The sequence below is a fragment of the Lipophrys pholis genome (genome assembly GCF_963383615.2).
Source record: "Lipophrys pholis genome assembly, chromosome: 1".
Lineage (NCBI taxonomy): Eukaryota > Metazoa > Chordata > Actinopteri > Blenniiformes > Blenniidae > Lipophrys > Lipophrys pholis.
In genome coordinates this window covers 2,518,781-2,805,443 of record NC_137635.1, presented here as the reverse complement: position 1 = coordinate 2,805,443, position 286,663 = coordinate 2,518,781, and the positions used below count along the sequence as shown (strand labels likewise).

General features: G+C 41.4%; 16 protein-coding genes across 29 annotated transcripts; 8 read left to right on the top strand and 8 right to left on the bottom strand.

The window, feature by feature from the left end:
- Positions 1 to 25,348: 25,348 nt before the first annotated feature.
- Positions 25,349 to 52,712, top strand: pax2b (paired box 2b; the record flags this gene model as incomplete). 4 transcript variants are annotated; one of them, XM_080462743.1, is made up of 10 exons in its annotated part: positions 25,349 to 25,397; positions 27,038 to 27,203; positions 27,554 to 27,751; positions 30,926 to 31,005; positions 31,128 to 31,247; positions 38,725 to 38,900; positions 41,709 to 41,823; positions 49,034 to 49,135; positions 51,074 to 51,160; positions 52,572 to 52,648. In XM_080462743.1, the coding sequence occupies 10 exons, from the start codon at positions 25,355 to 25,357 to the stop codon at positions 52,646 to 52,648; spliced, it is 1,164 nt and encodes a 387-aa protein (XP_080318869.1). The 4 variants fall into 4 exon arrangements, with proteins under 4 accessions (XP_080318869.1, XP_080318868.1, XP_080318866.1 ...); XM_080462742.1 differs by having other exon boundaries at positions 25,355 to 25,397; positions 52,591 to 52,712; XM_080462740.1 differs by having other exon boundaries at positions 25,355 to 25,397; positions 31,128 to 31,255; positions 38,664 to 38,900; positions 52,591 to 52,712.
- A 40,625-nt stretch (positions 52,713 to 93,337) lies between these two features.
- On the bottom strand, positions 93,338 to 95,891 carry fbxl15 (F-box and leucine-rich repeat protein 15). Of its 2 annotated transcripts, none has more exons than XM_080477359.1 (5): positions 95,733 to 95,891; positions 95,261 to 95,423; positions 94,647 to 95,149; positions 94,295 to 94,523; positions 93,338 to 94,177 (listed from the first exon to the last, which is right to left on the bottom strand). In XM_080477359.1, the coding sequence occupies exons 1-4, from the start codon at positions 95,756 to 95,758 to the stop codon at positions 94,334 to 94,336; spliced, it is 882 nt and encodes a 293-aa protein (XP_080333485.1). In that variant the 5' UTR covers positions 95,759 to 95,891; the 3' UTR covers positions 93,338 to 94,177; positions 94,295 to 94,333. The 2 variants fall into 2 exon arrangements, with proteins under 2 accessions (XP_080333485.1, XP_080333484.1); XM_080477358.1 differs by having other exon boundaries at positions 95,261 to 95,426; positions 95,733 to 95,889.
- A 1,348-nt stretch (positions 95,892 to 97,239) lies between these two features.
- gpx9 (glutathione peroxidase 9) lies at positions 97,240 to 98,840 on the top strand (the record flags this gene model as incomplete). Its single annotated transcript, XM_080485699.1, has 5 exons — positions 97,240 to 97,371; positions 97,484 to 97,577; positions 98,288 to 98,418; positions 98,557 to 98,687; positions 98,783 to 98,840. The coding sequence occupies 5 exons, from the start codon at positions 97,240 to 97,242 to the stop codon at positions 98,838 to 98,840; spliced, it is 546 nt and encodes a 181-aa protein (XP_080341825.1).
- Positions 98,841 to 99,885: 1,045 nt separating this feature from the next.
- On the top strand, positions 99,886 to 103,248 carry ndufb8 (NADH:ubiquinone oxidoreductase subunit B8). Its single transcript, XM_080461489.1, has 5 exons — positions 99,886 to 99,997; positions 100,207 to 100,333; positions 100,899 to 100,998; positions 102,408 to 102,563; positions 103,096 to 103,248. The coding sequence occupies exons 1-5, from the start codon at positions 99,907 to 99,909 to the stop codon at positions 103,186 to 103,188; spliced, it is 567 nt and encodes a 188-aa protein (XP_080317615.1). The 5' UTR covers positions 99,886 to 99,906; the 3' UTR covers positions 103,189 to 103,248.
- Positions 103,249 to 103,478: 230 nt separating this feature from the next.
- On the top strand, positions 103,479 to 115,948 carry sec31b (SEC31 homolog B, COPII coat complex component). Of its 2 annotated transcripts, XM_080458223.1 has the most exons (26): positions 103,479 to 103,594; positions 105,274 to 105,507; positions 105,897 to 106,092; positions 106,174 to 106,269; positions 107,110 to 107,250; positions 107,400 to 107,542; positions 107,671 to 107,770; positions 107,861 to 108,022; positions 108,273 to 108,425; positions 108,514 to 108,744; positions 108,839 to 108,913; positions 109,009 to 109,101; positions 109,184 to 109,295; positions 109,386 to 109,564; positions 109,663 to 109,789; positions 109,911 to 110,056; positions 110,368 to 110,541; positions 110,636 to 110,779; positions 110,864 to 111,041; positions 111,118 to 111,513; positions 111,650 to 111,688; positions 112,454 to 112,512; positions 112,706 to 112,831; positions 112,911 to 113,030; positions 113,113 to 113,184; positions 114,286 to 115,948. In XM_080458223.1, exons 2-26 carry the CDS (start codon positions 105,305 to 105,307, stop codon positions 114,463 to 114,465), a joined length of 3,645 nt encoding a protein of 1,214 aa, XP_080314349.1. In that variant the 5' UTR covers positions 103,479 to 103,594; positions 105,274 to 105,304; the 3' UTR covers positions 114,466 to 115,948. The 2 variants fall into 2 exon arrangements, with proteins under 2 accessions (XP_080314349.1, XP_080314350.1); XM_080458224.1 differs by lacking the exon at positions 111,650 to 111,688.
- Positions 115,949 to 120,908: 4,960 nt separating this feature from the next.
- scd (stearoyl-CoA desaturase (delta-9-desaturase)) lies at positions 120,909 to 128,025 on the bottom strand. The gene is made up of 6 exons (XM_080477010.1): positions 127,457 to 128,025; positions 126,939 to 127,210; positions 125,794 to 125,924; positions 125,477 to 125,682; positions 124,904 to 125,136; positions 120,909 to 122,087 (listed from the first exon to the last, which is right to left on the bottom strand). Exons 2-6 carry the CDS (start codon positions 127,174 to 127,176, stop codon positions 121,888 to 121,890), a joined length of 1,008 nt encoding a protein of 335 aa, XP_080333136.1. The 5' UTR covers positions 127,177 to 127,210; positions 127,457 to 128,025; the 3' UTR covers positions 120,909 to 121,887.
- Positions 128,026 to 132,315: 4,290 nt separating this feature from the next.
- On the top strand, positions 132,316 to 137,477 carry dnajb12b (DnaJ heat shock protein family (Hsp40) member B12b). The gene is made up of 9 exons (XM_080472255.1): positions 132,316 to 132,634; positions 133,985 to 134,162; positions 134,272 to 134,417; positions 134,634 to 134,807; positions 134,896 to 134,966; positions 135,425 to 135,534; positions 135,946 to 136,118; positions 136,287 to 136,426; positions 136,519 to 137,477. The coding sequence occupies exons 1-8, from the start codon at positions 132,502 to 132,504 to the stop codon at positions 136,406 to 136,408; spliced, it is 1,107 nt and encodes a 368-aa protein (XP_080328381.1). The 5' UTR covers positions 132,316 to 132,501; the 3' UTR covers positions 136,409 to 136,426; positions 136,519 to 137,477.
- Positions 137,478 to 138,022: 545 nt separating this feature from the next.
- Positions 138,023 to 139,921, bottom strand: ddit4 (DNA-damage-inducible transcript 4). Its single transcript, XM_080477132.1, has 3 exons — positions 139,780 to 139,921; positions 139,308 to 139,538; positions 138,023 to 139,215 (listed from the first exon to the last, which is right to left on the bottom strand). Exons 2-3 carry the CDS (start codon positions 139,489 to 139,491, stop codon positions 138,716 to 138,718), a joined length of 684 nt encoding a protein of 227 aa, XP_080333258.1. The 5' UTR covers positions 139,492 to 139,538; positions 139,780 to 139,921; the 3' UTR covers positions 138,023 to 138,715.
- Positions 139,922 to 141,581: 1,660 nt separating this feature from the next.
- Positions 141,582 to 144,570, bottom strand: anapc16 (anaphase promoting complex subunit 16). 2 transcript variants are annotated; one of them, XM_080472235.1, is made up of 4 exons: positions 144,367 to 144,570; positions 143,985 to 144,131; positions 142,016 to 142,090; positions 141,582 to 141,922 (listed from the first exon to the last, which is right to left on the bottom strand). In XM_080472235.1, the coding sequence occupies exons 2-4, from the start codon at positions 144,124 to 144,126 to the stop codon at positions 141,813 to 141,815; spliced, it is 327 nt and encodes a 108-aa protein (XP_080328361.1). In that variant the 5' UTR covers positions 144,127 to 144,131; positions 144,367 to 144,570; the 3' UTR covers positions 141,582 to 141,812. The 2 variants fall into 2 exon arrangements, with proteins under 2 accessions (XP_080328361.1, XP_080328362.1); XM_080472236.1 differs by lacking the exon at positions 144,367 to 144,570 and having other exon boundaries at positions 143,985 to 144,179.
- ascc1 (activating signal cointegrator 1 complex subunit 1) lies at positions 144,540 to 159,941 on the top strand. Its single transcript, XM_080472222.1, has 10 exons — positions 144,540 to 144,890; positions 145,196 to 145,298; positions 145,382 to 145,479; positions 145,568 to 145,746; positions 146,009 to 146,142; positions 147,121 to 147,240; positions 147,328 to 147,452; positions 148,039 to 148,112; positions 149,728 to 149,862; positions 158,557 to 159,941. The coding sequence occupies exons 1-9, from the start codon at positions 144,776 to 144,778 to the stop codon at positions 149,842 to 149,844; spliced, it is 1,065 nt and encodes a 354-aa protein (XP_080328348.1). The 5' UTR covers positions 144,540 to 144,775; the 3' UTR covers positions 149,845 to 149,862; positions 158,557 to 159,941.
- Positions 159,942 to 162,953: 3,012 nt separating this feature from the next.
- On the top strand, positions 162,954 to 203,722 carry LOC308107131 (testican-2). The gene is made up of 10 exons (XM_080459268.1): positions 162,954 to 163,284; positions 183,878 to 183,923; positions 192,348 to 192,462; positions 196,216 to 196,324; positions 196,799 to 196,913; positions 197,551 to 197,670; positions 197,791 to 198,009; positions 199,391 to 199,453; positions 200,230 to 200,367; positions 201,593 to 203,722. The coding sequence occupies exons 1-10, from the start codon at positions 163,099 to 163,101 to the stop codon at positions 201,733 to 201,735; spliced, it is 1,254 nt and encodes a 417-aa protein (XP_080315394.1). The 5' UTR covers positions 162,954 to 163,098; the 3' UTR covers positions 201,736 to 203,722.
- A 2,463-nt stretch (positions 203,723 to 206,185) lies between these two features.
- On the bottom strand, positions 206,186 to 211,941 carry sar1aa (secretion associated, Ras related GTPase 1Aa). 3 transcript variants are annotated; one of them, XM_080461142.1, is made up of 8 exons: positions 211,869 to 211,941; positions 210,724 to 210,855; positions 209,947 to 210,015; positions 209,670 to 209,789; positions 209,368 to 209,433; positions 208,773 to 208,876; positions 208,549 to 208,680; positions 207,594 to 208,437 (listed from the first exon to the last, which is right to left on the bottom strand). In XM_080461142.1, the coding sequence occupies exons 2-8, from the start codon at positions 210,767 to 210,769 to the stop codon at positions 208,321 to 208,323; spliced, it is 654 nt and encodes a 217-aa protein (XP_080317268.1). In that variant the 5' UTR covers positions 210,770 to 210,855; positions 211,869 to 211,941; the 3' UTR covers positions 207,594 to 208,320. The 3 variants fall into 3 exon arrangements, with proteins under 3 accessions (XP_080317269.1, XP_080317268.1, XP_080317270.1); XM_080461143.1 differs by lacking the exon at positions 210,724 to 210,855 and having other exon boundaries at positions 206,186 to 208,437; XM_080461144.1 differs by lacking the exon at positions 210,724 to 210,855 and having other exon boundaries at positions 209,947 to 210,043; positions 211,869 to 211,939.
- A 438-nt stretch (positions 211,942 to 212,379) lies between these two features.
- Positions 212,380 to 216,143, bottom strand: ppa1a (inorganic pyrophosphatase 1a). Its single transcript, XM_080475199.1, has 11 exons — positions 215,629 to 216,143; positions 215,380 to 215,444; positions 215,181 to 215,234; positions 214,943 to 215,062; positions 214,773 to 214,859; positions 214,564 to 214,690; positions 214,332 to 214,459; positions 214,083 to 214,168; positions 213,704 to 213,773; positions 213,376 to 213,415; positions 212,380 to 213,284 (listed from the first exon to the last, which is right to left on the bottom strand). Exons 1-11 carry the CDS (start codon positions 215,687 to 215,689, stop codon positions 213,256 to 213,258), a joined length of 867 nt encoding a protein of 288 aa, XP_080331325.1. The 5' UTR covers positions 215,690 to 216,143; the 3' UTR covers positions 212,380 to 213,255.
- Positions 216,144 to 217,880: 1,737 nt separating this feature from the next.
- Positions 217,881 to 220,737, bottom strand: lrrc20 (leucine rich repeat containing 20). Of its 2 annotated transcripts, none has more exons than XM_080481637.1 (5): positions 220,497 to 220,737; positions 219,116 to 219,204; positions 218,758 to 218,907; positions 218,420 to 218,587; positions 217,881 to 218,308 (listed from the first exon to the last, which is right to left on the bottom strand). In XM_080481637.1, exons 2-5 carry the CDS (start codon positions 219,183 to 219,185, stop codon positions 218,172 to 218,174), a joined length of 525 nt encoding a protein of 174 aa, XP_080337763.1. In that variant the 5' UTR covers positions 219,186 to 219,204; positions 220,497 to 220,737; the 3' UTR covers positions 217,881 to 218,171. The 2 variants fall into 2 exon arrangements, with proteins under 2 accessions (XP_080337763.1, XP_080337762.1); XM_080481636.1 differs by having other exon boundaries at positions 220,457 to 220,497.
- A 1,396-nt stretch (positions 220,738 to 222,133) lies between these two features.
- ndr2 (nodal-related 2) lies at positions 222,134 to 225,512 on the bottom strand (the record flags this gene model as incomplete). Its single annotated transcript, XM_080474358.1, has 3 exons — positions 222,134 to 222,286; positions 223,327 to 224,081; positions 225,251 to 225,512. 3 exons carry the CDS (start codon positions 225,510 to 225,512, stop codon positions 222,134 to 222,136), a joined length of 1,170 nt encoding a protein of 389 aa, XP_080330484.1.
- A 4,948-nt stretch (positions 225,513 to 230,460) lies between these two features.
- On the top strand, positions 230,461 to 282,906 carry pald1a (phosphatase domain containing paladin 1a). Of its 5 annotated transcripts, XM_080463565.1 has the most exons (21): positions 230,668 to 230,832; positions 235,599 to 235,648; positions 236,986 to 237,183; positions 237,431 to 237,533; positions 239,527 to 239,706; positions 240,149 to 240,313; positions 241,233 to 241,393; positions 241,952 to 242,027; positions 242,897 to 243,054; positions 243,170 to 243,266; positions 243,385 to 243,489; positions 243,910 to 244,005; positions 244,111 to 244,245; positions 244,629 to 244,745; positions 245,063 to 245,236; positions 245,342 to 245,539; positions 245,865 to 246,005; positions 246,086 to 246,157; positions 250,120 to 250,260; positions 268,526 to 268,681; positions 280,850 to 282,906. In XM_080463565.1, exons 1-21 carry the CDS (start codon positions 230,806 to 230,808, stop codon positions 280,997 to 280,999), a joined length of 2,700 nt encoding a protein of 899 aa, XP_080319691.1. In that variant the 5' UTR covers positions 230,668 to 230,805; the 3' UTR covers positions 281,000 to 282,906. The 5 variants fall into 5 exon arrangements, with proteins under 5 accessions (XP_080319695.1, XP_080319694.1, XP_080319691.1 ...); XM_080463569.1 differs by lacking the exon at positions 235,599 to 235,648 and having other exon boundaries at positions 230,461 to 230,832; positions 236,989 to 237,183; XM_080463568.1 differs by lacking the exon at positions 235,599 to 235,648 and having other exon boundaries at positions 230,580 to 230,832.
- Positions 282,907 to 286,663: the final 3,757 nt, after the last annotated feature.

Sequence of the window (286,663 nt, the reverse complement as noted above, 5' to 3'; positions counted from 1 at the left end):
CAATGAGAAGATTTTTTTTTTTTTTCCCCCTCTGTTTCTCCTCAAACAGATGCTGAGGCAGATGGTGGTGAATTAGCAGAAAATGGGCAAAAAAAGAAATGAGACACTATATTAGAAGTCCGGGGAGGACGGACATGACGAAATAAAGATTAAAGCAGCACCGCAGAAGGGAGGAAATCTCACTCAGGGGTAGTGGGAGGTCTGAGGTGTCGTCTCTGAAACATAATGTACAACGGCTTTCGGTTGATGAGCGATATGCTCTGGGCCCCGTGCTGCAAAAGACCCATCGTGGAGCAGCGGCAGGACATTGTGCTTCTCAGTGTGACGCTCACACATCTCACTCACGCAATAATGGGGTTAAGTTGGATTGGATTAAGAATTGACACGCAAACCCGGTAAATACAAATTAGCATTATTCTTGGTGTTTCACGTTGCGAGGGGAACAAAAACGATGAAACTATTTGACTTCGAGTGCATTTCAGTGTGAAATACGTCCAGATATCACGTGAATTTGACAGGAGTTGAAAAGAAACGAACGTGCAGCCATTTTCAGCAAAACACCTTTTACACACTGTTTATTTCTCTAACCTCTTTTTGGCCTCCTGATACATTCTATAAATCTATAAATAGGAAAAAATAAATAAATAAAAAAGCAGCGCCAGGCTATTTCTGCAGAGTGTCCATTAGTTTGAGAGATTGACAGAAATAAAAGCAGAGAAGGAGCAGACTAGGTTAAGACTACCCAACATTACAACCAGTAATTCTGGCTGCCTATTAGATTTATCTGTTGCAGGCTGTGGGAACGCATGCACTTTGTCTTCAGACATGAAAACTGCATCTCAAGTGTTACAATTCCAGAGGGGGTAAAAGTGGAATTGCTGTTTTTACATTTCTGTACCATTTTTTATTTTTTTTATATATTTTTTTTGCCCATAAGGAATATGGATAACAAATGAAATATTCAGCCACATTGTCTGATTTATTTCTTTTATTATCCGCAAATATAACCCCGGCAATTTAAAGGATAGCTCGCTTCATTCTGGGCCTTTTCGCTGGGGGCCTGACAACCTATCAACTTTATACCGCATAAACAGGTCAGGACTGTATGAGCATTCCTATATGTTATACTTTAAGGTTTTGAGCTCGCAGAATTTCTAAATATAAATTGAAAAAAAGGGGGGAAGAAAGAGGGAAAGAGAGAGAGAGAGAGAGAAAGGACCCTTAAGGGGATGCAACAGAGCGCCGTGGCCGAGGCATGATAAATTTGCGCTGTGTCCATTTTTGAAACGGGGGAACAAAATGTTATTAATTTCAAACCAACTGGAGACCCCCCGTATCACAATTTCTCAGACTGTAAGTAATATGAGTCTCCTGGAGAGGATGATTGACTGACAGGCACTCCAGGCTCACTCTTTGTGAGGGCTGAGTGTTTTGGAGCATCCCCACGCTCCCGTTTGCATTGAAGCAGTTGAATGATGTCCGTCTCATTTCTGGTCCTCTGACGTGGCTCTGAGTATACAAAAACTAATTGGTGTCATCACTGACTATAGATACATAATAAAGAGCCTACACCTAGAAATATTTAACAATGAGACATTGATAAAGCAATTCAAGTTTTAATTATACGTTACTGTGACACGTAAAGCTGGAGATGGCTGGCTGCTAATTATTTACCATATAAATTGTGGCACATAAGTCTGCTTGGTGGTTAAAAACTGTTTTAAAATAATTATCGCACTTATTTGTTGTTGTTTGGTGAGATTGCAATGTTTTCCTATTATCTGATTTTATAATATAGTTGGATATAGTAAACACGAGGTGATACTGTCTAATTTGGTTTGGATGACTGTTACATACATACATACATACATACATACATACATACATACATACATACATACATACATACATACATACACACATACATGTTTTGGGGCATTTCTGATCAAATTTGGCATGAAGTTAATGTTTGTGCTTGATTTTATTAAGGAGGAAAAAACATATTTTTCAATGGGAAATTTTTTCCAATAATTAATATTGTTTTCACACCAAACAACCTGAACGGTGAAACGGTAAATCCATTGTCAAATCGACACAAAAATGACACTCAGCGTATAAAGTTTTAAGTCTCATAAGACAATCTACATAAAAGTTTTGTCAAATAAAATCAGTTTCATTGTTGTTGACCAATAACTGAGACACCTTCACTGGACTGTGAGGAGCCTAATAATGGGCGCAAGGCGATCAGTAGAAAATGTATCATAAACTTAGCTGGGAGGAAAAGGTCTGCCCTATGACCTTGAGAGAGCGACGACTGCAGGTTGTTTTGCCTGTACGCTCCTTGCAGGTAGTCTTTCTCTCCCCGCCGCATTTCCAAACACATCGCATGGCTAAAGATAGTTATTCCACCTTGAACCGATCTACATCGCCTCCCCCGAGAGCACAAGTCCCTCCTGTGAAACCTTATATGGCGTAGCATTTCTCACTTCCTAAACGGGGAATAGACTGGCAGGGGGAGAATATTCAGCAAGCCTCACTTTAAATCAAGATAAAAGACTGAAATGGAAAATAATAGGGGGAACAAACCCCTGGATAGCTCAGGGCCCCTAATGGAAACACATGGCTGAAGGCTGAGGTGTTGTCAGCAGCCAACTCTGTGACATTCCTTTTTGATAATCTGGCCTGCCATAAAATTAGAATAGCAAATACCTCCTGACGAAGATGCATGTTCCTTCTCTATTATGCCATCATAAAAAAAAAAAGACAAAAAAACCCCCCAAAACAACCTGGTGACTCTGAATGCCACAAACTTCAATTTAAATTTACAGTGCTGCGAAAAGAGAAGTGATATGCGGTCAAAAAATTTTAATAACCTATTAAGTTACGACTTCAATTTCATTTTATGAATATTTTCCTTGGGGAGCACAGCCATCACCAGAGAAAGATCGAAATTTAAAAAAGATAAATAGTGCCATTAATCTACAACATTTCTCTTCCATTATCCCTGAAAATGAGGAGTTATTTTTGCTCAGATCCTCACGTAATTAGCTCCTTACACTTGATTCACTAGCCAGAAAATGACCATGTTCAGAAAATTAAAAATTTGTCATTAAGTGGAATTTAACATAATATCATTTATCTTTATATATTCCCCGGCTGACAAGCGGCAGCCTTGGATGTTGCTCAGGCTTTTTGTGTCAGAGGACTTAGCATTGTGCAGGGAGCAGCAGTGTGGACGTGTGCCGCGGTACCTGGTGAATATTGGTGATTTTAGCTGCTCTCACTCAGAGTATTTATCCTACTAATGGTGCTGTCATTTGAAATGGGGAGTTGCCATTTCTGCTAAAATGAGAATCGGACTGAAACACCATGTTATACTGTTGCACTCTATTATGAAGACAGATGTTAACGTTCGGGTTAGTGTCCACATTGGTCTGAAAAAAAGAAAAGCCATATGCTGTCTTGACTTACTTTTATCAGATTATATGTGTATGACTAGGTTTGGATGATTTACATGAAGCATTAAAGCTCAGTAATCTCAGATGAACATTTAAAATGCGAAGAACAGATCTGGAAAATTTTATTTAATTCTAAATCTGAAAATGGGTTTTTAAGTTATTGGCTGACAAATCTGATTTAATTTGTCGAAAACTGGTATAACTTAAAAACAAACTTATTAAGTGACTATTTAGTCGCCTATGACAATATCACTACTGTTATTTAATGGTAAAATGTGCAGATCTTTGCTTTTTTGTAATCTTATTTCAGCTCTCTGTACAACTGAATAAACAACACAGCTGTGATTTCTACTTTTATTTCAATCCAACCACATTACATAATAACAACTAAACATTGGTCGCCCATCTTTTGTAAGCACAGTGTGATAGTGCTTAAAATAAAGATCGCAAAATGAATACAATAGGATACCATGTGATAATGTAGAAAGTAGAATAAAATCAAAGAGCCAAGAATTCTAAAAAGAAAGAATGTGTACAGTATTGCTCTTAATTAGCATTATTCAGGGACATTAACATTTGGCATTATCAAAAACAAATAAAAAACAATTAAGTAATCTATGAGTCTCTTTCGGGAGAAAACAGCATTTAGTGAGCATGAGCTGATTATATCCTCCAAAGAACTATTCATCTACAACCAACATGTTATAGCAAAAGTTTTTTGTACTGATAATGTGAAAATAATTTCCTGGAAACCTGTTTCATTGGTATTTTGCAGTTACGTTTGCAGTTTTGACGTATGCACCAGTCAGCCACATCATCGGGACCATATGGTTATTAACACGGATTATCTTATTCTATTGAACTTGTTTGGGAACCTTAGGTGTTATAAGCAGAAATATGGGCAAGTGTGATGAGTATGTGTTTTGAGTATTGATAAGGGTTTAATTAGGATTGGTAGGCAACTGGGTCATCTACAACCCTGCAGCTCAGGTGGACTGTTCCCGGTCTGGAGGGCTCAGTATCTCTCAAAAATGGTCCAAGAACGGAAAAAAACTGATGTGTTGACGGGCAGCTATGATGCAGGTGGAGAGTGGATGGGCGGTCTGGTTGATGTGATCATAACAGACCAGCTAATTTAGTATCAGAACATAGAGCACATAAACGTTTCCTGTGTAAAAGGCTGCTGGATGAAATCACACAATATAAGACGGTCATCATGTTATGGCTGATAGCCACCATGAACTTCGTCATTGAGGGGATCTACAAGCTCACGCGTTGAGGAACGAGTGTGGTCTGGTTGAGGGGAGTAAAAAACAAACAAACAAACAAACAAAAGTCCATATGTGTTTGCTTTTTCAACTGAAACAACCAACAAGCTTTTGCTGTAGAAGCCTGACCACGGATAAGAGCTGGGATTTAAACCGAGGTCTCTGGAGTTGAATCAGGTCCTTGTGTGTGGATTCCTAGTATATAAGTCACTCATCAGCTATAGAAATTTTACTTGTACAAGTAATCAGTTCAACACGTCCCAGGGATTGTAGTTTAGCAGGTATTCAGAGTTCATGACCTTGAAAAACTATTTACTGGTGATTATTGTAGATTCCAGCAAACCACAGTAACTGGCCTAATGCTACTACAAATATTACTCCTGCAGTGCTTAAATGCAGTAAAAGTGACTTTTTAACTCAGCATAAGGAATAGCATGGATTTGTGTCAGTTTACTACAAAAAATTATCTATCTTCAAAGCACGACTCTCAAACAAACAATAAAGACTTCAAAAATGACACAACTATAAACAATTTCAGATATAAAAGAGGTGAGTAACTTACTGGCTGCAAATGTGCAAATTAAAAGGTTAGAACATTAATTGAATTTGTGGTATTACGTAGTAGTGACATACATAGATTACATATTGTATATTGTACTAAGGTACGGATACAATTACATAATACTTGAGAAAATGCTTTTACTATCACTGTACAAAAAGTACCAAAATGTATTATCTAATCACGTACTTTACTCACATAGAAAGGATTTTATTATACTCCTGAAAGTGGAATTTAATCATTTGAAAACATCGAAGGAAATCCACCGACGAAAGCGTTTAAAATGATGTAATCTCCGGCGGAAACATGCAGGCAGCGATTTGAATGGAGGCCTCAAGTCTGTGTGGGTTTGTCATTTACTTAGTTCGACACAGAAACATGTTGGGTCATCATCTCGCAGCGCAGCAGGGTATCCATTAAGATCTAATTGATCATCAGAAGGAATGGAAGAAGAAATGGAGTTGATAATGGTGAGAGAAACCATTTTGTCTCTCTCCCATTACAGAGTAACAACATTCTTGTTTAGTTATTATTCTCCTGTGACTATGAAAACAAGAAGTGAGGGGCCACATGCTGCAGCTTTCTGTTGGAAAACGTCTTCTCCTGCAGATGAAGACACGGCAAAGATACAACAAGCGTGAAAGCATGGGATTCATAATTCTAAGTCATACATTCCTGTATCAAAAGCGGACTTGTTTTGCCAAGTGCTTGATGTACTGAACCAAATTAGGGATACATGTAGAAGCATGGAGCCTTCAACTGGTTAATGCATGCTCTCGTCATCCATGCCTGCTCCCCTAAAGCAAAAGCGCATTACTGCGATAGCTTTAAAACTAATAAACTCATTTCATAATAATATGTGCAGCTGGGCCGGTAATAAATCATTATGGGACTTCTTGTTCCCCTGATACTGTATTGAGGCATTGACCCCAATCAAGTGCGTGCGACAAATATTTGCAAATACAGGCAGGAGTTGATTAATTTCACCAGATTCAGGGATTCTTTGAGGAGATAAAGTGTAAATCCCCCTGTCTTTAGAGGGGGAAGCGGATGGAAAACAAGAACGTGCCAACAAAACGTTTGCATGCACACTTTACTGTGAATTTGGATGATGGAGTGTGAGAGCACTTTGGATCCATTAGCACTTTGACATGTTTTACTTGTGGAAATGATCATTTAGTATATTAAGATTATCGCACATATAACTCAGCGTTTCAGGTATTTACACATTGCCTCATTTGAAGATTAAATTTTTTCTCGTTGAATTGCTTGAATTGTACCTAATTACATATATCCTGTAGATCTCAACATCCTCACCTCCTCCAGCTCCCGGTCAGCCTCACAGCCAAACTCTATAAGCCAAAGAAACAACACAACATAGCAGAACCACAATCCAATAAACTGATTAACCAAGCATTCAGTTAACAAATGCCAATCCAAATTATTGTATTATTATATTACATTATAAGTCATTTGACTGAGAGGATGCCTCCATCGACGCACAAATTACACACAGGTACTTTCATTTAACCTTCTCTGAAATGTTCAGGATTTAACGCATCACATGCCACTTAATATGGAAGATTAAGGAGCTGGGGCCAAAAATAAGCTTTTAATTATTTCATTAAAATCCTCAATATTAATAAAGCACCAGACTTATAAGCTTCACATATGTTTAGAGCTTTAGTTTGGCCCTTCAGGGATCAAATGTGGCTGTTTTGGCTCGTACATTGACAAATGCCATCGTTTTGATGTGAAAACTTTGGGGGAGTTTCAAGGTTTCCGCGCCTCTTTTGAATATAAAACTGCAACGCTCACCCCAGACGTGGATCTAAAAAATAGGGTATTAAAGGTGACATCTTAAGTATGAAAACAGGGAGGGTGCTTGACACACATTGGGGCGGCACGAACATGGTAGTCAATCACGTCTAATAGCAAAGGAGCAAAAGTGCATTGTGAGGATGTGCCAAACTCCACGACGCACATTTTTCACCCACCTCCTCCCCTCCTAAAATAAAACCAAGCAACCTTACATGCAAGTCACACATCCATCCAGCTCCCCGGGGTTCAAACCAATCTCTCTTGTCTCCAGCCAGTCCCTCTGCTTCAACCTGCAACAGCCATCAAACCCATTAATCCATCTGCCGAACATGACTATGACTGATCTGGCCACCAAACAATCAATTTGTATCTCTCTCGCTGCCTCTCCTGCCGCGGATGTACAGGATATCATGAAAAAGTATCAATGCAGTTCCACAGGAGTGAAATAACAGAGTAATAAGGCAATCAGCGTTTGACCTTGGAGGACAGCTAATTCATCTGCCCATCTGTCTTAATTATTTCCTCTGAAATGGATACAAAAGACAACCTGAACATTTCATCTGTCCTCGGATGACAATTTCATTTTTTATCTGAGGGCAAATGCCTTCATTTTTCCTACATGATGCAGCATTTCTTTATTATCAGTTCAGGGGATTGGTCAACAAACACAAGGCGGGACACAAGGGAATCTGTTGCCACCATATGTCAAAGCTACGATGTGTTAATATAAGAATTGAAAGAAACAACTGATTTCATGAAAGATGAAATACAATGAAACAAGAAAGTAAACATTTACAAAAAAATGTATTACAAGTGATTGTTTTCATCTTTCAGGAAAAAAAAAGTCATTGAGTAAGTCAGTTTAAGTCAGTGGTAATATGACTGAATTTGTCTGAATTATAATGGAAACAAAAATAAATTCATACAATTAAAGCAAAACCATAAGTGTAGCAACAGTTAAGACTATATGAAGACTCCAATGTGATTTATGCTCTGTGAGGTTGAAGTAAGCTCTTTCAGTCTGAAAGATACTTGGGTCCCAAGACATTAAAGGTCCCATATTATTCAAAATTCAATTTATAATGGTTTTCTAGCAGTAATATGTGTCCCCATAGCCTGTGTATAAGGCCCCAGAAGTGAAGAAAGTCTGTCATCTCCCTCACTTGCTTGCTTCACTTTTTATCAAATGTGTACTCATACAGGCGAGTCAGACATTTTCCCTTCATGATGTCATGTGGGGAGATAGCCACTCCCTCTAGTAGTGGATACTCACTTAGACCCTCCCATAGGATGATGAGCTCTGCCATTGCTTTTTTTAGCAAACACCACTCAAAAAAAATGTAGCATTTAAAGGTACAGACACATGAACTGCCTGTTCTCTGTAGCGCTTACAAGAGGGACTTTTAGACTGGCTGAAATTCATGACCAATGCTGGATTTGGGACGACACACTTTGAAAACAATGTTGTTGGACCTTTGACACTTGTGTGAAATTGTTGAAAAAAAGTATAAAAGTGGACCTTAAAGCCAATTGTCAATATAGAACTACAAAAGCTAAATATTTACTTGTGTTGGCAGTTTTCACGATTAAAAAGAAACACAGAATAAGCGGTCCAATCTTTTGTGGTCACTGACTAAAACAAGAAAAGTGGAAAATAAATAGGTTTTTATACTTTTTGGTTGTCATGTGTTTGAGGCAAACTTGACCTGATCCTATTTGTGGAGACAAGAATCATGTTGGTATTTTAAATACTAAAATGTATTTGTTGTGTTGATGGATTGGCCTCTCCATTGGGTTAACTTTACCTGGACTTTGTGGAACACCAACTGTCTACTGCTAATTATTGTACTAAATGACCTTTTCCCTCTTTTCTCAAATATGTCTCATATGTTGTTTCCTATATTTTATATGGAAAATAATATGTGAGGGTTACAGAGTGAAAAGGTGACAAGCTAATGAACTGGCAGCCAAACATGGTTGTTATTTAGATTTTCATTCATCTTTTGGCAAAATGAAGACTTTGACCAGATCTGTCACGGCTGAGGTGTCGCGCTTCCACCTTTACCGTGACAGGAAGAACTGGGACCCTGCCCGTCCGTAAACGGTGAAGCACTGAAGACTGAAAATGTGTGCCGTCGGCCACAAAGCGCTGGTGGGCAGCATTCCAGACGCTTGAAGCTTGTCAGTCCCAGTTGGCCTCCATCGGCAGGAGTTTTGGAGAGTTTGATTCAACATGTGTGTGAAGGGAGCAAGAACGAAGCGTTTCCATTGCAGCTGCTGGTTTACACATGTACATGATCCAATATTTACAAAAACACATTATTCAAGGGGTGATCTGTACATGCTTTGATACGCTTATATTGTACCTTTTGTTTTCTAGAAATCTGGTTATGATGCTTCCTTTGTTTTCTCACCACTTAGCAGGTTATTCATTTATTTAGCTCCAACATCAATCACTGTATTTGAACAAAAATGCATACATTTTCATTTGAAAATTTATTTCTAAAAGGAAAAAAGTGAAATGCAGCTCAACAGACAGAGAAAAGGTTTTGACTCCTTGTAACTTCAATCCAAACAGTGTTCATAACTTACATTTATGCCTCATCAGTTTGATTGTACAGGTATATATACAATATATAAGCCTGTAAGAAATATACTTTTGTTAAAAGGTTAACTTCAATCTTCTCTTCCTTGTGTTCCCTTTGATTTTAAATTCGTTTTTTGTCACACACAATATATCTTCTTACCCCCCCCCCTTCATTCATCACCCAATTTCTTTTAAAATAATATCTCAATAAGCTCAGTGAGACAGTAGAACAGTTTAAAACAGATTATCATAACTAAAATTCATAAGTGTTTGTCTCAGATAGATGTTATTTAATACCAGCCAGATACACTAAAACAACAACAAACAAACAAAAAAAAAGCACTGGTACAGTGTGCATGATAATGGAAAAGAAAAAGGCTCAGAGTGGGAGCAGACGATAAGTGCACTGATATCGCCCGGTGTGATGCCGGTCATCCAGCAGATAAAGCGGCTCGCAGTGAGCCATGCGGGAATGCAAAGCAGGCCGTCTGATAGCAGCGAGCAGAAGGTAGGAAGGAGGCATGTGTCTGGGAGAGGCAGCCGAGGAGCATTTGTCAGGAGACGGTGACAAAAGGGGGTTGAAGGGGCCTTGCTCGACGCTATTCACAGACAATTTGTAAGCCAGGCTGTTGAAGCCAGGCCAAAGACTTGTGAACAGCTGGAGCCCTGCCGTGATTGATAAATGTGGGCCTCCAAGAACTTCATTCTGATATGAATGAAGACAAAAGCAGGACAACATTCTGTGAGTGTTTAATATTACCGTCATTAAGTGGCGACAGTGGACAAACGCCCTGTCCTCAGCTGGGGATACACAACGCCAAAAGGGAGGTCATTGCCCCCTGGTAATTAACATTTTTATGACAAAATACCCTTTTTGTAGGAGATTTGTAATTAATTCAGACTTCAAGATGAGTGATTAAAGGGCATTTAATCTGTATTTGAAGGTTTGGATTACACCGAGGAATTCTAAATGGTAGACCAGGTTTATATTAGCAGCCAATAGGGACCTTTTATTTATCTCTAAAATAAAATAATCACATAAGAATAAATTCCCTACTATGATTTTTAGCAAAAGAAACTATACTTTTGCACATTTGTACCTCATAGAGACAGAAATAAGCCCTCTGTTATTGCAGAGACAGTGATCTAATTACACTGCGGGCAGTTTGTCATGCTAATCATCCCATAACCAAATTTCAACATGTATTGACAAGGCACCGTGAAAAGAGTAGCGCTGCTTCTCTGTCACAGGCTTTTGCAGATGTTGTGACCCATGCTCACATGGGTCATTGAGAGCGAGGGTGACCAACTATGATCCCTTCACTTAATGGGTTCACTGACTTTTAAACCTCTTTATCAACAGCTGATTTATATTTGATCACGTCCACGTTTGGAGCCTTTCATCGCAAGTGAAGTTTTTAAATAAAGCAAACGATAAAAGAGGAAGGGGGAAGAAATTGTATTGAGACAATCATTTTTTGTTTTCCCTATTGATTATGCTTTTTTCAAGTAAGCAGTTTTTATCAACATAACACAGGATTTCCCATCTCTTTTATAGAATTGAGAGTAAACTATGTACACTCATCCTTGACCTATTTAATGGCTGGGTAGTGCCAAAGACCTACACGGGGAAAATTGAAAAGTTTTCCATCATTAAGTGATATATATGGCTGTGACTGAAGTCCATAAAAATTGGGAATTGTTCTATTCTAATTTAAAATTCCATTTCAGACACTCCGCAGAGTGACAAAGGGGAACATCCATCCAGTAATACAGTTGAGAATTTGCTGCCAGGATTCACGATGAATGAGTGAATATTGATGAAGTTGAAAAACTCCACCGGGTCCCTGTTTCTACATCACTCCAGTGGAGGATGGGATCCGGGGGGGGTGGGGTATGAGGGGAAGGCGGTGGTGGTGGTGGTGGTGGTGGTGGTGGTGGGGGGGCTTACACTGAGTTTCCATGGAGAGAGGCACCTTCCTCAATATTCAGAATCCCAGTGTTCTGTGCCGAGTCTCAAAAGCAGATCAATCTCACTTTGAAGCGCTGGGGGCTTCATTTGTTTGTGAAGGATGTGAGGTGCTGCCTAAATGACTACGCCAATTCTTCAAAACCCACTTGCAGTTGACACTCGGTGCTTCTGCATTCATTGTTTTTAGGGCTCAAGTTCACAGACACATGATTGAATCCAGCCCACTTTGGAAAGGCTTGTTCGCAATTAAGATTTAGACACTCTGCAGTCACATTTGTTACTTAGCAGCACAAAGATCGGAAAATAGAACTATAATAAATATTTAAAAATAAATAAAAATACTGCGAATGCAGTATAAAGAAATGAGGTGAGCTGGAAAAGAGGTGATTAATAGATGTTTGCAGTATAATATTCAGACAACTATACTTTTGTGAGCTGAATGAGCATTATTTTGTTCAAGTTTAAACATAAATTATAACCAACATATCTCAAAGGAGTAAACAGGGGTATTTTAGGTTAAAACTGTCTATTAAAGGTTTACAGAAAACCCAGAAAGTAGAATTAATAATAATAAAGACGTTATTTTACATGTTGACCCAAGACTAATAAGAGTTATCAAGAATTACAGTTAATTCTTATTATTATTATCTTATACTAAACTCTAATGGGACAAACACAACTTTTAGAACATATTGTTCAGTTTTTACTTTATTTGTTTATTTCTAATGCAAATATTGTTGATTCTGATTAATTTCGTTTGTTTTCTTTTACAGTCACAGATTATATTTGACGGTGCTTCTCAAATATTATTAAGTATTTTAACACACACTGTGTTTGAAAAGCTAAATATTTTGTCATTTACTTTTTCTCACATAACAAACTATAAAGTTTCGGGCATTTTAAAGATTCCGATTGTGCTCATTTTGAATATGTTTATCATTTCAATTGTGATATCTTGTTAACGAAAGGAGTAGCATCCAAACTCGATGCGATACTTTGAGATTCCAAAGATTTGTGTGGTGAAATCTAAAATAATGAAACAATATCAGTTCGTCTGTAATTAATCTAGAATAAATGAAAGTTTTACTGTTTTATTGGAACTGAACCAAAATTTTATTAGATGCACCTGAATCTAAAAGAAAACACTATGTGTGTATTTATATGTGTTGAACCTAAAAGCAGATACTTTATCAATTCAGGCAAGAGGCTTTTTGTTGAATTCATTTTTGTCTGCCTTTATTACATTGCTTTATAGTCACTATATAAATTTCAATGATGCAGGAGATTTAATCATAAGCACCTTTCTGAGAAACAAGCCCAAGGAAATGTTGATTTCCACTTGGTGAAGACAGTTTCATGCTGGATTTATTCTGTTTTTTTAATCTCTGTTTTAATCTTTTTGTTCAAGTTTGGACACTAACATTACAGTGTAATCTTTTAACCATTTAACAACTAGATAGACTGGGTTTATATGGATTTTAAGATGGTAGAATTGTCAACTTTTGCTTTAACTGTTTGTTTTTGACAGCCGATGAGTCTTTATTTACTTGATGTTTTTGGTGTGCGAAGCTCTCTTCCTCTTCTTTCTGGTAGTTTTCAAATATTCCTGATATCATAAATACTGTAGGACGTATGGTGATGAGACAAACGCAACCTCTCAGTTGTGATGGGACTAAAAAGTGTTAAACTATTAGCAATGTAAGTGAGGCGGACATAATTTAAAAATTGATGTTTATATTTTCCAGTAGAGTAAACTTTCTACTCACATTTTTTATTTTTTTTTGCAAATCTTAAACACTATCAGTCTGCCAGCGGATCCTGACCAAAAAAAAGAAAAGAAAAGAAGTCCCCCAGTCCGCTGTGCTTAAGTAGCAGTGCGTCAAGCCATTCTTCTCTCAGTTTTAGCGGTGCAATGGCCCATGCGGCTCCCTCACGGTGTGTTTAGAAGAGGACCCTCCATGTCTGCTCAGTTGTGCCTGGTTTACCAACACTATTGATTGCAGGTGATGTTCTGGACAGAGTCCATCTGACCTCTGTAGAGGCTTAAATACATCATTGTCCAGAGAGAGGCCTCCCGAGACCGCGGTTATACTGTGTGTGCAGCCTTGTGCCTCACTTCCAGACACACTGATGAAGTGGCAACAAAAAAAGTCAACAGGACACATGGATAAGCACTTCTTTCTCCTTTTCACCGCTCTGCAAAATCTAAAAATATAGCCGAAGGTGGGCAGATATATGTGTTGGTTGATGTTATCCATCTTTGTGTAACTTGCCCCCCCCCCCCCCCCCCCCACCCCCACTTCAGGACGTAATAAACATGAAAAGCAACGCCACGGCCGAGTCGCTTTACACTACGCATGTTGTGACTGAGACAATTTCCCCTTCCTCTCGTCATAATCGCGCTGATTTGCTCTTCTTGTTGACTTGCAGTGAATTCTAATTGGCGTTATTAATCAGCAATCATGTTAACACTCTCCCTAATCTGTGTGGCAAGCTTTTTGTTCCATACACACCTCAGAGCCATTGATGGAAATCCAATGAGACATAGGTTTACCTGCCATGAAAGTACCTCAGCAGCAGTCATCAACACATTGCGGGGAGTGAGGGGGGAAGTACACTTTAAATTAATTAACATCAGACCTCTTGTAGCACTTCATTTCTGTAAACAAACGTTCTAATGTGTGGTAATTAATTAAATATGCCAAGCTTCCTATTTTGTTTGTGCTGATCTTTCTTCCTGTTGCTGATGGATTCTTCTGGCGGTCATTTTATTTTATTTTTTTTTAGGGTTTTTCTCGCTTTTGGGACGAGAGGCTGGTGGGAATAAGAAACACTCATGTTTGATCCTGTATTTATCGCTGGAGAAGATGTAAGTATTTTGCTTTATGAAGGCAATATCATACATACATAGTGATATAATGTGTTAAAAGTGACTAAATTATCATTAAACTGTTTTAAACATTAGTTGATAGGATAAAAAATTATGATGAAGATAGTTTTTTGAGTCATAAGAAGCAATCATACATGATTACATAGTTCTGCTGGATCTTGTGGTTTTTATAGAGTTTGTGAGGATTTTTCATAATCACACAAACACTGATCAGGCACATTGTGATACTCACAAAGAAGTATGATATAGTACATTTTTATTCAACTTTAGTACTCATCATTCACACAAAGCAAATGCATCATATGACAATTCAATTTTTTTTTAAGCTAAATATTCTCAAATAAGTTTACTTTTGATCAGATTTACACTTTAAAACTGATTTTATTGGCCTGAAATAACATTGTTTGCCAAATATTGTAATTTTCCCTCCATAAGGCCTGAGTGTTCTGTTCAATAAGTGTCCTATATATGGTTAAGATGCAAAAGCAGCTTTTAACTTCTTTGTTTACATTTTCATCACAGATTGTGTCTGCAGCTTCATTTGATTTTAAAGGAGGGAAAAAAAACTTATTTATTAGTTTATTTCTGTGACACTCATTCCCAAAAAAAAAAAACCCCAAAAAACCCAACACCACAAAATAGGGCCCCACTTTCTGTTTTCCTGATTTCCATTTCATATCTGCAACACTCACACGCCCAGCTCTGCATGAGAGCTGCTCATGGGTGATGATTTTTGAATCGATTTGCCATTCTCACAAACGAAGGGCACAAAAGGCTGAGCAATCAGTCCAAGGCTGGCTGCTTTTGGCCCAGAGAGAGGGGAGATACTCTGTGAGTGGAGGGCAAGCATGGCTGATCTGAATCATGAAGAATAATGTTTAGCCTGGCAGATGATTAGGGATGTTAATTTTTTGGGTTTGGGGGGGCGAGAAGGGTGTGTGGGGCGGGGGGGGGGACAAAGGAGGCTGGCACTTGGTGATGTCACTTTGGCTATCCGAACGATCTGGCAGGGCCGACGCTGGCGAAACGCTGCTCAATTTGCTGGGGCTCCTGCTCCATTTGCCTGTTAATGAGCACTGTTGTTGGAGGTACCCATGTGTACCATGTCATGAGGCTAGCAGGCAGCACCTTCACCTGACGCTCTGACCACAGAGGAAAATGGCAGCCGCCGTGACAGATGTTTTCACAGTCCTGGGGAGAGAGCCATGGGAGACCTGTACAGTCAGAGGGCCTGGCTATATCGCTGGCAACAACTGCTACAACATGTGTCTGCCTCCGCGTACATCCAGCATGGACAAGATATAAGGACTCAGCTCATTGTTTTTATCTTTTTCTTTTCATAAAACAGTAACAAAACAACAAGTATAGGCCCTTTGGTGTGACTGCAGAAGGGCACATATGTGACTATTATAAGAAAAACTGTCAAATGAAGAAGTGTGACGGAAAGCAGCACGCAAGACAAAGTTACCTGTATGACTTTGCGCCTTTATTCATTCATTCATTTTCTTCCGCTTATCCGTTTCCGGGGGTGACAGTTTGAGCACTGTTACCCAGATCACAATGCGCTGATTAAGAACCTTCCTGCAGGTGGTGAGCCCACGGGAAGGTGACACCCGGCATGGGACACGAACACACTACCCCTGAGATTGTGAGTCTCATGCTCTACCAACTGAGCTAGCCGGGGGTTCCTTTGTGCCTTTACATTTAATTTAAAATGTATTTGTATATGTTGCAAAACATCCATCCTTCTATGTTCTCACAGTGAGGCAACAGAGCTCACCACTACACCATTTTGCAGTCCTGGTACACAACTAGAGATCGAGACAAAAAAATTAAATCATTTGACTCTGAAATTCGCCTTCTTCTTTCACATGGTGTCAGCCATCCGGTGACCCGTCAGACTCAGTCTAAGTGCCACTTGTTGGATCTTAAACCGGAGACTGCGACTCACTCCCTGCAACCATTGGTTTCCATTAATTTCCGTGTGGCATAAAAATCAATTGACAGACTATTGAGACCTGCTTGAGTGTTTCAATTCATCACCATCAACCCTGTCAAGCAAATATGATGCAGTGAAAGATTTGGAAGCAAAAGCTCACCGATTGATTTTAACACCATTAGGAAATGAATAACTGCAGCTCTGGATGTTAAAAAAAAAAAAACACTTGATGATTTCAAAAAATAAATAAATAAATAAAACCTTCTATGCAGGGGAAATGCAGTACTATGATTGCATGTTTCTTTTATATTCAAAAGTTGTCACTTCCTCTATTATTGGATCAGTGGTTATCTGTTATAGCACATAAATGGCTTTAATGCTTCAAAATGAAGCATTAAATCACAAATGCTGTAATGGAGAAAATGATTCAATCTCCATATCAACATTTGTTTACTGAACTTATTACTGTAATGCAGCTGTTATGTATTTATTGTCTGTCTGGGAAATGTGGTTTGAATGTAGATATTTCATCCATTTAAACTGAATCCAATGGTTTTGTTTGACAATACGATCACATGCTGTAACAAGTCTCTATATGAGGGGCTTTTGTGAGGGAAGTACTTCGCTGCTGATGGCTTTCTGGAGTCGTAGGGTTAATCTCCAGCTGGGCGTAAGAGGCTGGTGGAGATGTCTGCCATTTTAATGGAAAAGTGAAAGACTTGTGCTTGATCCTGCTCTCATAATTGTTGGAGTAATTCCATGCTGTCAGTGAAACAGCCTCGAGTGGATATTTCATCAATCCAATCTGTGATTGGCAATACCTTTAAATGCTGTTAAAGGAAAGTAACTAATACTTTGAGTAGCTTTTAAAAACAGTGCTCAATTGATCACAATCGAAGCGATATAAGTTGCCGTCTTTCCACTTCTGCTCATAAGTAAAATATCTGCCTACTTCTTGCACACTCGATGGCGTATATCGGCATGAATGCCACGCGAGACTTACTGCAAACACATGCAGAAAGCGGGCCAACTCCATAAAATTCACAGGGGTTGTGTTAAAAGGAGGATGAAAGTTGAAGGTTGCTGTGGTTATTTATCGGAGCCGAGGACTGAGATGTGCCAATACCCCAGCTATACATTGTACCGCCATCACACAGTGCATCATTAAACCAATCCATAAAACAAGACAGGCGAACGGACTAAATTTTAATGACAAAAGCGCTGATCTGAAATAGGTATAAATACAGTGTAATTCAGCCAGGTTTCATGCCTGGTTAGGCATGTACATCTTTTGGCGGCCCCCCTAACTGATATTACTTGGGCGCAATATTTCAGAGCACATCAACATCCTGGTGAAATTAACTCTGATGTGTGAGCAGACCTGAGTCCAGCTCTTTCTAAACTGTCTCTTGATTATATGGAGATAAATAGAGCAAAAAAAAAAAAAAAAAGAACTCCCCACACTCTGCAAGCTGTCCCAGCAAATTGTAAATACACCTCGTGAAAAGGAAAAGAAAGAGAGGTAGATGTGCTTTCTAATGTTTGCACTGCTTGAAAGTAGGTAATAGATGCAATACCCCCAGAGTGTTTTTGGAGGCAGTTGTTGTTTTTTTTTTTTTCCTGTCTGATTACTAAATGCAGGGTTGATATACAGATGTAAATATGCCCCCTCCTCCTTCCAGATCCCTCCCCCGTCTCCTCTTCCATCTGGCAGACAATAGTTTAAAATTCTTAATCCATGAGCAACCCTTGAACATTAGTGAATTGCAAATTACAGATGTTTTACTGTTCCCCCCCTCCCTTCTTCTTCTCCTGTTTTGATCTGTGCATCCCACTGTCACTCAGTGTCGCATGCGCATCCCTCGCTCCTCTGCATTCATTAGACACCCTGTGCCATCATGGCACCATATGACACTGTCATCATTTGGTAATTAAACCTTTGCTCGTTTAAATATGAAAAGCTGGCAAGGGTTTGATCATAAACAATGTTGCGCAAACCAGATTTTCCAGACTAAATGAGAATTCAAGCAGCATCATGCCACCGAGGGCTTTTTTCCTTCTTTCTTTCTTCTTTCCATCTTCACTTGGAGCAACACAGAATTGAAAATACAAACATTGGGAAAACAAAATTGCTCTTGTGCCAAACACATCAGACAGCCACTCATTGAAATTCATGTAAACAGAGACTTTATTCAAAGACACTTCGGTATACAAGCTTCAGTTTTGTGTCAAACACCATTGATGTCATAAAAGTATATTTTTTATGTCCGTGGCCACAGATTACAGCTCTCCTCTCTCGGTCCAGAAGTAAATAATGATGATAAACCAGTAAGATGGAAGCTCACAGCAACATGAAAGTGCAATAACATTAGGGTGGCAGAAGGATTTTTAAATTCTGCCCTTAAATGATAAGTACGAAACATAACGTCAATGTTGCAGTCTTCTATCCCCTAAACACAGTTATGCCCGATCATGTCGGACCACCAGACAATAAAATCTCCTCTGTGCCCGAGGACAGGCGGCAACATCTCATCTACATTCACAGAGGCCTCCATCACTGAAGATTTAGCCAAATGGCTGTGAAGAGGAGGAATGCCCGAACCATTACAAGCCACACTACTGACGTTTTATTACCACTAAACAATCTTCCTCGGAGCCGTCCTTTAGCGTACCTCTGAGCTCGGAGCTCGGGTGAGAAAGTACGTGGGAGGAGGCCATTCAGTCACATTATGGCTTTCCATAGATCAAGGTCACAATTTTCATGATCATTACACCACTGAAGGTGACAGGAAGCATTTACAGAAGTGATCAGGAGCTTATGTGGGAGCTGCTCATCCGTAGATTTCTGGGGAGAGGAATATATGTGTATACACAGCGTCTCACACACACCCACATGACACACAAAACTAATCAGCAAATCACACTGTGCCGCTATCATTCCTCATAATATCGCACAATCATTACACCGAGGATATAACTGGCAATGACAAAGACGGAAAAAGGAACAAAAAACAACAAGACACGGAAAGGAAATTAAAGAAATCAACACTTGTCTCAAAAAAAAAAAAAAGAAAAAGGAAACATCCTCTCCGAGTTCAAAGCCTGCTGCCACCAGGAGGTGACTGCTACATTATGCATTCACATGCCATAGGCTAACACATGTCAGTGGCCCACCGGACAGCAGCTCTGTTTCCCATATTGCTGACATGTGATTGGAAGCTGTTGGCTGTCTGGTTGGGACAGAGGCAGCTGGCGGGACACCTCCGAGCCGCCTCGGGCTGATCTCTGCTGCACACACACTCACACACACACAGAGAAAGAGACAGGGAGAGAGAGAGAGAGAGAGATCCACTGAAGGATCCTGCTTCTCCCACAGAGATGAACCCTGGGCCTTATGGGAGAGGTGCCTAATGTGCGCTGCCTTTATCCACTGAAACAGAAGCTTCTGTGCAGCTCTGGAGGTTCCTCTATTGACGACAATGTTCTATTTGTGCACAGTGACAAAGAAAAAGCTCATAATTGGGCATTGGTGATGATTGGGCTTATTTTCTAAAGAATAAAATGAAGATTTATAGGATGTTCTGCAACAATTATCCCAAATATCCCTCGCTTTAATTTCTGACGCCCTCAAGATTTTTGCTGCAAAGCCTCTCCAGTCTTTGTGAAGTTACAACCAGAGGGGAACACATTTAACTATTCATGTGGAAAGTTTGATGGGGAAGAGGGGGGATTTAGCCTTTGTTCCCAGTCCAATAAATGCAACATGGAGAATACGTTTTTTTTTTTTTTTTAAATGACAAGATATATTTCTATTTTTAATCTGGCACTGCGGGGCATATTTAACAGTGAAAATCTGCATAATGAATGAAGAGCCAGACTTTTATTCCTCCATTTAGAGCCCAAATCAGATAGAAGATGTAATGATTGAAAATGGTTTAAACATTAATAATAATAATAATAATAATAATAATAATAATAATAATAATAATAATATAAATAATGATTATTTTTTTTAAATAATGATTTTTGTCATTTGAGCTTTCTTTTTTTGTGCCTAAATGCAAATGAGATGTTAATTTTTCTTAATGATTTGCTGTACCTGAGGCATGGAAAAGCTCAGAAACTCCAGTGTCTGACTGCTTTTGTGCTCAGGGTATGAAAAGTAATTTAACAAAGTGTTTTCTAATCAAAGTAATGTAACCTGACTGCACTTGCATTGGGATCTTTAATACAATACTGCACTGCATCTCTCTCTCTCGTGTGTGTGTGTGTGTGTGTGTGTGTGTGTGTGTGTGTGTGTGTGTGTGTGTGTGTGTGTGTGTGTGTGTGTGTGTGTGTGTGTTACTAATGATCAGTGATAACACAGCACACTGAATTGGACTTTGATTGGAGTTCACACCTAAAACAAGATGCAGGTGGAGGATCTAGAGTCGCTGGATGGACTCTTGTAGTTAAATGTAAAAAAAAAAAAAAAAGACTCAAAAGACACAGGAAGTTGATCCTGTGTGGGTTTTACCGTCTGAAATACGACCTTGAGAGCTGTAAACTACAGCATTGACTTTTACGCATATTCTTAATTTTTGATGATTTGCCATCAAGACGTCAAACTGACACGTTTTCTTGAAGCACAAAAGCGAAGCTCCAACACGGGATTATCGACTCATATCAACGTGTCGATCACAGTCAAAAGATACTAAATAAAATCTAAAATGATCTTTTAATGATTTTCTTAATTTTACACCCATTTAATCAGGAACTTTAGATTTGATTCTGAAAGGGAATATTCATTTCTGCTTATCAAATAGAAATTAATTAAAGTGTTTGTTGATTCAAACTCATGACAACCCCCCCCAAAATGTATTTAATTCTCAGTATTTAATGGACGTACAGCAACAGATTCACTCACGTGTGAAACTTCAAGGTTTTTTATCTACACTTTTTTGATTGTGCAAGAAAATATTGACTCAAATATTGAATTTATCTTTATTATAGCTGCATTAAGATTCGGTAATATGATTAAAAATATATATTTTACACTGCAGGGACTTTAGAGAAATGTAAAAATTGAATTAACACATATGCATATAAAGTTTATATATGAAAATAGTCCCCAAAAATTTACAGTGGCTTTTCTTTAAAAAAAAAATACGGAAGCTGAATCTGTGTGATCCAATTAATAAACTACAGTCTGAGCTTATAGTTATGAAATATTACTACACAAGTTGGTCTCTGCACTCTGTAAAAAAAACTATACACAAATGTGTTTTTAAAAAAAAGTTGTCTTTTGTATTAAGAGATGTTCATACAAACAACAAATAAATAAATAAATAAATAAATGTAACGAATAAAAAACATAGATCACCTTCTAATTTTACGTTTAAACCGGGGATCAATGGAAAACAGTTGTAATGATCCAATTAATTATGGGCAAAATTAAAAGCAAGTGCAAAATCAATCTTTCACGGTGTCGAGGATGGAATCAAATTGATGCTCCATCTGTTCACGCCAGTAAGATTTGTAGCCCGGAGTATGAGAGGCTGCCTGGCTGCTGCTGCGCGCATGGACGCGGTGCGCACGCCCCAACATACAGTGGACAGCTTTTTCTCTAAGTCTGCATGTATTGGGTGTAGCATAGTCAGGATGCAGAGATCTGCTAGGCAGCAATGCATGGGCGACGTTGAAACCTGAAAAAAAAAAGATAATTTTACCCCAAAACATGCAGAAAATCTCCTGATTTTGCTCATTATTAAGTTTGAAGGGTGTGCAAATATTCCTAAAGCAGCTTTATTTATTTTTTTGGTCACAAATTCTCCCAAACCCCTCCCTTACATCCAAAAAGGATTAATATTCAACTTACAACCAGAGAAGTGTCAGCGCCCCTCTGCAGGGAGACGTACATCGATTGGTGACGTCGGTATAACGCGAGACAATCAGCCGGCAGGAGGAGGGAGACCTGGTGTGACACCTCAACACAAATCACAACTTCTCCACCACTGAGACGACCCCGAGCATCATCCTCCACACAGCGAGCCGCTGATCGGCCGGTGGAGCTGCTGGACCACCGGCGCTCCTTCTCTCCTCCTCCTCTTCCTCCTCCTCCTCTTCCTCGCCACCTCTCCTCTCTCCTCTTTGCACAGGCCATTAGGAAGCGGGGCAAAAGATAAATTGCTCTCTGTCAATACATTACACCTCTCCTAATGGGTGCACGCGGGCTCCAAAAACATTTTCCAAACTCCTGACATGCAGTGGCATCGTCTTAAACGCTGCAGCCGCGTGTCAGTGTGTGTGTGTGTGTGTGTGTGTGTGTGTGTGTGTGTGTGTGTGTGTGTGTGTGTGTGTGTGTGTGTGTGTGTGTGTGTGTGTGTGTGTGTGTGTGTGTGTGTGTGTGTGTGTGTTTTATTGCAACCTTAATTTCTCACACTCATTTCTCTTTATCTCTCTCTTGGCTTTATTATTGATCAGAACATAACAAGCATCAGATTTAATGTACGATTAAAAGCTTTTTAGGATCCTCTGACCTCAGTGTTAACTGAACAGAGTTGCACGTGCTGCTCACACGCGAGCCAAAATGCACACATTTATTCATTTAAATATGTTTCTAAAAAAATAATCTAATAATAATAATATGTCTTCTCCTTTTCTCCCACCTCCTACTTAATTTTTTAATGTGAGAGATCCGAATCTTGAGGAGCAGGAGGGCACGAGAGGGGGAGGAGAGTGAGGGAGGGGTGAGGCTGGCTAGTGGTGGAGGGGTTTTATAGGAGGTGGGGTGGAGAAGGAAAAAAAAAAAAAGGATGTAGCTTTAAGGGAAATGTGCAGCCGGGTGTGAAATTACAGCCTATAGTGCTACATATTGTACCAGAAGCTCTCTCCAAAAACAGTAACAAAAAGAGAAATCATCCTCTAACCTGACCAGGAGGCAGAGCGCGAGATGTGTCCGTCTGCCCCTAAGAGGTGCCCCCCCCCCCCCCCCCCAACACACACACACACACACACACACACACACACACACACACACACACACACACACACACACACACACACAGAGCTAGGAAAGAAATACCTGAATTATTATTATTATTATTATTATTATGAATTTGCTGAAATGTAACTTTTTATTCTATAAAATTAATGTAATGACAAACTTTGTTTTTCCAGGATGACAAATTATCACCAGATTTGTTTTATATTGTTTTAAAAAAAATTCAAAGAATTATGATTTATGCATCTTTTGAGAAAAAAAAAATATATTACCAGATTAAGTTTTAAAGCAATACTTTAATTTCAATAATTCACACTATTGTCTATTACAAATGAAACCACCAGCGAGTAAAACCTTCCTTGAAGCCTCAGTTGAGTTTTTTTTTTTCTCCTATAATATTGTGTTTGCTTCCCAGTTTGCAGGCACTGAAGTGCACCCCAAGTTTTACTTTTTTGGACCACTTTCACCTTTCAGCCTGCGTTTGAGAAACTATACAGCGCCATCTACAGAAGCTGGGGGGGAACTGCTGCGTGCAAAGCACCTTCACCTCTTACCACTCGCCACCACCGCTCCCAGTTTGGACCACCGCAATCATCACACCATCAGCTGAGTGTAATAAAGGTCAAGACGCAAACATTCATTTACATACAGCCCTCTTTAATATTTTACATTGATCTGAAAGGAAGGAAAGGGATGATGGAGGAATGTTCTGGGGCCTCTAACTTGGAGACAGATAAATCTGGACGATCAAAAAATGATTATTACATTTATTTATTCTTTAATCAGGCTTTGGGTAGATGCTCCCAATCGCTGGGTGTTTGTTTGCGTAATAAAGGAGGAAAGAAAACAAACAGAAGCACACATTTCAAATAAGTAAATAAATGAATAAATAATTCATTGATTCAGAACTTCTACTAAGCGAGTATACAATTCACAGCTGTTATAATGTCTAATAAACTCGGACATTTGTAACTCGGAATCCGTTCCTTCTTCCTCCCTCCCCTCCCCGTCGGTGTGTCAGACCCAGAGACCTCCTCATTTGGACCCCAGGTTTCTTTCTTTTTTCTTTTTTTCTTTTTTGCGTTGGCGTATCACAAAGTGTTGGCATCTATTGCCTTTGTCTGACAAGTCATCCATATAAGCAAAAGGGGGGGGGGGGGCGGGTGTGTGGGGGTCTGCAGAGGGGAGGGGAGGGGAGGGAGGGAGGGAGGAGGGTTGCAGCTTTTAGAACCACAGACAGAGAGAGACGCTTCATTCCCAGCCCCAAAGATCCAGCCTAACGCATCCAGCGCAAAAAAGAGAGAGAAAACCCTCCCGATGTGCGCGCACTCCCCTGCGCGCGTGAGTGTGTGTGTGGGTGTGCAGGCGTGAGTGTGTGTGAGCACGTACACTGTACCTCGATTTCGTTTTTTTGACGCGTGAATCAAGACCACCGGGATTGAGGAGATACCGGGCCCTGCGCACTGGAAACTCAACGTTTCATTTCTTGTTTTTTTCTTTTTCCCGCTGGCATCCTGAGAGAATTACCTCCGGTCACCACAGGCTGTATTTAATTCAACAAAAAAAAAAAAAAAAAAAACGAAAGAAAGAAAGAAAATAGCGATAATCTGAGCACAGGGCGCATCAGTGAAACAACCGTCCGGTCATGCTGTGCACCTGCCAGACCTCCGCTGCCGGACCGGACTGTTGAAAGAAAACACCGGGCAACTTTGGGGGGGAAGAAGTTGCCATCAGATCGGCTGCTGACGCGGGGGTGGAGGGGCAAACTAAATCCCCCCCATCGCGTAGAATCCTATTTTTTTTTCTCCACATTTTCATCCTTGATAGGAAGGCGAAACGGCGACTTCAGTTGATTATCTGTCTTTCCTTTGCTATCCAATGGATATTCACTGCAAAGCAGACCCCTTCACCGCGATGCACCGTAAGTAGCACAACCCCAGTTTCTCCAACGCTGCAGCTTTTGCATGCCGAAATAAGAGGAAAATAGATTATTACGGCACACGCGGCGAATGCACGGTTACTTTTACGCGCAAACGTCGTCCGCTGTGCGTCTAAAAGTGGCACTAACATGACTGGAATGAAAACAGTGTGAAAAAGCCCATATTTTAATACAATATTGAATACAGAAACGCAAACGTGTTTAAATGTTCCTTAAATGTGAAATCCAACCGATCAGGTGCCACTCAGCAGCCATGTGCAGAAATTAAAACTTGTAAACAAAGAAGGTGCGCGAGCAGGTAACTCCTGCAATTTACACGTGTGTCACCCCCGCAGCTTCCCGCGCAGCACGCACGGACGTTCGGGCCTTAATAAGCCAGGGCCACATTATTTACACATCTATTATTCAAATCATCCAACAAACAACGAGCTCTCCAAGTCCAACTGAAGTCCACATGGACTGTTGTTCGCGTGGTGAACGTGTGTGAATAATTCATCGCGCCTTCGTTTACAAAATAATCTGTAATACGAGTGATCAAAGCTCCTTCAATTATTTAAAATTAAAATGCAGGCAAACGAAAAGAGTTTGTAAATTAATAACACGAGTCGAGGATTTTGTTGGGGAAATATCACGTTAGTTTTGGATTCTGATCAACTTTATTGTGCTGGTGACTCTAGAATAATTTCATACTTTACAGATAATTCAAGGATATAATAGAATATTAGAATAGCTACACGAGACTCAATACAAATAGGCTGTTCGGTTGTTATAGGTGACTTTCAAGGAGCAAAACGTAACGTAACAAAAATATATCTATATATATGTTATGAAATATATTATTGTATAAGGTTAATATTTATGTGCTTAAGTCTTGAATGTAAAGCAGCACTTACATTTTATGTTGAAAAATATTAAGATATTTAAATCATTATATTTGTCATTAAAAGTGAACAATTGAGCACAAATGGTTTTGTTTAAAAAGCAAAAGCATAAAGTTGCATCACGCAAAAATGTTTATTTTCATGTGCAATATTTATTTTAATTTCATGAAAATAAGAAAATCCAAAATTCTAAATAATAGTAATTGATCATTTCTGATCAGTTGGTTTGTTGTGTTCTGACCACATTTAATTTTGTGACCATGTTTTTTGCCAGCCCTTTATTAGCTGTCTAATTATTTGGGTTAATGAGTGGAAATAGATTTTTTTTTTAATGCATCTGTTATGTGTTCAAGGAAACACGGAATAAATAACATGGCGCTCAAAAGATTGTTGTAAATAATTTTCACAATAACATAAATCACAAATTAAAGAAATGCATTTTTTTTTTTTAAATCATTTTGAAATGTTTTTTATGTACTGATATTAAATGCATTACATAATTTTTTTCTTCAAAAATGACAATACAAAGTAGCTATTTAATATTAAATGATGATTTAATGAGATGAAAGTGATCTCAGATGTCCTAATTTAAGCACTTTTAAAATTGTTTATTTTTTTATAATTTAAAAAAAAAAAAAAAAAGAGTGAAAGTAGGAAGAAGTGACTGACCTGCAGTTCACTGCCTCTCTACAACCTTATGTAATGTTACGTCTGTGTTTGCTGCTGTTGTATCCCACGTAGGGCACGGAGGTGTGAACCAGCTCGGCGGGGTGTTTGTGAACGGCAGACCCCTCCCGGACGTGGTGAGGCAGCGGATAGTGGAGCTGGCCCACCAGGGCGTCCGGCCCTGCGACATCTCCAGACAGCTACGGGTCAGCCACGGCTGCGTCAGCAAGATCCTGGGCAGGTAGGCGCACAGCTCGTCGGCGACCCCACGAGAAGGGACGTAAACCTAAACTCTAAAGAGTTGATTATTTTAGTGGCTTGGTTGCTCTAATATAAATTGCATTTCTTCCATTAAGTTTGTTATAACGAGTTATTGCATTTCCTGCACTCTTGTACCCGTTTGCGCACAAATGCGTAAGAATAAAACTCATGTTTGATGTTTTGCTTGAAAAAGTTTTGCATGCCAAAAAAAAATATATATATATATTTATATATATATATAATAATGCCATCACTTCCATGATCTCAACGCGTATTACTATTGAATATTACACGCTGTCATTGTTTCATTTAAAGATATAATCTTTGCAGATACTACGAAACTGGCAGCATCAAACCAGGAGTGATCGGTGGCTCCAAACCCAAAGTGGCCACTCCAAAGGTGGTGGAAAAAATCGCAGACTACAAGAGACAAAACCCAACCATGTTTGCGTGGGAGATCAGGGACAGACTTCTGGCGGAGGGCGTCTGCGACAACGACACGGTTCCCAGCGTCTCATCCATTAACAGGTAGGAAAGCAATGTGCAATATGAGGTCCGAAAAAAAGACGCGCAATTCAGTAGAATCTTCGTGTGAGGGTAGTTTAGTTGGCGGATGTAAACACGGTAATGAAGAGGGCCGGCAGGGCGCAAATTGAAAATCATTCATCACATTGTATCTCTGCTGAGGCGCGCCACCCATCCACCCATCCACCATCCACCCTCCACCCACCACAGAGGAATATTGTTTGAGCAACTTTGCGCAGGCCGGCACGCCGAGGCTGCCTGCGGTCTCTGAGGTGCAATTCAATCTTTCAGACCAAACTCCCTCAACAATCAGCAGTACATCCAGGACTGAGTGAATCTGTCGAGATGAAAACCGATCAATATTCGGTGACCAGATCCCGTGGCGCTATAAAGCAGGCCAATTTTCTTTAGCACATCTAATGTGCTGGAGGTTGCTGCACAGAGAAGAGGACCACGCTGCGTGGCTCCTCCTGCAAGATGTTATCACGCAACCTAAAAATGTAACCAGACCACACATTATCCTGGATGGAAATTAACTGTTATTCTAGTGCAAAAACTACATTTCTCCAATAATTGCGACATCGAAACGCCTCTTTCAGCATCATTAGATTTTTAATGCAGAACTTTTCAGTTTTCTCTTCAGAGAAAATTGCTAACAATGCCATAGCTTTAGAATGGCAGCTTCAGGAGGATCCAGGACGCCCCCCACTTCCAGCTCAAACCCCACCCACCCCCCCCCCCCCCCCCCCCCCCCGCCCCCAACCCCCCTCACACCACCAGAGATCCCTGGTGATGAACTTTGGTTAAGAGGCACTGTTCCATAGAGCCAGCATCAGCATTACATTTTAATGAGCTGATGGGAGAGCATGGACAGCTCCACACAAGACATCTTTTAAATAGAGAAAAGGCTGAAGAAAATTCATTTCATGCTTCGTGGCTGCTTAAAAAGCCCCATTTAAGGAGGCTCAGACACATGTATGTGATAAATTCAAAATGTACATTAATATCATTAAAAGAGCCTTATAAAGTTTTTCAATTCCAATTAAGGCTTTCTATTTTGGAGGGACACCGCGTGGGGGAGCCTTATGTGTCTTTGTTTATGTGGGAAATTAAATTGTGAATACAAAGAGCTGTAATTCTATCAGCCAAATATGAGAGCTACTTTGAATTTCTATTATGGCTTAATACTGAATATTTTCCCTTCTTTTTTTTTTTTTTTTTAACAGAAGAAATGTAAGAGTTTACTGTCGGTCTCAGCACACACACACACACACACACACACACACACACACACACACACACACACACACACACACACACACACACACACACACACACACACAAACACACACACACACACACACACACACACACACACACACACACACACACACACACACACACACAAGTTTGTTTTGACTTTGTTCTGCCTAAATATTCCAATAGGTTTGAATTTCTAAAGGCACAGTGCACTAAAATCAATGAAAATCTCCTTCATGGTTCAATCTTTGGCACACTCAATTGCAGGTTTTTCCAAATAATCACTATAAACAGGGGATTTATTTATTTCATTCATGAATTGAACGACAAGGAAAGTTTTCTTCAAGGTGCTTAAACAGGGTTTTCCCCAGTTAAGGCCCAGAAAAAAAAAAAGGAAACGCTGGAGTCAAAGTCTTTTCCAGCTGGATGATTCTGACTGGGGCCAGTTGTGGGTTTGTGTGCCAGACAGTCTGACCTCAGGACTGTTGACAAAAGAGGATGCTCAATTTAAACACCTTTCCCCCCCCTGCATGCATTATTAAATGCTACAGAGACACTGTTGTTGTACGCGACAGGGCCACCACAGCCAACAAGTAACGCTACCTTGCTGTCAGACATAAAAAAAAAAGAAAGAAAAAAAAAAAAAGGTCCTCAATGGCGCTCGATATTATTGATTCAGAAGTAAAGCAATTTTAATATCTCTTCAGGGGATTTTCAGCAACAGCCAGGTCATTAATTCATTCTCCCAAATTGCTTATTCAATATCAGGAACATGGATACCAAATAAAGTCTTTGGATTTATGCAGCACACACAAGTCACGGGGTCGAATAACTGTTATGGGGAGAAGTGAAAAAAATTAAAACATCAATATGCGCTTTCTGGGAAAAGCTTGTTGTTAGGTAGCTTTGCCTCCGAGGGGCGTTTTCTTCTGTTGTTGTTTATTTGTGACAGTGTTGGATTTATTTCTACAAAGCCTTCTGGCTCCTACAGTAATTTTGACAACCTAAAACACCTGATGTGTGTTTTCCTGTGATATTGTTGACAGAAATCAAAGAAGAGACGGATCTTTAGTTCAATATTGCAAATCTGAACGTGTAAATATTTTAGATGAAATAAATACACAGATTGACAGGACAAAGAACCAGTTTTGAATAAAAAAAACAAAAAACAAAGGTTGCACAGTGCTTAACTGAATTCCTTTTCATGTGCTCTTAAATGGCGCTCGTGGCACACATGATGAATAGTTTTAAAGTTTACAAATTATTGTGACAGCTCCCTTTCTCCCCAAGTGCCATTCAGATTAAAGGAATCTAATGCTGGCGTAAGCTTGTGCAAGGCAATAAGGAACTATTGCTTTCCTGTCACATATAATTTATAGCTTTCTATTTGCATCTGTTTGCCCGTGTGACTAATCCCCAACTTTTTCTCCCCAAGCCCCGATCAATATAACCTCATCCGCACTGGCACATGGGGGCCGCTGGTCCTACAGAGATGTTTGATCTGGGAAGCAAAAGAGGTGCTACAGGGCTGAGATCAGCCCCGGTGAAACCCCTGTCCATAGCAGGGGGGTGGGCGGGGTGAGAGGAAGGGGTGGCGGGGAGAGCGAGCTGATTAGTGCGGGCCAGGTAGAGTCAGTGAAGCTGATCATTGAGGTGAATTGATGTGATTTCATGCTTTGTTTGCAAGATCACTCAGACCAAAAGTGCAATGAAGACTTTTTTTTTTTTTTCTTTTCCCCCAGACCTCACCTTTAAGGTAGAACCATTTGCCACGTCTCCTCTTCGCCGATGAGTTAGTTTGATATCTTAATCCGGCACTATTGTGGCTACATTGGCAACTCAAATCAAGGGGAAGTTTGGGAAATCGTCAGGAGGCAGAAGCATCATGTGACACTCGCTCTTTTCTTTGTTCCTCAGGATCATCCGAACAAAAGTCCAACAGCCTTTCCACCCGTCTCCGGATGGGACATCTCTGTCAACGCCAGGCCACACGATCGGTAATACAACAGCGTCAACACCAGTTTTCCACCACATCAGCACGTACAATACAAGCCTGCTGTGATTGTACAATGTATGCTGACCTTCTTTTTTTTTTTTTTTGCTTCTTGTCTTTGTTCAGTACCAAGCACAGCTTCTCCACCTGTAACCAGCGCCTCCAATGACCCAGCAGGATCCTACTCTATCAATGGGATTCTGGGTATTCCACGATCCAATGGTGAAAAAAGGAAAAGAGACGAAGGTAAGAGAGTTTCCTGTTTTAAGAAAAAAATATATATATATCCAAAGAGCTAAAAGTAAAAAAAAAAAAAAAAAAAAAAAAAAAAAGAGTCCTTTGCAGCTTTCTGCTATAAATCCCTCTTTGCTGAACTTGCAATTACAGCATTAAAACCTGCTTCAGTTCCAGTAGATGACCCTTATAAAACACCTAAGTCTGAACTCTGTTACACTGCTGTGTCAACCTGCCAAGGAGTCTTTTGATTTGAAGACACGACCTCCGCTGTTGTCTCCTGCAATTAATCTTTATGGAAGTGATTAAAGGGCTTTAGATAATTACATGTCAAGATGATGTAGCCAACCACCCAGGTCAGTCAAGAAAGGCGCTATAGCTCTGTGGAGGGCTTTCCTTTCCTTCCCCCCCCCCCCCCCCCCCCCCCCCCCCAACAAAAGTGGCTCCACTTTTGCTGCCGAAGTCGTAGGTTAGTGGATGTAAGGGGGCCTGAGGCGATATAGATTATTGGTTCTGTAAGCAATAGGCTTCCTTAATGTCAGTACATAAGAAGCTGATGAGAATAGCTAAACAGATGCACTCGTGTTACAAGACGTGTGCGGGTGTGGAGGGATGATGTGGCTGCTGAAAAGGGGCAGTTATCTCAAACAGGGTGGGGAATGAGTGCCTTATTTCTGCAGTGCTTTGGAATGGGAGCTAATCAGAGCACGGCAGCAGTTTACATAGCGTCTTCTTTGTTCTGGCGTTTGTTGAGAAGCGCCGGGGTTTGCGGGATATTGAGTGGAATTGATGTTTTATGTGCGAGCGGGGAGGGAGGGATGACTAATGACCTGTCAGAGGTAGATTTCCTGGCAAAGATATAAAAACCAGCATGACGTGGACATGGCAAATGACATAATCAAGTCTTTCCCTGTAAGAGATGCAATCGCGGAGGCATAATGCAAACGTCTGGTATTTTCAAGGGTTCATTTTCAGTCGTTCGAGGACCTCTCATATTAGCCAGGGTGTAATGTCTAGTCACTGAATGATAGAATGCACACATTTCTATGCAGATTGCTACTGAAGGGCAAAGAGGTATTAAAGGGCATGGAGAGGAAAAAGGTATGTGTGCGTGAGAAGGAGAGCCGGCCTGTTTTGTGGAGGTCTTCCAAGTGACAGCGCCATGTTTCTATGGCTATTCAGTCTCAAATGATTCCCCTGATGTGCTGCCATTTCTGTGATTTAGGTGTTCGGCCAGCATTACGATGAAAGAGTAGAAAGCTGTGCGCGTGTGCATGTGCGTATGTGTGTCAGGGTAGAATCTGCACTGAGAGTGACGGGGGGTGGGGGGGGGGGGGGGGGGGGGGGGGCTCTGGCTCTTATATACTCTCTCAACGGCCAGCTGGTGCCTACCTGGAACCACGGGGTCACGGATACTTTATCTTTCCAAAACATAAACCTCAGGCCTTGGCCGCACACATACGGCTGCAAAAGCAATGTCTTGCCTCAAGACACAGTTTGTAAGAATAGTATATTACATACGATGTTGCCCTGTAGACACAATTGTCCTGTTGCTGTCTTCTCTTAAAGTGCACTTCACCAAACAAAAACACCAGAATTTAGGGATTTTGCTCCTGGTAACTCGAAGCGTCCGCTAAAATGGGGTCTCGGCTGCAATCAGGTTACGGTCTCTACGCAGTTTTTTGTCATTATAAAAAATTATTTGAATTGGAGAACTGATCATTAAGCTGCGTCACCTACATCTCAGTTCACAGCAATATATTGAGCCTATTTGAGAGTACATTTCCCATCACAAACTGCAGCTGCTATCATCTTTGATTAGTTGAGTTCATTCATGTCATTTAGCCATAGAAAGACACTATTGTATGGTAACGATCTAATTCTATGAATGTAAGCCAGCTGATTTCTGTAACTCAACAAGACCTCACTTGACCTCGGTATTTACTGGCTATGAACCCAAACTGGCTATTTTTGCTGCCCTTTAGCCTTTCAGTGCTGTTTCTGCTTTCTGAGTAGATTTCTCTTCACGTTGTTTGCCATTCAGAAATATTTTTGCCTTGCTCAGTAGGCTGTAGTCTATAGTCGGTTAATGCTTGGATTAAATTTCCTCACAGCACAGTAGCTTTCCTGAGCCCTATTTAACTTGGTAAGCCTCATGATTATTATGGCACAAGCAGTCATTATCATGGGTTGAAAACATGAACAAAAAATGAGAGAAGGAAAGGAGGGGAAGGGTTAGGGGAGGGGGAAGCAATGTGTGCGACACAAGCCCCGCTGAAATGGATTGGCTGTGTGGCCCAGAGTATTTGTTTTAGGCAGTAGCCGTGGCGCTCTGCCAAGCAGGCAGACAGCTCCTAAGTTTCCAAGTCAGCGGTGCCCTTAAAAAAGGGTCCCCCATTACAGGAAGGATGTAGAGATAATGTAGTGTGACACACGTTATGTACACTGGGTCTCGGCAAGAGGAGCTTCAGGGACACAGGTGTCATAAGAGCCATTAATCTGCTATTGTCACGTGTTATTGCAAATTAAAAGTAGCATGTTACACTTGGCAGCCATTGTTGCAGACGGACAAAGTGTGGGAGGGAGGGAGGACGAGCGGGGGTGTGAGGGGGGGTCGAGCGAGACCCCTGGAGATGGTGTCTTTGGTGACCACGGCTGTCCGCGCGTTTTACAAATTGACATATATTAGAATTTGCAATTCTGCAGAGAAAAGCTATTACCTCGCAGATTAACATCCAAGTACCCCACTGGCCGGTTTCACCCCTGCATCCCAACCCCACCACCCCCACTGCCTCCGACACTGAGGGTCTCAGAAAAGACAAAGGGAAAGCTTGAGCAGCTCCTTCAACACGGAAATAAATACTTTATCCAAATCTTTCATGACAAATTTGCTTCCATGTATGTTTCTGCTTGAGTTGTCGGTAAAGTACTGAATGAGGCGAATTGACCTGAGCAGACAGTTTGGGTCACTGCTGATAACATGCAATGTCCACGAAGTGTGTCTGGTCTTTTAAAAGTCGTATCACACGTCCTTTTAGAGCAACGCACAAATTGCACAATCAGACCAGTTGATGATTCTTATTTTCAGCCTCTCATAAAGCTTTCTTTCCTTTTCTGTGCGTGTATGTGTCGGGCTTTCTTTTTGATTTATGAGAGAAATACCAAGAGAGAAATTTCATGATAAGATGATCATCATATATTTCAAAAGCCAACAACAATAGCCAGTGGCAGTCAGAATGGATGTGATTCTGTGCTTCAGTAGCTGTTGAATTAATTATTTCTCGTCTCTGAGTGTCATGAGGACTGAACCGATGCGTGTGGATGGAGATGAGTGATGGAGCGGGCCGCCGTCACACCCTGCTCTGTGTATCAGCATCTGTTTTGGGGGAGAGGAAGAATCAACACAGGAACTCAAGAGTGCAGCAAAATGTCAGTACCTAAGTGCGAGCGCCGCTTTGATTAGATTAGATTAATAAAGACTTAAAAGCCGAGAAACAAATGACAAATGAAAGGCCAACATTAAGCGAGAATACCTAAAACCTCTTGCAGCTCTATATGTCTGCAGACTGATTGTATTCTTGCATGGGATTGCTTGTTTTTTCCATAGATTGTGTGATGTGCATCAGAAATGGCCAATTGCTTTGTGTTGCATGGAGTATTTTCCTGCTCATGAGCAGTCACGTTCACCCATTCCTTCACACACCAACGGGGATGGCTGCCACTCAGTGCTCGCAGATCATTGGGAAACTTGGGATTCAGTTTCCTGCTCAAAACAATTTGACATGTGTAAAAGGTGCAATCAGGGATCAAAACCACTTGGAATATGACCCACTTGAACAACCGATCCCCAGCCGTCTTGAAAAATTGCTGAAATTATATCCTATGACAAACTGAGAAATGCAGGAAAATAGAAACAAAACGTGGTTTGTTTTGATTATGCAGACAACAAACTTGTTAATAATTCGGGTAATCGATAGTTTCACTCCGTTCCTGTTCAACACATATATCTGGTGATGCAGAACAAGCATATTACACTCCAAAGACAGTATTTCATTTATGTTTACATAATCAAAACATTCAATTAAAAAACCAAAATGCAGCTGAGTTCATCCAATTTGATGCAAATGAGTTTTAATTTGATTTCATTTAGCCAAGAATTGAATCAGGCGGGAAATTATGGAGGTGTATTATTGGGAAACAGACAATGTGTTTAGGGAGCGAGAGTGTATGTATGTTGACATGTTATTTAAACAAAGAGCAGACTGGGTGGGAGCACGGGGTGGAGAGAAAGCTCATTCATGTGGGGGGGGGGGGGCTTTCATGACCTCAAGGTGCCAGTTCAACTTCCTCAGTCTCTAACAAGGACTTAGCAACTCAAACCTCTTTTTTCATTCCCTTTCTTATTTTTGCGCCAGCTTTCTACGCCTCATTCATGACAACTGTTGTGTTTTTGTTTGGCGGACACTCCGTCAGACATCCTGGAGTTGCGTTGGCTAAAGCCCCCCCGCTTGGGGTCGTGACCTCTGGGTGCCAAACCCGCAGAGAGGAGTCTGCTTTATAGAGCTGGTTATCTGATCTGATGGAGGCTGCTCCCTCGTTACCAGAGTGTTAATACAGAGTGATGTCAAGATGAATACACTCGGTGCCAGCCATGATCAATAAAACCACCACGGAGCAGGACAAGCATGTAACGCACCAACAAAGCCACAGTGGTCAGAGATTATCGTCGCTGCAGCATAATGAGCAGTTTAGGATGTATCCCAATATTGGGCTTGACTTCCTTTTGTGGTGATAAGTGCTTATAGACACCTTGGGGAAGCCAGAAGACTGCTTCAAATAACTTTGTATGTTTAGAAATATGAATTAGGGTCAGTCAGATGTCTCTTGGCCAACAAACCAAACCGATGAAACGAGTGATCAACTGTGGATGCTGTGAATTGAACTGAGAATAATTCAGATAATCACCTTGTTGAGTTTGATGACTTTTGTTGTTGTGGTTACAATATTTCTATAAATGAGGTTAAAATACACAAATTGATGAAAACCACAAGCAAACTGTTGACTCCATATAAAGGGTTTTGTGTTTTTAACCTAAATGGAATTCGAACAATATATGAAAACACTTCCCCATAAAGCATTTGTGGATGCATAAGCGCAATGTACCATTGAGGAATCCTAACCACACAGCCTTCGGCGATAGCGTCACACAAATACCGTCATCTTCATCACCAACTGCTGCCAATTTGTCGGCGGAGAGTCAGTAGTGAGGAGGAAAAGTGTGTAGGTTGACCCAGGATGGTTTGCCTTGTGTGTGGGAAGTGTATTCCTCAGTGGAGAATGACAAATATGGTGTGTGTGTGTGGGGGGGTGCATTGATCAGGTGTTGTGGCTCGGGTTGGCTGATGGAGAGTAATTAATGACTATTTGCTTTGGTAGCGAAGTGAACAATTGAGTTTGATAAAGTGACATGTGGCAGCAGTCGCAGGTGGGGGGCTTTTTACCGCCCGGGCTGAATATTCACCCGAATGTGTCAAACTGTTGCTGTGGGAAAACATACTAATCCGTAATTCACATTCGCTTTCTGTCTTAGCTGTTGTGTTCTAATCTTCAAGGATTAATATGACAGTTTGGGAAATATACAAATTGAGAGTTCTTTTGATGCAAGTCGGCTTTTTTAATTGTCAGCAATATGGAGATCACCGGGGCATTTTAACTTAAAACAGCCTGGCTGCCTGCAAAGCTACAGCTAACAGTCAGGAGACTGTGGCTTTATATGAAGCATGCCAACACGGGGAAATGACAGGAAGAGTTTACATTTTTTCATCTAACTCTCACGTGTGACAATCACGCCATCATTCGTCGGTAATGTACGTCACCAGATTCCCTCATTTACTGCCATCGATGATACTACAACTGTGAATGTAAATAAAATAATTAGCAATTCCGGGCGCTTGCAGAAATGAGTGGTGTTGTGATTGTTTTTGCTCGGTCAGTCGCAACATAATTAATGATACTTTGAGGCTTAAATGACATTGACGTGTCTTTTCCTCTTTCAAATGGGAGCTTACAGTTTTATTTTTCCTCACATGTGTAGAATCTATCTATCTCATAAATGTAAAATTTGTAGTACTTATTACACAATGTGACATATTTGCAACTGTCAGCACAATTTCAGGTTACACGCACGCACGCACGCACGCACGCACGCACGCACGCACGCACGCACGCACGCACGCAAGCACGCACGCACGCACGCACGCACGCACACACTCGCTGTCTTTTATAGCTCCTTCAGCCCTTCTTTGGGAGAGTCGGGTTCATCCTCTGGCCTCAGCCTGTGAAAAAAGGTCAAGCAGCAGAATAGAATGGCAATAACCCTCCCAAATGGTACTATCACACAGACATGATTGATCAATTGAATTCCATGGCAGAGAAAAATGTGGGATTAAGTAGAGTATTATACGCACAATGAGTTGAGGCATGATGTTCATTTCAAGTTCATTTCAGCTCCCTCTTGCCACCAGATCAGGCAATCAATAGCGGCCTTGCATATCATATATCACCACTCTCCCACTGAGGGGAGAACATAATCTGCCGCAAATTTAGAATGACAGATTTGTAAGGGAGCTGAAGCTTTCTGGGATCCGGGGAGGAGACCTACAGACACAGCCACTGCAGGCAGGAGAGGTGGAGTAATGGAGAGGGGCTGAGGAGCCGAGGGAGGGAGGGAGGGATGGGACGGAGGGAAGGAGGGAGGGAGGGAGGGAGGGAGGGAGGGAGGAAGCTAGCTGTGGAAGGATGGACTGTAAAGGCGTTAAAAGCGTTGCACACAAGTAACAACAGAAAAAAGCTAAGACATCCTTCTCCCAACAGTCGAGTAATCAGGTCAGGAGTCGGGAGAAAATTCCCTGTGTTTGGAGAGCAGGATGATTGAACTAGACTGTACGATTTTATTCAGCCTCTTGTCCTCCGTCGCTTCCTCCAAATGGAACCACAGAGAATGAAAGCAGTATTGAATTGTAAAAAGGGAAATTGTGTTGGGGTTTTTTTTTTTTTTTTTTAACCTGCTCCGTGAACATCAGTAGGGCTTTTTGGGTTGAAGAGAAAGAAGAGGGGAAGAAAGAAAATCCTCTGGGTGGAATGAATAGGCGCTGTAATGGACTAGCCGCTGCTTTCATTAGTACACACGCTCGCCACAACATGTATATATTTGCAAGTGACGGTAATCCATCAATTACCAGAGGGCTTTCAGATCATGATGGTGTTAATACTGTGGTGGGGGAGGAGGGAAACGCTGTGTGATGTAGCCACTGGCTCGCCACAGCCAGAAGGTGCAGAAAAACTGCATTCTGTCCTCCTCAGGTCCCCCACAGTGGTGGTGCAGGAAAAAAAAAAAAAAAACCCATGAGGAGAATATAAAGTGCATAGCTTGAAGTGAAGGCCAGCTTCCGAGGGCAAGTGTCTCGAATGTTGCTCTTTCTTCTTGTAGATGGTTCAGATGGTTCTGGCCCAAACAGTGATTCTCAGGGTAGTGTGGAGAGTTTACGGAAACACCTGAGGGCAGATGCCTTCACCCAGCAGCAGCTGGAAGCGTTGGACCGGGTCTTTGAGCGCCCTTCGTACCCTGACGTCTTCCCAACATCGGAGCATATTAAACCAGAACAGGTTAGTAGCGTCACAACACTCCACCTCTGCTTTTTTTTTTTTTTTTCTTTCCCCTTCATACACAAAAAAACCCTCCTACTGTCACAAATATTCCCTAACCATACACAGAAACAAAAGCTAATTAAACACACGTCTTGAGATGGCCAAGCACTGGATTACAGTCCCAGCATGTATAATGCTGCAGGGATCACCAGGAAAACTCCCACACGTTATTGATTTTGTGATGAAAAACACATTCCTTGTACCCCCTGTAATTGAGAATAACAGTAAAGCAACATGAAATTAATCGATACCTAGATTTTTCTTCATTCTGGCCATGTTATTCAACCAGTGCTGTACATTTTTCCAATTGGGCAAAATATTTCTCTGCGTAACGCCTGTCTCCAAAGTCGGCCTTTTGTTGTAACATGCATTCATGAAATAGATGCATAACAAACACCCTCCATCCATTCTGAGTCCTGATATTGAAACTGCACTTGCCATCCATCCTCATTTCAAAAATTAAGAGGCATTCGGGGAAAACAGCCACCCCCACGCCAAAACGACAGCCAGAAAGCACCGCTTATTAAAAGCTCCGAGCTTATTACAATGGATAACCTTTATTTACTTTCATTATACTATTAAACAACAAGAGACTATTAATTTCTCCCACCAAACTACAAGTCGGACCCATAAAGCAAAAGCAGTCACCTAATTGAGTTCATTTTAATTTCTCTCCAATCGGGGCGAATTACGCAGGTGATAAATCAGTGGGACAGGCCTCACCTCCAGAAGAGGGCCTAATTTGCAGCTAATTACAAAACTGATTTCTACTGGAAGATCAATACCAAAACGAATTGGAAATGACTTGCAATCACAAAGAGCGTCAGGGAGAGTATTAAAAGGCAGGAGGAAAGAGGTTAGAATAAAAAAAAAAGGGGGGGGGGGGGTGGCGGGTGGCGTAGAGCAAGTAAGAAATAAAGAAAGGAGGCCAGAAACAGGCCAGAAAATTCTCCTTTAATTTAATGCAATATTAATCAGAGAGTTTTCCCTTTCATAGCCGAGTAATGTTTTTTTTTTTTTTTTTTTGGGGGGGGGGGGTTCGTAGGGAAAATGTGGCCCTATTAGCCAGTGTCTGGGTGCTGTAGAGAGGCATTAAAAACCCATTCTGGAGATGCAAAACTCAATGGATTCACCCCTCCCACACTTCTGCTAGCCATTTGGTCATCCCTTTCAGACCTATCTTTTCAGCTTTCCCCCTCCTGCCCTTTATCTGCATGATAAAACGTCTGTTTGGCGTCTGAAGCCTGCGAGAATAGAGGAAAACATCCGACATTGTGCCAGTGAACAGTTGTAGCAGACAATTAGAGTTTATCTGTGATAGTGGCAGACAAGAGTGGGGTCACAGGCGTCCCCCTGTGGGAGCGCGGCCCACTGAGCCACTCACATCCAACCATGGACAAACATTGTCAACACTCAGACTCCGGAAGTCTCATCTCATTAAAAACAGAAAACCCGCTAACATCTGCCGGCAGTGTCTTTACGAATATAAACAAAAAGTGAACATGACAATGAAGAAGAAAGTTGGAAAAAGATCCTTTTTTTTTTTTTTTTTTTTTTTTTTTTTTTAATGATTTAGTTTGAACAAAATACAAAAAAAGTTTTGTTTTAATCTGTATTTTCAAAGATGCACCTGCAAAATTACTATATCTAACTGATTTAAAAAAGTGGAATTGTTTATTTTCATTATTTTCAGGGTATTTAGTGCAGTGCAGTGCCACACACTAACCTGATCTGACCGATACTGAGGTTGGCTCAGGACAAGCTATTGAAAAGCCACACTCACAAATATAAACATAGTCGAAATGTTCTGAAAAGACATGCCAAATTTATTTTTACATTTCATTCTTTGGAAAGAAATTCACAGTAAAATGGAAACTGGCAGATATGATTGTCATTTCTTAATGAAAATAACATTCTGAAATATGTGAATTTTCTTCTTTTCAACTGCATTTTATTTATTTGTGTCACTCGTGTTTTGGAATTACATTTACACAATGGTACTCTCATAACTTGGTGTATCATATGTTGCGATCATACAATATCATGCCCCAAACCTATCAACAATAAATAGATATACTGGGGGGAAAAAGCAGCAAAGTTGTCAATGACCCTCATTAAACTAGGTATTCAGGTACTTTTGGATTTGCAAGTGTTTACTTGCAGAAACTAATACTGCTCGAGCTAAAAAAAAATATGTTCTTCTTTGTGACTTTGGTAAAGTAGTCCCCGAAGCTCACATGTGAATACAAACCAGAAGAAAAGCCTGAATGGTTTTCGGGGTGACAAAATGTGTAAGTTGTACATGCAATTATATTCACAGATGAATGTTAATGAAATTTAAAGGTGGTTTAGACGTCAAATTAAAAGAAAAAAGCACAAAAAAAATAAAATAAATAATAATAATGGTGAATGGAGTTTCTCAAACAGGGCCACATGGTGTGTCTGTAACAAAGCAGAACTGCTTTCTCCCTTGGCTGATCAGGGGTAGGACTGCAGTCAAGCACAAAGGGCCAGCTGACGCCTTGGCTTTTCACTCATCTCAAAATCCCACTTCCTCTCAGACAATACCAAAATACATTCATGATATGCTTGAACTGCCACCCTGCGACACACACACACACACACACACACACACACACACAATACTCTCATACAAATTTATACTTCGCACAGGCCTTGTGTGCAGCGCTTAATGGAGGAGGAGAAAGGAGGATTTCCATCTAGGTATTGTTTGGTTGTGTAATGATTCAACTGTCCTTTTCCCAGGCTAATGAGTACTCGCTCCCTGCCCTGAATTCCAGCTTGGACGAAGTCAAGCCCAGTTTATCCTCTAGCGCCAATCCAGACCTGGGCCCCAGCGTGTCGCAAAGCTACCCTGTAGGTAAGATCAAGTGCCGTACAGTTCGCCTTTACGCTGCAGAGCCACAGCTTCAGCTGAGGGGTTTGGACCGATGTAAAAAAAAAAAAAAAAAAAAAAAAAAAAAAAAAGAACGTCCGCGCTAAATATTCTTGTGCAATTGACCGAGACAAAATGAACTGTGTGACAATAAAGGCAAACCAAAAAGTTAAGTGTGAAGACTTTTTTAATACCATTTCACTCTGAGCTGAAAAGGTGGTGCGGTGATGTGATGAAAGCTGAGCAGCTGTACGACGTCCATTTTTTATTTTTTTTTATTTTTTTTGCTGAGCAAGCAGGGTGATAAGAGAGATTGGGAGGGGATGAGAGCTGTTCAGTCACCGCTGGACAAGGACCTTTGGGTGTCAGCACATCAGAACTATGACTGTGTATCAGAGCAAGGTCTCGGAGGAAGAGAAGGAAGGAGACACGCAAAAAAAAAGAAAAAAAGAAAACAGCCACCGTGCAGGACTGACTGCTGGCTGGCTGGCTGCTGTGTTGCTCCTGCGATTTGTTCACCAGGAGACAGTTTGTGTGTCTCAGAGCACGAGTAATGTGCCTCGGTAAATACGCTCTGGCATTTCTGCCGCCTAACTCTAACACCATGATCATTTATTTCACCCTCCTCTCTCTCTCTCTCTCTCTCTCTCTCTCTCTCTCTTCCTCTCTCTCTCTCACCCCCCCCCCCCCCCCCCCTTGTTGTCTCCTCTCCCTGTCACAGTTAATGACTGCCTGGCTAATTGAAATATTGTTTCGTTGTTGCAGTGTTATTACCAAGAAGAAGGTTAAGTTTACTGAAAGTTTACGATGACTGTCGGGGGCCCCGAGATTAATACACAGAGCTTTTATTAAAATTCATATAATTATGCAGCAGCTATCAAAGGCAATGAGTTCTGCGTGGGGGTAGGACAGGGTGATTGAAAATTGCAGCAGCCTCCTTTTCAGATGATAGCCAAGCAGCCTTATGAGAAAAGAAAGGAAGCCTTTTCTCATTAATATGTGGGAGGTAGATTTCCCCCTGTAAGGCAGGCCTCCTGAGAAGAAAGGTGTGTGTTTGTCCTTTGTGCACTGATGGCCCCTGCAGAAAGCAGGCCTGGTTCTGCAGGCGGCTTTGCTTGCACCTGGGATATTTTAGATGGTCCCTGCAGAAAAGGCTCTCCTTATTGCTTTACAGGTGCAAAGAGACATTGAGAGGAAGAAAGATGGGATTGTATACATATCAGCGTGTCTTGGCGTTTGCACACGAGCGGTGTTTGTATTAGTAAATACGTTTTTGTTTTTTTGTTTTGTTTTCCCCAATGTCCTTCTTTGGTGGAAGATCTCAGTGGAGACAGAGAAATAAAGCGTGCAGAGGTCAAACTAATAGAACAAACATCGCTCTGACTTCCACTTGGTAATTACTATTTGGTTAGTGGCTCCTCTACTTGGTTTTCCCTCACTGCCTGCCTGTCTGGATAATAGGTGATATTCAGGTGTGTGGTCTCTCTCTAATGGCTGAGCATTACAGTTTACTTGCCGGCGATAAGCTTACCAGAGGAATTTTAAGCCGTGCAAAAAGTAGTAAATTATCTGCAGTATTTAGGCCCAGATCCAATTTCAAATTAATTGTGTCTTTACGAGGGGAAAGAACTGGAGATTATGTTCATCCTTAAAATGTTTTTTCGAACACCAATTAAAACGCCCGCAGTTATTGATCTTGTTGATTTTATGCCCCCGGAATTTGCATAATCTATTAAAAATGAATGATTCATGAAGTGCTCATTGCCAGAGATCGGGATTCTCAGTGAAGTGAAAGACTTGAGAGATAGAAATCTTTTGTGTCCCCTGCTTATCCTATTAGGGCTCAAAAGTACCTGCAAAGCAGACTCAAATAAGAAAGGGATTTAAGGGCATTGTGCACATCATCGAAATTCAGAGGCTAGAAGCCACTTCCATTAAAAAACGTTTTTTTTTTTCTCTCCCTTTCCTCCCCATTAATGCTGTATTACCTGCTAAATAGTCCCTCTTACCCCATAAAAACACCAAAGGGTTCCATGAATATGTGGATAGGACAATTGCATATTGTGAGGTAATTTCTATTGTTGATATGGGAAGTAATTTCTTTGATGAATTCCCTCCGAGAGATGGATTTCATCTGAAGTGCTTCTTATTCTTGTTCGTTCGAACTGCTTGAAATTCAAATAGTGTGAGCCGTGGGTGAATTTCTGAAAAGCAGAGGGAGGAGCTCAGAACTTTTTGGTGTATTTTGAGAAATAAATGGAGAGATGGCCTCGATACGGCCGATTGTCCACTATTTCTATAGAGTTTCTGTATTTCCTGAAATTAGTCAGAGTCCACCTGTTTTCTCGATGGCGCTTCAGACTTCTTCGGGGGCCCTCTTCAGGCGCTCCGCAGATTCCCCTGAGCATTCAGTGGGAGTTTTACTCATCTATACGCAGTGACTGCATACTGAACACTCTTTACACATATTCCCCGCTGGGCCCGTTAATGAATGCCTCTGAAGGCTTGAAGCCCCTGTGTCAACGACACCTCTCCTCCTCAAGCAGCCTCTTTCCTCCGCCGTTGTCCTCTCCTGTTGTTCTTATAAACAAACCTCCATCCACCAAACACACACACACACACACACTTAACATTCAATTAAGGTGAGTGAGTGATCTCTGGGTGAACTACAACAAATAGTACCAAGGCCTGCCGTTGTCCAGTGAGCAACGAGCAACGATCAGACAGTGAACCTGCCACCGGTGACGTGTGGCCTCATGACAAACTGCTGGTGTGTCTTCCCACCGGGGGGGGACGGGACACGGAGGCTCCGAAATTAATGCTTATTTCGTCTTCACAAAAGCAAACTAACCTTTGAGCACACATTTGATAATGAATGACTTTCAGCCGGCGTTTGGGGAATTAAAGCAATTTGGCTCTCCAAACATTCTTTACTTAGTTGTAATTAATTAGGGTGCTGAGATTTTTTGGCTCGTGATAAATTGCCCCATTCTGCATATAGCCCAGGAAATGGAGGTCAAAGATTTTTGGTTGTTGTTGTAGCAAACATGAAGGTGTCCCTGTCATGCTAAATTTAATACTCTTGCAAGCAAAAGAGTCGTTCACAAATGACTTTGTTCGTGTGCCAAAGGAAGAAAAAAGAAGAAGGTCACCCTGCTTTTTCTGTTCTGTGTTTTAAGAAACTGAGCCGATGTCCAAGGGAAAACAATGCATATTTTTGACATTGTTGTTTTGGAAAGTATAAATTTTTTCCTGATGGTCCAACAGTCATATGAAGCTTTGTGCCATTGTGTGTACAATTGACTGACGGCAATACAATGCCTGTTAAAGTCAGATTTTTCTGCACAAACCAACAACAACAAAAAACGCCGTATTCCCAGTTCAGCCGTTTCCAGCCACTTTTCAAATTAAGACAGAAATCAACAGGCTTTTGTAACAGAAAACCCCCAAAAATCTTTGAATTGATTTTCACAGGGAGAGAAAAGGAGGGCAGTGGAAAATAAATAGCTTGATTCGCTGGCGTTCAATCTAAGGGGACTGTCAGAGGAAGCAGACAATATAAAGAAGCCCATCTTTTAATGAGAATCTGGACACACATCTCTGTTGTAAAAACAACAAAGGCTAGGGAGCAGCTAATGAGGCTATCATTGCTGTACAGAGAGTTCTCCGAACCGGCGCCTCTCTGAAAGAGGGCTTTAAAGGGGGACATAAAGCAACAGTCACAGAGCTGCTGGCAGCCGGTTCCAACTGCATCCTGGAACATACAAAAACAGGCCGCGGGCTTTTAAGATGGAGCGGCGTACATTTACGCTGTGAAGCAAACGTCGAGGGAAGAAACTCCAAAAGGTGTCTCACATTGACGCTTTTTGAGGGTCAGAATGGAGGTTGACGTTTTCAGTCAGCTGATGATATTGACACCACTGGATCGGTCCCACGACCGATATTGACGACCGTCCTGCCATAAGTGAGCTCGTTTCGACGCTTCGTCTCAACGCGTGTTCACGTCGCATAGTTGGATCAAAAGTGGTGTAAGAGTAAGTGGTCGATCAGAGTCAGGGTAAAATCCACCTCATGGAAATCGCACCGTGTGTTTTACCATATTTTGAATAAATTAAACCGGATGTTAACTTTAACAATGTACAGTAATGGCGTTGAACGTGCGCTTCCTTTTTAACTGCACAGGGTAATGAAGAGATAAGAGTATTTACTTTGATTAAATAAGCCAGACAGCTGAAGCTGCTGCAATAATAATGAAGAAAAGATTCACAGGTTCTGTGTTTGCAGAGACAGTTAGACAATAGTTACCAGTGTACACACACACACACACACACACACACACACACACACACACACACACACACACACACACACACACACACACACACACACACACACACACACACACACACACACACACACACACACACACACACACACACACACACACACACACACACACACACACACACACACACACACACACACACACACACACACACAATGGCCTCGGCCCTGCTCGACCCCCCACCTACAGTACTCCCACGGCTCCCTTTGACTTATGTGCAGTGGCTTGTGGCTAACTAATTCTTATTACAAATGAAAGGTCCAACATGACCTCACTCTTCTCTGTGAAGCTCTTTAACGCAGCAGACTTGGTGTTTCACTGCTTTGACCGAAACACACATCTCACCAGGCCCTGGTATAATACGACCATCAGTGCCGAGACGTGCCAACAAAAGGGAACAGTCGTTTAACATGAAACGCCTTTTTCTTATTTTTTTCAAACACAAATGTTTCATGTATTTCATTAGGACCCATTTGTCATATCGGAGATGTTTCTCATCTTTTCTTTTAATGGTTCAAAACTTTGCAGTTGTTTTGTAACTTGGACTAAAATCTCTTCATCGGTTTATCTTTTAGCCAACGTGTTAAATGATTTTTCTTTTTCTGATTAAAAATAAGTACAATATAATAAATCGATCTTAATCTTAAAAAGTATATGCGCAAAATATTAATGTAATGGCAATTGATATTCCAAAACACAGTAACTAAAGCTGTGAGTTTAATTAAGGTGATTGTATTGTTCAACATTAAAACATTTTTTTATCAAAAATATAAACCAGTGACCTTAAAATATTTTTTAATACTGATTGGGTTTTACATTTATTGTGCGTTCGTCTATTTTGCTACTCTTATTAGAAAACATATTTCCCTCATATACTTTCATTTTAAATGCAAAACTCTTGCTCCTCTCACATAGCTCCTCCTCCTCCTCCTCCTCCTCCTCACATCCAGGCCTGCTCTCATGCCTCTCCACAACATGCACATTCACGTCTCTGTAGCTTGTACCCACATCTACAATCAATGAAATAATCTGTAATATAATCTGTAATATAAGTACAAGTATAGACTTAACTCTCTCGTGTTTTGTACTAACAATCAGCCATCGCTAATATGGAAGTGAGCTTTATTTTTTTTTTTATATATTTCCAACTATGCATTTCTTTAAATGTTAAACATACAGTATAGTAACGGTTTTGGGGCTGTTTCACGTGTTAGAAGACGGCTTTGGATCAGTTTTATGCTTTACATGTCAAAGTGGGACAACATTCTAATTTCCAGTCATAAAGTTAGAAAATTAACTGTGAGGCCAAATTAAAAGTGGTTCCAGGAACAATTGTATTCCTGACCAGCTACAAATGAGCTCCCTCCAGAAGCACAATCACAAAGTAATAAAGTGTTCTATTAGTGAAGGCCCGACTCTAAAAACCGAAGGGGAGTAAACATCATCCATTCATGAGTTCTCTTTAAATCTGCTACAACGATAAGTTCAATTGTTCTGAATCACCAGTTTTTTTGTTTTTGCAGTTGTAAGTTGGGCTCTGTATCTCCGGACAACTGTTGTCTCGTGGCGTTATGGTGCATTTCATCCCTCTGTTCCTCATTAAAGCTCCGTTGGGAGATAATTTTCCCTTCGAGTCCAAGTGGCCCTCACAGCTGACAATATAGTGGGGGCCTCTCTTACCCCAGATTGGGGTTACGTGCCGTCGTCCAAATGTCCCCGTGGCCAGCGAGCACAGCCCAACCGTCACTCTCAATTACAGAGCTGAATATCTGCAGCCAGACGGGTGACGCTCTGCAGAGAGGCCTGTGTGCTCTGCCTTTGCAGCCACCACAGAAAAGAGAGGAGCCTTATGGGGGTTCGACAGAGGCTGCCATATTTAGAACCGATTAATGAGGACGTGCGTTAACGTTCGAGTTCAGACGCTTGGAAAAACAACAGCTTTCAGGCCGTTTTTTCACTCCACCTGGTCGATGTTTGAGAGACAGACCGATGGTTTCCACAGATTCTTTTAAACAATCTTAGCAGGTTGAGACACAACTTTTGGGTTTTTGACTGACTTGGTGGTGGTGGTGGCCGTGATGAGCTGCTCTTTTCAATAGATGGCATATCTATGGTAAGAATTGGGCAAAGGGCCAGGCTAAGTAACAGCAGGAGCAAAGTTTCAATTTAAAAATGAAACAAACAACATTTGTGAAATTCTAAACTTCGAACCACATGATTTGAATGCTCTAATGTTCACATGTGAAACATAAAATAAGACACGTAAATAATAAGGTTTTCATCACTTTTACATCAGAAGTGAATAAGATAAAAAAAAAAAAAAAAAACATTAATATTGTCTATATCAAAGATCCATCCAGCTAAATAGGTCAATATCACTTTACTACACTATGTCTTAAGCTTAGGTTTGGAGACCTGTGAATCTGTGACAGAAATTAAGCAGTTTAACCAGCTCAATTCACACTTTATTATTATATTATTACAATCCTTCATCTTCTTAAACTCATTTCCTAGATATTTTTTCAAGCTAAAAATAAATAAATAATAATTAACAGAATATGAAGAACAAAACATTATCATGGTGGAGAACATATTCAATGCATGTCGGAGGTTATTTCACCAGAGGTGGTCATCTAGAGCAGGGCTGCTCCCAAGAAATTACTTGGATCAAACAATTACTGCGATACGTCCATTTGATTGAACTTGAGTTTTATTACAGTTTATTTGTTGATAATCTCGACAAGTAAAGTATCAATAAAACCCTGCTACGCTAAAAATCTAAACAACAGGACTTCTTGACAGTTTGTTTTTTTTTCTTTTTTGTTTTGTTCCTCTGTTTTGTTTCTGCAGGTCGGGACATGGCCAACACAACCTTACCTGGGTATCCCCCTCACGTTCCCCCTACCGGCCAGGGCAGCTACCCGACCTCCACGCTCGCTGGAATGGTTCCTGGTGAGTGAGAGGCGACGTCGGTGCCTCGTTTCGTCATTAAGATCCATTTAGCAGCTGGCGTCGGCCTCAGAAGGAACATGTGTAGGATCTGAGGAGGCGAGTGAAAAAGACCTGAGAGCCAAATTATGCAGAGAGGGGGATGAATATTGACCTGCAGAGTAAAAGGCTCACGCACACTTATATTAGCTGTGTGTGTATGATTGGATTAGACAAGCTGAATAAGTGATCAGAGACACGGGAGAGGACACTCGCTCTCTCTTCCTTCCTGCTTCCCTCTCGGCCTTATTGGCTCATTATCTCCCTGCGTGGCCGTTCTCACCGGCCTCGATAAACAGCGCCGAGCGCCCTCCCCAGCCTCTGCGCTCCAGAGCACATCCCTCTCCCCTCCTCTACTTAACCTGCAGTTCAGGTTCACAGCAAACAGTTAAGGGTCAAAAGGCAGAGGCATGGGAGCCCGGTAAATATTCAAATCGCCGTCTCTCAGAGGAGGCCGGCCTTGTGTTTCACTGCTAGGAACAGAGCAAAGATGCAGCTTTTTTTTTCTTCTTTTTTTTGGGGGGGGCGCTGAGCTCAATGAGTTTCTCATATTTTTCATCAAAACAAAGATGGAAATTTGCTGTGAAGTGATTAAAGCTCATAGACTTGGAACTAAGTCGAGTGCTGCATTCGCATGTCTTTTTATTTTTTTCTTTGATTATAAAGAGCTTCCTTCACATTTTACAGTATCTTTTCCAAAATTTCGATTTGGATTTTCATGTAATCTACTTGGATACACTTTTAATGAAACTTGTAAAGAAGTTTAGTGAGTTTCTTAAAGGGCCAGTTCACTCACATTGTAAATTACCATATTATTATCCTTTAATGACATCGCCTCTGTAGATTTTTAAGTTCTCTCCTTTGTTTTTGACTGCTTTAGTTACGGTGAAGTTAATTTTGTTGGCCAAAAAAACAAACTGTACACTTTCAAGCATGTGATTAGTTTACTGGCTCTTTAAATCAGGTTTTCTCTTAATCTACTCTTATTTAAAACCCTCCAAGCATATCTTGTTTTGTTTATTTAAAAGTAGTTAGCAATTGTTTAATAGTTCAGCTTGATCTCAAGCTTTTTTGAATGTCTAAAAATAGATTTAGCGAATGTAAACAGACAGGATTTATATTTTGTTGAGCCTATTTAACCGTGCAACTCCAAATTCAGAAGCGTCCCTTGGCTCTCAGCTAATAAAGCAGTTAAATCCTGTGGATAAGAGAAAAGTGAAGTCAAACATACTTCTACTTTCCATTTGCTCTCATGTAGCACGAGGCAAAAGATGAGGACCTTAATCCCATGGCTTGTGGTTTTGTGTTACAACCGATTCATCCTACACACAACCACCGAGATTTAGTGACAGGCGCAAAACACTGTTAAAGCAAAGCCATTCCTCACCAGCTTCATATAAAATCTAGCCTTTATTGTCTCATAAAAGAAAGAAACATGTTGAACCAACAGCAGTGCTCACTGACATGCTCCAAGTTACTTCCCCTGCAGTGTAATTCTGTTGCAAGAGGCTCACAGCACAGGGGGCTTCGGATTGGAGACGGTAAAATTCCTCCAAGAAAAGGCTGCAGGATTTATTGCAGCATATCAAAAATGCATGCATGAAACTGTTTATTACCACTCTGTATTTATTAGACTGGTTTGGAATATACTGGAGGAAGAAGAATGGGTAGATATCCATAAATGGGACAGGGAAAGCCGCCTTCAGTGTCACATCCTGTATTGTTCAGTGTTGCATAACTTAAGTGAAATGAAAAAGAAATAAATTACTTGCTTGACTGGTCGCACATCGATGACTATCATTTCCACTCTCAAATTGCATCCTGTTTTGAATGACGAGAAATGTGAAAGGGTAATGGTTTGACGCATTGAAATGCTAATTGATTTGTTGTTTTGTTTTGCAGGGAGCGAGTTTTCGGGGAACCCCTACAGTCATCCGCAGTACACAACCTACAATGAAGCCTGGCGATTCAGCAACCCAGCATTACTAAGTGAGTGGAGAGTGGGAAACTTTAATGAGAATGATTAATTGACCGTTTACTAAACCCCTCACCCCACAAACAGGCTTTTCATGTTTTTTTTTGGGGGGGGGGGGGGGGGGGGGGGGGGGCGAGTAGTGCGAGGGGGGAGGTCAAATGAGTAACACTTCAGGATTTTGGGAGTTGGTGCGTCTCTCTCGGATTTTCAAACAAGAGAGAAATCAGGAGAAGAAAAAAAGTGAAGAAAATACTATCAACCCTGTTATGGCCTCCCATCTGTCTTACTATTGACAGTAAACAATTGTTTTTACAATTTCTTTTCTTTTACAACATAGAAGTTTGCTCCTTTCTTTTCTCTTCCTGCTTCGCTCCCGACCAAACCCACCGACTCAGGTCCATTTTAATACCTCTCAACTTTAAAGCGTGAAAGTGAACACGTATTAAGAGATAAATAAGCTTTGAAAGTCAACTAACGCTACGTGTCTATGCTATATGCAGAAATGTATATTATTTTGAAGCATTTTTAGGCGATCAACAATCTAAAATGGTGGCATTTGGTCAGCTGTGCAGCTTTTCCAACATATTTGCTTGGATAAAAATATCATAAATTATTTAATGTCATTAATATCCTGCATTGTTTTTAAGGCAGCTTGGAGCCTATCGAGTTTAAATTGTCATTCTATGAGTAGAAGTCATACGGCGTCGACTCAAGACAGCCTGTACGAGGCCGTCATCAAGAAACCTTCAAAATAAAAATGCAGTTGTAAGCCGAGACGTGGATCCAGCATTTAAGTGTTAAACCGTTACAGTCGAGCTTTGGCCAAAGGAGCGGCGTCAGTCTTCCACTGTTCAATGAATCCGTGTTAACAGAGTCTGTGTACCGGTGACTTCCACAAGTGTATCCGAGTCGAGCTCTTTATGTACTCTGGACAGGAACAGAGAGTTTTGTTCTCTCTTCCACGGCGGAGATTAAAGCCATTGCATGGGAGTATTCGCATGCCTGTCCTTGGCACGTTGTTCAAACGCAACCTTTTTTCTTGTTTGGAGTTCGACAACCACCGTGTGAATGGCGACAGATTTGAAGTTGGCGTCCAGAAAAACATGAAAATGCCAGAACTGACTTAACTCAAGCTACTTATTTGTGAATGAAATTGCAGAAGTATTTCCCGTCTTGTAGAGTCTCCAAACACTGTCAACAAAATAAAGGGTTAAATTGAGATAACGAAACAAATATAGGCTACATGTGTTTTTGTAGCTACAGCTAGCATGTTATATCGGGGGCGGGGGGGGGGGGGGGGGGGGGAATCCTGCTTTTGTTTTTCTTTATCTAAATCCTGTGAAAATATTTGTATGATACAAAAATTTGCTGTAAAAAAAAAATGATTTGTTGTTTCAAATGGTTCGTTCTTCTGTTAACTTCCAGGTTCCCCTTATTATTATAGTGCCGCATCAAGAGGCTCCGCCCCTCCCACTGCTGCCACTGCCTATGACCGTCACTAGTTACCACGGAAACCAAATCAACCTGCAGGACCATGGCCTGAGCCTCCATATTGCCCCGGTGTGAGCGGCACGGTCGACTGGACTCTGAACAACTGCGCGTAAAACGTTCCCGGCTCACACAATAAGAAACTCAACGGGGTTTTTTTTTTTTTTGGGGGGGGGGGGGGGGGGGGGGGGGGGGGGACTCGAGACGACGTCCTTATTTTGGACATTCAAGATGAAAAAAAAAAAAGACAACAAAAAGACAATAACAAAAACACAGATACCATGGACTACATCAGCACTGGAAGAAGCTACACAAACATTATGAAATCTGTGGCTGATTGCAGTGGTTTAAAAAAAAAAGAAAAAAAAAAGAAAAGGAAAATAAAAAGACCCAAGATGAAAATATCCAGAATTTATTTTCCCCTCTAGCTGTGTCACAGTTTCATCCCATCATGGATCAATACTGTACATTCCTGTTCTTGATGGCTCTCAGCAGGGACACTGTTCAGAGCTTAAAATGTAGCAGCAGCCTCTCTTTTCTTTCTTTTTTCCCTTTTTTCCCCATTTGTTTCCCACTCGATTCAAATGGCAGCGCAGAGAGGTCTGGGGGAGATCAGCAGCAACACGCGCAAGACAGTGTTTTTATCCATCCCAACAGTCACAGACCAGACATCCAGCATGAGTAAATCGATCGCTTTTGATGCCATGAGAAGATTAGGACATGTTCTCTGTGATACACAATCAAGATGTAAAAATGAAAATGAAGAAGAAAAAAAAAAAAAAAAAAAAACATACATCAGTTTGAAAATAGAGGAAGCCATGACAGTATAGCACCATGGCTCGCTATTTGCAAGACTTCAAGAAACTAGTAAATATATTCTTAAAAGAATTTTTTTATTTCATTTTTTTATAATTCGTGATGACTAAACTGCAGACTGCTTGGCTAGTGTTTTACTATTTCTGATTTGTCAGGATTCAGAAGGTCATCAGGCAAAACTTTATGTGTTTTGGGATTTTTTGTTTGTATGTGTGTGTGTGTGTGTGTGTGTGTGTGTGTGTGTGCGTGTGTGCGTGTGTGTTAATTTTTGCACTATTTTTGGAGGTTTGCAACACTGGAGCGTTATTATGCAGAAAAACAATGTGCATATTTGCTTTATCTCCATGAAAACTGGCTGCAAGTCTAATAACTCCCAGCCTGAACGGGCACTTGCGGCCCCGTTACTGTTATTCTTGTAATTCAAGGTCCATCGTGTCACTGCCTTGATGTGTGCACTATTCTATGTTTCCACAGCTTACACTTCTATTTAAGTTGATTAAGTCTTTGGCATTCAAACCACAGAAAAGGATATAACAGCCATCCCAAGTCCAACCACCATTTTTCTCGTTCGGCCCATGTTCACTCTGACGGGAGGATTCTGACGACTCCAATAACAACAAAAAGCAGGGCGATGGTTTCAGCTAAATGCCTTAAACATGCCCCTCCCCGACAATAGCTCCCTCACATGTTTCGGGCCAAGTCGTTTCTTTAAATCACGCTGGAACGATGGTTTTCTTCATTTGTCAAGTGAATGTATTTGCATTTGCCAAAGACTTAGTTCTTGTTAATGTTTGTTTTACAGGCCGCCTATATGCATCATGAGAGCAGTATTATTATTATTGTTATTATTATTATTATTATTCGGACAAAAACCCACGTTGTTCATGAGGAAAAGTATATGTATAAATTCTATGCAGTGCAGAGATGGTCATCATATGCATATTCAGCTGTAAACCTAAAGGTAGGTGGAGTTTATTTAATGTTATGTTATTTACAAATGGTTGATTCTTTTTTTTTTTTTTTTTTTTTAGAAGCATTTTTTTTGTGTGTGATGTGAAGACACTTCTCTGTAAATACAGTAAGGAAAAAATGTCTTTCATGTTCATGGGTATTATCACTTTCATTATGCTGGTATCACTTGTACAATAATAAAAAAAGTGTCTGAAATCTTTTACGCAAAAGGGACTAGAATGTATTTCTGTTTGTTTCGAGCTGAACAAGATACACTTCTTCGATCGTTGACTGAAGAATGACTTTCCAACTTCCTATATCACTGTACAAATACACATTTTGAAGTTTTGTAGTATTAGTATTCTATCATATTTCAGTGGAAGTGATTTATGGATTCATTACAGTAAGTGAACAACTAAACATGGACAAATCATTTTATTTTCTCTACAAGTCATATCTTCACAATTAAATGTTTTAACCCTATAGGGTACAACCAAATTGATGGTTTTCATTCAGAAAAAGTTTAAACATATTGGCAAAAAATATAAAAATGTTTATATTGTAGACATGGAACTGTTTGGAAATATATCAAACCTAAAACCGCCCTTTTAATCACCATTAACATTATATCCTGCAAAAAGAAAAGTTAAAACCTAAGCATTATCATGGGAAGAATATGCTTTATTTGCTTGAGATTTTAAAACCATATCTCTTAACGCTGAACGTGACAACAGAATGAGGCACCTAATGGGACTGTTCTGAGATAAACGTATTTACTCTTCAGGTGTGCAGCTCAGAGGAAGTGCAGAGGAAGGAGACTACAGTGAGAATGCCCCTGAATGTTTTCTCCATGATTTGGATCGCTGAGCAGCACATAAAGTGTTTAACCTCTCCCCGCTTTGTAAAGCTGAATTAATTTTTCGAGCAGTGTGTGCCTGAATTCAATTTGTGCTAAGTTGCAGCAAGAGATTTATGCATGAAATCCTTCTTAGAGCTTATTTTCACTCTTTCTTTGCTCCATAATCCCTCCAACACCGCCGCCTTGTATGACTTAGTTATATCATTATTGATTTACAACAAGTGGACACTGTCCTGATTAGCGCCGTGCGATTTGCAAAGGATTTGGGGCTGCGAGAGCGATGATAAGGCCGCGTGTACGTTCAAACGTGATGTCAGCCAGGATGGGGCTTTAGAATACCGTGATTCAGACCTTCGTTTCTTCATCCAAATGCCATTTTCAAATTGTTTGAATGGCACAAACGTGAGTTTAACTCACTGGACATGCATTGATAGGTAATGGTAATATTAAGCTTACATTTTTGTCCTTTTATAACTATTTTATTCTCTCTCTCCCTCTCACCATGTTTCATGCCTGTAAAAATAGAAATAAGCCTCTCTAAACCACACTGAGTGGCTCTGTTTTGCAGTGCACCCTGACACCTCTGGGTCCTCAAGTAGAGACTGTTTTTCTCTTCTCTTCTTTTTTTTTTTTTTTTGCTTTGTAATTCAATTTCTCTGCCTCTTGTTTATTTCATAGCTCCCCTGTGAAGCATCAAAAGCTGATGTTCTGTCAGCCCCTAACCGTCGTATGTGTTTGTCATTCACAGCCCTTGTTAAAGGGTGAAAAAGGGGGAGCTTGACTTTTTCCCCTTTTTCCCAGCTGAGAATTCCCAGAAGCAGAATTATTCTATTTAGAGGGAAACTTTTTTTGTGTCACTTTCCTGTTTAAATTGGCATATCTGGCTCCGTCTTCTGAAACCAATAAACTGTGAACCTGGATGTATCTGTCGGTCAAATTGACGGCAGCATGCCAGATGACAACAGCACCCTTTGGAATATATATATATATATATATATATATATATATATATATATATATATATATATGCAATTAAATCTCCTGCAAACAGGCCAAAACACACTAGTTTTTCAGATATTTTTACATTACTGACCCATAAAACAATGTGTTATTTACAAAATAAATGCACCTAATATGACCTAATAGGTGTTTTTTGGGTGTTTTTCACATTTTTATATGAATATTAGGCGCTTTAACAGGAAAAACAAAAGCAGCCAAACACTATAGTATTAATGTAAGAAATACTACAAAAAATAGAAACTTCAATAATTGGCAGCATTATTTTCCTATCTTCTAATATTTCAATCAATTTTCCATTCTTAGTTCAGAGGAAAATGTACATATAAGCCTAAAAATGGTGTTAAATACAAGAAAAATATCCCATAACTTTTATTTAAATCTTTAGAATATTTTACAAACTTCAGTTGAGTGTGTAATTGTGAAGATTTCCAAAGTACAAATCTTTGACAGAGATTGAATAAGAGACAATCAATAGGGAGCAAAACAACTCAATCTTAATTTATTTCAACGTTTTTGTCAATTAACCTTTTCGTTATTTCAGAGAAAGATGCATCTTATCCTCTACACATAATATGGTATTATTGTTAGTCCTCTTCCTATAGTGAGACGTAATCAGATTTGATATAATCTACGTGATGTCATGTTCTAAACTTGTCTTGCCTGACGGGAACGATCTCGAAATGACTCATGAGTACCGAAACAACTTTGCTCTTTACTGTTAATGAAACGGCAAGGGAACAGGTGTCGCTCTACACGTGTTCCGACTGCGTGTTAAAGCCCACGGCCTTGACAGTTCTAAGAAACCCTTTGTACAGTGCAGCACATCCACTTTGTGTCAGATCTAAGTGCTGACCTTTTTGAGCCGCTTCACACTAATACATGCTGACTGAACGCTCCTCCTGCGTGATTTGTACAGTGCTCGCATGAATATGGCGCAGCAACTGAATTATAATTTGGTTACTGGTGTGTCAAATGTACAATAAATCCTCAGGATGTTATCATTTGCAGTGACACACTGAAAAGACGACAACGAAGCGGAGCGTGTGTGTGTGTGTGTGTGTGTGTGTGTGTGTGTGTGTGTGTGTGTGCAGGAAAATATGAAAATGCTTTTCACGTCTTCATATCTCGGTAGTGGTTGGGACGTTGTGAAAAGAGGGAATGGATCTGCTGCTTTATGTGCTGTATCTAATTGGATATGGCAATATATAATATGATTCTCCAGTATCCATCAATTCCCTGCGTTAGACCTGTTTGTATGGCCGTGTCAGTGGGGCAGCCTCGCTTGTTATGATGCCTGAGCAGCAATTATGAGGTAATTTTTGACTCTTGCTGTGTGAGGCCATCCAGAGGATACTTGAGGGGAGGTTCCTAATGAGTGAGCATTGATTGATTGGACATAATAAGTGTCCTGCTTGACTGAAAGCAAGTGTGAGAAAAAGGACAAAAAAAAAAAAAGAAAGAAAGAAAGAAAAAGAAGGGGGGGCTGCAATAGGGTTGGATGACAGCATATTTCCAATTGAAGCAAATGGCCAGCGATTAGATCTGTTAAGCGTATAGGTGAGCGCCACACCTCTGCCAAATCCAGACTGGCTGAGCCCAGCGCCAAACCTCATTTACCCTTCACCAGTAAATAATTACCCTAATGGCTATTGTGTGATACATGATGCAATTAAAGCCTAATGCAATGCACCTCACTTAGTGGATGTGTCAGGTCCCACGTAACAGGCGCTGGCGGTCCTGAGCTAACGGGCGCTGGCTACCTGACTGCCCAGTAATGGGGATATCCTCCAAAGCAGACAGAAGAGCTCCCTAATCAGCTGGATCTGTCAGCCGGGCGTGTTTGTTTGCAGCCTGGCGGAGAGCTGGGAAATATTCAGAAAGCAGAGTTTGATGCGGGCTATTCCTGCTATAGAGGAGAGGGAATCATGTGAGCGGGTGGAAGAGAGGGCAGAATCATCAACCCCCATCCTTACCCCCCCCCCCCCCCCCCCCCCATAACCCCAGCTTCTCCTGCCTCTTCCCTCACCCACCCCCCCACCCCCCTCCACCACCACCACACTCCCAACACCCCAGTCACTGTCAGGCCAAACACATGATGAATTGCCCTGTCAACAGAATTCATTCAGGGACCAATTAATTCAGCAGAAATGAACTAGAGCCATCAGTCGCTGAAAAACTCGGAGCAAAGAGAGCAAAGTAGCTCTCTTTGGAAGAAAGAGAGGGAGAGTGTGTGTGTGCGAGGGAGAGAGAGAGTGAGAGAGAGAGTGAGAGAGAGAGAGAGAGAGAGAGAGAGAGAGAATGAGGGAGAGGGTGCCAAGGGAGTGCAGTGGAAGTTAGCCTGACAGGAATTGGTCATTTAATGCTTTAGCGCACTGGAGACAGCCCCTGTCATAGAGGAAGCCATGACAGGACTCCCCTGGTACTTTATTTATTAATTATCCAGAGCAGCAAGGGGCATTTAACTGTCTCACTCCAGGCCTGTCAACTCGACTTCTTGTCAGATTTCCTTTCCATAAACAGGTCCTTCAGAAACACACCCAGATCAAAACAGCTAAAAAAAAAAAATTATAATTTAATTACGCACAGAGCAGATAAATATTTTTGTTGCAACAGCTGTTACTTCTGACAAATAAAAAAAAAAAAAAACATTCAACTGTCAAGATGAAGTTGAATCCCGCTCAGAAAATGTGATTGTCGTCACTGAACCCAGATTGTTGGTGAAACAACCAGACGGGTCATTCTCATGACCTCCGGACACCAAAACAACACAAACACTCCTTTAAGAAGCGATGCAACCAACACACTACTCTCCACTCTCCACATCACTCAATCAGGCAACTTTATTATAAGGTAGCAGCTCATTCAAAAAGCAGATTCTGGAAAAGTAAACCACTGTCATTTCTTTTTCTAATATAATTGAATTTGTATGTAAAAGTAAAATAGTTGTTTCTGTTTAAAGTAATTTTAAGTGTTTTCAAGATAACGTGAGATTCACTATCAGTCATCATTAGAAGAGTTCACAAAACCAGTGCGATATGTACCTTGGCATAATATAGTTTAATGTAGAACCCTTCAATAAAACATGGAATGACAATTATTTACCATTATTGGATTTTTTTTTTTTTAGCATGACAATTTTGGACAAAAACTAGAACGCAAACGATTTTCCTGAAAGTATCTGGATTTAGTTTTTTTTTTTTTGGTTTAGCAGCCTCATCACACTCTACACTATCAACATTTGCACACATTCACACACTGATGGGAATGGATGCAACACAAAGTGGTCTTTGCTCAATGCCGCCTTGACAAATGGACGGTGAGATGGAGAATTGAACCACCACCTTCAGATTTCTTGAACAAAAGGCATTACCAAGGATAATTCTCACACACGAGAAGTTGATTATATGATAACATCTCGTCAGAACTCTGAATTCATCATATGCTCGAGTCAGTCAGCTCGTATGTTTCAGGAAGTGTTGAATTGAAAAAAAAAAAAAAAAAAAAAGAGGTTTGGACCTGAAATCTTATCAAAACTTTGACTTCCACAGAGAGAAAACTGTTTGTGTTTCCTCTGGTGGAAACCCGGCCGGCCTGTGCTTGACCTAATAAGTCACAGGTTTGATCTTCCTCTATTGTGTTGCGTTGATCAGGTGGTAAATATTTGATGGCACCTTTTCTTTAGCACATTATGCGTCGTGGTGTAACAGGAGGATGAAGTGGCAGCTGGGAAACCTGCTTATTATGCTATCAGGTACTCCTTCTCCACATCAAACAACAACTTGAGAGCAGCGACGGCGGCGTCTTGTCTCCACAACAGCATTACCAGGCGCTTTTATGAAACTGGAAATACACAGAAGAATCTCTGGATGGAGAATGTCAGCTGACGCGCCGTGGGAGCTGTAATCTTATCAACACCTTGTCATGAGTGATGCATCCGGAGTGAGTTAAATCAACACGCTGGCATATGAAAGTCACAGAAGTATGGCTCAGCGGCGGCCCCTAACCGAGAACTCGTCTTCTCCTTAAGTTTCAAAACAAAGACGGAGAATTGCAGAGGAAGCCAGAAATAAGGAGATGTGCTGCAGTATATAATTAATTAAATGAGACTAATTAGGAACATGAGAGCAGGTGCCAGGCTATGGGCTGACAGCATAGACAGCCAGACAACAGGAAGGGGAAAAGAAAGAAAGAAAAAAAAAAAAAAACCTATGGGTAAGGGGTGTAACGTGACAAGAGGAGGGACAAAGCAACTTTCTGTGTTTTGTCACATGAAACCTCCAAGGAATATATGTGACAGAAATTGTAGACCCAGACACCATGGGGGTCTCTCCTTTTGTTTAAGACAGATTTTCATTTCACCAATATGAGGTTGATCCAAGCAAGGGATTTTCCTCCTCATTATTCCTGCGTGTGGATCAAAATGAAGGAGGAAATAAAAATAAATAAAAACAGTGCGACTGAGACGGGTCTATGAACATGTGCGGGAGACTAAAGACTAAAGACTGCATGTCCTCTGTTAATAAACACCTCCAGCAGCAAACATCCTTCACATTTTTGTGTAATTTTTAGGCAACTGTGGCTCACGACTGGCATATCTTCACGTAAGCGCCACAAGAACAGAAGAAAACCTGTATTTTCCACGCAAAAGCAGCCTCTCGTCCTCCTTTTCTATTCCACAAATGTAGCTCCCAACATTATGGAAAGTCCAGCTTATTCAGCCACAGACGCTCAGAAGGGGCATCAGCCTATTTTATCACAATTTGCTCACTAACCAGTTACAAATGTGGCATGTGATGACAATAATGAGGCTTGATGTCACTTAGCCTTTGGGCCGTGTGTGTGTGGAATAGCAAAGCAGGATGTCAGGGTGCTGCAGGTCCTCCACTCTGGCACTGAGCGGCCTCCTGCACACGAGGTGACAGACACTTCGGTTAGAGAGAGAGCCGCCTCTCTAACAGCATTATAAATTACTGTAGATCCTATTTGTGTCAGTGGAAGCAAGTGAGGGGAAAATTTAACATCAGCCTATTTATTCATTTACTTATTCCCTGGCTCGGTCAGGCTCAGGGCTGCTGGAGGGGAGCTCAGCTCCACTCTGCACTGCCTCTCTGCTCAGAACAAATGCTCTGTGTTTACAGGGACACGTGTGGGCATTTCATTTGAGAAGCACTGGGGATATCAGACTGAATCAGGCCCAAAACAAAAGACTAAGGCATCGTCCTGCAATTTAGAAGGAGTCTGAAGTCTTAAACAGCCATGAAGTTTTAATGCAACTGAAGACAATAGGTCCACCATGTTTCAGGGAAGAGAATAAAACAGAATGGAAAGCTATTGCACATTCATTGTTATTGTTCTCATCTTCTCGTGAAAATGTCCGTTAATGTGGAGCACGACACGATTGGACAGAAATGCATCAAAAGCTGATAACAGTAGAACCAAATAAAAAACCATTCATCTTTTTAGAATGCCTTTAGTTTGTCTTTTTGTGAATTTGCTGAATTTAAAGTATTATCTCTCATCCCTTTTAATAGCTTACTCTAATATTTCAGCATTCCTGGTTGAAACAGGCCATCAGTGAGCTCAGCTTAAAGCTGAGAACAAGCTGTCCATTGGAATCAAGTGTGCTTGAGCTAAGAAATAAATTAAATAGGTAAACGCACAGGTACCCACAGATCACTCTGGTAGGATAAAAGTTAAGAAAAAGGTTTCATTTATCATCTAAAAGAGAAACTGTGGCTCGGAATATTGCATGCGGGTCAGTTTCCTGCAACTTCCAAACCTATTTTACAGCAATATTCACTTATTTAACCAGAGCGTGACATAAAAACTGTAGGCTAAGAAACATTAAACAGGAAAAGTAACGACATGCCCAGTGTGCCCACCTGACCAAGTGTTCAAAACTAGAGAGTTAACAGTTCTTACTTCGGTTAATCAATAACAAGTGACAGAGAATGGATCTGAAAAAAGCCATTTCCCGGCTGACAATGGCACAAGTGATTTAAAGGAACCTAAAAAAAAAAAAAAAAAAAACCTAATACTGAAAAAGAGATGGAGCTTTCGCTTAATTATCAAGGGATGGCTTGGACTGTGCATCATCATTAGTTTGACTAAATAGCGTCGGTCAGTGACTCAAGTAGTGGTAAATGGCACAATTAGCAGGCTGAGCAGGGAGAGGTATATTCAATTTGAAAGCCTTCTTTCTTAATCCATCTCCCGTGATCATGAGAAATGCTGAGCTATGGGCTTTTATGCTCAGTGACATTAGTCAGGTTAATTCCGAGTAAAATGTCAACACTGTAATCAAGAACTAGCACACTCCAGCAAAACGAAAATGTCTAAAGATGCTAAATTTAAATGCCCGGCAGCTTTTGTCTTCCCGTTTCCCGCACAGCTTCTTTTTGTCAACGCGCTTGCTTTTCAGTCGGGCATATTTAATTAACAAGCCGAAGATAAATAAAAGCGCAGATTAGTTTCAAACCTATGTAGCGACCAACAACAATGAATATCTTAAGTACAGACGCCCACTGGGGAGGTGTTGACATGCCTCCTCGACATGAATCTGTTGTTTCTCGTTCCACGTCTCCCAGTGCCCCCGTGCTTAATCCCTCAGTGCACTTGCTCCGTAACCCCAGCAGGTGCAGTGGGAATCCATAAACACAGCTGTGCGCGTCTTGGCGCTGAAACCCTCAGATCTACCCTCACCTCCAGCCTCACCCCTCAAAAAAAAAGAAAAAAGAAAATTCTGTTTTACCCAGAATACCATGTTTAACCCCGATTCGTGACGCGAGCCGATTCGTCTGTCGGAGCTGCGGGCGAGACGAGGGCTGATGTCAACTAATTACAAGCGTTCTGTGTTTTCATCGGGACTTTTGGAAATTCAGCCGGGGTCAAAGAGTCACAAGAAACTTGCAGATCATTACGAGACGCCACGACGGAGTCTCGGAGATAACTTCGCCATTTAGCACCTTCTTAAAACAAAGCTGCCTGCACTCTGTTGAGGTTATCCAACAATGCGTATGGAGCAAAAAGAAGTTGCACATTGGGTGCTAGTTTTGCTTAGTTGGTAAGCTTTAAGCTTAAAGAAAGATTTTAAACAATGATTCTAAATAATAATTCTCAATAGGTTGGGATGATTTTGAAATTCAAATTATAACAAAACCCGAAAAAAACTTGTGTTTTTTGCATGAGAAGACAGGTAACACATCAGCTGTTGACATTTCACAACTTTTATTCCCAAAAAGTTGTTAAATTAATGTCAAACTGTTAGATTAAAAAGATATAAACATATATCAAATAACTTTTTTTTTTACTTTGTTGACCCATATTATTTGACTGGGACTGGCACATAAATAAAAATAGTCACAAACATAAAGAATAACACGCTTAAATCACATACCAAAACACATTTAAATGAAAGAAGAGTGAAAACTAGAAACAATAGGATGTTTCAAGGGATTTAAAAAAAATAAAATACAAAATCCTAAAAAGATTAGCCGGTGAGATTAAGCTGTAAAGTTTGGGAGAAGAAAAAAAAAAAAAAAAGCAGCTGCAGTGGAGCTGAGTAAGAAATGCTTTTTTTTTTTTTAACAAACTGTGTGTGTATGGTGGGGAAATTGAAAGAGATTACGGCCTGTGAGCAGAGGCTGTGACTGGTCTGTTAGTGTAACATGCAGGAGGAGGTCTGGTGGAAGCAGTCCAAGGATGGATTTGTAGATGTTGTACCAATGTAAACGTCTACGGATGGATAATGATGACCAGTGAGAGACAGTCTTATTAGGGTAAAACTGGATAGAACATTTGAAAAGACTGTAAAGAGACAAATGTCAAATATGAAAAAAAAAAAAAAAGGGGCACTGATTTATGGGAATTGGGGAGAAATCTGTGTACACAAGGCTGGAGGGCAACAGTGGAAGCTCATAATCCTCAGGCCACTGGTCACCACTGCGTTAAGAAAATGCAAGTTACTGGACCTGAACTTGGAAATTCTGCATGGGCTCAGGAGTACCACCTCATTATTTGAATGAGCAATAAATAATAGGTTGCTTTGAGCAAAAAAAATAAACCCCCCAAAAAATATATATAATGAAAGAGCACTTCTTATCAGGATCTAGTATATGCTGAATTTTAGCTCATTAAAAGGGTCTGAAGAGCGAAGGGTGTATTAAAAGAAAACATGCGCAGTAACAAGAGCGCTGCAACGCCTATAATGTAATAAATGTCCATGTAGGTTGTGATATCGTGCTGCAATGTGCATCCCCGCTGTGTTCATCTTCAGACACGTCACTAAGTGTGCCCTTAACTCATCTGGAGGCTTGATGATCTTCCTGGGTTCCCATTCCCTCGTTCGCTCCCATTTAATATTCTACTTGGCTTTGCATTTTTACTCGATAAAGTGTCGTAGTCTATACCTGCCAGGGAACGTTAGCCCTGATTGCTTAGGAAATTCACTGCTGGCTTCCTGTAATGAGAGTGGACAGAGGTTAGAACAGCTCAATAGGAGAGATAACCAGTCTTTGATCCAAACAGCCAAGCAGAACATACAGGCAATACTGTCAGAAAGTGTACTGTCAGGAATTTTGGATTTTAAATTAAACGTGATTAACCTGATGTGGGGAGGAAGAAGAGTTTGGTGGACTTGGGACAGGCTGGAGGGAAACGCCCGCTCGGTTGGACACGTACCCCGTCAGCTTTCGTCAAGCCGCGCGTTACGCACGGAGAGAAAACAAATGATACTGCAACCGCTAAGCACAGTTACCACGTCTGGTGGAAAAAATAAAAAAAAGATAATGCGAGCGCTGGCTGATGATGGATTTTATTCCATTGCACCTGTCACTCACTTCCATCTCTTGAGCTGCAGGAGTGTGAGAACAGCCCTTGCTGATCAAGATCAGTGAACAGTCATGTCTGCAGATGTCTGTTGCGTCGCTCTCGGAGAGTTTCTGCACATCACACTGCTGCCTTGAGACGCGCATCACGGGAAGGTTTGATTCAGACCAACAACATTTCTAAACATAGAACATATACAGCAGATACTTCACTGTGCATAGTGCATCATTTCTAAAAAAAAAATCATTCCCGGGAATGACAAAAGTATACATGTGACGTACACACTATAAGACAAACACTTGGAATTACTTCACCAGTTACTGCAAATATAAAGTATCCAGTTCCTTTGTTTGAATTGTCTTTCACAAATGTTTAACTTTAGAGCTGTATGGGTCATTCTAATTCACTTGAATGGTTCTTCTGAAGTTGTTTGAACAGTTATTTCGATGAAGACGCAACTGAAACAGGCAAAAACAAACAAAAAAAAAACTATAAAGAAAGACAACAAAGTACTGAGTATGACGGCCATTGATGTTATTCACAGCTTAATATCCTTCATATTACTGCATTAACTAGTTGAGGATTAACAGAGAAATTGTAACAGAGCTGCTCATGACAAAAGTTTTAGAAATTACTTTAAACTAAAGCTAAAAGGAAGTTCAGTGAGCAGGATGAACTGATTATGACTATCAAATATCATTAGTTTCTATCAATACTTTGACTTTAATACCCCCGGTTGAGTTTCAATTAGGTATAAAAATATCTTTGTTCTGTCTTTTCGCATCACATATACAGTAAAGAGTATTGTCTCTCCTTAATATGTTAGGGAAATCCTGTCACTGTAAGTAAGTCAAGCTTTAAGAGTGGAAACTACTGGTTTTTAGTGACGCCAGTGTTATTTAACATGTCAGGCTTTTTATGCATTGTAAACTAGTTTTAGCCTTAATATCTCGTCACTAATGTACAACGTCCATTAACGTAGTATTGTTCAGCAATCCTGAAATACTCGCGTATTTTCATGTAGTTTGTTAAAATAGTAAACACAAAGTTAGCGAGCTGGTGAGACGACAATTTCTTTAATTGCCAAACTGATAATTATTCATGTGCCTGTTTCAACATCTTAAAACAAATAATGAAAAGTAAACAACAATAATCCTATAAGATCTGTTTAGTCTGTATTTTAGGCTAAGGTACCAGTACAATCATAGTTACAAGCTAAGACAAAATGTAAAAAATAATACTAATTAGACTTTCTTTTCAAATTGAATAATCCTGGATAACACTATGTCAACCGTGCTGATAGGGATGAAAATTACAAAGTGATTTTTCTTCACTACACGATGGAATTGACCTCTTGTATTTCCCAGAAGACTGGCAAGAAAAACAGATCATATCATTACCCACCATAATTAATATTGTTATTCAACTGGGACTTTCTTTTTTTTTTTTTTTTTTCTCTTGACAAATGTCCTTGTCTGGTATTTATTAAAAGAGTAAATTGATACCAAACGCTGCTTCAAATCCCTCGCCTCGTGAATAATCACAGAGGTCAACTGGAGGCAGGTTGATCAACCAAAGTTGCCACTTCATTCAGCCCTGCCTTTCAAAACACCTGAGGGCTCCGTTCATTTCCTTGCCGCCAGTCTAATGGTGCTCATTTTTGTTAATCCATAGCCCAGCGTTTTCCAATTTGGAGGGTGTATCCTCACTCTCCACCGTCTATTATGCTCCAGGGCCAACGAGAGGCCACTTTCTCCCCATCTTGTGGCACTCGAACTAAATGGAAGCAACTCGATGGCTGGGATGGACAAAGCTAAGTGAAAGCAATTAAGACACTTCAATTCTTAGCCAAAGACGGGCCGGCAATGGCTCAGCGGAGATTTAATTTGTGTATAATGATATCCTCTAGTCTTTTTATTCACATTTTGTTTCACGGCTCTGCCGGGCTCCTTTGTGTGGGGAGTACACTCCTCTCTTGGCGTGTCAGGGAGATGAAAACAAATCTGTGGTTAATAGGTCCACTGTGGATAGAAGAGGTCTATTAGAGGAATGAATGGGAGGACTGGCTGAGGAGACCTGGAGAAAATATTTACAGAGAATTAAACAGACGTGTGTTGGATCAGGTGGGGGAAAGATATGATTCACTTTGGTTTGATCCACACTTTTAATACTCCTTTGTTATGACACGAATAATCGTCAAGCTAAAATGTTGGCAGAAACGTTCAGATATGGTCGTGAAGATAAAATATATTTCAAAAGAAAATAGCATTTTCTGAAAACAATCTGCAAAGCCCATCTAGACTGGAGTTGAAATTTTGGCTGGTTTGTATTAAATTCAGCACCATCTGTGTTTGCTGACTCGTTGTCATAAAGCTGCTATTTTATCTCTAATTTTAGTTTTAATCGGTTCCTTTTTTAAATCTCACTTAAGCCTGATGATACGGATAAGGAGACTTATTGTACTTTCAAATTCTTTGGACTGTTTGTTTTGGCTTTACAGTTGTGGAGCTGTTACTGACTAAATTTGGGGATGTTTTGGCCTTTCAAGTTGAATTTTAGAAGAATAGCCCGAGGTGCACACAGTTAGGTGAATCATGTTGTGAAGTAGTTTTCATTTAGGATAGTACTTTCTTTGAGTATGCCGCTGCTGGGAAATATTGAAATCGTTTATTGTCCAAAGAAAAGATCAGGACTTCAACATATTTTAGATTTTGTTAATTTATTTCATGTTGAAGGAATATCTTTGAGGGTAAAGTTTCTTGGAGGATAAATGAAAGTCTTGTTGATCAATTTTGTTGTTTAACATCCCACTCAGAGCATTACAATCCTGACCAATTAAAATGAAGCGTTCCCATTTTGAGTTCAAACTTCATTTAAATACCACTTAGTTAATGTAATCCCGACTATATTGTAGTTTTTATGCTCGGAAATCAAGCTTATAATGCTCTACATGATGAGACGTGAGATAACAGAGTAAAAACCACAAGTAAAAGCAGCACACAAAAGTACACAGTTATAAAAACATGCAACGTGAGATTTGAAAGTTAAGACAATAGATATAAATGTTGCTTAGTTTGACTTTACAGGAGAGAAAACTCCGTATAGACATACATACATATGTACAAGAAGAATACTAAGGTGGAAAAAAGATAAAAATCAATCCTGAGATTTTTTAAATCTCTCTGAAGAAGATGCTTTCCTGATTTTATTCTGTTTGAAGAGATAGAGCATTAAATAAAAACACATTTTTTACCATATCTGAAAAAAATCGTAAGACTATTTTAAACCTACCAACATGTCGGTCAGACTATTTAAGCTTTGCAAGATTCTTTAAAATTCTTCACTGTCAAACCCCCAAACACTATCAAAACCCATCCACTGTCCTGTTCGAGCCAGAGGACATCAAACTACCAGAATGAAGAAGAAGAAACTAAATTCAAACTAAATTATTTGTCAAGGCAGACTGGTGGCGTAAGTAGGTGAGACAAGTTTGGTGAATCGCTCAGTGCTTCACAGAGACAAAAAAAATAACTATGACAATATCTGCATGGGCCAGGCGAAGTGACCAAAAATGATCTCTTCACATTTTCACTGGATTGAATTAAGTTTTGAAATTTACGATGCAAAAAGCTGCGACCGGAGAATTATTTTAGGGAGAAAAAATGTAAAGGCGTTCAAAGAGTGATAAGCATTTTCTAATCACGAGTGTGATGGCTTATAGACACTAAATGCTCGAGAGCAAACAATTTTCTCTCCAGCTGGCCTCTTTATAGATCATGAAAATATACTACTTAAATCAATGGGAGACATCCCACACACAATGGCCGCCCTGCTGTTCAATGATGGCTTTTGTATTGGGGATAATCTACAAAGGTCATCAATCATGCCACACATCCTCCTCTGAAACAAAAAGAAAAGGCAGAAACTGGCTGATGTAATGGGAAGAAACAAATCTGTTAAAGAACAGCTTCTTCCTCTTCTTCGCAAAAACAAGAAGTACTGAAGGTCATGTGACATGCCTGTAAAGAAATATATATGTTTGGCTTCATACTAAGGAAATACACCAAGGAAGTCAATAAGGCAAATCGTTCCAGTTTCACTGTCAGGCATGTGGTGAGACGGGTATTTTCACAGCAAAAGACTCCCTGGCTGAGCTGGAAATGTACAATTGACCCTGTCTGCCATTTCAAAATGGTGCAACATTATAACCTGGGGGAATGTGTTGTCATCCAAATGAGATAAGTTTATTTTCTGCGATGTAGCATTTGTTCCATCAGGCAGGGAGGCTATAAAGCTAGAAGGATCAGTGGGGAGCCGAGCTCGGCACATGTGGCGCGAACGAGGAGCCCGACGAAAGGGCTTGGCCACCGCCCAAATCCCTGCCTCTGCCTTCTGTGCGGGCCCGGCTCTGGAAAGCAGGAGGCCACAATATTGTGGAACAAATTTCCTCTAATCTGAACGCGCTGGTCCAGGGCTCCGGTGGGAAGGCTGCTCTCCTGTGCCCTCCCCGCCTGTCCCACTGATCAGCCCAGTTTACCCTTCACAGTGCCAACACACTGCAAGACGGATGAGATGTCTGCGGGGGGCAGTGAGGGGGGGGGGTTAGAGCTGTCGGGATCTCAGCCCTTCTGTGGACCACTCATGTGTGCTCTCAGCAGGCCAGCGTTTTGCCCTGGAGAAAGGCGCCGACCAGCTCCTGCATGCCCATCGCCAACACTCGTGCAACTTCTACAACTTTTTAACAGCATCATTAATCTAGTGGTGATTATCGATGTGATCTCGTCAAAAAACGGCACGGATATAAACCTTTTGAAAAGCTAAAAATCAGGATGATGAAAATGACCATTCAACCTGAATGCAAATATCTCCTGCAGCCGGGCGAGGGCTCGCCTGCATTTAGATTAAATGCGGTGCCGATAAAGACAGGTCACGTGCTCGTGCTGGCGACTGTATCCATCAGCTTCCAGTCACTTTACAGCAGCATGCAAGGCTCCTCTGCCCACGATTGATCGAGACAGGAAAGGAGTGGGAGTGATGAAATATATAGCAGATAATTATTTATGGCGGCGATGCGACGACGCTCCTCCTGGCACTCTTCCTTTTACTCGCAGGCAGCTTGTCAGGGAATAAGCATTGTTTACATCATGAGTACGACTTGTAAAAGTTTGAAATTGAAGCTTTCGATGCCTTCGTGAAACTACTGTGTGACTTGTGGTTGAGGGGGGAAAATGAAAACTTCATCATCTGACGGCTTCTAAAGAACATTTGTTATTTTAGTCTCATTATCATAACTTTTAATTATCTTTGTGCGAATAACTCAGAATTGATCAGTAACAATGTATGTTTTATATTTCCAAGTCTTGAGATACGTGGATTGATTTGAGCCAAAGATTTTTCAATTTAAAGCAAACAAGTCAGACACAAAAACAAAAAGATATCAAGACAGCAAAATACCGATCTAAGATTATCATCCCTTTTGTTCATAGTAAGCTTTCCATGTTCAGTTTGAAATTCTGGTTGAGACAAATTTAGAGAAAAAATCTGAAGACTTGAATTGTGCATCTTAATTGATCCTCAGCTAAAAAGAAAAAAAAAAAAAAAAAAAAAAGAGTCCGCATTAGATTTTTGTAGCTTTTTAAAGATGAGATGGACTGGAAAGCAAACAATTGCTCAGCCTCTATCTCTAGCCAGCTTATAGGAGCCCATTCTAGGAAATCTTCCAGCTGCAAAGCCGAGCTGAGCACCGTTAAGCACCCGAGTGCACCCCGAGCCATTTTCCATTTGCAATAAACCCCGTTTGAAACGGGGCAGAACAACAGAAAAGTTGACTTGTTAACACTGGGAGAAGGAGGAGGACTTGTATGGTCTCAAATGAGCAGTCTGGGGTTTCTTTTTTTTTTTTCTTTCATGCACATGGAGGGGTAGATGGGCAAGGGGAGGAGGAGGGGGCGGCGATTTCCATAGCAACAGTCAAGTCCCCAGCTGTCATGTTTGGGCTGAGATAGGTGCTGTGAGCACAGGGACCACTTAACCCCAGCCACACTTCAACTTAGGAAGTTAAAATGCTGCTGAGTGTCTCTGCTGTGCCTCACTTAAAATGCAAACTCTATACCCCTGGGAAGATAAGGGAATGCTTCTGAATTAACCCGGGGATACAAGAACCATGCAGGAAGCCTCCTCAGAAATAATTAACCATCAATGTTTTTTGGACGTCAGTGAATGAAGTGTCAAGAAGAAAAAAGACAAGAGCATCGAGCAGGGCACAAAAATACAGCGAAGACCCGGCTTGTTGTCGTGTGTCAGTAACATGTTCACTGGTCGATGGTAAAAGAAGCTCAGGTTCAGTAACCCATCGAGATGCGCTGTCGACTGTAACAGCACGAGCAGAAAATACCACATCCTTCAAAGATAAATCATCTCTTAAAGATGATGGCTTTGATTGTGCTTTTGTCACCGGAATCGAAATAAATCCTTCTCTTTTGAAAAAGATTATACCAACTCCACTCCTTTTTCTGGTTCACCGTTCATGTCACAGGTTTTTATCTCTCCAATTACAAGAACCTGAAGCCCCCTGATGCTCAAATGAGCAAAAAATGAACTCATATTATGCCTAAAGCAACAAGCCTTCGCTTGGAGAACATGGGATTATCACAGTGCTCAGAGGCAGCTGCTTCAGCTGCTGGAACATGTGGAGCCAGAAGAACAAGAACGTGCAGAAAGGTGCAGAAAAAGTGAAGTTTTTTTTTGTGATGTTGACATTTTCACCCTAAACTGTTACCTCACATCAAACATTTAGTAAGTATTGTGAGAATCCAGTAAACGGGCATTATGGAATATATCCCAGTTGTACTTAAATGGTTTTGGAACTCTTCAACTAATCAAAGCAGGTTTTAGGTCATTGGGGTGACGGTGGTGGTGAAGTGGTGAAGTGGTTAGTGTTGTTGCCTCACAGAGAGAGTCGGTGTTTGATGGACAAAACCTTTCTGTGCGGAGTTTGCATGTTCTCTGTGTGCATTTGTAGGTTTGTCTCCTCGTAGTCCGGCATGTTCATGAAATAATAGGTGTGTGTATGAGGGAATTTGTCTGTGTGTGTGTCAGCCCTTTGATGGAGGCTGATCAATTTCACCTGGAATAGACTCCAGCCACTCCAATGTACTCTGCATAAAGGAGGATTGATATGCTAGATGCCATTAAAGACTATTTACACAAGATAACAAGTTGCTATAGTATTGTGCAGTGTCATATTATGGATGTGAAACAATAAACTAATTTATAATTAAGCAATAACATCACATTGGGGAGTGTGTTTCCAATTTTGTAGAGACGCGTGTAAAGAAAACAGTGTTTACAGTAGCTGAGGTTATATTTGTAGCTTCCAGGATGATTGTCGGAATGGAAATTCAAGTGAATGAGGAGATGTGCTTTGTTACCACCGTTTAGCCTAATAAAAATGGAGACGTCAGAGGCTGCTTTTCTTTCATCTAAATCTTTGCAGGAATGCAATATCGGACAATTGTCCAAAAAGTATTCCGAAATCATGAAAACATCCATCATCAATCACCTGATATCCATAAATTCTCAGGCATAAGCATTGTTGAACAGTAGGTCTGAATAAGGGAAACAGCTTTTAGTTTAAGCTGAAGTGACTGCAGTTCCAACAGCCAGTCGTCTCTACATGCAGGATCGCTTGGCCTCCTCTGAGCTTTTCAAACGGCCTTCCCCGACATAACAGATACTGCCCGCGACAGGCCAGACAAAATGTCCCTGTTGTTTTGCAAGGGAAAATGTGGCATTGTCCCTCCATGTCAGTCCCCTTCTGGGTGTGAATGGCCATCTAATCAAGCTCTCCCTTTCACTGCAGCTGGTTTACAGCGAGCAGCGGGCTGACCTCTGAGGGGCCCGCCTCCCCCTCCCCGTCCTCTGGGACCCTTCAACAAGCTTTAGAGGCCAAATGAGGTGTAAGTCTATTAAAAGGGAGTTTGTGTGTAGATCACAGTCCCTCTGGGGGTGGGAGCCTTTGCCTTGTCATTCAGGTGCGGCTAATTTCCTTCTGCTCCACACGCAGACACGAGGTCTGGCCGTGGTCCTCATCACGCTCAGGCGAGGCCCGCTGCTAGAATTTCAAATGACGGGCTTCTTGCAGAGGCAGCAGGTGATTTATTAAAACAGAAGAGTGAAACAAAGAGACATCGCCTTAATGTTGCAGATTATACTCACGATGCACAATGAATACTGTAACGGTCCACTGTTCACAACCCACGATCTAGATCTCATTCAGGAGCCAAATTAGTAGAGTGCATGTACCTCTGTACGCAAATCAGATGCGAAAAAAAAAAAAAAAGCTGTGACATTTTTTTTCTTTCTTCTATGTTTTGAAAAAGAAGGTGGGTCTTGTAAGGACGCACCTACATTGATCAATATTTGAGCTTATTTGATGCCGTTTATAGGATTGCTGGGGAAAATGAGCTGAGGGTTGTCAGAATAACAACCAATCAGGATCCACAAACATATCCGTTCATCGCATCACAGCCGAGTGCAATAACGTAATACCCGAGTTACAGTGAAATCAGGACGGCCATTACGACTCTCACTGTGTCGTGCTGATACACATCCACATTCTCAGATCTAATGTGGCACTTTGAACCCACAAGGACCGTCTAAAACTATACAAATAGGAGCCATACTAAACTAATCCTCAGTGATCCAGTAAAAAAGTATTCTCCAGTAATATTTGTTTTTCCTGGCAACAAATCTGTGCAGTCGACACAGGAGCCGAAGACTTGTTGTGCTTTTAGAGAACTGAATGGATTACCTGTATGAGAGAGCTCCTGGTTCACCAGATTTTATTCCGTTTCTTCAGGTTAGCTCGTGCAACAGACGTGAGGCAGAGGGAATATATCAAGATCAAAAATAAACTTAAGGAAGTTTAGAGCTCAGCTACGCTTTAATTACAATAAACCAGTTATAAAGGAAAGAAGATGGTATGTAAAGAAAGTGGCTCTTAAGTATCCCAAACACGTCTTAGACCACATTCTGCATATGCCGACCTGATATTTGGCTGAGGAAGAGCTTTGCTGAATCAAGCATTGACAGTGTTTGTCAGGGGGGACCGGGGTCAGCCGAGCAGCATTAACCTCTGGAAGGCCATCTCGGTGAAGTGCATTAGTCACATAGAGGAATAGGAGGGATGTCCTGTAATAGATTATTGACCAGCGGGCAGCGGCCTGCGCCGCACCATGTGGTCCGAGCTCGCTACTGACCTCTTCATCACAGATGGAGCCACCCACCTGCAGTCCAGAGCAAAGCAAGAGGACACGCAGATACACAACGCACGCATACATTCCCCCAGCAGCGTACCCCCAGTGACTAATGACAAACATACCAGTAATATTCTCAGTTTGGTTGCAACACGGTTAGCAGGACAAGGAACCTGAGGGGTATGAAACTATATTCATTCATAGCTATAAAATGAGAGTCCTTGGCTCATCAAATTGAAAGTGCTGGGGAAACAACAATTGCTTCCATGAACTTAGACTACCTAATTAAAGGCAGGCAATTTCTCTCCGAGAGTCACACTCAGGATCTTTAATTGAAATCAAAATGAATATCGCTGGAACGCAGAGGGCAGGATGGAGTGAGGGTGGGGGTGGGGATGGACACTTCCTCCGCCGTCACAATGGTCTCGCTGTCGGCTCACGTGACTTCAGTTTCGATTTGCAGGTCGCTGACGAGCAAATTCTGAAAATCCATCTTTTCTCTCTCTCTCTCTTTTTTTTTTTTTTTTTACCAAACGCCTCCATAGTAGTGCGCATTAGAGCAGCTAAAAAACACAAAAACAAGACAATAAAACAAATCACAAAGCAAAGTGACTTAACCCAAAAAGACAAGAGCGTCTCCAGAACCATTGCCAATATCATCTGTGCTCTGTTTCCCTTTTGGCTCAGCTTCACTTCTTTCTTTTTTTTTTTTTTCTTTTTTTTTTTTTTTAATTGTTTGATAATTCATCTCCGAGCTCTAATTTACCCCCTACCGTCAGCCCTGTATGTTCGACCATTGTGTGAGACATTCAGCTGAATTTCAATTGAGCTTGTAGCATATAAAGTCTTTCTTCCAGGGAAAGCACCTATTTATGGACGTGTTTGTTTGTTTTTCATCAACATTAACCCTTTGGGCGAGTAACGTCCGTATGCCGTCTTTTCAAGAGCGGTACCAGGATTGTCCTTGGGCAGGAAGTCACACTGTTTTAGTTACTCTGGTTTCTCAGCAACTCCTACAGTGAAAACACAAGTTAATTAATTGTTGTTTTCTGTAATAGAACACGTGACCTAAAAGAGACCAGTTATCTCATCTACTGCGCGAAGGGCATCCTTTTGATGGTCATCAACGACTAGTTTCCATAGGGACTAGGTATAGTGACCTTGACTGAAATCACGATTTAAAAGACAATTATGACTGTCCGCTTACGAGAAGCGTTGATATAGATTTGACACTTTCCTGTATATCTCTCTACGTTTTTTTCCAAGAAGTTCTATCTTGTGTACAAGGAGACATCAAAATTATTTAATCTGGTTGAAATACTTATTTATTTAAACTGTTAAATCACCATGCTGAACACCGCAGTATCACAAACATCAGATATAAATGAAGAGATTCTCAAATTTGTGTCACTAGTTGGACTAGGAGGGGCATTTGCTGTGCCACATCCGAATAGTACCCAAATCATACAGAGTTATGTTAAGGTGAGGGTTCCTTCATATAAAGTATATCTTCATTATTTTTCTTTAAATTGAATTTGAGAAACGACTCGCTATTTGACCTTATTTCCAATCTTCCTGATCCAACAAGCTGCTGGCCATATTTAAACATCTAAATTGTCTGACTCTTCTTGTCTTGAAAAAAAACAACTAATAGTTGCTTTAAATGTCAAACCAGTCCTGTGAAGTTTGTTTAAACCTGTACAAGTGCCGTGTAAACTGCAACAAACAAGATTTAGATGTTTTAATAAGAATCAACTTGAGGAGTTAGTTCAAATGTTCTAATGCCATTCTATTTATTTATTTTTTTATTTTTTTACATCACCTGTATTCTATTTAACCTTAATATCCGACAACTAGCCTTGGGTGTAATGTTGAATAATACATTGCGGATGTGGTTAAAGACTAGAAAACCTCTTAGGAGACCAAGCGTTACAGATACATTTGTTCCACTAAAGCCACTGTGAACCTTTCAATGAGCTCTTAGCGACAAACAAAAACATGCACGCCAGCGAAAATCCCCACACCCAAACAGGATTGAGAATATGAGGCTATCAGGGCTTTGCACATTACATTGAGTGGTGGAGGTCTTCACTGTTTAAGTGGAGTTGCCTGCTGAGGTTTTCCTCCCCAGCAGCAGGCCTATAAGAGTGGTAAGTGGCGGTGATGAGACACTGTCCCCTGTGCCTCCTTCAGCTGCCATTCCCTTTAAATTGAAACAGAGTCCTGCAAATAAATGCCACATTCTGAGCAGGGAGAACGCCTGAAAGTTGCATTTCATATAAGCACCCGTTGGGGAATTGGGCCCCACCACTGCCTGCTTTATTCGCTCTGCTTTTTGTTATTTATATGATGAAGGAACAGGGCTACATCAGGGTCATTCAGTGTGCATTTATCTTTTCATGTTGTGTTCTGAGGAAAGCTACCGCGGCTTTCGGCGGCTGCCTGTAGCAGTGAATTCTGCAGCATGACTCCCCTCTTATGGTTCTGAATATTACAGACAATATGACGCTTTCACCTCTTGGTATCAATATGCATTAGTTTTACCCCCTGTTCATTAGCTTTAAATGGTATCTCTCTTTAAGATTAATTGAAGCTGGGATAAAAGAAGATGGCTCCCAAGAGTGGCCTGCTGTTTGTTATTCATGTTGGCCTGAAAACAGCAACAGTAAATCCTCCAAGTTGTTGTTAAGCTGGCTGTATTACCATATGTGTGCCATTTCCATGGAGTGACAGACCCCCCTGGATCAAATGGGGACTATTGATCCCGCAGCACTCCATTTCAAGTTAATTGTGCTTGAAATGAGGTGCACACACTCAAGCATACCTGCATTGGGAAGGCTTTATTTATTTATATTTGTGAGGGAACACGTGTCAGATAAACAGCAAATATTCAATTCACGTCTTATTCAATTTTGCTCAAAAAGCCAGTTGTGCTGAGGTATGCTCTGAAAGCGGTTGAACCAGATTGAATCGGACTTTGATCCTCGATAAGGCCAGTGCGACATGAGACTCGGGGCTACGGGGGGGAAACATGCTTAGGCAATACAATGCAGAGGATTGACTGAAATTATACCAGCAGAGCAATGATTTAACCTCATCAGTGGAGAAACCCTCATTAGGTCCTGACAACATTCCCACCGCCTCCCTTCCAGGTTGAGAAGCTCCCGGCTGCAGAGCCAAGTAAACCCGACTGATATTTCAGAGGAGGTTAGGAGAATTCTGGTCTCCTCCTGACACCATTTTCCCCTTCGACACTAACAAAGTAGGCTGTAAGGTAACCAGGCATGAAAAGCCTGGAGCAGAAGCAAAGTGGCTGCGAGCGCTGGAGCTCCTCAGCAGCCGTCGCTTCAGCATGATCATGTTTTTGCCAGATTATGAATTTGAATACACACCAATGCCAACAAATCCCATTGGTTGATGAAGGGGCAGCGGGAGGTTAAATGTTTCAAATATAACCGAATCGAGAACGAGACTATTTTGATGTTAAATATGAAGCTACATTTATTCTGGTGGGAAAAAAAAACAAACTAATATTCAAGGTTAAAGATGGAGTCGTTGTTCAAATTGCTAGGCCCGTTGTCAGTCGCCATCAATGGTCGACAGTGAATATCAGTGCGCTCACCATGAGCCCCAGGGGCTCGGCACAACGCAGCCCCCATTTAAAGAACACACCCCTCCCTCCGTTTGTTTATAAGCCTATTCTTTTATAATAGTATATATAAATAAGTGAAACAGTGTAATGGATCGCATTAAACAGGCAGGCATATTGAGGCAGGATTTAATTTGCATGCCAGATTAGCTCGCTATTGGCTGAGGCAGTGCCGTAGGGCAGCCTATTCATTAATAGGATCTAGTCTCTTCAAATCCATTAAGTCAATTGAACCCATACATAATCTGATTTCAGAGGCACCATGTAAATGCTGTATGGTACGTCTGTTCGAGGACGGGCCTTTGCACTCACTTAAGTGCAGTGGAGTGATGGTATTTGTGGATGTGAGAGGGCACCAAAAAATAAAAAAATAAAGACTACAGCGTACAACACAGGTGTGTTATGTACCGTTAGGCCTGTTGTAGTCACCAGCCTTTATAACAATAAGCCCCAGTTATTCTACTTCACACATCACAAAAAAAACACAGGCTAACTTGACACTTCCAGAGCTTCCTCTGCCAACAGCAGTACATGGGTGATGACAAGCAAGAACTTTTTTATTCTGTTACCTGTCACCAAGGACGGAGGATGGATTATGTGACTGCACTACCAAACGACTGCAGACAGTCCGAGAACAGAATATAAAACAGCTTGTTGTTGTATTTCCCTGTCATCATTTGAGACCATTTTTTTTTTATTTCCCAGAAAAGGCACAATGCGACACTAACTTTATCCGTCATTAGTAGAGAATAAGAATCAGTGTCGGCTTCTCATAAAAGCCACAATAAATGCATTTCTGAATACTTTTAAGCAGCCAAATAATCAGACAAGAACACTTACACTAGATAATCCTATAAAACCCTGAAGTATAATTAATGGCTGGTCTGTGATATAATGGAACAACAACTTTTGTCAGTAAAAGATTATCCTCTGGCTCTGTAGGTTTACCACATAAAGAGGATGCCTGTGTTTAGACTTATCTGCTCACATATGTGGTATCATTTAGTTAATGATGGGGCAGGTATGTCACAGAAAATCTGAATAAAATGGAAAAAAAATCTGTATTATTCTCATATATTCCATAAAGTGATAAAACTGGGTACATAACTACAACAACACAAAAAGTCAAACATTTCTTGATATCAACGTTGACAATTAAAGTTTACAGCTCAAACCGCAGGGAAAATTTATTAAAATATAGGCTCAAGTTATCCTCAATTCCCTTAAAATGAACACAAACCGGAGGTTAATTTCTGGACTGGCATTTGTCCAGAAGACACTCAATGACAACCTCCATGGGAGGAACGAGTCGCTCAAGGTGATTGTTGAAAGGACTGCAGTTCACAAGCTGCTCGTTCAAACAGATTCATAGAAGGTGGACCAGAAAGTTGTGGCGTTGGTGGGAATTGTGCACAATCGGCTAGGATGACCAAAGCCTTGAAGAAACGGTCAAAGGAGAACTTCAGAACATGAAAAACTTTAGACATCAGAGCGTCGCAATTCAAAGTGTCAAGGTACCCCGAGAGTCTCACATGTCTTAACAAGTGGGAGTCTGGCACATCAGCATTTCATATTAGGTAAACGACTGAGGGGGAAAAGTGGGAGATTTTCAAAATACAAATCAAGTGTTGAAATTCAGTGATGACTTCAGGTCACGCCTGCTAATCAAGTCCAAAGTGAAGACGAAATCTAGAGAGATAAACTTTATGATGATGCTGATTTCCTTTATTCCGGTAGGACCACTCCACCAGCCTGCCCGGCCAAAACCACTCAGAGCTGCTTTGCTGACCAAGGTGTTATTGTGCTTGATTGCTCGGCCAACTGGCCTGAACTGAACCCTTTAGAGGATCTATGGGCTTTTGTCAAGGGTAAGATGAGAGATGCCAGAGCCACGATACAGATAAGGCCAGTATACAAACAACCCCATCGTCCAAACACCTCAGCAATGCCACCAGCCAACCACCTCACCACCACATTGATAAATAAAGTAATTTAAATTTATTTAAAAAAAAAAAAAAATACATTTTAACTTCTGCATATGGACAAATAGCATATTTTTTATGTTTTGACTGAAGATACTCAGTTTTGTGCAAACATTTCTGGCATCTTAAAAAAACTAAAACTGCAGCCGCCAATCATCACAGGCAGCAACTAGCAGCCACATTAAACTCACTGGTGATTCGGGGGGGTCGGGGGGGTTGGGGGGGGGGGGTGTCAAAATGACCTAAATCCTTGTTTGTGAGGCTGGCCGGTCAGAACTGAGGAGGGGAACACTGCTGGAGGCACTCAGAAGACACGGCTCGACACAGTCCAGGTCATGCCTGAGCGACCCGACGAGCCCCAGATTTACACACTGTACACACCCCGGCATCTGGGCCAACAGGGACCCACACACACATGCGCACACACACACACACACACATGCACACTTTGGATGTGAAGAGAGGACAGGGACTCACCACTGGGAAATCTATACAGTTTATAATTGGGGGAGGCTACAGAAAGAAGAAGAGAACCATAACAAATCTACACAAGGGTGCATGAGGCTAAATAGACGTGACTGTCTAAAAGGAGAGGCAAAAAGTGGGGCTATTTCGGAAGAGGTGCAACACATAAATCGGGTGTATTTCTATTCGGGCAAGCAAATGTAATCATATGATAAACAATTAAATGAATATAACCTCTCAGCAAGCCATGCTTACTGAAAATCTCTCATTTTTCATCATATATAAGGAAGAGCTGGAGCAGCAAAAGTAACTGATTGTATGTTGGTGGTGGATAAAACTTTTTGAATAACGAGGCACAATATAACAGGCAGTTAACTGCCTCTCACCTTTTAGACTCAAAGACTTAATTTACAGTCCTTAAACTGTACCGCAGTGATTTCTGTGTCAGAGGATTTGTCACCGCTGCTGTGAGGTCTTCCTGCTTTTGAAAAACACACAATGGGGGGAAAAAAAAATTAAATCCCTCGAGGAGGATTTAGACACTTATATAACTCCCCAATTATAAAGTTTTTTTCTTCTTCAAGAAGCCTCAGTGCCCTCCCTTCTGTTTATATGACTCACAAATATCTAATACTGAACTGCGTATAATGCCAGTATGCCCACATGACTGCAGAAAAGGCTCTTTTGCTTTCTGCCCGACTGAGTCGGGCATAATGGGGGGCTTGAAAAGCTGCAAGCTTAAACCAGCACAGTCTTGACAAAGCCTTGGTGGCTTGCTGGGAGACCGTGCATCCCAGGAAGTCGCCAAAGAACTAATTTTCAAGAGCACTCAGCATGGTCTTAAAGCTATCTAACAGAACCACACCCCGACTGGACATTAAATGCTTCACTCCTGCGTGGGCAATTTGCTGACAATGATGCTGGAAATGATCGCAAAGGTTATTAACATTTTAGGTATTGGGGGGGGGGGTAACAAAAATGACTGTTTACTACTTAACAGTTAATACTTGAGATTGAAAGATAGCTCCACACATCCCACATACAAGAGGAAAAACATGTGTGACCCTCAATAGTAATAGCGCGCCCACAAGATAATTGCAACTGACTGAGTATTTTCAAGCATTTAGCCACAAGAGTGATCCACTACTGATGTCTGGTAATCACCCTTTAGTTGTGGTCAACAAGATCAACCGTGTGGCTTTATGCAAGCTATTGCGGTGGTAACTTCTTTATTTATTTATTTATTTTAATGGAAAATGGTAAATTAAAAGAAAAAGCCAATCCCAGTCCAAAGTAATGTCCACAAAATGTATATCTTCTTCCACCAACAGCCCAAAATTAAAGTGTATTTAATTTACTCAGCAAATTCTAATAAATGTCATCTAAAACCAACAAATATGAGTTGAATTTAAAGTTACACAAACTTATAAGGGCACTATTCCTTAACACGGGTCGGAAATTAAATGTGAGCGACACAAAAACAGATTACTCTTCCTGAATGTTGTTTTTATTATTTGAAGGAATCACCCCGTAAGTTTCTGTGGAGCATAATTAAAAAATTCTGTGTACTTTAAATACTATTCTAATATAAGTTTGTGTATTTGTTTGTTGGGTTGCATTATATTTCATATATCAGTAGAAAGTATTGTACATTTCTTTTCAATTTGACAGAAAAACCTTTTTTTTTTCATAATTTATACTTTGAAATACTTACTGCTGTAAGTAAAATGATCCCTATTATACAGATGAATTAAGGTCCAGTAAATACACCCCAAGGACACACTTATGATGTCTAAATTTCAAAAACGGGAATTTTTCCAACCAACTTTTGTGACTGCTGAAACTCTAGAGAGGCTCGAAAACACGGACATCTTTATCCTCGCTGGAACTCATTGCTGTTGTATAAAACTAAAGGGGTTCACACCGAAACTGTTAAGACTAATACATCTACACGCAGGAGTACTTTGTCGTGTACACCGACAGAATACCAACTGTGAAGTCGTATTTCTCCATGTAAATAGAAATGAGGACAAACTAATAACAAACAGTAATATTGAACATTAGAGACAGATGTGACAGTCAAACGAATTCTATACATTCTCGGGAAATCTGATTCAGATACGAATGTACTTCAACTAAGAATTCTTGGTATTTCAGCCTTGGTCACTGCGGGACATTATTTATCATAAACCACAATGACGCCAAGTCATTGAGAGGTTCCCATCCCCTCTGACCCACCTACCTGCTGGCCTCAGCCCTCCCCTTGCCCTCTTCTTATATTTCAACCCACCTTGATGTACCTGTTTACTTGTCTGTGGGTGGTCCTGCCAGTACTAGAACTCCCCCCCCCCCAACACACACACACACAGACCTGGGATACCTGTTTTTCCAATTTCAGGAAAAAACTAAAGCTACCTGCTAGTTTTGCAGTTTATGTCCCCGAGTATGAGAGAGGGGGCAGAAAGGGATCAAGGGTGGGCACATGGCCGGGAGGGGTGGGGAGATCATTCAGTGAAAAAGTCCCCCTGGTCAGGCCTCGGGACCACCTAACCTGTGGCTTCTATTCCTGACCCCATAATGTGTGTGTGGGAGGGGGAGAGGGGGGGGTGATATTACCTTTTCGCCGACAGTGCTTCCCCATATTCCCTGACCCCACAGAGACATTACAGTGGGCAAATATAAAGCAGGGCTTCATGAAGCCCGAGCTTATCTGGACTCTGAAAGTATGTGAGACATGCCTGGGAACAAAAGGCCGTCTCTCAGCCTGGGAGCAAGCCAAGGGGATCTCTTTCAGCAGCCACAGATTGCCCTGTGTTTTCTTAATTGACAGACCCCGGCCACATTTGATAGAAATGACATGCAGCTGGCAGGCAGCCCCGGCCTTCCAGGTAGACCACCTTTCAGCAGGAAAATTGTCCTCAATCTACTTCATAAAGAAGTTCGATGGAGGTCCCTCGGTCTGCGTCATAAACATATTGTGCTGTGGAGGGCTCGCCTCGCTGCAGATTACACCTGCGTGGGAAAAGTTGGTTATTTCAGAGTGGGGTCAACTTTCTAGAGTCCTCATGGACTCCGCTAATGGATTTGGTGGCAACAATTTTACCGTCAAAAGGCCCTTACATGCAGCATTTTATTTTGAAAAATGTAAATTAATGTTATGTTTTCAACTGTACATAGTTTTTATCTACACTTCATCTTTATTATCTGAACACATTTTGTAGTATGCAAATCTTATGTAGTGTTATGACATATTACAGCTACAATTATTAACTCTTCGCCTGCTTTATGTTTTTAGGCATCGAATCCTTTCACTTCTTTTTCGTTGCTATATGCAGATGTGTATTTGCATTGCTTGCACTGTTCTCGGAGCTGTTTAACAGCCAGAATGTTCCATCATTAAAGCTGCATAAACACATTGCAACTCTAAGGTTGAGTTCCACTGACATGAGGATACATAAAGCTATATGTTCCCTGTCTCCACTCTGAGGAAAGCATGTCCTCAGCTGGCCACACACAGTAGTGCACCTTTCTGCTGCTCTATTTTTCTCTCTCTCTCTCTCTTTTAAAGATGTGTCAATCAATTATGAAAAATGGAACTAAAAAGTGTCTGTTTGTGGCCATTTGAGATTAATATTTCAGCTTAAGATTTGGGATTTATTTGACTCTTGAACAAATGTAGGAACAGATATTGAGATGATACAGGGACAGCAACGATAAAATATAGAATTGCATGTAAATCTACATCTGTGAACTTGTTTGACGACTGCAGAAGCTGTGTGTTATGATACAAATCTGGCATTTCCAACATCAAATTTCACTGTAATGAACATCGAACCTGGATCACAAGGTCGGGGCTACCACCGATTGACACCGATAAAAACTAGGAGGAAGCCTTGGCAGTCACACCTATGACCAGTGATGAGCCAGAACCTGAATAATACCCACGAAGGGAGGGTGAAAACACACAAACTCCACTCAAAAAGGCCCCTTGACGACAACAGTACCAGTGTTTTCATGCAGCGAAACACCACAGCTCACCACTTCAGCGCTGTGCGATCTGCCTGCGACTCGCCGTCACCCCGCCCTCTTCAACTACCCGTTTAACATCGGTGCTAATTCCTTGACACAATTAAGACAAAGCTTCCATCTAATTCAAGCTTCAGCATTCAGTATTTAGTGGAACGCGAATGTCCCTCATGCATTCTCTCGGCGGAACATCAGACAGAAACACTGTGCTCTCAAACTGGAGTTACTAAATTTAATTTTTTTTTATGTGCACGAGTTAATTAATAAGCCTAAATGTGTGTGTGTGTGTGTGTGTGTGTGTGTGTGTGTGTGTGTGTGTTTGCCCTGTGATGGACTGGCAGCTTGTCCAGGCCGTACCCTGCCTTCGCCCACAGTTAGCTGGGATCGGCTCCAGCAGCCCGCCACCCTGACCAGGATAAAGTGGTATAGAAGACAGATGGATGTATAATTTCCTTAATGGCTATTCTGGTAATGTCGTTTAAATTTTGCAAGTCTGTTTCGATATTTGTCATCATTTGTAACTGACACATTGGGCGGCGTGTACGCGATGCTTAATTTCATTTATCTTTAAATTCCACTTGAAAAAAAAAACAAAAAAACCTAAATTGACGTAAAGGCAATTCAAAGATTTGCCAGAAAAAGAAATAAAAAGGACAAGCTGGACTTTTTTCCCCCCTTAAACATGCACCATCGTTCCTGAAATACTCTTCACATGGTTAGCAGCGTTTTCCTCTTCGGGCGGCGCTGTGGCCTCGTCACTGTTGAAAGCTGCACATTACTGCAGTGGTGTGCCAGTAATGACAACAACATAAGCTGCCAAAAGGCTTTTGTGATGGCACATATTGTCAAACATCTCTTGTGTACGTTTAGAAGCTGGGCATCCCAAAGGCCTGAACTCCACAGAGAATAAATAGGGGCCATATGGCATCCATGTCTCAAGCCCCCCGTGATCCACCCAGGCTGATTTCCCATCCGGCGGAGGAGAAAGGCTTTCAGGGTGCCAAACACTGTTGGTCCCCTGTGGATATTAGTGGGCTATGGAAGATAAGAAACTACCCATCCCAGACAGCCAGTTCTATCAGCAGGAAAGAGGAAGAAAAAAAAAAAAAAAGAAGAAGAAGAGGCCCCACAGCTCCACCTGAACCTGCACTGATCCACTTCAGACCCAGCCTGCTGTGACTTTAATCTCACAACATTCATTCAGCGTTTGATCCTTGGTTTCATCGGCGCGTCGTGATTACTCCTCGACGGGATTTGATTAATTGCTTTGTCTGTTTACATGTTGTACACAACTTCTAATAATTCTCAGCCTGAAAATGTAAAAAAAATAAATAAATAAATAGAGCAGCATTTTCTCTGCATAATCAAAATTAAAAAATCCAAAACACAATATACTGAATGCTGAACAGCGATAGATCACTGCATCATCATTCTGTAGATAGTCGACTCTTTTATGGGAAATCGTATTGAAATAGCATTTAAAATGACAACATGATTCTAATTTTAGCCAAAAACATACCTCAATAAACTATCACTGCTTCTGATTGTTTCAGTTTTACTTTGTGGAAAAAGAGAGTTGAATTGTTAGGAAACCCATTATGTCGCTTTGCTACAAGCGAGTGGCTTGATAGTTTAAAGACCGACTGTATTGTTCTGATATCATACATCTAAAAAAAAACAACCTGAACATTCTGGCTGTCTACAGTTACATCTTGAAATCATTTTTGATCCTGCATTTCATTGTCAACTGACATGAAGGGAGATCATGTGTTGATTTATTGCCTTGTTTTCTGGTGTCGGCGGTTTCTTGTTACTGAACGCCCATGGCTACACTAATAGTTTGTGAACAATGGTCATTTCAGTTTATTTTAGAGGGGAAACAAGCACAGGGTTCTGCTTCAATATAGTTTGGCCACATTTGAATCAGGCTTAAAACCAGTGAACCGAACTCCTTGATAACATCATTAAGTTTAACACATTACTTTACCTATAAGAACAGTGGTATTCAAAACAGTGTTTTGAAATAAAAAGAAAATAATCTGTGTAAAAAAGCCTTATCGGGTAGCTTTAAACATGTCTTACTGTGCGATGAAAAACACCAGTGCAGGATTATCGCCAGTCAACAAGTACAACATTTGCCAATTTAAATATGTGGATCACAAATATGTCACCCATACTGGAGCGGTGGACCGCCTGTGGTGCTGTGAGCCACCAGGGTGCCGGTGGAAACAGTGGTACTGCAGGTTGTTGGCGTGAAGGGAAGAAGGATACGGGACTGGAAAATGCTGAACGACAAAAAAAAATAAAGTGTCATTGGAAATGATCACTGTCGTGCTGCAACAATAACCACAACAACAGCTCCTGGAAATAAAAAGCAAAACTAAAATAAAAGTCAAGAATCAGTGGTCAGACCCTCGGTGTTTAATACAGGTGCAGTTCTAAAAACAGAGTTTGCATGTTCTCCCTGTGCATGTTTGACGTTAAAAACAAAAATAATTAGGTCAATTGTGGTTGTGGGAAAAAACATTAGTGATACAACTGAATGCTTCTTGCTGCAACACACCTAACCACGAGCTAACAGGATAATCCACTCAGCGTATCCGACAACAATGTACTTTGACGAACCTGGATTATTACATGTAAATGGATTTACCTGCAGCGAGTTTCAAACTACCCAAAAGCAAACACGCGAGTTTCCGTTCATGTCCGATTGTTGATTAACTGACAGAAACAGCTGTCTGCACGTGCGTCACCTGCACCACGTGGCTTCCTGCTCCTCCCTCAACCACAGCCGGTAACAACAATGCAACATTTTCACTCTAAACATGGATTGTAAAATGAACAATTTAGGTGGATGACTTCATTCAAATTTTATAACTGTGTGCATCACTTGGTTATTTTAATTTTTTTTTGTAGATCTTGTTGCTCCATTTTTTTTTTTAGATAATGCTTTTATTGCTAAATTGACTGGATTTAATGTGCCGAGTGAGCACTTTTGCTCCTATTTATTCCAAGATAATTTCAACTTTAAAGCATCTTTAATGACAGTTCTGAAGTACGACTGTAGTTTTTCACCAAAACTCATTTCATTGAAGTAGTTCGGCTGCATCAGCAATAGACATAAACACTTACTCTAACCTTTTATAATCCTTCGTGAACGCAGTCTTCGGTGAGCAGAGATGTGAATGTGTAATCAAACACATAAAAACAAAGTTTATCTATTGTTACTGATAAACTCAACCATTGGTTTATAAAGAGCGTGTTATAAACCTCCTCCAGGGGGCAGCAGAGAGCTTTGGGTGGAGTGCACCACCAGGAAAAAAGTACAGGTCAGGGGGATGCCTCTTCCCAACACTATTTAAGAGAAGAAATCATTAGATTTTTTTTTTTATTTCCTTAAATCATAATTCACAAACGAATTGAACTTAAGCTTTACAATAGAACCTTACGTGTAACCGTTGCAGGCTATTAAAACAACTTGTGCTTTTTATAGCTTGTGGATCCCAAAAGTCTCACATGTAACCCTAATCTGCTCATTTTGAAAACATTAGCAAGGACACAAAGCACGTGTGGCCGATGGGGTACACCACCAAACTCTAAAAATCTCTGCTGTTACCTATGCAGATGATTCACGGGCAGATGAAACCCTCCCCGTGTCACTCTGCTGATCCTCCCATGCGGCTGCCTTCCGGCACACCGAAGCTCAGAGGCCCAGCAGAGGCAGAGCGAGGAATTTTGAGGAGAAAAAGATGGGTCACAACTTCCCTCCCCTCGCTCTGCAAATGCTGGCCGGTTAATGAAGTAACAACAAATTGGGCCGCAGACTAATTTGGAGTGGCGTTTCTTGGCCCCTCTTGGCCCATGGAGATGTGTTTCATTTTCTCTTATCAGTGATTCAGTCATGTGGATTTACGCATGGACGCCTCTGTCTCCCCTGATCGCTGTGCTAATGGAAACTTTGTTAATGTCATTAATCTACGGACTGCGACACGTACAAAACACGTATTTTTTTCCGTTTGTGCTCCATTTGTCAAATAATACCAAGAACTCCCCTCATGTCAGAGTTTATAAAGAAAGAAACAAAGACAGTGGAAATGAGACCGAAAAGGAGAGCATGGTGGAATGTGATAGCACTCTGCTTTGGCAGTGTGAAGATATTACGTGATCGCTCGGTCCAAAGCCAGCAGATCCTGGTACGGTCCTTCATAACTCAGAATCCGAAACCACGACGCTTCAGATTCTGATTTATCCTTCTCCTTCTTAAATCAGATCTTTGTCTCTGCTGCGGAGCACAAGATGAGAAGCGCCTCTAGCGTTGTTCAGTGTCCACTAAGCATAACAAGATGTGATCCGTGATTATGCCAGAACGCTGAACTCTGACCTCTGCTGCCTGGAGGACACAAGTTCAGCCCAGTTACTTACAATTTAGCACCCCAGATTAGTCGGCGGGTAAAATGCTCCTGCCAGGACGGATCCTCATCATGCTTACAGTGTGCGTATTCCCCGTTAGGTAAATCAGCGTGTTTATATTGCAACCAAATTGAGCGTAACTTGGTCTCTGGGTGCTCAGAATTGGGCTGCACTTAAGTCTGGGTGACAGAGAGCTTGAGGTCAGAAATCGCGTGAGAAAGGCTCCTTCAATAGCAGAGCCAGGAGAAGAGTAAAGTGAATAATCTGATTCCTGGGGAGATTAATGAACCAGGCAGCAAAGAAGCTTCTCCCAATGTGAATCTTCTTTAGTAAATACGTAGATAAGCAGGAATAAAATAATATTATATTCAATTTTCTTTTTTTTTTGGCAAAGCTGTGTTTTTTTAAGGCGCAGTCACATTATATATTGTGTCTTGTCCTAACTTTCCCTTGTGTAAATGTCACTTTATTAAGTTTTGAGTGCTTCGTCACACTTTTATTTTGAAAAGCACGGGATCTAAACCCTGTACATCTTCTTTTTGTGAACTCATTCAGATGAGCACATAAGGGGCATCAATAAGAGAAGTCATGCCTTAAACATTTTGGTACCAAACAAAGTCCCTGAATGTTTTTGTTGTTGGCACATTTTGTTGATGGATGAGCGTCAGTCTTGTGTTTCATTAGAAAAAATGTCTGTTTTCTGTAACAGTCACATTCCTTACTTAACCTTCCAGCTGCATCTCGTGAAAAAAAAAGTTATTATATTATGCAATAAGTACTTCTTACAAATAGAATAGTGGTTTAATACTCGTCAATTCAACAAATTTTAAATTATTTGGAAAAGAAACTACAGTATTATATCTTCAAATGAGTTCACATATACGTGCTCGTGTCTCGTGGAGCTGCAATAATAAGTAAGGGAACATTGTTTTGACAAATACTTGAACGGATGTGTTGATGCCGTAATTAATTGATAAAATAGATAAACAAAATAAAATCATGTCACAATTATACGAACTTATCACGAAGACTTATTGTGCTCTATATTCTAAACACCCCGACGGGGCAGAATTAGTAAAACTCTTGATATATTTTGTAGTTTTGAGCCAAACCGAGACAAAAGCGTCAGTCATGTTGTTTCTCTAAATAACACAGGCTCTTACTCATCAGTAACCGGCCACATTGTGCGGCCCGGCGGTGAATAGATGAGAGTCACACTGGTTCTGGTTCTCTATTCATTCAGAAAAATGACAAAAATGTCTTAATGAAGAGATAAACTCTGTGAGTTCTAACTTGCTGACCATGTGCTTCCTGTCCACGCCGCAGTCCGGAGCGCAGTAATTAGGAAGATGCTAATGGCTCTGACAGTTTTTGAGTCCGAGAAAAGCTTCGACTGTCGCTTCAATTAGAGGGCGTCCTGAAGACGTCTTGTGTGGCATCGTCACCGGCTTGGCTCGGAGGCTGAAAGTACGACTCTGCCAGGCCGGTCCTCCACGTAGTAATCTTTTGTTAAACCCTCACACCCACTGCACACTCAAGCCCCCCCCCCCCCCCCCCCCCAAAAAACCCTTGAGATAGTTAGTTCATCAGCATCTTCCACAAGCGCGTCAGCGCCTTGAAAATCTCTCCAAATTGAGCCGCAAAGATTCCAAACACCCATATTTATTCATTCCGAATTTTAAATTATTATTTTTTTTAAATCCAACATTATTTCTTGCTTGGTTGATCGACATTTTGATGGCCGTGCTCACAAAGGCACCGTAATGTTGTCATTAGTTCTGCTTCTCTGGTGGCCAAAAGATGGATCCTTAAGTCCCAGGATCCAATAAGGTTGTGTATGAATGGTTGGAGGAGATAAACTACACGGAATAAATGAAAGGAAGAGTCGTTCACTGATGGAAGACGAGGAGGAAAGCCTGTTAATTAAAAATATGAAAATGAACAAAATCTCTGACACAGTTTTGGGCCCATCTGTATGGCTACAGTAATTCTCTCTTCACCTTATATTACACGGACTTCATTTAATAAACAGCGGACTGAAAAGTATCCTCAACCAATTTCTGATGATTTCTTCTTTTTTTTGGGGGGTTTTCCAGAGCCGGGTGGGGGTTTTTCACACATGCAAAGATATAAAAAGGGAAGTTTTAGCATTTTTATGCACTTTGCTTTTTCTAATTAAGTTGAACAATGATTCTTGGATTTGTTTTAAATATAAAGGATTTACAGGTTTTTGATTAAGATCCAACATTAAGTTCATGTTCAGATGCCACCCCTTGGTATGCCTGCTAAAGCTAAACAGTTATTTATGTAAAACACAAGTTGCTCAATTTTTCAATATTTCATTGATCAAGATCACTACTTGCTAAACTATATCACTTATAAATGATAATATTTATTCTATACTTCTACGTGCTTCAGACTGACCAGGTATCACTGTGCAGAAGACTTATTCACAGTCCTTGTTATGTGAACCAGCTGCCACAGCACACATAAATGAAGCTCACACGCTCCTGAGCAACGTCCATAAGTTACTTCGTCAGCAAGGACTTTAAAGGGAGCCCGAGATTAAGCTTGAATTTATTCTTTGTTTTAATAAGTACAATATATTACACTTTGCCAGGAGCTAAAAACCGCCTAGTGAATAGCATGAAACAACTTCACCGTTGTGTCTTGGTATGAAATGATCAGTTGCTATTGATCAATAATTTAGACAAGTGCCAGATTATTGACAGGAAGACAAAATACTTACGTTTGAGAAATCCCCCCGTACACTCAATCACTGGAACAGAAATTGCCCCCATGCTATATAATATGGTAGCAATGTTTCTTTCCCCCCCTGCAGATCAATGCTAATTGAGGTCCAAGATGATGAATGTACTTTGAAATATTTTTAACCCGCCGACTGCTGAGCAGAAACAAGGACGGGCAACTGTTGGGCCACAAGTAAGAGGTTGTTGTTGTTGTTTTTTTTATGTGTGTGTTATGTGTCGTCGGGGGGGTGCGGTGGAGTTTGTATGTTCTTCCTGTGCCTTTACAGGTTTCCTCCCACAGTCCAGAAACGTGCACTCGAGGTTTATTATTGAATCTAAAGTGCCCATAGGTGTGAATGTGTGGTATATTCTGACCAGACCAGGGTGTATCTGCCTATATAGTGAGCTGGGATTGACCCCAGCGCCCCGTGACCCTAATTATAAAGCATAGATTCATAGAAAAAGTGCATAGAAAAAAAACAACTTCTTGATTCTTGCTGAAATTGTGCAAAACAAATTAATCTGATCAATTACGTGTATCTACACACCATATGCAGCACAAATTGAAATTTCAAGATTTACCTTATGACTAATGACACTGTGGAGCTTCCTCAGAGGGACAGCGGAACGATATGATGATCAGCACAGCCAACAGAAGGATGCTGCTCGATCCCTGAAGCCCCACCGAACACAACTCTCTGGGTGCGGATTCAGCTTGTGGACAGCATGCAGCAGATGGGGTAAACCATGCCATCAAGTGGAAAATAGACCTGTTGTGTTGTCACAGAGACAAGTTACAATATAGTCTGCCAATTGGACCACCAGAGGAAACCGCGGGAGCTTTTTCTAACACGTAGCCGTAACAACAAAGGGAAACAGTGTTTAGTCTCAGTGCATCCATCCACTGCATCAGGTTTTAACAAAAGCATACAACTTTTTTTTTTTTTTTCCTCAATCAGCCTGCAAAACAGTCACACTGCAAAATCCTGGAAATAATTAAATTTGGATTATGTATTTTATCTCTCGACATTGCAACAGGACACATTACAACTGTAAGGTGCCACTTTGACGTGTTGAGAGCTTCACGTGGCCTCTCATACACAATCAGGCTGATAAATATCTCGACTCATTGCTGCCATCTCGTGGCGGTTTATTTAATAGGAAGCGAATCAAGCGAACAATAAAAGGCTCATCTTTAACTAAACAACTGCAAAGCTTTACCAGTATCCACTCATACTGGATGATCGCGGGGGAAAACTGTGCTTCTCACAGTAGGTTGCATATTAAAGCAAAATTAGGGTAATTTTCACAGCTTAAGAAGCTGAAAGAATGGATGACAATGTGTGCCTGGCTCATTAGAGTGAACATTTTTCCATCTGTCAAGAAATGTAATCAGGCCAATTCATTTGCTTAAAAAACCCTTTACTTACACTTGAAAAGTGTTTTTAACCATCTTTTCTTTGTGTATCCAATGGAAAAGAGACATTCAGAAAAATAAACTAACCCTACGTTTAATGATTTTTTTTTTTTTTTCTCCATTCAATTATTTAACTTATAATGAGACAGGACCTTATAAAAAGGTTTTACCTCAATGTGTAATCTTGCTCAATATCCATGCAGTATATACATTAAGCATTCAAAAAGGGGAGCTCAAGCATTAAACTGCAAAGAAAAAAAAAAAAAAACTTAATTGCTCGTGGTATTTTACAATTTTATTATTTCTTACATAATTCAGACATTGTATCACAGATTAGGACCATTTCAACAGGTTCTTCCTGCAAACGTCAATGGAAAACAGTCTTTTGAGTATTTCAAACAAATACTAAGGCTATTAATTTATTGGCGGGCTGGATTAAAGGGTTAGTTCACCCACATCGCGGACAGTACGATTCCCCGTTTAGCTCTGGCGACAAGTAGCCATGCAAGGAGTCGGACAGAAAAGGCGAAAACGAGAAGGTTTGTGATTGATCCTGAGCACTCAGGACATTTCGAAATGGAATTGCATTCAAGTTCTGGGTCTGGTTTCCATGTGTCTGCACACGGAAGTAATAGTATGTGAGAGAAATATTTGCGTGGCTTGAATGAACTGACTCTTTAAGCTGGCACACACATGCAAAAGTAAATGTTCAATTAAACTCAAACATTTTAAAATGTTCCGAATTGAAACATAAGATAACTGCTTTGCACTTTTAAGAAAAACAAAAACAACAGCAAAACAATAAATACACTGTACTTTGGTTAGAATTACTCATTTGTAAAGTCACACCATAACAACACCGAATGATTACGGGGCAGTGCAGTGACATCTGTTGGACACGAGGCAGCAGTTCTTCAAAGTACATGGCTTTCCTTGTTGCAGTCCTTTGCAAAATTACACTTATTTTGAGTTCCGTCGCGTATTTGCATCATTTTAACACACATCATTGTGTGCAATACATCCAAGTCTTCTTACACTTTCTTGACATTTCTTTTTTTAAGAGCAAAGCGTGTCTGTGCAACACAGATGGAAGGTTTTGCTCTCCCAGAGAAAACCTGTAAAAAAAAAGAAGAAATGTGTTGGTGACAAATTGTTGACCATTACTGTGCATGTCAGTCTTATCAAAACTAAATTGTTCAGACACTCGTGTCGTGCATGTACTTCGTATCCACCTTTGAGCTCCTGTCGAACAGGCAGGTTTGCCGTTGGTGTCATATTTGGAGGTTGATAAAGGGAGCGAACCCCAGCACATCCTGAAGAAGTACCAGCGCCCTCTGTAGCGGCGGCTCAACATCGATCGCCACGTTGCGCTTCCGTAAAGGATCGAGGCTCGACTCTGTCACGTTGTGACAGTGGTTCACCTTCAGGGACTGCAGCTTCGGGCAATACTCCGCCAGAGTCCTGTAGGCGCAGCGTGCGGAAGTTGGCATGGATGAGTGAACAAGTGAGGCGGCACGCGACAAAGTGTGGCGAGTGATGACACAAAGTCAGCTGGAAAACACTTGAAAATAAGATATGATGTACCTTATGGACTGGTTCCTGACCCGCAGGCAACCCGTCAGGTCCAGCTGCTCCAGGCCCCTGCAGTTCTTGGCCACCTCCTCCACCGACTCATCGGTAATGTTGGCGTTGACTGCCAGTGATAGAGACCTCAACTCCAAGCATTTCTTGGCCAGGTAGCAGATGGCGTCGTCCTTCAGCTGGCGACAGGCGGTGAGGTCAATCGACTGCAGCCCCCCGCAGTGGTCCGCCAGGCTGCGCAGGGACAGGCTGTCCACCCATTCGCAGTGGGCCAGGCCGAGGTGCTGGAGGTGCAGGCAGCTCAAGGATACAGCCACCAGGGAGTGGCGCGTGAGCCAAGCGCATCCGCTCATGTCTACCCGCTGCAGATGTTGGTTTTGGCCGACAACCGGCAGCAGCTCCTTGTCGCTCACCCAGTCTGAACAGTTCTGAAGTGACAGGTTCTGCAGAACCTTATTGTCCTTTAACATGGAGCAAAACGCCTCTCTGGGAATGCACGGTCCTATCTGGACATGACAAGTGAAGCAAACAGGATCCCTTCACGTGAGTATGACTTCCGGCCACAAATGCAGCTTGATGCATGTTATGGATAGCATGACTGTCTCATCTCGACTTACCTGGGAGAGATTAAAAGTCCTGAAGTTGGCCAGATACACCTGGATGAGGCTGTGGAACTGCTTGCTCACCCTCTGCAGGCTGACAAGGTGTTGCAGTGGCAAATAACACAGAATGTGCGGAACAAGCACATCCTCCCAGGGCAGGTCCAGAAGGTGACACGATCTGCTGAAGGCGCAAAACTTTGTTAGGGGAGAACTTTGACACCGACGGTCATGTTGCTCCATTAACAGCCATGAACACAGGTGGAGCGTTAACAACTGCTTTCTAGGGTCAGGATCAGAAGGGGAAAAGATACGAAATATATGTAAAACCCGTGTCACACAGAGTTAAATCAATGCAATACATGACTGGAGGAAACATCTCGTCTCATCCGGCTGCTCGTTGTTACGCTGTTAGCAGAGCAGCTAGCCTGCCGGGGCTACTGAACCAGCCGCTTTTTAAACACTAAACTCCCCTTCAGCGAGCACTTACGGTCCGATCGTGGCTTCTTCCTCCATCTCTGATATTATACTGCGTTTTTACAAAAGCACCGTTCTTTACATAGACACCCGAATAACCTATTTTCTTTTAGCATCTTGCGAGTCGTTTAAGGTGTAACCCAGGCATAGTGCTGCATTCAGGGGCTGTGGGAAGAATGTAGGCCAAGCAGCTTCACACGAGATTGAGTTTCGCAAACAAAAGAGGACTTAAAGGTAAAAAACTTGAATTAAGTCAAAAGCCCGTGTCAAGACGACACTCAGTGGTGATAATGTTTTTCATTTATAATTAAGTTTACAAGACGCATATGAATAAAGGGAATATCATAATCATGTCGTTTACAAGGAACATTGAATGCACCAGTCGTAAATTTCCGGGTTCGCGTATGTAATGTTGTTATACATTGACGTATTGGTAGTATCATAGAAACCCTTGGTTATTATTAATACATAACTACTTTAATATTTTGTTTTAGGAAACTAACTTTGATTTTAATTCATGCAGAGAATACTTGGTTTTATCAACACAACTTAAATCATCAAACTATACAATACTTATTACCATGTTGGTTAAATGTAGCCTGAATAAAAATCTTATCAGGAAACAGTGGCTAATGAGTGTATAGATAAATATATAAATGTACAGGAATATGCTACACAACAAAGACACATTCATTACACTGTAATAGCTCTTAAACTCCAGAATAAATGTCAATTGTACATCCACAAATGTATTGTTTTCCCACAAAATCAAGTAAAAGATGAGAGCAAGCACATTGTTTGTTTTGGATTTTATTTTATTTTGTTCTCTTTTTATTTGGAAAGGTACTATTTTTCACATACAGTATACACTGCCATTGTCATTCAAGGTCATAGGGAAGCATGGCTGTAAAAAGTCCAGCTGATTTTGTCGATTTTGCTTTTGCCCTTCCAGGATTTTCTATTTATTTTTTATGTTTTAAAAACAAATTATACTGGTTATGGTTATGAACAGTAACAGAGAAGAAAAGAACAGAACATTAAAGTGCACCCCCTCAGATCCTTGAACCATCTCAGAGACTAAAAGTGCCTGTCAAATGAAGTCACATCTAATCAGTTTTACGTACTCAGTTTATTTGGTGCAACTACTGTAAAAGTTTCTTTTTCTACCTTGAGGACCACGCTTTATGGTAATATGAGACCTTTTTAAACTTTCGGTTGTTAAGAGTGATAACTTTGTCATTAACACATTATTATATTATTCCAACTCATTTTATTTTATTTATGCTAACTGTGATATTATTGATGTCAGAAAGAATACCACTGTATTAGCAGGTACTCTTCCTACACATGTTGTCCGTCCCGCCAGCTCACCTCTGCCCAGTGGAACAATGAGGTCAGTCATGCTGAACAATTGCTGACCCATGAGTTATGTTTCAGTGAATGAGACGAGCCAACAGATAGCGGGAGTGAATACTCACTCTTGACTGACTGCAGAGCCGTACCCCAGCTAAAGAACAAGCATGGCAAACAAATCAATCTATGATTTCTCTGCTGAGACCCTGGATGGACAGCTGGTTCCGCTCAGTAGCTTCAGGGGTAAAGTGCTTCTCATTGTTAACGTTGCCACCTTCTGAGGGTCAACAATAGAGGAGGTAATAATTTACAGGAGGACTGATTGATTGCGGACAGGCCACACTGTCTCATAACTCATAACCTGTTCAAGTGTTTTATTGACGGTGTTTGATTTTTGTCCCGCTCTCTCAGTACCACCGACTGAATGCACTGATGGAAATGTTTGGTGACCTCAACTTCACTGTGTTAGGATTCTCTTGTAACCAGTTCGGTCTTCAGTCACCCGGTAGGCATAGCAACACTCTGTAGTACATTTACTAAAGTACTGCAATGAAAGACTTGTTCTACCCTCTACAGACTGAAATACTACACTATTTATTAATCCACATTTATATATATCTGTTGTGTTTTGTCGAGTTCCATCAGTTTAACAATTTAATGAGTTTATAAAACTAAATATATGTTGAATATTAAACCACTTCTGTTAAGTTTTTTTCTCTTGAAACACCAAAACCCAATTGTTTTATTCTAAAAGAAGCTAAGAGCCCTACATTCCACACAGAGTTATTGTTGAGTAGAAAACAAGACAATGTCATTGTATTTATATTTTTGTACACGACTGATCACAATACACTATTCATTTTAAAATCTAGATTAATCATATGAACCTTTTTAATGACAAATAAACTACAGCCTATTATATTGTTATAAAGTTTAGCTTTACTCCGACCATCATCAATATGTTAAAAAAAAAGATTATATAAGTCAGTCAGTTTAGTTTTCTTTACTTTAGTATTTCAAAATATTTTTGATATAACATCTATGCTGGTGATATAAAGTTTTGGCACTTTGGTACTACATCCAAATATTCCTTGCATTGTTTGTTTGATTGTGTTCTTACTTTTGGCAAGTTATTTTAAGGGCACAGCTTTTGATATATACATTTCGATTTCTATACATTGACATACATTGAAATAACTCTTAATTTTTTGGTAGAGGTGAATCATGAAACTCTCAATATTCTGAAGTACGTGAGACCTGGAGGCGGGTTTGTGCCAAAGTTTCCTGTCTTTGCCAAGGTGGAAGTGAACGGATTGAATGAAGATCCCCTTTTCACATTTTTGAAGGTAAAGTGTTTATGAATCACATTATGATTATATAAGATTATTAGGTCATAGAAGAGAATTATGACCTATGGTTATATTTGTCTGCGAGCACCGCAACCCTCAAAACCCAGACACCATGTCATCTCTTGTTCGCCACAGGAATCTTTGTCATTTGTGAACCTTGTAATAGGAGACATAAAGAAATTCTACTGGTCCCCAATCAAAGTCAATGACATTCGTTGGAATTTCGAGAAGTTTCTCATTACCGCAGACGGGTTGCCCTTCAAAAGGTACATTCATAAGCATTGGATGACTTTATGTAATATATACAATTCATCTGTTTTGATTGTTATTGATGATCTAAAGCTTTCCCTTTTTGCTGCAGGTATGAACTTCACTGCCCCATTGAGAAAGTGGAGAAGGACATAGCACAAGTTCTCTGATTGACTTTCTTCCATTTTTCATCAGTGGCAGAGTGACGATCCCCCAGTAAATGCCCGTGTGCAGCTGAGCTGGATCTGATGAGAAGGGGAACAGGCCTCAGAGCTTCAGTGCATTCACTCTGAGGACAAGTACCCTTTAGCCACTCAAGGAGTTTTTCTCTCTTGGTTCTATGTAATGTGACGGATGAATAAACACTGTTGATCACTACTCAAGTAGTTATGGCAATTATGTTGTCACTGATTTTATTGTGAAGTTGAGAAGTTCACTTGGCAATAAATGTCCAACTGGGCAAGAAGTGCCTAAATTGTTTACTGTATTAAATATAAATGTATTGTCACACTAATGTCCCTCACTCCTGTAATCATCTCTTCTCCTCTCCTGTTTGAAAAAAGCTAAAGAACCTTTCTTTAGAAAACAGTTTAATGACGGGTAGTTTAAAAAGTTTAAAGAGGGGTAGTTTAAAAAGAATTTAAGGACTGGCAGAGTGAAAAAAAAGGATTTGTAGTGAATAACAAGATTATGAAGAAAGAGTTTAAGAAGTGAGAGTATCAATAAAAGTGAAAATGTATCAATAGGATACCAGATAAACTGATTTAAAAATAGCAATCATTTACCAGTTACAGTACAAAAGTATCAATAAAGTACCATTAAGAGTGAAAAAGTATCAATATGGTATCAATAAAATTAAATAAGTATCAATCCGTTACCAGTAACAGTGAAAGGTGTGTGTGTGTGTGTGTGTGTGTGTGTGTGTGTGTGTGTGTGTGTGTGTGTGTGTGTGTGTGTGTGTGTGTGTGTGTTTACATACACAAACATATATAAAGAATAAATGTATGTATAGTTTTTTCATACACACTCAGATACACAATCATTTAGAGACAGTACGCCGATCCCCAATATACAATGTTTTTTGTAAATCTGTTTAAAGAATTCAAAGTCCAATTCGATATCGATATAAAACTTGTAATTCGCTAATTGTAAGTTTTAGGTCTATATTGGAATTGGACCTTGTCGGGACCCTTACCATTCCGCGTGCGCATGCGCACTGTCGAGGTGCCAGGAAACATGGCGGGTGTCGGGTTCCGACGTTTGGCCCAGTCTCTCTCCGGTGGAAGAGGGACGGGTATTTCAGCCCTCCTCTCGGCCTCCAGAGCAGGTGGGTTGTGTTTTTGCTTAAGTATTAGTAGTGTGATAAAATCCCCCCGAAGCAAAGGCCAGAAATTGATGTTATATTAGTCTGCTGAGTGTAACCTTGACATGCTAACGTTAGCTCCGGCTAACAGCGACCGCCGCTGTTGTGAACGTAAATAACGACCGAGAGAATACCACGACTCAGTTAAATGTTTGTACTGGTGTCTCTTTCAGCCTCTGGTTTTACGAAGAATGATCTCCCTGGTCCTTATCCGAAGACTCCCGAGGAGAGGGCTGCCGCCGCGAAGAAGTACAACATGAGGGTGGAAGACTATGAACCATACCCAGACAACGGCGAGGGGTGAGTCTCTGATTTGGAATGAATCCTTCACCGATTGCTTCCAGGAAGATTTTGAAAAGGCCATGTGTAGATGCTGGTGGTGTGTGTGTAAACTCTTGAATAGAAAAAAACTATGTCTCTGTCTGTCACTCTTCCATATAAATCCTATCTAAATTCTGAGACTATCTACACTTTCAGCTCTTTCATCACATGATGGACAGTTTGCTCCATTTTGTGACATTGACAGGAATCATACAGTCTGAAGGCCGTCAACTTTATCCCTCAAGACATGCCATCATGTTCTAACTGAGACAAAGCATCCGCACACGGTCCATACACATCCTTATCTTAATTCTCCTGGTCCCTTAATGAATGCATTTTCCTCATAATTGGAATAGCAAGTCATCTTTGAAGTACCGCCCTTGCAGAATTCTCTCACGATCGATCTTCTGTAATAAACTCCGCATCATGCTTGAGTCCCGTTCAGCTCCTCTCCAGAATTTCTTTAGCAATTCCGTTGCAATGCTTTACTTTTAGATGAGTATTACTTTGAAGACATTCATACGTTGTCACTCTGCTTTTGCAGATTTGGTGACTATCCAAAGTTACAGGACAGATCTCAGCATGAGAGAGACCCTTACTACAAATGGGACCATCCTGACCTGAGGAGGAACTGGGGAGAGCCGGTAAAAATGCTGATCTGTTTGTTTTTTGTGTTTGTTTTTTTCACTATGTTTGTAGTTTTTGCACACAGGTCACTGGATAGAGAGATGAAGCATAAGTACAAATAGAGATGCTTATATTATTTGATTTACTTGATAGGTAAGTTGAAAAGGAGTACAGGTTATTAAAGGTCCATTAGTTAAATATGTCCTCAGAAAGACTTTTATAAGAAACCATTTGAGTTCATTCTTCCTCCTTTTAAATAAGACAATATTTTTACTTTGTGGTAAATATTCTATTAAATCAGAAGTGTTTCTTATTGTTGTCAAGATGTTTTTTAAAGCACACTCGCAAAAAAAAAAAAAAAAATTCCAACATCCAAACAAAATGTAGGACTATTCAACAACTCACCTTTAAACAAAAATAAAAAAATAAATAAACTAATTGTGAAAAGTGTCAGAAAAAGCTTAAGTTGGCCGATGAGAGAGATTGTTTATGACTGTTGTATGTTTTTTGTGTGACGCCTTGTCTCATAGACTTACAAATCACCCAGACTGAGAACCAAATGTGTTTTATTTATTCGTTGCTCAGTATTTGCCTTTTTGTTTCGTCTTTTTCAGTTTCTGTACTAAGATGTTAAAAAAATTGTATTCTATATAAGAGAATACGATGAAGACAAATGCCAATATTGTTTGTGATTTATCAGAAGAAAATTTGATAAAAAAGTTCAACTCAGCTACTGTAAGTTAATAACCCATACAGCTCTATTGTCCATTGCTCTAAATCGTTTTCAAAAACAGTTTTATCAAATTTGCAGCAGCACAAATGACACTGCACCGTGTAAATTGAGGGCTACTACTACTACTACTACTACTACTACTACTACTACTACTAACTTTATTTATAGAGCACTTTAAAAACAACACAGTGTGTCAAAGTACTGTGCACAGACAGTACAGATAAAAACAAAATAAAGCAATAAAAATAAGTAAAAATGTTAAAAACAATAGAAGTCAACCTCTCAGACTGAGTTATGCTTATGTATAGATCAGTACATTCAAAGTCCTGTCCAGCACCAACCGTGGCTTAAAGTGAGATTATATATGAACTGCACCTTCTGACCTACAATGTCGTATCTTTTGGGGACATACAAAATGTAAAAAAATAAATAAAAAAAACACATTCACATTATCAAATCTGGCCCTCGCTGACAGCACTGTTATAGATGGGTAATTACATCTAGTCTGTGTGGCTGCAACTCTGTAGGTTTGTTGTTTATAATGTACCCATGTAATGTCATGAATTTAAGGTCGTCTGTCTGTGTGCTCATCGGTTACTCAATGGCACAATTTATTCTCTGCAGTAGTCATTTGATATTGTCGTTACATTAAACAATTTCCTGACAATTACTTACCGTTTCTTCTGCTTTCAGATGCATTGGGATTTTGACATGTACACTAGGAACCGTGTGGACACATCTCCCAGCCCCGTGTCTTGGTCCACCATGTCCAAACACCTGCTAGGATTCCTTGGCTTCATGCTGTTCATGTTCTACCTTGGGGAGTTGATGCCGTCTTACCAGCCTGTTGTGAGTGTTTCCCACCTCAAAAAAAATGAGTTGATGCCTTTTGTTCAGTGGACTTGCATGCTCTCTGGACATTTATTTTTCGGTGCACATGAAAAAGTTCCTTTTTCACTTATTGTCATTCCGGTGCAGCAGACATGTAGAAGCAGACAACTCGTTGGCTGCCTCCAGTCCAGTTGTTGAAATATTCATAATTCACTGAACTTTGAACAGAATTTTCGTTGAGAAGAAATAGCAAACATACAATGCTGATTCTAATGATCCAAACTCCCCAATCTATGATGGCTCACATCCCATAACTTTAGCTTTTTCAACAGTTATTGTTTTGTGATTTGTATTAAGTACGTTTTCTAAATATTTCAAATATTTTTTACGTACTTTACATATTTATTTTACATCGCTTTCATTCTCACTCTGTTCAGTTTAATTTATATAATATCTGCAGCTTTTGTTAAATACCATTCATATAGAAATATATATGAAATGTGTTTGTTTCAGAATTAAAGTGTTCTTAAAATGTTTTTCTCTGTTTCAGGCACCGAAGCAATACCCTTACAATAACCTGCACTTGGAGAGAGGCGGAAACCCCGAGAAGCAACCGGAGGAAGTTAAAAATTATGAAATCTAACTTTCAAAATACAACTGTACTTGTGTATATATTTCTGAGAATAAAAACCTACCAAACCCTAAAAAAGTATATATGTTGTTCTTGTGTTTTTCTATATTGAAAATAGATTATTTTTTTCACACTACACTATAGATGGTTGGATCGTTAATTTTACATAGGAAGTGTAGAGTGTGATCACATCGTTCGGGAGGGGGGACATTTATAGATGCTCCCCCCGTTGGGTTTTTAGAGACCGAGGTTACTTCAGGTCGCGTCAAAATGAAAAGTGTCCATCCGGGCCACCGTAGCGTAGTGACAACACGGCATAGCTCTCCGCTCGGATCCATCTGAGCTGCTTAGCCTAGCTCCCAACTATCTCCACTCTGCTGTAGATGCGGACACTCAAGTGCTGATAAAGACCCCCGACGTAAGTTTCCCCCCCTCGACGCCCCGGTCTTACTTACCGCAGTGAAGTTTAAAAATGTCCTAAAGCGGATGATCTTTTATTTTCCAGTTGAATTAAGCTCACAGGGTGGCGGCTGACTGTCGGCTAGCTAGTTAGCATCAACATCGAGTTTAAACGGCCTGGTTACTCATCTGCTCGTTTTAAATCGTGTAATGCTGCGGGTTGGTGGACGATCCGACATCAGATTAAGGGATTTTAATCACCCAGTGATCGTATTTCCTGATTTTAGAGGGAACATTTAGCGGCGAGCGTTCACGTTGAAAATGCTAAACATGAGCTAAACTACCTATCAGGTTCCTTCCCGACGAGCTCGTCTGGTTGTGGAAATTAACCTGTGGGTGAATAAAAACTTCCCCACGGCGGTTATTTATAATGTCCAAGTACATGTTTGGTGATCGGGTGTGAAATGTTGACGCTTTAGGTAACAGTGGTAGTAGTGCGCTGGTCAGGGTGGTTCCCTGTTAAAGTGAGTAGACGTGTTAATACTGCAAACTACCACCTTCAGTAACATGTCTTATCATTGGCTCTTGAAGTGGCTTTATTTTCTGTGCGGATTATACCTATTATATACTTTGTCCACTGTGTGTATCGAAGCATTTGATTGATTAAAAAAAAATGTACAGTAAAACAATTAAAGCCACCGTGCCTTTGTAGGACGCAAAAACAACGAAGAAACTCGATTTTAGTGTCTGATAACGTTTTTTTCTTTTTAGGTTAGATTCTAATTTCATGTTCAGTAAAGCAAGTATTCTATTAGTAATCAGGAGTCTGTAACCTGCAGTTCTGGAGCCTCCCGGAACCTCTCACAAAATTATACTTAAATCAATCTTGTTTTCTTTTTCTGTACACACAAGGTCATTTTCAGATGAACGTGTACCTTTAAAGGGCTTCTAAAAAAAAAAAAGAAGGTACAACTGAAATGCTTAAAATAGGAAAAAATTGCTAACATCCCAAGAAATGTGGTGGGAAAAACCCCCAGGTAAACCAGTTTTATTTTTAAAAATCTAAAATGAGTAGGATTTTTAAAAGAAAAAATGGTTTAAAAAAGGGATAAAATGTAAAAATTGTAAGGTTGAAAGGTACAAAAACAGTCGAAAATGTAATGAAATGTTCACAATCCGAAACTGCAATCGAAACGTCATAAATGAAACACAACATAGTTTTTGTTCTTGCATCAAAACTATAGATAAAACTATAAGAGCTGCGTTTGCCTCGTTTAGAAGGTTAAATGTGTTTTGCGGCGCCAGTTAAATTTGATTTGGTTGAAAGTGACAGAAACGTCTGTTCTGGCCATAAAGGTTGCAGAACCCTCGGTTGGCGTTATCAACTTGACCACGTGGAAGAGAAGGTTATCTGCGATTATTACTCCCTTCTCTGATTTATATTGCCATCATATCTGTGCAAGACAAACTAATCATCTCAGATGCAAGAAGTGTTTATTGAAAAGACATGGAGTTCACACAGAAAACAACGACAAACCTTATTAAGATTGTGGCATCAGGAATGGATCCTGTTGATAAGGGCCGTCTCTTTTGCCACAGCCTTACATTATGTAGTACATTAGGTCTATTAAGTGCAGTGAATCTGCTAATAAGTGTTTTCTCGTTGATCTAAAGTTGAATCTTTTTTTAACTGTCCAGGATTTGAAACTCGAGCACCTGAAATAGAAAGATGAGGCTGAAGGAGATCCAGAGGACAGCCCACCAGGCGTGGAGTCCGGCCGGACACCATCCCATCTGCCTGGCCTTGGGGACGTCGGCGCAGCAGCTCGACGCTTCCTTCAACACCACCGCTGCCATAGAGATATTCGCGATGGATTTTTCCGACCCGTCTCTGGACATGCACCTCAAAGGGTCTTTACCCACAACGAACAGGTGATTAGAGCAGTTCATACCAGTGGCCCGGCTCGGCGGCGCGGCTGGGTGTGATTCTCTGCTTATTTTGATTTATTTATTCCACTTTACTGTTATCATTCGTCACAGACGCGCCCCCACTTGAGTGGTTGCCAGCGTAAATTCCTTATCAGAGCGTTTCAAGGCTTTTCAGCAGAAGTTGCATCAGCCAGAAAATGAAGCCCTGTCTTGTAACAAAGATTGAACCTTTAGTTGCAGTGGCTTATTTTTATTTATTCTTTTTGATCCATGGCTATAAAACTAATGCATTCCAAATATAGCAACACTCGGTTACTTCTGATTTCTTTTTAAAAGCGCAGCCAGATTGTCATTGGGAGCAAAGATGTCACTCTTCCTTTCGTATCCCACAGGTTGCACAGCATCGTATGGGTCAACTTTGGAATGGGAGCAGATGGTACTGGGGGACGACTGGTCGCTGGGAGTGAGAATGGCGCGTTGACGGTCTATAACCCAGAGGCCATAATAAGCTCTGGCGCAGACACGGTAGTGGGACAGTCTGAGAAGCATACAGGGCCGATCCGAGCGCTCGATTTCAACCCATTTCAGGTAAAACTGGACGGATTTTCTCCCGCAGTTCATCACAGTCACACGTCCTGGTGACCCTTAATAATTGATTTTCCCTCTCAGAGTAATCTCCTGGCATCCGGCGCAAATGATTCAGAGATCTATATCTGGGACCTGAACAACTTCAGCAGCCCGATGACGCCAGGAGCAAAATCCCAGGTGAGCATGTGAGCGGCGATCACAGAGAGGCGATGAAATTAACAAATGTTGCGTAGATTCGCTGTTTCGACGTGGATTCACAAAACACAAATGTAACACGTACAGTTCATTCGGTTGTTTGCTGTATAGTTTACTTCCTCTGACGGGTTGGTTAAAAGTATGCAGACAGTGTTTGTATCAAAAACAAATCAATTGAAATCTATTTTTAATCAAAGTTTAAAACCGATCTTACAAAAAAAAGCAGAAATTGTGCATCAGCTGTAGCTAGAAATGAAACTTCAGTTCTTCCTCTTTCACTTTTCTCTTATCAACTTTCATTACTTGCACAGATTTCTACACATATTTGCAGTTAACTTACAACAATTATCCCAGTATTTCAAAAATGTAGGACTTTATTGCTTTGTTCAATTCATCTCAATCCTATTTTTAAAACTAATGTTAAGACCCATTTTTTTATTCCTTGGCTTTAAACCCTGCTTGAGACTCTGCTCCTGTTTATATTGGTGAAATTGTTTTGTATTTTATGACGTTTTTATTGTTTGCACTTTAGGTTTTATGTCTATTTATATACAGCACTTTGTTTCAGCTGCAGTTGTTTTGAAAGCTATATATATATATATATATATATACACACATACATACCACGTCCCAGTACAAGGGGTTTGTGTTTTGCACAGCTTAAAAAAAAAAAAGGTTTACATTTGCACTTTCTCAAAGCTCATCTTCCACAAGTCTGTTACACACACATAAATTCCAACTTATTTTAAATGTAACCACACACTGTCTTTAGTTAATCTTACCTTGTCCGTCGGCGGTAAAACCTTTTGTCGTGTGTCTCAGCCTGCAGAAGACGTCAGCGTCGTGTCGTGGAACAGACAGGTTCAACACATCCTGGCCTCTGCCAACCCCAGCGGGAAAGCCGTCGTGTGGGACCTGAGAAAGAACGAGCCCATCATAAAGATCAGTGACCACAGCAACAGGGTTGGTGGCGTTAATACAAAATACAGAGTGTCTAGCTGTGTACCCTGCCATCGGGTGATGTTTACAGATTAAGAAGTGGAAAGTAGAGCTTGTACCAAATGTTGCCTCCAGTTTTTAATCCTTGATCTGGTCCGTCATGTGATTTTCAGATGCACTGCTCAGGAATGCTCTGGCACCCTGATGTGGCCACTCAGTTGGTGTTGGCGTCTGAAGACGACCGACTGCCAGTCATCCAAATGTGGGACCTGCGCTTTGCCACGTCACCTCTTAAAGTCCTTGAAAACCACACAAGGTGAGGCGTATTAAAAAAAAAAAAAGATCTCTGTCAAGCTCGGTCAGTTTTTTTATTTTTTGAATTTTGTACAATTCTCCATATGATCCTTCCGTTGGTGTTTTTATTTATTTATTTATTTTATGTAGGGGTATTCTGTCCATATCCTGGAGCCAGGCGGACTCTGAGCTCCTGCTGAGTAGTGCGAAAGACAACAGGATCCTCTGCTGGAATCCAAACACTGGAGAAGTCAGTGGCGTCACCCGCAGCTTCACGTTTCCCATGAATTTCCTGTTGTCACTCGTTTGGATTGTGGCTGATGTCGTGTCTTGATTTTAGGTAATATACGAGCTTCCAACAACGAACCAGTGGTGTTTCGATGTCCAGTGGTGCCCCAGGAATCCCGCCCTGCTTTCAGCCGCATCGTTTGATGGGAGAATCACGGTTTACTCGGTGATGGGGGGGAGCTTGAAGGCTCAGCAACAAAGCACAGCTGATAAGGTAAGACTATGAAATATATTAAATTCTGAAATCCATGTAACTTACCAGGTTGGTCCACAAGATGGTGCTAAAGTGAAGGAAGTGACCTCAACTACTTTTTTTTTTTTAACATAAAATACACACACATTCATTTAAATATCTAAACATTTGTGTGTTTGTGGTTCATTTTTTTAAATATCAAGAGTCTTTCTATCAAATAGTGGAACCGAAACTCCTCAGTCTGCTTTAACATGCCGTTTCCCTTCAATAGATCTCTTCCTCTTTTGATACCATGGATCCCTTTGGGACGGGGCAGGTGCTGCCTCCCTTACAAGTTCCACAGCCGAAAGCTCAAGACACCATAATCCCCCCTCTGAAGAAGCCGCCGAAGTGGATACGCAGGCCGGTCGGAGCTTCCTTCGCTGTAAGTACACTGAAACGTTCTGCATGAACGTGTGTGAATAAGGACATTTAGTTGTTTCGTCATGATGTCTTTGCCGTTTGCTTCCCAGTTCGGTGGAAAGCTGATAACCTTTGAGAGTCCCAAGCTGCCTCCGGCGCAGAGCCCCCAGCCTGTCCCCAGACAAGTGGTTGTGAGCCAGGTTACCACGGAGACGGAGTTCCTCCAGCGCTCTCGGGAGCTGCAGGCGGCGCTGCAGGCGGGCTCCTTCAACAACTACTGCCAGGCCAAGATCCAGAGCGCCAAGTCAGACGCTGAGCAGGACATATGGAAGTTCCTTCTGGTGGGCTCTTCTCATAGTGACACATCAAAACAGCTGTCAGTCAATCATGATTGTGTTTTCTAGATATAAGCTAATTAATTTCTTTGGATTGTAGGTTAATTTTGAGGATGAAGCTCGCGTCAAATTCCTCAGGCTTTTGGGTTTCAGCAAAGACGAACTGGAGAGAAAGGTATTCAGCTTTTTAAGTCAATAAAAAATAGTCCTAATTAATGCTCCAAAACTCTTGAGTATGTCTTAACTGTAAAAATGTTGGAACTGATTCAGATTTCAAAATGCCTGGGGAAGAGTTTTCAACCAAATGGACATGGAGTCGATGCCAAAGATCTGGCGGAGAAGATGCAGCGACTCACCACTGAGGTCAGCAAGTTCACACAAAACACCCTCCCTGATCGTTCTCTGGGGCTCCTGCTCACCGTACAGCAATCTTTGTCCCGTGCAGAGGTCTGACGATGCAGCAGCCGATGCCAGAACCTCAGGATCTGTGTCCCCCGCTGACTTCTTCAGTCAAACCCCGAAGGATAACTCCAACTTCCAGATCCCTGTATCCTGTGGTAAGTATCCCTCACATCCAATCCAGTCCAGTGTTTCACCTGTAAGCCATCCGGTTCCCTCTCCGGACTGATTGCCACTCTCTCTTGTAGATACCGACGGACTGATAAGCCAGGCGCTTCTGGTTGGTAACTTTGAGGGAGCCGTGGATCTGTGTCTTAATGACGGGCGCTACGCTGAGGCCATCCTGCTGTCTATCAGCGGGGGAGAGGAGCTGCTCAAGAAAACCCAGCAAAAATACCTGAGCAAGCAAAAAAACAGCATTTCAATGGTGAGAGGAGTTTTCACTGCATTTCAGTCCATGCAGGAGCGGGGGTGTCTTTTTTTTTTTTTTTAATCATATGGTGATGAATTTGTCTCCACCAATAGCTGATATCGTCAGTGGTCACCCAGAACTGGAGAGACATCGTACAGAGCTGCGAGCTGGACAACTGGAAGGAGGCTCTTGCTGCTTTGCTGACCTACGCTCACCCCGAGGACTTCGCTCATCTCTGTGGTGAGTTGTTCTCGACTACAAGCTCAGAAATACGACGAGTCGTCGTACTCGCTTCAAAGAGAAATGTTTCGTGCTCATCCTCTCAGTTTAATGAGTGATATTCTCTTGTCGGTTCTTGTAGATACCCTGGGAAGCCGGTTGGAGTGCGAGGGGACAGAAAAGCGATGCCTGCAAGCTTGTCTTTGTTACATCTGCTCTGGAAACATTGAGAAACTAGTGGAGTGCTGGGCCTTGCACAGAGACTGCAACTCTCCTCTCGGTCTGGAGGTAAACATTTCATCTCTTCCAGGACAACAACTTCTGGATTTATTCAGGGTTTTTTTATGGCTGTACTATAAATGTGAGTTTCTGTTCCCTTTTTGAGGTAACTTCGGCTTTTATTAGGTTTAGTATGACGTTTACATGAACAAAATAGTGTTTAAGTGACACTACCACAACAAGCTTCTTCACAAATGTAATTCATGTTTTTTTTAACTTGAACGAGTTTAAGTTTAATTATTAAGAAATGGTTGCTTTCTCACCCTAACCCAAGCCGGCCTGGCCGTTTATGAAGAAGTGATCTCTTTGTCTTTTGAAAGGATCTCGTTGAAAAGGTCATGATGCTGCGAAAGTCAATCGAACGCCTGCGTAACAGCGAAGTGGCGGTTCAGAGCCCCATCCTGGCCGAGAAACTGACCTGCTACGCCGGCATCCTGGCTGCAGAGGGCAGCCTCACCACCGCCATGACTTATCTGCCTGAGAACTCAGACCAGGTAAAACAAAATACGCAGAATTCTATCATCGCCTAAAGTCATGTGTTTGGTTGGAAATAAGCTGATACTGAGCAGTTGTTGTTTTGTTTTTCAGCCCGGGATCATGATGCTGAGAGACAGGCTGTTTCATGCTCAGGGAGAAGCTGCTATTGGGCAGCACCCTCCAAACAGAGGCGGCGTGTCCACTGCAAGGCCTGCGTCTGCAGCTCAGATTCCTGCTCCAAAAGCACAAATGATGGTAGAGATTTATCAACGCTGTGTGATGGACGCGTTCAGCTCATTATGCACTTAAAATGACATTCTTTTCATTTCTCGTCCTTAGAATCAGTACCAGCCTTCTGCTCCACAGCAGCAGCCTCCCATGCCGTCGATTTTTACCCCTCAGGCTCGTCCCACTGCCCCTGGGTCTGGTCTGCCACCGTCTTCTCATGTACTGCCACCCAGTGCGACCCGTCCTGCTCTGAGGCCTTCTTACCCTCAACACCCAGCCGCGGCTCCAGGTGCGCCAACCAGCTCAGTCTTGATTGAATCTCCCAGTCGTGTTGGACATAATAACCCGTTTGCGTCTTTCGCCAGGCTTCCTTCCTCACCAGCCATTCCAGCCTCAGCCCATGTCCACCGGCGGACCTTTAGCCTACTCCCCACCGGGTCCTTCTATGCCAGCTGCTAATCTGTCCGGACCTCAACCTCCACCGTCGACCTCCACACCCGGAGGCGTCCCCCCCATGCCCAGCCCCGGACTGCCACCAACAGGCTTGATGCCGTCTACCTCTGTGCCTTCGGGCCTCATGCAGCCTAGTTCTCAACCTGGAGCTCCAGTTCCCATGTACCCCGGGGCCCTCCACGGCCAGGGGCCGGCGCCGCCCATGGCGTCTGGTTCCTACGCTCCTCTGGGATCCGGGTATCCACAAGGAGGCCCCGGAGCTCCGGCTGCAAAGCCCTTCCCTGCCCCTGTTGCTCCTCCTCCTACAGGTACACACTGCGACAGCGCTTCCATTCATTCTGACTGCTTCTACTCTTATTTGTTGAATTCTTCTCAGAAGGGATGTTTGTTTGTTTCTTTGTTTTTTTACTCCTACTCAGCTGTCACTCCCTTTTTGACTTGCAGGACACTTTCCCTGGCTGAATTCCCAGTGTGACCCTCAAGGTGACAGGGTTAGGTCTGAATATGGAATTTTGGGGGGGGGTTGCCAAACTATCCACAGAATGACAAAGATCAAATACCACAAGAATAAATGATTCCTAAATGGATCTTCTCGTGGTATCTCTGTGGTTGCTTGTGCGGTCCAATGCCTGAGGGAAATGTAGAGTCTTGAGAGACGGTGCTTCTGTTGCGTGTGAGCATGAACCCATCGAGACTTGAAACAACACGGACGCCATCCTCTCATTCTCAAAATACTGCGTCAATGGATTCATGTCATTATTCGAAAGAGTGGTGACTCTTAAAATGCATCATTACCTGCGGCGGCCCGCGTGAGAAAACTTAAAATCACGTCACGTTTTGCTCTCAAGCGGCAAGTAACCCTGAAGGATTACTTGCAAATGTTGCCTCCGGTCTTAATGGCTTAAACGCGGTAAACAAAACCAACGATTCCAGAATCGGATATGACAACCTTTTGGTTTTGTTTTGTGTGTTTCTTTTATGAGCTCGGGTGACCGTTTGGTCACACTCAAAGCTGACGCACGCTTGAGCTCAAATGGTACATATGAGTTCCTTTTTCAGCTTGGTTCTGCTTTCATGGAGTGATCACGGTGACGATATTGATTCTGTGTGAATGTGCTCAAATATTAACCCGTGTTCACCTGCCCGTGTTTCGTATTGCCGACTAACTTTGGGTCAGAGAAAATGAACGTGTGTGTTGTTCTACAGGGAAAATGCAGCCTCTTTCTGATGCCTCTTCTTTTCACGTAGGACCTCAGGAGGGCTGGAATGATCCACCGGCAGTACGAGGCATGCCGAGGAAGAAGAAGGTGTCCCTGCAGTTATCGCCGGCAAAATTCTGTCTAATCACTACAATATTTGAATTTCTAATTAGCTGTCAGACAAAAACGCCTACAAACTGATTTATAACTGTACTTTTGTTTTACTGTGTTGGTAAAATATAAACTGTTAAACGGCTTTTTTTTGCGGCGTTTAATAATGTTTGAGGTGTTGTTTGGGCAGGTCCCTGATAACTACACTCCACCAGCCCCCATCACAGCCCCGGTGATGGGATTCCCGGCGGAGGCCCCTCAGCCCCACGGCCACGCCCAAGTCCCACCGGGAGCCCCCCAGGAGCCGACTGTGCAGGTGGGTACCCGGCGAGGGGCTGTTGTCCCGACTCCCATTGCAAAACGACAAACCGTGTCATCGTGGTTTGCTCCACCAGCTCCTCCAGCAGCTGCCGGCGGAGCGGGTGGAGCAGAAAGAAATCCCCGCCGAGCACATGGTGCTTAAATCCACCTTCGACGGCCTGGTGCAGCGCTGCCAGCTCGCCGCAGGAGACCCGGTGAGTCGCACCATCACCCGATGTGTTGAGGCTTTTTCTGTGAAACGACGGAAGAAGTGACCAAGAATCATGAATTTTTCAGCAAACGAAAAGAAAACTGGACGACGCGGCCAAACGTTTGGGACACCTGTACGATAAACTGAGAGAACAATCGGTAAGGATATTCAAAGTATATACTAGTAGAGCTAATTCTGCCGTCATGAATCACTGAGGAACAAGTATCCAATCACGCCTGTTTAATCATTGTACATTCAAATGAGTGTGGTTAGTGAAACGTGTCGACTTAACTGTCTGGAAAAAGGTTTTCGCAAAACTTAAATAAAAACAAATCATCAACTGTAAAATTTAAAGCCGTTTCTTGTGCTCAGTCCTCCAGTATAAATCTAAATGGATCAAAAAGCAACTACATACACTCACAGCAGAGCGTTCATACAGTCAAAACTACAGTTTAACATTATTTATGTCAACGACTGTGAGCAGCCATGTTGAAATCTTCATCGTCTTGGTGACAACGGTCTGAAGGGGGTAAAAACGTTTTGCTCCAAGAGACCATTAGGAAATTCGAAGAAAAAAATCAGTTAAAAAAAAAAAAAAAGGCAAAAATCAAAGTCAAGATTTTTTTTTTAATACAAGCTGGAAGCGTTCATAACACAATCTTGACTTCGATTTTCGACCTTTTTCTCATGAGGATTTTTTTTTTTACATATTTATTTGTCAGTGGCCCTAAAACCAAAAAGTCTCGACTTCAGTTTTTGACTTCTTTTTTTTTTTTTTTTTTTTTTTTTTTAAGTGCATGAGGTTTTTTTTGTTTTTTTTAACCTCCAAATATTTTTTTCTCTTCAGTGGCTCTGTTAAAAAAAAATAAAAAACATCTGGGAGAACAGTGTTGTTGTTTAATGAAGACCTTCAACAGCCTCTTAAGGTAGAAATAAACATCAATACCAAAGAGCACTAAAGGATAAATGCAGTTCAGGCACTTTTTGTTCTTTTTATCCTGTGGATGTCCCCAAGAGTGTGTCAGGAAGAATAACTTCCAAAATATAGGAAAGTTATTCCGAGGCTGGATCGCTGTAGTGAGTCCAGCAGGGTTACGATGTGGACAGAATCACTCCCAATCCTCCAGGGGGCGACATAATCCAGATAAATCTCTATAGTTGCTGAGTGAAGAGTTACAGCTCGGCTCAAGTGTCTCCACTATCCAATACGGTTGTTTTTCCTCCCAAGCATCTGATGCTCGTTGCTCTCCGCCTTTCAGCTGTCCCACAACATCCTGAACGGGCTCCACGAGATCAGCCGCTGCGTGGCGAGCCAGAACTACCAGCGGGGCCTGGAGGTCCACACCCAGGTGGTCAGCAGCAGCAACTTCAGCGAGATCTCCGCCTTCATGCCCATCCTCAAGGTGGTCATGACCATCGCCAACAAGCTGGGCGTCTAAACCGTCCCCCGACACCACCCACTCACAATTCAGTGTTATCATGTTGTTATATATGTATTTATTTCTATTCCACCCAATGATCGCGGTCTTTATCACTCCGCACGCGTTCTTTTCAGAGAGAACTTGGCTGATTTGGGGTAGTGAGGTGGGTTCTTTTTTTTGTTTTATTTTTTTTTTTTTGGTAGAGCTATGTCGATGTATGTGGTAATTTTACAAAAAAAAAAAAAATGCTGAATGTATCCTGAAAGTTGTGAGTCTGTAAAATTCAACTTGATGTAGTATATAAAGCAGCTGTTTCAAAGTGTGGAGGCGTCTTCGCTCTGCAGCTCTCGCCTCAGACGGCGGAGGGGAAATCGTGAGGATTAAACTTTGGGTTTCACTTCCTGGTGTTTATTTTGAAATGGGAAGAATACCCGAAAAACTCCTCCTCTGGACGATTTCACGACGAGCAGCATTTCTACAACACTGTCCCAGGATCTTTGGTTGATCTCACCTGCTGTAACAGACTGTCCAATTCAGTTGTGCCATGAGGGGTTGTTTGTTTTTTTTTTTGTTTTTTTTTGTCATTATTTTGGGCCAAAGCACTGCAGAAGAATGTCAGAGAGAGATTGTCGACTCGCTCTTTTTTCCTCAACCCTTTATTTTGTCTTAACCCCATCACTGGTACAATATGTCCCGACGGCTCGTGTGAAATTTTTTTTTCTTCCTCCCCAGATTTACTTCAGTTGGCATGTTTGTACAACAAACTACAGAATGAATTCACAACCTCGCCTCTTCCGTCTCTGTTAAATCCGCTCTCACTCCTCTTGGCTGCAGCCTTTTCCCTTTGAAACAGCAGATTTTCAGCACGTTTTTTTTTTTCCCTCTCCTTCTATTTCATAGTTCGTTTTAGTTTACAACAAATAATAATGATACAACTTAAATGAACTGACAAATTACAAGTGCGGAAGAAGATTCCCTGAGGTTTGCGGCTGGACATAAAGCTGGATTGTTTGGTGTGTCGCGGCAGCAGAAGGCAGTAAAGTGCCTCTTGGTGCCCATTTTGGTTGCACAGATATTTATACAATCCATGTTGCTTACTTTGCTCATTTCGGTATCTTTTTTCCAATAAAATCTCACTTTAAAGCTTTTAAAGTCTTCAGACGTGTTGACTTGACTTGGATCTTTTAGCACCCATTTTTCTTTTTCATTTTTAATAAACATTAACAATAAACATTTTTAAAAATAAGTTTTTGGAATCTTTTCCTCCACGGTCCAAACATAGGTCTTTAAAAAAAAACAAAAAAAACATTCTAATGATCAATCAAAATGTAGACTAAGATGTAGTTCCGTGAAGGTTCCAGTGACTCCAGACGAGAGGCTGAAGAGCTGCAGACTTGTGTGATCAATAATCTACCTTTTATGAATTCACTTTGTAAAACTTGTCAGTTCGACAATTTGGGACTTTTTGAGGAGCTGTTTGAAATTGAATAAAATCCATGCATCCATTAATAAGTTGCGTCTTTAGTTTGAAAACAACTGTTTCATGTTGGGATTTTACCCATTTACTTATGGATTACATTAGTTGATTTTTTAATTCAGAATCGGTATATAAATAGCAAAACATTATGACTTACTAGGTCACTAAACTGCTGGTAAATGCAACTTTAAAGTATGGACATTGTGAAAAATAGAAAATTAAAATGTATTTTTTAAAGGAAATTATATGTACATAAATATTCACATTCAAAATTCAGCTCTGGTCAAACTTGTGGCGCCAAATAAACCACGAACTGAGGCTGTAATCGCTGCCAAAGGTGCATCAACAAATAGAGCAAAGCCTGTATAAAAACATACTTTACATAGATTAGTTAAAACCTCCCAAAACGTTTTTCATATTGCCATTATGGAGTGTTGTCTGTAGAATTCTGAGGGGGAAAAAGAGAACCGCCTTGACGCGACCACATCGGTTCATGTGTCGACGTGAGTCGGGTGGAAGATGCTCTGATATGTGATACTGCTGTGAAACGACCAACTGCCTCCCAATCAGCTCAGTGTTCATTAAGATATTCTGACTGATAGATAGACACTAATGATATACAGTAAACACATGGTGAGTATATAGAGTACACAGCAGGGGTGTCAAACATGAGGTCTGTGGCCCAAAGCCGGCCGGCACGAGGCAATTTCAAAGAAAACATTGATTTATTTATTTTTAACAAATGTCTTGAGAGTAACAGATGCAACACAACCCTGAAAAACCGAGATTATTGAAGATTAACTCACATGAGTCCTAAAGCCCTGCGGTCAGGGTGAATGTGTGAAAACATATAAAAGTCTTTTGGACATTTCACTGTATTTATTAGAATTTTTTTTTTTACCAGAAAGTATCATTAAAATTGGCTTTATGTTAAAATTGTAGTCATTTATCATCGCATATAAAGACATTTGCATCATGTTTACACTGCTGCACCATTCAGCCACATACAGCGCGATCGCATGAACCTGTTTTTATACTATTTTTATACTCAATTCTTTTATCTTTTTTTCCTATTCACATGCAAGAGGTCTGATTACAGCAAACAAGGCTTCAATGTTTTATGGCAATGACAATAAAGTTTTCTGATCCTGATTCAGTTTACTCTGCGCCACAACAAAGAAGTTGACATTTTGAATTTAAAGGCTATTATGGCACTATTTTACCAGTCCGGCCAGTTCAGGATGAAATGAACTTAAGTGTGTTTGGCCGCCCTGGTATACGGTGTGTACATGCCTACTATCGTTAATAAAACAATACGTTGAAATGCACGCTTCATGTACTGAATGTGGTCTTTTATTGAGTCACGTTAAACAGCAGATGCTCTCCATTATGTGCGATGCTGTTTCCTAACAATCTCCACAAGTCGCTTTTCAAAATGAACCAAAGTCTGATCATGTTGGATGATTTATTTTTTTTATTTTTTCTATTTTGGGCTTCAATCAATCAGCGCTTCAGAGCTCAGGTTTTAATGAGCCTGCGGCAGCGCGCGGCCTCACACAGGTGACTCCTCTCGTGCGTTCATTGGTCCCGCAGAATCACAAGTCAGCACCTGGCCGCTGATTGGCCGCGCGCGGTCAGACCGCGAGCCGCGTGGCCCGGATGATTTTATTTTTAGGGGGGGGGGGTTTGACCTGCAGTAACCGCGAGCATGTCGCGAGAGAGTGGGGTGATGGTGGTGTGTGTAGCGCAACTTCACCTCCCATCACACTGACTCACGCTGTGGCGGCCCTCCGCGCGCTGACTCAGCTGCCACGTGCTGGATGGATCCCGGATATCAGAGACGTGTTCATGATGCAGATCAGCTCTGTGTGAAAGAACAGGTTGTGTTTACAGGGACTCAGAGCCGCATTTTGATTGCAAATGATATAACTTGTCTTTTATTTAGTGTTTCTTCATTTCTTCCATTAGAACGTCAACAAATCCACCTTTAACATTAATAATCAATGCTTCACGTGCGTATGAGTGATGAGCATCTGTTTCTATCCCTCAATTTTTATATTTTAACAGTTTTTATTTGTACATTTATTGTTTTTATGATGCACAGATGGGTGAGCACTTTTTAATCTCTTTGTACTGGTGACAGTGACAGTAAAATTGCTATTCTATTCTATACATGCCAGGGGTCACAGACACACACTCACAATCACAATCGTCAACAATTCACCTCAAATAACAAAAATCCAAACATACATAAAGTTAGAACATTCAAACTCCTCACAGAAACTCTTATCTGGAGTATGAACCACTTTTTAGTTTAGTCCTCATAACATAAACTACTACATGTTTTACTGTTGCCCTGCTTCTTACTTACTTTTTCTCCTTGTAATAAAAGTACATATAACTTATATTCCTTTTATGGGTAACGTTAATGTTCACTTGGACATGGTGGCTATATTGTAGTGCAATAATTAAAAATATTTTTTGATAAAAACCCAAATCATTTAAGACTGAATAAATTGCTGCATAGTGACTTTAAGAGTTTAACCTAATTTTAACCCAAGAGGTGGATCAAAACCTCTTTAAACTTCAACATATCTCTCAAACTCCCCTCGGTGTGATGTAATACGAAGTAGACTGTGTTCAGCAGGCTGGTCAGACATTCCTCTCCCCCCTGTGTAAACCCTGCAGGAGCTAATAACAGCTGTATTAAATGGAAGAGATATATTTGACGTGTGCACTCATGGCAGCAGCAGCAGCACCACACGAGCTCTTTACCACTTAAGGCAAAGAACTGGCCAGGGAGCAGAAAGTCCCACAAGTCCAGCTATATTTTTCAGAAGTCTGCAGACCTATCCCAGAAAGACTTGTTGTAGAATAAAATAGTTGTTGTGGACTGAATCCTGCCTTTTTCTTTGAGCCACGTCCTCCTTGAACTCCTACTCGGTTTAGTCATCATTGATTGACACGGGGCTAAAAGCGGCGCAGCAGATTGTTCCATTTCAACCTGCGGCTCCTTTAACGTTCGTGATATTCTTCTCCCATCTGTAAACGTGGAAAACCAATTAAAAAACAATCAGCTCAACAACCAGCAATCGTGGAATTTCGATCATGTGAATAAGCAACATTAAAGATCCTGGAGTCTGGAGCACAACGCTGCACTAAGAGGCTAATATAACCACTCCTGTTGGTTCACGACACAGAAAAAAAGGGAAGCCCGGAATAAAAGAAGATCAACGACTGTTCATGGAAGTACGAGTGTATTGAAAATATTGTGAATTTTTATTTCAGAATAGAGTACACATGAGATCTGACATGTTCGGACTGAAAACCCTCCCGATGCTCCTCGTCTTCGGGAAAATGCAGATTTTGGCGCCGTGGACCGCAGCGGGAGTCGTTTGGATTTGCCTTGTGATATTTTTCGGGTTTGGTTCTCTAACGTTCCTGTAACGGCGCCTTTTCCGCTTGAGAACATTTCGTACGGACTATCCATCGGGGCAGGTTAAATCTCACGACTGAACATTTGCGCCGGCTGCTAGGTTTGCGTCCTATCCTCTATTTACATCTTACAGCACCTCGTTGTTTTCATGCTACCATTCGACTAAATTAAACATGTGGTTTCAGAATTAAAAGAAACAAAAAACAACAACAACAATTGTCCACCTGGTGCTTCAGCCTGTAAACATGGAAACTTACAAGTCGTATTTGTTTGGTGTTGCTTAAAAACCGTTTTCGTCTCAACCGACAGGATGTGAAGGAATGGACGCAAGTCATAAGGCATTAGGTTGTATCCTGACTCTTGGGGAGAAATAAACAGGCGCTTCAATTTCCGACATTTCACTGAGAGTTGTACGAGACCGCCCGTCCGATCTGGGAAAAGGGGGATTTATCCGATTCAGGTTAGAGGCGGGGTTTTCAAAGTGTGGGAGGAGGAGCCTCGGCACACACACACACACACACACACACACACACACACACACACAACGCGGAACCAAAAATACAACAGGGCACATTTCTTATCGTGCGAGTTAGAATTTGAGATGATAAATCTTTATATATAGTCTGCAAAAGTCATATCTGTTACATTTTGGGGGGGAGGGGGGGGGGGGGGGGGGGGGGTTGCACAAAAGCTTGTTTTAGGATTTGCATTCATCAACATTTACATTTATTCAATTCTGAAAAAAAAAAAAAAAAAACTGTTTCAGTAGCTTTTCCTTCCTCTTATTCTCTTAACTTAAATTATGATGACAAGGCATTTTTCTTGACCTCAAAGCTCTCCGACGGCGTCCGGGGCGGGACCCGCCCCACACTTTGAAAACCGCAGTCTGTTGTCTTTAGTCAATAAGGAAATCAAAATAAATAAATACACAAATCATATAAGCATTCCACACACCAGAACTGAAGATAAACATGAGCATTGACACACCCAATTATTATTTTTTTCTTTCTTGCCCCCCCCCTCAATGACAATCACAAAGGGAAACCAGACCCGTTTCTGAAAAAAACGGTTCTGATGATCCAAAAAGCGATGCAGCTCCACGGCACGATACAAAATATAGACGGCAGTCCTGCCATGACAGTCACTGACCGACATTAACGCCTCACCACGACACCTACCACGGTATTATCGTCATGCACGGGGGGGGGGGGGGGGGGGGGGGGCACGTTGTTGTTGTTTTTTTTTTTTTTTGCCGCGCCGCAACACCGAACCTGTGAGATCTCTGCTGCAGAAGCTTCGGGAGAGAAAAGAAGCCACAATGTTAAAAAAAAAAAAAAAAAAAAACCTCCACAATCATGAAATGTAAAGAAGCGATATCGACTCAGTGTGCTCTAGTGGACCATTGAGGTGGCTGTAAAATATGTCGACAACTGGCACATTTTTGGCACGATGATATATTTATAAAAACACAACAACTCAAGGAAAAATGTTGTATTTTGTTTCTGTAAAACGGCATTTTTTTTTTGAATTTTTTATTTTTATTTTTTTAACATTTACTGTTAACATCAAACGGCAGTTTTTAGTCTAATATTTGAAATGTGTCCCTTATGTTTTGTCATGAGAAAGAAATTCCATTGGTTGTTATACAGGCTGAACAAAAAGCAACATGCAAATCAAAAGTTTGCTTCGTCTTTCCAATATATTTGGTGTCGTTTTCCACAGAAAACTGCTTGTTACACACTGAAACACACCGTGTGACTCAGCAGTTTTTTGGAGGTTTACTTTTGGGTGTACTTGTTGTCAGTACGTTATGTGCTATATTTCATTAAAGCGAGCAAGCTTTTTTTCTTTTCTTTTTTTTTTTTTTTTTTTTAACGAAACGCAAAAGCAAAACTAAAAACAATAATCAAAGTCATCCATCCATCCTTCTTTCTTTTTTTCCCTTCAAATCCCAATCGTGTCAAGAGTTAATTATGGATGAGAACTGTTAAAAACTTGCTGTAAACTGCAATAAAGGCAACAGTCTCCAATCAGCGTTGTACCTTTTCATTGTCACTCCGTAATAGTTCGGTGCTTCACTTCTTGTCGTTTCTGATTAATAATTGAGTTACACTTGCATAAAAATGATCGGCTACATGGTCTATCTTGCATGAACGAAAATCTTTTTTAAAAATGCACACTAAAGTGGCAGAAACCGCAGAGGATGAAGTTTTGACTTTTAAAATGCATCTACTTCAAATCTGGCACGTCTGCTCTGCGAGCTCTCGGCCTGACTCGACAACACTAATCAAGGCAAATAGCTGAGCAAAACATGTATGTTATTCTTTTTTTTTTTTTTTTTTTTTTTTATCCCTCTTGAACAATTTGTATAGCTACAGCTACAAAAAACCCACAAAAAACAAGCAAAATGTGGCCCTCGTGAAGCCGACTCTGTCCCCAAGAGGATGAGAAATGTACAAAAGGAACCGTGAAGCTTCGTTTGTACCGGATCGTTTCGCCTTGAATCCCGACCGCGGTCCGGCCGGTCTTAGCCACTGCGGTAGCTCTTGTCTCCGGTGCGCTGTATCCGAGCCAGCACCAGCTCGTGGGACACTCTCTTGCGGTCCTTGGCGAGGCCCAGGAAGCACATGAGGTCGATGAAACAAGTGGTAAAGTTCAACTTGCAGCCGAACTCGCTGGTTGCATAGTCATAGGGGAACGTGTGGTGGTAGTTGTGGAATCCTTCACCTGGAAAACACAGGAAATAAAACTGCATTGGGGATGTTTTGATTTGTGCTGCGGATGACGTCCGCGAGGATGCCCGGGAGGCCGCGGCAACTCCGCCCTCCGTACGTCTCTCCCGGATTACCCTGGAGTGTCGTCAGCTACGCCTTGTTGCTGCTCGCTTCCTGTACGGTTCACCTGGGACTTTTCCTTCTACCCGTGATCCCGGTTGCGTCCCAAGTCGCTTCTAATTGTTCCGTCTGTTCATCCTTGTATGTTCTCCCTGCCTCTCTTGGCTTGTGCGCGTTTTGGATTTAGGTTTTAGTTTCACTCTTTTTTTCCCCCAGAAGTTTCCTGTTTTTAGATTTATTTATTTTTCCGTAATAAGAAGAGATTCTGCCTTACTTTAATGCAGGGCTCGGCAAACTTTATGACCAAAAGTGCCATTTTTGTGACTTTCCACCAATGAAATCCAACTGGAGCCACAAACCATGTTTAACCTCTAAAATGAGGCCGATAAAGTTTTAATATAAAGTTATGATGCATACACAGAAACTGTATCTTATGTTGCATGTATTAAGTTTCAATTACAACTCAGGATGGTAAATATTGACTTTTCTGCTCTTTTTATAGCTGATTTTAACTGTTTCATGCTTCTTTTCCAGCACTTTTTGATTAATTTTGAGATCTTCGCTGTTTTAACTACTGTTGGATCTTTTCTAAGCAGTATTGCTTTTTTTTGTTGGAAAAATTCTTGTGGTTAGTTTTCCCATTTTAGTTATAAGCCCTTTCTTCAAAGCCATTTTTAGCCAAGACATAAGAGATCCTTTTGATGACATACCTTTTGAAAGTGTGGTTTTTGTTTATTTGTCTTTCTCATGGTTTCTCATGTTTGCGGTTACGTGTATACATTCTTGTTCAGTTGTCCTTCCTTTGCGCTTCATAGCCCGTCTGTACACTGTGCTATAGTTACCTTAACTTTATACCTCATCCGTTTCTTTGTTTTTGTAAATTGTTGAACGGCCAAGCTTAGTTTGTGTTAGTTTGTACTATGTTCGAGTAGTCTTTTTTACTTAAAGCTACTGGTATATTGTTTTAAGATCCTATCGAACATGCATCTGTATGTTTCAACACTCAATACTGTGTGTGAATAGAAAAAAAAATTGATTAAATTGTTTATTTATGTATGATTTTGTGAACGCTTCAGGGAGCCACTGCAGAGGGTTAAAGAGCCACAAGGTTGCAGAGCTCTGGATTAGGGTGACCATAATTTGATTTCCTAAAAAAAACTAAAAGCGGACGCTGGGCCCGGCCTCACGACGTTCAGTTTAGCAATGCTTTTCACAAATGCCTGGATTATTTGTCCTTCTGACAAACTCTCTTCAGATCAGCCTGTAGAATCCGGGTCTGCAGCTCTCCTGTAATTAAAGCCATCCTTAAAGTGATTAGCGATGATAATTGCTTTATTGTTCACTTTATAAATGGGGCTTGATAAACTTGTTTTAATTCTACAAATGTCTAGTAATGATCATTGAAACTAGCAGAATTTAGATCCTGTAAGCATAGAATTATTTTTTGTTTTTGGGGTTTAAGCTGAAAATCTTTGTAATCTCAGGTTTATACAAAACTGTAGAAGATGATCGTCAATGGGTTTACATCAGAGAAGGACACAGTCCTGCATGTTGCAGATGTCTCTCTGGTCCAGAACACCTGAATGTGATTACGAGCCAGTCATCTGATGAAGCAGAGACACGTCAAACTATAAAGGACCAGGACGGCCACATCTTGATCTGCATGATCAGAGGAACATGGTGTAATCAAGGAGATCAGGCAGAATACCAAAGGAAAACAAAAATATCCTGTTTTGGATCGATATAAAAAAGTGGAATCTGGTGGAGGAGTGTTTTCACTTCTGCCTTTCCTGCAGCAGTCTGCTGTGACCTACTTGGACACGAGGGGTGATTTATCATTTGCTTTACGGTTATTGATGTGTTGTTGTTGTTTTTTTAGCCAATAGAAGGTTCCCATATTGTCATGAATAATTTATACTTGTCTCTAATATATCAATAAATTCACCAACAGGGTGACTCCTAACACCCTGACTTTATTCATTATTTCAATGTTTTCGTTTTCACCATTAACCACAGGGGTAAAAGTCAAGATTCACATGTTCACCACAGATTATGTTTTAAGTTTAATTTGTGGTAACAACAGACGCCCCAAACAATCTCAGCTTTGGTTTTACAATTATTTCATGAAGACTCCTCCTGTCAGTCTGATGCAAAAATCTGGATGCCGAGTTGATCATTTAGTGAGTGAACTCTGTCAAGATGATCTGTTATCTGAGATTTTTGGCTCATTACACATTAGAGAGAAACATGGCAGAGCAGAGACAAAAAAATAAATATAAATATTAAACAAATTAATTGTTTTAAATCATAGTAAGTCATAATTGTGAAATATTAATGTATTTCTTTTAGCCTACAAACAGTCTGGATATCAAAAACTGTCTTTGACTGAGGCTCAAGCACGGATGTTGCTAATATAATCTTTTATCTTTATATATTTTATGGACTTTCTACACATAACTACAACTAGAAATACTCAGAAAAGCCTCAACAAGTAATGTCTTTCTTTCCCATACTATCCTTGCCCAGTTTATTTAGGCACGTCATATTCAGTTTGTACTGTAACTTCCTGAAGATTTTTGAAAACCTTCAGATAGCAAATGGGTTCCAGTAGCACTTTATCACAGAGGAAAATTCACCATGTTATATTAGGTAATTGGAAATGCTTGCAACATGTACAAATCTTGTTAAACAAAATGTGTTTTTCCATACCTATGGCGCTGAAGGTGACAAATCTGTTCTCCCTGGGGTTGATGTTTTTATCGTAGGGCCTGTTTCCCCACATGTGAGCGGCGCTGTTCACCAGCCAGGTGGCGTTCAGCACCAAGGTGTATCTCAGCAGAGCCGGGAGGAAGTACGCCACCCACAGAGACTCCCCCCACAGGTACCAAGGCACGAACATCGGGATGAAGAAGCACATGAGGAGCACAGACAGCTTGTAATACCTGTCGAACACAGAGAGTGGGCGGGAGGCGGCAAGAGTGAAGCCGTGTACATTAAATGCATAACGCTCAGCTTGACAGATGGGAACTTGTTCTCTCCTCCCTGTTCATTCACATTTTTTTTCCATTCAGGCCTTTCTTGAGTTAATCTGAACATTCCCGAATGACATGCGAGTACCTTGTTAAACCAGAATGACTAATACTTATACACCCTGAGCCGAGGACACAGTTTTACAGCCGTGGTGAATTAACTGGGTTATTTCTATTTATAGAAAATACAATTTTGCACTCAATAATTAGTTTACATAAAGTGTGAAATGAATGACTGACTAATGCTACTTACTTCCTCTGAAACATCACAACTTTGTCAGACAGAAGGTCCGTGAGCTCCAGCTTGCGGCCCTTCTCAATGACATCAGGGTGTTTGCGCACCAGCAGCCAGCCAATGTGAGCAAAGAAGAAGCCCCGGACGGCGTTGTGGGGGTCGGCGTCCGTCTCGGAGTATTTGTGGTGAACTCTGTGGTCTCGAGCCCACTCAAAAATGTCATTCTGCGGTTTGAAGTCAAGACAAGAGAGTAAGTACGCTGCTGAGTCAACACAGTCCCCCTTGAATGATGACAGCTGCTATCCTTGTGTGTGGGACGTATCAATTTTCTGTACCTGGAACGCCATGGAGTTCGCGACACCGAGAAAGATCTTCAGCGGTAACTTGGCCTTGTAGGATCTGTGACTCCACAGGCGATGAGCCCCTGCAGTGATTCCTAAAGCACTTATCAAAAAACAAATGGCAGCTGTGGAGGGAAGTGCATTAACAAATTAGTCCGACTAGGTCCTGCTTATTTGTGAATGTTATGAGCACTTTATATCATTAATGCTACACATTGCAATGCAAATGCATCACACCAGTGCTGCCATGGTCAGAGCTGGAAACGAGTTGCATCAACAAGTGATTAATTGCGAGATTGTCATCTGCGATCGTACATCATGACGTGTGTGTGCAACTGCGGGGAGATCATTACTCTTAAATGGTAATAGAAAGGTTTTCTAGGTTTATAAAATATTAATGTACTCCATTTGTTTGTAACACTGTGGCTATATAATATTGTTTCTTTCCCTGAGATGGAAAATAATTCACTCATTCGTTTCTCCCTTCACTACTCGGATATATAGAGTACATCCGATTATTTTATCTAAAGCTCACAACAATCAGAATCCACCTCCAGCTACTTGTTTCACAAGGCGTGAAGCACTCATGAGCACAGCAAAGCATGTTACAGGGAGCTGTGGCATTCCGGCGTGAAGTAATTGTCATATCCAGTAATGACGTGCACGGATGAAACCATTTGATGATTGCATTTATGAAAACACCGGTGACTGCGGGGGTCTGTGGCTGGAGCTTACAAGGATTACTATTTTAACCAGAAAGCACCTTGATGTTTATGCAATCCTTTCATTAGTCATTTACTCTCCGACCCTCTATTCAAAATCTACTCAGCACACACTCAAACTATACCGTGTGGATGTTTAAGATGCATGCTGTGAAATTAAATCTGTTGGTGATGGATGTCTGATCTCTAATCCCCTGCATATGCAGGAGACTGGGAGGATCATGCACAGATCCATGCAGCCCCCTCTTCTGTGGTGAGAAAGTGGGCCGGCTGCTGACATAACAGCTGGCAATTTCCAAACAAACAAAAAAAATATATATATACGATTCCCACAAAAGCACAACGTCACAATGAACACTTCGTGCACAAATGCTGTAACAGGTTGATTTATTTATTTTTTTTCTTCTTTTTACTTACACCAAACCAAGGTCAGAGGAGCGGCAGATGGGATGAGGAAGATGCCGTACACGGATCCTATATGCAACAGAGTCATCAATATGACATTTTTCCACACGATGTCCCGCCGGGGCTTGGGGCCCTCCTTCTCTTTGTATGTGTTATCAAACACGTCTTCTCTGGGGGCCTCTGGATGAACATCCCCGTTGCTGCCGGACGACTTGTGCTGCTTCTTCTCCAACGCCTCCGCCTCCGTCATGGTGGTGGTGGTTTGTTCTGGTGATGCTCCCGAGCTGAAAATGATGAAGGGAATCGGTCACCTCGGCGTTTTTCTGTGATGAGCTGGCGTCACGCAGGCTGAAAAGCTCCGGATATGTTAATTATTTTGAGGGGTGGGTGGGTGGGGGGGGGGGGGTTGAGCTAGCTGTAGCCCGGGGAGCTAGCGATGATGCTGTGGACTTCCAGCTCGACAGGAACCGCGTTGCGTAACGCTGAAAATACACCTGTAGGAAGACTGAGAGATGGATGAGCGGACTCACCGGGGACGAGCGGAGACCGGATTCAAGGTGGTGAACTAAGACGGAGTTGCGCCGCTTCACTCGCAACCCTTTTTCTTTTTTTTTAAACAAAACAAAAAAACCAAAACAAACCCACAGTAGTCCCAAACAGCGAGGGAGACAGTCGGCTCTGCAGCGGGCGCATCAATGGGAGCTGGAGCTCGAGGTGCGACGGACCAATCAGCGCTCGGCGTCCGCCTCGGCTGGGCAAGCTCGGCTTCTGATTGGCCGTCTGTTTATCTGCTGTTCACCTTTTATTCATTCTCCTGGCATCCAGATGTATATTTGCCTCCCCCGGAGAGCCGCCGCCGCCGCTGTCTAGACCTGTATTGAATTAGCTGCACTCGTATCGCGCGTGCATTAAAATTAATCTCGAGCGGAGTTCAGAAAAAAACAAAACGTAATGAAGGGGGCGTTCGCGATGAAACTGGAACACAACAAATTGGCCAGTGTACAGTACACCGAGCCCAGCGGCGGAGGACCCCGCCCCCTCCTCCACACCGAGGGAAAGGATGCCTGCTCTGTCACGTAATCCTCACCATCCCCGAGGAAAATCCTCCCCTTTGTTTTATATAAGAAGTAATATATATAATCAAGTCATGTTACGGCCACGACAGATATCTTTGTTTCAAGCTGAAGGTAATATTTTACTGTAACACGTGGTCTCCTGCCCTCACCGACACGGCTGATGTAACACCGAGGTCAAAGTGATTGTGTGTCTCACAACTTAGGGCGTCCAAATTCATCCAAAATGAGCATTTTACTTTTAACAGATGTGATCCTATGTTTAACAAATATATGAACGCAACACTTTCGTTTCTGCTCCCATTTATTTTTATGAGCTGAACTCAAAGATCTTAGACTTTTTTTTCTATGATAACAATACAAATGCATTTTATTTACGGGCACCTTTCACAACATTAGTAGGCAATTGAAGAAAAAAAAAACCTTGACATGTACAAGACAGAAGGTGGAACAGTAATTATCCTACAAATCCCAGAAGCAAATAATTTTTCAGTCCATCCATTCCTTTTAAAGTGTAGTTAAGTAGCGCCACATGTGGATTTGGCAGGCGGCTTGCTTCACCAAGCCTCACAAAAGTGTAATGTAAGAACTATGTACACAAAAGGCCTATTTCTCTCAAATATTGTCCACAAGTTTAGTGAGCACTTTTCCTTTGCTGAGATAATCTGTCCACCTCACAGGTGCTGCATAGCAAGATGCAGAATAGACAAGAAAAGTGTTACTGGCCACAATAAAAGAAAGGACACTCTCAAATGTGCAGGTTTACTATATTGGGGGTCTGTGCAGGTCAGAAAAGCACATCTCCTTCACATAGAGTTGATCAGGTTGTTGATTGTTGCCCGTGGAATGTTGGTCCACTCCTCTTCAAGTTGCTTGATATTAGCAGTAACTGGAACACACTGTCATATATGCGTCGAACCACAGCATCCCAAACATGCTCAATGGGTGGCATATCTGGTGAGTATGCCGTCCATGCAACAAACGAGGACGTTTTCAGCTTCCAGGAATTGTGTACAGATCCTGGCAACATGGAGCCGTGTACTATCGTGCTGCAAGATGAAGTGATGGTCGTGGATGAATGGCACAACAGTGGACCTCGGGATCTCGTCACAGTGTCTCTGTGCATTCATAATTCCATCAATAATATGCTCCCGTGGTATTATGCTGTGTGATATAACTGCACATTAACAGTGTCCGGTTATTGTGGCCAGTCTAAGGCACACTTATGCAATATTCATGCTGTTTAATCAGCATTTTGATATGCCACACCTGTGAGGTGGATGGACAACCTCAGCAAGGAGAGGCGCTCACTAACACAGATTTAGCCAAATTTGGGAACAATATTTGAGAGAAAGGGAACTTTTGCGCACACAGAAAATGTCAAGTATTGGGTATATGTTTCTGGTATAGAAGATGGGTAGATATATATTGCTTATCATTCAGATTTTTCATTGAATTTTAACCGAGGTACCAGTATTATTGGAGTTGGCAATATAAGTAAGCACTGAACTCAATCAGAGTTAAACACACACTCTATGTCTGTGTAACAGATCAATCAATGGAACTGATTTCAGATACAGACCAAAAGTCAAAACCCATATAAAACTACACCAATAAACTTTATTGACATAACATGAAAAGCGATTTGTGTTTCACATGTGTCATCAGTTTTTAACTGATTTTGCTCTGTATCAAAGGGAGAGCAGTTCTTTTTTTTTTTTGTACACACACTGTATTACAGCCCCACAGATATATTATTTACATTAAAATATCTGTACAAACACACTAATCAGTGTAAGCACAAAGAAACACTGATATGCCACAAACATACCTGCTCAAGTTATTGGACACACATTTCATCTCACACACACACACACGCACGCACACACGCACACACACACACACATACACACACACACACACACACACACATTCACCGTGAATGTTTCTCCTTAACATATCAATAAGATAATACAATTACCACTTTTTAAAATATCCTCAAGCATACACAAATCAGTGTGTACATCAATCCAAATGTACACAAATCTGATAATGCAAATGAAAATCTATAGATGTCCAAATGTAATACAGGTACATTACTCTAATTTTAAACTCACAAATATCATAAAAAAACAGCCTATTTGGTGTGCGCAGATATTCCTCTAATTTGTTTGCTTACTTCCTTTGTAATAATGTAAAAATCAAACCACCGGTATGCAAGCAAAAGTCACTAGGTCTGCGAGACATAAACTCCTTCAGAAACTAATGAATAAAAGTACATTTATGCATCTTTCTCCAATGCATAGAACAAAGAGTGTTCATATATAATCTCAGTGACTGTATCATGTATGTGATAGGAATGAACTTGTGCTTCTGAATAGATATTAGCGCCACAATCGATCGGTAAAAGTCATTTCTAATATCCAGATCAAAACCGATAGAGATAAGGTAGTGAGTGTAATGGCTAAACTGAGTAATCCGAGTGTTTTTAAACTCGTTTTAGTTCCAGGGACACATAGAGAGCGATTTGATCCTGAGTAGTCCAGACTAGTAAAAAGAAAAAAAAAACGCTCTTCAATAATCACAGGTCTAAACAATGGCCTTTGTTTTATTGCAATGGAATATGAAGACATTATGAGACAGTGTACATGTACAAAACTCATACAGGTTGAATTTTCTTAACAAAATAAGTATAATTTAAGTAGCATGAAATTCAGAATTCTTACCGATGAAAAATACAATAAAAAGTCTCCATTGTGAGCTCATATTTTCTTTCTGTTTGAGTTTTCTTACAACCAAGAAAACAACAAATCAAAGAAATAAACACTGTGGTAAATTATCTGACTTACCATATTATATTTACCACAGTGTTTATTTTCAGGCTACTCTTGTTTCTTGTTGTGTTATGTCAGCTACCCCTACTAAAATGTCACACTACCAAATTATTAGATTATAAACGTCAGCATACATATTTATTGAAAAAGTGATTTTTTTTTTTCAAATGTAAATTTTACACTTTGCAAGGCATCTCACGGCCGGCTTGGACCCTCGAGAGGTCTGGTTTTGGCCTGAAGCCTGTGTTTTTGACACTTCTGTGGTAGTAGTGTAACACTTGATGAAAGAGAAGCGCTCCACCAGTGAGATTCTGTGCATGCTCAAGGTGTTTTCACTGAATTTGTATCCATGGATATTATCTATGAAAAGGGAAATGTTGTTTTAAGGAACTGAAGTCAACAGTCCACGTAGTCAGCGTACTGGGTGTGTATTTTACAGTATATCTTCAAATAACATTAATACCATGTTGGTAGTCAGTGGTAGTGACAATTAAGAAAAAAAGCAAGGCAAAGGAAACATATCTAAACAGCAACATTCAAATAGAAGGTAATTCACAGTGCTTTACAATGAAGTAAATGAAATACATTAAAACAAGCCAAATAACCAATCAAGAATCCAAATCTTAAGTGATCAATATCATAAAAGAGAATAACAACAATAAAACAAATAAAATTAAAGCTGCAAGCAGCATTGAGCGTATCCTCGCACACCCACACACGTTGAAACATGGTGCATGATGAGGTTTGGTGCATGTCAGAGTGCAATGGAAATGTGGGCAAACTATTACATCTGAGTGTCAAAAATGTCACATTCCACAGCTCACAGTGGAATGGAGGAAGTGATGTGTAACTCTGCTCTACATGCTGCAATCTGGTAGACAACTGCCCCATCCACTTTGTATGAGACATTTTATCACAGTTTTTTGAGACTTTTTTGGGAAAAGGGTTAGCCGAATCATTAACAAAACTTGGAGCCCAAACCCATACGTTCGGCACGTCTTGGCATGCTTTTTGTGTCCGTGCTCCCATCAGTGTGGGATGAGTCATGTGGCAGAAAATGGCAGAAAAATTTAAATTAAATTGAAAGGCCGCCAATGACAGTCATCTTTGCACCTTGCCACTAAGGCAGGCACAAGAAAAAATGTCAGCTGTTAAAATAAAAAATTAAGTTATCATGATTAACTATTAAAGTAGGCAATTGTCCATTGTCAAAATTGATTGTATGATCCATGTACAGTGTTTCTCGGTGAGTCACCTACTTTGTCTCAACCTTAGGTGAGTCCAAATGTCAGGAAGGTTACTCAAACAATCATTGACTTTTATTTGATCGCATGTGAATAAAGACAGAGACTTAACTAGATTAGACAGTTTCAAATCATAAGACCCACTGATTCCACGGTAAACACGTCCATCGAGTTCCCACCTGTCACATGACCTACATTTGAAAACCAACGACTTGTCGCCATCTGTTGGAGTAAAGCTGCAGCACAGGAACTGCAGCCTCTGGTCAGGTTTAACATCTTTCTGCTGGTGCACAGGCATCAGCAGCAGAATAAAGAAAACGACCCCACAACCGATGAATTAATGTCACTGACCGTCTGACTCTGGTCTGCTATTACAGCATTCCTCTGACGTCATCAGCAGGCGCCTTTATTTACCCCTGCTGCAATGGAGGTAAACAGGGACGAAGCGGAGCGCTGCATTGACATTGCGACTGTGGCGCTGACGAACCATCAGCCGGAGAAGGCGCAGAGGTTCCTGGAGAAGGCGCAGAGACTTTTCCCTACAGAAAAAGCCAAGGGTGAGTAAAAATGCTCGGAGGGCGGAATGGTGGGAGCTTTGGGCCGGAGAGGACCGCAGCAGCATCACCTGCAGCATCACCTGCATCCCGGATGCGGCCTGTGGTAGCATCTCAGCTAACTGAACCGTTTCAGAGGCTCGTCTGGAAATACTGCGATTGATAGAGGAAATGTTTTAATCGTGTCATTCGCCGTTTGTATTATTAGAAAGCAAAGGCTTGAAATGCCGGTTTACTCCAGGCCAAGAGAGGGAGAGAAGCACAAAGTGTCCCATCCCACTTCATAATAACAAACAACAGACATGTGTGGTTTAAACAGCTGGAAATTAGACTATAGATGCTTTGGTTAAATAATAAGTATGACTGCCTGTCACCCAGCCCTAGAACTCCAAATGCAGAGTTCTGTATTGTATTGAATCAGTGGTGATGGTGTGATCCTCCTGTGCTTCAGCTAGAAAGGTGAGAAATGATTTCCAGATGGCAAGAAACTTTATTATCAAACCAGTCCTTTTGAAATCTGAGTTTTTTCCATCCCTATGGCTGACAATTCATTTTTGAAAAGATGGGACCAAGGGAGATTTCCATCCATCCATCCATCCATCCATCCATCCATCCATCCATCCATCCATCCATCCATCCATCCATCCATCCATCCATCCTCCCATCCACCCATCCATCCATCCATCTTCTAAACCGCTTCTTTGTGTTCAGGGTGGTGGGGCGTTGGAGCCAATCCCAGCTAACAAGGGCAAGATAAAACCTGGGCAGGTTGCCTGTCCATCATGGGGCAAACACATAGAGACAGACAACCACACTCACTCACGTCCAGGCACTGTGATCAATAGAATAAATCTAGAGAGCAATTTGGTAACAGCTATAGGCTATTCTGTAGCTTGAAACTCTTTCTTTCACAAATTCGCCTTTGCATATTTTTTCTAATAATTTGGCATTTAATGTGAAACTTATGATGACTATTTGTAGACATATAGATGCAAGTCCAGTTTTAATTGAGTTTTTCTGCTTTACTTTATACTTCATACTTTTGTAAAAAGTCCAGAAATTTAAACAAACAAGTTTCACCAACCAACACCAAAGTCTGTTGATCTGACTGTTGAATTTATAAATGATGCCACAAGGTTTACTCTGACAATGTTGTACTAAAGTCCTTATGGCATTATGATAATGTAATTACGTTATACTGCACAAAAAATAACGACATGTCTGGTTCTCGCTGACAGTATTTGCCGCCTACTGCAGGACTTTCATCTTTTCCATTTCAGCTTCCTCTAAGATCTGAATATTTTCACAGTATTTCCTTTTCTTATTTTTTATTTATTTTTTAATCTCTTGTAGTGTTGCTGGACTTCATAGCAAAAAATGGATTTACTCCCAGACAAAGTAAGCAGTCAGACTTCAGCGGGGACTCGGGGCCTCGGCAGCGGCAGCGCACGACTGAGGATAGCAGACCTGAAGAAAAGCCCTCAGGCGTCAACAAATCCTACACAGCTGATCAGCTCGAGGCTGTGAAGATGTATGAAAGCATGATAACATTGTGAAATAGTTTTGAGAAGCTGCTGACTGCGATTTTTTTCAGTCCTCACGTGATCTTTTATATCCCTTGTCATGTGGTCTCCACACAGGATAAAACAATGCAAAGACTTCTATGAAATTCTCGGGGTTCAGAAAGACGCCTCGGAGGACGATCTCAAAAGATCATACAGGAAACTTGCTTTGAAGTTCCACCCCGATAAGAATCATGCTCCAGGTGCAACAGAAGCATTTAAAGGTAACCTGATAAGAGGCCAAACGAGTGGTCAGACAAAGTGTCTGTAATATGATAACATTACATATAAACCCTGACTCGTCTTGGACATCAGCTTTATTTGCACTGCCAGTTAGAGCTATTAAACTTTGCTATGCCTTACTCCAATGTGAATGAATACATTTCTATCCTTTTTTTTTTCTGTGATAATTTGATATATCTTATGCTCCTCTCCAACAGCCATTGGCAATGCCTATGCTGTTTTGAGTAATGCTAAGAAAAGACGACAGTACGATCAGTGTGGAGAGGAGAAGAGGCATCCCTCAAGACACAGCCATGACACTGGAAACTTTGAGCCAGACATCTCACCTGAGGATCTCTTCAACATGTTCTTTGGAGGAGGTTACCCATCAAGTGAGTGTTACTCCTTTTGTGTTTTCACGCCATGCTCGTCAGATTCAGTATATTCTCCATCAAGCTGATCCTGACTGTTCTACATCAGGTACTCCTCATGTGTACACTAACGGACGGATGCATTACCAAAGGCGAGAGAGACGAGAGAGGCAGAGAGATGTGAGTTTGCTGAGAGCTTGAGATCAGTGGTTTTTAAAATGCGGGGCTTGACTCTGCAAAGAGAACTTTGGGAGGGGCCACAGCAATGTGAAACACCTTGGGGTCAGGGGAATGACCTCTCAGCATTTGTCTTAAGAGTAAGTCTTTTATTTTTAACAGATGTTTTTCTTTTTTTTTTGCAATCGTAACAACGACTAATGTAATTGTTTCTCTCTACATTAGTGGCGTCCAACTAAAAATTACTACTCTGGGTGAGACGGAACTCTGTGACCTGTGCTCATCCTCACACACTTCCAAAACCCATTGATCTGAAAATTTGTGTGTTTTTATTAAAAGAAATAGATTGAATTATGAACCAGCAGGGGGAGACATTAAGCCATGTTCAATTCTGCCACTCCAGGCACATTTAGCGACGATTCGATTTCCTTTGTGTTTAATGTCTACGTGTTGTTTTGCAGGGGGGCCTTGCTCTCTTTGTGCAGGTCATGCCCATCCTGGTCCTGGTTATTGTTTCAGCTCTCAGTCAGATCATGGTGAACAGTCCCTCCTACAGCCTCAGCTTCAGGCCGTGAGTGTAATGGTCTCATTATTTAACTGTGCTTCCACAAAATGAATAAATAATATCCTAATATTGTGCTTACATCCCCAGAATTCACTGTACATATTTAGGTAGTAACCAGCCAATAGATAGATCTGCTTTAACTGTATTATTACTATTTCTAGCTGATCATGTTTTTTTTTTTTTTATTTGGAGGTAACATCCTAATTCAGTCTGATCCTCCACATTCCTGTATTTGCTAGTACCATTTGTCTGGCGACTCTCCACGCCGACTGTCTTTGTGTTCCAGATACACTTACATGGTTTCTGAGTCTTTATCAGCCGTGAGTCATGTTCACAGAGACAGACAGTGCTACATCTGTCATCCCTGGCATTCTGTCGTATGATAACTCTCCAACACGTCGTCGTATCTTCTTGCAGGTCAGCAGGTTACTCGCACAAGAGGCTGACGGAGAACCTGAAGGTGCCATATTATGTGGGGGAGCAGTTCTTCAAGGAGTTCACTGGTGTGAATCTGAAAAATGTGGAGCGAACAGTGGAAGATGATTATATTTCCAACCTCCGCAACAATTGCTGGAAGGAGAAACAACAAAGTATGCTGCTTAGGGGGAAATAAACAACTATTCATATTTGATCATTTAACCATGTGTTTTAGTTGTAGGTTCTGCTTTTACCGCCTCTAAGGACGGCTTTTTAAACGTATTCAATCTTCCACTGTCACTAATGAATTTTTTATGAATTGTTTCTGTTTTTATTTGTAGAGGAAGGCATGCTGTACAGAGCTCGCTATTTCGGAGACACTGATCTATACCAAAGAGCGCAGAGGGCTCGCACACCAAGCTGTGCCAAACTGTCAGAGATCACAGCTTCACTACATGGTTGAGGATGCGTCTGATTGAAAGCAAGTTCACCAGAAACTTTTCTTGATTCTTGTGATTTTCAGATGTTTATGGTAATAACATGGGCTCTCTTTTGGGGTTTTTTTGTCTTCAGGTTCCTAGAATCATCACAAAAGATTACTGGATGTAAATAGATAAGCTTTAAAAAGAAATGAAAAAAAATCTGTCGGCTGATGAAAACTCAACAAGCAACACATCCAAGGCGGCACGATTCTCCACCACAATGGTTAAAAAAAGAGAGAGAGAGTGGGAAATGTTATTCTATCATTTGGAAATGGAAAAGCCAACTTCTGTATCACATCTTGTATGCCTGACGAGATGTGGGTTTGTACAACCTCCAAGCCTCAGTTTTGACTGAAAGCCATGACGCTGAAAAGGGCACTTTAGTGTGATTTTTGCAAGTATGAAACCAGAAACGTAGTCGAATCATATGTAAATTATACAGATGTTATTTATGTAGCGGTGCAACTGATATCACATTGATTGCTTCCTCTTTGATTTTATCAGGCAGATCAGTGGAGAACTGTTTTCAGTTTGATCCACTGGTGTGAGTTCATATGCACATTCCCGAAACTATGCAGGAATATTGTGAAACCTCTGATGAGTAGACACTCACGTCCACGGTTTGTCAGACACCCGAACACCTAAGATTTGTCGTCGTCTTCTGCTGTGTGTAAGATAACATTTGTCCCTGTCACGTTACCTGTTTCAACAGTATTAAGGAAACAATTACATGTAACTTACCTTAGTGTAACTTACCGTCACAATAGATGCCAAGAGAGTGAGACATGTGCCTACCCACAAAGTGGGACTTTAACAAGTTCTAGTTTTGGAGCATTATGTCTCTGATTCATCTTGTTTGTCTGAAAAAAAAAAAAAAAAAGCAATTCTTTTTTAATTTCCAAATCATAGTAGGTTATTTATTCCTTTGTATCTATTTATTTATTTATTTATTGAAACAATAGATGACCATGCTGAAGAAATGTTTCCAATCTTGCTTTTCCACCATGTTTTTACTCCCAGGTGAAAATAAATACGGATGCTCGAACTTGTTGAATGTGACTCATTGCTACGAGCCGTACGTGGGCAGACGGAGCAGCGGAGCGCAGTCAGCACATTTGGCACTCAAGAGTTTTCTGGCATTACTCAGCTCACTGAGACATGGAACTGGAAACATGGCTGCATGCACGTTTGCAGGGGGGACGTGCTGCATGTGCCTAGCAGGAAATGTGGCGTCATGTTCTTGAACCACAAAGACGTTTGGCAGATTTTACACTTCTGCTTTTTAATCTATGATGAGTATGTCTTTTTTCTACCTTCAAATGGTTCCTCATTTGTCTCTCTTGTTTCGACTTTTAAAAGTTTGTTATTGTGCATGATAGCTGGATTTCTATCTAAATTGCATCGCAGTTCAACATCATTCCTCCCAACAGACATTTTAGTGTTGTGGTAGTTTTGTGGTTGAACATTTGAAAGATGAGCTAAATGGCATGTTCGAAAACCTGTTTGATTCCTATCGGGAACCTGAATTTGTTTGTAGTGTAAACGATGGTTCATTTGAACACGCCACTTCTTAAAATGAGAAAACAGACACAGGATTGTTAGAAAATAATAATTTATTTGCGATCATGAAAGTACAAAAACAGTGCAATGTTATGGATATTTGAATATCAAATAAAGTGGAAAGCAGGACGAGTCTACACAAACAAGTTCAAGCTTTGTTGGAAATCTTCAGTCAAAGCTTGCGCAATTTCATTGTTCTCTGTGCGATGAATAGGGGACTCTATCATACACTGCACGAGGCAAGCACTGGCAGGCCTTTAACGCCTAACGCAGCCACAACGGCCCCCAACTGTTCTCTTTGTGTACAGTTCATCAACTCATGTCCACCTCAGTTAACAGTAATGTAAAATCAAAAAGAAAAGGAAAGCACACGATGGTTTGAATGACTATGAATCAATAATAATATAGCTGCCGTTGTATGGTTTCAATAGAAACTGAGGTACGCATTTTAATATTTGCAAAATGCCTATTTACCAGATATAGCATGATGGTTACACTTTGTAATTCAAAAGTCTAAACGTCAGAGAGCAAGTGTTAAAACAACGGCTGCTCTGAGTACCATAAACAGCTCCTTTACAGTCAGAACAATAAGCTGCATCATGACAAAGTCCATCCCTACACTTCAGAAGGCATCATATACATGAAGGTACAGTATTAAGACCCTTCTGTGAGCTTTTACTGTCACATTATAGACTTCGAAACCAAACAGGTCCTTGCTCTTATTTTCCTCAACATTCTTCAATGAGAAGCTCTTCAGAGCTGTACAGTTTCTTCTTAATGACGCGGAAGCCAGTGCTAAGTTTAATAGCTTGTCTCACTACAGGAGTGGAGTTTGACTTTGTGCTAAAGAGTCCTTGGATTTTGGGCCACAAGCCACCTGACTCCAGCCTCAACACCAGAGTCAGCTGAAAGGTGGGCACAAGGTAGGGGTCCACAGACAGCTGTCCCATACTCTCGCAGGTGGCCCCCTGCTCCACGCACAGGTCGATGAGAGCCCCTCTTAAACCACAGGGCTCACTCGCCGCCAGGTGAAGGAGCTCCTGCCCAATGTGCTCCAGGAGTTTCTCTGGGATGAGCAGTTTGGTACATCTTAAGGCGCAGTCGGAGTCTTTGGCTTCTCTTAAGCTTCGTGCAATAAGCTCCACCACTTCTTTCAGGATTGTCTCCTCCATCGGATCATAGAATAGGTCATCATTGGAGGGACAGAGATCTCCAAACACATCTGACCCTGTCGAAAACAAAACAGTACGTTAGAGCCTGAAACACGAATCCATAAGAAACTGTTCACAAAGGATTGCACATGTCTGCAACAAGGCTCACCTGATTCTGAGAGATCACTCCTGCTGCCATTGTTGGAAACAGACTCAATGCTGCTGCTGTTGGTGGATGAGCTGAAATCCGCCAGTCTTTGGACCAGTTTTCCCCAGGACAACCTTCTGGGACTGGCATCCACTGGAGAAGGAGGTGAGCTGCCCATTTCGGTGGATGCAAACAGATCAGGCATAGTTTCCTCTGCAGTAGTCAAAAGGAATCAGCTGCTTCTGTTGGCAGCTGCTTGGGAGGAAACAAAGGCGACAGATCAGCACTCAGACACTATCCTTAAATCTACAAATAATGGTTTAGTTTACTTGACAACTCCGTATGTAAAATATAACATGTCAAAAAAAATCCATAAACAGTACATGTTTGCAGCAAAAACTACATTTATGTGACTGCAACTAAAGAAGGCTGTTCACTCTTCAGATTAGCTGTAAAGTTAACAAAAACCGGCAAACTATAACAGCGTACTTACAGATTTTCCCAGAACGTCGCAGTGGAATCTTGTTGTGGTAGTTAAGGACGAGTAATTGTCCCCTTATTGTCTGCAAATGTCATCTGCTAATATATCTCCTCTTCGCGTCTCGTCTTCTCTGAGAGCAGCTGCCAAGCTCTGCAGTCTGTCCCCCGCAACAATGTATTTATATGGCGGCTCCGAGGCCGCGCCCCCCGATGCCCGGCCAGCCAATCAAAAAGAGAGGCACGCCACCAGAGCTGTAGCCTGCCTGGTAACATGCCAGCAGAGAAGACAAACAGGAGGAGGGGGAGGGGGCGTGGGGGGGGGGGGGGGGGGGCAGCTGACCCATGAATAGCGCACTCCACAGCCATGGAAATGTACGTGAACATGCCTGGACATGTAAACATCGTATGTATTTGTTCAACACCCCGCAAATGTTTGAATGCATTGCCCCTGGCTGCTGCTCGCGCATGTTACAGAGTGGAAGTGCGCGCGCAGGGCAGCTCGGCTCAGCTGGAGTCAGTGTTGCAGTGTTACATTACGTCACCTGTTTTGCTCAAGCAACATTACATCAGAATTTTTTATCTGCAGCAGAGTTGCAAACAGCACAGGCAAGAGAGGCATAATGCAAAAGCCAGTGGACACGATAAAGCAAATAAAAGATATAATTTAATCAAACCCTGAGGAGAAAACAGTTCTTTTTTCTTCATCGCCCACTTTTAAACACTGCAGATAAACAAGGGCAGCTCTGACGCAGATCAACAAGCATCCGAGAGTTGTTGACACATCAGATTTGAACTATCCCCTCATTAATGGAATGACTTTTTTTTTAAATCATTGGAATACACTGTACTTTAGTTGAAGGGAGTGGTAGATTCACAAGCTTAATACTACACATAAACCAGTTTGCTGAGGGGAAAGTTTTGGCCGACAGCCAGATTTACTGCTGCATGTGGGTGGGCGTGGAGAGGGCTGTACTTTGTCAGGGGGGGAAACTAAGCAGACACAAAAACACGTGTAAGTACAGTGTGTTTTGAGGAAGTCCTCAAAAAAAAACCAACTGTTGGGATGCTGTACAAGATGTTTAATCTCTGCAAAGTAATGTAGGTTAACGTTTAAGGCGTCACCAGCTCATACATCAATAGTAAATACCTTGACCTCCACAGCTCTTAACTTGAGATTGTTAAAAAGCGTCCGATGACAAACTGTTGACCTCTCCAGCAGGAAGTTTGACGTTCTGCCAGAGGCGTGTCGTGAAATGTTCTGGGCAGTCCTTAGATACTCCCTGAACAGTACACTCTGTGCAGACCTCACCCTTGATTTGCTTGAAAACAATCATTCGAAGGAGGAAAAACACAAGAGATTTGCGTATCGAGACGAGGACAAAGCGACACTGCAAAGAGCAGAAGCATTTTCCTTTGCCTTCAGAGTGTCGCACAAGAAAAAGCCACTAGGCCGTTTACACCATTGCTCCACGGGGATTTTGACAAACGGCACACCAGCAGGAAAAACAAACAGCAAGACACGCAGAGAATGTCAGAGCCTGACTTTATTTACAAGTTCTCTTTGTTTTGCTCGTGCGAGGAGCAACAGCGAGGGACCGCAGACCGAAAGGGAAGAGCCTGACCAGGCGGCGGCTTCCCAAATTTCTGAGTTACACCACAGCCGTGTGGAAACAGCACTCCACTTCCATGAATTTATTAAATCACATAGGTTGTGCTTTAAAAAAAAAACACCCTCATCAGTAGCCTTAGCATCTTAAAGGGACATGAAAAACAAATTATTCTATTACAAAATGTTGAATACTGTGAGGTTATCGCTTTGTATAAGAAGGTTTATTAGAGAATTGTTGATATATTACACTCAAACGTACAGCTGTAAAAATAATAAAATAACATCTCACATTCTTTGTCTGCAGATAAAATCTCACGCTTAAGATTTAGCTTCGGCCCATTCACACGAGGAATATGATCCATGGAGTAAAATGATAACACATTCCTCTATTTTCATTCTATTTGGCCGATTGATAAACCAAAGGCATCTGAATCGTTTTAAGACGGTGTAAATCCCAGCAGCTGTTCAATTGGTTTGTAGCGCCACTCGTCCGCCTCCAGCTCCTCCACCAAGCTCGCGAGTTTCTCCATTCGAGACACTTGTTGATCTGAAAAACCAACAAAATGTTATTTCATCACTAAGCAAGTTCCGAAATCATGTAGTTTTTTTAAATTTTATTTATTGTGAGTGAGCGACTTACCGTGTTTAACTTGTTTCAGTGTTGAGGCAACTTGGTAGCTGAATACAGACTCACATAGAAATCTATCAGATCCATCTATAAAAGAAAAGATAAGATAGTTAATTACTGGTGAGCATTCATTTATGAGCTGAAAACGTGAAATAAGTAATCATAATAACATTTTATATTACGCTTTTCAATGTGTTAATTACAAAGTGCTTAACAGGAAAAAAAACCCAAGAAGTATAGGTGAAACATAAGTATGTCTGTGACAGTATATATAAATAAATTTAGACAGTGAGAGAGTAAAAATTGAAGAAAAAAAAGAGCTGTTTCAATAAATCTAAAAGAACGGGTTCATGTCATGAACTCTGGAAGGACATATTTCTAAAAGTGTGTTTTGGGAAATTCAAAAGTGTCAAAAGTGACATTTCTTTTTCGCTTTTCAAGCATTATGTAAAGTCAGTATTAAGTGTCTTGAAATATTTTCAGCATTAAATTAAAAAATAAAGAGGAATTGCTTGAGACTTCCAGCATAAGTGCATTCCTGTTCATCACTGCGGCACTCAAGCACTTCCTTTTATACTGAAACCAAAATAACCACATTAATTAGTGCGTGTCAGGTGAGAAAGACAAGAAATTATGGGTCTAAATAAACCCTAAGTAAAGGGTTTTTGAAGAGCTACAGTTTACTCACTAATCAGATTTAAAGTAAGGCAGAAAATACTGCGGTGAGAGAAGAGATATGAAAGTGAGGTGTTAGTGTGTGCCAGTGTCTTTCTGTGTTTGTCCTGTGATGGACTGATGACCTGTACAGGACGTATCTTGCCTTTCCTGCCCTGAACTGAATAAAGCAGGGTGGAGGATCGATTAGACATTAACTGCATCATCAAATGAACGTACGATTATTAATATTACATCTGCTTAAAAGGTAATCAATACATATTTTTTTTAAACTAGTATTGAAAGCTGTGCTCAATTTCTGGTGTGTATGATGCGACAGAAACATAAAGACACCGTTTGTTATGAGACTAGGATAGTGACTGGAACACATTTTCTGCAAACCTGAAAAAGCACGTGTTTGGTGAAATGTAATTTTAGTTTTTATCATTGGACCCCAAGAAGACTGGCAACCACTTTGTGGGAGCTAATGGGGATCCTCATAAACAATAAAACATCATGGAAAACCAGCTGTGTCAGCATTAGTCTATTTAAATTGCCCATTGCATTGCTGTATAACGTATTTTAGTATTCTGTATGAATGTTAGGACTCCAGGTAATGAATTCCAATGGTTATTCCTGGTGTTAATGATAATGTTACAAATTTTACTATAGGTTACATTTATAATATGTATTATAATGTTGTGTTCCTGCTTGTTGTGTTGTTTGTATAATGGATTGCAGAATATTATTTTTGTATTCTGTATGAATTTGATGAAACCTTGTTATTAATTTTTATTGTTGGTTATATTTGTAATATGTATTATAATGTTGTGTGCCTGTCGGGGGGGGGGGGGGGGGGGGGGGGGGGGGGGGCTGCAGTTCAGCCCATGCTGCGTTCAAAGCCACCTAAACCACTATTGTCATGTGAAATCTGAACTTCATTTGGTCATTTAACCCAGATAATAACTAATATTAACCTTTCCTGTCCACTTCTTGACTTTCTACCTAGTTGCTCCACTGTTTTCTCTTGCTGAGATTATTTTTGTGTGTGGTTGTTTTTGTTGATCGAGAAGCAGAACAGGTTTATCTCATGTTTGACATGCACATGTATTTGCAGTTCATACACCACAAAACCAGAAGAGTGGGTTGATCTGATATAGATCTACTCTCAAACTCTGCAAGGCAGTTGCCGAGGTAGTTTGTACGACACTTGACGCGGTCTGATGATGACACAAGCCGTCCTCTCGGCATCAATGTTTTGCAACACATCTTCAACATCCCATTTACAGCTGGGGGCACATCAGGCTTTAAGATGTGTGATTCGTACCTTCCATCATCTCCCCCGCACCCTTCGGGTACGTGTACAGCACTTTTCTTGGAGGGATGAGCTCCGAGGCGCTGAACCCGGAGCCGGTCACCGAGCTGCCGCTCACTCCTCCCGCGGAGGAGGACGACGAAGACGCTGCCATGGCCTCTGGAAAATTAACACACATTCACAAATAAAACCCTCAAAGTCTCGTGTTATGCAGTGAAACGTGCGCAGCGCAGCTGATCAGTGTTACGTGGGTTAATAAAACAGACGCCACATGAGTAATTGTCTTAGATCGCCATGTTTGCAAGGCTGCTATTGGCCTGCTAACAGCAGAACTGAGCGTCCCGCTAATGTAGCTACGGACAACACAACAGTCAGCACCTGTTTTCTGGCTTACCGTCAACGTCCCGGTTAATTAATTAAAAAAAAAAAATCCACGTCTGAAGTAGCTGTTTGTTTAGATACGTCGCCACAGGTTTACGACACTCTAAAAAGCTTTACGCTTGAAACGACTGCGCTGTCACGGCAGATCCAACACGCACATGGATAAGCTCGGTCGGACGACTTTACAGGAAGAAGTTGCTTGAAATTTTTGTAGATCTAACTATACATCAAACGGGCCCTTAAGTGTCGCAAAACAAACACGTCACGTCAGTAGCATGCTAAACAAAACCAAGCTAGCTCAGTGAGTTCAGAGAAAGAATTAAAACTTCTTATTTTATTTTGATTCAGGCAACTTGTATGGTCGTTATACATCGTGTACATTTGACTAACAAAGGTTTAGGTAACATTAAGGAAGTGACAATATGGATGTTTTGCGTCCTCCTCTCCTCAACATAAATGGGAGAATATACCGTAGAAATATAATTAAAGAAGAACATTATGAGGAAGAAGAGGAGTTTTCCTACATGGGACCAGCAGGTAAGTCTGAATCTGTCAATATTAACCGCTAAAATATATATTAATACATGAGTCAAACTTCAGAGTCACTTGGTACAACTTCATGCTGTTTTCTCTCTGTTTACTGTAGTTAAATAGTATATTTAGTTAAAACATGGAAATGGTTTTAGTTGATTTGTTTGTTATCACCACTGACTTCTGCTGTTGCTTCTTTATGATGGCCTTTATTAGCTTTATGATGTAAGCTCATTATTGGCTGGGAATATTATTTTTCTTTTCAAATCAGTTCTTGATAAACAAACAAACATATGTATGTGTGTTTTCAGAAAGTGAAGAGTTGGTAGCAGATGAAACCTGTGATCTCCACCTGATCGAACAGACCGATAAAGGATACCGCCGCGCCATTGACGTCCCCAGTGTGCTTTACAAGTCAGTCATCTACAAACATGAATGCTAGAATATGTTATGTGGCTTCCTCAACTTGACGAGTCTATTTGCTGATTGTTTTCCAGATACATCATCGGGAAAAAAGGCGAAACACGTAGACGCTTGGAGGCTGACACGAAGACATCCATCAGCATTCCAAAACAAGGAGTAGAAGGACAAATTGGTATGGATAAAGGACAACTCTGGTTATTAAAAAAAACAAAACAATCACACTGCTGAAGATTTGATTTCTATGTTTGTTTTCCTGACAGTTATCACAGGTTCGACCAGATCTGCAGTGTCATCTGCAGTCACTCGGGTTGAGGTTCTGGTGGACAGTTTCAGGAAGAAGCAGCCCTTCACACACTTTTTGTCATTTCCACTGAACGACTCCAAAATTCAAGAAGGATTCCTGAGATTTAAAGAGGAGGTGCTGCAAAAGTGTTCACAGGTACTGAGTTCGCCTGATCTCCCTGTGGTGCATGGCTCTTTATCTGGCCCCAGTTTTCTCCCACAGTCCTTTCACATCTATTTGAGGTTAACTTGGGACTTCAAATTGCCCTTGAGTGTGAATGTGAGTGTGACCTGGGATGAGCTGGCGTAAGAGGATCACCTGCACGCCCCCATGACCCTGAATTGAATAAAGTAGTATAGAAGATGGATGGATCATCACTTAATTATACATTAATAAGTTGTTATTTTTCAATGTACAGGATCACGGAGTGGATGAAAGCATCTTTCAGAACCCTTTAAAGCTCCATCTGACAATCGGCACTGTTGCTCTGCTGAACGACATGGAAGTGCGTAAAGCATCCCAACACCTTCAAGAATGCCAAAACTTCATCAGGTAGGGGCCGAACAAAGAAACCTTGTGACGCCACCTGAATGGGATATTTGTATTTGTCTGTGCTGATTAAAAACACAATGAACTAATCCCACTAACAAGTTTGTTTCAGCAGCCAAATAACATCAGTTGGCCACATTGATGAATGGGATGATGTGTTTATGCTAGCCCTCGAATTACCGCAGGCAAATAAACAACACAATCTGACTAGAATGCTGTCTCGGGGAAACGTTTACCCATTTTAAGTTTAAATAAAGGCACTGGGGAGGTCTAAAGTTTCATGACGACCAAGAAAGAAAGCAAATAACATTAATTATGTTGCAACAATGGCTGCATTCAAGGTCGAGGACGTAACAAAGCACTAAGCGAAGCGTCATTTGTCATCGTCCGCATGCTGGATAACCTGAGCAACTTTGACAAAGAAGCCAAATTGTGGTCAGACAAATGAGTTGGCGCATCTCCAGAAAGGCAAGGACGACAGTCTTGAGGGGAGACCAACCGTGGACCTGCAGCAAGCTGTTCGGGAACATACCGGACGGGGTGTTGTCACCAATGTGAAACTTACACCACTTTAAGAATCTGCTGATCATGTCTTGGTGCCAGATACCGTAGGGCACCTTCAGAGAGTGTGTAGAGTACACACTTTGGAGGCTTAAATCCACACTTGACAGACTGACAGCCAATTAATGTGGGGTACAGATGCAATAAATGTCTGAGCCAGAGACTATTGCATTATTGTTTTCCTATATTTGTTAACGGTATAGATTATCGCCTGCCTCGTTTTTTCAATGGGAACTTAAGGTGTTGTACATTTTTTCATTGAGATTGAATTTAAACAGATTATTTAGATTAATTGAAGCCTACACTTCAGTGGGGTTTGGGTTAGTGTTACAGTCAGCCGCATGTTGTTTCATCATCGGCGTCTTCTGAGGAAAATATATAAAAATGCCTAGTCTGATCTTGTTGCTTTTCTTTCATCAGGGACCTAACTGGAGGAAAACCTCTCCCGCTGGAAGTGAAGGGTGTAGAGTACATGAACGATGACCCCGGCATGGTGGACGTCTTGTACGCCAAAGTCCACGTCAAAGACGGATCCGATAAGTCAGTGAAAAATTTAAACGCTTCTCTATTATTTGAATCTGTAAATCTTTCCTCGGTCCTGTTTTATTGGAATTGCACGCGCTTTAGGTTGCAGGAGATTGCGGAGCGGCTGGTGGAGCACTTTGTGTCTGTGGGACTGTTGGCCAGAGAGCGGGACAGAGTCAAGCTGCACGGCACCGTGATGAACACTTTGTTCCGAAAGGATTCCTCAGGCAAGGACGTGACATGCGCATGACAGCCAAACTCGTACAAATGCACAAAAAAAGCTTTTAACCTCCTGGAATCAGACCGGTTGCTTCTTCTTTTTTTTTTTTTGCCAATGTCCCCTAATTATGTTTTGGTTCGGACTCTGGCTGCCGTGACGGCAAAGCTGATCTCCAACAATTACAACAACAAATCTGTGTGGGGAGAGGAATCAGGGAGGTGGGTCTCAGTTCGACCACAGTTCTGTTTACGTGCACCGGGGAGTGCGTTTTCCAAGTACCCGGACAATGGCCTCATTCATTTTGGACGTGGATTCAGTCCAGCAGCAGTTCTCAGATTTGCACTGAGCTGACCAACAACACAGCACAAACCACTGCTGACCATGTTTACCACCATTCAGTCTATTTTCACTGCTTATCCCTGCTGTAGAAAATAGTCCCGCTAATTGCCCTGCCTTCATTCTCATGGTGCTGTTATAGTACAGCCGGAGATTTGAGTAAACATGTTTATGTGATCCCAGAGATAACTTATCTGTTTTATATTGTCCGGTGCGACGTTGCTCAAGTTGTCTTTGACCCTCTGGTGTTTTTCCAGTTGAAGACTCGGGCGGGACAGGAAGACAGACCACGAGTGAAAGAGAGGCTTTTGACGCCAGAAACATATTAAAGGTTAGAGGAAATTTACTCCTGGATCGCGTTCAGATATGTACTCACTGCCCAAGTTCTATTAATACAAAATGATAGTGGCGCACGAGGGCCTTTACATAGCGGCTGCCACTGGTTTTCAAACATGTGACTTAAATCTACCACAATATAGTCACATAGTTTTGAGATTTTGTTTTTCTCACCAGTGCATAAATGTTGAAATTGATCAAAAATGATTGGAAATGACATTCTGTCTTGAAGTATTTTAATCCAAACTGTATAAAGACGTGATGAAAGTCGAAAAGAAACGGCAATCTTTTGCAGCTTATAAAGGCTCATGAGTAGGAGAGAGCTCTAAATTGAGTATTTATTTTAATAACCTATAAAACAGCATTAATTCCCCAGTATGTTCATCCATCTTCATTCATGTGGGTGGATTATTTTTATATCTCACTTACTAGTTTTTATCAAAATGATACAGCTCCAATATAAATACAGTGATACAAAATAATACAGCTACTTATATTTTCTATCTTTTCGTCATTCAGAATGCAACAGCACCCAATGACCTTAAACAATGGACATATGCAGTGAGAATAACCAGGTTCATTTTGAGGCTTATTAACTTCCATCATGTATTTGAAAAGGTGTTATACTTCCAGGCACAAATTGATTAAGTTCACAGATTAGCAACTGTGTGAAATACAGGAATTAAATGTAAAAAAAACAAAAAAAACAACAACAACAAAACAACTTGATCTCCTTAAAAGGCACCGCAATCGGATTTCAAATCACACACACACGTGAGTTTATGACTTTATCAGCAGTCCGTCTGTACCACTGCGGGGAACGTGGTATTTATCAGGATTATTACGAGCCGTGTTTGGTCATTTGTGCCATTCTGTTTGAGCTAAAACTTGCACATATTTTGGACTTTGTCATAATCAACGTGTTGCAAAAGCACAGGGTTTTAACAAATAATTGCAATCTATTTAACTTATATCGGTGTCTCTGGAGGATGACGGTTGGCCAGCATGCACACGAGTTTTAACTCTCAAAGTGAAGCTTCTACATTATAATTTGTCATCATTGTTTGATGTGTATGTAGAAGTTAAAGCCTGTCCAAATACATGAAGACATAATGAACTAATTTTATTGGTTTAAACATTAAAAAAAAGGAAAAATAAAGACTGCAAGTGCAAAAAAAAAAAAAAATATATATATATATATATATTTGTTATTTTAACGAATTTTGAAGACAATTTTTTAAATAATGTCTGAAAATCTCAAAAAGACAAAAATCGATCATTTTTGACGGCGTTTAGTCTGATTTTAGTTGAGGTCACATCTAAACTCAGACAGCAAATTAACGTTGGATATAAAAGCTCGAGAACGAACCTTTTTCTCCCTCTGATGCAGAGAAGGTGTTTAAAAAAAACACATTATTGTCGTTGTCTTCTTATTGTATGAAAATAAAACAAATTTGTCAGCTGTTGCTATGGAAACATGTTTTCAATTGGCCGTTTATTTTCATGGAGTTTATTAAGTTATTCCTATTTTTTAATTTTTTTTATTTTTCAACAAGGTGCTGACTTGCTGGATGATGCAGTACTCCTTTTTTCCCCCTGTTGCATTGCAGGAGTTTGCCACGTATTGTTTTGGAGAGTTTGAGCTGAACACTGTGCAGCTTTCCCAGAGATATTCATCAGATTGCACTGGATTCTACACGTCGGCGGGAAGCGTCAACTTCTCCTGAGCCTGAGCACAATCAGAGGTGGGGACTTGTGCCGAGCAAAAATCCTAGACCAGTAGGTGGCAGCAGAGTTATCTACATTATATTCTGAAAAACCTGCATGGAGAGAATATACACATGAAAGAATATCATGATCAGAGTGCGGAGCATTTGAAATTTCATTCAAAGCTCATTGAAAAGATGAAACGGGCATGAAAATCCCCTCTGGGATACTTTAGGCCCTCAGATTTCTGTATTTTATTCTCCAGACGATTGGTTTTCTTCAGGGAGTCGGAGTCAAACGGCATCAAAACACATGACACGATATACATTTATCAAAAGAAAACGTGAAAAAGCCGGATTATGTATTGAAAACTGTACAGACGCCATGGTTGCACACGTGTCTTGATCGTGAAAACTCAAAGGCTTTGCCTTCAAAAGAAGTTGCTGCATGACATTTGTCTGTGTGTGAGCAGAGGAGGAGGTGGCTGACTGTCTGAGTGTAATAAATGAGGTGCTGTTGAGCACAGAAATGCAATTAAGTTTATTTTTGATATCCCATTTGAAAACAACCGAAGTTGACCAGAAGTGCTCAGCAAGAGCAGATAAAGATAATTAAATAACTTTTAGACTGCGACTTTAGTATTCAAATATTTCTCATTCATTCATTCACATATCTGTTTCCGGGTCGCGGGGGTGACAGTCTGAGCACCGTCACCCAGATATCATTGCACCATTTAAGAACCTTCCTGCAGGTGGTGAGCCCACGGGAAGGTGGCGCCCGGCGTGGGACACGAACCCACTACCCTGAGATTGTGAGTCTCATGGTCTACCAACTGAGCTAGCCGGGGGACTCAAATATTTCTTTCTTGCCTAATACCTCCCTTTAGTTACTCTATACCAGGGGTCTACAATCTTTAAGACCAAAACGGCCCTTTTTTAGCTTTTTCTCAATTTCTTTTCTTTTTATCTTAATTTCTCTCCATTTTTTATTTTCTATTCTTTTTGCCCTTTTTCTTTTTATTCAATTTTTTTTTCGTTTATTTCTTTAATTTTTTTTCCTTTTCTTGTTTCCCTTTTTCCTTTTTCTCTTCTTTCTTTTCCTAATAAAGGTATACTAACAATTTTAATAATTTTTTTTAGCCATATTTCCTTCATAGTTCTTTGATCAGTTTTAGCCGTTTTACCTATTCTCACTGTTTTAGCTGTTTTGCCGCGTGTAGGTGCTTTCAGCCTGGAGATTAGATCATTTCTGAAAGCCAGGGTTGAATGCAAATAAAATCAAAAAGGAACACAAGATGTTTATTTGCATTCCATATTCTGAAAGCTTCAGGGAGCCGCTACAGAGGAGCTGAAGAGCCACATGTGGCTCCAGAGCCGCAGGTTGCAAAGCCCTGCTCTATATTCTCTGCATTTATATGTCAGATCGAGGCAAGTTTGGAAATTTTACTCGTGAAACCTTGAGAAATATTAGGTTTTCCTAAAGGTTCATTAATTTATAATGTGATCAAAAGTCTCTTACTATATTTATATTACTATGTTATTTTATTTTGTTTACATTTGGAGTGCAGAGTTTGATTAAGGAAAATTGTTAGAGAGCAGTTTAAATAAAAAAGAAAATACACGATAAACCCTTGTGTAGGACATATGAAATATAAAAAAGTAAAACATCTAACATACCTCCCTTTAAAGTGAAATAACCAAAACTGATAAGCATTTGAAGCAATAGAGCACAAATGGCTAAAAATAACAATATCTAGAATTTGATGCACGTGAAATGAGCTTTTGCTTGATATTTGTCTTACTTTTTATACTACACCGTGTATTTTGCTGGCAGTACGACGTGAGTCATTTCTATACTGCTGGATCAACACCTGGTAAGTATCAGTACCAGATTAGTTTCAACCTGCTGAAAATCGTAAGAAAAAGGGATGCTTCTAACTCTCTTTCTCGTGAGACTGCCGGCTGATCCGACTCGTAAATGTTGGAGCTGCTCATGGAAAAAGTCAGTGTTGATGGCATGTGCTTAATAATTTAAGGAATCTTCCTGCACTATCTCACCTGTCAAGTATAATAGCCGAAATAGCTCCCGTTGCTCAGCCGGTCCCAGCTCCTCTGTTCTAATAGAATAAGACTTCTACTCAGAGATGCTGTGACATAAACCTTTCATGATTTAGCAAATATGAATCTTTGACAGTCGTAATACTTTCCAAAACAAGTTCTGGTGCCAAATCAGAGGACTTCCACAGCTCTGGAGGCACTGGGTGTCTCAGCCAAGTGTTTTCCATTTCTATTCCTCTCACTGCCTCGTGGACGTGTTAATGCATCGATGACATGATTTATTACTCCAGTTTGAGGTTGTTGTTTTTTTCTTGTTTTTGCTTTTTCTTTAATGCCTGCCCTTCCCATCCAAATCATAACCTTGTTCCTGCTCCCGTCTGTCGGGCGTGTCAGTGAATACAGACCTCGGACACAGAGCCTGGCCGCCTTTTTTTTTTTCGACACCACCACCCGCCCACCCCCCAGCTGGCGATGCTCCCTGTTTGGCATTCAGAAAGGTGACGGCCGAGCAGCCAAAAGTTACACTGATGAAAACTGAGGGCACTTTTTGTTTGTCAGCTCTGCCATCCTGTGCTGTCCACCCTCCTCTCTCAGCAGTGGCGTGATCTTCTTCTTTTTTTTCCTCCACTGTTTTCTCGCAGCTCTGTCCACAGACACCATTAGAGAGCGACATGCAAATTCATTGGAAATCAGCTCGCCAGCTGAACCGTCCACACCACGACTGCCTCAGCATCACATTTATCTCTGTAGAAACGGGAAAGAAGGCTAATTACCCCCCCCTCCCCCCCGACAGAATGCTTTTTAATTGGGTCTTGGGTGTGCATCTGCTGTTATGCCATTCCCAGGTAAGAGATATGGTGAAGAGTCTCGAAATTGCAAATACATTTACTCGTAAGCACAGAGAGGAGGAAAAAAATAATGAGATGGTTAATTAAAATCACAGAGACTGTGCATCCTTTTTTTTTCTTTTTTTTTTTTTCATTTGGCAGAGATATGATTGAAGATGTGTTGCACAGATGTCCTCAGTAATCATCACGCTGAAAACACATGAACAAAACATACGTCATCGACACACATGGACCGTGAGACAGACTTGATTTTGTCACGACACGTTAATATGTTCAGGAATACATGTTCAGACTACAGGTTTATTTGAACGGCCATATGTCGGATTTGCTGAGCATACAAGCAGCATACTGGCTGCAGTCAACTGTTATTTATCAGCATGAATAATTAACTCCAGGCAACTCGTCCTACTGAGACATTTTCATTGATACAGCTGCATTTTAATGCATCGCTGTTTATGGTATAAGCAAGAACAATGAACTTTTCAGAAATACATTATATACTGGGGGAAAGAACATAAATTGTCGCTGAAAAATGATTGCCATAATTTCCCAAAGCCCAACAACTACATCTTTAAATCATTTGACTTATCTGTCTGACAGCACAAATCCCCAAACTGCTTGATTTATGTCAGAAAAAGCTGCAGATTCTTGGATTCTCACAGCTGGAACCGGCATCTGTTTTGCTTGATGAATGACCGGAGTGATTATTGTTTCATTTCTCCACTTACACAGTTAATGTATTGTTATAATATTGTTTTGTTTCTTTTGGTTGATCTGAACGCACAAATACGCGTGTGGACTCATCTGACTTCTTATATCTTCTTCTTCATCCATTTTGGGATGAGAGGAGTGTGAAACTAATTGTGTTTTGGAACAAAATGCAATATAATGAGAACAAATATGCATGATAAAGTAAACCACAGTTTTAGTTTTATATCTCCCATTACAACATTGACATTTAATGGGACACAACGTTCAGATGAATTATAAAGACACGCAAGCAAATGCCTTTATTTCCAATGGATCTCAATAACCATCGACGACGATGTCTTTTCATGTGTTAAGGCGTGAAGTTTACTTAAAGTGAGTGATCGTGACATTTGGAGTTTAGATCTAAACGCATGAGAGCGGGCAGGCCTGCTTTACCTGTAATCTATATATTGTGCTCTATGGTTTCTGTTTTTGACGCACTTTAAATTGCCGAAAGTATTTGCTCAGCTGTCCAAATCATTGGATTCAGGTGTTCCGATCACTTCCAGGTGTATAGATTCAAGCAGCAGGCATGCAGACTCCTTCTACAATCAGTAGGGAAAGAATGTGTCGCTGTCAGGAGCTCCAGCATGGGACAGTGATGGGACAGTGATAGGATGCCACCTGTGCAATAAATCCAGCCGTGAAATTCCCTCAGAATCAACTGTTATTGGTACTTTTAACAAAGTGGAAGCGATTGGGAATGGCAGCGACATTCTTCACCTAAGTAAAAACCCAAAACAACTGCATGTTGTATAGCTACCGTGTTAAAAATGTTAGTTTTTTTTTTACTTTATTTACACACAATGTCTTTTCATTGTTTTGGCGGTGGTTAGGTTGTCATATGGACATGCATACATGCATGGTTGCCGATTGTTATTGCAATAATACGCTCATCCGTCTGGATTGACCCGCTCAGTAATGACACAGCTTGTGAGTCAACTTGTATCATAATTCTGAGTCAGAATTTAAATATTTTCTAATTTAGGAAAAATGGTGTAAAACTGTTATCACGTGTCACTTCTGTGCATGAATACATGATTCAGACGTTTGCTATTGGTGATGAAAACTGCTAAACAGAGTCCAAGTATTAATAATATATAGTAATGTTCTAGCTATTTTCTTGCTCTTATATTATATCTAAAATAGAGCTGAGAAAGCTATGTTGTAAACTATTAGCCGACACCACAAATTGATGTTGGTGTTTGTTATTTTCTGCAACAAAAATACAAAAATGAAAACGACAGCGCAAGATTCAGTGCACATCGTTGCTTGAAACCCAAAAGATTTTAATTGAAAATGCCACCTGAATGATTATTATTCTCATTGTGCACAAACACAAGGCAGAATGTATGATGAACAAGCCAATTTTATAATCTTGCTTCGTGTTATCACTGTAATTCCATGTGATTATAATAAACCCATTGCTATTGTTGATTGCCCCATTCAAACTGTACAGTTTTATAACGTAACTAGCTGCAATCAGAACTACAGCCACTGAGCTACAACTCCAAACAAGCCAGAGAACTTTGCATATTATGCCATCGGTGTCTAATAAAGCCAAGTCACGCCACTGTCACAAGGTAATAGACGTGTCCAGGAGTCTTGATGATTTAGCTGAGAAACTGAATGAATCGACTGATAAGCTCGTGGTGCTCAGAAATATGTGCGCTTGCTACTGAACTGCAGGACGCGCATAATTGTTTTCCATTTTCACCACATCTCTTACTCTAATTAGTCATCTCTGTCTTTCCGGCTGCATGACCCGACAACAAGGCCGTCAAGATTTCAAGACGAGCATCCAGCACTTTGAAGAGGCTGGATAAACGAGACCCCCCTGTGTACGTTTGTTTGCATTAGCTCGGACAGACAAGCCCCATTTCTGAGGATCTAACAAGACGGGGGAGGCGCATTTTAATTAAACTGTTAAACAGTTTGTCAGTGCAGACATGTGTGCATTTGCTTGTTTCATGCACTGATGAGTCAAGTAGGCTGAATGTATGGGAGGGTGAGAGACTACGCCCACAGAAAACATGCCTTTGCAAAGTAAGCCGAGCTGATAAAAAACGTTTTTCTCTAATCTTTTTCCTTCCGTTAAAACATTAAGTCGAAACTGTGATTTTATAAAAAAAAGATTTTTTTAATAAAGAAAAACTAATAATGTTGTTAAAGCTTATATTGAACTTTTCTGTAATGAGAATTCACATCATGTTGGGAAACTGAAGTCTTATGTTATCTCAACAAAGTCTTGTTTAGGCTTCCACCCAATTTGCATATTTAATTTAATGCCGGTTTTTAAAGTGGCCCTTTTTTTTTTCTTCATGCAGAGGCTGTTTGAAATAGGCCTTACTTGATCAATGTCGGTCCTTTCTGGGGTTTTGATATTCTGATCCACACTATGCAATTTTTCATAGTGTAATTGGAAATTAAGCCTTCCTGTAGGAGGGAATGCATTATCATCTGCTGGGGGGGGGGATAGGAAATGTTTGACAAACGTGACCTTTCAATACAGAAGATGTGTTTGATTTGCATGCTGGGAGTAACTAACAACATGCATGGAATCGATTAAATGCCAAGTTACTTTTATAGGTCACAGTAAGTTTTAGTGCGTTTTAATTCGTGCGTCATTTTAACGGAGCGATGTGAAGAGTATTTTCCAATCAAATCCAATTAGGCGATTGGAGGCGGAAGAAAATAGATCCTCCAACAAGAGGGGAGCACAGGGATGACATTTCAGCAGGTAGCTTCATAGTCCTCATGCCATGTTTCCTCTCTAACAAGCTTGAATCCCCGAGATTGTTTTCGGTTATCTGATTTATCAAACGCACCGGGAGACGCCGAGCGGTGCTCCATAAATGAACCTGCTCGACGATGGCGGAAATCTTTCAAACCAGATATCGTTAGTGGAGTAAAAACAATAAAGAAAGAATGTCAGCACACCTTTCCCGCTCGCTCTCTCATGTCGAATGCGACTCGCCAGTCGCGTGTCGTCGCCCAACGCTCGGATGTGGCACTAATCACTCTGTCACTAATGGGCATAACCGGCCTTGACAGGCAGCCACGGCTGGAGTATTTGAAATGTCTAATCTGTGTCTCTGGTGAGAAGGCAGGTGATCCCTGCAGCAGCTCTTTATCATTCAGAGTGCTGAGTCTGGAGGCTGCCTGCAGCTGTCCGTGTCTGTTTACTGCTGGAGGCGTCCACACGGGGAGGAGAGGCATAAAGCTTCAAGTGTTTGAACGGCAAAAAGTCAGTCTGGGATGTAGTTTACTTTATGTACACCCTACGACTTTTAAAAATAGGGCAGCGAGAAATGTTCATTATCTGTTGGTCTCTGTTTCTTTTTATTGAAATACTAAATAAAAATCAGCATCTAATCTATAAATATTGAAAAATCCCGAACAGGATTCTGCGGAATATAAAGAGACGAGGTCAGAGTGCTTGTCTGTTTCATGAGGTCAACGTTGCATTATATTTATAGTGATGCAAAGCGGAGAAACGGCATACGGTCACGCTTGAGAAAGTTCCGCTTGTGCAAGTTCCGCTTGTGCAAGTTCCGCTTGTGCAAGTTTCACTTTCGAGGTAAGTGTGATATATCTATTTGTTTGTGCCTCACATTTCATAATTTGAGGTTGAATGCGAGACATCCTAATGTTTTATATTTGTAATATTAGGTATGTCTGTAACTATAGTCTGTAACTGTCATAACTGTTACAGTGATGGCTTTTACACTAATGCTGAATTTATGATTTAATCACAAAGCAAAAGTAATGCTTGACAACATCGTTAGTGTCAGTTGGAATCCGTGAATCACTTTCCAGCAGTCGATTAGTTTCTAGTCCTGAAGGTGACGGTTTCATGTGATTTTATTTGTTAGCGTTCTCCCATCAGACACTGAAACATTTGACAACCCTTCACTTGAATATTTTATCTTTTATTCCCGTCGCTGTGCAAAATCTCTCCATATGTACCGTACAGTTGAGGGGAGGCTGATACGGATTCGTCGCTTATCCAAGTTGTTAAGCGTGAGCATTTTAACACCGTCTAAAAGTAAATCTTCGGGTTGACACTGCGCATGTCAAGAGTTTAAACTATTTCCCGGTTTCCCCTCTTTTGTGTGCATTTAATTGAAAAAGGTGCTGCACTCTGTTCCGCCTCTGCTGCAGCCGCCTGCAGTGCACATCAGCCGCCTCAGCACTCGCTTGGCGGAGGAAGAAACTGCTGTCAGACTGCTCTCAACTAACTTTGCACTTTTAATAGCTGTGTGACCCAGTTTGAATCCCATTGAATTAAATCTATACGCATTTATAGCAGCTCCACTTACAGCTGTAAGTCACTTGAGATTACTTATTAAACGCCTCCCGATGTGGTTTATTCACTCCTCCACTTTCAAAATAACATCTTTTGATGGGATTCCCTATTCAGGGACAGAGCTCTTAGGCTGCACCGTATTTTTCCTCATGCATACTCTGCAGTGTTTGGGTATCCGTAAGCGGACATAACTGCTTCAAATGAAGAAAACTGGTCATAAATGTTTCATGCTTTAATGTCCTTTCCCTTTACGTTGCTATTTTAGATGCATTTTAACTTAAAACACTAATAAATATGAGTTAGACGCTAATAGAAAGCAAAAATCCCAGTGAAGGAAGCCTCTCTGCCTAAAACTTCTTAAAAACAAAGGTACAATTTGTTGATTAGTTAGCATCCATATTTCTGTCACTGCTACAGAAGTTGCTCGAAGAGGTCCCCACATCATTTGCATGACTGGAGACAGAGAGTGAATATAAAATGACTTGATATGCGTAGAACTACAAGTCGCAGTGTCGTTGTGGGTCGTGATGGCCTCGTAGGCGAGAGATACGGATGTCAATGTGGAAGAAAAAAAAGAGTTTCCTCAAAGGGATTATTAAAATATGATTATGTTTATGTTTAGTCTTAACCCTCAGTCCCCTGTGGACAAATTAAGAATCGCATCTTCTATCATTTGATGGCCCAGTTCTGGCAAGCAGGTTGTTTAGTTCACACCCCTTCCCCCGGAGTTTTAAAGTCCAGGTATTGATTGCTGATTATGTGTTGCAGGTCTTACCGCACCGGAATGGAGAGAAGTATCCTGGTGCTGAAAAATGAAGAAACTCTTGGCTGGAAAAGAAGTCCCATCAGATACGTCGATGAACGGATTTGCAGCAGAAATGCTCCAACACCTTTCCTGAATCTTTAATTGAAATGACTTGAGATTCAAGATGTGTTTCTCCCCCCCCCCTTCATCCTGGCAGGACTTGCTCCACGACAACTTTCAGTTTTAATTAGTCAGGAATGAATAAAAAGGGTAATGCGTCCACCCATGGCCTGTTGCAACTAATTGTGTACCAGAAAACCCTCAATCGATCCTCACTGAGTCGTTATGTGATGTGACAACATGTGTAGCCTCGATAATCCTCATGAGCTGTTTGTAAAACCCCCCCCCCCCCAAAAAAAAGAGAGAAAAGGAATGTGTTGTTTACATTTGTAGGCAGCATTTATTCGTAGATAAGGAAGCGTATATACTTGATTCGCGCTTGTCTGATATTATTCAAATGAGGCTTCTCCGTCCGCCGCTCCTCTTTGTGTAAACTGATTATGCTCGGTGAAAGATAAATGAGTTTTATCAACATCTGCCTCGAGAGGAACAGGAGGAAGTGATGACATCAGCTAATCCTCGAACAATTACAAGCTCTCTTCCACGGCGTCAGTCTGATATGGAGACGGAGATGTTGAACGTGTAGTTTGGCTTTTATGGCCCCTACATATTCACATGTGTTTTAAGAGTGCAAAGTTCAATTGTCTAAATGACTGACGGCCGTCGGTACAGTTGGTAGAGTGGGTCTGAAGCGTATGAACCCCCCCCCCCCCACCCCCCCAAAACTGCAGTGCTGGGCGTGCATGAATGAGACGGCTGAATATGAGTGAAGTCCATTTTCCTATTTTCTGTTTGACTGATAAAGCGTAACTGCTTTCTCTCCTACGTATTGTCTTCAATTCCTCCTCTTTCAAATGTGTGGAATACAGACGTCAATAACAGACAGTTCCAGAGGAAAATAATTGCCGTGTGTGCATGCGGAGCTTAGAGCTCCATATTATCCATTATATCATCATTGCTGGAGACTTGATGAGTCTTGATGAAGACGTTTTGGACGATCAGAAATTACAGTGATTCATTAAAAAATGGAACCTATATTTATTTTAAAGAGAGATTTGAGACTTATATATTCTAAATTACCCGGTGTAGCCTTTTAATGTTGAAACAGCTGGACTGCAGTGAGACTTTCACATGGACCAACTACAAAAGAAGCCCAGCTGTCTTTTAAAGAAGCCCACCTACCCTGGACATCATCTGTTCTCCCTGCGGCCCAATGAAAGGAGGTACAGACTCTTTCAAACCTCAACAAATAGACTGAAACCGCATTAAACTGCCTCCATCCCACAGCAGCCAAACTTTCCTTTTATGTGTTTTGCACTGTCAGCCAGGGCTGCCGAACATTTTATTGTCTCTGAAACATTGACAGGGAATTATATTCATGCTTTTTTTAGTGCTGGAAACGTGCCATCATTAAGACTTTGAGGCAAATTGGCCACATTTTAATTTGCCGTGGGATCTCTCTCTGCTTGCAGATACAATCTTAATTGAGCATTTAAAGAGTTTTTGGGGCCCGGATGTGAATTCCCTTATCTATCAGAAACATCTCTGAGAAATCAGTCATATTGGTCACTGTACTGCTGTAACTGATACTGATGGAGCAGCAGAGAGCAGTAGTCTTAAGAGCCCCTCTGCATTGGAAAAGGGAGAAGAAAAAAAAAGCCGCTTTGAGTCTTCTCGTCCCTAAAATCTGCTTTCTGAAGTTTTGCAGTGTGCGTGCGCATGTAAGATTCCCTTAGAAGACTTCACATGCCACAGTCTGGAGGGAGGCCCCCCAATCACATCTCAACTCTGAGAAAAATCTTTAAAAGCTGATGGTGCGAAGCCAAACATAATCCTCCAAGTCTTCTAAGTGACCCCGGCTCAGCGACCATTTATCTGCAGCAAACTCACGCTGACCATGACTAATGTCGACTTCTTGATTAACACGTAAGCTCTCAGCATCTTGCGGTCCCGGTGCACACAGCCGGCCGACGCCGTGGGACGTTTCTCCCATTGCCCTTGTTCCCTCGGGTTCTGCAGCCCTGCACACTGAGAGGAGCCCGTCACTGCCACATCAACTACGTCGCTGCCAATGTCAGGGGTCGTTTGGCCGGCTTAAGCAGCATCACAGTAATGCGATCCCGCCCCCCCGGCTACTCAACCTCAGCCAATCTTGGTAACCTTAAACTTAAACGAATGTGAGCAGGGGGCTGGATTAGGTTTATCTTCATGGGGATGAAATAGCGAGTGGATGGAGTGGGGGCATTGAGAGTTTAGAGAGCATAACGTGGGGAGACTTGAAATGATGTGCAGGTAATGCAGACTCTGCAGGAAGAGGCAGCGCGTCACACATTTTTGACCTGGTGAGTTGCAGTTAGTCACTGTTTTAAAGCTGTAGCTTCAAAGTGTAATATCGAATCTGCTATTGTGATTTACAGTGAAATGTGTACCGGAGCATTAAAAAGAAATCACCTCTTTAGCTCTTACAACAAAGTGTTTCCTCACTGTATTCGAATCAACTTGCTGTTTTCTCCCCCTCAAAAATCGACACACGTGTTAAAAGGGAGCATCCCCAAGCTTTATGTTTGTGGATTTATCATGTGAGTATTTCAATGATCCTAACCTGCTGGGGCGTTGGAACGCATCTCCGATAATCCACAGGAAAATTAGAGGGACCGATTTACCTCAACACATGTTTTTGGACTGTCGGAGGACACACCTGTAAAAACAAGGCAAATTCCTCCGTATAGCATGTTTGCTCCACCTGCCATTGAGTGGTAAACCTGTGCATTGCACTACCTTATGTGTGTGTGTGTGTGTGTGTGTGTGTGTGCGTGTGTGTGTGTGTGCGCACACACACACGCACCTTGATCCACATTTGCATGATCTTCTTCTTTTGGTTTCATGGGTTTAATTGCAGTTTGCATCCATAAAGTTGCATTACCTATCTACATTGTTTCCCGCTGCTCTTGTCGTCCCCGATGACTCTTTCTCTCTCTCTCTCTCTTATTAGCAGCTTTTTTCGTCCCTGATGACTGTTTCCCTTATTCTTCTCTGGCAGTTGGCATCCGTGAAATTGCACTCCCACCAACTGCTGGTTCCAGCTCGTCCATACCATTCCCACCGCTCCGAAAGAAAGAAAGAAAGAAAGAAAGAAAGAAAGAAAGAAAGAAAGAAAGAAAGAAAGAAAGGAAGATACCTTATGCAAACTCCGCCGGAGAGGCTCAAAATTGACCTGATCTTCCTGTTCATGTGTTTGGTTTCTCCAGCTGCTGTAGCTTCTTTAAACTGCCTCTAGCTGTAGTCGTGTGTGGTGGTTTGTTTCTCTTTGTGTGAAGTGTTGGACTTGTATGACCTGTCCTCTTTTGTGTTTTTAGATTGATTGTACAGCCAGCAGCTACTTATCTCAGCTGAAAATGGAAGAGAGCCGCTCTCCTGGCCACAATATCTCCTCCGAAACACACCATTTCAGGCATTGTTGCTGCATTTAAAAGTGATGTGCAGGCTTTAGGAAACAAACTGTCCTCCTGATCAGAAGAAACCACGCCAAAACTGTGTAATCATGGATGAAAGAAGAATAAAAACTGAGGAAACGCTATTAGGGGTGGAGATAAACCAGAGGAAGGACAAAAGTAAAAAGAAAATCATGATTTTCATGAACGTAATCAAGTAAATAAGTAAAAACACAACACATAAGTTACGGGAGAATACGCCCGTAAATACATGAATTAATACACAATAATAATCAATATGAAATGAATACAGAAGAGACCCTCACACATCATCTCTAAGTTCTTGCTAATAAAGAAATTACGACTTAAATTAGTTGATTTCATGGTAAATTGAGCCTTTATTGGCTTGCCTGTAAGCTCCTGGGGGGGGGGGGGATCATAGTTTGGGCACTACTTCCTTACAACAGCAGTTTTAATCTGCTTGCCTCTTAAGATGACTCACTCTGCTTCAGCTATTACGGCTCAATTGAGCTTTATTGGCGTAAATATTCCATTAATATGAAAAAGGCACTTTTCCAGAAAGTTTAAATGAATAAAATGGGATTGATCATCGGCTCAATAACAAACATCTGTTCTACTTGTGTGATTCATTTTCGCAGTGTGTGTGTGTGTGTGTGTGTGTGGGGGGGGGGGGGGGGGGGGGGGGGTTGCAAAATAGAAAAGCATCTGAAATCATGAAATCAAGTAAGCAGAAATAAATGATTAGTGCAGGATCTGATCTCTCTCTCTCTCTCTCTCTCTCTCTCTCTCTCTCTCTCTCTCACTCACTCTCTCTCACACACACACACACACACACATTTCCATTCGGAGTGTTGAGGCAGCAGCAGCAGCAGCAGCAGCAGCAGCAGTGTTGTATGTGGATCATTGGCTGAAGGACAGAAGCAGCAGCAGCAGCAGGAGGAAGAGGAGGAAGAGGAAGGACACTACATCCAGAGACCAAACTGCCCGAGCAACATGGTGCACGTGAGGGTCGCGGCTTGCCTGTGTCTGCTGGCGGGCGTCTCGCTCCAGGTGGACGTGAAAAGTGGCAAAGAGGCGGGGAAAGCCGGGAATTTCATGGAGGATGAGCAATGGCTGTCAACCATCTCCCAGTACAGCCGGAAGATCAAGCACTGGAACCGCTTCAGAGACGTGAGTGGCGTGTTTTATAGTGCGGCGGTGGTTTCTGACGCGCGCGCGGTCGCACCTTGATCCGCGCGGCACTCGTGAGGCTTTCCGAGGTTGACGATGAACTCTCAACATCAAGTGCACCAATACCTTCTCAAATAGAAGATTTAATCCAAAATAAAAACGTGTGTGAATAGTTTTATGTTTGTTTTGTTTCCTTACATTTGTTTGCAAAGTGAGCGGTTTCTCTATTCCCATAGTATTATTTCATTCATTTAACTGAAGTGGCTGTAATTAAAACATTGCACTTGTCACTTTGTGTGGCATATTGCGCATAAAATATAGGGGTTATTGAAGAGGCGTTTCTGGACATTATATATATATATATATATATATATATAATGTAGGATTACTATTGCAACAACACATCATCAGTAGGGTATATATATATATATATATATATATATATATATATATATATATATATATATATATATATATATATATATAAACCCCACACACCGAATCAATGAATCACTAATGTTACAGATGAAGTGCAAACTGTTTCTATTTGCATGTGCTTCCTTTGTCCAGACTGATTTTTTTCTTGTGTGTAGGCAGCTTTGTTTATTCTCTAGCAATGCCAGTAGGACCACTCACTTGGGATGGACAATAAATTCACAAGATGAATCATCTGCTCATCTAAATTTAGTTATATCGTCATTAGAGCTGAGATTATTCAATTACTCAGCTGAAAACTAAATAATTGACAACTATATTTTCAAGCGTGAATGCTGTAACACAGTCACTTCAGAAACAATGCTTTTCATTAACATAAGCTGGAAAGTTGTTTTTTTTTTATTGTCGTGTCAGTAAATTATGAAAAAACAAACATCACCATTCTATGGAAATGGTAAAAAGTGCATTCATTTCAACCAATCAATCCTCAATCTGACTTACAGGTGTGTGACAAAGAATGAATCTGAAAGTGTCACCACTTATGTATAAATCCTACAAATCATGTACATGATCAATGAGAGCCCCTCATCACTGTGGCGAAAATACCTGTAAATCCAATTGCAGCAGGCAATCGTGTGCATTATTTTGCAACGGTGCCCACTGTTTCCTGAAAACTGAAATAAACACAGCGATTACAGCAACAGCCTTCTTGGCACGAGCGCCAACCCGAACAGGTCTTACATGGTGAGAAATGTGTCTCTCGTGTCATTTATTTAGCTGCTCGGGATCAGTCAGTCTTCCATCTAATGTTTGTGGGTAATGATGGAAAGCCTGCTTTATTTGAGAAGCGGGACAATGATGATGGTTGGATGCACCCCAGGTTTTATGCCATGCTGTTACTAATGTGTATTGTTGTATGTGAGTGTCTGTGGAGTATCGCAACATGTACTTTGCATATTTCTTGATTCAGCTGGCTACAAGACAAATCTATCTTAGAAGACGATAAGATTGTCAAGTGGAAAGTTGTCAGAGGGGAAAAAATGTCTCAGTATCCCGGGTGCCTGCATACAGAATATTAGAAAGGTTTTCTGTGGCGATATGAAAACATTGCCGGACAGTGATGTAGAGGTTAGCACGCTCCTCTTACAAGAATATCCGCAGTTATTTCTATTTAAGTTCGAGAGAACCCATAATTCAGGACGTTGAATATTAGGTCAGGAAGTGGTGCTAAAAGGATGTGACCTAGTAGCATTGATAGAAAGAGGACTGTCCAATGCATGAGTAATCAGCCAGCTCAAGTTTGCACAGTGTTTTTAATGAGCTCTCATTAAACATTATAATGGTGAGGGAAAAAAACAAACAAAAAAACTGTTGTACAAAAGTGTTGATTACACGATCATCTTCATGGCTGCTGTTTGTTGGGCTTGTTAAACGGCGTCTCTAAACTCCGAGGCGCTTATAATTATAAATCCACCTTTAATCACGCAAATGGATGATGGAGTTTAGAACACATCAATGGAGTTCTGTGAGCATTGTGTGGGTAGTTGGTGTCAGGAGGCCGTATCGCCGGGTGTGCCACATCTTGACGGCTCTCTCCTGCTGAAAGGCAACACAGGACATGAATCAGGAAGCCTGAGCTCTCTGAGGTGGAGTGGGTTAGCAACGCTCAGATCCAAGCCTTGACAACCGGACTATAGTTTGATCTCACTGCTGAGAAATATCACCTCCGACTGATGGTCTTATCAGCGTCAGCCAGACAGAAGTTCCTGCGCCTTCGACCGGGAACGTGTCCGACAGCCTCCGGACCCCGCAGAGAATTTTGTAATTGAATCTCAAACTTGCACTGTCATGCAAATTGGAGTCTCATCTTTTCTGACGTCCAGAAAAGACCCATCCCACCCCCCCACCCCCCACCTGATCAGATCAGTGCTTGTTTAATGGAGGGGGGGGGGGGGGGGGGGGGGGGGGGTTGAAAAACTGGACTAGTGTGGCTTTTGGCAGCATGTCACCCTAAATGACAAGATGCGTTTGTCAGTGGATTTGGATTTAGTTGCATCTTGAGTCTGAGTTTCAAACCGAAGTGTTGCAGGGTTACAGGAGCTGTTATACTGTAATATGGTACTGGAGGCACCGCTTTGCTCATTGCGCAATAAACCAGCAGAGAAATAGGACAATAAGCCTGTGACATTTTAATGTAAATCTGCAAAATTCAGAGGGATCTAAAACAGCGTTTAAGCAGATACTTGAAGTGTCTTCCTAGTGAATGGATGTAAATGTTCAAATGAATTGTCTTGATTCCTTGAGCTGATTGATTGATCAGCTTATTGTTTTCAAAAACATTCTGCCCTTTTTTCCTGGCTTGATCCTCATGGATTAATACGTCTTTATAGCAAAATTAAAACTCTCATATGCTGTGAATCAGATTTGTAAAACCATAAATAAATGAATGAACACGATTTGAGTGGAATCTGCATGTTCTCCCTGTGCATGGGGCTTTCTCCAGGTATTCCTGCAGAAATCCACAGACCTGCTTGATAAGTGGCAACCCACTGAATACCCTCAACTGGGTGGTTGTTCCTCTTTTTGCCGCCAACCTGTTGGAATCAGCTCCAGCTTCCTGCGAGCCGAAGTCAGATAAAGCAAGCATTAGATAGATTTGAGTCGTATTTATTTTGTCAGGTTCCCTTCTTTTGTCATTTAATACCTTTCATTTGTGGTTTTGGGCACTTTTCTCTGTTACACATCAGCACTTTGCTGTGCTTAAAGAGAATTCCCGCTGTATGATTGTTCCATGTTGTGATTTGCTTAGATGCAATTGTACCAGCGTGAGCAGGATTGTGCTCCTGCTCACTCCTGGGTTCTCACGCAGGTCTTTACAAGCACCACGTCTGGAAATCAAGACGAAGGCTGAACCAAGAGAGGATGCAGCATGAAGGCCAGTTGGCTCGATTTTGCTCAAATTTGATGGTTATCCGCTGAGACGGGCAGTGAAATACGCCATCTGAAAATGTGAAGGGGTTGTATTTGTTTACTTGCAGTCTTGGCAAACAGGAGGTGTGAAAAACAGCAAATCGGAATATTCACGCCGCATCTAAATAAAACCAAACCGGGGGTTTGAAATAAGAAATGTCCGTATGTAGGCTTCTCAAACAAAGCGGTGGGGATTTGATCGATCTGCCGGCGTCAAGAATTGGACCAGTGTACACATGATTATCCGGCGAAGGAGACTTAATGAGCAAACCCTGAAAGGAAGAACAATGCAACCAACAGCTGCAGAGGCAGGAGGTGTCCGGATAATCCACAGCAGGTTACACGGTGTTATACAAGCTCCATTATGACAGACATCAAGGTTGAAGTTGTAATCATGACACGCCGCAAATGTCAAGACATCGGATCTCACAATGGAAACTGTCACAGAATCACAGAACCCACTCACACACACACACACACAAAATGCAACTCGTCTTGGATGCAATAAACCCAGTGTTCTTGATGTGTATATATTCGTTGCAGCACGAGCGCCACTTTGCATTCTGCTGCGTTGGGATGGATCTGCTCAGTGGGGGGGTTCAGGCCACCGCGCATGTGAACAATACTGTGCTGTTCATTCCCGGCCAGCTTCTCCCATCTCTCTGAGCAGCGCAGAGAGGGACCTCATTAAGGAGCCGCGCTTCCTTTCAGCCAACCACAGAGCAGCGTTTTAAGGTTCGCACCTGCTCTTTTGGCAGCCGCTGGTTTTAACGAGGGGGAAAAACTGCGACATCTTCTCAGGTAAATGGCTCCACGCTTCTTTTTGGTTGTGGAGATTAGCACAGCGAGGCAGAAATACTAGTGATCATTAGCCTTATTGGTGTCGAGGAATTGATTTGATTTAGGACTGTGATAAGTGCAATAATTAGATAACAGTGAATGGGTCCTTAAATTTTCACCCAAGCCTCCCAGTGTGCTTAAATCTACATATTTAATATTCACAAGAGGAATGTCTGCATAAATGAGAGGAAAACGTGTAGCTTCAGAGCTGCCGCGCATACTATCATAGTATTTCTTAGTTATTTGTATATTCGTTTGGTATACTGTATATTCAATACCAAATTAATCTCACGCTTCAACGATTTGTCAATTTTAAAAGTGAAAAACAATCACACGAATGAATATGCACTTCTCTTGTCTACAAACAGCACAATTTGATGTAGCATCTCTCAAAGTACATTCTATTGGCCTTCATATTGATCTACTTCGATCTCACTGACAGGTTGTTAACCAGCGTGTCCCTGGCATTATCTAACATTATTCCACTGGACTCCCTGTCATGTTTTGTGAATGTAAAGTGCTTTTGGGTGATTTGCGCGAGGCAAACATGTTTCCGTTATTTGCACAAAGATCCATCATTTGTTTCCTAGCCCTAACCAATAACCCTAACCATAACCCTAACCCTAACCCTAACCATAACCCCAACCCTAACCCTAACCCTAACCATTAGTGCTGCGCAATCGAACAATGCTTGCGCGAATTGAGGAGCCATGGCACTTGCCTTAGGGCGATGACTCAAAAAGCATATAAGCCTACTTGTCTACCTCACTGAGCCAAAACTGGTGTCCAATTGTGGCTTCAGGGTCACAAAAAGCTACAACTAAAGTTTTTGTTTGAATTTCCTGGACATTGCATGGAGATCTTGTCAGGAAGTCATATGAACGTCAATGAAAAAATGAAAAAGTGTGACTTCATGCGCATCAACGAAGCAATAATTGACACGAAACATGCATGACCATCAGAATTAGGAAAAAAAAATATTCCAGACTACAAGAGATCCAGTCCTCAGCACCATCATATACAACACAGTGGTCAATATTAATAATGCAGTTTATCGACATTATCTTCAGACAGAAGCCTCCACAGACCTGGATCAGCTTCCTGTTGCTGCTTCTCAGAGTTCTTTAGCTTATTTTTCTTAGGAAATCCAAAATTTACGAGGTTTCCCTGGTTGAAATTGAGCGGCTGTCTGATTTAAAGTGACATTTAAGATGAGCGCCCCCCACACTTCAATGGTGAGAACAAGAATTGCATGCAGGCTGGCAACTTTATTAACGTGAAAGAGTGAAGATTCACCCTCATGCACAAATAAAAATAGATAAAAAATAGTCCAGTTTTACACATGATCATGACAAAATTGAAAACAGACAAAAAACTAAAAGGAAATGCATAGGCAAAAACAGCATTTGACCTATATTTTAGAGACAAATCACGTTTTAAGGAGGGCTCCTGTCTCACTAAGGGGGGCCCTACCTAAAAGCGCTGGACATGAACACCACTAATTGAGCTTTCATATGCAACATAAGGCATCATTCACACTTAGGTTACAGTTATTTATTGCATGCTGTTGTGAATGAGGTGAATCCACGGCTTTGTCGCTGTCCACGAGTGCAGCTTTGGTCTGAGTGGTCTTCGATAAATACGAGGCCAGAGTTCAGTATGTTTTCCTGCACATCGACAACAAACATGACACTTTAGCCTCCTGACAATGAGCTCTTTCGAAAACACTCTGCCAGCTGTTTTTTTTTTTTTTTTTCCTTTCCTGCTCCTGTCATCAACCTCAGCCTTTTATTAGGCTCCCATAGGAGTCATGCTCCAGTGCTAACAACCAGCGTAATTATGGATATGAAAAATTAGAGTAAAGCGACAGTATGCAGTTGTGGAAAATATGATAATGAGGCCTATTTCCTGTTAAAGGCGAATAGTGAAGCATGGATTGAAAATTAAGATGAGAGTCTCTATAACAGTCGAGTGAACTAATAGAAATCTGTATGTCCTCCAGTGGAAATGTGGGAATCGACCCATCAAACCAACTATCTGTGATATTGTGCTTGTTGCACACTAATGAGATCAAAATGGCAGAAGTGGTGGGAAGAGATGGGCTCTTGTTCTCCTGTCATTACCATGCATGGAGGTGTTCTCCACTGGAGGTGAATGTCGGGGGAGATTTGCTGCGAGTGTTTGTGGCTGCTCAGATACGATTCACAGTGGAAAAGGGAGCGGAAAGGAGATCCTGTTGGCTTCCTAACACAAGCGTGGGTGACACTTAATTGAGTGGAAAGACGGCTTTGTGTTTGGTGCAGAGACGCTCTTCTCGCGAGATGGCAATTCATGCTTGTCAAAAAAAAAAGAAGAAGAAGCTCAACACCTGCTCAGAATAGGTGTTCCAACAGCATGTCGCCTCGGTCCACAGAGCGTTCCAACAGACAAAACCCCTCCACTCGTTCAACCACCGGCGGAATATGTGGAAGCTACTTGTTGCGATCGGACAGTACAAGTAGTTCAATGTGTTTTCATAATGGAGTCTGGCTGTGCTGCTCGCGCACACATTCCGGCAGCAACTGCGGCCTGAACTCCATCTTTTTTAGCCGTTAACTTCTCTGCGAGTTGCTGAAATGTCGGGCTGAATAATTAGCCGTTTCAAGGTTTCTTCTTCTGGCTCTATTGTTCATGCATTATTTATAGTGGCATCTGCCGGAGAGTTGTCTCTGCACTGGTGAAGCTCCTCCATGCCTTGCTGCAGGCAGAGCGATAAACGCCGCCACTCCACGTGTGTTTGTCTTCACCCGTGGCTGGCATGCTGGCACACCCAGAGGTTTAACTGATGATCCAGATATTCAGTGAATACCCTGCTCTCTGTCAGTTGAAAATGAAAACAAATTTTTAAAAAAAAGGAATCCATTTTTATTGTTTACAGCATCATTTCTCCAGATGCACAAATATACAAATGTATAGTTTTCGACATTAAGAATGAAAAATCTGCACATAATAATAATTAAAAATTTGCATAAAAGTGATTAAAGGGGCACACGAATGCTTATGAATGTCATGAAAATCCATTCTGTAGAGATGCTCGACTCAAAACTGCAATTTTCCATCCCATGATATGGCTGGAGGAAAAGTCTTCGGATCATTTAAGGCTGGAAGCTTCATCCTTGTGGAACTCATAAATGTCTGTTCATCCAGTCCATGAAATAGTTATAGAGATGGTTCATGCGAGGCAATATTGGTGACTTGACAGCTGACCTCTACATCTCCTTCCTGGGAGCCGCGATCACTGCTTTGCTGAAAAAGGGTTTTAATATAGCAAATATTCAGGGGACGGTTTAAATAAGATGTAGAAAAGGTGCAAATGAGTTCCTTGTGAAATATAAGTCAGTTGTTCCCAAACAATATTGAACTCAGCCGCCTTCAAAAACATAGAAAGGCAGAAACGAATGGTGTAGTCTCCCATCTGCTCCGAGTCGAGAGTCTGTGTGTGCTTCTTTTTGACATATGCAAATTTCTGTTTGACAACTTCAGAGCTACACACATTTAAAAACTTTTTGTATAACAAGAACCCTGTATAAGTGTTGTTCAGATAATCTTTGAGATACTTAGCGATTTATTTTAGCTCTAAACTGACGTATTTACACCTATAGGCTCATGTTGACTCATAATGATTTGATTCTGAATTTATAGTGTGAGCAACATACTGTACATGAGACAAAAAAATGCATAAGGAAACAACCAACCTGTCTTTTTTTTATCATCAAATTAAGAGCAATAATTAGAGCTTGATTCTAGTAGAATTCTGAAAATGCACTCATTGTGTATCTCTATTACAAAGTTTCTTCGTGTCTGGAGTACCACCAGTCACTCTTTACTCCGAACTTTATTTTCTCAGCATCTCAAAAATGTCTCACATGTCAGTGCAGACACATATGCAACTTGAGGATGAAATTGCCACCCGTGTGTGTTTGCATTGCCCGGAAATTCCTCTGCCACTCGGTGACGGTGACATCCCCTATCTGTTTATCTGCCGTGACCTTTATTGTTATCGTTCACCAACACGCCGGCGGAAGATTCAGTTTACCCTTGGCGGGGTAAACACTGTGGAAGAGGCTTCACCTGCTGATAGTGCACCCTAGTATTTATGGGACTTGTTATTTCAGTGGAAATGATTAAATCTGGAAAAAAAAAAAAAGCCCACAAACATTGCAGTGAAAATATCAACCCTGTGGAAATATTGTAGATTGAAGCTCCAGTGAAATTCCATCCTGGACATATTCAGGTGTGCCTCAAGCGTGTTTCTATTCTTGACGGATGTGTGCTGGGAGCCTCTTCCATTATTCTGAATCGTCTTGAGCCGTGCTGCATTTAACACACGGACTTAGCAGACGCAACAGTTTCGCCCTATGCGTTGTAACAATAGGCGTAATAAAACGAGGCGCTCGGGTTCAACCTGGCATTGATGGATTCTTCGCTTTAGGCCACAAATCACACAGGGTCGAAGCAGCAAGGCAAGTACTGTACAATTAGGCCAACGAGCCGCACAAACTTTGAGGACACGCTCCTGCCCATGGAGAATCCCCCCCCCCCCCCCCCCCCCCCTTTGGCTGTCTGCTCTGTGTTTGATATTCACGTTGGACAAGTCGGTCCCGGCGGTCGCAGAGCTGCATGTGGACGAGCGGGGAGAGCTTAGCTTCCTCTCGGTCCTGTCAGACATACAGGGAGGTGTCAAGGACATGCTTGGGAAGGACTGTGGTCTTGTCTGTGTACAAGCTTTATTCGGTATGTGTGGCATGCGGTGGATATATTTGTTTGTGTGTGTGTGTGTGTGTGTTTTAGCGTGGGAGAGAGACAGAGGCTGTTAATTTGGCGAGTTGGCAGGGTAATGGATACACACCACAAAGTCATATTGAAATGACCTTAATCAAGCAAAGCGTATAGCAGGGATAGCATGCGGAGCTAAAACGCTAATAACTTTTTTTTCTTCTTCTTTTTTTTCTCACTTGAAAGCGCCCAACAGAAAAATCTCATTTCTGGGTGATGTAGTCCTTCCTACCGCCGTAACGTGACATCTCAATGCGCCTCTCTGTTTTACTGTAATATCCCACCGCTACTGCGGGAGATTAGCATTATCAGCAGCCACAACAACCCAATTTGTTCTCACTGCCATGGCAGACGGGGGGAATTAAATGTAATCAGCCAGCTAGCATATTTAACGCAGCTACCTCTGTGCGTCGTCTCGTGCGAACTCCCTGCGGCATTTCAACTGTGATGGTTATCGTCATTATCTTCTTTCAAGCCAAGGCTGCCGCTTCCCAAACTTGCGTTAAGACGACTGTAAAAGAGCCCAGTAGCTTCAATGAATGAGGCAGTGGACTCGAATTAACTTAAACAGCAGGCGCAGTAGTTAACATTTGGGATAATGAAATGATAATCATGGGTGAGGATTGATGATGGTGGAATTATATTGTAATAATAATGTTTGGACATTTGCTGAGCTCACATGCTGACTATGCACCGCAGCCCACTCAAATGATTGCTCAGCTGCTCAGTATTACAAAAAAATTGTTTTGTTTTTTTGGCCTCTACAGATTACTCTAGTAGTATTTGTATTTTAATGTTATGATAAAAAAAACAAACATTGCGTTTATGTACCTCTTCTCACTTTCCTCTCCTGTCTCTGGTACTTTACCACAAACTCTGGACTTCACAGAGGATCGGAGCTTTTTTCATTACTTGAACTTTACTTGAATATTGAAACGGTTACTTCCGAGATTTCATCACAAGTATCTTCTACCTCTGGGATCTTAAAACTAAGTTGTCTCATTTCCAAGTCTATGGAAGAAAGTTCAGAGTTACAGTGAAAAGATCAGAGCAGATGATGGCGATAGTTCAATTGAATAGAGTTTTATATGACGTCCAGCCAGGGCATCGTCTCATCACGACATAGGAAAATGTTTAGTTCCAGGTTGAATCTTGAGGTTGGAAGACATTTCAGAAGCTCCGCTGTTTTATTTTTACTTGAGTAAAAAGAGGTCAAATATATACTTTTACCAAACATTTTTTAGTTTACTTGAATGATTATGTTGTACTTAAAGTGAATACAATTGTGAGTTATTTTGTCAACTCATGACAAAAATGTCCTAAATACCATAATCAAAAATCAAAAATTTTGCACTCTTGGCACCATCATATACCAGCCGAGCACTGCAGTTCAGAAAACAAAAACATAAACACAAGATAACCGTGTATTTGTTAGGAACAAAGTTTCAACCGCATTGAAGGCCTAAAACAGTAATAAAAGACACACTACCATTTTACTATACTGGATCAAAAGATGTAAACAAATGACAAGTTTTAAGACAAGAATCATTTGACAGGCCTTTTACAACGTTCAAGTTTTCTTGCTAATTGCACATGTAAGATCAATTGCATCATGAAATATATAATATATATATATAAAAAAAAGGGTCAGCACAGAATCAGGAAATCAGATGTCCATGTCATACTGAGTCTGGTCTGTTCAGTCTGTGGTCATACTTTCATCAAAGACTTTGTATTGAAACAGAAACTCCCTTTAATGAGTCTTATTCTCACCTGTTTGGTCCATTTATGCTTTAGCTGCCAACACTGCTTTGTTTTATGTACTCAAACAAGAAATGCAGCAGAAATTTGGCCCACAAGATCCAATCGAATGTCACCTGAATGTTTTGAAATTTAATTTGATTTAAGTTTTGTTTAAATCAAATGTCACAAATGAAATATGGAGAAACATCAGCAAGCATAGGAGACATTGGAAAGATATCTTTCAGTGGTATTCTGTTTACACCGTTTGGGCTTGAGGGGAGATTTCAGTTGACTTTTGTTACCAGTCTTTGCTTTATTCGATTTAAGAAACAACTGGCCAATCAGGCCTTCAAAAATGGAAGTACAGTAATGGAAGAGAGCATAGCAGGCAACATACATTCAAAAAAGAACAACCCAGGAACAGTAATATGACAAAATTTATGTATGAAATGGATGTGGCTTGGTAATTCTTTCAATTTGTTTTGGTACAAAAAAATCACCCAGTAAACTGTTATATCGTTCCTCATTTTGAGGCGAAATTCCTCTCTGAGATATATTTGATCTCACATTGTGTATTCATGATTTAAGTATAAACACTTCAATTTGATACGCCAACTTTGTTTTAAAAAAAACAAAAAACACACCTCATACTACTGATGTCTATAATCCAACAAAATCTTAATTACATAACATTTAAGTGAATTCATATTGTGCTCAGTTTCATCAGATCACATGATGTGGAAAGATAATTAATGATAATGATTATTAAAATGTGTGTAAAATATCCTCTCCAACTAAAGTTCTATAATCACAAATTAATGATGGCGACTTGTATTTTAAACAGTAAAACCTGCAAAGCGTGTCTTTATTTCAGAAAAAAAAAAAGGGGGGGGCGGGGGACAAAGTCGATTTGTTAGAGTTTACCGGAGTAGAATTCATTTTCTCAGCCTCCCCCACAGTAGATATTGATTTAAGCTCCCTCAGTGGTTACTGTGCCAACACCAAACAAGATTTTAGCTCATTCGTCTATTTATGTATGCTGATAACTTTTTGTGTATGCAGATCAATATGGATTAATCTGTGTGGAAAACAGTTAAAATAAAGGTATTTTTGGTTCTGTCGAGCAACATGCTTCATAATGGGGTTTCTTTCTGCTAATGTTGTGTGCGGAAGCAGCATAGCTCAGCACTGTAAAGACGGCCGCGCGTAAGCCGCAAGCTCCCTGGGGCATCTGTATGGAGCTCAACCTGAAGGCTCGCCTCTTCTCTTTCTGCTTCTTTGTTTTCCAAATGGGGGGGGTGGGGGGTGGGGATGATAAGATGCTGCAGAGACTGTGCCGTTCCAAGGTTCTGCTTGGCTCAGCAGCGCGGTCCAACCGAATCCATTTTTCTGCATCTGCGCCTCCTTCCTCCTCTCCAATTACTGCAGCTCTCGGAGCATGCGATGCCTTGATTCAACCATGGAGTCCTCCACAGCGAAGTGAGCCAGGCCACTGTTTGATGTGTCACTTCATCAGTGATTTGAAACCACGGCTAAAGGGCTCCTTAGAAGAAAAGGGTTTATTTCTGTGATGCAACTTCCTGAAATGCGGTCTTAGCCGACGGCAGCATTTGCATAGAAAAAGCTCTCGTCAGAATGTCTTAATGCTTGCGACGCTTTTGTTTTGGGTTGAGAAAAGCCTCTTTCATCTTAAGTGCCCAGGAACCAGCTTGCGCCTTCACTAGAAAATATAATTGACACTTGGTTAAAATGAATCCGTTTGATTGGCTGGAGCTGATTACTTTTCTATTTCTGCACGAGGTGAATGCTCCATTATTGCATGCATGGCAGTGGGGCTACCGTGTGTTGCTCAGGAGACAACAACAGCAACAACAAAAGACGTGCCCTTCAGTGCGCAGAGATGGCTGCAGATTGTGCTCTGTACTGTACTGCATTGCAGGCAGGCACCTTACCTTGTGAAACAACATGCGTCCTTCGCCTGCAGGCCCCCGAGCTCTCCAGCTCAGATGATCAATTTTATCCAGCTCTGTATGGCTGGGGCTGAGACTTAATCCCATAATGCTCTGGCGTTTTGTTGCAATTGAGACACCCCGCATTTTTCTCTGTGGATTTCTTATTTTGTCTCGGGAGTGTGATGAAAAATCTCGTGCAGCTTTCCGTAAATATAGTATGTAGCCACTTTAAAAGGCTGCAATGCAACCATAGATCAAATTGGAGTCTGTCAACTTGAATATGGTGCAGAAATCTCAGACCTGTCTTCTTCTTCTTCTTTTTTTTTTTACTAAAAGTAAACTGAAAGAGTTGTTGCTCTACGCTTGTGTGGAAACCACATGAGTTGATGCGTTGGGGGGTCAGAAGAGGTGCATCTTCAGCTGTTGATTTTCCGCCTGGTGTTCAAGTGTGAGCACAATGTTTTGCCTCTTCAGAGCCAACAGGTTGGGGCCAAAAGACACACGGCATCATTTTGAAGCGCTCTAATGCATTTCTAAGTGTTTCAATCTGTAGTGGGTCTGTGCCATTAGAGCCTCTCCCATTCCTCTGTCGTTTTCAGAGACGGCAGGGTACAAACAGAGCGAGACATTACCTCCACCACTTAGGCCCCAGCATGCTGAATCGGGGCGCCATAATGACACGGCAAAGGCAAGATGCACTCCCGCTGTTCCCTGGTAACTACAGCGAGATGGAGGGTGGAATGTAGATTCACGACAGCCTCCGCCTGCGTGCCCTTTTGCCGCAATTTAAAGAAGCCAGGGAGACGTAGCTAATTCGGCTACATCAATCAGGCTAAGCACATTACTGCGCAAACGATAGCCGGAGGAATGATGAGCTGACAATGTCCTGCCAGTCTGAGAGGCAGACACACCTCGGCGGCCTGATAGGATGACGCAGCCTCAGCACAGAGTCGAGCAATCAGCTGAGGAAAGCTTCTCGCGGGTCTCCGTTCATTACAGACATGACCCGGATCACCAGTCCATCCATCAGCCGGTGTTTATCCAGTCACCGGCAGAGTAAATGACTTCATGGAGCCGGATAAATGGCAACGGGAGGAAATGCAAAATGTCCACATCATCATTTAACCTCTAACTCACATCCTGCTGCTTTAAGTGACGTCTTCCCTGCAAATACCATCTTCAGAATATCAATAAGGACTATTGTGGGGAGTATGCAGTGATTGCCCTGAGAGTGTGGGAATTCAGCCGCACAAGTTCTTTAGGTTAGCAAACAACAACTTGTTTGCTGTGGCAATTTAGACATAAGATCTAGTTTCAATATCAAAATGTGATGAGCTACAGATGAGATTGGATGAAGGAAGTTGCCATGTATTGGATTGTGACGGTGCTGAAGTAATGATCAAATCTGGTTATATGTTCAGTCTGCCATTCATCTTTTATGAGGCATTATCTGACAAAGCAATCTCAAGTCACAAATCAACCTGAAACACATGGAAACGGGATTACCTGAAGAAAACCCATGCACAGGGAACTTGCAGAATCCGCACCTACTGGTCCTCCAAGTCCAGCACGGACTCAGTTTGAGGAGGTCTTTGGTATGAGGTGAGGGTGAGTTGTTTCAGTAAAGAACATTGAATTTGCATGTCACATGAATCATTTCACAAAGTCAAGTGTTTCACTATTCCATGGAATTTTTTTTATTAATTTATGCATTTTGATGGGAAAACCCTAAAGTATGACTGACGCTGTCATGAAAAAAGTTCTTCACCTTTAAAAATTTGGAGCAAACGTTCAGCTACTGCTATCACAATGTTGTTTTTTTATATATGTATTATGTTATTTTTAAGCAGCATACCGAATTGCAGCTCCATCCCCGTATCTTTATTTAAACCCTCTGCATACTTGTGTATGCGTGTTGCATGTTCTCCTTGGTTTCTGTGTCCTCCAAAGCCCAGACTCCCAACCCTGTCACATTACAGGGACAGATGAGCTCTGGTGATGGAGCAAGCCGGCTGCAGGCACGTAATGGATCATTGCAGCGGGGAGAGGAGATGCAGATTTCTTTTTACTCTGCGAGCATTTTCTCTGAGAAGCTGGAGTCAGGTCGCGCTCTGACAGCTCTCAGCCACGAGCACTCAGGCTCTGCAAGCTTCTCATAGACGCTTACACCCCCCCCCCCCCCAACATAAAGATGGATACTCCCTTCATTTTTGATGATTGCTCGGTTTGTACATGTCTTGGGTCTCACCTCTGAATTGCACCTGACCTTTATCACTTATACAACACATATTAACTTGATGCTGCTGAGGATAACTATCTGAAAATTCCTGTAAGCTTTAGGACCTACAGTATAAGCGAAGGCTCTCCGAGACTCCAGTGATTCAGAACTCGTTAGCTTTAATTGCATAGTGTGAAAAGCAATTTTCTGAGATGTTTGGACAGATGTTAGACCGCCAATTCAAAGAAAGAGTGTTGGTTTTGGCAATGTGCAAAAAGGCTTTTTAACAAGATGTTCCTAAATGCAGAAAGTGGGTGGTCATCCATCAGAATAAGTCCTCAGCCTGTCAGCTTTGTTTTGTTACTTTCTGGAGACTCTCTCCAACTTCACACCTTCCCACAGGCTCTGTTGTTTTGGCGAACCTTTTCTTCCCTGCATTTATAGCTTGTTCCTTTTGATACTGCCACTGCAGGGTTTTTAATTTTTTGTGTGAAGCTTTTGTCTTTCCTGAAGCAGTCCTAATTTGACCTGATGATATTTGGTAGATCACTACTTTGTTGACAGAAGAAAAGTAAAACAGATCTTTTAAAAGCTGAAAACGTCATAAGGCGCAGTCTGCGTTGTAACGTGTAGTTTACATGACATTTCAGAGTGTGTTTGGTATGAAGTGTCATGAGTACTGCAGAATAGGTGTACTGTAGTATGTTGAGGACAAACAAAAAATCACCTTATCAGAGCTGACGGGTTAATTCTATTCTTCACTTGCTCTCACTTCTGTGTTAATCGCTGTATTCTGACTACACCCTAACTATGTTTTATGTGTCGGATTCATAGTGTTGAACTAACTCTTTACACACTGTACATGGCTTTTTCACATTCAGTGGGAATCTTGGATCTAAAAAAGCATTGTCAGTGACTTTAATCTCAGATTTTGCTGAAATGTATGTGACCACAAAAAACCCATTGATACCCTTTGTTTGTATTATTCTAAACAAAGTTTTCAGGTCTACAAATCATTTTGTAAATAGCATCATAGTAATATTGACTATTTCAGCGCTACTTGCCAGGTCACAGAGACAAACAACAGCATTAAGTTTGTGGTTTTTCAATCTTTTTTAAAAAGGCTGGTGGACACACCCACTCTCCTGTGGAGATTCATACGGTCTCAAAGGTCCATGTTACCTCCACAGTCACCACGCAGACCTATATTGTGTTGTTGGGATGTGCACGTGTCGCGATTCTGGGTTTTTCCACTGATATTTATATCCAGTAGACGAGCAAGGTGAGGTAGACGTTAACTCGGGAGAGCGCGGCGGGCTTGAGGCCAAGCGCTGTCAGACTAATACCAGCGCGCCGTCCGGGAGGAGCAGTCGTAGCATCTGGATAGTCAAGCTCCATTAGCCTCCTGGCTCTGTTTTACACCAGCTGCATTACCGCCTTGTTGACAAATGGCAGAAGAGGTGCTGTGTGTGACATGAATCACATAACTCAGGGGACCTCCTCCGTGAATACTATACCCCCTTTGCCCTTACAGTCTTTCACTTTCTCTCCTTTCTTCGTGTCCGGGCTTGCTCTTAACTGCAGCAGGAGTCTGGATTCAGTGGGACAGCGTCAGCTCTCAACCTTGGTGAAGGACTAAATTGCAGCCTCTGCCTGGTGTCCTTGCTGTCACACTGCTGCCGGGAGAAGATAAGCACTGAAGCCCTTCAGGACATGCTGCCGGGCTGCCATTGGTCCAAGCAATGTGAGCCGAACTAATGCAGATCCGCTGCGAATAATTAATAAAGTCATCGTTGCATCTGACATCTAACATAACCTGACAGTCTTTGATAATGGGTCTGATTTTACATGACTATTTGGAGAATATTCAACACTTCTCTCAGATTTTCTGCCTTTTTTTCGGAGCTGAGCAAATTATTTTTCCTCGCTGCAGGGTCAACATGAAAAATCAGTGACTCGACTACAACCTTCAAAATGCCACGTAAAGAAGCAGCTCTTCAAATAAAATTTAAAAAAAAATTACATTTATACCTCTGTGGAGGTGTTCACATCTCGTTCGACATGATGAAAAAAAGTAGGTTTTTTTTTTGTTTTATTTTCTTCTCCTCATATGACTCATCGCAGGAACGCAGCCAATTAGGAGGATAACAAACAGGCATACCGCAAAGTATGCAACAACCGGACATTTTCAATGCTACAAGGAAAATATTTATCTCTACGAAACAGTCTCTGAGGTAAAATCCAGTCGTGACGAATACTTGTTTCGGTCCTTCATGCCTTTTGTGGCATTTTGGCTTGTCCTTGTGAGGCCTGTAAATTGTCCATCGTGATATATTAAGATGCTGTCACAGCACTGTTAAGCAGACAGCTATGTCAGTGTGTGCGTGCGTGTGTGTGTGTGTGTGTGTGTGTGTGTGTGTGTGTGTGTGTGTGTGTGTGTGTGTGTGTGTGTGTGTGTGTGTGTGTGTGTGTGTGTGTGTGTGTGTGTGTGTGTGTGTGTGTGTTGGGGGTGGTGGATGTGTGTAAAAGAATTAGGTATATTTACTGGGTTGAGTTGCTGAAATAAAGCATGCAGTGCTATATTTCTCCTCAAACACACCGGAGCGTTGAATGATGAAACGCACGGGGAGAAGCTGGGGTGGGTATTGATGTGTAATGCCCTTGGACCGAAGCCAAGACGGTGAAATGGAATGAAAGGAAAGCAGTCACTACCCTGTTAACTCAAGGTTGTGCTTTACAGGAGCTATATCTGTCCATGTTGTCAGTGCCGCGCTTAGTAAATGCGCTCTATGTGCGCGCCGCGACTATAAAAAAACATCTAAATCACGTCTGCCTGTTGCCTTTGAGGATGCCCACCAATTTGCCTGAATTTTTCCAAGGCTGATGCGATATGTCATGGCTTATGCACAACTTTTGAGCTGGCAGCGGGGCTGGCGTTTGGCACTCACGTGTAAACACGGCAAGAGAATGGGCCCTTAGTGGTGGGGACCCCTGCCAGCTCATAGAAGTGGCAGCTGATCATCCTCGGTTAATAGGCGCTCATAATCCTCTGTGAATGTCTCGTGTTGTCCCCGGAGAGGAGCGGGACTAAAGCATGTATTTGCAATCAGTGTGCATTAAGGGCTGACAGTTTAACTGCTGCCATAGCCGTCATAAACCAGCACACAATGTGCATGCTGAACAGAAGCAAAATGAACACTGCTAAGTGTTTTTTATTGGAGATCTCTAACAATGCCTCTCTCTCTCTTTTCTCTTTTGCTGTTGCTGCTTGTCAATGCCACAGGAAGTCGAGGTTAGTATCTTTTTTTTTTTTTTTTTTTTTTGTAAATTTGTACAATCCACTGTCTGTCTTCACTACAACACTTCTTTTAGATCACCTCCGAGATGAGTAAGCAGTCCTTCTGGGTGAAGTACCCCCCTCCCGCCCCCAAAAGAAATACAATAAAGTACATCAGTGTCTGCTGCATTGCAAAGTTGTCCCTCTGCATTTGAACAGGATGAGCTGTTGCAACATAAAGATAATAAATAAAAAGGACTACAAGCACAAGGATGCAAAACAAACAACAGCCAGACTTTAGTATAATAAATGAAAGAAATAATACATCGCAAAAATCGAGATTTATCTTTATATACTCGCTACATAAAAACATAAAAAGAGAGTTAAAAATAAGTAAAAACATAAAAGACATCCTTTTAAGTCCTCACCCGTTTGCACTGTACTTAAGCTGCCTTCGGCTACGCTTGTTCAGCTTGACTTGAGAGCTCAGTCTTGGCGTCCCCCGAGCAGAATAAGACCGAGCTAAACTGAACAGACCCGATCCTCTGGGTCCTCTCCGGGCCTCGTGCCGAATAGTAGCTGCTTTATAGCTGATCCTCTCTGTCCTGACACGGAGAGAAATGGGTCAGAATGGATACAGCAGAGGGGGACGTCGAATTTTTATTATCGCTCCGGCACAACACCGCCAGGGACGGCGTGGAAAAAACAAGTTAGTTTGCAAATACTCTCCGCAGCGGTGCAGCGAGCGGACATAGTTGAGGCTCTTTCATGAGGTGTATTTCAGCTCCCGGAGCCCGGCCTTGTGCCTTTATCTTTGTGTGAAAAGCTTTTCCTTGAATAGACAGGATGAGCTTGACCCCTTCATTCTTGACCTTGGAAACCGTGAAGGAAAACCTTGTCTGGCAGATTGAGTTTGCTCTGTCCTCACAGCCCTGCAGACGGATGAATATTTCATGATTTCTCGATCCTGTTTATGAAAAGTGTGCAGTAGGGTCAAAAACACCAGAGAGAAAGTTTCCAACGTCAACATAATCGTTTTACTGTCTATCCATCTATCTTCTTTATTGCATTACCAACTCAGGATTGAGGGTCCCAGCTGATTCTGGGCACGAGCAGAGTCTTCCATGGACAGGTGGAAAGTCTGTCTCAGAGCAAACAGAGAGAGACAGATAATCACGTTCACATCTCTGGGCAATTTGAGTCAGTAATTGACTTCAACTGCATGTTTTTGGACTGTCGGGAGCAATTGAAGCAATTACCCACAAAACCCATTTTATCTTGAAATGTCGCATTCCCTGCCGATAATCCAGTTGGGTTTTAAATCTACTGTAGTTTATTCCTTCTTTACCCATAAAAAGACCAGATTTTTAGTTTTTCAAAACTAATTTTCCACATTTGGATAAACCTGTCCGTGACAATAAAGTTGAGAAGTGAGAATACTTGCTCTGTACTTCCATGTTTTCCCCCTTCAGTAGCCTCTAATCTAATATTTTACTTCAAGAATTCAATACACAGTGTTGCACAGTATAGATCCACACCATTCCGAGAGGTTTACGTTTCGTCCTTCGGTGTTTATTTTCAGAAAGGTGACTTTCGCTCCGCAGACAGGTCTAAATAATGGAGAATCCAGTCTGAGGTGTGAGTCAGAAGGAATAATAAAAAAAAGTAGACGTCTCTTGCTCAATTGACTCTCATGAGTATGTGTTAGCTTTTCCTTCGGTGTTGTTATGCACAAGGCTTTTCCAGATTCATCTTTGCAATATAACTCAATACGTCTTCTTAATATTATTTAATGTTTATTAAAATGGAATAAATTCATGCTAATCTCGGCAATATAAGCCCTTCAATTGTGAATCAACTAACGCTGAGACAACTGGGAAAATAAATGGACTCATTTCTTTTGTTTAATTATTATTCGGCTGCGTTAACGTAGTTCTAGTTCAATTTATATCTTCAACGTTTTTCTCTAAATGTTTCATTTGAGTGCTTGAATAAATGTCTTTGAGGAAGCAGATCAGCAGCTACGGAAAAGGCGGTGGTCAATCATAGTCACTGAAACTAATTTGAGTAGAAATAAGACAAATAAGAAAAGTCCTGATGGTTTTGTGTCTTCAGGTAATTTTAGCTGATCCATTCTGCATTTTACAACCAGAATATATTTGAAACTGATCCTCGGTTTAAAGTGTTATTCAGGACATGTAGCGATGTTTCCAATTCATTTTGAATTTCTTGTGTCTTCCCTGATTATTTGTACTCTGTGAATGTTAATGAGAGGCGAGGGCAGGAGCGAGTCTCCTCCATTGTGCTCCATGTATTATTAAGTCCATTAATGAAAATATATTTTCTTTCTAGGATGACTACATCAAAAACACGGACGACAACACTGGTTCTGATGAAAGTAAGTCCTAATATTACACCAATTACATGTGATTAGGAAAGATATTCCGTGAACGTTTGAGGATGGTGGAGCTCTGCATTTCTTTTTCCACTTTCAACTGAAGCATTCAGCGAATAATTATAAATGGAAATGGTGTGCCAAGACTTCCAAGGTTCAGTGCTTTTGAATTTAAATAATCAAAAGCCAAGTGTTCGTCCTCATGCACCAGTTTCATGAGATGGTGCTGCATGCATTATCGAAACGCTGACTTCTTTTAACTGCTGCAGCTGTCTCGGGTCGTGCAGCTTGTGGCGAGCGCCGGTCCGGGGTGTCGGAGCTTGTGGAGGGTGAGAACACAGTTGTGATTCAGGAAAGGAGAGACTGAGCCTTCAGTCTGATCCATTAGTTTGAGAAGCCTGCTGTAATTGCTTTTGTTGCTGAGGGCTCAACTCAGAACTCCCACCAGGCTCCATTTTCCTCCACGGGGTCTGTTCCTCGGTGTGCAGGAGAGAGAGAGAGAGAGAGAGAGAGAGAGAGAGAGAGAGAGAGAGAGAGAGAGAGAGAGAGAGAGAGAGAGAGAAATCTGACTCTCGGAAAATCAGCTGTGGAGGTGGAATGGAGACGGCGCGAACATGGGAGTTCAGCTCAGTAATATTGCTGTTTAATGCTCTTTCAGGGTTCAAAACGAATGTAAAATGGAGCACACTGCAGACATTTCATAATGACACGCGTTTGACATTTTAAATGCCTCCGTTACTTGAATCATTAAAGTGCATGAGTAGCGCTATTACATTCAGGCATTTGAAAAATGCTTGAATGTTAAAGGACGTGGTGAAAGAAAGAAAAAACATGACGAAGCAGATACGGGTATTTTAGTTTTTTATGGTTGTCGGTTGAATTGCAAGTGGACATGAAAGGTTGTTTCAACTATAGACAGTAATACACAGACCAGCCATAACATTATAGCATATTGGGCAAGTGGTCGCAATGTTATGGCTGATCGGCGTGCGGGGCAAATTATTTCACATGTCGGTGTTATGAAATCTGATATTGAGATGATCAAACATGCTGAAGTGACTCTATGATGAGGTCTCTGTGTTCATTTGTCAGTGTTCAGATGTTCTGGGTGAAGGCTTCTGGTTTAGTTCCAGTCGAGCCCTTCCTCTGTTTGTTTTCTCTTCAGCGGAATCACACTGATCGCACTACGCAGCTGTGGGCTAAGCCTCTGAAAGGTCGGCGTAATAAAAGTGCGTCATGCATCATTACACAGATCAGGCAATCCGTGTGCTTTCTGTACATATTGTAGCCCATTAGTAGGTCCTCACCATTGTGCTCTCGCTGGAAGGTGAGTGCGTCAGGTCAGGCCTGACGCCACGCCCACACTGCCTCAAAGGAAGAAGATGAGAGACGAAGCCGTTTGAGATGTTATTCTAGTCATCTGCTCTTACAACAGGGGGAATAACTAATGTGGCCTCAGGAAAACGCCTCGCTTGCTGTTAGTGTGGGCGACGTTCATTTGAATATCATTGATTTCATCGCCATCACGGCTCCCTTTGGGACTAATACCGCAGACCTAATTGATCCAAGCCTTCCCCGACACATACTCAACAAGACAGCAGGGACTCCAGCAGGGTGTACCTGCAGGCCCCGGGTAGAACAAAAGACCTAACAGGAGACTTCAAGCGCCTCGTTGCCTTTTTAAGTGAGCTGATTGAGACGTCAGCTTCACAGACTTTATGGTATCAAAACAATACGCCATTGTTCTGATTCTGACCGAGCGGAGGGGCCGCGCTATCTGACCCTCACTTCATTCACTTGTGCTAAAAATTTGATTTGATTTGCTGAATGGAGGAACAAAAAAAACCTTCTAAAGTGACAATGATTACGCAGTCAATTGAAGAAATCATTGGAGTTATAAAAAGAAAACCGAGGTGAACTTGTGTTTTTTAAATTTTTTTTTTTTTATAAGCAAATAACTTTCCCGTTAGTAAGTCAAGCTGAAGAATTACAGATTGCTTAAGCTCACAAAACTGCTATTTGAATCAAAGAGAATAAACTAGTCCTGAAAAATGACCACAAATGCAATTACAGTGAAAAGAGCTGCCATTTCTTGGTAGCCTAGTAACAGACTCCCTGCAGATATTTGTTGTCCAGCGCCACTGTACTATCTTCTTAAATGTAAAATGAATGAAGAATGCGAGATTTTGATTGACGATCCTGTCCGAGGCGTGAGCACAAGCAGCGGCAGGAAGGCTGATCCTGGCTGAGAAAGTAGCTGTGCACAGATACGTTTTTTTTGATCACAGCTAAATAATCATCTCTGAGAGATTGGGTGCATGCTCCGTGCCGTCGCATTGCTTTTGTTGACATGATTAAAGGAGGATTTAAAACCCATAATGGCCTTTACACATCCCAGACCTGCACTGAATTCTCAATGCACTGCAGTGTAAACACAACCAGGAGTGCAGCGGAGGTGGAAAAAAAACACTTGAGCTTTAATGCAAATTAAATCTCCCATGTTTGAATTTTATTTTTAGCATGTGCGAAGGGAATTGCACAGAAATACTCCATGAGACACATGTTGCAGATAAAGCTGATGCTCGAGGGCAGATCTGAAGGTGCTGATGAATATTGAGTTGGTACAGTGCGTCACTTCCTGAATCTAAGGCCCGTTTCTATGGAAACTTACACTTTAAAAAAAAAAAAGTCTAATATGTCTGATAATTAACGTCGAGAAAATGCGTTCCGTGCCAAACAAATAAAGGACATGGCTTAATCAGAGCAGACTTAATCTGTGATGCAAACGTTGGAACACTACTCTTAATGTGTATGCGGAATATATATATAATACTCACGTTTTTATAATCATTTGATGAGGTATCGCAGCCAAAAATGTGGATTTATTAACACTTTCAGTAACTTTACCACCATGCCTGCTTTTTTTTTTAATTTTCCATGAACCTGTTGGAAGTGGTTTCATTTCACAGTAGTGTGCCCTATCAACTCTTTCACATTCAATAAACAGCACAAATATGGTGTCAGTAAAAGGCGTGTCATTTGAAATGTGTAGGTCTTCAGATAGAACCACAGATTATGGTTTTGCATCGAAGCTTTTCCTCGTGAGTCAATTGAATTTTTCCTCATTAGCAGAAATTCCTGCTGAGATATGGCATCCCTCTGACCCCCCGAAATATCCCCCGCTGCCGCTCTTTCCTGAAGCTCCCTCCCGTGGAAACCCGGCCCCGCACTTTGAGAAACACTGGAGTAATCCACCAACTTTCGTAATCTTTCCTTTACAAGCGGTGCTTCGCCGGTTTTATACAACTCAGAAGTCATAATTCAGCAGCTGTGAGTGTGAATACCCAGACAAGAATTAGATATTCAGTGGAAATCAATCTGACTGTGATCTATGATTGAATGTCACAGATGCCGGCTCACATGCAGATTAAAAAGGCTTTATCCCGCTGAGGAATGTAAAAATCTTGGTGGGTGTTTGCTCTGAGAGCTTCTTCTTTGGGGGGGTTTTATTCGACTCGTCCTCACAGAGCACAATCAGCTGGTGCAGAGCACGGCTCACTGCACAGCCCGTCGCTGTGGTTTTTGTGTGTGTGAGCGTGCTGCAGGTAAAGGGACCACCCCGTGGCGCAGAAATAATAAAATGCCACTCATGAAAGCGGGAATAGTTTAAGGTATATTACACCGCTAAGGCAACTCACAGAGTTCAGGTCCCTGCTCCCATGAAAGTTTATGTTCCATAGCTGGAGCTGAATTAAGAAAACCTCATATCCTGATGGCTAGACCGCCGGGCACCAAATATATAGTGACAGTTTGAGTTAGATAAACCAAAACGATGAGTTTCACACAGAGAAATCCCACGTGACACATCAGCGCATGCATGCTGGAAATATATTAGATGACTTGATTTTATTTACAGGCGGGGAAAAAGTCAAAATGATATGTAGCGTGGCAGTTCAGGGTGAGTTTCTCAGAGGTGCTATGTCTTCAATCAGAAGACGAGTGGGAGACAAAAGCACCACAGGCACTTCAGTCTAATATTCAGCTGCGGAGGTTAAGTCGTGAAAACCCGCTGGCCCTGAAAATGAAAGTGGTCTGGTCACACAAGGTTTTTTATGTGGGAAAAAACTCAAGGTTTATATGTTGTTTAGCACTTCCAGATTCTTGTTATCAGTCTTGTAGCTTCTTTGCAGACGGACTAATGATGCATTAGTAATTTTTAATGAAATTAGAGCAGTTAAGATGAGTGTTATTTTGCTCTTTTTAAGAAATAGTTACCTAATCTATTCAGATTACAAACATGACATCAACAAGAAGTGACGACATACATTATCCACAGTCAGTTCCTCCATGTCATGCGACTGAGTTTGTATTTCAAGTGAAACTTCTTTGTTTGATGTAGCTTTCAGTTAAAGCGAACCCTCTGACAGCAAGGTTTCAAAATACCCAGCGGTTGCTCGACCTCGCTGCTCTATACGTTTCACTGCAATTTCATCAGTTAGTGTCCCCCCAAGACACAAAGTTGAAGCAGGATTCCTTTTTTGTTTTTATATATATACTTGCTGTCCAGCAGTAGCTTGTATCTGGCAACACGGGCACATAGATTGTGTGACTGTCAGACTTTGTTCACCAACTTAAAGTGGAGAGCTACATTCTCAATCAATTACATGTTTTGGCAAATCAGTGATTGCAAATGCAAAACATTCTCATTAAATTGTTTAAAAGCAGTCAAACAAGCCAAAGTAAAGTCTCCCATTATGAACATATGGAACTAACCTCGTGCCAACAGAAACTAAATTTAACTTCTGAAACTGGACTGGACATATTTTGATTTCTTAAAGAGAAAATTCTTGGCCAGCCTCTCGATACTTTATTGACATTCACTATCTACAGATGTCTTATAATTTCCAATATATTAGACGTTATGATAGAGATAATGCTTCTTACGTACAGAGAATCCTACTATAACAATCCAGTGTGTCCCACCAGAGAGGATGTTGAGCTCCCCACCAACTGCCACCGTGACCAACCTGAACATACAGTATCTGAGTTCATTTCACAAAAGAGACGTGTTTACACATTACGTGAAGATTATTTATGAATCACTGTTTCCAGGCACAGCGGTGTTATAACAGGCACTTAAACTCATCGTAAACTGGGTGCAGGTCGTCTTTATCGCTCATATATTCAGCAAGCCAGAACAAGATGAATAACAGCTGTTTTTCCATGAAATAAAAGATAACTATCACTTTAGATATGAATTTGATTTAACGTACATCCTTATTTTAGGTTTTGTATTTGGGTTATCGCGACGGTGTTGACAAACGTCATGAATTCACTAGAAATTTAATTGAGAGTAATTTGCAGATAAATTAACAAACTTCCAGCTACGCTAAGCTGTCCTGTTTGCACGTGTGTCTGAAATACATCTAAACCAAGACGAGGGCCGCACAATATTAGTTAAACACTGTTGTGTTGAGTATGAGGCCATGTTGAAATATTACATGAAATGCAGAGGCATAGTTCAGGGAAACATACTGTATGTATGAGAGTTGCCTGCTTTGTATTTTCCTCCAGCAGGTTCACTATTACAGATAATGACAGTCGCTATGCTGGATGGTTATTGGAAGGAACTGTGCCCACCTCATTACAGCCTCCACTGGACTCTATCTGCCTGTCCAGGCTAGTAGCGTTCAATGTCAGCTAAGTGGCTAACTCTGTTTTCTTTACAAGTTGTTGCCCGCCTGAGCAACCTGTTTACTGGTGTGTGATGATGCGGATCATTCGGCCTGACTAATGTACTTAAACCTTTCTCTTACTCCAACTTTCCCTGTTCATGGAGCTCACTCTCTGAGCCGAGGCAGAAATTCCCCGGGAGGATGTAGCCCGAATCAGCTCAGTGACTTTTTCTTCTTCCTGGAACATTTCAGTTTGTAAACAGTGAAGTGCACGGCTCCTAAAAAAAAAAGAAAAAACAGAGTTTTCCTGCACGTCGAAAGCAGGCGAAGTTGTGCCAGAAGTCTCCATCTGTACTGCGTGTTGATGTCAAGATTAATTGTACAAACAAGTATACTTAGCGCTTACATTTCAGATAATACTAGAAAATGTCTTCATGTGGTATTTTGGTTATAACACATCTCATGATTTGATTCTAAATCTGCATGTAGATGAGAAAACTGGTGATCGGTGACCAGTAAATATCAGTGCTGCCCTGTTGTTCTTTTGTTTTAAGTCTGGATTTTGCACTAAACACACTACACTTTCCTTGATCCTGGACCTCAAAATTCTCATCCATCTTGACCTTTCTGAAGTCTTTCACACTATTAACCAGTCCCTCATTTTCTCAACTCCCAACGGTGTCCCTCAAGGCTTAGTGTTTGATCCCTTCCTCCTTATCTGTCACTACAACCTTATTTTTCCACTATGTTGGTGTCGTTCAACTGTACATCTCCATGAATACCATCTCTAATTCCACCCACAGTACACTCATCTACTTCCTCAACCAGACTGTGATAACTCCAGATCCATTTTACTTTCAACATTGAAAACTTCCCCACATACATTATTTCGCCTGCGTAACGTTTCCTGTCTCACGTTCTCCCACACCCTCGTCACATCCCACCCCAGCCACTGTAACAGCGTCTTCCTCAGGTCCTCCTCTGAAGCTTGAAAGAAACTTTAATATGTTCCAAACTCTGCTGCCCGATTCCTCACTCAAACCCTGACCACATCATCCCCGTCCGGCAGAACTTCCACCGGCTCTCCATCCCTTGCTGCGTTTGATATAAATTGCTTCTCCTCACCTTCAAATCCCCGCAGAACCTCGTCCCCGCCTATCTGACTGACCTCCTTCGCCCAAAATCTCCTACTTGCAACCTCCGTTCATTTCACTTTGGGACTGCGATAATCTCAGCACCTTGAAATCCCGACTGAAAAACCATGTTTTACTTTCAATGTTTAAAATGTCTGAACTGTTTGTTCTGTTTTGGCTTTGTTTTTGTTTTAATCCATATATAATGGGAATATATTATATAATAGAATACATATATGCAGATGAATTAAGATTGAATGACATTGAATGCAATGTCATTCACATTTTTCAAAAGTTTGAGTGTCAGACCAAAATAATACATTTCAAACTCTACATGCAGATTTAGCATCAATTTCAAACTTTCTGATGGCTTTATATATAATCAATGCAAACAGCACACGGGCTGATGGGCGATGCTTTCGGACTCGAGCTCTTTATGAATTTCTCTGCACCAGACCGGAGGTTTTACACTGTAAAATCGCTGCAGTGATTGTAGATTCCGCCTGAGTCGTGTTGCCGTCCACCGCAAAAAACTCCAGCGTCTCCCTCGTACCTTCCTTCGCCCTGCAGCATCAAAGTATCACCTAGTCGTGGGATTTTGCGGGGATCTGGCAGGCGGCCAGCTCGTCTGTTGACCGTGTTGACTACAGAAGCAGCTGCTCAAAGCTGACTCAGGATTTCACAGCTTAAATTTCTCTCACCCGCCGCCACTCACTCTTGAAATTTATCTGAGCCGCCGAGTTTTCCCGAGGCCTCTCTCTCTCTCTCTCTCTCTCTCCCTCTCTCTCTCTCTCTCTCTCTCTCTCTCTCTCTCTCTCTCTAAACGGACTGTGACATCCACTTTCGGATTGCATTGACCATTGGCCGAGGAAGGTGGAGGACCCAGTGCTATTTCCATCTCAGTCTATCAGAGAAGTGGCTTGCATTGAAGCGTTCGACTCTGAAGATACAGAGATGGGAAGGAGGGGGGAGGAGAGACAGCGAGCCGGGAGGAAGGGGGGGGGGGGTCGAAAGGAAAGGGAACATGGGAGACGAAGATGGAGTGTGAGTTTCTGAGGCAAACTGCAGAGAGACAGTGATAAGTTGACATGGGGGAAGTGAGATGTGACAAGCGGAGAGAAAGAGACGCTCAATCAGGGCTGTCAGGCTTTTGCTTGCAATCAGAGGCAGCCGCCGAAGACTGCAGGCAGTGGTATTGACGATGGGCTGCCTCAGCTAATGACAGCGAGGCGTCCATGTTTTCAGCAGCGCCGACTATAAAATCAATGGACTCATTTGTGCACACTGGTAGAATATTTTATAGAGCATATTTCATGATTTTTATCGCACATTGCTATGTCTTGGGAGAATGAAAGATAATTTCAAACCATGTAAATACACAGAACTTGATTATGCCGCAATGAAAGCAACAGCTTTTTTCTCTTTTTTTTCTTTTTTGTTGTATTTGCCATCAATCTGTTGGAACACATGCTTGTTGTCAAAAGAAACAGAAAAACACAGCTGGGTGCTTTTGTATTTCTCTGCTGGTGGTGACAGAAGTAGGAAGCCCAGTCTGAAGCGTTTTGGCTTTGATTGACACTGCTGGATTGTTTTTGGCTTTTCTTTTTTTTCTCTCTCAGCAATGGACACCACCAAGGACCCGTGCCAGAACGTGAAGTGCAGCCGCCATAAGGTGTGCGTGGCTCAGGGCTACCAGAGGGCCATGTGTGTCAATCGCAAGAAACTGGAGCACAGGTAGGAGGAGATCAGGAAATCAGCGGGAGTCTTGTTTTGTCTTTGAATGATGTACCAGAATAGAAATTCGTGGGCAGTGTTGTGGGTCGGGTCTTCCTTTGAGGGGCGTCAGAGAATTTCAAGGTGAACGTAGCAGATGGAAAATATCTGGAGGGCACTGGGAGGCCTTTTCCCAGTTAGATTTTTTCCTTTTAATTTGTGATAAGAAATCGTAATAAGGTAAAAGGGAAATTAAAAAGTTAAAATAACCTGGTTGCTAAATTCCATGTAAGTATAATAGTTACAGAATATCTTCCGCAACGTACCAGTTATTTTATTTTAAATCCATCTAACTATGGAGAGAAGAGGTTTTGTTTTAATTGCCTATGGATCCCAACAACTAATAACAACAACAACCCTGCATTCAAGCAGAAGTTACCACCTGCCCTGAGACACTGCTTGTTTCGAGGGTTAGATGGAGGGATGGTGGTCGAAACGCCGGAAGGTGAAGCAAATCTTCCTGCACGGACGGGGCAGACATGTGTTTGCTGTCACTACAAATAACCTTGTCATGTCTGATTGGAGAACATTTGATTAAAGTTGGGAACATAGCCTGAGCGCATTTATCCGAAAAACATTTCTATTTTCTAAAGGGTCAGTAAAATGCTCATCCCTCCCAAAACTTTGGTACTCGCAGTGAATTTCAAGTTTGGATACTTTTCCAGTTAAAGTAAAAAAAGGATTGTTTCATGAATTCCATTGCATTCATATTCAAACTTTGTGATTTTCATGTCAAATACATGAATGTGGTTGCTGCTCAGAAGATGAAATCGTCTATGTACACGGCTTCACTTGCATTTAAAGAGGCTGCGCTCCCATCAGACATGGAAGTAGGAGAAATTACTTTAATGGGCAACATGTAATGTCAAGGGTGCATACCTTATGATTAATTTAGGTTTAACTAATACATGACTTATGATGATCTAATGCATGATGTATCATGAACTCCCTCGGCTGAGCATTAAATAGTAAAGAAGCCACTATCACTTAGTTTAATTACATGAAACGACACGGATCATCAGTTTGTGAAATCATACATATATGTAGTTAAGACACACTAAAACAAATTAACCAGAGGGATTTTGTAATCCTCTCCAAAAGCAAAGTAGCGCCACATTTTTATGGTTGTGCTCATCATGCAGAATAAAACGGACAGAAGAGACTTTAATAAGCTTTGAATAATGTGCTGATTATTATCATTTGCGCTAAAATGTCCAGATTAGGTGTTTATGCGTTGATGCATAACGAATAAAACCTGAAAAAACAATGTTTCTGGGTGAATACCAAAGGGCAAATTATGGTGCAAGTGTCATTGAAGCCAGGCCAAAATGGCTCCAGATCTGTTAAAGCAAATTCACTTTTATCACGAGAGGAAAGACTGTTTGATGTTATTGTTTTATTTGAAATAATATGATCAATATTTAGCTAAAGAGGAGAATTTAGTGGCAAAAATGCTTGATGTTTTCTTGTTGGAGGTCAAAAGTGTGACGCAAACATGTATGTGAAGCCCAGTTTACACGATATAAGAAGTTTGTTTAATGGTTAGCTTCGGGTTTGTTTCCTTCTCCTTCGACACTGCAATGCAGACAAGTCACTTAAAATGACCATTTACCATATTGTGTGTCACTTGGCAACAGCTTTGTTGCATGTAAAACCATTTTAACCAAGAATGTTGTGCATTTTAATTCTACCTGACTAAACTTCTCATGATTATAGACCAGCTATGGATAAACAACGATATATGAAGCTGCAGCAGCGGAAAAAGATCAAATAAATGTCAAAACCATGACAACAAAAGTAGAAAAACTTCGATAATCTGGCTATTAATACACGTGACACTTTGGTTTGTGTTTGGATTTCAAGTGCTTTCTTCACAAATACGCTTTAGTTTTCTGTAGTAACCCTCAGTGAAAAGCATTTATCTGCTCCCTCAGCCATCCAGTCCCACTCTGACCGAAAAACAAATGAGCAGGTTTGCAGGCTGAAAGGAATTAATGGAGTGAATTATTACTACCTGCAAAGTCTATCTGCGGTGACAGGCATTTATCTTTTTCAATAAAGTGCTTCATTTACAGAGTCACTCCAGAGACGAGAGCGACTGTGTCGAATAATGGGTAATAAGCACAAACGCCGCCACACTAAACCATCCCAGCATCATTAAGTAGCCGGCTCAGAAGTCGTACGGCGGCGCCCGATGCTCGTGCTCACTGAACATGAAGTCAATCGGCGTGCGAGGGGAAAGCAACCGAGGGGAATTTCACGAGTGCAACCAAATATTAACAGGCGCAGTCTGACAATCTGGCAGTTTCAATCAAAGAAAATGTCTGGTTTAGTTAGTTCGTTTGCAGGGTGTGAGAGGGAATGAGAGTCGGACTATAATGAGCACAGCTTGTCAGAGAAAAACGGGAAACTCTGTGTGTGACCTCGGGACGATGGTAAATATTAGAGGGTCACTCCATCCAGATTACAGAACTTATTTTCTCCCTCCTAATTCGATGGTGTCCGACCATGCAGACGGTTTCATTTATCCAGGATCACATTCGCCTCTGAGGTTTGCGGAAGGGAATTAAGCTGGCGAAGCTCACAGCTTTCAGATTTTACACTTTAAAAATGCAACAGCGTACTGTCTCTTCCAAACAGCATCTGGATGCATTATGAAGCAGCAGTAGTAAAAGGAGCGAGAGCTAATGGTATCAAAGGAGAAAATCTTTCCCAGAACCAGATAAAAGCACCTCCCAGTAGTACAAGATATTGAAATATCTCGAGTTTTATTCACCGCAATGCTGTGAAATTCTGCTTTAAATCAGATTTGCTCTCCTCTGCAGCGGTTGTGTGGTTTTAAACAATATTTTACTACAATAGTGGACAGTGGACCGCAATAAGGGTCCATACATACTCCGCAAGAGCAGAGACATTTCTTCTGTCTCCCGGGGCTGCAAGATACGAATGACCAGCTTTTTCTCACAGCTTGCAGCTTTTTCTCGACAAAATCAAATACAGAGCGATCGGTCAATGATAAATTGTGGAAAAGCTTCAGGGAGAATCAGGAATTTCATGGGATGTTTAGGTAAAAAATAAATAAATAAATACTCTGAGCATGTGGTTGGGTTACCTTTTATTAAAGAGTTTCAAAATGTAATTTGTTGAAGGTATTCATGATGAGTTCCATCCACATTGTTGGTGGCCTGTGACTGACTGAGATCTATATATCCTGCATCGACTGCACATTGAGAGTCACTTTCCTGTCTGCCCTTTGCTTGTTTTCACAGTTTTGACTCTTTGACTCTTCGTTTTTTAGTCGTGGTACTTGTCTAGACAGGGTACAATGAGTAAATTGTATATACTGTACTTGCTTTCAACAGAAAGTACCACATTGTGTATTAGCAGGAAGCTTCAGTCGTTCCTCTGGCTTGCTCTTTGAGTGACTCAATACACCACCTTGTGGTGTAAATTCGCATTGCGATACTAAAGAGTCTTGAGTAAGTTCGATAACTGGCCCAACTTTGCCAGGTACTGTATGTCACCAGCACATCACAAAACTGTCTTGTGGTTATATTGGTTTACATTAAAGCAAAATATTACATATAGTACCTTGAAACTTTAACTTTTATTTACGTCATTGTGGTGGGCTGGCACAATGAATTTGAGAAAATATTTCAGAAAATGTCTACCCCAGACACTTAACTTTATATTTCTTTTCCCTCTCCTGGTCAGAGTCAAACAGTCTGGGCAAGTGGAAACACGTGAGAACAGCTGCAAACCTTGTCCTGTGTCCACCGCCTCACCGGTCTGTGGCTCAGATGGACACAACTACGCTTCTGAGGTAAAAGAATAGAATCCGTCTGAGGACTTTCGCTCGCTGGCATGGTAAAAGTGGAAAAATGGAAAGTGTCAGTGTTTTAAATGATGAGGTGAGTCCAGTCAAGTGTTGTTTCCTGCTGCAGCGACATCCACGTTGGGCGCAGTGTGGCGGGACAGTTCATCACCGCTCGCAGGAGGACAAGTACAAAGGCCCGACGTGGCCACACGATGATTAATGACTGACGCTGTTTTGAGCGGCACCGCTGTGGACCGTCCACTGCCAGAAATCCTTATTGATTTATGTATAGTTTTTAATTTTGACCTTGCATGAGAAGACGGTGGAAATGACAGCTCATTCTTGCTGCCTTTTTTTTTTATTCTGAGTGCAGCGTCTCATCTGAATGAGCAATCTCTTTTCGCTGCGGTCACCCCCATAAATATTTAACTGCATCCGTGCGCCTGTCTCTCTCTTTCTCCCTCTCTCCTCTCCTTACAGTGTAAGTTGGAGCAGCAGGCCTGCCTCACGGGCATAGACCTCAGTATCATGTGCGCTGGATTCTGTCCCTGCGCCACGGCCTCCATCACCGTCGCGAACACGGACGCGAAGCGTGGCAAGTGGCTTCTTCTCACCCCCTTCATAGCCACGCATCCTAATTTCGAATTCCGCATCACGTTGCCTCCGTCATTGTCATCACCTTCATGAGTCAAGCGCTCCGAAAAAAGAAAGTTATGACGCTCTGGTTACCACAGGCAGCAGGCCGATCACCCCGCACGATGGAATTTTCTCACATGAGCCAATCAGCCCAATGCTTGCTCGACATTTGTGATCAATACTCACCAATTTCTTCTATTACTGTTAGCCAAATATCCCCCGTGTGGTTCGGCTGCTCTTTCAATCATGTAGTAATTAATTATTTAGAGTGTACGCGAGCTGTCATTGCAGCCAAACACTATTGATTGTCCAGACTCTCGAGCAAATCAAAAATGTCAGTTGATCAAAAGGATGAAATGTTAGTGTTGTGTTTTTTCACATGAAGCCTGGAACATGGGAGTAGTATGAAACTGGAATGGTTTTATTTCAGGGAGCTGATTGCCAAATATTTTCTTTTCTTTAACTAAGAGTACTTAAATACATCACAGCAGTACAGATCAACTACTTAAGTAAAGCAGTGTGAGTCGGATTGTGGAAGCCAGAGCTTTGAATTCTGGGATTCCTTTTTTTTTTTTTGCCCCCCACCCACCACCCAGAGAGCTGCACTGGCCAGGACCTGGCAGACCTGGGTGACCGCCTGAGGGACTGGTTCCAGCTCCTTCATGGAAACGCAAAGAAGAATAACTCTGGCAGGCCCGGAGCTGGCACCGCTTCAGGTTTGAAACTGAACAAAGCAGCTTTATTTCCTGCAGCCTCTAAAACTCACAAGTCAATTACCCGTGTAAAGAAACGTAGCACACGCAGAACAAAGCTGAAGTAGCACGCTGTCGTTACAGTGCTGGAGAAGAGTCTGGTCGCCAGCTGCAAAGACTCCATCGGCTGGATGTTCTCGAAGTTGGACACCAACGGCGACCTGTATCTGGACCAGGCTGAGCTGGCCGCTATTAACCTGGACAAATACGAGATCTGCATCCGACCCTTCTTCAACTCCTGCGACAGCTACAAGGACGGGAAAGTCTCCACGGCGGAGTGGTGCCTCTGCTTCTGGAGAGAAAGTGAGCGAAGGGATTCCCAATGTAGAAACTTGTGCCGAGTTCATTTACAGCAGCATGTTTGGAAATTTTTAATGACAGCAGGGTTACGTTAATCATCGGCTTCCATTTACTTCACCTGTTAATTGTCCGGACATGCCAAAAAGGACTGCAGTGAACACCGTAAGGATTACTGAATCCTGAGCTATGGCCATAGAAAGAGGTTCTCCCCTCGGTGCGGTGATTTAAAAAACCTCAACTTATCATATTGATAGTAACTAAGAACTTTCTTAATGCTACTGTAAACTACTTTCTTTTTTTTTACATTAGAGGCTTTCTTTGTTTCGGTCTTTCACTAAAATTCAGGACACACCTGCAAATCTATTGTAGTTAGCTTTGTGGGAAAGAAGCAATAAAGTGCTTTAAGCAGCTGTCACAACAGATTTCTTTTTATGCTTTTATTGGTTTGTTTTAACCAATACACAGTGACAAATGATGGCGATATCGGTTGTTAATACGATCTAGTGCCGACAGATGTTTCTTTTTTTTTGAGAAACAAAAGTTTGATTTGTTGCCTGCATGGGAGTTAAAAGTTTCTATCCAGTTCTGCATACAGCCTCTGCCAGTCGGGTCAGGATTTGAGGCAAAATGTTCCAAGAAATGAATCTAAAAATACTTTCTGTGCTCTGAAATTCACCTGCAGCCTGTGTGTGCAGATGCTATCTTGTAAAAAAAAAAAAGAAAGAAAAAGAGCACGATTGAGCACCTCTGATCAGCGCCTCTCATCCATTCCTCGATCTCACATTTGAGCTGCGCTCCCAACATCTGCACCGTTTGACATTTGCTAAACAAACGCTGGGTATTTGTGGGAATGACCCCATTTGCACACTGATTGTCTCATTGATCAAACATTTAACCTGTTTGCTGCAGATTGCGCTGCACTCTAATCAATTTTTGTTTGCCGGAAGTTGATAATCACAGGGGGGGGATGCACTAAGCTTTAAAAGAGGAACTTACTTTTACAAGATAGTCGTTATATCCCTCTGGGATATTCCTATAAAGAAGTGCTGCACAGCCGAAAGGGCAGAGGAATATTTCTGTGAGGACGCACAGTGAGGTGTATTGTCTTTGGGGTCAATATATAATGTCTTTCTCTTCATTGTCCCAATTTCTATCTGCTCCAGTGGCTCACTTCATTTCCTTGCCACTCCGAGACTGCATCCATATGTTCTTTCACCTAAGCTCTCCGAAATCGATCGAGCTCAAGGGAGTGAAATATAAGACCTCTTAAACAAATCGATGCCGGCGAAAAGTGTAATTATAAAGAGCGTTGATGGAGATGAAGTTTTGGGGAGAGCAATTCCAGGTATTGTCAGTCATCACTTTTCTCTTCTGATCCTCGCAGAGCCGCCGTGCCTCGCCGAGCTGGAGCGGATCCAGGTGCAGGAGGCGGCCAAGAAGAAACCCGGTAAATACATTTTTGTCACGACAACACTGTGAGGCGTGTTTGATGTTTCTTTCAAACGCCACTCGAACTCGGGAACACGTTTTTGGGAGACAGCTTCATTCGCCTCCGATCGAATCAAAGCCATGTTGTGCCGTACAATTAGCCATGAACTGCCCCGGCCCACCGGCCGCCGCCATCACCTCTCGCTCCGGGTGAACTTACGTAACAAAGCGCCTGGAGAAGCTGGAGGAGGCTCATTAAAGAGATCACAAGCACACGGCCAGGATGAGGCCCTAATCAGGCTGGGAAAGGGAGGAGGGGGGGATTAGGGGGCAGCTCTGGCTTTGGGAAAAAGCAAAGCTAATACAGCCGTCTGGCTCTGTGAGAAGTTTCTATCCGCCACGCTCCGCGTACCGCACAGCTGTTTTTTCTTTCTGTCTCCAGCTCCAAACACACAGATTCTTGCATCCCTGAAGCCCACTCATCTTACTGCTTGTGTTTTCTTCTCTTGTGTGGCGGGGAGGGGGGGGGGGGGGGGGGGGGGGGTCGGTGCTAGTTAAGAGAACGTCGCTTCGAGTTTGACAAGAGTGTCCTGAGGGAGGCTGTAACAGTGCAGCTCTGTCAACAGAGGCTGTCACTACATTCTCACATGGCACGAGGAAGCCCACCATTGCCAACGCGCCGTATGAAACCACATCCACCTGCAGCATATGCTTGTGGAGAACAAACACGGGGCATCTGAGGCGTCGGCGCGAGGCAGCTGCATTCAAGATGGAGGCGTGTGCCTGTCGTTACAGGGACGTACATCCCCAGCTGTGATGAGGATGGTTACTACAGGAAAGTGCAGTGCGACCAGAGCCGGGGGGAGTGCTGGTGCGTCGACCAGCACGGTGGGGAGATGATGGGCACCAGAATCCATGGCAACCCCGACTGCGGTAAGAGAGCAATGCTGGGTCAAAACATATTACCCCACACTCTGCACAGTGTCGGCAAGTGTCAGAAATCACATCATTAAAGGTTTTTTTCAAAACACAACACCACCTGTCAATGTAGTAATTGTTTCATTAATTTTCAAACAATTCTATTCATTCATTATTCTGAACAATATTTCAACATTGAAGCAATCAAACTCACGCTCTAAGGTGGCGGATCAATCTCTTTATCCTGTATGTGATCAAATGTCCTGAAAAGGTTCAAATCACGAATATTTATATCCGCATAGCGCAGCGGTTTCCAAACATTTCCACGATATACAAAGGCCTTGGCCACTCACTAGTAAAGAAAAGTATCTACATAAAGTTGCAGTTAAAACGGAGTATTTGATAAACACGAGATAAATGTAATAGTATCTCAGTTGCAGATTTTTTTATTTCCGCAGCCTCTCCGGTGGTAGTCGTAGATCAGAACGTTAGATCGTTATCTTTACATCTCATGATCATAATCTTTAGATTATTCATACAGTATTTAGCAGCTGAAGTAGTGCAAATCCCAACTACGATGTGGGGAGCAGGAGCTGTTCTTAAATCTCTTCGTTGATGTTTTGTGAAAAGTCTCTGATCACCACCAGCTGAAGGTCCTTCTTGGTCTTTTATTATTCCGTTTTATAAACTGATTTCTTCACATTTTATAGAGACACTGAGTCGATTCCTGGGTTAAACGATGTTTCTTTGACTCATTGGATGCTGTATTTATTAGTGATGGACTCCAGAGTTCATTCTAAACTGTCCGCTCTATGTATGTGATTCTGGAGACGCATTAAAATCAATTACAACTCTGCTTGCATGGCAGTGAGGCAAACTGCTGTGAGGTGGTGTGTGTGTGTGTGTGTGTGTGTGTGTGTGTGTGTGTGTGTGTGTGTGTGTGTGTGTGTGTGTGTGTGTGTGTGTTTTTTCTCCATTTTACGCAGTCTTATGAATAATTTGTGAACCTGCTCAAACTGCTGTGTGGATTAAAGGATCAGAAATACAGATACAATGCCTACAATTAGTCTTACTATCCAAGAAACTGACTTATCTTCAGAATGTTTGAACCAAATGATCCCAGCCTTCTATTTTATGATTTGATTGAAGCAACGTCAACAAAATTGGCACAAAAAAACAACAAAAAAAAACAAAGAGGAACAAATGGAGGAACTTTCCTCTCCTTTTTATTTTCTTCCAGATGAAGTAGCGGGATATTCTGGAGATTTTGGGAGCGGAGTGGGATGGGAGGACGAAGAGGAGAAGGAGGGAGAGGACGCTGGGGAGGAGGAGGAGGAAGAGGAGGAGGAGGGTGAGGCCGACGATGGAGGCTACATCTGGTAGGACGGTCCGACCCGCGCGCCGAGAGCACGGCTGCTGGCCTGAAAGATCTCTAGGCACGGCTCTCTCCTGAAAAGATTCTGGGATGGGACGGGGACGGGGGAGTTGCCCTGGCAGGAAGCGTCGAGCTGGGCAGGTCCAGTGATGAGATGATGACCAGTTTTTTCTGTTTTGTTTTGTTTTTTTTGTTTTTTTGTCTTAGATATGTGTAATTGCTTCATTCTATTCTCTGTTTTTTGAGCGACAGAGCTTTTTACTTTGCTTTCCCGTCACCCGGGACCCACTGACTACTGCGCCATAGGTAGCTACAGTCCATCAGAATTCCTATCTCGTCCGACTGCCATCTATGCATATAGAGATTATGAGTAATTTTGTATTGTGTCAACAGTTGCTTGAGTATTAGAGCTGCCAGCCCACTGAAACAACAAGAGATACGAATTTAAACAAACAGTTCGACATTTTGGGAAATAGACTATTTCTATTGTAGACAATTAAATGAAAATGATCGGTGCCACTTGAGTATTGAATATGGAGATAAGCCTGGGAGATATTATGTCAGGAAACAAATCAGAAAATCAGTTGCCTTTGTTTTCTCACTTATTTAACGTGTCTGTTAATGAATGAATCAACGTCTCGTACTTTTGTTGAATCTGGATTTTTTTTTTTTTTTAAACTATGTTAAAAGTGACAAGTTGCATTTTCAGGCGTCATGTGAGAAAAGGGAAAATAAAAAAAAATAAAAACTTTCACATATGAGACCTGTAAAAATGGAAATTGTTGTTTTTACACGTTTGGTATTATTTAACAAGCGATTTGCAAAGCGTTAATGAGCTTCGGAGGTGCTGGCATCTGGGTTTTGTCATCTTTGATTCCTTTTCTCTTCCAGCCTGTAAATGCTTGATGAATGTTTCCCTAATAACAGCATATTAAATGATAATGAGATGACAGCATGACAAAGGGCCCACTGGGAGAAATAACCCTACAGGGGATTATTATTGCCGACGTTGGCAGGCGTTGACGTCTCCATGGCTGCTTCGACTTGATTGTGGACTTTACCGGTTTGGTTCTTCCTGATAACAGCAGGTAGACACAGTTAGCATCAGTGTAGCATTTAGCAGCTCCTGAAGAGCCTTTTATTTCCCTCAGGACTGAGAGGCAATCAAATCAGAACTAATAGAGAGTAAATATTGGATTTTCATTTGCCTGGTAATAATGACTGGTAATGTTCTTTGGCTCCCTAACCTCTGGAGGTGTAAATAATCTGCTGTTTGCTAACAGCTGTTATTGTCGTGTATAACGCCTTGTTTCCATGTGGAACGGGTGGCTTCCAAAAGCAGTACTGATACTGATCTCTAGCTTGAGAGCATGTGAGCACATTTTCCAAAATGTCGACCTTTTTGCTTTAAAAAAGGTTCAGCACCGTGGTGTTTCGTGTTTGAAAACCGTGTGTATAAATCCAGTGTAAAAGAAACGCCAAGCAACTTTAAAGGGTCTAAACGGTTTGAAGTCACAGCTCCAAGCCGGTTTGAAATTGTACATGGATTAAGTGGCTGCACAGCACTATCACGGGACCTACGTTTTCTAGTTGGCTTTACTTTGACATGAAAACCTGTAGAATGTACTTTGACGAGCGAAACCGCGCCCGACAGTAGAAACCACTGGCCGTTGTCCTCTGCTTACTCTCAAGTCATGATAAAGAATGTGCCACAACTCTGTTTTACTTTTAAGTTTGCAACTTGAAATACTGTATTTTGTGTTTATATAGAAGAAGAAGAAAACAACAACTTGTGCATTACTTGAAGTTCTGTGTGTATACTTGAATTCACACTGTGGTATTTTTTTTTTTTTTTTTTTTACGAGAATATTGTTGCCATGTTTTCATTCATGCTATTGATAGGCCGAGGCATTTGTTGGTTTTTAGTATTGCATGTTAGTAAAATAAGAATGTACTTCTAGGCTGAGCACTTTACTAATAAAGGCACCGGGGCCCAACTTGAGTGTTGTCTTCAATCTTCTCCGGCGATTTCAGACGTGGAAATGACCAACGCAGTCCAGAGTCACACACTGACTCTCTTTTTTTGGGGATTGTTAAGGTCAGTGCTTCTCACCGCTGATTTGAATGAATGGTTTGTAATCAAGCTCTGCAGAAATCCTTTCTAGGAGAAGAAGACGCCACAACAAGCCTGGCGTTGCATTAAAGCGACCAAAAGAGACCTTGAGTGGAAGCAACAGGTGAAACGTGTGAATATCCGAGTGGAAGAAGAAAACGAATATCAGACCCACGGTGGATTTAGATTCACCGATTGTCTTCAAATGTCTCGTTTTGGACTGAAATCCGCAACCAAAGACGACACACAAGCTTGCTAAGATAAATAAACACATTTGTAATGTATATAGAAATATATTTGCACAATTATTCACACATTAGGAACAAAATCAGAATATGTGAATAATTGCAAGTTATTAAAGCAATTCCAAACACACACATCAAGGATGATAACTTTTATAACAATGCAAGACCGTAAATGTAACGGGTGCGACAGTTACAGGTTCTATCTACAGACCAACTTCACTTTCAAAGGCAAAGTCAACAAAAGCCAATTATTGCCTATTGATCACGGATTATTAGTAATATCTTCTCATCTGAAATCAAATCAACCACAGTTCATTGTGTGAGTTTCCCTCTCAGTGTGTGAGCGGTTACAGCTCTGCTTTACCAACATTTATTTGATGTTGTTCTTCGCTGAAGTAGCTGTTATGCTATTTGAACCCCATGGTGTTACAAATAATTAAACAGAAACGGGTGGGGGTGGGAGGGGGCATTGATCAGAGGGAGGGAGGCAGCAAGTGGCACTCTGTTCATTCCATTTTCACATCACATTCTCCTCTTCCATATCCTCACCTGGTGTGTTGAAGATTATTCACACTGGGGCCTGTTTAACGGCTGTAATCACAACTCATGATGTGTTACTGCAAATACAGAGCAAAGTTTTCATTGATCCTGAAGTGGAGGTAAAACGGGGGGGGCGGGGGGGGGGGGGGGGGGGGGCTGCAGCAGAGTGTCCTTTAAGTCGCCTCTGTGACAGACAGATGGGATATTTGCCGGGTTTTATTTTGGTGCTCAGCTGCCACCTCATGCTAAGAGAACAAATTACAGCAGTCGGCGACCAGATGGCAAAGCGCTGAATGATCAATGTGAAAGGCAGCAGAGGTTATGTAAATGGTGGAATTGGAAATGGCTGGGTGTTAAGCTGTTTACTCTCTAACGATTAGCAATCACGCCTTAATAGAAGTCCTGGATGATGCACTTCATCACTGACTGGGTAAATTCAGCAATCAGTCTGAACTAAAGAAAAATATTTTCTTTGTTTATGAAGGAATAAAGATTTGGAGGATAGGAAAACTAAGAAAAAGCATATTTTAGCACTTTTTTTTTTTTTTTACTTGAGTGGCTTTTTAAACACATGAAAAAACTACTATGATTAAAGGCCATTTATATTTGCATATTTGATGTCTTACGTAAACTACTGAGTGCTGGTTAATAATACTATTGTTGCAAAAATAGTATTACTTCTACTTCCCATTTAAGTGGTCGGCAAATTTCCTAATTCAGCATTACACCTGATATAAACTCATGAAATCTTTAAATGACATGTGGTCCACATCCGGATTCAGTCACGTGACACCGCAACCTCATTTTCAAAAGGTGTACAACAGATTTTTTATTTTTTTTTGTCACTGAAGTTAAGTTTTAAATCATTTGACAATTGTACAACTTAAATACCAGGCTGCCGGCGGATGGCAGGAAAGAAATGAGTTTGTGTGGATTTAGGAGAGACGATAGCAGCGGCTGGATGAAATCACAATAATCACAATAATTAATACTGGAGATAAAAGCATCAAGGCCTTTCCGACTGTCTGAGAGAGAAAAGAAGTTGAAGGACTTAAAGGCGAAAAACACATTTGATGACGGGTCTGCACCATTACTGCACCGTTACTGCACCGTTACTGCACCGTTACTGCACCGTTACTGCACCGTTACTGTACCATTACTGCACCATTACATCCTGTGAGGCCTCGACAAGAGAAACGCCGACAGTCGTCATGAGAGGAATCACTTCCTTGGGTTTTTTTTTTTTTTAATAGAATGAATGTAATTAAATATCTATTGAGCAAACAAGTGAGAATCCATTTACATGATTGCACTTTGATTCCATTCTTAAGGGACAAATGGCAGCGAAACACTGGAAATGTTTGACTATATACTCATTTTCATTTAGAATCTTTTCTTTTTTTTTTTTTTTACATCATTCCATTTTAATTAGTTCCACTTTTATTCAAGTATTTTCTTTAGGTATTTATTCTGTAATTATATTTCCCCAGATGGAACAATCAGAAGTAACAGTGGGTTATGAAAGCCACCAAAAGAGATACAAACAAAACAAACACATTTCAAGTCTATAAAAAGCTGATTTATTTATTTTTATTACATTTTACAAGTTAATAAATTGACAGATATTTATTCGTTATCTAGATTAATGACAACTGGTTTGCACACATAATTCCTGAAAATGGTAATTCAAGTAATATACAGTTATAAATAACTCCAGTGCTTTGTGGCGTCCGCTCCGGGGCAGTTTACTGTACAAGCATTTACATGTGTACTATACATAATTTACAAGCACTCACAACGGGTACAGAACATGGTTCAAAGGAGGAAAAAAAAAAAAGCAGTTTGTTTACATGCATACTACAATTTTTATATATGTGAATAAACACCCTGTAAACAAGTGGGAAACGGTCCATTAAGTACAACGTTTACATGCCTCGGTTTGTGGCGAACTATTTTGGGCTTCTTTTAATGAGGGAGTAAATGAGGGAAAATCCGAGTAAAGCTAGAGCAGTAACTTCCAGTACAGGTCTGCAAAGAGTACTCTCTTGTCGTTTATACATAAGGGGTGTCGAACATAAAGCCTGCGGGTCAAAGCCGGCCCACCAGAGGGTCTGATCTGACCCCATATATTATTTGAGATTGTTTTTTTTTTGTTTTGTTTTATTAGTTTGTTCATAATTATTTCGAAAAGGCAGAGATGAGGAGTTGCCATTATTTCTAGATTATGATGCTTTCTTTCTTTTTTTCGGCTTTAGCCCAGTTGAGATCAAATGTATGTGAAATGAAAAGAGTTCGACACCCCCCACCCGCCCCCGTGTTAGACAGTCAAAAAGTACATTACCTGGAACCTGAAGATAGTTAGCGCTGACAAGTCTAAGTCCTAATCACACGTCTGAGGCACTACAACAGCATAAGACATAAAAAAAAATAAAAAAATTAAAATTGCAAAATCCCCATTGCGTTTCAGCCTCCTAGTTGAACGGTTACCGCTCTGAATTGGTCCATAATCTGCACTCCTTTCAAGTAAAACCAAAACAGATCCAAAGCAGTAAAACGAGAGACTGGATATTTCACACAGGGTGAGTTAATAGTCACATAATGGAAAAGATGAGCAGGCGTCTGTGAACAGATTCAGAATTAAACGCTCGTTAAGAAAAAAAAAAGAAAAAAAGAAAAGAGCATATAACATTTCTGAAGGTCGTCTCTGCTACAGTACGTCTGGTTTATTCTACTTTATTGCTTCACGGCATTTTAAGGGGGGGGCATTTATTATTACTAGTTTCATGACACAATAAAGCAAAGGGGCCGAAGGAAAGACACTCGAGTTCTGTGTGGACGTTTCTGACTCTGAATTCCTCACTGACCAGCACAAAAGACAGTTTGGACACATTTGGAACCCTTCGATCACATCAGCTGGAGGAGAACACGTCATTCACGGAACTAAAATCTTTTTTTTTTTTTTTTTTTTAAATGCCAATTTCATCAAGACACTGAAAGTGAGCAGCACATTACTCACAGCACACTCATCAGCGAGCTGTTAAATCCGTCATATCTTCCTTTGTTTGCCTTTTTCGGATTTTCATTTTGGGGGATTTCAAGTTATCTTGGCTCGCTGCTCAGCTCTGAACATTCTGTACTTGTAAAACTACACATTTGTTGGCGCTATGCTTTGAAGGCAGAGGCTGTGTCTCATCAGATTCCGGGGACTAAGATTAACCTTCTGTAATGAGTCGATTTGTCTACTTGATTGTATGAAAATCTGAGCGAGACCATCTTAATTCAATGTCAAGACACGCATTAAATTATTCACCGTCGTCACCGAGAGGCCTTTAGTTTCATCGCTCACATATGAAATTCCAATCTAAACAGTTGGTCTATCAAGTAATTAATAATGGAATACTGAAGCAAACACATCTACGTTCTTGCATAATGTACTGCTGCTGTATTGTAATCAGGTATGATGTAACCTCATTAACAAGCCATGCAACTCTTTTAATTCCTACATTTATAACACATTTAGGACAGTTCACCAGTAAACACTTTGAAAGATTTGCATAGAAGAATCTCTGGGGGGAAAAAAGGATAGTCTGTTAATGATTTGACTTAACTTTTTGGGCATTTAGAAACTGACAAAGGGACATATTTGTATATTGTGTTTCTCAAAAACCTGCAGGTTTAAAGACCTCCCTGTGACGTCAGTCGATGTACTGCGATAACCACCTGAAACCTTCGCCGTAGCCTTGTTTTTTCAACACGCTGCACATGAAGATCTCCAGCGGGCGGGCGTTCAGCTCCTTCAGAGAGACGTTGCCCTGTTGGCAACAATCAGTATCAATGAGGATGACCATTACCCCCCCCCCCACACACACACACACACACACCCCCATGAGAAATAAAAAGCTCGAGGTCAATAACGTGCCTACCTTTCCGGTAACTTGCCCGTCAAGTGCGAACGCTCCTCTCAGTCCTCCTTCACTGATGGCCTCGGGACGGTCGATTTTATTACCCAAAACCAACACCGGTACGTTCACTATGGTCTCGTCTGACAGGAGGGCCTGCCAGATATGAGAATCACATCAATTCTCGGGCTCTCAGACAACAGGGCGGTCGGTCCTGAACGGCTCGCAACAGCAATATTAATTCTTACATCAAGCTCAGTCTTGGATTCTGTGAGTCTGTCGTGATCTGCGCAGTCGACCAGAAAGACGACTCCATTCACAGCTGGCAGGTAGTTCTTCCAAACTCTTCGAGCTGCGAGCAAAGGGGGAAAAAAAAATAAATATATATATATATATATATATATATATATATATATATATATATATTTTTTTTTATATATATATATATATATATATATATAAAAAATGCTCTGAGAATTGAAACTGTGGCACAATGTAAACACAGACGTGGCGAAAGTAAAATTCACTTTTCCATCTTAACATGTAGAAAATATTATTTGTGTACTTATATAAATTTACTCCTACTTCAATATAATCTACACAATAGCTCATTTTAAAATCCGAAATCATGACCGAATAGCATTCTATTTGAAAGTGCATCCTGAGAAGTTTTCATTTGTCAAACTGCAGTTTGGGCTTCAAACAGTCCAGCTGAAACTTAACGTTGTGGCTCAGTAATCCAGACCGACTATATCTAAAGTCATAAAACTGAGGATTTGTTTAAATCTGCTACTGATTTACCGCAAACCCGCTGAGGCACAACAAGCAAAGCACAACTCTCACCTTGCACATGTCCACCGAGGTCAAATGTAGTAAATGTCATGCCGCCAATCGTCAGCTCCTCAGACGCTTTGAAAGAAAGCAAATGGAATGTGAGTTTTCTTTTCGTACCCTGTTCAAGCAGAATAAGGCTGGGTCACAGGAATCAGGAGATGATAATCCCACGAGGTGACGAGATATTAAAGTAAGTACAGTGAACAGAGTATCATGAAAATAGGTCATTTTGGCAAAATTTTAAAAAAAAAGGTAGGACATTCTCATAAAAACAACAAGGTGACACTATGACAGCAACTATCCCTGCCTACTTGGATGCAGCGTTGGCACGTGCTGCCCGAGTCGGTCGTCTTTCAGCATGTGCAGGAGGGTCGTTTTTCCTGCATTGTCCAGGCCCAGGAAAACCAGCTTCCCACTCTTTTTGTACAAACCTGATTGTGGTTTTACACAAAGAAACGGTTGGAAATTAGACTTTTCTTCTTCGCAAATTCAGATTTTCACATTCGTAACTCTGCGGAACTTTGTGAGCTTCAAGTTATTTGTGACTTTGAGTGCTTTTGTCAGTCCTGAACGACGGACAGTACTCACCTAAGAATTGTAAAACACTGCTAAATCCCTTGTAGATCCACTCGAATAAAAATGACATCTTGACAGTGTCTGCCGACGAGGAGGAAAAAAAAAATCACTACAGAATACAAATACACAACATTATTTATCTATTATGTCAAAATGTGTCCTCAGTTTCTCCATTCATATTAAAAAACAAGCATATACTGTTTGTACTTCACATAAAGAAAATAAAACACAAGTGCACCAGAATACAAATAAGCCAACTCATGAAATAGTGATAATGTCTTAGAACAACCTCGTAAAAAAAAAGAAAAAAGCCCACCTCGAGTCCATATTGTATTCATATTAGGCTGCTGAAGCAAAAGGTAAGAGTTTAATATAAAACCCCCTTCTGCCACATCTATCTTCAGAAAATATATTACAAATAAACTTGCTCTAAAGCCAGATCACCGTGCACTCTCAATATTGTGTTTACATACTTGGCTCCAGTAGCTCTTGGCTCACACTGGTGAATTTAAAATATCTTATGAAAAACATTCATTAACAGGGTGCTGCACTACATTCAGCACAAGATTTTTCTTTATATTCAGCTTAACTGTAATATACACAAGATCTGTCTCTCCTGGACTCTTTCAAGAGTAAGTGATTTTTCTTCCTTATCCATAATGCTCTGTCTGGGATTCACACGTATTATGTCAATGTTGTGAAAGGCTCCAGCCACATGCATGTATTTATACTTGGATAAAATAGGTATAGAGTGAGGATGGATAAAAGCAGGAATGGACCAGACCCTACTTTCTTTTCTCTGACTTGTGTCCTTGTCTGCTTGAACAACATCCATCCACCTCCTATACCGCTCATGTCCTGTTCAGGGTAGCAGGGCAGTGGAGAACGTGCAAACCCCACATCTGATCCCAGGCCTTCCAGCTGTGAGGCAAGAGCACTGCTTGAACAACAGCATGTACACATTTCATCAAATCCCAAAACACTGGTTAAAAAAAGGTCTCCACCCAGATCAGGTCATCAACCTCTGCCAGCATTCGATTGTCACTGTTGTGTGGTGAAGTTGGTAAAGTCAATTGGAAGGTTGCCGGTTCAATTCTAGCATCTGTTCATACCTGGAAGTGTTCTTGAGCAGGACCGGAACTGAAAACGTAAATGTGACTAACATTGTAAAGTGATTTGTGGGCTAAGAAATCAGTAGAAAATCGCTCTATAAATGAAATCCATTCACCATTTCAACCCATATACCTGTCTTTTATAGATGGGTCCTTAATATTGGCTGTTGATTACGATCCTTTATAGTTTCAAAGCATCATCACCATCACGTATTTTGAATTTGTCGGAAGTTCTGCAGCATTTTTCTTCACATTATCTTGTTGCTGTTTTAAGTATCGTGACTTAACTTGTGTGACATATCACGACACCTCCACCCACACGTGCAGCAGACAGCTGAGGAACTGTCACCAGACAAATCGATCACTCATACAGAAACTTGCCTCTGTAGTTTCAGGAAAACACGCAACAGGTCTCTGTGAGTGATTTATCGGCGCTAAACAGCGATCTAATAAACAACATCGCGTCATTTTAACTGCAGCTTAAGCCACTAGCTACGACACAAAATGTCTATTAAATAATCATGATCTCCAGCATTGTGATGTTGCACGCTTAGTGAAGTCTGTGCAGGTTGTTGTCATGTTTTAGATCATGCTATAATGAGTTCTGTTCGCCTTTTCTGTGCCATTTAAATCGACGGCTATATAGCGCCGTTTAGCTAGTTAGCATTAAGGTATTAGCTGACGTGAAGCCTCTGGATGGTTCGAGAGTCTCCAGGCGAGTCCGGACAACACGCGCCGAGAAGCCGGCTGCGAGTTAACCGATTATTGAGACATGTTTCCGGGATAAAGTGTCGTTGTGTGGCGGTGCTGCGATACTCTCACCTGCAGCCGTCCAGCAGCTCGGCTCTCCGTAGTATCAGCGGTCTCCTTGGAAACAGGAGCCCTCTTCTTCTACGCGAAATAAACGGTAAGAGTACATGGTTTAGCGCCCCCTCTCTGCAGCTCGCTGTCAATGACGTTATATATTGTGTGGCATGGATCACTCTGGTTATATTTCAAAGGTCACAAAAAGACTTAATTTTTTTCCAAAGAGAGTGGATGATACGCTTCATAATGTTCACGTGTCAGTATATACATGCATATACTCATACATGAGCACTATAATTGTAAAATAGTTGTCAAAAGAGAAATAAAACAAACAAATTAAAATACAATAGAAGATTAAATAGTCAATTTTGTTCAGAATGCTCAATACAATTACACAGGTTGCAAACAGCTCAGGAATACAGAAACAATGCAACCTGATACCTGTCTAAACCTTTCAACCAACCTGAATAGCAAAACGTGTTACATTCTGCAACCAGAGCTTGAATCAGTAAACATTAATCAGACTAGATTTTCTCCTGTGCTTTATTGGATCTGACTCTACACCCACAGAGTTCATATCTTAGGACCAGAAATCAGTATTCTTCCACTCCAGTCCCAATTATTCTATTTTATAGCTGGTCCAGTGTTGTCAATTATACATAGGCATTCCTGTCGGAACTGTGAGCATGTCAGGATGAGCCCTCAGTGGAATAAATCTGAGGTAGCTCTTATTAAACATGTTCGCTGAGCAGAAAAATACCAAATATAATAGAATTTGGACCATTTCACTTTTGGCCTATTTCATACTTCTAATTTTTAACAATTCTTAGAGAAACCTTGTGCAGTTTTATTCTGCTATGTCCGTCTGTGAGTCTTTCATGAAATATTTTTTAATGAAGTTACACTAAAATTATCCAGCTTGTTGAATAGCTTGTATGTTCTAAAGGCTATTTTAGGCTTTTTCAGTCACTGACCTCAGAAAGATCCTGTGAGCATTCTTTTTTTACACACATTCAATTCCACAAGTTAATTGAACGACATTTTATGTACATTGAATAAATTGTTTATTGAAATTGCCATGAGGTGAAGAACACAACAATAAGGAAATAAAATGAGATCCAGATTTCAGCATGGGGATTGAGAAGATTACACACAGTCACAGGGATCTCTGCTGCTCGTGTAGATGACAATGTAGAGACATTCAAAATCAATGCATTATACACTTTGGGGAATTGTTTCTCACAGTGTTCATTTTGATGACGGCAACAGGCAATTGAAGTGAGAGTAAAGAAGTAAATGAATATGACACGGAAAATATACATCCAGTCTTCTGAGTTTGAGCAAGAGAAGAACGAAGGAAACACAATTCAAGTCGTCGTCCTTCCAATGATGAGGTGCTCTCCTACTTCTCATAGTAGAACCATTGGTCAACTGAAATGAGAAAAGAAAATGAATAAAATAATCACGTGTGTGTGAAAACACGGCGCTGCCACAAGAACACTAGTAAATGTAGAACACCCACCTGAGCTTGGGATGGGATCTTCAGCTCCAAAAGCAGGCGCCTGGAAGAATAAGTGAAATCATTATCTGTTTTATAAAAAAAATAGAAATAAATAAATGTATGTTTTTGATTGATTTTAAAATCAATAGTCCTGCGTTCCTGACAGAATCAGCTGGAGGAAAACTAAAGTGCCCATTCAAGTTCTTTTCTCCACCAGCTTGACTAATGATGCACATCGATTGCCCACAAACTGTGTGACGCCATCTTATTATCTCTACTCTCGTTTGAGCAGGTCTGATTATAGATTTGTCGGATGAAAAGCGCGAGACGGAAAATCAAAGGTACATACGGATTTGACGACGGCCTCAGCGTCCCCGGCAGAGCAGCAGAACGGGCTGTCAGAGACACTGCTGTTTGTGCTGTGTGGAGGAAGAAATGAGTGATTTTTAGATCAAATTAGAAAACAAAATGAGTTGTAGAGACTAAAACATTAGAGGAGGAAATACATGAAATATTTGCAAAAGCCAATATTGACACACAGATAGTAGAAATTCAGAGCAAGAGATGAAAAAGAAACTCTTCAAAGAACGTCTTAAAAGTTTTCACACTGACACACACACACACACACACACACACACACACACACACACACCCATATCTACACCCACCCGTTCAGATGCATGCATACACACACTCTAAAGAGTACAGCAACATGGGAAAGTACTCACCAGTTCAACTCGCCAGCACTTGTGGCCTTAGAAATCAGAGCCTTCCAAAACTCATGGGTGTCCTTCACTGTTTTGATGGCAAAGTCCTAGAAAACACAAGAAATGTTCCACTTTTCCATTTTCTGAGAACGTGTCAGTGTGCCAGGAAAAAACCCCCCACAGTGTTTCATGTTTGGCACTGAAAACGCTGGAAACGACTCGGAATCTGCTCTTTATTGTTATATGTCACATATTTTCAAAAATAGGTACCCTGTCCTTGAACTCTCCATTGAAGGCAAACTGGTTTTCGGGTTTCCCGTCGGGGACTTTGTATCTCTTAAACCAATCGACTGTCGCCTCCAGATATCCAGGCTTAAGTCGTCTCACATCGTCGATGTCTGCAACAAAATCAAAGACACGAAAAACAGCTCCGATTTCAAAAATAACACCGCGTGTTTTCCTCCGGCAAAAAGCAGTTATTCTGTTGCTTGGTTTGGCCTACTGTTAAAGTCTGCAGCTTCTGGGTCCTCAGTATTGATCACAATGACCTTCCAGTCAGTTTCACCCTCATCGATCAAAGCCAGAGTTCCCAACACCTTGACTTTGATTATTTCTCCCCGAGAACACACCTGAGAATCAAAGACATATTTTCCGAAAAGGCAGAAAGCACATGAACTTGAACAGCTGCACAGTCAGCAGGTTTTCCGTTACCTTATTTCCTATGTCACATATGTCGATTGGGTCGTTGTCCCCACAGCATCCTGTGTCGCTGTCCTTGTGGTTGGGGTCTTCCCATGTCTGTCCAAATGTATATTATAGTATATTTCATTAAGCAGATGATACAGACAGAGATAAGTACACAGATTCTAAGACAGACTGACCTGCGGAATAGCTCCGTAATTCCAGATATAGCCTTTGTGTGGAAACACATTGGCAACATATCGGAGATTTCCCTTTTTCATGTCTTGTTTCAGTGGATTGAGCGGATCTTTGGTGGCAATCTGTGAGGCAAACGCACAGAGCACGAAGCACTGAGTCAGTCTATGGTTGAGCAGACCCGAACAACGTATTGACTGCAGGAAGGCTGCAAAATATGTAAAAAAAAAAAAAAAAGTGTACCTCCATCTTTGCATTCGTCCATCTTGGAACTTCCACAACGGCGTGAAAAACGTTCTACAAGAACAACAGAAACTGCATGTGTATCATCCCGATCAAGAGTTCAAATCACAACAGGAACACTAAGATCTATTTTGAACTTTGTTAAAAAGTGTGTTTTTCCAACTATAACTGTAATAGATGAGAATAGATGAGGCCTCACCTCTGCTTCATTTGCGTAGATGGGTATATCATGAAAGGGAGAAATGTACGTCCCTTCAGAGTTTTCTATGAGGAAGAAGGAAACAGGTTTTGACTGGATGTGGATCGAAAACGTGTCAGATCTCTCTTCTCTATTTGGCAATACGACTGGCTCCTGCTGTGCCACCAGAACACAGTCCACAATCCACCCAGGGCCTATCGGGCACAAACACACAAACAGGGACACCCCAAAAAAAAAGCTGCGCCTTACTGAAAAACACCCTGTACTCCTGGGTGTTCGGTCTGCCCCTCTCCTCAGTGGCGAAGCTCATGTCTGTTGTCGTCTCCTCCACTGTGGTCTGTGCACTAATCCAGCAGGACTAAGAAGCCCCAGGGTGACAGTCCTTGGGGCAGAGGGACTGTGCATGCGCATTGCTTAAGCTGAGGGTTACACACCTGACGACTGCCTGCATGTGACAACACAGCCGGTGTGCGAGCGTACGAAGTAGGACGGCAGAGCCTTGCCGGCTTTTGCCTGCTGCTGCATTCAGATCACATCCGATGCAGACAGGTGGAGCCAACCGGAGCGTAAACAAAGTGTCTGGAGGTGCCAAGAAATGTAATTGATAGCTAATCCCCACTTGTTACCTCTTGTTCATGGCTGCCACACGCCTCTTGCAGCATGCATGTGAAGTTTGCACCTTATTTGCACGAGGAGTGATTTCTTTGGTTTTTTTTCCCATTTCCTTCATGTAAGCCGTGGCCCTCGAGAGCTCTCTCCAGACTAAAACAGATGGAGCTGACTGGCGTTAGCTGTAAGCCAATTAACAAAGGGGGATTAAGGGGTTTGTTCATGTTGTGACTTCTTACCACTTCGGTTTCACTGTAACACTTTGATAACAGACTATTTTTAGAAACTGCTGTGAAATCTGTGAAATTTCCTTTTATTTTGGAAAAAAAAAAAAATCACAAAATTTAATTTTGAAAGGAATGGGGTTTCAAAAACAAAAAAAATCACAAATTGTGATGTCATACCACACACTTGTGAAAATGTATGATGATGTAACGTGCAAGAAACGTAACATTTAAATGGTAATATGTCACTTTCGTATCCTTGCAGTTTAAATACGTGTGCCCATTTATAATCTAATAATCTGGTGCAGTGGTTAGTGCTCTTGTCTCACAGTGGGGAGCTGGAATGAACTGTTAAAGTGTAGTTGGGGGCTTTTCTGAGTAGAAATTGCAGGTTTTGTGTCTGTATGCATAGCTTATCTTTGGGTTCTGGTCTATATTGTCTGCAGGTGTAAATATGAGTGAAACTGTCCATCTCTGCGTATTCAGCTTGGAATGCTTCCCGCTCCCTGCACCCTGGCATAGAAATGAATTGTTCCATCAAAATACCTACCGGCTTCTAATAAACACATGTAAATAAATATAGTCTCAGTGTAAAGAGTAGTTAATCACTCCCACCTCTGGAGATATCTTATTACATTTTGGTGAAAATAGAGCACATAATCTACTTTGTAGAAAATGCTCTTATTTCCTGTCATAGGGATGATCAGAGACTTGGAGGGAATCATGATGTCCAGTGCAAGGTCACTGTCTGGACAGCAGAGGAGCCATGTGATCGCGTAAGCTTGTGGCCATGCTAAATATTTCCCTTGGCCCGGCCGACCGTTGGCTTTCATCGGCGACCCCACAGAAATAGTTAACACGGGATATCGTGCACCAGAATGCCATCACCCTTTTAGCAATCACATGTTAATGTACCACAAGCTGTGACAGGTGATCCAGACTGAGCAGTATTGCTATTTAAAGAATTCTCAAAACGCCCGAGTGCGTCTTATGTACGCCAGCCTCTGCTGTCTGGAGCCTCGACAGAAGGAGGATTTAAGAACCCGACTTGACATTTGCCTAAAGGTACTTGATTCCACCTCCACTTTCCTTCGGTGTCATGTATTCAAAGTGCAACCGGTGCCAAAAGAAAAGCTTTCGAAAGTCTTAAGAAATTTACCTTGTGATGGATGCAACTCCTCTGAGTCGGAGCCTCGGGTGGAGTCACGCAGGGGATAAACTGAAGAGTGAAAATGAGGTTTCTCTTCCTGCTCTGCTGACTACAATAGGATCTGTGATCATAGCATCAATTCTATTGGTGTAGTTGTCTTATATACGATTAATATCTTATTGATAAAAGCAGAGCGCAACATCTTCCATACATGCAATTACAGTAAATGTGTAACATTTCGTAAAATATCTGTCAAATTTCCAAATACGCTGACGGTACTGAAACATTTTTACACAGATTTTACACACCAATGGGTGAAAAGTACAAATATCAACAACAACTACTCAAGAACATACAAACTCGGCACAGAAAAGTCCCCCAAGTTTGGACCTGAGAAGACTCAGGAAATTATAAATCCCTAAAAATTAAAGAATTGATTGACATTTGACTTAATTCATCCATCAAATGTTAAAACTGTTAATCAGGAAAAAAGAAAGAAAGAAAAAAAAACACATTTTCAGAGTATAATCATGAATTTATTATGTTATTACAAGTAATAAATTAACCCAAAAAAAACCCCCACATTCCCAAATGATGCATCGAGGATGATTACGTTCAGGTTCAACCGTTAAGGATGTGAGGTTCAACAGCAGGACTGAAAAGTCAGTCAAGGAGGCCGCGAGTTTACGAGTTTGTAAAACCTTCCAGTATTTTTCTTTCCTTCAGCTCTCAGGCACAAAACAGCGTCCAGCTTCAGCAGTGAAAGGCACACAGCATGCAGTCTATAGGTGCTGAAGTATGGCCCCATTTTAGGACTCTGCGCTCGACAAAATGTCAAATCTATGTGGAGATTGCAGCGCAGACAGTGTGTTTGAATCCAAAGGGTTCGACTTGACATTGATCCACTTCAGTGCCGGCATGGCGGACAACTTCTCCAGAGGTAATCCTGCCGAGCGAGATTTAAAGCAGCGTGAGCCACGAGTAAACTCACTCAATTCGTTTATGTGAAAAGGAAGCATTGGTATCTTTCTTTTTTTTTTTTTTTTTTAAATCTGACCTGTGATGCTGTTTCCCTCCAGGTTAATCATCTCCAGCGTGGCGATTTCAGTGATCTTCTCAGGGAAAATTGAGAACTTGTTATGCGCCAGATTGATGCTGGTCAAATGCTGCATTTCTCCAACCGCCTCCGGCAGCTTGGTGAGGACGTTTCCTTGCAAGTCCAATTCTGTTGGGATTTTTCAAAAAAACAATAATAATGAATCAGACGGACTCGTCAGTCTCACGCCACAGCAATCAGGCCAGTGTCTCAACGTCAAAGTTTAACAAATGCACACAATCTTCTCTTTAAGACGGAAGTGATGGGTGTGAAATCGCCGTGTGGCGTTCCTCAACTACCTGTGAGCTGAGTGAAAGTTGAAAAGAACTTGCTGGAAATGGCCTTCATCTCATTGTCGGCCAACGTGATAACGCGGATGTTTTCTGACACGCTTCTAAGGACCTTGAACACGCCGTCTGGGAAAGAAATGAGCTTGCAGTTTGACAAGTCTGAAAGATAAAAACAAATGAAAGCTCGGATTAAAAACATTCGTGAAAATATATTGCACTTGTGTGGACAGAATTCACACTCGGGGTTCTGTTGCCACCTGCTGGTGGAATCAAAAACAACACCATTACTACCATAACTTGTAGATGAAATTGAAGTGAAATGTTCTTATGCTAGAGGAAGAGCATCAGAAAGTTAAAAGAATTTTACCCAAGCTGTCTTTTCCCTCTTCGACTGTTGCATTTATCCTCCGGGCCACATTGGCGATGGATTCAGCCATGATTTTGTTGGAACCGTCCCTAGAAGAGGCGATGACACGATGAAATTAGACCAAGTTGCCATACAAATTGTCAAATATCAACACAGCAGCCGGTTAACTGTAGCAGGATTTTACAAAAATTATATCTCATATATAAGTTCATTCATTTGTTAAGTTTTTTTCAAGAGTTTTTATTTTTTTTGCCATCTGTACACATAAATGAACAGTCCCAGCACTTAGAATACACTATTATCTAAATGTACAATAAGAAAAATGTGAATAGAATGTATTTAATACATCAACTAGTCTGTAGTATGTTTGTAATTCTTTCTCTCAACAGGTCCACACAGAGAGCCTCCATCTGTTGTCAGTATTTGCGTGTACTCTGCTGCTTGTGTGAGGAACAAAAACTATTATTTTACATTAACTTTGTACCACTTTACAGATTCTCTACATCTCTGCTCTGTTTTTCTTTTTTTTTTTTTGCATTTTACTGTTCAATGTTTCATTATTATTATTATTAATAACCTTGCTATACCAATTACAGGTGTGTAGTTTATTTTATGAGTAATAAGGGTCGCATCGGGCTGATGTTTTCAATGAGTCACTTTGAATTACTCGTTGCCATAGTGATTTTTTATTGTCAAAATAAACACTGAATTAAATGTACCACCACTGAGTTGGTATTAACGAAGTGTTTTTTTTTTATTCTATTTTTTTTTTTTTATTTGTTATAAAGTCCACATTGTGCCCAAACGTGTCTATGTGAGACGTTTACCTGAATGTTTCCTCTGGTGAAAATCAGATGAGAGAGTCGGAGCAACAACTTCAACTCTTACTGTGACATCTGACACTCCACTCTATTCTTTGTGGCATTATAAGTACATAAAAGGACATTAATAATTAACATGTAATGCTTTTGTTTAGCCTTTTAAAAATGGCGACTGACAACAGTGTGGACTAGTTTGACGGTGGAGATGTAGGTTGTGTTTGGTCTGATTGACTAGACACACATGACTACACACAACTATCCCTCCAAAGTAAGAGTATTCACTACCTGCCTACCAGCACAAGGTTCAAGTAATAACATAAACGTGACTCTTTCAGAATGTTTCTGCTTGTACAAACTCTGGTTATGGAATAAATATAAGATCACATTTATGAAGACTGGATTCTGTTCATGCTGTCTTTTGTTGCTTAACTGCTTGAAACTCCGAATGAATTTCACATGATAGAATTAAACTAAAGAAATAATTAAACTTTAAGATAGAGCTGTATGATATTAGACTTACATTCTTCCTGTAAAGCCACGCAGTGAGTGAAGCCACTTACCCAGACTAGAAGCTAGAAACTCAACCAGTCCGACCGGGGGAGTGTATTTTTAGCACGGAAGGGGTTTGGTTCACTTCAATCACACGCTATTTATTAGAAACGGAGATGCTTTGGAAACGCCTCCCGTGTGCATTTATCGTTAAAAAAGACTCGAAAACAATCGTTGTTGCTCAGGTTTGGTTGGTAAAGCGTGAGCTATAATGGAAGAAATGCCGGTGTAGGTACCAGATCAGTCCGGGGCGGGGCCTGAGCGCATGCGCAAGCCCCGCACCGGCTGTCAGGGCTGCGCTCAGGAGCGTCACTGCTGCGCGTGAAGAGCGCAAACCTCACCAAACCATGCGTAAAAACCAACGCTACATAATATAGAAATTGAGGTTTGTTTTGTTTTTTAAATAAAAAAAAATGTTTTGCAAGCTTATTTCAATATTTTTCTGACGTGGTTGTCATTTACAACCATGTTTAGATAATGACTAAATGTTTAATTTCTACTTAAATATGACCAAAGTGGTTTAACATTAGTCACAGTGGTTGCAGATTAACCATCATTCCTTTGATGGTTAAATAAAATGCAAATTGAAAAATAGTTTTTGCCTGATTCTGATGTCTACTAGTAGTTAAATGTTGTCTCACCGTTGGATCCTTGTCGTCTGTGCTCAGTTTGACTGCCAACATGGCCCAGGACTCTGGAAAAATCCTGGTCAGTCAGTGTATTTTCAAAAGATATGAGTACAAAGAGCTCTCTGGATTCAGAACAATAGAACATAGTTTAGCTTTGTTGAAAACCACTCGCCACTTCAGGTTTTGCTGGATATTACGGTCCTGTGCAAAGCTTTATATTGAATGTGAGGGGAATTCCGGCTTTAGATGAATGAAACATTGAACATCTAGAATAACTTCCTTTTTTGTATGTAATTTCTAACACGCTGTGCTCTGTGTGTCTCATCTCGTCACATATGTAAACAAAGATTATCTGAATTGTAATATAGTTATATAATCTGAACTAGCCAATTTAATAAAATATATTACTTGAATTGTAGATTTAACTAAATATAAAGTTGTTTTTTGCTACACTATGCATATTTAGTATAGCATATGTAAAGATAAACATGTTTTTGTGAGTGACAAAGGCATAGATTATATTGGTATATAGTTAACGGGTATGTAGCTTTAAAAAGGTCACGCATCCATGTGTAATGTCACATATCAATAGTCATATTCACTCCACCAAATATACATAAATACATTACTTTATATATTTACAATAAATAAACATTAGGTTACAGTTATTTCCAGATTAGCATACGATAAAAACAGTGCTGGAACAGTCAACGCTACCAACATAATTTGTTTATCCCGATAAAGCTGATAGATTAGGGAGTTTAAATTTACACAAAAGATATTGACAACAGCAGAACGTTCTCGTTGATTTCAGCACATCTTCACACATCGACGCTTCTAATGCACACTGGGGTCCACGTCACAAATTAAAGCTATGCTTCTCAGAAACAATGTTTCAGTGCACAACTTTTCAAAGAGCTTTTTTCTTTCTTTCTTTCTTCTTCTTCCCTTCTGGTTAAGTGTTCTCTTTTAGTCTGTCACTGACTTTAAACGGTCATGCTTGGAGGCGGTTGCAGCGGTCACTGGCAGCCACACTCATCCACAATCATGTCTTCGTGGTGCCGTAGGAGCATTTCCCTGTTCTCATAGTACAGCATGCTGAGCGGGCTCATCTTGGTTGGCGCGCAGCACGGGGACGTCACTCTGTCGGGGTGGTAGTGTTTCAGCAGGCTCTGGAAAAAGACGGTCAAGCAGAGGATTTCGATCAATCGCAAAATGATTGTTGGTTTTGAAACTATTTATTTTATGGGTCAGTCTTGTGTTTGGTTTTCAGTTAACTTTTTCAACTGTGGCATAGAATAGAATAGAATAGAATGCCTTTTATTGTCACTTGTACAGGTACAGTGAGATTAAAAACAACTCCAGTGACAGTGCAGCAGTTAAAAAAGGGCAGAATATAGTGCAAGAAGGAGGGTGGGGGGTGTAGGGGGTAAGGTGCACGGTCCAGTCCTGTGAACGGTACAGAGTGTATTTACAGGAAATAAATAAAAACTATAAAAATTATATTGCACATTATGAGGTAGTCTGTAAAGAGTTCACAGTGGTTATGGCTTTGGGGAAAAAACTGTTTTTGAATCTGTTCGTTTTAGATCTCATGACCCTGTAGCGCCATCATGAGCGATGATTAAGTTTTCTGCATAAAATGTGATTTCACCTACATTACAGTCACTCGTATCTAAACACACGGTGTGTCTTAGTTATTCCATGTGGAGTTTCATAATAGATATAACTTAATATATGCTTCAGTTAGGTTTCACTGAGCCTCTCATAATTGCAGCTTGTTGTAGTGATTAAAGTAAATGTCCTAGAAGTAAAATGAGTGTGGCACCTCTGTTCAAGTAGCGATTTTTTGGATGCAATCTGGCATCTTTGGACTCCCTACGCCTGCATAATGTACAGTAATTTAAACCTTTACTGTATGTACTGAAGTTTCCTTCCAGTCTATGGACCAGCTAAGCAAGCATTTTGTCAAATGGGTCAATGACACAATCAGGAATACCTGTTGAAACACTGGTCAAACCAGTTGACCCTATGCAATACCTTGAGAATTAGTTCTCCTTTTGATGCAGACAAATGGTTAGATTCCTTGTGTGGCTAATCATACAAAGCTGCAAATACTGCGAAGCCATTCCAACTCCAGATGCTCCCTCTGCTCTACTGATGTCAGCACGCATCACAGTGTGACGAGTTCTTAACCAACAGTTCAACTCACCTGCATGTAAGCATGATTAGTTGGATTCATGGCCTCTCCCAGAGGGCCGGGGCAGGACCCTTCGCAGCGGTATGCATTGTATTTCTTAGGGAAGATGATCCAGGACCCCCAGCCTATTTGATTAAAATCAACTTGCAGGTCCACTCTGCGACAGAAGGACTTCTCGCTCCATTTTTTGGACACCTGCAAGCTTCTTAAGGTTTGTTCTCTCTGGCCCCGTTTGCTCCTGCGCCTCTTTGGCCAAAAAGCCTTTTTGATATCAGCAGGCGACAAGAACTTGGATTGTTCAGCTGTGTGGAGCAAGCTCGCTTTAGCCTTTGACTTTTCATCAGTCCCTGTGTGTGAGAAGATGACCAGCAAGGCACGGTCGCTCACATCCTGCTCCGTCCTCGGGCTTGCCACGTGAAGAGGCAGATCGGTAATAAATGGATTTCTCTCTCTCCTTATCGTTCTTCTTCTTTTCGACAGCCTCCGTCGATTTCTTGCGGCGGATTTCCGCCTGAGCCAGCTCAGGAGAGGACTCGTCATGTTGAACACTCTCCAGCCCTGTGTTGAAGGGACCAGCGACCTCCCGGTGAGCAGCTCCACCAGCTCCTGCACATGGCCACGCTGGTGATACACCTCCACAGTAATACTGGAAGCGTTGGCCGTCTGCGGTAGCCTCAGTCTCAGCTCTGCCGCCTGGATGTGCCTGTCGGCCAGCAGGGCATGGAGGTCAAAGTTCGCCACCCAGTGTTGCTCTCTGTATGTCAAACCTGAAATAGTGAAGGAAGCAAACTATTAGAATATGCATGGAGTGGATGTTCTATCTAATAAGTGATTATTTCACTACGATATTACACAGTCATGTCTTACTGACACATGGTACCAAAAAATGAAAGAAATTATGTTTTTTTTGTTTTGCTGATAGTTAAAAGCTTTGATGTTAAAAAGAAACTATACAAGAAACCAGACAGCTCAGGTCACAGACCAAGAATAATCACTATTATTACATCATCTACTTCAGTGGATTTGATGCATATCATAATGCAATCATGCAGCTCATATTTTCAGATCTTTCCTATCATATTGAGCCATCTGCGTTTCATTGGTGATTACATTAATTCCCTATAGAAACAATTAATCCCAATGATAAAAAGTTATCTGTGTTTTCAATGCCTTTGTTGATGAGGATTTCAGAAAAACCAGATCTTGGTTAAATACAGGACCACACTGCACCAGGTTCACACCTTTAATTGGAGTCATTGTGATTCAAGGGTGTGGCTCAAATTAATCTAAAAGCTTAAAAGATGAACTGCTCAGTGCACTGGCCCCAATGCGTGTGGCTCCTGATCAAAGGCGGAAATCTACGCTGCTTCTTAATCCACTCAAACCAAACCACAGTGGCCGAAACCAATCACTCGACCCTGCCCTGTCTCTCCGGACTTCTGCATATCCCCGCTCGAACAAACAGGTAAAACTGTTAACACCTCCCAGCGACGTGAAATTGGATTCATCAGCAGGGAGTTTTTGGCTGCTTGTGCCACCATTAAGCTCTGAGCTCTAATCTAATCAGGCCAAGTGTGAAAAAGAACTAAAGAGAAATTGTTGATTTGACTTAACAAGAGATTTGTATAGGGGGGACGTCTGGCAAGGCGTCTAATCAACATCACCTATTTAATAAAGAGGAGGTTTGCTTTGAGAATTAGACCAAAACCGGCCTTTTCACACGCGGATCCCTGCATGGTTATTGGCTGGATGTGGATTGAAGCGCCCTGAGGTCGTCTGGCGCGCAGCAATGACAGGGAGACACTTGATCCGACATACCTCACATCTACAAGAGACATCGGAGTCTAACCAAGGCACAAAAAAAAAAACCCTCCTTCCTTCGGTGTTTTCTCATCGCCGATCATCCCGAGACAAATGAATAAAGAAGATGTCTTACTTTTCGCCATCATACTCTTCACTGTGTCTGCCTGTTTCGCTGCGTCCTGCTCCAGCGCGTCCACGGACCTGGAAAAGTTTGACTTGAAATTCCGGTAAAGGTGCATCATGTAGGTTGGCAGATGGTGTCCGGTGGCCCGGTCCAGAAAAGACAGCCGGTGCACGGTCCTCTCCGGTTCTCCATCCCTGGCCTCGTGGATCTCCTGAGCCAGCAGCACCAGCAGAGACGCATGCAGCGCACCCAGAGCTCCCCACGGGCGCATGGTTCAGACCGGGTGATGACAAAATCCCTCTCCTGGGAGATTAGGGGTGTCTTATATATACCTTTACCCACACCCCCTTTCACGTTTGACAAGTAGCTGAGAACATTAAAGGAAATTGACATGCGTCCTCAAGACTTGTTACCTGACAGCTCATCATGCATTCAGTTGGTAATGAGGCCCCTGGGTACATGTTTACAACGTTTTGTTTGCACCATGCATGCTCCTCGGGGTCCTGCTGCCTGACTCCTCATCCCTGGACTAATTGTTTCAGCTACTCTGCTTACACTAATTGTTAGGCTTTCCCATAGCGCAGTGCAGTTTATTAAATGCAATCTGAAATAGACTACGGGGAGAGCAATTAGAGTGCTTGTTAGATAATGAATAGAATACAAACCCATCAAAGCATCACACTGGAGTCAGTAATGTTTGTTTTTTTTGTATTTGTTTTTTCAAATCACATTTTCAGAGCAGATTTTTTTTCCAAACACAACCTAAAGCTTATAACCTGCATTTTGTTAATTACACTGTGGCTTGGGAGGTCAGTAAATCTAGCTCATATCAAAACTGCAGCAAGACTAAAAGCATTAAAACATCCCAGAGGATATTGTAATACTTTGAAATTAATATAAAAGGACCATTTGCACAATACATATGGTAAAAACGCATTATATTCAAACGAATTACACACGTACAAAGTCTAAATTCCTCAGATTCTTCTGAAGAACTCATGCTATTGAGCTCCTCCGATATAATGTACTGACAAATAGGTACCCTAAATAGGACTTGTAAAAAGCATCAGACAAACGTATGAAGACTTATATGTGTTTTCTGTTCACAATATTTTAATCGAGCTTGTATTTGTTTATAGATAATTTATGTTTTCAGATAAAAAGCATCAATCCATTGTGAACGAAAGAAAAATATGTTTTGCCAGAGTTAGAGAGCAAAACATACCAGCAGCAGTACCTTTCTCAATGTCTAGCCTTTTAACATTTAAATCACACATAATAATGATTGTCATCATTGTACAGTTGTAGGGATGAAATTAACATTAAGACATGCAGAAGTAATTTGAAATAGCATTAACACTATGCACACCAGTATGGATTGAATTAAATAAAAAACATCCAGATTGTCCTTCAAATTCACTGAAATATTTAATACTCTATAAGTGTATGTGTGAGTATTCAGATTTTATTGAAGCTGTCTTTATTTGAGCAGTCAAGTTTCCAGTTTAACCATCAACATTTCCAATCCAGTGCGGCACCGAATAGATTATATTTAATCTGGATGAAAACAGTGTCAACGTGTCCACAGCGTTTTAAACGCAGTTTGAATGTTAATATTTTGGTTACTAAGAGCTGCAGAAAGCACCCGTAGACGGCCGCACTCTGCGCATGCGCAGTGCGTCCCCGTGCACAGAGAAATCCCTTTTCCTCGTAAATTTCACGAGAAAGTCCACAAAAAAATTCAATGGATGCGTTTGCGCTCCAACATATATAGTCAGAGGGCGTCTCGCAGGGGCTCCATCCTTCACACGGGGGACATCGATCTCTGGAAAGACGCTTTATTCTTCCGGGCCTGACGCTTTTTTCACCCTCCTGTGTGCTGAAATGGTGAGTCGCTTTAAAGTTTACGGGCTCCGTGTTTACGCACCGCGGCAGCCTCAAAGTTCGTGTTGTCGCCGGTTTTCGATGCCAGACGACACTTGGCCGTCGGTACCTGAAACGTGCAGTGGTTTTGCGCTCTCGTAGCAGATGAGAGGTATTTTTCATGATGCGATGTGGCTGATGGAGCATACATGTGCTTGGCACCCCCACACTCTCCATGCTTCCAGTGTATTGTGCACTGCAACTGGTGATCTGGCCATAGGTAAAAAAAAAAAGAAAGAAAAATTGTAAATGCACGGAGCTAGGCTGAACTTGATCTTTTGTGGCCCATTACTGTGCAAACCCACTGCAATCTATGCAATCTTTATATTTATCCAAACAGAAAATGATCTCATATTGTTGCACAACCTTGCACATGCAGTTTGCATGTTAGATACTAATCAGAGTGGGTTATGCTTTGCATTGATATTGACAACGTCTCTTGTGAGTACTGGATGTACATCATAATAATAATAATAATAAAAGCGTTTACTGAATTCCCCCAAGTTTCATAACACAATTTCTTCAGCCAATTAGTAACTTTATATTCCTGTTGTTTTGCACATTATAATTTGCTCATGGATGTTGGGAATCATCCGTCGGTTTTCATACCTCTTTATCTAATTCAGAGCTGCTGACTGTGCTGAGGCTTGTGGCAGATCCCTGCTGACTTGTGGGGAAGGCAGAGTACATCCTGAACCGGTCACCAGTCATGTATTTTCACACACACACACACATTCACACCGATTTGTCTATGAATTACACCACTGTGTTGTTCGTGTTGCGATCCATGTTGAAAAAATTCTGTAGACAACCATCATCATCACCATTATGGTCGAAATCATACTGAGGAGAGGCCCTGACACGCAGACTGTTCCCTTTAAGTGTTTTACAAAACCAATTCTGTTACTGATGCTGTAACTTACACCAAAACAATCCATGTTTAATCAAGGGGGTAACTAGGATTCGGCAAAGTATATGTATTTTAAATTAACCGTTGGCGTGACATACTCATTCATGCCATCAGGTGTAAGAAGGAGGATGAAGCGCATCATGGCCTTTGATGTATTGTGTTGTGGGCTTGGCTTTTGTTTTTGTCGCCAGTTCAGCTGGGTGTGTGTGCCCGTCACTTTGCATTTTATCGCAGGAGTAGACAGAAACTCGCTCTTCCTGACCACGATCAAACTTTGAATACCCTAACCAATCAAGGGTGACCTGATTCAACACCTTGATAATACTTCACTGAGGCATTTACTCCTGAATCGTATTGCTCCGAGGCGTTTGACTGCAACGCTTTTCCTTTGCTCTGGTAACTTAAAAGGTTGTAGATTCTTTATTGGGCCTTATCGAGCCAAGCCAACACACAACTCCCGTCTTGATTAAAAATATCCATCATGACACAATGAGCATGTGTCTACGCGGTGGGATAGTGGTTAGCAGTCTTGGGTCACAGCCAGAAAATCCCCGGGTTGGTGTCTGGGCGTTTTTTTTTGTCTTGGGCCTTTCTGTGCACAGTTAACATGTTCTCCCTGTGTGTGCATTCGTTTTTTCAAGCCTCTACAATTCCCCACGGTCCAAAAGCATGTATTTCAGGCTATTTGTTGACTGTATATTAGAGATAGGTATGCATTGTGGTATTGTGACCAGTCCACAGTGTACTCTGCCTCAGTCAGCTGGGATTCAACTGGATGAAATTATATAGAAATCAAATGTACAATGAACATATATCCCAAGGAGTGGAAGTCTTGAGTACATGCCTGCATGCAGTGGATATTTTTTACCACAAGGTGTCATATTTGATCACACAATTCCTGAGAATATTTCCTCAGTTTCAATGAAATGGCCCTATTGGTGTTTGTGATTGATGACCAGGAGCTGATGTTTATTTCAATTCTTGGTAAGTAATGTCCCTTTCCATCGCGGAAATGAAACTACAATGGAAGTTTGATTGTAATATTTAATGTTTCTGGAAAATGAATATTTGACTCAAGTTTCCTTTTATTATTACTGTCTCGATGCTTCAAATAAAATCGCTCGATCTCCAGACCGGAGAAAGGATTTATACTAGAGAGGTGACATTAAACATATGCTCCATATTCACTGGGGACATTCAGCAGAAAGGATGTTTTTCTTAGTCTGTCACAGAACATCCCCTCATTATAAATAACAGTGTTTTATTACTATCTGTAAAACAAAAAAAAAAAAAGAAAAACGGTGAAAGCTTAAATCTGACATTTCTTTCATAAACCAGTATTTCAGTGCTTATGCGGGACAGTTTCTCTTTGGCACAGTTAGTTTTGATCGCTAAAAGTTCTTTACTGGAAAACAAAATCACATCAGCAATTCAGAATTTCAGGTTGATTCATTAACGTCCTGAAGTTCACAGGCTTTTCGGGGAGTGGTGGTTTCGCGTCGTAAGAACTTCTGAGACTTGGCGTGTGCTGCACCAGGAAGGAAGGAACAGGTGTGGCAGCAGCAGATTTTACATCCATATCGCAAAAAAAAACAAAAAACACTCAGCACTTTTGAAAATAGGCTTAATGTGGATATTATCTTGCGACAGACTGTTGATTACACAAACTTGTGCAAGACCGTATTCCCACAGACGTGGAAGAGCTTGATGTTCTGGGCTTATCTTAGTTATTTGATGTCTTCGCGATGAGTATACTGTCAGGTATGTTTTTTTAATCCGCACTAACGTGCTGTTCTTGGTGCCGTTGTCTCTTCTCCTTTAACCATTTGCATGCCTTCGTGTGAAAAAATGCAGTCTGACCACAGGGTTATGAGTACAAAAGGCGTAGCACACAACGGTTCGCAGCTGAACCTCAAGCTTAAATCCAAGTATTTACCCAGCTGTAAGCCTGTTTGCCTCCTGTTTGCCATGTGTTAACTGCTGTTGAATGAAGTAATTAAAGCATCGTAGCGAATTAGGCTTACATGGTGTCATCTGTGGGCCGTTGTTAGCAATTGTCAGCCGCCGCCACCACCACCACCCCCGCCCAGCGAGGGTTATCTGCTGCAGCTGATTGTCCGACATCTATTAAATGCACATTTAAGTCTGTGTGTTTGATCCAGTTGTTAAAAGGTTGTCAACGCGTGCAAGGTATTGAGCCACCACGGTACTCTTGTAGTGATTGGATAGTCAGCTGGAGGATGAGTAAGCCACTCTGATTCCGCCTCCACATCCTCTTTACACCCACCCTTGTCAACACACACACACACACACGTTAACACACTGTTTCGTACACAAATAAATCCTGCATGTGAGAGAAACCTGGCACTTCCTGCACAGGGGATGCATACCAAAAAGCACCAAACAACAAGAGAGCATGCCTTCAGTCATCCGTGGGAGAGCTTGTGTTTCCCTCCCGTGCCGCTATATGTGCTGAGTGTCTGCCTGGGACCGCTCCTGTCTGAAGGACACGTTCATTGACTTGCTTTATAAGGACACATTAATGATGTGAGGCTGCCGCTCTGCACCGGTTTGATCAGCAGGCAGACACAGATCAGACGGAGAGATGTCAACCAGCACGACTGACTGAGACCGGTATTCCTGTCCGGAGAGCCGTGGTTTGGGCTATTTTTAACCCACTATTTTAACCATTTTTGTGATTGTCTTCCTCTGAGGTTTGAGCACCTCTTGGATGGTGGACCGCACAGCTGAATGTCAGGTATAGCTGTGTTCCATTCTCTGGTGTTGTGATACTTGAGACTCTTGCTGCAGTCTTGTCCTTGCTAGACAATTTAACAGTGTGTCTCTGAAGGTTACAAAAGGAAATGGCATTCGTTGTCTAAATATCACTTGAGATGTGATTAGATCTCACGTCATAGTGGGAATGAAGATCTAACTATATATCCCTTTCAAGAATACAAAAGTCCTCACAATCTCATATGCTAGGAGATATTCCTTTTCTTTCCACAGCCTTTGATATAGCAGTTATGTTTGATGCTCACATAGCGACATGGATTCCATTCTTCTGCCATGTGATGCCGGGGCTCTCCTCTCAAAATGTTTATCAGCTCTCATTCTTTTTCCTAGAGAAGACCATCAACAAACTAACTTGGCAAAGCAATGCCCCGCAAGTCAAGATTTCAAGTTTTCCCACTTGTGCTTGAATAGCAAGCAGACGTAAATATGTTAACGGTCCCGTGTAAAGTCAGTAAGAGCAGATTTTGAAGGATGGAAGAAATGAAAAAAAGAAAAGAAAAAAAAAAAACCGCTCTCATTTTTGGCGTGTGCTGCTGACAGAATATTGTGGTCAGACGCTGAGGTTCAAATGAAAAAAACAAAAACGAGAAAACCACATTACTGCAGCCTCGAAATCATAGAGGACAGAATTACCATCTTGAAATGAATGAAATTACAGGCAGGGTTCAAAAATAGATTTGCACACCCTTTTTAGCAGCTCAGTGTCAAGCTGTGATATAAGCAAGAATGCAGAAAGCTACATGTTATTATTATTATTATTATTTATGTTATATTGCTGCTGGTTCAGAGTTTGTTTTTGTCTCAGTGGCTTCATAGCTTTTATATTACAATAGACCATTTTTCTTAGTTTATCAGCCTGGACTGTCTGTAGCACTGCAAAAGCTTTTCACCATAGTACGATCAGATTTGATAATTATGTGCTTTAACAATGCGTTGCTTTCTTTTACCACAAACTCTGAGCAGATCGCCGGGCGATTTATTTTGGACAGAAACAAACATCAGAGATGTAAGTTGACACAAATTCACAATGAGGTTTTTGGCACAGTTAAAGGAAACCCCCCCCCCCCCCCCCCCTCCAAAATAAAGGGGAAAGAAAAGGTTTTATGCTGAGGAAACACTGAGCTCATTTCCGTGCAGAACTGATATTTAGCTCAGGAACCAGCGATGTCCTGTAGAGTCGCGCCTGCATGTAACCCTTAACCTCATTGGTGAAATATGTGTACAGCTGCAAGGAGGAAGTTTAAGAGAGTACAACTGAGCACTTCCTGTCAAGGTGTGCTCACGTTTCCTCTGCCCTGGGGGTGTGTGTGTGTGTGACAGGGCGGCGTTGAATGGTTTTGTTGGTCTAGTATCCTGTGATGACTGTGGAAGTTTGAGCCACTATGTCATCACTAATCGACGCTGTTCAATGGCTTGGTTTATGCCACGTTTTTGAGAAATGCATTATTGAGCTGAACAGGTGGCCTCAGTAATTCCAAGAATCCTGGAGTTGCACGTGCAGCGTTACCAAATAATCAAACTTCAAAGAATGTGGATGGATGTTGTTTGACTTCTCCACCGTTGGAGGGTTTTTGTTGAGAGATATCCCATGCGCTCCAAAATGATACCCATCTCTCTTGAACCCCTGGATCTCTTGTGAATGAAGAGTGCTCGGCATCCTTCCTCGGGCCCACCAACAGATGCATCCTGCAGCTGCAAGCTCCTTCCTGTCTGTGCTCAGGCCCTTTTGTCTGAAGACGTTGCTACAGCGAAGTTGGGACACCGGTTGAATTTCAATGGGGCGGGCCTGAATGGAGCAATGCTGCTCAGGCTGACAGGAGGCTCCAGTTTTCATGCTCTCATTCTGGCCGTGTCATGAGAGAATTTAAATATCAGTGCCACTGGCTAGCTTTGACCAGCTGTTCACAGCCTGCCTGGCGGTATCCAACACAAACCCTCAGCGGCTTTTTCAAGATGGTCATATCTTGGTCAAGAGCAAATCTGACTTTGTGTTGTCGTTTTATTGGCCTCAGCAGCAGCAGCAGCACTACTCCTTTTTGACATGTGGGATAAACAGCCCCACTGATGAGTTGCCTTGATTGGCTCTCCAGGAGGATGTTTATGACTGAGGGCTATTTCTACTCGGGCCTCCGCCCCGGCTGCTTGCCCGCCACACCAGGCCTGCCCATGCTGAAATCAGCGTTGCCAAAGAGCTGCTGTTGAATGTTGCAGCAGCTCCCGTATCAAAGTGTACTGTACCTGCACCATGGTCTGACAGCAGAGCTGACAGGCTGTAAGGTAAGGCAACTCGGCCAGCTCCGGTTTGTGCCGTGGCTTTAATACTGTCACATTTCCTGTGTGGGCCTGTAAAATCAAACTACTAGAAAGTTTCCCGGAAGCCTCAATTAACTCTCAGATCCTTTACAAAGACAGACAACACCACATGCGTTAGGCTGTAGGAAGTTCAAGCGCGTGAATGAGAATAAGGACAAAAAGTGTTGTGAGTCAGTGTTTTATTGCTTTCCACTGAGCCACATAGGAACGTACATATTATCATGCATGACTGTGGTGGCGGGTAAAAGAAACCTGCTGGTTAAATGTAGTTAAATTGACAGAGATGGAGAGTCTTTGCTACGGACGTACTATAATGGGCTGTGAAGACATTTAGGAAAGCGTGAGACAAAAGTGAACACGTCTTGCATCTTGTAATACACTTCAGTTGATTCATTTACAACCAGTTGTTTTTCTTTAATTTCTTTGTAAAGCACTGTGACTTGCCCTGTGTTTGATCGGTGCTCTATAAATAAAATTGCCTTGCCTTGTTGTTAATTTATGTCAAGTCGGCTTCGGTTTTAAGACTGACATAACAGATGTGAGCTCTGACTAAAAAAATAACATTTATTTGGATACTGAATCCGGTGTCATGAATGATTAGCAGTTTTAAAAACTCTCCAAAACCTCAACTAAAAAGCACAATTCTGAAAAAGTGTGTTTCCCAATTTTTTTTCTGATGATTTGGTTATATTTGTGTTAAGTTTTGATAAAAACTTGCAATTTCCTTCGTTTTAAAAAAAAGAAATGTAGTTATTCAGTTATCATGTCAACGACATCCGTTGTGCTTCTGAATGGAAACCGCTTCAGTCAACCGTGTGCCGTGTCATGTGGGTAGCCTGTCCCTGTGAAAGGGAGCTGAACCTCAGCCATCTGGCTTCCAGATGTAGCGCTGCTTCCCCGGGTCCCCTCCGTAGAGACTTTGAGTCTCCTGCGTGAATCGACTCCCCAACATCAGACAGAAGATAGGAGGAGGACGAGGACGCTGCTCCAGAAAAGCCGAAACCTCTCTTCAAAGTTTTTCCCCCTTTTTGGTGAATGCCAAGCGGCGGGGCACTCTGAGCTCCGGCGAGGGGTGTTTCCCACCAACTGGGGGTGGGTGGCGGAATTCAAAAGAGAGAGATTTCTTTTTGGATGTGATGCCAAGTTCTCACACTCCCTTGGACCATGGCGGACAGCAAGCAACGGAGAAAAGGATCTGGAAGTACAGATCGCTCCTTGTCTCATGTGTAAGATTTAAGATTTTCACTGGATTGTTTCACTCTGGAAGCTCTTTGCTGTTTTTTTTTTTCTTGTGGTCACCAAAATTATGGCAACAGAGATGTTTTTGGTATGTGGACGGGACTCAAATAGATTCGTGCTGCTGGAACAGTATATTCCTTAAAACGTAGCTTCCATTTATGGACACCAGGAGGGGATTTTGCCTTGATTTTATTTTATTTTTTTTACTGTTTTAGTCCTTTCTGTTATCCTATAGCCATTTAAATCCTAAAATCTCTTCAAGCTTCTACATTTTATGATGCTTATTTGTGTAGTTTTATTCAAGCCAGGAAAGAAAGTAACAAAGCAATGTGCTGTACTACCCGTTTGTGTGTGTGTGTGTGTGTGTGTGCAAAGAGAATTAACTCTGGTAAACGTGAAATGTCTCTGCGACCAAGGCTGACCTACCCACTCACCTCCAGACGCAACAAAAGAGGAGAGTAGCTGTGACTCACCCGGCACTTCTCTTTCCACACAGCCTCTCTGCACAATGAGAGCGCTCTCTATTCAAAGTTGGAGATCACACAGAGGTGCTTTGAGCCTGCATGGCTAAAAAGCACAGACCTGCAGTATGCCTGAGCGGTGCAGCGTGAAGCAGATTTTCGTGTTGGACTGAATTTGATGGTCGTGGTCCAGCATGTGTGTCCTTGAGTTTTTTTCAGTTTGGTGACCCGCTGATGGTTTATTTGCACACGACTTTGTGTGTTCCGCAGCTCGCTGTGCAAACTGCATGTTAGAGGCGACGCTCATGAGCGGGGCTGCTCCTCGCCGCGAGCTGGTCGGGAGCCTCGTTTGTTGATCCGCAGAGTTCCCTGGAAAGCCCACTGTTTACTCGGAGAGGAGGGGCGGGCTTGCTTGAGACCTGTGGATTCTTGCTCTGGCCTGGGGTCTGAGTGCTCGGCATGTATGATTAAAATATAAATACTGAGTCACTCAACTTTAATCCCCTTCTGCCGTGGTCATGATGAAATCAGGGCGACAGAATTAATGGTGATTAACACTTATAGATGATAAAGGGAGAGGTTTCATGAGTCATTGCTGAACCACAACATGCGATATCTCTCTGAAAACACTTCCAAAACCACCACTGTTCAGACCTTGTTGGACACATTATGCATGTGACCTGATTACATGCTTTCCGCTCGGGATACATTATAGAATGTTTGGACACTAAAGGACAAAGTTTTTCCCTTTAAGAGATCGTCACAGTAAGTTTTTATACTTTTTCTGAATGAATTCTATGAACAAAAAAGAACTTTACATTGAGAAACAAACATCCACATCATGGATAGTCGTCTAGAATTTGTGATAAATCGCAAACTGCTCGTTTGAGAATTGGTTGAAATAACGGCAAGTTGTATTCATTTCATTTCTGGAAAGGGACCTACATACGTGATGCTCAAGATTTAACCAGAGTGAACAAAACGTGAAATGAAAGTGCTTCATGCTATTTAGTGGTAAAGATGTCAAATGCATCATTTAAGGAAATTTGTGAATCATCATGAGCATCTTTCAAATATATATCTCTACTTGGTAGCGAATGCTGGTTTGAGCAACACAGGAGCATCACAAAAGTATTTCAGTACAGGAATTCTTCTTGCTGTTTATTTGCTTTATTCAATTTGATCTAGTTTTACTGAAATATACTGTACAGATTGCGATGCGTTGATTTTATGTCTCTCACTGGTACTTGATAGATGAAAACCAATGGAAATTCTGAACATAATATGGATGTATGAAAAATGCTTGATAAATTTAGCTGTGTGGTTTAAAAACAAAAATGCTGTGACAGCGGGAGATTCTGAGTCATCCAGGTCATTGCTTTCTCGTTACTTTTATCAAAATGTGTTTCACCTCTCATCTGAAAGCCTTCATCACTTCTAATGAGTCGATCTTCTTAAGCTGATTAACATAATTTAACTCTTACAAGTAGTGATTATATCATCTGTGGGAAAGGAAACCGCAACCATCTTCTAGAGAACGCCACGTTAAACACTGATTCTCACATGTCCTGTGAAGATGTTGTAGTTATGCTTTAAGATGTAAAAACAAAGATCGTCTATATAGTGACACAATTGTGATTAATCTACATTTAAAATATATATATATTTTGTAACAATCTTTAAGTTCTGACTGAATATAACTGGAAAATATCTGTGGATTTAGTTCCGGCATGTTTGGCATCACGGGGGTATTGGAGGAGCACAAACTTTCAACCAAACATTTTCTTTTGGATGCAGAAGAAGTTATAAGACATTTGATGGAGTCTCACAGGAATTTCCAAAATTGATGTGTAAAATATTGAGATTTTTAGAACAATAAACCTATAGATATATGATCAAAACTATGCAAATGTACAAAATGGTGTTCAAATGTTGCACAATCAATCATCTGCCCTAAATCTCAGAAATGTTCATGTGTACTTTTATTTAATACAACTTAATATTTGTCTAATATGTCACCATGCAATAACGTATGCTTAAAAAAAAAAAACCAATACGTATGAGCATCTTCTGTTCTGATTGCGATATCTGGTCCTTCACAGCAGCTTGTGGAGCATGGGTACAACTGCCAGTGCCGCATCACAGCCTGTTTCTGTAGCGTCACCGCTTGAGAGTGTCCATGGCAACGGGATGGCTGACAGCAGGCAGTCTCTGAGCATGAGCCCGTTCCAGACGGTCAACATCCACAACAACAAGGCCAAGTCCATTATCACCAACAAAGTTGCACCTGTCGTCATCACGTAAGTCCCGCCCCGAAATCGGCGTTCTCACAACTGGCCTTTAATCCTTTTTGATCACTTAGGTGACAGCCCCCCCCCCCCCCCCCCCCGACCCCTACCTCACCCCACCCCCCTCCAGTCGATGTGTTTTCCTCCTGTTATCGTGTCTTTTGTCATTCCAGGCTGAGCAAACACTTGCCGATAATTGAATTGCCCTCTCGTGCCCATTCGGGGCCTTCTGACGTGTGTGTGTGTGTTTGTGCTGAAGGTATAACTGCAGACAGGAGTTTCAGATCCACGATGACATCCTCAAGACCAACTACAAAGTGGGCCGGATATCGGACGCCATGCCCGAGCACTACCTCGTGCAGGTGAGGGTCGTCCCGCAGCCGGTGACGCCGAGCCGGAGGAGTCGCCTCACCTGTCTTCGTGTCTGCTCCTTTTCACATTCGCATGTCTAAGTTGCAGAGCGGCGCAGGAGCATTGTCATGCGCCGTTTTATGATCAGAGGCAGCCATTGAAACAGGAATGTTGTCACCCTCCTCTCGAAGCTTTGATCTGCTGCGTCACCTCTCCTCCGGTGGCCCCGGCAACGTTTTCTGTGTGTCAGACCGCCGCTTCTGTTTACATGTTGGAGATAGGTCAGGAGTTTCACGCATGAGTATTTTCTTAAAAGGGCTGTCTTTGTTTTGACGCTCTCTCCATGTTGGGGAAAAGCTGGTGATGTGGATTTAACAAAGAAATCGTTTTGTCGGACTTCCACGCACTCCTACAGTCACAGCATGTCCTTCTAAAGTCATCACAAAATAAAAAAAAACACCCACCATACAATGTAATGGATGTAAATCTAAAGGAAAAGTAATAATTTTAGTGTTTTACAGTCCAGCAACAACAATTCAAAGTGTTTAGAATCATAACGTTGACTTGCAGAGTAGAACTTGATTTAAATATTCACACTGAATTTATTTAAATAAAAAAAGGAGGGGTGGCAGTGTGCAGTATTTGAGAAGATAAAAAGTGGAGGGTAAAAGTAATGAGCATTTTATTAAAGCACATTTTTCCAACTGAATTTATAGCACCTACAACACAGACACATTAAGTGATTCACTGACATTTTGTGTGACGACATATGAAATTAAAACGTGTTATTGCCAAATTCCAAAGGCTCTTAAGAGTAACTGCTTATAACGTGGAACAAAATCCGGACCAAGGAGGACTACTTGGCTGTAAAAGGTGGAGAGTAATTTGTGATTGAAGCTATGTGGGACGCTGAACAAGCCCGGATGTAAATATTTATTCTTTTTCACATCTTTTGTGATTCATACTTTATGTTGCCTAAACATTAGGAAAAATGTCCCCAAAGTCATTTTACCTGAATGGATGACTTCTGTCAATTATGTAATAAATTTTTTTAGATCGATAAGAGGAAACAATTCTCTCAATGAAACTTTTGTAATCCACCTATTTTAGAGTTTCCACTAATGTTTGTTATTTCTAAAATTAAAAACAACTTTGTGGCGCACAAGCAGCAGCCGACACTTTAAACCGAGCTGCCCTTGAGGACGTCTGTGTTTTTCTTGTATTACTTTTGTGCCGTCAGAGGGATGAAGACGTTTGCTCAGTTTGTTTTGTCTCCCCGCGTGTTGTTTTGAGGTTTCGGTGCTTTAAATTCTGAGGGTCACGGTCGGAAAACGGCTCGGCTGAATTATGTTGAGACAACAGAGTAACTAGACTGTATCAGTGATGTTGTACGTTAACAGAAAAGAAGGTCTTATTGTTTCTGGCGTGCTATCAGGAGACATCGTCCAGTTGTGTTTTTATCAGAGGAACATATGTTTCATACTCTTGTTTGAACACACAGAATCCAGTTTGCATTCGTTTATGCCAACAAGTAGAACAAAATAGGAAACACAAGTCATAAAACTCAGGATTTGGCATCTTTTCATTGGCTACCAGTATGTTTTTAGAACAAATCTGAACACATTACTGATTATTTTTTATTCATTTTTCACTCCCTCAGTTCGTACCTTAGACATAAGGTTTGCATGTTGAAATCCTCGTGCAAACGTCTTTTATCCTTTCAACAAGCCCGACTGAAAACTAAAAGGGACATGAATTTTTTTAAATTAGTTTTTAAGTCAGGGCCCAAGACTGTGGAATAATCTGGCCACAGTATTTAGGTCAACCAAGTCACGGATGAGTCTCTTCTTAAGTCATTGCTGATTTTTTATTTTTTTTTGCACCATTTCAGATTTATTGAACTGCCTGAATGTTGACGCACGTTTGCTGAGAGAAAAGTTAAACTGTCAGTGAATGTCTTAAGTGGATTAATGTTGTGTAATGACCCGATGCTTTTCTCTGCAGGGCGAGTACTTCATGGTCCAGGATGTGTACGACAAGGCAGATGTCCTAAACACCACGGCCGGCTACGGGGCTCCCAACTTCCGCCAAGTGAAGGGAAGCTACCCCCTGTATGGGATGGGCCAGCCCAGCCTGAACGGCTTCAAACGGGTCCTGCAGAGGCTCCAGGCTCAAGGACACGAGGTCAATGTTACTTCCTTTTCTCCACATCGAGTTTCAGTGGTGGATTATATTTTCCTGGTGCCCGTGTAACCCTGCCCGGGTTTATTTCTTTCTTTTTCTCCCCTCCCTTCTCTATGTTGTCCGTAAATATTTGAGGAGTCAAGTGCTCAGTGGAGGCTGTGGCTGAATTGTAGAAGTGAGCAAACAGAAAGTTGTGGTCATGGGTACCAGTGGAAAATGACTCTCTCTGCTTACAGCAGCGAGAAACTGACCGTAATTGGAGTGAAATAGACAAAATTATACATCAGGCCTCTCTGAGCTCATTACTCGTGTGCTGCATGCTATATGACTTTAGATATTATTTCCAGTTGCTCTTGGAAGTGGCAGAGCTGGCGAAGGCCGGGACAATTTGCTTGGGAAATCTCATATTTGAGACCTATCGTACTGTGTTCCTGCCAAACAGGAGATCATATTCTTCTGTGTGAGAGAGGAGCCGGTGGTTTTCCTCCACAAGGATGACGACTTTCTGCCGTACACCCCAAGGAGGAAGGAAAACCTGCACGAAAACCTCCACAGCCTCGAGAAGGAAGAGATGGTGGAGAGCCGGGAACTCATCATCAGGAAGGAGGTGACAAACACAGTTACTCAGCATTTAAAATCAGAGGTGGAAGTTAACATATTCCACATTTTTTTAATACATTAAGTGTTTAATCACAAGTTAGTACAATATACACCATGCAATCTACTTTCTAAGTTTTTTATTTTAGAATATGACATTGCTATTGATGAAAAGTACCTTCTATTATGAGTAGGTGCTTTTACTATTTTCTCAATAACAGTACCTTTGCTTGTAATTGGGTATATTATAAGCCAGTCAAGTTTGGCCCACAGAATGTAAAGAAAAGTAAATAAAAGCAACTCCCATTTCCAGTTTGTTCACAGCGACTTTCTGTATTTTAGTAAGAACACAACAGAGGACAATGTCCGTCCTAAAACAATAATCAGGGATTTAACGCTCGCTTGAAAGCTGAGTTGGTGAAATCATGCAGAAGGTTTGAATTCCGGGTTTAAAATTCAGCTCCTGGTGTTTTGCAGCGTTCTGCATGACAAGATCACGAGTAACATGCTGGATGTGATTCACAAACTGAGCCAGTCAGACATCAGGTGCACACAATACTGCAGGGAGAAGAGAAGCTGGCCACAGCGGCTGGACGTTGTTGTTAACAAAGTTGTTTCACGGCTTGTTAAGAAGCCTTGTAAAATCCTGCATGGTAGAGGTTTGCATGGCGGTGAGAATGAGGCGCTTGGATGTAGATTCTAGGACCATAATCTTTACTTGCATCTTTGAGTGTATGTGCGTGCGTATCCCTGTCCCATTGCCTATATTTAAGTGTATACAGCAGCTGTTTGACCTCATTTTGATTTTGGGAACCAAAATGTATGTGTTGTCTCTTTCCTCCACTGGCTACATGTCACAATGTAGAGTTCTCATTTTAGTACAATAAAGACTGCAGCTCAAAACCGGTTTTCTTTTTCTATCTTTGTAGCTTCACGACTTTGCCAAGCTCAATGAAAACGTCTTCTACGTCTACAACGACATTGAGTTCTTCAAAGATGAACCGCAGAAGATCTCCATCGTGTGCGAGGAGGACATCCACGTAACCGAGGAGGTCTACAAGAGGCCCATGTTCACCATGCCAGCCTACAGGTTCTTTCCGTTGTTCTTCATTAACCCTCGGCTCATGCGAGTTCAGACGGCGCTGCTTGCGGCTGCTTGCGGCTGCTTACTGCAGATTATGCAGGGCGGTTAAAAATAGTGGCGCTTGTTTGTGCATGGGATGGTTGCCTTGCCTTGCTTTTTTTTTTTTTTTTTTTTTTTTGCAAGAAACGGGGGCGTAAAAATGAAAGATGGCTGCATCCTGTTTGCGATCAGATCAGTAAAGTCGGCTTCACTGAGATGTTCTCGTGTGGCTCAGAAAAGAGAAGGCATTCCTCCCAAGTCCTATATTTTGCATTCGATTGAAAGCCGCAGGATAGTTTTCAAACGGGACACGGTTGGTTATTGAAGTGAGCCCATGATTTCGATCGCTCCGTCATCCCTTGTGGATTGTTTGAGGAGGCATATCTGATGTGATTAGTAAACACAACATGAGGTATCTCAGCCGTCGGGACTCGAAATCAGACGTGTGCTGTGACCTACATAAGAATCGTATTGACACAACATAAATGCAGGTTCATCTCCAGGTAACGATCTGTTGTTTTGCAGGTACTACAGATTACCGCTACCGATGGAGGGGGCGCCATTGGAAGAGGACTTTGACGCCTTTGTTAACATACTCAGGGTGAGTTTGGAGGAAAATTTCCCATCCACTTATTAAGCTTTCCTTTTGTCTTGGTCTTCTAGGGTGTTGTATTGATGTGCGACTAGTAGCCGAAATATCACAGAGCATCTGGATTTTCTCGTTCAAGTAGCGAGAAGGTCACACAAACCATATTTTTTCACATCGATCACTCAACCATGTGACAGTTGGAAAAAAAAAAAAAAAAAAAAAAGTAATCTGTTCTCACTTTATGTCCGCTCTTTGGTCATCTGCCGGTCTGGTTTCCGTCCTGCCCTTCACTCACACAGGATGTTCTTTTCGTCTTGTTTTGTCCTTTTTTGGACTGCTGTGCAGCAGCCAGTCCAGTTCCCTGTGGTTGGAAAGTGACTCCTTTTCTATTTTTTTTTTTTTTTTTTCCCCCTTCAAAGTGTTTGGATCAGAGCTTTACTGCCACACTCGCTTTTCACTCTGTCCTTTTTGTAAAACTCACTCTTTGCAAAATCGCAGAGACACCCAATAGTTTGAATGTTTTGGGTTAAAATGGCAACATTTTGCTGAAGTTCGTAGAATATTTCCACCTAAAGGGTTTATTAGCACAGTTCTTCCCTCATTTTATTTGCATCTCGCCAAAACTGAGCTCACTCTTTTTGCACATCTGAAGCAGAGAGAGGAAAATGTAGAATAACAGAAACAAATGTGCAGGACTTGTTAGAAGCTACTGAAGGCTTGTTGAGGATCCATCCATCCATCCATCCATCCATCCATCCATCCATCCATCCATGTTCTGATAACATCCTGTCGATCTCACCTCAGTGACCTGTCAGCATCTTATGTTCGTTTGTTTCATCGTCCGATAACATTCATCTCGTCTTACCCGCTCTGGCCCTCAGGAGAGCCCCAGCTTGTCTCTGGGCAGCACCGAGGCGTCCCGGCAGCCGCCCGCTCTGCTCTTCAGCTGCCAAGTGGGCGTGGGACGCACCAACCTAGCGATGATCCTGGGCACTCTGGTCATGAATCGCCTTCGGAGGGATTCACAACCGTCACCGCAGTAAGAAATCAGGGGGGGAAAAAATGTCGCAAATGACATGCATGTGTTCAGAGACCAGGTTTTTGACGTCTATTAAAAAAATAGAAGCGACGTAATTTATTGTTTGATGATGCAGGGTTGAGGAGGCGATCGCTCCCGAGTCTAAACCACTTTTCCAGGTCATCCAGTCTCTGATCAACAAGCTGCCCAATGGACAGCAGATCATGGAGGAGGTAAAACTCATCAACACCCTCTATATATATATATATATATATATATATGTATAGAAATGTTTTACTGAAAATTGATTGATGGATTTTTCATGAGTAAACTTTCTGTTCTTCCCCACAGGTTGACCAGGCCATCACCCTGTGTTCAGAAATGCACAACATCAAAGAAGCAATATATGAGAACAAGCGTAAGCTTGAAGGGATCGGGGAAGATTATCAAATTCAGGTTGGTTGTCTTCTTTTTCTCTGGTTGAAAAAGCCAAATAGATATATATTTTTTTAAACAAATGTTGACGCCGTGTGGCCTAATGTTTATCCTGCTGAATAAAGCTTGACGGAGGGCAGAAGGCTGCACAGCCTCAAGAGCTAAAAGAGCAGCTTGGACCCCGTGAGACTTTAAAATGTCTTCTTTTCTTCTTTATGTATTAGATTATAATATATGTGGTCCTGTTCACACACAATGTGTGTTAAGATTTGTGCCCTGCTGAACCTGGGAAATTAATTTAGTTCCTTGCCGTTTTTAAATTATCTGAATGGCAAGAAATGCAAACTTGAAAGTGACGAAGTTGGTGGCTTTGCTCTTAAATAAAATAGACATGCTACAAAGCTGCAACGGTGATAACGACGCTTCTCTTTTGTGTTTTAGGGAAGCAGTACCAAAGACTACTTTCTGCACAGAACCATGCAGAGCTTGGAGTGCTACTTTTACTTGATTGTATTTAATGCATACCTTCACGAGCAGGTACAGATATCGTGTGTTTTTTGTTTTTTTTTCCCCCCTCTCATTTTCAGTGTCCTCACTGCTAACACGAAACCAATCAAAGTTTTCCATGTTGTGTTTTCGAAGTATCCTCTGGCCTTCGTGTGCAACTTCAGCCAGTGGATGTGTTGCCACACGTGGCTGTACAGACTTCTCGCCTGCATGGATCAGTCGGAGCTGTCTGCACCGGCCGAGCTGGTCACCAAAGCAGCTCGAATCCTGGTGAGGAAATCAACACATACACAATATTTTCTATTTATTAATTTTTTTTTATGCTGAGAACATGCTCTCTAATTATTTAGTATATCCTGCACTGGGAAGTCAAACCATGTCAGAGCTTATTAACTTGAGAAATACACAAGCTTAACTAATGTGTTCGTGCATGGAATGACTGCAAATATATAGTATATAGACATGCAGCCATAAAATATTCATGTAATTCAATACATCGTTGTCACTCATGCTCCCCTACAATGCGCTGGTATGACTCCCACTCACACGATGTAGCTCCCTGACTGATTTTTCCATCAGTGTCTGTAATCAAGTGTGACTCAAAATGCACTCCTCATTATGCGAGTAAAGTGTGGCTGCGTATGTTTGCACAGGTTGCTGACGAGTACTTGGCTCCCGACGTGCTCAGCACAGTAAAGGAGATGAAGGTGGCCAACTTCAGACGAGTGCCCAAGATGCCGGTTTATGGAGTGGCTCAGCCGACATCAGAGGTGCAGCATGAGCACGTCTTGCTTTCTTCAAATAACGCGGATGCTCTCGATGTGTTAGTCAGTGGAACACGACTAAATCATCTTCATGGAGAAACTGATACTAATAAAGAGATTAAAGCCATTTATTGTGTGCATGTGAAGAGAGTAAAAGCTGCTGTCGTGCCAAGTGGAAGTGATAAGAATATTCACGAGTACAAGTAGATTCAGGAGTGACTCATGGTTATTTTGTGGGGATTCACACACCCACCTCAGAATGCTCAGGCTGGATTTCCAGCTCCTTGCTCTAATGGTGTGTGTGTGTGTGTGTGTGTGTGCAGGCAACCGGGGCAGTTTTGGCCCATTTGACGGATGAGAAGAGGAAGCACAGCCACGTGCTGTGGGTCAACTTGCAGGAGGAGTTAGTTGTAGAAGGAAATGGACAGATTTTCACTCTGAGGGAGCCCTCATCTCTGGACCAGCACATCCCAGTTCTATCCTCTGGTGTCTTAGAGGTAAAAGGAGCTTTTATTCTTTCTGATGCTTTCTTTTTTTCCCCCCAGCAGTTACAGTAAACACTGACTACACCCCCCCCCCCCCCCCCCCCCCCCGACCTTTAGAAACTCGAGACGTCCCTGAAGGAGGAACTTCTCCGGGCTCAGAAGTGGCTGGAGGTGGTGCTGGAGCAGGAGAAACAAATGAAGATGTTTAAAAGCTGCCAGACGGTGCAGGAGATTTTCAACCTGCATAAAAGCTCCCACCAAGGGCTGGTGTACAAACGCGTCCCTCTCCCAGACTGCAGCGCACCCAGGGAGGAGGTAATGAAGTGAAGGGCTGTGTAAACACATGTGTAAACACATGCAGATCAACATGTAAACACGGATCCTCCTGTGGCTGTTTTGAATCAGGAGAGTCAAGAATGACTGAGACTCGTACTCCATCTAGTGGTAGTTGACGATACTGTCAAACAATTACTCAGCATGCACTCAGTAGGAAATTTAAATATGATTTCTGTTCATGAATTTACTTTGATGACGGTAATAATACTGCAAATATATTATAAAAATGTCAGCAAACCGGTTTTGTTGTCATGTTGTCTCGGCAAATTCTCACATAATCTCTGTTTATGTTGTTGTTCTGAAGGACTTTGATAAGCTTCTGGAGGCCATGAAGAGTGTCTTAGCTGAGGATTCCCACTCAGCCTTTGTTTTCAACTGCTCCAATGGCAAAGGCAGGACGACCACCGCCATGGTCGTCTCCGTTCTGACTCTCTGGCACTTTAATGTAAGAAAGTTCTCTGCACATCCAATAAGGCCTGTAAGTTGTACGTTATGTCACTTTAACTTGACATTTCTACTTTGAAGGGTTTACCAGAGTTTGCCGATGACGAGATAGTGAGTGTTCCTGATGCCAAGTACACAAAGGGAGAATTTGAGGTATGTACATTTTTAAAACTTCAATTCCCAAAACATTTAATCATGTCTAAAAGTGACTAGAAGATCTAAGACATGCTATTCTCATGTCATCTCTTAAAGCCTTGTTATCACCGATGTCCAGCACCTGTAGCTTTCTTCTCATCCCCTCACTACGGTCACTTAGGCATCGTTCACACGGCAGGATAATGCAACCCAATTCAGATTTTTTTACTCACAAGTGACTCATATCCGACCTGTTTTGTGTGAAAGTGCCAATTTTGATTTTTTTTTCACATCAGACCCAGGCCTTGTTGATACGTGGTACCAATTCTGATATTTTTCTACATGCAACTTCTTCGTCATTGACATGAGACTGACGTCAGGGATAAGTGCCACAGGAAGCGGCTCCGCCATGTTAAAAGCTGTTAAAAGCCATGCGTGAATGGCGTGCTCGGCGTGACTTCACGTCGTCTTCTGTGCCCTGGGACCCGCAAACATCCGGTCCAAACACGTTCACATGGCGGGTCGCATTTTTAAATGATCATGTAAAAAAATCGGATCCCAGCCAAATTGAGCATCAAGACCTGCGGTGTGAACGGAGCCTTAGTCACTGATCAGTAATCCCACCTGACGACACCTTGAATCACTTCCAATCTGTTGTTTCGCTCATGCAGGAGCTGAATTTAAGAGCCCAATATAAGACGGCCGCACTTTTTCAGATGCGATTCAAGAAAACAAATGATCCCATCTTATATTTGGGTAAACACAGCTATCGTTAACCTCATAAAACTTTATTAAAGAAGCTTCTATCACACTGTGTTCAGATCTGTGTGACAGCGGCGGTATTGTGGTCCCACGGCTTTTAAATTTATTCTGTTTGCAATAAAAAGAGGACAGCCTGTACTTCAATACTCAAACACTCTCAAGCTCTCTGCTGATGAAGCGGAGATTTCTGGAGTAGCACTTGTGTGTGTTTGTGCAACCGCTGCTGGAAAATAAAACGCCTTAACCTCTGGTGCACTAGTTTTTGTTGTTAAAGCAGATATTAAAGGAAGTTGAGTCAATTAATATGTTTTTATGGTTGTGGCTGGTACATCTGTTCTCAAGCGCATTGTTGACATCTAGTGCGACTCAGATTTACTTGAAACGTCTTAAGTAAATAACATCACCAGCTCCTCCAGACAGACAATGAACGCTGTTGTTCTTATATTAAAGGGGAGGTGCTCGGCCCTTTTCAGTATTCCTTAACGCTCAGTTTGCATTTGTGATTAAATGCAGTGTGCACACACAGCCAGAAGCCAGAGCCTTTCTCCTCTGCTCTGAATGGGGCAGTGAATTCGGGCTTTCGGGTGTTTTTTCTTGATCGGAGCCGTGACAATGAATCAGTGATTGGAACCTGCTGGCTCCCTCCTCAGCACAGTAAACATGAACACACTGAAAGAGGCTGCACTCGGCGGGCAGCACAATGCCGCATGCCAGTCGCAGCGGAGCGGCCTCTGGAGTTCCTGGGATACATGGAGCGGTCACCGCAGAAACGTCCTGCTTTCAATTCAGCCTCTGAAGGATGTGTGATGTTGCTATCGCTGCTGTGTTTTCTGCCTAAAATAGTGTTGCTATAGCTGTGAGGTCCAAAGCACCACTTGTGGAGGATTGTGTGGTAGATGATACTCCCCCAGTGTGATATAGAAAGTCCTGGTATGACACAGTGTTGTGTGATCTGGTTATCACTGTGCAGACATAAAAGGGATTGTTGTGAAAAATAGACTTAAAGCTGACATTTTCTCAAAAATGGATCCATTGCCCATAAATACAGCATGTAAAGGTTTGTTTTAGTGAAAACTCCATGGTGAAAATGTTCAAATGCATTTACTTTGCAAATATTTCTTTGAGAAATAACAGATTTTATAATCTGAAAATGTTTCTCAGTCTTCAGACTAATGTGTGGACTTCTGCACGCATGCTTCAGCAAAATCCCCTCCGTGGAAACGCTTCAATGGTGATACTAATTTACTGACAATAGAATTGATGCCTTTCACTGCTGCATTACTTATAACTCAGATAAAGGTATTGCTGCCATCTGCTGTTAGTTTTGGGTCTCAGTCTGCTTTAGGACCTATAGTGTAATACTGGTCCACCCCCAGTGGACAAATCAGGAACTGCAGTGACTTTAATTGCAAAAAGGACAGTTGATCGTCTTTTTTTGTTCTTTTTTGCACATTGCCAAGTGATTAAACTCTCTTGTTAGCCGGTTTCGCTCCACAGCTTGTTTGACCACTCTTGTATAGAGAGTTGCCAGCGATCAGCACAGACCAAAGTGTTTTACAGGCGGTGTTAAGTTGCGGTACATTACAGTTACCTAAAAGCAAAAGCACCACAAGTTATAAACAGATTCTTGTATTTTGCTGCCTGAGCACTAAGTGCTCAGGCAGTTGTTGTTGTAGTTGTCTACCTATTAAGGTAGTTGTTCAAAAAGTTCAAAAATCATTTTACATATTTATTTCAATTTGTTTATTATTACTATAGATTTTATTCACACCATATCAAGTCTAGTGATTTGGTTTAGGAAACCACCTGCTACCAGTATTAACACCAGGACATTGAGGTTCTGTCATTTTATATGGTAATGAACCAAAAAATGTTGTGTTTTTTTGTTTTGCAGCCATTTTTGGATTTTACAAGCAACAGAAAGACCTCGCAATATACTCCAGCATGACACCATCTTGTAGTTTTATGAAGCTAAAGATAATAATGACTGAATAGTGATCTGAATTCCTCCCCCGCATCCAAACATGCATCCACGTGGATGGTAATCATTTGTTGTGTAACGCCGTAAGCGTGAATGAACAAGTAGATGATAAAACATGATGACATATGTCTGCTGCTCAAAGTAGGAAAAATGACTTTGATAAGAGCTTAATAATAATTTTTTACCTTATCAAGATGTAACCTCATGAATTTTAGGTGAGAAAATGTAGGAAATCAACCAACTGTCTTTAATGTTTTAATGATATATCAATATTGATCATCTGAAGCACTACTAGACCGTAAGAGAATTTGAACAAAAACTAATGAACTGGAAGCATGAATAACTTCACCACAACTTCTAGGTAATTAACTTTTCGGACTAAACACGAGTCTAAATCAGATTTTTTATTTTTTTTTGCTTTTCGTGAATGCGGAGGTAGATTGCACTTGAAACAAGATAAAGCAGAGCTTCACAATACACTCCCAAAGAAAAGGAGGTTAGATGTAAGCGGGCACAGTTTGGGTTATTTCCCAAGGACAGACGCGCATTAAATCAGGAACTAGGATTGCACCCGCGGGGCTGTTCTGCTCTCCGATCCGGCCGTTTGGCTCTGCCCTCCGGCTCCTTCATGGTGTTATCATTAGTGGCTGAAGTGAACCAGCTGTGTTGAGGCCACCGACCGGGTTTAGTGAACTGGCTCGCAGCTCGCTGCCCCAAAGTGTTGTGGTTTTTACATCATGCACACATGCTGATGGAACGTGTCCCCATTTTCACTAGGTCAACGCTGTAAGTGAACATGCTGACACACATTTGCATATTGGAATTAGGCCAGGACTGACAGGAGGCTTTCTTTACAGCTCAGCTGTGTGTTGGCCGAAGGTGACACTGCTTTTTGAATCGGCTTTTTACACAATCACACAAACATTCACACACCAATGGTCTTCCGTCACACAAAGTGCCTTGATGTCTTCTTATGGACACTTTCAAGTGTGTACAGGACGAGATGGGGATTGAACCCGCATGTTGAATGACACATTAAAAGACCAACTACTGGCCTGTGTTTGCCATTGCAGTGCAGCTACAGGTGGGAAACTTATAGGTTGAGTATATTACTCTGACTACAGTATTCTGATTCTTCATTAAAGAAATAATCTTTGATGCTAAGGAGTCATACAGGTCCTGAAACTTTTTACCTGGAAAGTATGGATGACGAGGATTTGTCGTTTCTGCCCTGCAGGTGGTGATGCAGCTGGTGCGCCTGCTGCCGGATGGCCACCGGATGAAGAGAGAGGTGGACATGGCCCTGGACTCCGTCAGCGAGACCATGACGCCCATGCACTACCATCTGCGAGAGATCATCATCTGCACATACAGACAGGTACCTCACGTTTCCCTGCTGAATGTACAAACGCCCAATTCGCCTGAAGCGTATCGTCCATCAATTCATCTTCGCCGAGAGAAATCTGATGCATGTTCTTGGATTCTGGAAGGAAATCGGAGTTAGAATTCAAACCGGCGGTAGTTTTGCTGTGAGCTGAGAATCCTTGGAGTATAAACATAAAGAAAGTGGCGTATCGGGTTAAGTCTAGATCATGAGTGTGTTGGACTCAGTTTTAAATCATGGTTGCTGCAGGAATAAGTTAAAACCAACTGTAAAGATAAATATTCTCAACTGCATTTACCTTCTGATGACTAATTAGGTTTTATTTAAGAGATAGACTTTTCTGCAAATATTCGTCATGAAATCTTCACACGCTCAACAGTTGGTGTATTTTCACTTGAAGCCCTATAGATGGCATCAAGAGCTAGATTTACAGCCACAGTTTGACTGGAGTGATGAATGAATGCACTGGTCTGGAGGCAGGGGCTGAGGAAAATACTTTTGATCCAATTTCAGCAATATTGATAATAAGTGTTAATTAAAGTGGACGTAAAAAAGGAAGATAACAAATGAAGCTTTGGGGATTTCAAGGATCTGATTCAATCAGGTTGTTTTTATTTTATACTTTAGAAGGACAAAGATCTCTTAAGTAGAAATTTGTTTGGAGTTGATGTTGTGGTTTTCTGGGAAATATGGACATTGTGTTTTATTTCAGTCGCTCCAAACCGGGAGTGGAGGGGTTCCAAGGTCTCTGCTGATGCTGTGGCCTCTGCAAGAGCACAGCTCTGTTTTAGCCATTTGTAATGCAGACTAATCATGGTGCCTCTGTGCACCGTCAGCCGTTCTCAGCACGCTGGAGGCACCCGGTCCTGTCTCCGCTGTATCAATGGGACTCATTGTCCCGTGAACGCCGTCTTTTACTTATATTCTCCTTCCGCCTGTCACTTTCTGACATCGGATTTGCAGGAAAAAAAAAAAAAGCTGCCTATCAGGCCACTTTCTAACCACTGGGGTAATTTGTATGATGATTACAAAAAGAAAGGAGGTTAACAAGTGACATTTCATTTAAAAACAAGTCCTGAAGGTAAAAATGCATTATTCCAATGGGACGTTTTGGAGATAGTTGGTCATTCAGCCATCTTTTTTTAAAAACTGCTGGTCCAGCCATGAAGCATTGTTTTAGGGGGTCTAATACTTTACTGTTCTGCTGGTGTATTGTACAGTTATGACCATGCTATCAGTGTGAATCACCGTCTTTTGTTGTATTTCCGTTGTGCTCAACAACGTGCTTTGAAACAGCCATGATGTCGACTGTTTGCTAGACCTCAAGGATACGTCCCTTTTTTTTCTTTATTTTCTATTATTCATTGACAAAAGAGATAACAAAACAATTTCAATACCAACGAATACAAAGGTTTCCATACTTATGAATGAAAGGGAGCAGAAAGAAGAATGATCTGCCCCTTTCTATCTGACAATCGATTAGCAATAAGAATAAAAACATACAACAAACACAAAAAAGAAATACCTACTGAGAAGACCACCATGTTGGTTATATATATATATATATATATATAAGACAACAGCAATTTCATTATTTCGTCACGGTTTTCTGTTTCTTCCAAGATAACAATAGCAAATTGATGTCATTTCCATAATATGAAATTAACACAAGCCTGAAAATGCTTGATGCCGCTGGTTTAAACCCTTCATAATTTTGCCCAAACTGTTGTGTTTTATGTTTTAGGGTTAGGTGAAACATGTCTTACACAAATTCAGTCCATTCCATACATTTTCTATTGAAATAGGACATTTTTTTTCATTTTTTATTTTCCCCGACTTGACATAAAAGACGTGGATAATGTGTACATTTTCAAGTAACCAAGCCAATCTTGAACTGTTCCTCAACAACACCCCCCCAGAAATATTTCCAATAGTGCCCTGGGAAGGGTTAACTGTTGTTTACATTAACACGTCACAAAAAAAGGGCGGGTTTCCAAAGGCATGCATGCAAATATGTTTTCTTAGATAAGTTTGGCTTACGTGTGAAAAGACTTCAATCATTGCTGCCAGAACTTTCAGCTGTAAACATCCATTACAGCTCACTTTCTGGTTCGGTTTGACCTTTTAAAAACTCAGGCTAATACACTTGACCTTCTAGTTGTCTCCAGATTTCTTCCATCACACAGTGTTATTAAAATAAGCAGAGAAGGCGGCCCAAACAGCAGAAATAGAGGGAGAGCGAGTGAGCTGCCGTGTTGGAGCTCAGGTTGGCACCGTGTTCCCGTTCCCAGTCTTTCCCCTCCTGCCTCAACCAGCAGGCCAGGTGATAAACAGTGCCAGATGTTGCTCGAATGGAGAGGCAGCGGTAGGCTGAAGAGGGGGAGAAAAGGGGAAAATGTCTCTCTCTCTTCTCACAGTCTTCCCCCTCCAAAGGCTCCCGCCTTTCTTTCTGACGGTGGTTGGAAAATGTGTCTTTGATAGAGAAAAAAATATATATATTTACACTGGGACATAAACCGTCCACTGGCTCTCAGAGCTTTGGTAAAGGGGGGAAGGGAGGTGTTTTCTTTTTTTTTAAGTGTTGGGGGGGGGGGGGGGGGGGTGGCTTCTCTCCTTTAAATCCCCGCTGCTAACCAGGCATGACTCTACATTACGGATGCATCCTCCAACATCAAGGCGGAAAGGCAACTTCTTCTCATCCTCGTCCTGTGCTCTGCTCTGGTATCAGCTGGAACGGCCTCATTCTGCATTATAAGGCTTGGTTTGTGGCAGATAAAGGCCTCAGGCCACCCGTGGCCCCTGCAGTGCCCGCTGCATTTATGCAAAAAATATATATATATATACATTTCAGAAATACTTTGCAGGCGACCATAAATCCAATGATGCATGATTCTGAAATGTATTTGCTAGTTGGAACGCCGTTATTAAAAAAAAATAAAATAAAAAAAGAATAAATAAATAAATCGTTCTCATTTGCATTGCCTTGCTTTTCCACTGTGTCTCTTATCACAATGCCTCATTTCAGCAAATAATGATATCTGGCTCCTTCCAGTGCACGGCTGCACTGAGACGACCACCGCTGGCTGACAGACCACCGGGCTTGAGTCGTGTCCGACTCATTATGTTCAGCCAGCGGATAGAGAGCTCACACAGAAAATGGTCCATCTCAAGAGTATTAATGAAAGTAAAGTGGAGACGCTCACTGTGCCTGTCTCGGAAACCCATTTTTCAAACCCTTTTCTTTTGTGTGGCGACAGCTGAAGCAATTTCTCTGTGTCTTCTTTTCAGAAATGTAGCGTGCTTCTCCAACGGAGTGAATCAGTGGTGGATGATGGTTGTGTGTGTGTGTGTGTGATCCAAAGAAAGGCCCTCATGGTTTGTACGGGGCAGTGGAAAAATATTTTCAGAAAGGGGAGAATGCTGCGAGCAGGTTTTCTTGAGGCGAAGGTGGTGGATGTCCTCAGGAGGGCTGAAGGGGGAGCAATCGGGGCTAAATGCTTCAAGATCATAGAGGTTAGGGTTAATCCTCCTAAGAGAGAAGGGCAGTGGAAAGAAAGAGGAACGAAGGAAGGAAGGAAGAAAGAGGGTGAGAGTGTGGAAAGTTGCAGCTCTGATGTGAAATTAAACAAACATTTCTCGCTTGGAACTCGTGTGTCTCGGCTTTTACATTGAATGATATCTATCTGTGGCATCCTTACATAAGTGGGCTAATCATCAGGTAATGTCTGTAACAGCTTGAGGAAATATTGACAGGAAAAGGAGCCGGCCTGAGCCAGGGACAGCTCCTTCTTTTTCTGAAGAAAAACTCTTTTTTTTTTTTTTTTTTTGCAATACAGGGTGAAAGAGAGGAGCTTTCTGCTTCGATTCCCAATTTCCATTCTTCTGTATGCAAATGCAAGTAACTGTATTTGTCGTGGTTGTTGATGATGATCTTTTTTTCTTACTGAATACGAGCAGATGTGTTCATGCTTTGTAGGCACATTGTCTGCAAAAATAAACAGGAAGTTTTGTATATGTGTGCTTTTATATATGTGTATATATATATATGTGTGTGTGGTCGTACTGGCAGAGAATCTGTGGCTACTTTCCAAAGGTGTTAATCAGTTACTTTTCAAACACTAATTTGTTCTGCAGACGTTACAGCAGTAAATTGTTCTCAGTGATTCTTAATGCCAAGTAAATACCCATCATTACGGCGGTGCACATGTTCATGCATAGTTTAAACTTAGAATGTACCTTGTTTGGTGATTTAAAAGTGATTGCTTGAATGCACATACGAAGCACATTCATAATAAAATTCTTAGAAAATAAATACACGAAGAACACCCGTCTGATGGCAAAGATTGATTTTATGTGATCTATTTGCAGGTTTCCCCACTCTGTGGACCAGTCATACATGTATAGCCCTGTGTATATTGTAGAAGACTAGGTATACAATATGTAGGCGATTGTCTGAGCCTTATGCTGCTGCAGCTGCTTTCACTGAATGACACATCAACAACCAAAAAGCACCCTAATCAGTAAAATAACATGGGCCCACTCCAGCGTCATATTGAACACATAGAAATAAACCTTGTTTCACTGAGAATGATTCAAAACCCTCAATTATAATCACTCCCTGTGATTGAAACTTTTGCCAGTTAACTTGAGGCAGTTTAAAGTTAAATTGCTTTGCCGGTGTGAATTGTAGGTCTCTCTTGCACGCTATTACTTTATATTTTCATATTCAGAGGCGAGCTACCGACCTGACGAGATGTCAAAAGCTCCTCAGACTCACAGGACTGTAATCAGAATCAGTGAAATGTGCCTGATTGGTTATTAACTTTTCATTTCAGTCACAACCTGAAAGTATCCACATTGACGTAGTGTATCTATGGTGTGAAATTAAGTGGTGGGGTTCCTGAGCAGTTGGGGGTTAAAAGGGTCATATTATACAGCTATTTAACATTGTTGAATAGTTTATTGCCTAAAATCCAGCTTTTCCTTGATTTTCCTCCATTTGAATATTGGCTCATAGGAGCTGCATTCAGAATCTGCTGTGTCTGTGTGAGCTGGACTGGCTCCGCCCACACATGCCCATCTTGGGAAGAGGGGGAAGTACTTCTTCTCATGGCGCCATGTGCCAAAGCAGAGCTGCCTAATTGTGGGAGGAGTCAAAGGGGGGAGGCCTACCTTCATTGGGATTGGCTAAACCCCCGATGACACTATACAGGGTTTGATTTCTGATTCGCTAGTTGGAGCAACACACTTAAAAAAATGGAACAAGCCAAGGAGAGTTTTCAGGTGTCTTGAATTCAGAAAATAATAAGAGTCTCAAAAAGGGTTTCATTAAATACACTTTTGTGTTACAAGTGCTCATGTTAGTCCTCAAATCTTCTTATTCAAATGCAAAATCTGTATCGTCGTGACAGCCATTAAACTTCCGTCTTCCATAAGAACCTTATCCAACTTGGGTTCAAAGATGCTGAACAATGAGGGAATGAACACCATACAGTGATCGACAGTCCACTGCAGGGAAAACCGAGATAAACACACTCGGATTAACCTCTACGGGCTTCGTAGAGACACTACCTAACCTCAAATGCATATTTCTAGATGCCAAACATGCCAACCTGGACTCAAATAAGAGCTTTTATGCCATGAGAGGGTTAACCGCTATCTCACGATGCCCCGAGACCTCTCTGTCACATGTCATACATTTTAATAACTTACTATAATTGAAACCAGTAAACTATGCATAAACAGACCCATTGGCTTAATATGGGGTGAATGATGATGTGTGTATGTAAATTGGATTTCTTTATATCGTGTCTTTCACATATGAGATATGCAATATCACCGTCTGGTATACTTGATATTAATTACAGTGATTATCCCACCAGGTTCCTGGCTGCCTCACCTGTTGGTTTAATCCTCAATTTAAAGCCACCCCCCCCCCCAACTCCCCCAAGCTGTCTGTTTATTTCAGTTGTCTTTTCACACCAAGCAGGTAGTGTTATGAGAGCAGCGGGAGATGAAGAAGCCACTTTTTTGTCGCGTTTATGTAGACCAGCGTGACTCATGTTTGTTTTCCGCCCAGCTTACAATAACGAGTTTGTCTGAAGCGTCGCTGGTTGCCAATTTGATCGTAACTGGATTAAGTGCGCGTTATACTGTGGCTTCAACAGTCCATCAGGTCATTAGCTTGCTTGTTAGCAGATTTCAGCAACATAGCAACACTGTGTACACAGAAACCTTTAGAAATATAACAATGTGCCTTCCACAAATTTAAATGGCCAAAGCAGTGAGTGCCACTTTTGGCAAATCAGTAACCTCAGTTGTTTTCGAGCTACGACTTCTGTTTGCTTTGTATTGCGTCTGCATGAAGTTGATATGAAAAGTACTAAAAAAAAAAAAAATAACGGTCTTGGATCAGTCCTTGGACTTACAGCTGATTGTGTTCTCTTTCACTTTCCCTTTTGTGATCCTGAAACTTCTGCCAAAACTGGCAGTCGCCAACATGTGTTCATTACCCCCCCCCGCCATGCCGGCATCAAGCTCTCACGCGCTACTACGCTCTCATGCGTGCTGACCGCTTTGAAAATCGTTACGATTCGCCTCCCAGTCTGTCCTCTTTTACCCCGAATAACTGAACTGCCACAGCGTGCCCTTTGACCCAACCCTCCGTCATGCCCCAGACCTCCTCTGAACCGCAGGCCCCAGGCTGACGCTGCAGACCTGGCAGGTTACCCCACAGGTTACACCCTGCGTTTTGCGTTTTGGCTTGTACCCGGTAGCTGCGGCCGTGGTATCTGTCAGACCCTGCAAAGCCCCAAAATCACCTCACCGGGAAACGCTTCACCCTTTCCTCTAAGCTTTCAGCCCGGCTAACTACGGGCACTGGACAAATAGGGAACAGAATCTGAGCGTTGAAGGCCAACCATGTGGGCAATGCAGAAGGCGTGACAGGGGCGAGTTGCTCCAGGAATTGCGCTTTCACAATACCCCGTGCGGCGAAGCCATGTTTCATAGGTGAAGATGGTTGTGCAACAGATGAATCCCGCGTTAACGACGGCCCACCGAGCCAACAACTCAGACCAGCCATGTGAAATGGGTTTTTGTCTTTCCCTCACAAACTGCTCGCAGTTGGCCACAATGTGACCCGTGCTTTTACTCTTCCGAATAGTTTTGTCCAGGAGTTATGTTTGAACGGCAACATATTAGCAATACGAGGAAATATTCAACACATTCAAGCAGCTAGTAAAAAAAAACTAAACAATACAGTGCACGTGTTGCCTTTCCCTCGACTCACTGTAATCCTGGCATATCCAGAGATTATCCTGAACATGGAAAAGAAAATGAATGAAAGTCTGTTGCTACGCCAACGGTCCTGTGATGATGTCAGGATTGGCTCATGCCAGCAACCCGAATCTGTGGAGACAATTTTGCTATTTCAGGATTCATGTGACTAATGAGGCAAAAAATAAAATAAAAAATAGAACATTTTTTTTGTGGTTGTGCCAAAATTACCAAGTTCCTGCCTATTGAATTTTCCCCCTTTTCTTTGGTGGATCAAATAGACCTAGTTGATGCATTGGCAGCATTGTGGTTGGAAAATGGCAATCACAGCTACTGTATATAGGTTGGATTAGGAATGGGATTTTACCGGTGCCAAAGCCAGAATACAGATTGTTGTAGTGATGGATAAAATGTAGCTGTATAACTGTCTCGTGTGTGAAAGCTTGTTGTACATGAGAGTAGCTAAATAATGATATGCTAGTTTGGCAGAGGGAAATTTTCTGCTTTCCAGTCCTGCAGCTTCTGTAGCTGCAATAAATTCTGCTGTAGTCAAGCGGAAGTCGAGCCAACATTTTGTGCTACCACATTTATGAGGTAGCGTGGAACTGTAATGATATGGACATTCAACTGCGGAGGATGAAAATGACATTGCAAGACATTTATCCCATGTGATCCAGTTAGTTCTTTTTCCTGCAGACCAGTACGTCACTGTTAGTTAAAGCTAAACAAACTGCAATGTGACAACATTCTGTCAAGAGCCACGTCGGTTTTCTGCAGCTCGGTGAGCCACAATCGTTCAGTCTTCTGTTTATTATTGACCACTTTCGATAGATACCGACCATCGCAAATAGTGAACACGAAACATTTTTGGAGGTGATCAGATTCCGTCATCTAGAGTCACAATTTTTTTCTAACCGGATAAAATCCCTCCAGAAAACAGTTCGTCAGTATAATGTGGCTGATCAGTGTGAAATCAAACAACCTCACAAAGGATGTATGAAAAGGGGCAACAAAGCTCGAATTTCAATCTCAAACAATCAACAGTAACACAGCAGCAGGGTCTCTGTGAGGTTCAGAATTGTTGGTGATTCAGTTACATATAGTAATTGTGATCATCCATATGAAGGGGAGAGACTAAGGCTACATTTATATTCTAAGCAAAAGTTGTCCAAATTCAACTTTTTTGCTCATATGTGGCACATGTCAGATTCTTCTATAACAGTCAAATCCGACCCAGGTCGTTTTGGTATTTAGACCTAAAATTGATGTGATTGTGTCTGATGTTCTTCAGCGTGTCCTCAGTCTGAATGCTCACGTCGCAGTTCATGTGACCTGTTACATCAATGAGGCGATGCAATTCTGCACATGTGTTCAATTCAGTTCAATTTTCTTTAAATAGCGCTGAATACAGCACAGCCCCTTCAAGGCACTTTTACTGAGTAAAACCCAGCAATATTACGTGAGCAAGCAGAGGCAATGGAGGGAAGGAAATGTTCCCTTCTAACAGGAGGAAACCTGCAGAGCCAGACTCACTCCCCTTTGAGTTAATAATGAAAATAATAATCAGCATATTTGACTAACTTTTAGAAATTTCCAGTAAGCAGCACTGTGTGAACCAAGTGTTCTGGTGGCTATATGGCTGTGATGTGCCAACCTATTTTTAAATGAACTGCCTCCACACGTCCTGTACCTCCTGAACAGATGTTGCAGCCACTGTTTCACAAAAGGCCACCTTGGAAATGTGTACTGTAGCATGTAGGAGCCATATTTACTTGTATGTACACAGTGTGCTGCGGAGGAGTTCCTCTGTCACTTCAGGGACACAGACTCACAGTTGCATTTACAAAAATAAAGCTAAAATAAAGCTTCTATTTATTAAAAGAAAAGAATTCTCATTAATTCATTCATTTGTTCATTATTGCGCCAACCTCTACCAGACAAGAAGACAAACAAAACTGATTTTATTTGCTCTTAATCTTCGAAAACGCACACAGTTTTTTCTACCGTGATGCTATTTAAACAAAAACAGTTTATGTTGCAATTATGAAAACAAAGTTCTGCAATTAGTAACATTTGAGCGCAGAGTTTAGTCATAACAATGGAAAAAAAATCATGGAGTGCAAAAATAAACGATAGTGATAGATGTAAAAATAAGTGTTGAGTATTAGGTATCTTTTATATAACTGAACCTAAACTCAGACCGGACTTTGAGAAGACAACACTGCCACAAGGCTGCAGATTGCAGACCCCCACTCCAGCTCATTGAAGCTTTCTGAACCTGATTATATGGAAGAATCATTATTGGAAAGATTCTCCCTGGACCAAAGTGTCTTTTACACCGATGCTGTGGCTCCATCACTTGAAAAAAAACAACCCCAACTCCACTCCTCAAATTTGTTTGCTTTTGGTTCCTCGTGAACATCAATGCAGAACGTCATTAGGTGGCCAATTTGGATTCAAAGAGCTCCAGTGGGCGATGAAATATCGAGTCTGTGACTAAACGTTGCGCCCTGACGTACCGTTTGAATCGCCTCGTCGCTGGCTTTGCATGCAGATGAGATATTGATAGTGTAGTAAATGATTGATTCGCGGTGGGAGTCTCCGTTTGCCGCCTTGCCAGACATGTGCACGTACAGAATGTACCATAACGCGTGTGGTTATTGCGGGAAGATATTTCAGCCACTGTGAGAGGCTCGGTTGATGAGCCCTGTCTCCTCCTGTGGTTTTTTTGTAATCTCCCCTCACCAGACATGTGGAGTAGTCCTGCTTGGTCTTTTGTCTGAGAAATGAAAAGCCTATTAACTTATTTCCATGCAATTTCTTTTATTGTTCCAACTTGAACTCTGATCTCATTCTTAAATATTCAGTTCATATGGCGGAAGGTGATTGAATCGGTAATCCCGTGGCAGGTCCATTAGAATTTGTTTGAGGAGTTTTGAAGCTCTTCGTTAGATGAGCAGCTTTGCATATGGAGCATGCAGATCAACACAACCTCAGTTTCATGATTTAATCAGTGCTGTGTGACTGAGAGACTGGAAAAAGACAGAGGATCGGAATCTGTAGAAACCATTAACATAAAGGCATCTTCGTCCAACCCCCCCCTTTTTCGGCACATTCCCAATCCATAAAGATCAGTCCTGCGACTTCAAGCCAAATAATATATAACTTTGATTGCTTTGCTACTGGCAAGCCTGGCAGGCAGCAGACATGGTGGGTGGATGGTCGGGTTCTTATGGAAAAAAAAAAAAAAGAAACGAAAATCATATAGGTATATGTGAGAAAGAGCTCGTCCAACCTGGACAAAGATGTCAAAAATTTGTCTGCATACTTGTCCCATTTTCACACATTCCAACACCCGAGGGACTAGGAACACTAAGATACCAATTGTTCCAGTAAAAGTTGAGAGATATTTAGCTTTTCTAATCAAAAGTGTGAGAAAAAAATCTAACTTTTAACATCGTGAGGTTTTTAACCGGATATTTAGATAAAGAAAAACAACGATTAGAAGTTCCAGAATTGATTACAATGATTTACCCCTCATAAAAACAGGAAAATAACACTTCCATGACGAATAAGTTGAGCATAATCTGCATTTTTCCCTCATTACTATGCCGAGTAATGAAGACAAATTAAATAGCAGATGGTTTGTAGAGGTGATGCCTGATTTTATGTCATTCACACCAACGCACAGTAATAACATAACGGCTCGTAGATGAGAAACTAGTTCTTATCACTTGCAAAATACAAAAAAAAATCCTCAATAAAATTAAAAATTAATTTTAAAATAAAATAAAATTTCTGAATAAGATATTTAATCCATTCAGCAGCTTTGCAGGAAATCTGAAGGCTTGTTATTATTGAAAGGTAAAAGGGGTCAATGTTAATGCTCCGAGAGTCACATTACTATTTTTGGTGGCTTTTATACAGTGACGGTATTTCAACTCGATGATATGTGGAATCGGTCTTTACAAATATTACTTGATTTACCTGTTGATACAGGGCAGGTGTGAATATCAACGCGTTTGATTGAATTGAATTTTCGTGACGTAGCAGTAATTACGACGCAGTCCCCCGAACTGAAAGTGGGATCCTTCGCCGCATGAGAGAAAGCTCTTCCTTCCAGTTAATCATCTAGAAACTCTGGAAACCTCCAGGCACCCTGAGAGCAAAGAATTGTTCTCGCATGTATTTTTATTTTTTCTACTTAAGCAGGTCACAAAGCACTTCACAGGTTAATTCACGTTCACACCTCAGGTAGGAGTGGTGAAAGTTTCCCGAGTAAATGTTTCAACAGAGAGCATTCCTACCTTGTTTGGAAGTACAAAGATGAAGTACAACTCTGTTGGTCAATATTATTTTTACACTACAGTCAAACATTGTGGACCTCAATGATCTTAGCACCGTCTCTTTCTCATCCTCTGCCCTTTCAATACCGTAATGAACGTTCGTAAATGTCGGACTTTCTGGACGGTATGTTCTCAGTTTCTATTTTCCCGCTGAGAGGTCAAAGCTTTTGCACTTCCTCCTTTCACACACTGTGAAGGTCAGACCCACACTTGCTGATTAAAGTCTCCAGCATGGACAAAAGGCGACTCGCAATCTTTGGGACAATTAAACCCTTCTTGCACATTATGGACTTTTTCTTCTCACATGTTCTGTTCCTGGCTCTTCCGTTGCTATCGAGTAAAGATGTGGCGTATTTTCAAAGACAAACGTTCGTCCTATTCATTATACTAAGTCTCAATGTGCGGCACCCGGCCTTCACTTCAGTGCCGTACGCTTTTGAAGCCAAAGGTCAGCCTGAATAGGGAGCAGTTCAACTAAATTGCTGTCAGGCTTTGGTTTGTGTCCATTTACTGAATCGAACTAAAAGCCAGCATGTATACTTGACTTTGAGATGGCTGGCCATTGAGCGACGGAGCCATGTGTAGGCTGCCTGTCCACTCCAGACACGTTGGAGTTTGGTTTAGGATTTAGGTGGGAGGCGCTCTCGTAGGATCTGATGAATGGCTGTTTGTGCAAATCTGTGGGCAGGGCCAATATGGATTGGCCTTTTTACCTCTGCAACCCCATCAGCTCGTAATTGGCTCCATATGTTAAACAGACAGACTCCTCCATGAGATGTGTGCACTGCTCAGTTCAGTCCTCGTCCGCAGGACCCCAGAGAAAGGTTGGCACTTGTTACTCACAATTTTACTCAACTTCTCCCGCTTTTATACACAAAAACGAACATCAGTTAGCCGCTTATATTGTTCTCAGAGTATTATTCAGATAGATTTAACCTCTATATTTGTGTCATGTACTGACATGGTTTGGAATGCTTCCATACCACATCTCATAGCTGCTAAAAACTCAGAAATGATCAGGACTGCACCGATACACTAATCGTCACGTGGGCCCCAAGACTTCTGCAATACGACAACATTCTTTTCTTTATCATATGTCATATGTCCACTTAACACACAGTAATATCAAAAACTACTAAAAGTGGCAGAAATGTAGAAATTTCACATCTGTTTGTTATTTGGCACATCTCTCAATTATATATATATATTTTTCAACAATAGAATTATCCACAATTTCTTGTTTAAAAAAAACAAGAAATAGTGTTTCTTGTTTATCAAGAATCACAATTATTCTTGTGTTTTCATTTTTCTTCAGTATTTTCCATGTTATCAGTAAGATTATCCACATCCAGCTGTTTGCATTGGAGGCTAATCTGGAATCATTAAAAAAACGAAAAAACAAAGACAAAACCACTTTAGCAGAAGCACCACAGTGGCTAAGTTGTTTTTAAACCGTTGTCTTTTCTTTTTATGCTCGTTCACTTCACTAAATGGCCAATCAGAGAGTTTTCTTTCAGGCCCTGCCTCTTCTACTTCTTGTTCATTTGACATCCTTCAGCTGGATGGAGATATTGATGTAAACAATAAAAAATATCATTTATATGATTTAAAACAAGTTTATAAGAATATAAAAGTCACCAGTTTGGTTTGACTTGTGCTGCTGAAGCTCTTGTAATGTCGGACTGTGGCATACATCTCGTGTGCAAGTGCATATCCTTTTAGAAGTACTCGCTCTTCAGCCGCTAACTTTTGAATATGAGCAATATATGACGGGAGTGATGTGTCGAATGTCTTTCTACCTGAACGGTACACTTTAAGAGATGGAGAGAAATGACTGATGACCTGAAGCACCCTGCTGTGCAGAGAGAGAGAGAGAGAGAGAGAGAGAGCGAGAGAGAGAATTTTACGGTTGTTGCCTGTAGCTCCTGGTATTTGCAGTTATGACAGCAAGACCAGATATTGACATTAATCTGTAAACCTTTCATCAAGTATCTGGGATCGTTGAACATGTGGAACCCTTTTATTGCAGTTTGGAGACGCAGTATCGCTGTTTACACAAGACAGAGTCGGGGTGTTTTTCTTTAATACTACTACACCTGCAGCCTGCGGGCTCTTGACGCTCATCCGGGGATTATTATGAAGTTTAGTCTGCGCTTGGTTTGACGTGTTTGCATTGGAAAAAAAAACCCAAAACAAAACAGATGCTCAAAGTTTTATTGAATCGCTATGTTTCTCTGAGGTACCTGTTTGGTTTGGACGGTCTGAATAGAATTTGTCGAGTTTATTGAAAATACCACATTAACAGGAAGTGCCCGCAGCGCTTTTGTTTTGCTTTTAACAAGCATGACTTTAACAAGAGAGAAAGTATAGAGCTTAAATCTGATGTTGCCTACGTGTGTCGAAGCCTTGATTAGTTCCACCGGGATGTGATCCTCAGACAAATATGCTCTGTAAAATGCAGATTTTGTTTTCATGTACCACTAAATTAATGAACGTATACATCCCTTTCTGTGAAGTTAAGAAAAAAAATGAACAAACTTGCCTTTCAAGTGCCATTTTATAGGACATTTAACTCCCAGTGTTGACTGCAGGTTGTCTCATTACTGCTGTTGTTGAAAACTCACGTACTCGGCAAAACAACTCAGAGGTATACTAACATTTTTTGCGTCTTAGGCCATATGGATACTGGTTTTCTGCTCTCTTGGATGTGGTAACGGAGAATTTGTGGCTTTGTTTGAATGAGTTTAATGTGCAACCCCATGCTGTCACGTACATTATGTGTTTTCTGAGTAGTTTGTGTTTAGGAGTTTGTGTTAATTTTTTTTCCTACTTTGAACATGGAAACCTCAAACATAAAAGCAAAGTCAGTCACAAATTTCACATCAAATATACATAATAAGTCATCCATCAGCGGAAATGTGTGGTAATGTGGTACATTTACTCACTTATAGTCACTTAAGTAAACGTTTTGCATAGATTGTACATGAGAGAGTATGTTTAAAGCTTGAGTATATTTCTGAAGCCAGATTAGATGCAATGCTGCTCTAACATTTGTTGTATTATATCTGAGTGCTTGTGATTTATACGCGTCAATCCAAACACTCGCAGTCTCAGTTACTTAGTGTAAATATGTGTATTATTGTCCCTCTCATTGTGAGTTTGCCTTGGTACACTGGTAAATTATTCAGTGCATCCTGAAACTTGCTCGGTGCATGCGGGGTTAGGTATTTTTAATTTTTAATTCACAGTCTGACATTAACTGTGCTTTTATTTAAAAGTTATTTACAGTGACTGTGGCACATTTAGGTCTATTCTAAAATCCCACGGTTGGTAGTTCGATTCCAGGTGATGACGGTACCTCAGTTTAAAAAAATAAATAAAATTGTATTCAATAAAGATTGCATGAAGGAGATGCAGAAACATGTTTTCCTATAAAGATTCAAAGAAATAATCTCGGCCCTCATGGTTGTCTGCGCGGCTTAAGCTTTTCTTCTTCTCTCTCTAAAATTGTTCTCGCTCAGAGGTCTGCATTCCTGGACTCTCTGGACAATGGTATGTGTTTGTCCAACCCAGGTTTCTTTTCTCTGAGCTGACATGAGCTGAAGACGTTTATTTTCGCACCTCAGCGGCTGATAACAAACAGGCACTGGCCGTTCAACTCCCTTTTTTAATTTTAAAGTCCAGGTGAGAGAAAACTGTTCCTTTGGAAAAAGAAGTGGATGAATTCAAACCCTTTGGTTTTCTTCTTCAAGCAGGAAATTGCTTTTTGTTTGTTCAAACAAAAGGCCAAGAACGGTACAAGACTAAAGAAAAGAAGTGTTCACAAATCCAAACGAGTCAAGGTTATCTCTTCTACTTGGGAGGGGAAAAGTTCTCCTTCTTTCTTCACCACAAAAGGAAGGAAGGAATTTCTGAAAGAGCAAAAGAGGCCGCTCAACCGCACATCTGGCTCGGCCGATGTGGACAGACACAGAACCGGGGTTCAGCAGATTGTGGAGGTGTGGATTATGTAATCTTTGCAAACCAATCTTTTTTGTGTGTGTGTATGTGTGTGTGTGTGTGTGTGTGTGTGTGTGGGAATGTCAGGTTGTGTGTAGCGAGCTGCCAGCTTCAGGCGTGTGTGGAGCTTGAGGCTAAGAAACCAAATGCTGACAGCCCCCTTGGGGTGCAGGGTGCCGAGGGTGATCAGGTTCACCACTGGCCACATACCCTTTGACTGGTCAGGGTCAACTGTGGCGCATCTAAAAAAAAGTCAAGTATGTGTGATGGCGTGTTTTTTTTCTCTCTGCTGCTCCTTTGGGACATGATAGACAACAGACAGCACTTCCATTGTTTGCGTAGGTGTAGTTTCTCCTCCACTCCGCTGCAGATACTTGAAAAACTGGGATCCGACCGCAGCTGTTTGGGAATGGACAGGAAACCCCATTCACCCCCCCCACCCCCCCTCGCTCTGCTGCGTCATTCAGCTCTGGAATGATTGTGTTATGGTGCGCTGTGCACATTTCAAATTACCCTGACTTCTAGCCCACCTACTTGGTAAACGTTCATTCGCCTCTGTCAAGCTCCGAAGCGGCCTATTGCGGCAAACTGGGAGCAAAAAACATTTTAAACGTTTCATTCATCGCAAACAAGGACCCTCAAAGCGCCAGAATCCCCCATTATGGTGCAGAACTGTCGGCTGCGAGAAAGTTTCTGAGGAACTGCTGACAGTTCACCGAGTTATACGACACCTCGACCACGCTGGCGCTTTTTGTCTTAACCTCAACTAACACGTTAACAAGTCACTCTGGCACACACACACACACACACACACACACACACACACACACACACACACACACACACACACACACACACACACACACACACACACACACGGCTGAATGGCAGACCTTGTCACTTGGTGTCTGCACGTGCTCCAGCCCGTAGACAATCAGAAATGAATGACCAGAAAATGCAAACATCTCAACAGTGATTCAACAAACTGACTAACATCTGTCTGGATTCTCTGTCTGGATTCAGCTTGGTGCCGCTAACAACATGGAACTGAAGAGCGACCCATTCGCTGTGGACCCGGGCCTTTGTGCTCAGTTTATCTTTCACCCTGTTGTCGTCTGTGTGGAGTTTGCATGTTGGGTCTTGTTATCTTTTTTTTCCCTCTGCATTTCAAACGCCATCAGTTCAAGCACCAGACTCGAATCGGGGACATTCTCGCTGTGTGGCGAGAGTGCCAACCACTGCACCTCCCTCCCTCCTGGAGAAGATGAATAAGTCCTATGAAAACATTGTCATCTTGTTTCTTGAGCCTCAGTCAGGAGCAACGTCGAAGCTTTTCAAACTAGTGATGATCGGACTATTCATAGCTGCTGACTCCCGGGGTTTTATAACGCCGTAATCTCATAACATCAATTGAAGACGGTGGACTTTAACGATCAGGTGAAGTTCAGTAAGTAAATAAATGTCGTGGCTGTTTCGTGATGTTTGCGTTTCGCGGGATGGGTTTTTGTGTAATGACTCTAAATGTCAAAGCTTTTCTGTAGACAGTCGATTAAAGTGCAGTGTTGATGAATGAATGTCACGGAGGTAGATAGACTGTTTAGAGCGTGTTTATCAACCATTTTTTGCGTGCATCGCACACTCCGCTTGAAATTGTCTAGACATAAATATTGATGTCTTGCTGGTCAGATCACTGTAATCACACATATTCTTCAAATCATAAGGTGCTCACTGGTTATTTAAGGCTGGGTTTGTGTGTGGCGGTGCTGAAAGGTACGACGTGGGTAGGGTACATGCAATCCAAATTGTTTCTACTTTCCTTCTCTAAGCTGGATTTTTATAAGTATATGGATACTATATGGAGTATAATACCTTGTGTCAACCTGTATAATGTATATATGTATTCTGTGTAGAGCACGTTTTTTTTAAGAAGTTTAAGTGTTACTTTTAACTAGGACATGAATGACATAAAACAAGTTTTGCAAAGTATTTTCTCTAGAATGTTGGTCTTAAATTGACAATGAGAACCGTTTGCCAAGACCTACTGAATTTCTCCACTGCCAGGTTTTTTTCTTTGAGTTGTAAGATGAGTTGACAAAAATGACGCTGAACTCCGAAGTGCACACGACACGGGATGTGGAGCTTGTGTTTGAAGAGCTGACAGCCAGAGGGAAAAGTAAGATAAACAATATCATGTTGGCTCTTTGTGGATCAGGCAGCCACTGTCGGGAAGGGTATATAAGAGTACAGCGATACTAAGGTTACATAAGCTGCACATCGGTTGTTTGTTCGTCTGCAGGATCCACAATCTGTGTAGAACTTGGTTGGTCACGACTCATCGCCCATAAACGCGGGGTGACAGTTTTAAAACATTCGACTAATGTAGTGAGTTTTAGATGAAATCACAAGTTGGTCCTTTAGCGACAGCCTGCAGCTTTAATTAGCACAAATCCATGTAATTTACTTTTTTTTCGCTTTCAAGGCAAACACAGTGTGCGAGCAGGAAGAGGCATCCCATATGCCCGCTGAACTTTTTTTACTCCACACAGTGGAATCCTGCTGACAATGCTGCTTCATAGAATAAATGTTAAATGCCAACTCGATGCACCAATAGGCCTGATGCTTATGTCTTTTCACAGATCAAAAGTGGCAAGACGGAAAAGGAGTGCCAGCAGTTGCTGCTGAGGAGTCTTCAGTACCTGGAGCGCTACATTTACCTCATCCTCTTCAACACGTACCTGCATCTGGAGAAGAAAGACTCCTGGCAGCGCTCCTTCGCTCTCTGGATGGAACAGGTACATAGAGTTCACGTCATCGGGACTCCATGTGAATGCAGTGTAATTACTCTTATAATGTCATTGTTCATAAGAGAGGTGGAATCGCTGATGGCTAATGGTTCCTGAGAATCGAGAACGGCTCTATTAAATTAGAACGTATGCGTTTCCACCACTTCAGCGATCTCGCGGCGCTTCACATTCATCCTCTATTGGGAGCAATTTCAGGTTCAATGTCTCACCTACGGGTACGTGGACGGCGTCGGGGTGACACGGGGGTCAAACCAGGGTCAAACCACCGTCAAACCACCAGCACACCACCAGCACTGGGATTGAAAGACAAGCCACTCGACCAAATGAGCCCCAGCTGCAGTCCTCATTGATTCCCTTTGACTCTCAGTAGGAATCGCCACAATCCAATAAGGAAAGGGCAACTCGATAGCAGAGTGGGTGGGGCGCCGCCGTCCAGGGTTGAATCTTCTTGATGATTGGATGCGCCTTTACTTCCTGTTGTTCTTTTTTTCCACTGTCATCAAAAGGCACTTTTCAATGTCTTGAAAAAATCTCTTTAAAATCTCCTTTTGGACAATTCTATTCTGTATTGAATTAGTCAGGCAGTGCTTTCATACTCTGGAACTGGTTGAATCAACCTGCTGGTGGTCTTCAAAGCTCATACACACTTTGTGATTTGCAGCTCTAATCGCAATATGATTTACACACTGGTTTATTTCACCTTAATTTACTTCTAAGGATTTTGTGGGCAAAATGCAAACAGGAAGCTGTTCTCCCCGCGCCACGCCGGTGCATATTGTGAACTCGTTAGCAGTTTCACTTGGTTTTGCTTCCAGGAATTTACAAGGTGGTTCTGGTTCTGTTGAGGCCTGGTTCCTCACACACTGAACTTCATATTGTCTGGGTCTCTGTGTTTTTGTTGGTGCATTAATCGTTTGGCCAGCTGTGCCCCTACAGTAAAGTCGAGAATTTATGTGCATTCCAAACAAATGAGTAGTCCGTAAGTAGTACCCAACGCGCACACACGCACACGCGCACACACACACACACACACACACACACACACACACACACACACACACACACACACACACAGACTTTATATTTCTATGCCTTATGCGGACTATACATTGACGTACTTTCATTTCCTGCAGATTTACTCTAAAGTCTGCTGAAGCTACGACTCTATATAACCACAGTCTGACCCTAAAACATGTTTTACCTGAAAATGTATTAATTTCTGTCATTGCGAACTCCTTTGTTCTTGGTCATGAATCCACATGAGGTAGTACACAAGCAGGCCCGGGTCCCCATCGATACAGAAGGACAAAACCTTCTCACATACAGAGATTGGATAAAAGTTTACCGCGACTTCAAGAGACGTTGCATTGACTTACATTAATTAGAATTTTCTTGGAGACTTCTACCAAGTTGGGCTATAGATACGACTACAACCCACATGCCGTCTAACTGTCCCTGTAGTGATGATTAGTCAGTGTGAAATCACACACACAGACACACACTGCAATTAAAGTGCATGTTCTAGCATGTTGTTACTTTTATTTCATTTTAACAAGCGAGTTGGAAGTTTGAAAAATAAATTATGCTCTGATATCTTTTACTGCAGCAGTCCATGGGGGGAAATTAAACTCACTCAAATACTTAGCTGCAAAGGGGATTTGCATTTTATGCCTTCATTTCGATTTTTAAAAAAAATTCACATTTAGTTTTTAACAACAACCAGCAACACGTTTTGATTAAAGTAGCAGACTTCAAGCAGTAAATGTGTTTGTGACATCCTTGACAAATGTGTTTTCTTAAGGGTAGATAAAGATATTCTGGTGCTTGTTCTATGTAGGGAAAACGTCTCTTATCAGCAATACCACAACCCTTGTATGGACTTCGGCCGGCAGCTTCACCAAAATATACACGGTCTAACGAAACGCGCCCTAAGGGGCTGGAAATGTTTGGAAATTGCTGAATAAAGGAGAAATCTCTTCCTTATTGAAGTGGAATAAACCAAGGAAGGAAAAAAATATAAACACAGAATCCCAAAATGGAGTAGAACAATCGCTGTGAAAACAATTGTCACAGAAATATGCGCGGCCGATCGGGGGGCATTTTCTTCCTGTTATGAATAGCAAATATATGGGGTGCATCAGGGTGACTCTAATGGCCCAGTTATGCCCTGAGAAAATACCGGCACACACACACACACACACACACACACACACACACACACACACACACACACACACACACACACACACACACACACACACACACACACACACACACACACACACACACACACAGGGATATAGTGCGAAGCTGAAAAACAAAAAAACCGTCATGCATGTCACACGTCTTTGCTTGTAAAACTGGATTTTGTTTTTGTTGTAATAAGATTTTTGCCAGTGTGGCTGCAATCGCTTCGTCATCTGCTCTCAAAGAAGATAATGCATTACTAGAAACATGTTTAATAACTTAGATTGTTGAAACAAAAAGAGGAAGTCTTGGCTTAGTTGTGATGCAACGTTATTCGTCTTACAACATTTTCCGCCTTCAGCATCAATAATCTTTTGATCCTTTTATTGGAGCTCCACATTTTCAATGTCAACATTTTTAAGAATGTTTGGGAATCATATTCTAAAGTTATCAAATTAGAAGTACTTAAGTAATGTGCACACACCGGAAAAATCTACTCATTTACTCGTCCATCACTTTTGTAGCAGAGCCGTCATCCAGTTGGTTCAGTAAACGCTCGTTTTTTTTCTTCACCGTTTTTAAGTCTCAGCGAGGCCCCTTTGGGAAATACCTGCCTTTTCAGCCGCCAAAGGCTCCACGATGTTCACAAATTAACTGTGTCCGTCAGGTGTTTGGCTCCGAGCAGCTTGTGTACAGTGGATTTTTGTAGCAGTTTCGCGAAAAAAAACAGCTGCATCCTGCTTGGGAGTGTAACAGAACCGCCACGGTAAACAGTGAATGAAGGTGATCAGTGTGAAGCGCTTCAGGCTCAGACTGAAATTCTCCTGCAGGTCCATCATTTTCAGTTACTTTTTTTTAATTTGTATTTAATGAATTGCTGAAGGAAACTTTCTCATTTTGAAGGTGATTTGCTTTATTGGGGGCGCAGGGGGTGAATAAAGTACTTTCTTTTGGAAAAAGGTGCAATATCAACTGTTGAGACAACGGGAGGAAGCAGCTCTGACTGCAGCCATCCGAAATGAAAACACCCAAATGAGCCTAACATTTATCCCTCTTTGTGGATTTCCACTTAAGGCCACACATCTCCGCAACAAGACACGGCAGAAGTTTTTCCATGGAGGATTTCATAGGTTGATTCAGGCTACTCGTGCTCACAAAGACATGATCTTTTCAAGTTCATTAGGTACTGTGCATATCAGATTGTCTATTTTCAATACAGTATATAAAGTGTGTATGAGGTTTTCCGCAATAATTGGGCAGAAATTGTGACGTTTTTATGTTTTGTGCTGGTTTGACATCATATCTATTAAATAAACACGTTCTTTTCAAATTTCAATTTTCGTCCGTCCACAAAATATTTTCGAAGTTTTGTTGTGGAGTTTTAAAGACGCTCGTTAGCAAACCTGAGACGTCTTTTGAAAGCAGCAGTTTTCACTGTGACGTACACAATAACCGCTGTTCCAGTGATTACATCAAGTTTTCTTAAGGTTGATGGCTCTCTCACTTTATTTGCTGTAGCTTTTCAATGTTGTTTGCTATTTTCCTTCACCAACACATCCAACTCGGATGGTATCGTATTTTTAATCTTGAACTCGTCTGGATTCAGCACTCCGTCCAATGACTTCATGGCAAAAGCAAACAAACACATAAACTATTGAGTTTCCAGCAGATTTATCTCATGCAAAACCCTCAGTTAAATTCTAATGTAGATAATAATAAAAAACCAAGGCACAATCTCTTTGCGTGAGCATGAAATCTGGCGTGGTTTATAAATAATCTTAGTAAATCAGGGTGTTTGTATGTGTTCTTTTGGCAAATTAATGCAGTTTCAGATACTTTTTCTTGTCTTCATATATTATTTTAGCCATTTCATTTAACCACAGTTAGAACTAAACTGATAAAGACTATATTTTTGTCTTGTGTAGAACTCAGATTTTACTTTCTCCTTGTGTGACCCCAGTCAAACGTTATGATACACTTTGCTTTTTAAATGGTTTTATTATATTTTTTTTTGAAAACCCACCACACAGGTCATTGAAATATAATTTTCTTCATAAAGTAGCTGCCACAAAATAATTCACAAAGACATCACTACATCAGTATTCTTGTCTACAATATGCATGTTTCATAGATACATTTTCACAGTCTTTACTTATTAAGTTTAGGATCACCCAGGGCGTTATGAGTATGATGTTATATTATAATTCTTTTAAAGTACAGTTAAACACCTTTGTGACCACAGGGATGAGTCTCTCATTCAATTAATCATTAATTCAAAAATATATTTAGGAACATCTCTCCAGTGACACTACAATAAATCAAATGCTCACCTTTGTTGTGTTTCTGTGACTTAAAGTGAGCTTGCTTTCATTAAAGGTTCTGCTTATGCTGCTCAAGGCTCCCTTTATTCAGAAATTGCGAGTTACACAAACACATGAAGGTAAAAGGAAAGCTGGTGTGGGTTGAATAGTTTCCTCTCACAGGACACCAAGTAACTTTTGTTGTTTTGTTCTACTGCTCAAGTGCAATTTTATTTTGTTGGACATTTTAGACCAAAACATACAAACAACTTTGTAATTGGACTTTGCTTTCCTTTGTTTGAGATAAATGTTATTTGAGGAAAAACCACCAGGCAATATTCAAATGAATTTAAATTATGTAAAGGTGGGAAACGTACCTGGGACATGTTCCTCCACCACATCATAACTATCAGTCTTGTGATGTGTTTACTGCCCCAGTTGCAGGACAATCTGGCAACGACCCAACAGATCTGATACGACCGACCGCAGGGCACGATCATTAGCCAATCACCAGTGACCGTGGCTGCATCGTCAATGACAAACCGCGATGCCAAGGGCATCGGTCGGGGGTCAGCACCATCAGTGGTCATGCTTTTGAAGCCTCGGTTACACAACGGGTCAGCTCTCAGCTGTACAGCTTGTCCTGCTTCCTATATCGGCTGCGTGTGTGTGTGTGTGTGTGTGTGTGTTTGATCTCTACGCTCGCTGGAAGCCGGAGCACAGTGTTCCAGGTCCTGCTGGGCTGCAGTGTTTGACAGCTGACAGTGAGCCTCTGCTGTACTTGGCCTCCGAGCTACTGCTTCAACTGGAGTTGTTTGCACACGGAAGTAGCGTGGGCTCTTTGTTAGGTCACGGAACAAAAGGGAATTTTTTATCACTGTACAACAATGCAACACCTTTATTTTATGTTTTTCCCATCAGCACTGTGTAAATGTTTCAGGAGCAAACTTCAAGTGAAGATGCTTTCAGGAATATGAAACATGAAATGGAGTTCTCCTCTCTGACACATTTTGCACTCTTCAATTGACTTCAATTTGATCTGATTGCTGATGTTTACCAAACAGACTGAGACGCCTTAAAGCCCTGGTCTGATTCCCCTCCCCAAGAAACTAGTGTGGACGTTTAACAGATAAATTCCTGCCGCTGTTTTGTTAAATAGTGAAACTGCCTCACTTAGAGAGCTCTTTTCACTCTCAAAGCTTTACAATGTTCCTAACGTTCACCCATTCACACCATGCAACGTGTTCAACCTCCATTGGAAGCAGTTTGGGGTTCAACACCTTGCTCACACTTAGCTATATGGGCAGGATGAGACGGTGAATTGAACCATCAACCATGTGATTGAAAGACGACTTGCTCTACTATACTCTGCTCTGGATGGATGGATAGATAGATAGATACTTTATTAATCAGAGCAAAGTAAGAGTCTGAAGTAAATGGTGCTTAATGCCACATTGTGTGCTCGTTGCACAAATAGTGTTCTTGGCGTCATGTTGCCTTTCGGCCGTGTAGTGAGATCAGAGCTGAAACCTCAGACGAGTTATTGAAATCAAAATATGTGTTTGCTAATCCAAAATGTAGGCCTTTACACAATGGCAGGACTTGTGTACAGTGCATACCGCGAATGCCTGCAGGAGAGGTACCCTATCAGTCACTCCAGCTGTTTTGATGTGTGGCACAGAGGCCTCCCTGTCCCCCTGCACAGCCATGGTATGTGCAGCCTTTGAGATAGCCGACTGTGGGAAAGACCAGCGCCTCCTCTCCTCCCTGCCCGCCCTCGCCCCCTACCCGGCCCGCACCAGCCACCTAATGAGTATTGGCGTTTGTGATCCCTTCAATGCAGCATGGACGATGTCTTTTCAACAGCTCTGCTTGATGTCACCCAGAAAGCCTGTCACTGCGTCAGGCCAACGACTTCAAGGCTGTTTTACACTGCGAGCACAAAATTGGCTCGATTCTGTACTCGCAGTGTTTCCTAGTACAAATGTTATAGTTTATAAATGTTTCTTTTTTTTTCTTTTCTTTTTTGGGCAAAGCTGCTTCCAGTAAACCTTAACTACTAGTAGTCCCAAGATTTCACTTTTATCTAAATAAAAAAAGAGAAAATGTCACAATATTATCTATAAAAACTCCACGATGAAATGCTGGACGATGGATGTGACAGAAACCTGTTGGCGTCCAGTTGCAGACCCAGAAATAGTGGCGAGGACGACGGCGTTACATCCACCGGAAAAAGTTTCTATATGCTGGGAATGCAAAAATCCATGCGAACACAATGAATGTGGAACCGACACGTTCGTCCCAGTGTTGAAAAATAATAACAGAAATGCTACAGAAGAAAATGGAGAACAAATTATACAGCATGCAGATGAAAGTAAAGGGTACAGTGGATTATTCAGTGCTTTAGCTGGGCAGTCCTTGCAATCAAACACCCTGTAAAGGACTTTACGGGGTGTTTGATTGAACGTTCCAGCTCACTTAAACCTCTAAAACTAATTAATTTATTTCTGTGAAGAATTGCAATGACTTGCTGTAGTTTTTTGTTTTTTTTAATTAAGTAAAAATCTGCAAGAAACATCAAATGCTGTACAGCAAATATTACTATTATTACGCAACATTGGAGTCACTGTTATAAATCTACAGTTTGATGTATTTCAGACAAGACAGGATATTAAAACCAAACATCCTGAACTCTTTCACTCCTATGCTGTCACTGCTGACAGGATTTGGCATGCATACTTCTCATAACCATAACTCCTGGACTGATGTCTAGAAAGTTAAAGCCACCAGAAAGCAGAAAAATCCATATATTAATCATCACAGTGGGCTGGAAATCCCCAGTAGAGCATCCAATCACTGCTTTTCATACATTTGTGACATGATCCTCTCAGTGCTGTCAAAAGCACAGTAATATTGAAGAACTGCTTGATATTGACAGTTGGGATAGTTGAGAAAGTATTTGTTTTTAATTGCAATGTACAATGTTTTACATGGTTTGAGTCTTTGACTATATAAGCAGTGGGAACAGACAGACCTGGGTAGACCTGATATGGTTGTCGATGGTAAAGTCCCACACTCCGTTGTCTCGTTTCCAACAAGAAAAAAAAAAAAACTTTCTGTGCATGTGGTTTGTGGTGGTTTGTGTGGAAAAAGTTCGCTGTGGGAACCAGGGTTTAAAGGGAGACCGACACGGATTACATCAAAACATTTAGACAAACTTCACGAGACCCTCCCTGCAGTACGAGCCCCTTCTGGTCATCTAAAGTGTGTGTTTGTGTGTGTGTGTGTGTGTGTGTGTGTTGGAAAAGTGATGCAAACAATGTGATTGGGATACTTTCAGTGGCAACGAGGTGAAAGAGTTTTTGAGAGATTGGTTGTTCGGCCTAGAGTATTGCGAAGGAATTGCTTTTGGCATTTGGTGTAACTGCTGTAGCTGGCAGCCACTGCAGAAAACCTGATACACCAAAATCACATGATTTGTGAAGTGTTACTTCCACCCGTGTTTGAATTTAAAAAAAAAAATAAAAAATGAAGACAACAGATTCCTAAAAGCAGAAAGTGTGACTTCACAGATATTACATGTTGTCACTCTGCTTCTCAGCCCCTCGGGTTCCTCCGTTGGGCCTCTGTAACACAACCTTTCACTGTTTCAGATTTTTCACACATCCTTTATTTATACAGCCGGACTCCGGAGAGCATGACTCAGGTTATCCTGGTTAGCGGCACGGATGCAGGGTTCCTCCTGGGAGTCCCATCCTCTGACTAATGATTCCACTGCAAGTCATTTGTTCCCATCAAAAAAATGAAACAACCTTGAACCAGGCCGTGAGACTTCCAAGAACATATCAAACGCAAATACCGCCGTGAGTAAAAACCATGTGAGTGCACGTATCATTGTTTGCTGCATTAAAACAGGCACATAGAAGTTTGCATTTTCTAATAATGGGACGACTCGGAAATGAGCAGAGATCTTCAAGTTCATGTCAGTATCTCTACAAACCAGAAGTAATGGGATATTTAATGTAAGATTTAATTTAGCTTGGTCAGCAAGTACATAATCCAGACCACGCTCTGCGGTGCTTGTATTTATTTCTGCACAAAGCTGGCCCTCTAAGCTATAATCATTGTTGGTGAAAGGGATATCTTCGTATTATTATTCCCTGTTCAGTATGTCAGTATGTCTCCCTCAGCATTAAACCTGACATTTGTGAAGCACATTCTTTTGCATAGTTCATACCTTCCAAAAGAATTTTGCATGTAATAAAGTCTTATCGTAAAGTGCTCACTATTGTTTGAACGGTGCTTTTCTCAGACGCACCAAAGCCTTGCAGACTTCTTCTGGAGGACGGGCGACAGAGGTTGGACTGGTAAAGCTTCTGAGACCACCGAGTTATTTGCGGAACATGTTTTGGGGTCATGTCTGACCGACTCCTTGATCAGGTCCAAGCTGAGCTTGTGTAGTATAGAAGAGATAACTCTCAGTGCCTGTGTGCCACCAAGACAATCATTCCAACTTTGAATTGTCTTTAGGGCTTAAAAAAATGTACATCTCACTACTAAACGTTTTACTGCAATGATTTATGATGTAAGATTGAATTAACTAGTAATATCGTAGTTTGGAATCATTTTGATTGATTCCCTTGTAGGAACCCATAATGTAATAACGATCAATAATATAACTACCTGGTAACCATAATTAAGAGAGTGCAATAAGTATGAGGGCTCTCCCATCCACCATACATGTTTTTGACAGACAAACAGAAACACAATTACCTTTTATTTCCAAGAAATGCAGTAATAATCACATAGTATTAACATTTTCACTGCAGTCATATTTTGAAAGGCTTTTTTTTAAAGTGCTACTCTTTAATGTAATAACTTATTAGATTATTAGTAAACATTACTCCTATTTATTTTCTTATGATGTTATTGGTTGTTACATACACATTTCCATCATCCTACAATTTTTTTTGTAATTCATTTCTTTTAAATTAGCTGCATGTGACCCGCAGGCTGCCAGATTCCCAATCTGCTTTAAAGGAATATAGGGCGAAGAAAAAAAAAAAAAAAAAAAAGCACATAAATGAGTCAGTCAGTCTAGAATTGGCCTTTCTTTGTCTCCTGAATGCCCCTTGTTCAGTCCTCTGGCTGGTGGGGTCAGACCAGCACACTGCGCTGAAGCTTCTCCTGCAGAATAAACCAAACAAGCTGTGCCACCTCCAAACGGAAACTCAATCCTCGGAGGGCTTTGCAGTGAAATCACTGCCTGCCTAGTTCCTTTGTAGAGTTTGACCTCGTGACCAGATGTTTTTGGCTGTTTGTAGTGTTTCCCATCCATCCTGTGTTTGACATGCACAGCAGCCCGAGAGTCGGCGTCTCAACACGAACACTCGACACACTCGAGGGAAATCTCTCTCTCCCTCTCTACGTCTCGTCTCCCTCGCTGTTCTCATTCACTAATTCCGACTGAAGATCTTGTTTGTTTGGTGCTGGGTTTAAGGAGTCTTCTGAGTTGTCGTGTTCCTGCACTTGAAGTGTACATGCTCTCGTTTGGAATTCTCCCTTATTCGGCCGATTTTTTTATTTCACGATCAAATACAGAGAAAATTTCTGATTTTTATAAGTAAAACATTTGTTTTTCCATCAAGAATATGAGCTCTAACTTGATAGCCGAGGCACATCTACAAAAAACTGGCACAGGAGAAAACAAAAATCTGGAAAAGTTTGTGTTTAAAAAAAAAAAAAAAGAAAAATTGCTAGAGGGGCATTCTGCAACCAATTAGGTTAATTGGCCACCGGTCAATGGCATAACTGGGTATAAAGAAGAGGGAATCCAGACTCTCCCTGGAGTAGAAACAGCCTGAGATTCACCATTATGTGGAAACTACATTTCAGAATTGTGGAATAATGTAAAAGTTAAATTGTTAAGATATGGAAAAATTACACCATCTATATACTATTCTGAGACTATGAAGAACTCTTTGGGTCATCGGGCAGCACTGCATTGACAAAAAGCATGTTTCTGTACTGAAAACCACCACATGGCTGCAGGACTACTTTCTGAAATGATTGTGTGTGAGCACAGTTTACTGGGCAGACCACAAATTCAAGTTAAAGCTGTATCATGCAAAAAAAAAAAGCCAGCATTGAACACAATCCAACAATGATTCTATCTTCTTGAGTCAAAGTTCATTTAACATGGACTGAGGCAAAAAAAACAAAAAACAAAACTGCTCTGTGGTCAAGTGAGTGAAAAATTGTTTAGCTTATTAGAGCACAGTCCAAAAGAGGATTTTCTCCTGTATGTATTAGTTCCTGGTTACTCACCCGAATAGCTGCAAAGTATAAGGAACTATGAGAATGACATATCCTGGCAGTGCTGTTCCAACATTTTGGGAATTGAAGTGTAAATTGAGAAGACCAAATAACACAAAACATTATTATGTGTATCTATCGGAGAAGAAAATGACGTTAAAATCCGACTTGACAGAGAGTGACGCAGACATGGCTGGAAGTGAACCAGTTAACACAAAAAGGCAGATCCACAGCAGGAAAGCTGTCCCCATTCTGTCAAATACAAACGAAACTGCCATCCTGAATTTTACACCGCTTTAATTACCTTAAAAAAACTACTTTATTCTAATAGGTACAACTTCAACCTGAAGGTTGAAAGACGACTTGCAATGTTATTAAGTTATAAATTGGTAACTAATTATTCAAGTAGTCTCCCATGGTGGACCATCGCGCTTAGTTTTGATCCCGAGTACTGGGGAACTGGGTTCAAGCCCCGGTTCTGGCTTGATGGGAATCCGGTTTATAAACTAAACAAATCTACGGTGCAAGTTACGACGACTGTGCAGAGCATTCAAATCAACTTTACTGTACTTTAATCAAAATGAATAAAGTGTAGGGCTCTGTTCAGTGGCAGCAAAGCAAATGTAAATCACAGCGTATTATGACAAATATTATTTATATGTGCACGTATGCTGCATTTATGCTAAACCGTTCATCAAGTTGGTTATGATACTGAGTTGATGCCCAGAATTCAGAAGAGGTTTTCATGGCAGCACAGTTTGAATATGGCAGATATCTATTCAGAATGATCCTTCTTTTATTTCCCACAATGCATCTCAGTCACAGCCTTTATTTGGCTCTCTGTGCTGCGTGAACTCTTCATTCACTTTCTGTTTTAAATCTCTCTGTTCTGAATTTAAAAGTCACCCCATCAGTTATATATTCTAGGTACCGACTGCTTCTCTTGAAGCCACAACAGAGCAGCGGCTTTGACACCATAAGGAGGAGGAATGTTTTTTATTTCACTGCCCAAAGTTCTTTTTTTTTTTTTTTTTTACATTGTGGTGTTATTTAAAAAAACTTTTTTTTTTTAGATACCTCCCTTCAGGAACAGATCAACGTTTTTTTATTCTGCCACTTCCTGTTGTTCCTCAACCAACTGCTGATGCCTATTGTTCCACTGCAACAGCTGTAGAGAAGCCATCAGATTACATGCTTTAACTGGGAAACAGTCATGGTCTGGTTGTGATGGACAGATTAAAAGAATGGCTGCTTGACTAGTGTGTTGCCCGTTCATTAACATTGTGTGTGTGTGTGTGTGCGTGCGTGTGTGTGTGTGCGTGTGTGTGTGTGCGCGCGTGTGTTTCTGTGCTAGGTGGCTGCCAGAGCTGGAGTTTATGACATCCTCAACCAGCTGGGCTTCTCCGAGTTTGAAAACCCGAGGGACACGCCGTTGGCTCGACTGCGGTGCCGCTGGCAGAAGCAAAACATTCAATCACTTCCTTTCCGAGGGGAGTTCGTGTGAGAAAGGATCACTGTGAATGCACCGAAACAGTACTGTCCTTTAAAGACATTCACAATAACACGCTTATGTCTTCAGTATTTACCCCTTGTATTATGTATATCGTCACGTCATCAAGCTTTTCTTTGTTTTTTGTTTTTTTTTTTGTTCACAATTTCGAACTGATTGACAATGTTAACAGTTTGTAGATGTTTTAACGTAAAAGAAAAATGTTGCTCTTGCGTTATAAGTTAATATTTGTTTCTTTTCTTTTCAAAAAAGAAAGCAGAATTGAGACCGACTGTTGATTTTTTATTTTTTTTTGGACACGTCTACTTGGCCTCACTTGTGACAGCCTTTTAAATCTTAAGTTGAATCTGCAATGAAAGAGCAAAACTTAGTTTTGTTGTCAGCCAGCAAGTTTCCTTGTATGTCACAACTGTTTGCTGTCGTAACATTGTTGTTGTTGTTTTTTTTTTGTGTGTGTTTTTGTTTTCCTGACCTTTTCTTTTCTTAGCATAGCTGGTTTTACTGGTTGTGAATGAATTCCACTCGAGGATCTTGAGAAGAGTCCCTGTGTACATATATAAGCTCTTGTTATTTAAAAGTTAGTGGGTCCGTGAACATTTATCCGAGCGGATGGCTCGGAGAGGAGTGTTGTGCAAGATGCTGTTGGTCAGAGTTTCTAATTTTAACATCACAGCCGCCGCAGCAGCAAAGTGTCCCTCAGTTGTGCCTGTTTGTTTTTACATTTAATGACACGGTGTCATGATACAGGTACTAACACGTCAGGAATTTCTGATGGATTTCACCATAAAGCTCTTTATGTTGGCCTGTATGAGTGTTTCAAACATTTTGCCAAAACCTAGTAAAACTCATTCCTCAAATATTTTCGATTTTTCAGTTAAATAAAAGCACTAGTTTTCAAATATGAAGTAGATTACCTGCAACGGGGCCAGAGTTGAAGTAATGTGTGGTTAGTCGGAGTTAATGTAGCGCGAACCTGACAGCATCAAGCACAAGCATGCATCGAGCCTTCAAGTCAATAGTTTCCCTTTTTTATTGACTTTGTTTGCACAGACTTCACGATTCCAGAGCCAATAAATTGTTAGAATTTCTATAATGTCATCAGCCTGTCAGCAGGAATCAAAATTATACGTCTGACCTGCAAATTTATGGTTGGAGACGGCAGAGTCTGCAAATACCTAGGATTGAAGAAAACACATGGTATCGATTGACGCTGGGTTAAGTATCCCCTTACGTTAAGCAAAGCTGATGTTGGTGGCATCGGTAAACATTCTGACGGTGTAACAATAGAAAACAACAGCTACTTTTATTATGGTGTCATTAGTTGTCATTCAGACAGGGTAACAGTGAGAGCATTGTCTTCACTGAGCGTGTGCCAGTCACGGTTCACTGTGCCTACAGCTACTTTTACTGTACAGTATTTCTTTAAAGTCCTAACACTTTTAAATGTTTTGTTAATTTTTTTTATTTTTTTTTTTATTTTTTAAGTTCGCCAATATGTCTTTAATTTGCGAGTAACTTGTAACTCAGACTGTGCTTTAATGATCAATCCTGCCTTAAAACCAGAAAGATAAGCCAGAAAAAAGGAGTGAAAAAGTCCAAATGCCTTCTCATTTCTGTTTGTTCTTGTCTGTCGGTGCATAAAAAGAACACATTTGCACACTGAAACCAATTCAGACGGAAACAAAGAGCTCAAAAGATAATTGAAGAAAAAAAAAAACAAGTCCAATTCTTACTCATTTCTGTGGCCTAATGAAACAAGTGACACCTTAACATTGTAACTGCGCTCTTGTTTAATGGTTTTTAACCGCTTTGTTTTTTTCATAGACGAAAGATTTACTGTATGTGCCCTTTCTTTCCTTTTTTTGAGGCTAAAATAAATAACAACGGTAGTTTTAACCTTGCGTCTGCTTTTTGTATCATTTAATTTCTTTTTTTTTTTTTTTAGGGGGAGAAAAATAATGGATCCATCTGTGTGAAGGATTTGGGTTCAGTGTGTGGGTGGATTTTCTTCCCGTTGATATTTTGCACACAGATCTCCGCTGTACTTGTGTTTTATTGAAGTTTCCGTGTCTGTGATGGAGCCAAATGATTGTCTCTTCCCTCCCCAGCTTCCTTTACCCTCCGCCCCCACCCCCTTATCTCGGCATCATCTTTTTGCTCTAGATACGCGCCACTAAGAACCCTCTCGTGTATCCGCACGGCCTCTTTGTCTTGTGCCCGTGCCAACCGCGGAGAGCAGAGCAGGTTATGAACATCCAGGAGCATACATTTACACAAAACAGATGATTCATTGTTGGCCTGAAATCTTAACATATTCCATACACAGTAATAAAGAGCTTAGGAAGATCAAAAGACTAATCTGAGTAGCTTTTTTGATGTGGACAGGTAAGGTCTTAATTTAAAAAAAAAAATAAATAAATAAAAATATGGTCACTCTCTCAAGAATAGAGGACTGTGTGAGGATTAAAAAACCACGAGCCGGCACATCAGTGAAGCTCACTTGGCTTCGCTGGCTTGCTTTGAAAGGCTGATATCCCAGATCACTTCCCGTCTTGTAAGTGCATAGCGGGCTTATCTTCGGGAGTACGGAAGTTGTTAGGACTTTATCACACCACAGCCTATCCTGGATTATTGTAAAGGGAAACCCAAGTGGTTCAGATTAAAGCGCTTCTATTTAAGTTGGGTGCGCTCGCATCGGCTGAAGCTACGGAGTTGATTCATATATATGTGGCCAAGAGTCGATAGTCCTTCAGAGAAGTGTTGATCAAACAAACCCTTTTATTGTGATCTCTCTACCAAGACGGGACAAATCAGAACAACATGAGGATGGAGAAAAGGGCTATTCAGTTGCAGCATGTGGCCAACTTGACTCCAGGTCAAGATAAGCCCAGGACATGAGGACCATGCTTGGATGATATAGCGGCCCCCTTGCCTTTGAAATTCTTTCCAAACTCATTGAGATACTCCCCAATGTGAAACTCAAGCTAGTGGTTCTGAAGGATCCAGAGATTACGGTGGACAAAGAGCAGCATTGAGAGGTGAGCGGCAGAGAGGGGATGTAATGAACTTCATGTGAAAAGCTTCCCGCTACAGATGAGAGAGCTACTCAGGACAGGAGGCATGGTGCTGGTCGAAGGGGCGTGTGCGTAAGTGCCCCACCAAACAATTTGTTCTAATATGGATGAAGGCTGTGTTGCAAACATCTTGGAGTGTGCTCTCGTACTACGGTGGCCCAGAAGGGCCAGCAATACAACACACCAACAAAAGCCACAACAACTTTTGTTGTTGTGTTGCGACTCTTTGTTGTTGTGTTGCGGCTTTTGTTGGTGGGTTGTTGTGTTGTTGGCCCTTCTGGGCCACCGTAGCTCTCTGGTCTCGTAAGAATATCAAGCCACGGACAGTACCAAAAGATATTTTAAGAAGTGAATTTAAGTCTGCACAGCTGAATTCACCACCAGGCCTTCATTGACTCCAGTAAGTTAGTTATTACACATCTCACTGAGCAAGGCAATGACGTCTTGGCTGGCAGGAGAAAACTTCCTGACTGAACTTTCAAAAAGGGTTTTTCTTTCCGAGTCAGTTTTATCTCTTAGAATATGTCATGTTGACAGATAATTTAAAGTCTTGCTTCAAAGTATCAATGTTTTATCTTGTCACTTGCGTTGGACACAAACTATTGAGATTATAAAGAGGGTATAGTCGCTCAACTGTCCATAAAAGTAATGGTATTGGAGTCATACACACATATTCATGCACTGTCCTCATATGAAAAAAAAACAAAAAACCACAAAGGTTGATTTTGCAAGTTCCACATTTTTCAAATTTCCCAGTTTTATACTTAAGTTGATCACATGATGTGATCAGGTCTGCATCCAAATCTCAAGTACAGCCAAGCATTATATGTTTAACGCGGTATCAACCAAACTATAAGGATGTGTAATGTACTGCATTGAACCCAGCTATTCAATACTCGCATCTCTGCTGTTAAACAGTTTTATAAACCAACATTTCATGATTGAGTCTTGGAGCTTTTCTGAATCAATCTACTACAAAACTGCTCCAGCTCAGCCATATTGATTTCCTGCTATTATTAGATCCCTTCGCCACATTTCACGGCGACTTCTTGATTCACACTTGGTTTTCATTTCGCTCTTGATAAATGTTAACATGCTGCTGCTGCATAAGTCACTATGCTCGTGGTGGAGGACAGCCCTCGGGCATTATTCTACAAAGTATCGTGACAATTATTCATGAAAAGGCATTGAGTCAACAAGCAGCCTCACATCATGATAATCCTTCTACCATGCTTCACTCACCATAACCAAATGCAGATGGTTTGTTTGTACTTTATTATTTATCCCTTTAGTTTCAGTATTTCGCCGTGTTCATGTTCATCATATTAACGTGTTTTCAAGTAGTAATTTGCCGTTGCTACCTAATCGCGATGTCGGACATGAAGACAATCCTTTGGAGATTGCTCATTCTTTAGTACTGAGTGTTTTACTGGCTGAAAGATGGCTGTGGACCAAACCACTGTGAGGGCTACAAGGGGAGGACACTGTGTTTATTAAATGGATTATTGGGAGGAAAAGCAGATTTTCTCAGGAAGATAATCTAATGAATTACAGACGTTGGACTTTTTCAAGGGCTGTCAAGATTAAGATGCTTATCAGTTTTATTTAAAAGACCTAAGGAAACATTACATTTTGTTTTGGGAAGACCTATTTGCCCATAATTGGAACTCAGCAAGTAAAGAAAAGAATAAGGAACTTTAAATGTCTTCAAACCAGATCAAACCCAAATCGGTGTGGAGAAATGCCGGTACAGATGCCTAAAGAAGACTCCCAGACTAATCACATTCTCTTAACAAAAGTCAAGTGAGACTCGTCTGCTTCATGTGCTCATTCTGAACCTTTCAGTCCCAGATCCCTCCATCCACACGCTGCAGACGCTCCTCTCCCCTCAAGCTGCCGGGCAGACAAGCAGCTGCTTTGCATCTCGCTGCATCCCAGAGATGAAAAGTCACATATTTTCTCAGCACACTGGCATGGCTAGACCACATTACAACATGCGCTGAGGCATCCGCAGTTCCACACTGTGCACTGTAACTTCCCCCCGCCGCTGGAAACACCGAGGGAAGAGGTGGCTCCACCCGCACAAACTGGCCCAGGAACTATTCAGCTGAGTAAATGAGTCACATTTTGAGAACATTGCCGACTTCGAATCCCATTTCTGCTAAATATGAGAGGAAAATCTATATTTTTTCTCATCTGTCCTCAGTTAGATAAAACTGAGAGTTGGGTTATATTTAGTATGATTGCACTGAAGCCATCTTACACACATGTTGTGAGGGACAGACTGTTCTGTAGTAGAAAATTGTTCTGGTGTGTGGACTTAACCACAGGCTGTGAGAGGAGCTATTCATCTCTGAAGGGGAAAAACAAGGCTTTTAATTGAATACTATACTATATTGTGGAATTTCATCCTGGTTTTTGGACACACATGAGTAAAAAAAACAACACTCCAAACAGTATGGATGGAAAAACTGCATAAAACTTCTCGCAAAGGCAGTTAATGGTTTCCATCTCTTAATGCTGTGGTTAGTTTCCATTGCTTATTAATGCAAACCTCTGGATCACCATCCAGTCTCCTCGTTGC

Coding starts and splice junctions, on each gene's coding strand:
- scd (XM_080477010.1), bottom strand. CDS start 127,176: ATGACGGAGGCGGAGGCGTTGGAGAAGAAGCAGCACAAGTCGTCCGGC. Junction 125,925..126,938: donor TCCTCTGACCTTGGTTTGGT/GTAAGTAAAAAG, acceptor TTCCCTCCACAG/CTGCCATTTGTTTTTTGATA. Junction 125,137..125,476: donor GTTGTGATGTTTCAGAGGAA/GTAAGTAGCATT, acceptor TGTGTTCGACAG/GTATTACAAGCTGTCTGTGC.
- anapc16 (XM_080472236.1), bottom strand. CDS start 144,150: ATGTGTGTTAATTTTCCAGAGGCCATGGCAGCGTCTTCGTCGTCCTCC. Junction 142,091..143,984: donor TGCGGGGGAGATGATGGAAG/GTACGAATCACA, acceptor TTTCTTTTATAG/ATGGATCTGATAGATTTCTA. Junction 141,923..142,015: donor ACTGAAACAAGTTAAACACG/GTAAGTCGCTCA, acceptor TTGGTTTTTCAG/ATCAACAAGTGTCTCGAATG.
- ddit4 (XM_080477132.1), bottom strand. CDS start 139,491: ATGCCTGATCTGTTTGCATCCACCGAAATGGGCAGCTCACCTCCTTCT. Junction 139,216..139,307: donor GAGTGATCTCTCAGAATCAG/GTGAGCCTTGTT, acceptor TGTTTTCGACAG/GGTCAGATGTGTTTGGAGAT.
- fbxl15 (XM_080477358.1), bottom strand. CDS start 95,758: ATGGAGGAAGAAGCCACGATCGGACC. Junction 95,150..95,260: donor GGACTTTTAATCTCTCCCAG/GTAAGTCGAGAT, acceptor TGTCATGTCCAG/ATAGGACCGTGCATTCCCAG. Junction 94,524..94,646: donor GTCAGGAACCAGTCCATAAG/GTACATCATATC, acceptor CTGCGCCTACAG/GACTCTGGCGGAGTATTGCC.
- ppa1a (XM_080475199.1), bottom strand. CDS start 215,689: ATGAGCTTCGCCACTGAGGAGAGGGGCAGACCGAACACCCAGGAGTAC. Junction 215,063..215,180: donor GGACGAATGCAAAGATGGAG/GTACACTTTTTT, acceptor TTTGCCTCACAG/ATTGCCACCAAAGATCCGCT. Junction 214,169..214,331: donor ATGGAGAGTTCAAGGACAGG/GTACCTATTTTT, acceptor TGTGTTTTCTAG/GACTTTGCCATCAAAACAGT.
- LOC308107131 (XM_080459268.1), top strand. CDS start 163,099: ATGGTGCACGTGAGGGTCGCGGCTTGCCTGTGTCTGCTGGCGGGCGTC. Junction 196,325..196,798: donor GACACAACTACGCTTCTGAG/GTAAAAGAATAG, acceptor CTCTCCTTACAG/TGTAAGTTGGAGCAGCAGGC. Junction 197,671..197,790: donor CGGAGCTGGCACCGCTTCAG/GTTTGAAACTGA, acceptor CTGTCGTTACAG/TGCTGGAGAAGAGTCTGGTC.
- lrrc20 (XM_080481636.1), bottom strand. Junction 218,908..219,115: donor AGAGGGAAAAGACAGCTTGG/GTAAAATTCTTT, acceptor TTTATCTTTCAG/ACTTGTCAAACTGCAAGCTC. Junction 218,309..218,419: donor GGAGGGAAACAGCATCACAG/GTCAGATTTAAA, acceptor CTCGCTCGGCAG/GATTACCTCTGGAGAAGTTG.
- sar1aa (XM_080461142.1), bottom strand. CDS start 210,769: ATGGATGTTGTTCAAGCAGACAAGGACACAAGTCAGAGAAAAGAAA. Junction 209,434..209,669: donor CGTGCCAACGCTGCATCCAA/GTAGGCAGGGAT, acceptor TTTCTTTCAAAG/CGTCTGAGGAGCTGACGATT. Junction 208,877..209,367: donor CCTCGGTGGACATGTGCAAG/GTGAGAGTTGTG, acceptor CTTTGCTCGCAG/CTCGAAGAGTTTGGAAGAAC.
- sec31b (XM_080458223.1), top strand. CDS start 105,305: ATGAGGCTGAAGGAGATCCAGAGGACAGCCCACCAGGCGTGGAGTCCG. Junction 106,270..107,109: donor CGCCAGGAGCAAAATCCCAG/GTGAGCATGTGA, acceptor CGTGTGTCTCAG/CCTGCAGAAGACGTCAGCGT. Junction 111,514..111,649: donor TGTTGCTCCTCCTCCTACAG/GTACACACTGCG, acceptor TTTGACTTGCAG/GACACTTTCCCTGGCTGAAT.
- pald1a (XM_080463565.1), top strand. CDS start 230,806: ATGGTGGACCGCACAGCTGAATGTCAG. Junction 243,055..243,169: donor GATTCACAACCGTCACCGCA/GTAAGAAATCAG, acceptor TTGATGATGCAG/GGTTGAGGAGGCGATCGCTC. Junction 245,540..245,864: donor GCAGCGCACCCAGGGAGGAG/GTAATGAAGTGA, acceptor GTTGTTCTGAAG/GACTTTGATAAGCTTCTGGA.
- dnajb12b (XM_080472255.1), top strand. CDS start 132,502: ATGGAGGTAAACAGGGACGAAGCGGAGCGCTGCATTGACATTGCGACT. Junction 134,418..134,633: donor TGCAACAGAAGCATTTAAAG/GTAACCTGATAA, acceptor CCTCTCCAACAG/CCATTGGCAATGCCTATGCT. Junction 134,808..134,895: donor TGGAGGAGGTTACCCATCAA/GTGAGTGTTACT, acceptor GTTCTACATCAG/GTACTCCTCATGTGTACACT.
- ascc1 (XM_080472222.1), top strand. CDS start 144,776: ATGGATGTTTTGCGTCCTCCTCTCCTCAACATAAATGGGAGAATATAC. Junction 147,453..148,038: donor GTTCCGAAAGGATTCCTCAG/GCAAGGACGTGA, acceptor GTGTTTTTCCAG/TTGAAGACTCGGGCGGGACA. Junction 148,113..149,727: donor ACGCCAGAAACATATTAAAG/GTTAGAGGAAAT, acceptor GTTGCATTGCAG/GAGTTTGCCACGTATTGTTT.
- ndufb8 (XM_080461489.1), top strand. CDS start 99,907: ATGGCGGGTGTCGGGTTCCGACGTTTGGCCCAGTCTCTCTCCGGTGGA. Junction 99,998..100,206: donor CCTCTCGGCCTCCAGAGCAG/GTGGGTTGTGTT, acceptor TGTCTCTTTCAG/CCTCTGGTTTTACGAAGAAT. Junction 100,999..102,407: donor GGAGGAACTGGGGAGAGCCG/GTAAAAATGCTG, acceptor TTCTGCTTTCAG/ATGCATTGGGATTTTGACAT.